We start from the raw sequence: 204,961 nt of genomic DNA, 5'->3' as shown, positions 1-204,961 counted from the left end.
TTGTCAAAAGCACCCACGCAGATTAGCCCGAGATCAGTGCAGGTTAGGTGCCGTACCTATTTAGATGTTTACAAAGTGATGAACTTTTTCACAGGTGCCTGATAAAGCCCAAGGCTATCTTCAGTGCCCAGCTTAAGGTATTATGGACTATTATCTCCACACTGCTTGCATAAAGTACCTTTTGGGGTTTTCCATCCCATCAGAGATTTCCCAGCCTTACAGCAATTGTGGTCTCATCCTGCTGGCTGTTTTCAGCTTAGCCAACCATAGATGCTTACTCTTCTCAGCTACCACCCCTTTTCTCTATAACTGCTCCAAAACCCAAGTGCTGTTGATTAATTGTGACTACTGTCCCATCTTTATTTCATGATTTAGGTGATTAATTGATTACCATAAATAACATATGCTACAGTTAAAGATACATCATTACCTTCCATACTATGTATATAAAACTATTAGCGGTAAAATTGATCCATTTTAAATTATTGGCCATTACATGTACATTTTCAATAGCAGTGGCAATTAGATTCAACAATAGACTCCTTAATCTTCCTCTTTTTTAATGGCTTCACTCAGTTTAGCCTTTCAGTATCTGCAGAGGTACATACAGATGTTTCCAGACCTGTTCTTCCCATTGGGGCATCTACAACATTTATTTTCTTCTGTATTTTCTTCCTTCTTCACATGCAAAATGGCCCCAAATAAAACATGCACCTTCTTTTTGGAAGACAGTGTAAAAAAATAGGTTTTTTTCCAGTCATGGCCATCTGCGTGACATGCAATAAAACCTCCTGGGAACACAGAGTGCCCTGGAAGTGTGGGAAGTGAGGGATGTGGACAGCATGGAGAGGGTCCAGAGGAGGCCACTCGTATGATCAGGGGACAGCAGGGCAGGCCCTATGAGGACAGGCTGCGGGACCTGAACCTGTTCAGCCTCCAAAAGAGAAGGCTGAGGGGGATCTAGTGGCCTGTTATAAACTAGTCAGGGGGGATCAGCAGGCATTGGGGGAGTCCCTGTTCCCCCGTGCACTGCCAGGAGTGACCAGGAATAACAGTCACAAGCTGGCAGAGGGTAGGTTTAGGTTAGACATCAGGAGGCGCTACTTCATGGTCAGGGCGGCTAGGGCCTGGAACCAACTTCCAAGAGAAGTGGTGCAGGCTCCTACCCTGGGGTGTTTAAGAGGAGGTTAGATGTACACCTTGCTGGGGTTGTTTGACCCCAGTACTCTTTCCTGCCATGGCAGGAGGTCGGACTAGATGATCTGCTCAGGTCCCTTCCCACCCTAGAAACTATGAAACTATGAAGCTATGAAACTTTGATCTGACTGTTGGGTGTTACCTGTCAGCTCTGTGTTCCTGAGGGAGCCCTGGCACCCAACGTGCTGGACTTACAAAGGACTTTTTCTCCGCCCCCCTCACCGAACCAGAACTAAGCAGAATAAAAGTTTAATAGGCATCTTGGGCTATACATTCCCCAGTCCCGGTATGGTTTCCCCAAATACTCAATTGAACCAGGGTAATAATGTCATTGTTTTTGTTTGTTTTTACATGGCTATTATCTATATACTTAGCAATAAATAACTTTTATAGTCAAACTGGTGGTAACCGGGTGTATTTTTCCTTCTCTGCTTCCCCTTCCCCACTTGCTCTGCAGGAACGCTTCTTTTACCTAAGCCAAAGATCCCTTTGAAGCCCAAAAATACTGTGGGGTCTCCTCATCAAGAGGGTACCACTACTAGGACAGTTAAGGCAAAAGATTGGGACGAGCTGAGTTTGAGACACGTAAGGGGATCAGCTTGTACAGGCTGATTGACCCAGTTTGGCTCAGACGTGCCCTAATGAACTGAACGCTAGCCCATGAGGGTGTCAGCTGGACACCCAGTCGGATTCAAAGGTATTCTGTTCACCTATGTGCTTGTGTCTGACTGCATTTTATTGCTACCTTAATGAACTGATTCCTGGCACATAAGGGTGTCAGCCTGTACATGCTGATCAACCCAGCCCGGTCAGGCGTGTGTGTGTATGCATTTGACTAATTTAGTGGTTGGAGGAACCCAGACCCATTGAAACAGAGTCCTGCAAGATAGCTCCATTGGGGGTGAGGACGTGCAGAAGGGAGAGATACAGCTCCGTATAGAAACACAAGTAACACAAGCAGCACATTGATAGAATTACAAAGACCCTCGAAACATATCCCTAATAAATGAGCACAACCCAAAGTGATGGGAAAATCTGGTAACATGGGGTGTGTCTACACATCACTGTACAGTGGCATTGCTATGGCACCGTGCTTTAGCACTTCCTTTTGGAAGTACTCAGTAACCTCCCGTACTGCGCTGTGTGCATTGTGCATGGTTAGATTTTGCCACTACATCGCTGTAGTTGTGCGCTATACCAGGGAGTGCGCTGCTATGGCAATGTAGCTGCTGATCACGTGTCCACCCATGTGATCGCTACATCACCATAGTGTGCTGTATGGAGATGTGGCACATTGCTACGTCACCACAGGGTGACGTGTAGACATGCCTTTGTTCTCTTACATTTAAGGCTAGATGGTTTGCACCATCATGCTGGGCACAAGTGACGCATGTGTCCAAGTGATCTTTATATGACCTTCCTTCCGTTCAGGCCACCACTCCATTTCACTTAATCTTTCCTTAGCCTCTGTTTGTTTGGGGAAGACTCCCAGTCCATGCACCCACAAGAGAAAGTCTTTTCTTATTCTTGTGGGAACAACCAACAAGGGCACACTGTTGACTCATCCACTGGCACTTTTATCTTCATGCATTCCTGTGAATGCTAGGTGACAAATAACTGATAGATTCACTTCACATTCCTGAGCTCCTTCAGTACACACCCCTGAAACCCATTCCTTGGGAGTGGCTGCCTTAATGATTTCTGCTGGCAGAACTATAATCCATTTCACAATCCATTCATTGCTGGCATGTCCTGTGACACTTTACCCTACGGTAGTATGTGATGGCTCATCACAAAAACTTTTTGTCCCCTGGCTAAATACTTGTATTTAAGTACAGCCCAATATACAGCAACCACTGCTTTCTCACACTGGCCATACTTCTGCTCAACACTTTGCACCTGCCAAGAGGAGAACACAACAGGTCTGTCTTGCTTTCCACACTCCTGAGTTATTACTGTTTCAATGCTGTTGAGAGACAAGAAAAAAAAGGTTGGTTTCATCAAGACTTGCTAACACTGGAGGGCTTCCTGGAATACGTCTGAGCTTAGTGAAAGCTTCGTTTGTCTGTTCAATCATCATTAATTGCTCTTATTAACTCATGCAGTAGGCTAGCAACTTCTGCATACAGTAGAGTGAAATCCCTACAGAATCTTATCATGCCAGGGGAAGACTGTGATGGCCTCTTGTCAGTTGGGTTTAGGAGAGTTGTAACAAGGCATGAACAATTGTAGTCAATTTTCCTTTCTTCCTTACCCAGTATTTACCCCTAGAAAACATAACTGTAGATTTTGCAGATAACTGGTTTAGTTGGCAAAGGCCTGCAGCAAGGCAGCAGCCCTAGATTTCAGGAGGGCAGACTTCAATGAGCTAAGGAGAATAGTTGGGGAGACACTGAGGTCCCGGAGGGGAGGGGAGCCCAGTGTCCAAGAAGAGTGGTCGCTCCTTAAGGAGACAATCCTCCAAGCCCAAAGCTAAAAGGGAGGCGCACACCCAATAGAAGGGAGGGGCCATCACCGGGGAGGACTATACTGCGGTTGCTCGGGGATACAGGGGGGCAGTCAGGAAGGCCAAGGCGGAGATGGGACTGGGACTAGCTTCCCCTATTAAGGACAACAAGAAGTCTTTTTTTAAATACATAGGGGGCAAAAAGAAGGTACTGGGTAACATGGGGCCCATGCAAGACACACTAGGATATCTGGTCATCACACCAGATGACAAAGCTAACTTATTTAACAACTTCTTTGCCTCCATTTTCCTGAGCAGGGACCGGATCAGTCCCCCCACCGGGCCCCTCTCAGGCCCCAGGGGAGGCGCACCCAGGCCAAGGGTCAGGGAGGATCTAGTCAGGGAACTTCTGGAGGGACTGAATGTATTCAAATCAGCTGGTCTGGATGATCTCCACCCCCAAATGCCGAGGGAATTAGCTGAGGTCATTGCGGGACCCCTGGCACGGCTGTATGAGCACTCGTGGTGATCTGGTGTGGTGCCAGAGGACTGGAAGAGGGCCAGTGTGGTTCCCATCTTCCAAAAGGGGAGGAAGGAGGACCCAGGGAACTATAGGCCAGTTAGTCTTACCTTGATCCTGGGGAAGCTTTTTGAGAGAATTATCCTGGCACGTGTCCACGAGGGACCAGCAGGCGAGATTACGCTTAGGGGAAACCAACACGGGTTCACTAGTGGCAGGTCCTGTCAGACCAACCTGGTGGCCTTCTACGACCAGGTCACCAAATCCTTAGATGCAGGGGTAGCAGTTGACATCGTCTTCCTGGACTTTCGGAAGGCCTTCGACGCTGTCTCTCACCCTGTTCTCATTAAAAAACTGAGGGACTGTGGTGTCGACACCTACACAGTCAATTGGGTCACCAACTGGCTGGAGGCCCGCACCCAGAGAGTGGTGGTGGATGGGTCATTTTCGACCTGGAGGGATGTGGGCAGTAGGATCCCCCAGGGCTCGGTCCTTGGGCCCGCACTGTTCAACATCTTCATCAGTGACTTGGACGAGGGGGTAAATAGCACCCTGTTCAAATTCGCAGATGACACTAAGATGTGGGGGGATGTGGGCACACTAGAAGGTAGAATCAGGCTACAATCGGACCTAGACAGGTTACAGGGGTGGGCAGATGAGAACAGGATGGGATTCAACACTGACAAGTGCAAGGTGCTGCACCTGGGGAGGAAGAACCAGCAGCATACCTACAGGTTGGGGAACTCCCTTCTTGTCAGTGCAGAGGCAGAAAAGGATCTTGGAGTCATCATTGATGCCAAGATGAACATGGGCTGGCAGTGTGGGGAAGCAGTCAGGAAGGCCAGCTGTACCTTGTCGTGCATCCACAGATGCATCTCGAGCAGGTCCAGGGAGGTGATCCTCCCCCTCTATGCGGCACTGGTCAGGCTGCAGCTGGAGTACTGCATCCAGGTCTGGGTGCCGCACTTCAGGAGGGATGTGGACAACATGGAGAGGTTCCAGAGGAGGCCGCTCACATGATCAGGGGGCAGCAGGGCAGGCCCTACGAGGAGAGGCTACGGGACCTGAACCTGTTCAGCCTCCACAAGAGAAGGCTGAGGGGGGATCTAGTGGCCTATTATAAACTAGTCAGGGGAGACCAGCAGGCACTGGGGGAGTCCCTGTTCCCCCGAGCACTGCCAGGAGTGACCAGGAATAGCGGTCACAAGCTGACAGACAGTAGATTCAGACTAGACATCAGGAGGCGCGACTTCACTGTCAGGATCTGGAACCAACTTCCAAGAGAAGTGGTGCAGGCTCCTACCCTGGGGTGTTTAAGAGGAGGTTAGATGAACACCTTGCTGGGGTTGTTTGACCCCAGTACTCTTTCCTGCCATAGCAGGTGGTCGGACTTGATGATCTGCTCAGGTCCCTTCTGACCCTACTAACTATGAAACTGTGAAACTAGTGGCATTAAGTTTGAGCCCAGCTGATTTGATGCAGTTAAACACATTGTTTAAGTCCTTCTGAAGCTCCTACTTGAACGGTGTCTAAACCAGAACATTATCTACATTCTGAATAAGGTGTTCTGGGAGTGAAAAACCTTTTAAGTGCCTCCTTCATGTGAAAAATATCTGGGGAATCTTTGTACCTTTCAGACACAACTGCCCATGCATGATGAATATGTGCCCCAAATGACAACAATGTGGGTGAAACCAGACCAAAACTCTGACCCAGCCCGAATGATCCTAAACCATCCCCAAAAAACATAAAGGACAGAAATGCTATAGGTAGGAGAACATCTGTCACAGAAAAAAAAATCACTCACTGTCTGACCCTGAAGTTCTTGCTCTGAAAGGAAATCTTCCTCCCTACCTTTGCAAGACAAGCATGGGAACAGCAATTACTTAGGATGCGAAGTATCAGGCACTTAACATAGACAATGACTTTATGGTCCCTTATATAATCCACCTGATACGTGTTAACCTCTGCACTAACACAAGTGATAAGGACCTTCTTGAACAGTCTTGTTCCTTCTTTATCAGGTTTTTACTGCATCTCTCCTGCCTGTTGGCTACTTGATAATTTCTCTCTTATTTGGTTTTTGTTTACACATGAAGTTTTAAACAAGCTTTTGCTCCCTTTGTTACGTTGCTCTGCTATGTCTGTTCCTCTACCAGGAGCCGGAGGAAAGGTCCTGCGATACCCGAAAGCCTGCCTCGCTGTGCAGCTGGTCCAACAGCAGATATCACCCACAAGTCTTTGTTCCTCTCACAGACACTAGACCCATCCCCACTTAACAGCAGTGCAGCATGGACATTCTGGACTAGCAGTAGGGACGAAAACCCATGTGAGATACCCAAAACCAGGAACCAATTAATCTGAAGAGAGATTTTAATGGTTGCTTCATTCGAGGAGAGATTGTAGCAAACATTTCATACAGCTCAGTAGTCAATTGTTAAATGACAGGCACTGTTTGATTTCCAGCCGCGCCAAGCTGGGGAGCTGCAGGCTGGAGGGGCTGGCTTTACCACTCCTTGAGTTACAAGGGCAATGATCACTTCTTGAATGGGCTCCACCAGCTCTTCTGGGACTGGGACTGCCTGCGTGCACAGGGATCCCTTGTCTGGCAAATGCAAGTATTCATACACAGCCATAACCTACCTTAGATTTTGCCTAGGTTCCCTCTAATTATTGCATGAAATGATGGACCCACCCAGGGTGTCTGGTATAAATCAGATTTCAGCTGCTGGGGAGGTTTTCTAGATCTTATTGGAAGCCCCATACAGGCAAAGCCTCCCTCCTCTGGAGGCCACAACTGTATGTTTGCCAAATCACAAATGAATATCATTTGTACTAGCACAGAGATCCTAGGGATTTCTTCCTGACCCCTGATACCCTATTACATTCTCCTGGAAGTGCGGCTCCAGGACGTTACTGGTGCCAGCTACCTTAACCAGACTGGCGCCCAGGATGCCACACCTCTTGGGCACTGTGTGTTTCCAGGACATACTTTGTGACTGATTACTGCATTACAATTAAAAATAATATGACTGCATTTGGTTTTTACTCGGCTCCATTGGAGGAGCCTTGTTTTCCAGGCATTAGCAAGACTGTTATTTCTTTACTGTAAGTTTTTGAGTTGTATTGGCTGTGATTCTGCTATAGCCACATCTTCATGTCTTCTGGTTATTCCTTGAATTTTTTCTCTATTTAGTACCCCCCTTTAACCACCCCTTCATAGTGGTTTCAGCTCCGCTGTCTGACAACATATTACCCTGCATGCCTACTATTATGGTAGCTACAGTGGGTCAACCCTAACTGTCCCGAAGGGGTGCTACTATGATCAGCTGAAGATAAGTAGGGCATAAAGCAACCCCACAGGGTGCCCTTATGTACCTGCCTCTGTTTTTAGAGTCATTGTCACCTTTGTTCTTAGTTCTGACTCTGAACCACGGCAGATACACCCATGTCACTTCTGCTTTGCTTCCTACCAAGGATTTTCCTATTTATCAGCTTCTGGACCCCAGAGCAGCAACACCATCCCCTGAAATCTTTTGCAACGCTCTTCCAGCTGCTCTGTTTCTGTTTAAAAGGATCCTTGCCCTGGACCCTGAGCGCTGCCTCTCTGAACATGACCCTGGCCACATCCAGAACCATGACCACAGCCAGGCGCCCATTCTCCAGTCCTAGCTCGATAATTTCTAGCTTCCTATACTGAAATAGCCTGTTTATTTTGCTCCTACCAGTTGTTGCCTAGAAAAGGTTTCAATAGTGGCAACCACCTGTATTTTAAAAACATCTTTTTGTTCCTGTAAGCCAGTTTTCTTCTCCTTTAATGTTCTGACCTGGCTCAACAGTGACACTTTGTCTATGGAGGGAGCTGATCCCGGGAGAAAGACTTCGCAACAAAAGCATTTTCCTTTTGCTGCACCTACCTTTCCTGTTCAGTACCATGTGCCGCCAGTGCAATCCCAGTCTCCCTTTCTGTGATAGTCCAAATGGTCCCCCCCTTATCCTGGGTCCACTTGTTAAGGCACTCAGATATCTTATGGTACTCGAATCCAAACAGGATGCTCTTGAACAGCCCTCAAAAGTTGTGATGCATTCTCCTACCTTCCACATAACTAGACCTCTGGGCTTTTAACTCTTTCTGGCCTGCCCTCGGGGCTATAGCTGGAGTGATATCTCTTCTCTCCAAGTCTGCTGTGGTGGGAGCAGCCCTGCACATCCAACCACAGGACCCAGGTTGGTGCAACCCCACACCACAGCTGGGTGTGGGGACAGCAGTAGCAACGGGGGGGGGGGCGCGTCTTTAAGTCCCTGTGACAGGTAAGACTGACTATCACTCTTTCCCCCTCCCCGCCACTCTCCAGCACTCACTTTTCCCCCACCAAAGGCCTAAGGGAGTTTTTCCCAGGGTGAAAAACATGTTAATTAGGCCTCTGGTGCTGACTTTCTCTCTCTCACCTTGCTCTTGCACCATGTAGCCACCTCTAAAGGTGATGGGGTGTAGGTTGTAGCCGTGCTGATGTGAAGACATGGACAAGCAGGGTTCTTCGGGTAAATCTGATCTCTTTTACAAGACCAACGCAAGCAGTTGGAAAAGTTCTTCTTAGCCAAGATGATTTTTTTTCAACTATTTGACTTTGTCTAATAACAGATTTCAGATTTACCCGAAGAACCTTGTTTGTCTCAAGGCGATGGGAGTTTAACATTTCTGATTCAGAAAGGCGCACATTGGGTTAGCTGAGCGCAAAATAAATAGTGTGCACCCTCCCTTCCCCCTATTCATTGGTGAGGCTGGAAAACAAGGCTCCTCCAACGCAGCTGAGTAAAAACCAAGTGCAGTCATATTATTTTTAATTGTAATGCAGTCATCAGTCACTAGATGTCTCCGCACACCATCGAGTTCCTGGCAGGGGTGACTCCCCCTGCTACACCAGTGAACCCCAGAAAGGTGCGATTCAATCCGAGTGGAAACCTGAGGGGCAAATCTTTAACAAATGCCTCCTCCCTGAAGTAGGCTTTGTGCCGCACACCCTGACATCTGCATCCTTTTGAAATTCAGCCCCAGATTTTGCCACACACATTTAGCCTGACAACTTCATCCAAGGATATATCTAGGCGGCTGTCAGAGGGATGATTGCAGCACACGTAGACACAAGCCTGCCGGGGACCCGGGGTAAAACTGCGTGGCAGTGGAAGCCGGTGCTGCCCCAGCGACACTGCTGTTGGCAGCCGAAGTGGCAAGGATAAAGCTGGCGCAGGCGTGTTTACGCAGGCGGCTGTCTCACTTGGGATGGCGGCGTGGACATAGCCTTTATCAGGCACAGAGCTGGTTAAGTTCACAGCTGCCTTCTTGCATGCGGCAAAAAGTAAGACTCAGAACAGAGCGTTTTCTCATCCCCTTTTCCAAGATTGCTGCTAGGCGCCTCGAGAGAATCCAGTCTGCTTTGCCTTTCCCATATCTGGCAACAGCTCTCTGCTAAGGTTTACTATTTTCTCTCTTGCAACCCACGATTCCTTTAACTGCCACGACACTCCATAGATGTTAGGCCAGGATACAAGTCATTTTAAGAGGGACAAGCATTTAACTCAGTAGACTGGCACCCTGTGTACAATGCTTACGCTGCTCTCTGTGCTTCTCCATTTGCAGGAGGCTTCACGCAAAGTCATTGGAGAAAATCTGTCCTGGGAAAATAAGGCTGGGGAATTGGGGTTTTGAAATCGTGTAAACTGTTTGTTACCCACATCCAGCCCGGACACCAGGGAATCCAGGCTTTCCCAGTGTCTAAAAGGATGGAAGTATTCTGCAAAATGTCCTTTCTGTTGAATGTGACACCGCTTTGAATTCCCCTCTGCTCAGGGCATCGCTTTGTTTTTTTAAAGTTCAGGAAGGGCTAGTGTCTGCATTCAGCTCAAGGTCATTGCTGGTTATCACTGGGCACGTCTACGTGAGATGCCGCCACCATAGCTGTGATGCCGCAGCTACATCACCATAATGATGTGCTCCCCCATTATAGCGTATTGCAACAGCGCCATAGCGGTGAAAAAAACCCATGTGCTGCCAGCATGGTGCAGTACAGGCTGTTACTGTGCCATCGTTTAAGATTTCCAAAAGGAAGTTGTAAATGACGGTGCCATTACAACAGCACCATGCGGCTACATGTAGACGTGCCCACCGAGACCCAGTACCTCTGTATACCTCTCTTTCAGGTGGACTCATGAACAAAAGAAGCACAGAAAATTGTCAATGTTCAGCTTGAAGCATGTTCAGTTGACTATAAAGAGGCTTGCTACTTGCATGGCTTCCAACCAAAAATCATGGCTGAGATGGAGAGACCTCCCACACACAGAATCACTTGGACGTCAGTGTACAGGGGATCATTGCTGTGTCCACAGAGACTCATTTGAAAGGTCAGGACATATTGTTGAGTGAACGCAACAAAAACGTGCCATTAAAATAGTCTCCCAGCTTTGTAAGATGACTTTCTGTTCCTGCTTGAGCGCCCGTGGTATTTCCTTTCCACATGTTTGCACAGCTGGATTTTAGGGGCAGAAAAGTTGATGGAAACTGAAAATAAATGTTCCCAAATAAATATTCATGCATGAAAGTCCTACCTCTGGAGCTGTCTGGAAAGTAGCCTTCATCTTAAGGGAAATGCTGTGATTTTGATGGGGTGGGGAGTTGTGCCAAAGTGGAACATAAAAATGCTGTCAAACATTTCAGGTCCATCAAAACATCTTTCTGTGGACAGGTTCACTCTTTTAATAGCTTCATACAGGAGTGTCAAACTCCCTTGGCCCCACCTTGACCAGCTCCAGGACTGCAGGGCTCCTCGCAGGCCAGATCCAGCCTCTGAATCAGGACTTCTTAGACCTTAAATGCTGGAGGCTGCAAGTGAGAGAGGAGCAGGGGATAAACCCTGGTCAGACCCAGTTCACTCTCCCTTTCAGCATCCTTTCTCCACCACTGTGTGACACAGGAGACCGGGCAAGATGGACCTAGGCTCTGACCCAGTAACTGGCACGTCTTACATTGTTATATCCAAACCCACCTCCAGCAGCAGGGCCAGTGGCGGTGGCTTTAACCACCATGCCTTCATGAGCCACAGTAGGTAACACAGCCATCACTTGCCCCTCTGCTGTGAGCAGGGGTCTCCATACTCTGGAATTCAGCAGTGGTCCTGCCCCTGCTCACCCGGCCCCTCCAGCGGCCCCATGGGCTGAATGATAAGCTATCTTAAAGGTGAGCTACATTATCTTTTATACCTCTGGTTTAGTACATGAAGGACTTGCCTAAAGAGTGGGAGACTCTAGGCCTTCCTCAGCCTGAAAGCACTCAAACCTCCATCTTCCTCCTCCCAGGAGAGAGCGCTAATCAATGCACCAGAAGCAAGTCTGGTGTGGGGACAATCCCACCCCTTCTGCTGAAGCTGTGGTGTAGGAAGGCATGCAAGATGTGTAGGGCATGACTGTCACTGAGTGGTGAGGAAAGTCCAGAGCTTTACTTCTTATTCAACAACTGTTTAGTTCAGTGGGCAGATCTACTGAGCAGTAACAACGAGCTACTGCACTGTAGCATTGCTGGGCACGAACCATGACGGCAACGCTGCTGCGCAGCAGTACCAAGCTGCTGCGCAGTAGCTCATTACTACTGTAGCATCTAAAAATAACCAAGCGGTGATGAGACTGTGCAGGTGTTACACGCTCAGTCATTTAATACTTGGTTAAGCAGGTAACAACGTCGCAGTCTGCCGCATGTGTAGACGCACCCAGTGTTGCTTGAGGTCTGGCCTGCAGGCCGGATCTAGCCCATGGGTCCAGAAATGGTGGTGAGGGGATGCTGGCAATTAACACTGCGGCTGATGCCCTGCCCCAGATTTCTAAGGCTTGCACGCCGGATAACCTGGCCACCAGCGTTGCGGCTAAGCCGTGTGGCGTGTGCGGCCGCGCAGGCACACTCATGCCAAGCGGCCAGGTGTGCCTGTGCAGCCGCACGGCTTAGAGGGAACGCTGCTGGCCGTGCACGCTAGACTGGGCCACAGTCCCACGTGCCAGATCAAGCCCTGACCCTGTGCGCCAGACCACTCATCTGGGTCACAGGCCCAAAAGGTTTATGGCACCACTGGTTTATGGCAAACTATAAGTAGCTCTGGGAGCAGAACCCAGGGCAACCCGATCTCCTGAGCACTAGGAGATGGGGGTTTGGCACTCCAGAGGTTGCAAAGAGCCCAAGACTCGGGTCTCCCATTTCCTGAGCAGCTGCTCTAATCACCGGGATATAAAAGGGTTGGGTACCTCCAACAGCTGCCGGATCTTGTGCAGCAGATCTACCCACTCAAGCGCCAAAGGCACAGACTCGTGGACATCAGGCTGGTGGGGATGACGGTGCATGGAGCTGCATCTGCAAACCGTGAAATGTATGGCTCGTGGTATCTCAGGAGAACGATGCTGGGGAAAGGTTGCTCCAGCCCTGTAAAGCAGAAGAGCTGAGGTCAGCATGTCGCTGTGAGTAGGAGGCTCCAAGCAACCGTTCGGGATGTAATAAGAGCATCTCTGCTGTGCAAAGGCTGGGTTGCTGCCACAAGAGAAGTATCAGGGAGTGCTTAGCAACAGGGGAACCAATGCGCGTGTGAGATTTCCAGCAGCACCGTATCGCCGGCTGCTCGCCCAGCCTGATTACCAGTGCATTTTGTGAAGGGGAAAAAGCAGCCAAGGGAAACATTTGCTCTTATGTTCAGCAGCCTTGTTCCAGGCTTTGGCTGCACACCAGCCGTTTGCACTGGCAGGTTTACACCAGGACAGTTAGAGATGGGGCCCAAATCTAAACCGCTGGTGTGAAGGCTCCCGAATGTTTGGGGCACATGAAATCCGGATCCTGCAGGAGGAGATTAGCCTGGCTAACAGCTCGTGGGATCAGTCAGTCGGGAATCACCACTGAGTTGTTTGTTCATTCATTTATGTATTAGATTTGCATGCTGCCCTTCCCAGAAAGCTGACAATAAAAGATTAAATAAATAGAAGCAGAATAAAATATTAAAATAAGAAAGCGAAGCAAAGCACCCCCTGAAGCCCTCTGAATTTAGAGGCAATTTATGTCACCCCCTCTCTCTCCCCTGATCAAGGAGCACCTTCTCTCCCCAGTATAATTTTTTTTTTGAACCCACATTCAATACTTCCCTAAAAGAAAACAGTAATTCCCCCTGCTTATGTTCCTTCCCATCTCTATCCACTCCCACTCCCCTGCCCTACACATAGGGGAGTGCCCCCCATTATTGTCTCTCCAAAGCGATACCTGCACTTCTTTCAAAGGGAGCCTGCAGCTGTCTCCAAAACTCACTCCTTATCCCCTTCCCCACAAGGAAATGCACAATTCAGATTAAAAGAGCACCACGTTCCCTGTCTAAGGGCAAAGCCAAAGGGTGCCCCTTGGCAGCACCCGCCCCAGGGCAGCCTACAGCCTCTCGTGAAGCCCACAAGGTGGTAGGCTCCTTTCTTTCCAGATCGGCTCTGTGGTTTGCCAGCCTTCTTTCAGCTCCAGGGTCAGCCCCAAGGGTGGGGGGCTGGTGATGTTGGTAGCAGCCCCTACCAAGCTGTGACTGCGTCAGTCCATATGGGCCTGGCAGCTCAGCAGCAGTCTTCAGCTCAGGGAAGCCTGCCGACTCTTTTAACGCCTACGTGCTGGTTGGGCTTCAAATCAATGGGAGTGGTGTTAGTGGGATGTTACAGGGATCCAAATAGAGGCGGAGGAATCTGACATTTTCATCAATGATTGGAAAGTAATTATAGAATCACTGCTGATACAATGTGCAGATGGCAGACCAGCAGAGGAATACATGCTTATTCCAAGACAGCATGACTATTAAGAGCTGTGGATCGCAAGGTCACCTGAGCCCATTCAATCAACATTTGCAATGCAGACTGTCAAATGCAAAGTGATATACGTAGGAACAGGTAAAGCAGGCCATGCCTACTGAGTGGAAAGTTGTGACTCCAAAAAGGATTTAGGGAGCGGAGTACAGAAGACACTGAATGTGAGCTCCTGAAGACTGGATGCCTTCGGGGAACTTTTGCTTTAGCTTGACACAAGCTATTGGGCTCAACACAGGAGTAAAAGGGTGACATTTATAGGGTCTGTGACATACAAGAGGTCAGGCTAGATGGTCTGATCGAGTTCAGAGCCAGGAAGAAGTATGCATATATAACATGCCCAGTGTCACACATGAAGTCTGTGACAAAGCAGGCAATTGAAGCCAGGTCTCCTGAACACCAAGCCATTGTCCTAGCTGTCAGACCGCTCTGCCTGCCTACTGTATGTGGTAAGAAACATTTGTGAGCAGAAATCTACCCCAGATAAGGGCTTGTCTAAACAGGGAAGTTCCACATTATCTGTCCATAGGATATATGTCTCTTCCAGCCATGCAGTTGGTCCAATAAAACGTAGTACCCACAAGAGTCTTGCCTCCTCTTATTTATACTGCTTTGCAGGTTTCATACGGGGTTCATATAACAGAGCCGTGGAACTGGGGCCCACAGGCTTCATACAGCTGCTGACGAAATAACTCTGGGCTCTGCTCTCCCCATTGCTTTCTTGCTGCTACTACTGAGGCCTATGGACACAGCCAGATTTCTCAGCACTGTACTGAGTCTTTCCTGAAAGAGAGTGATCGCCAGGCACAGCCAAAGATGGAAACAGGCCTGTTTTGGTTGTAGCTTGATGACGGCCCAAATCAAAGCCTGGCGGTTAGGCACCCTCTCTGCCTCCCCCCTCCAGGGGCCAATGCAAAGTGGCCTGCGGTCTGCGCAGCATGTGGCCCAGGAGGCATGGACCCCGTGTGGCATGTGGCTGGGGGCTCCCCGCAGAACCCGGCCACTCAGAAGCCCTCAAAAAATAGGCATGCATTTGGGTGGGCAACAAGCTACAAGAAAAACAGGCCTGCTTCCATCTCTCTCTGTGCCTGGAGACCTCTCTCATTCAAGGAAGCCTCGGTACAGCCAAGAAATCTGGCTGCATCGAGTCCACCTCCCTGGTGCTCCCGAGTGTGCTGTTGAGAAGCACCAGACCCCACTCAGGGTGTTCACCTGCTGTCGCTCTAGGCTCCCTGGAAACAGAGCTAGGCTGTGGTGGAAAGGAGGCATGCCCCCATTGTGGCTTCAGCGCCTCCTGCAAGGTTTAATGTGTACAGAATGGGAGTGGGTGAGCAAGGCCATTTATCCCGGCAGCTCGGTCAGGAACACCACAGAGGCTGCAGAGACTTGGAAGAGAAGAGCTGTTAATAACCAGACTTAGGTCACCCATTTTGCACCCTGTTACTGCTGGTGCCCAACACCCCGTGCAGACCCCACCACGCAGTCTCTTCTCGTTCCCTGCTGCAGTGGGTGCACGGTCCCATGGGGGACCACGGTGCATGCATGCTTTTCTTCATGAACACTGTTGGATGCAACTGCTCCTAGCTTTGTGCAGCTAGCCTCCTTCTTGCTGGATGCACTGGGATTCAACAGCATTTGAATTTGCTCCAGGCATGCTTCCAACAGGCTCGGAGCTCAGGTTGGGTCCAGAGAAGCCTCCAGACTTCGGTCTGCCCATCAGTCTGTCGATGCTGTTGCTCCAGAGATGTGGGAAGTGCCACAGTGTTCATCCGTGAAGAAGCTGGCACTGTCCCTGCCTGCAAATGAACTGGCTGTGCTGTCCCCAGGGAAGACAAAGGGGGCAGCATCGTCCTCTCTTTCTGGGATGTGCAGAGGGCTGCCACAGCTAGAGGTGTGCTGCGCTGGGTGCCCTTAACTCTGCACATGGCACATCCATGAGCATGCCTTGTGGCAGCGGGGGCAGAAGACAACATCTGTGTACCCAATTACATGTCAGAGTGAGGTGGTATAGTAACAGCTCACGAGAAAGCAGACGAACCCTGCTAAGGGGTCCTCCTGTCTCGGGAAGCCCTTGGAAAGTATGCTGGCTTTGAAAAGAGAAGGCTCTTTTAACCAGATATCTAGGCTCAGATCTACTGAGATGCCTCCAAGAGCAGGAGCTCATTGAGAGACATGTTGGGTACCAACTTGGTGAATGAACATGTGTGTCTTCTCAGTCACACCTGCCTTTGGACTCCAGGAAGCCTTGTTCTTTCCACGCTGAACTCCAAGGAGCATAAGCCTGAACTAGAGCCAGCTATCAGAATAGACCAGTGGTTTTCAACTTTTTTTCACCGGTGGTCCCCTAAAAGATTTTGAACGGAAGCGCGGACCCCTTTGGAAATGACAAATGCAAGTACGGGCCCTTTGAATGGTACGCGTAGGTATTCACATACATTTGATTGATCATAGTCATCTTTCACAGACTCCTTAGATGCAGTATGCAGGTCCCCAGGGGTCCATGGCCCACGTGTTGAAAACCACTGGTATAGGCGAAGTAGAAGGGCCACGGGCTGTGTGAGTGAGTGCCAGGCTTGAGGACTCTATTTTGACATGACAAGCTGTTGGGTGACTTACCCTAGCAGGAAAATTGAGAAAATAAAGAGGCAAGGCATCTCTGACTTCATGGTAACTAGAGGAGGGGACCGGCAGACCCAAAGAAACCCTAAAAACCAACCGAGACTTATGCCCCATTTCATTTCTAGGGCTGCTGTGTACTCAGCACTTTGGAGAATGCAACTGAACCCTGCCAGTTCCTCAGGATCCCATGGGTCAAGATTTTCTGAGCTCTTCACAGTTTGTCCTTACCAGACCCCAGATAGTTGCTGCTTTTCCTATGATACAGCAGCAGTTATCTTTGCAGTACACCCCTCCTTCAGTGTGGACACAGCCAGTACTTATCTTGCTATCTCAGGAGAACAGAAGGGGGACCTGGGGATCAGAGTATTAACCTAGGCTGCTGGAGACCCTCTTCTGCTTGCAATCCTGCTTTGGCATAGGCTTCCTGTTTGACCTCAGCAAATGACTTCTGTCCCAGTCCTCAGGGAAGCCTCCACCTTCTGTCTTTCTGTCAGTCTATCAGATGCTGCTGCTCCAGAGCTGTGGGATCCTCAAAGGTACGTCACTGCTCAACCCTCAGTGATTTAACTGGGAGCAAAGGGTCTGAATACCTTTGAGGATCTAGGGCGTGCTCTCATTGTCCTTCTGTTTCCTGACTGTAAAAGGAGGTAGAGTAATAGCTCTTCTCAGGGGGTTGTGAGGAAAAAGGCATTACAGCTCATGAAATGCAAAAATAGTGTCATAGTTTCATAGTTTGTAGGGACCTGAGCGGATCATCAAGTCCAACCCCCTGTCATGGGCAGGAAAGGATGCTGGGGTCAAAGGACTCTGGCTAGGTGATTGTCTAGCCTCCTTCTGAAGACCCCCAGAGTAGGAGCCTGCACCACTTCTCTTGGAAGTTGGTTCCAGATCCTAGCCGCCCTGACCGTGAAGTAGCGCCTCTTCATGTCTGGTCTGAATCTCCCCTCTGCCAGCTTGTGACTGTTATTTCTAGTCACTCCTGGTAGTGCTTGGGGGGAACAGGGACTCCCCCGAATGCCTGCTGGTCCCCCTTGGCCAGTTTGTAGATGGCCATCAGGTCCCCTCTCAGCCTTCTCTTGTGGAGACTGAACAGGTTCAGATCCAGTAGCCTGTCCCCGTAGGACTTGCCCTGCTGCCCCCTGATCATGCGAGTGGCCCTCCTCTGGACCCTCTCCATGCTGTCGACATCCCTCTTGTAGTGCGGCGCCCAGAACTGGACGCAGTACTCCAGCTGCTGCCTGACCAGTGCCGCATAGAGGGGGAGGATCCCTCCCTGGACCTGCTCGAGATGCATCTGTGGATGCATGCCAAGGTGCGGTTGGCCTTCCTGACTGCATCCCCACACTGCCGGCCCATGTTCATCTTGGAGTCAATGACGACTCCAAGATTCTTTTCTGCCTCTGCACTGACGAGAAGGGAGTTCCCCAGCCTGTAGGTATGGTGCTGGTTCTTCCTCCCCAGGTGCAGCACCTTGCACTTGTTGGTGTTGCATCCCATCCTATTCTCATCCGCCCACCCCTGTAACCTGTCCAGATCTAGTTGCAGCCTGTCCCTCTCCTCCAGCGTGCCCACTTCTCCCCACGTCTTAGCAAATTTGAACAGGGTGCTTTTTACCCCCTCATCCAAGTCACTGATGAAGATGTTGAACAGTGCGGGCCCGAGGACCGAGCTCTGTGGAACCGCACTGCCCATGTCCTTCCAGGTCGAAAATGACCCATCCACCACCACTCTCTGGGTGCGGCCCTCCAGCCAATTTGTGACCCATCTGACTGTGTAGGCATTGACGCCACAGTTGCCTAATTTCTTAATGAGAACAGGGTGAGAGACAGTGCCAAAAGCCTTCCTAAACTCCAGAAAGACTACATCCACCGCGACACCTGTGTCCAAGGATTTGGTGACCTGATCATAGAAAGCCACCAGGTTGGTCTGACAGGACCTGCCTCAAATGAACCCGTGTTGGTTGCCCCTAAGCATAATATCTCCTGCTGGCCCCTCACAGATGTGCTCCTCCATAATTTTCTCAAAGAGCTTCCCCAGGATCAAGGTAAGACTAACGAGCCCATAGTTTCCAGGGTCCTCCTTCCTCCCTTTTTTGAAAATGGGAACCACATTGGCCCTAGAACTCTTGGTTCAGAAATGATACCTTTTATTAGACCAACTAGGAAATTGAAAAAAAAAATCTTTTTTCTGCAAGCTTTTGGGCTTAAAAGCCTGAAAGCTTTTGCAGAAAAAGATGTTTTTGTTGTTGTCTCTGAGGGTGCGTCTACGCCACATCCCAAACACGCCCAGGAGTCTTTCAGGGACACCCCACTGACCAACTCATGCTTGTATGTGCCAAACCCAAAAAGGGAGCTTTGTAGAGTCCCAAAATGACCACTCTGGAGGCCTGTGTCTCAGTTGAGAGCAACTGCTAGGGGCAACTGCGGAGTGGCGTCAGCACCACGTTCCCGATTCGGGCAGGCAAGGGAGCGTCCCTCCCTCAGGCCTGCTGAGGATGTGGTTTAGACTTACCCCCGGCACCCGATCCCATGGGAAGAAAAACATCCCCGTGGGTGGGAATCATTCTTGGTATCTCCGCGCTGATTGACATCCACGGGATCTGGGAGTGCGTGACAGTTCACAGAGGTGCAGGCCGCGGTCTGTCTCTGCCCTGTAGGGTGCCATGCACCTCGTCGGTGAGCCTCGGTGGCAGGTGAGCTGGCCGTTCCTGCATCAGGGAAAAGCAGCGGCTGACAGACGCAGCTGGAACAGAGCGTGCTTATCACAGGGTCCCGTCAGCTGCAGAGGAAAAGCAGCCAGGCAAGCCCTAAAGCAATACACAAAACACCAGGAATGATAAATAGAGAATACCCAGAGGCAAAAAGAATAAAGGAGGCAGAAAGGGGTTTGATCAAAGCAGCTGGCACAGGGACAGCTTGTGGGATGGGAACGGAGGGAATGGGAAACGCCAGGAAAAGAGCAGCGTCCATTAACCCCCGGAGCACAGAGCTGAGGCAAGTGACAGTAGAGGCGGCTGCTCTAGCCTGGCAGAGGGGCACCGCGTTATGGGGGGATGAGCACCCCAGATAACTTCCAGCAAATGCCCGAGGCTCAGGAAGCCGGTCAGACAGCTGTTTGACGTGGGCTGGGTCGCCCCTTCCCAGTGCGCCCAGTTGATTGTGGGTGGTGTGCTGCCAAGCAGCCGGCTCACAGGGAGCACGAAGGGCTGGCTACTCCGGCCAGCGGACGGTCTACTTCTCGGGACCTGCATTTTGAAAGCGTCTTCAGGGCCAAGCTAACCGCTGTGGAGGCAGTCCCGAGGGAACCGATGCAGATCTAAGCCTGTTGTTGGTTTCCCAGTGGGGTTCCCAAGCAGAAATCGAGTGAAGGTTGCCATGCAGCTCAGTCTAACATCTTAGGTCACAGCCCTCGTCCCACAAAGACTTTTGCACCCCCCAGACAAGGGTTTCTGTGAAGTGCAACGAGAGAAGAGCCAGTGCCACTGCGACAGGGCTGGTGTTTTTTGGACTGATCTGCCTCTGCCCATATTTTCTTCATGGCATTAAGAAAGCAGGACTGGAAGGGATATCTTGGGTCACTGAGTCTGGTCTCCTCCTGCTGCAGGAGCCGCATCCTACAGTCTCTTTCTTAAATGCATCTACCCCCATCTTAAGCAGTGAAATTTTTTGCCTTCTCTACTCTGGTTCAAAGGCTGTTCCGCAACCTGATTGCTCTAATGGTTAGGAGCCTTCTGTTACTTTCCAGCCTAAATATATTCCAGTTTACAATCATTTGTTCTTGTGCCAACATTGTCCACTAGATTAAATAGTTCTTTGCTTTCCTGTTGGTCCCCCAGATGTATTTATAGACAGCAATCATATCCCCTGCGACACTTCATTTTGCTTGGTTAAACAATCCAAGCTCTTCTTCTCATAAAACTGCCTTTCCATTCTCCTCGTCATCTAAGGAGTTCTTCTGCTTTCAGTTTATCTCAGCACAACATGGCTAGCCAGACCTGTATCTGGTAGTCCAGAGGAGATCTTACCAGAGCCTTGTGCAATCAGGAATGCAGTGTGCCCCCAGAGGCGGGCGTGAAGGGGTGGGCACGCTGAACTCCCATAGGTGACGCTGTCAATGGCAGGAGCATGGTGGTGGTGAGCGGTGAGCTCCCGCAGGCAGCCACGGTGCTGTCGACGGGGGCGGGGGTGGGGGAGTGAATGCCGACCAGCGGTGATCAAGGCCAGCCCGCAGATGCCGCTGGCGGTGTCACCAGTGAGGGGTGGGGGGCAAGCGGCCGCCCCCCACAGGCACCACCGGCAGTGTCGGTGGCACTTTTTGCAGGGGTTGCACTGCCAAGCTCAAGGGGTGCACATGTGCCTGCGTGCGCCCCCTGCACATGGCCAATGTGTACAATGATACTAATACTTCTCTCTCTCTGCAGGAAATCTCTGCTAGTACATCAGAGCTTCACATTGCCTTCGTCATGTCTTTTTTGGTGGCTCATAATCATCACATGATCAACCAGTACCACTCCCCAAAGTCTTTTACTTCCTTGTTGTTTCCAGCTGATGGGATCCAAGTTTATAGCAGAAATGCTTGAAAGTCCCCACGTCCCTTTGTACTCTATAACATCACAGAATCACAGGCTTGGCAGGAACCTCACCAGTGATACACTGCAATCTTGCTTGGTATCCGGTATCTCCTTCCCACCAAAGGAAGTGTTTCTGCTGTCTCTCTAAAACAATCCCATATATTCTGCTTTCCCCAGTTCAACAACTCTGGTCTCAGGAGGCTGCATACAACTTTTGGGCAAATGTTTAAATCAAGTCAGACTACCCCTCCTAGTCTTTCATCTAAGGCAAAGGATTCTCAGCTCATGCCAACTCATGGAGGTGGAAGCAAGCTCCGGGGTCATTTGGTCCAAGCCCCGGCTCAGTGCAGGATGCACTATTCCTAAACCACCCCAGTCAGGTGCTTATCCTGTCTCTTTTTGGAAACCTCCAAGGGAGATTCTGCAGCTTCCTTGTCCATTGTATTCCTCCCATTGTTAAGAAGTTTCTTCTGGGATTTAATCTAAATTTGCTCTGCTGCAGTATAAACCCACAGCTTTATGTCCTGCTCTCTGGGGTCAGGGAGAAGAGTTGTCCTCATTCTTCTTCATGGCAGGCTTCCAAATGCATGAAAAGCATCGTCATGTCCCTCCTTAATGTCCCTGTCTTCAGCCTAAACATCATAATTCTCTCTCAGCCTTTCCTCCTCCTGTCTGCATTGCAATATCTTTTTCATCCTTATTGCTTGCCTGTTGATGCTGCTTTCTAGTTTCTTTATCTTCTCCTTAAAATGCAGAGCCTGGAATGGCAAATAATACGCCAGCTGAAGCCTGACCAACATCAAGTAAAGCAGTGCTGTCACCTCCCAGGTCTTGCATGCATCGCCATCCTCCTGATGTAGCCCCAAAGCACATTTGCAGACTCACGTTGGGGCTGTGATCCATCTTCTCCTCCAGATCCTTCTTAGCAATGATACTGTGCAGCCAATTATTCTTTATTTGAACATTTGTTTTTTCTTCCCTAGATGTAGCCCTTTATTCTTGTTTCTCTTGAATTGCATTTGGTTGTTCAGTGACCAATTTACTGAGAGCCTTAATACTATCCAGGCAGACAAGGTTCTTTAGGTGAATCTGATATCTTTTATTAGACCAACTTAAATAGTTGGGAAAAAAAGTTATTTTCCAACTATTCTCCAGTGTCTGGAAGTCCCTCTTAGTTTTGTGCCATGCACAGACTTGGTCAGGAATCTCCCTAGTCCGGCATCCAAGACATTAATAAAAATATTAAACAACATCAGAGCCAGAAGAGACTCCTGTGTAATCCACCTGAAACCTCCTGTTATTATGATGTTGACCCATTTCTAGTTACTCTGCTTATAGTTATTCAACCAATTATGTGTCTGCCTAAAGATAATTCTATCTACTCATATTTCTCCAGCTTACTTATGAGAATGTCATGTGAGACTGTCTCAAATGCCTTAATAAAATCCAAGTACATTATGTCCACTGCATTCCCTTAATTTACTGAACTAGTTCCCTGTGAAAGAAGGAAATCAAGTTGTTTCAGCCTGATTTCTTCTTAATAAATCCACGTTGGCCACTAGTGATCACCCTTTCTTTTTCCAGGTGTTTACAGGTTGACCATTTGATAATTAGCTTGACTGAATTCTTAGGTATTGAAGTCAGGCCGACTGGTCTGTAATTTTCCTTGTTCTGTCCCCTTTTTAAAGATGAGCACTACCTCAGCCTGCCACCAGTCTTCTGGGATCTCACTTGTCACCCATGACTTTCCAAATATTATTGACAGTTCCTGGGACAATTCTTCAGCCGGTTCCTTCAGCACCCAGGGATGAATTGTGTTAGGCCCTGCAGATCCATTCAAGTTCATCTAAAGCTCTCTGAGGGGCTCTTTCCTCACTGTGATTCTTTGTTCTTCTTCTGTGCCTATATTAATTCAGTTAGCTGTCTAGTTGCAGTTTATTTTTGTTGTAAAATCTGAGGCAAAGTAGTCATGGAGCAGCTGTGCTTCTTTGCATCTTTAGGTAACAGCTCAACCTCACTATTGGACAGTAGCACTGCTGCTTCCCTGGTCTGTTCCTTATGTCTGTTGTAGACACCTCTCTTGTTGCCTTTAATGTCCTTTGCCATATTCATCTGTCTCTTGATAATTGTTTGGGAGTTTTTTGCCTTTGCTTTCCTTATGACACTTCCTTAACAATTTGCCTTTCAGTCCGAATGTCATCCCGTTTCTATTTCAAATACTGCAGCCATCAAGGTCATGCAGCAATTCCTGTATGATATTCCGGTCCTCCTTTTTGTTGACAATGCCTCCCACCTTTATGTCATCCTCACAGTTCTGCCATTTGTCCCTCGATTGTTAATTAAAATAACAGACAAGATCATTCCCAAGTCTGGGCCTTGAGGAATTTCACTAGTAACCCTCCCCCTAGCCCAATACTTCCCCTTGCAACCACTTCTATCTCCCCTTAAGCCACTCCTTAACCACCTTTTAATTCCTCTTGTCAATTCACATTTTCTCCAGCTAATTTTGATCTACACGGCACCAAGTCCAATGCTTTATAAAAGTCCAGATAGGTGAGAACTACCATGTTGGCTTTGTCCAGAATAGGGGTATCAAACTTATCTGTGCCCCTACACTGGATCCAGACCACTTGGCTTCTCTCAGGTTGAAACCAGACTGCCAGGAGCCTCCCAGGTCACATCTGCACCTGGTGGCAGTGGAGGGGCAAGCGGCAGTGCATGTAGTAGCAATGGCAACAGGGAAGGGGCAAGTGGTGTTGTGGGGTGGGGAGGTTAACAGAGCTATCACTCTCCTTGTGCCAACACACATGCCCATTAGGGCTCCATAGCTGAGGATTCAGCTACAGGCCCAGCCCCTGCTCTCCCCATCCCCAAATTCCTGGCCCCTCTGGGAGCCCTGGAGGCCAGATGAAATAGCTGTACTGGAAAATCAGTTCCCTTATCAAAACAAAGTTAGCAAGTGTCCAGCAAGATCAACCTTCAGTGAACCCCGCTGTGAAAGGGGTTGGACTAACCGACCCTTGAGATGCCTTTCAACTCTGATCCGCTCCATAATCTCAAAAGAATGGGCCTCTGAACAAAGCAAGTGGAGAGGAGAGAGATGGTGTCAACTGTCAAAATACCTGGGCAAAAAGGAGTAGTCCCAAAGAGAATTTAATATTCCCGTTAGCAGCTATCAGCCATCCATCTTAAGGTCACAACCATGCTATAGGGGAATAAGAAAGTACAATAATGACCAAAAGGTCCTGTGTCTGAAGGCCGAGTTCCCTCATTCACTAGTCTGTCAAGCTTCTCCAATGACCTTTTGGCATTATCTGGTGTGAAGAGTTAGATCTGTCCAAAAGATAATAGCTGCATCTGAAGCACTACCCATCTACTGCATCATTATTGATATAATTTCTCCTTGCGTTCTGCCTGCAGTTTCCTAGAAATGGTATATTAGCAGGATGGTACACAATGTGAGCAGAGGAGGAGGGGGCTGCAATGAAACATATCTCAGAACGAAAATGTTTGTCACTTACCAGACACCACCTCGTTTGAAAATGGCAGCTGGAGCACGGGGAGATGAAACCTTAAAGAGCCCTCTTTGATCTGCCTCGCAGAATCTATTAGTTCCCTTGGTTGTAATCCAGAGATTGTCAACACACTGATCAGGATGCAGATGGAAGCGTTTGCATGCAGGCTCACCAGCTCTTTGCCATCATCATCCCCTCCTTGTGTTTAGCTGTTTTGAAGCGTTTTCTTTCCTCTCTCGCCTGCGGCGTTCGAGTCAGATGTCAGTGTTGTACTAGCAGAATAAAACTTCCAAAGATCATTCTCCATTTTTATCTGGTCATTTCTGGGGCATCTACACAAGACATTTACCGCAGAGCAGACTAATTAGATCTGCAGCAAACATCTTGCGTCTACATTTGCGCCCCTAGTAAGCCACAGGAAACTAATCAACTCAGCAGCAGGGCAGTACTTGGAAATACCCTGCTGTGGAGTTTTTTACTCCGCAGCAAGGCATGTGTAGATACTGATGGGGCTGGCTGGGGCACAAGAGTGCTTCAGTGCTGGGTCTGCCTGCTGGCTAGCACCACATTGGAGCACCCAGCCAGAGCACCTCCGCAGCACGTTGAGCCTGGCCAGAGCAGCCCTGGGCTGCCAGGCTGACCTCCCAGCCCCCTTGCCAGTTGGGGCTGCTCCAACCCAGCTCAAAGTGCTGTGGTCCTGGGTACGTGTTCAAACAGCATGCCTCGGAGCAATAAGCTCTGGCGCCATATACACTGGAGTTTACTGCCGCATGATAAAAGCATGTGTAGACGCACCCCCCACACTTTGTACTTTGCTCAAAAATATTTCAGTCATACCAGTTGTAGAGCAACCATAGGAAGAGCACGAGCAACAACTTGGGGAATGGTGGGTTTAGGGGATTGGTAATGGGGTATGTAAAGGCACCAGTCCCAGTTCACCCTGAGCTGCTGCAGGCGATATGGGATGTAGTGGTCTGAAGCTCCTAGTCTGATGCACCTGTGACTACCGCATTGCACACAGATACAGCATCAGCAGCCAGGCCAAGAAGTGAAAGGTCACGGTCACAGACTGAACCAATGTCTCAACTCTACAGCACAGCTCAGGTATATTGGCAAGGAAAAGTAGGAAGCTGGCAGTGCCTTTGCTATTCTTCTTCTAAGGACAGATTTCATTGTCTTCGTTTTGGCAGTGGATGATATTGCCCAGGGTTGTCAGTCTTGACCCCTCGCTCCAGTGTCCCATCAAAACAGAGATTGTGATGAAGTGGTCATGCAATTGTTACTGCCTCCCGGAAGAGGAAAAAGGAATTGTGTTCAACTGTGGACAATCAGGCCACACCTCTTCTTGCTCAGTGTTGCCTCCTTTGGAGGGTCTGTGAAACTCAAGTGGCAAGCCTGTTCTCCATCTGAAATGCCAGAAACCTCTGGTAGGCTTTATGATGGTCAAGTTGCTAATGAACCTGACCCTGTGTGTGAATTTTAGGCCAGATTCTGAAACTCTCGCTTACTCTGTAAGTAGCATCCCTGCATTCAGAGATGTGGTTTCTGCAATAAGAGGCTACACGTGACTCAGACGATAGTGAAACTTGCGCTTCTTGCTCTCTGAACTAATGTCCGTGTGCAGAAGTTGTGGCAGTGATAGATCAAGAGGGCGCAGAATGAGGACCTTACTGAGTTTACATTTTGTAAAATGCTCTGTGGTATAAGTGTTTGCTAGTTAATATAAAAGCCCTGAAATACATGAGCATAGATGGGGGAGTCAAACTATTGATCTGGACAGGAGGTAATGCCCACCTGGCACTTCGATAGGAGACTGTCTTAAAATATTAGGTGCTCTACATCTTCGGGGGGTATTGTATTGCAGGCACAACCTGCTTTGGCTGTGCACCTGCCCAGTGAACTCTCTGAGCTCACTGGGAGGTGCAGGTCCTATCAGCCTCTGCTCCCACAGACAGCTCTGGCAGGAGCTGCACCAGCCAGCTGGTGATCTCTGGGAGCTTGCTGCATCCGGCGCGCCAGCTCAGCGCTCTGGCAGGAGCCACCCTGAACAGCCCGTGAACTCAGAGCTCACCATGCTTGCATTACATAGCTGAAGAGGGTGTGCGGCTGCCCTGATCCTGGATTTGCCCAGGTGTACATATGGCCCAAGGAGCTGTGGACGCACACTTGCTGAACACTAGACCCTAGAAACCAGATGAGTGGCAAGATTTCATTCGGCCCCATCATTGCGGCTGAGCTGACAGATGGGAACAGGAAGAAGGATAATTATTTTCTTAGACCATATGTTGCCCTGGATTGATGCTTTCTGTTGTAAATGCAGTGCTGATTTACTAGCTGACATGCTGGGAAGAAAACAGTTAGGTCACAGGAACCGGTCTCCCTCAGCTGGACTGCGTCTGACAATCCAAGAAGATAATGGCAGTGATGTTTGCTTCATCATGTCTCTCCTTTTGGTTTTGTTGAGAGAGCTGCTGTGTCACATACTGACCAAGACAAAGCAGAACCACGTTTATTCTTTTCCAAGATCCATCTCCCAGCAAGTTCCTTGTACATTTTTCTGCCTTCAGCTCATGACAATGTTTTCAACCTATTTTTGAAGAAATCTTTTGTTGTTTTTCTTGTTCCTCATCCAGTCCAAATTAAAAGCCAGAGCCCTATGGGTGTAAACAAGTATTACTCCACTGAAATTATGTACACTGTTGTTGTGCCTGGACATCCAAGAAAGGGACTAGGATCCCATTGTGCAGCACACCATACAAACATAAAATAAAAAGAGAGTCTTTGCCCCAGAGAGCTTACAACCTAAGGAGACCACAAGAGACAGTAGTGGATTCAGAATAGCAGTAGACCGGTTTTCACCAGCCCATGATCTGGCCCTGCATAGTTCAGGCCACTTACGCATTAAGGATTTCTCCATTCTCTCTCCCTGCCTCTCCCCTTCCTCAGTTTATCACTTTATGGGAATTGCCCAGCCCTTGTGAGTACATTGGAAATATTTACATTATACATGTGCTAAGGAGGCTTTTATAAATCATAGAGCACTGCATTTTCCATTCTGTGGCATGTATCATTATTAAATGAGCTGACCAGAAAGAGGTGGAAGAATGTGTTATGAGTAAAATGTTTGCACTGTGTAGATCTCCACTGATTAAGTTTGCAGCAAATCTCAAATGCAAAGTGGGAATGTACAAGTTGGATGCATGAAACAGAAACTCCAAGAGCAGTTTTATCTGTCACTCTTCTTTTACTGTCTCCCCAGTATCAGGATGTAGAATAGCTGTCATTGAAATACATTATTAATGATGTGCTTGAATCAACTGAGAAACACAACGATTTGCTACAGCATCCATAAAAAGGGGAGCCATCAGGGGCAGAACGGTCTTTTGTTTCCTTTTGTAGAATTAGATGCATGACCCAGATTTTCCTAACTCTTCAGCGATAGGAGAGGCATAGACTTGTTTGTTCAGTACAAAATGGGGGAAATGCTTTATTTTGCTGTCTACAGTAAATAGGCCCTCAGATTTCAAAATAAGGCCAGCATCTGCCAGGGGTGCTGGCATCTTTCTCTCTCACTGCTTTTAGTAATAACAACTCAGGCACCTCTCAGCAAGCTATGAACCAACTTTATTCTGTATCAGGGAGACCTCTGACCTGGAATGTTACATCCATTTTGGGGTAATGCGTTTCGGGAAAGTTGTGGACCAATTGGAAAGTGTCTAGCAAAGAGCTGCAAAAATGATTCAAGGTCTAAAAGGTACGATGTGGGAGGAAAGGTTGGAAGACCTGGAGAAGAGACGACTGTGGGAGGATTTGATTCCAGTCTTGCACTATGAAAAAGACTGCTGTAAACAGGATGCCATTTGATCATTCTTTGTTTCTACAGGGGACAGGACACGAAGAAAGGGGCTTAAATTGCAAAAAGGGAGATTTCAATTAGAATTTAGAACAGATTTTCTCATCGGCCAGGTCAGTAAAGTGCTGGAGGAGATTCCCTACAGAGGTGGTGGAATGGGTCATTGGAGAGCCTTAGGTTAGACAAACATTTGTCTGGGACATTTTGGACAGGGATGATCCTGCCTAAGCAAGGCTTGGTCCAGATGACATCCGGAGTGCCCTTCCCGTTCAAAGTGTTAAGAGTCTATGTTTCACATCATTAGGGTCAAAGTCAAATCCCCTTATTTAACACGGGGCTATCTTCTGTGAAATGGATATCAGCTGTTTTAAGATCTATACCAGTGGTGCTCAACCTTTTGGTCCCCAGGGGCCAGATGAGTGGGGTTGGGCTGGTCCGTGGGCTGGATTGAACCTCATGCTCCAGGACTGGGCCCTGTAACCCAGCACTGCTCCAAGTGCCAGGAGCAGGCCCTGGGGCCCAACACCACCCTGAGCTCTGGGATTGGGTCTCAGGTACCTGGAATGGCTCCCTCCCTCTGGGATCAGTCACCAGGGACCTGGTGCCACCCCTTCTCACCCCTGGATGCTAAAATTGATACCAGGGGAGGAGGGGGTGCTGGCACCATCCTTTCCCACCCCAACATGCTGGCATTGGGTCCAGGAAGCCTGGCACCCTCCTGGCCCCCCGCACTGGGGTAAAACCCTGGGAACCAGGCATCCGATTCCTATAGTCACCGGTGGCAAGATTGGGGCCCAGGGGTGGCTGTGACACCACCTGGTGGCCACTTGACCCCTGTCCCCACTTTGGCTCCTTGGGGTACCTTCCTTTCTACTTCACCTGCTGTGCCTTGATGTTATCTATAAGGGTTTGGGAGGCTGCCCCCAGGGCCCCAGACTGAGCTCACTCTAGCTCCAATTTGCCCCTGTGACATTATGCTATAGACCTCCTAGCCCTGTTAGTGCCTCAGGACACCAGTTGCCTTATGGACTATTTATGGCCTTCTTCCATCCCAGTAGCCATGTCCATGCCTTGCAATTGTTCCTCTGAGTTGTCCAGTGGGCCCACTGGTCATGTCTATACAACACACCTTGCCCACTGAGCCCTTGGCTCTGGCAAGGCTTTCTTTCCCCTGGGCCCCTGGCCTTAGTTTGGCCAAAATGTCCCTGTCCAAAATGTCCCAGACAAATGTTTGTCTACTTCTCTTGGGCTTTAGTCTCTCTACTGGCTCTCCTGGCCCTGGCTAGCTCCTTCAGTCCTCTGGGCCCCTGACCTATCACAGCTATTGTCACTCTGTGCCAGCCCTCTGGTCCCTGACCCAAGTCTAGGCTGCCCATTACTGAGTGACCAGTGAGGCACCCCTCCAGGGCCTCCACACCTCCCCCATAGCCACGACCCAGTCCTCCAGTAACCTACTGTAGCCCAGGTAACCTGGGTATATACTCCCCTTCTCCAGCTGGAGGGGACTGTTAGCTGGCAGGTGTGCTGTGGGGTGGGAACTGCAGACCGCTCAGTCTCCCTCCGTCCCTACAGAACCGGGCCAGGACAGGCAAGGGACTTAACGATACACATTTATTTACATTAACTTATCACAAGGGAAAGGAACATGGATACAAACACATGAACAATGCATATATATATGTATAAGATATCTAAACCAGTAACATTAACACTACCCTCCAGGTAAAGACAGAAAACCTTATACCAGTGCTCCGGATACAGGTAAGTCACAGGTAAGTATCTGATCTGAGATAGATAAACCCCAAAGATAAACTCAATCCTGCCCCTGGGCTTTTCCCAAGCCCTACAAAGAAGCTGGTAACTTTAGGGGGGCCCTGTGGATGGGACCTCCCCTTTCAGGAGCCCTTAACTAACCAGGGTGGGGGACTCCCCCTCCCCTGTGGGAATCCTCTTTTCCCTGCAACTCAGGCTCCCAGGCCTGGAGGGTGGTCCTTGTCCTCTGCGCCAGGCTGCTCTCTCGCCTGTGATGGGCTTCGGGGGGGGTCCGCTAGGCAGGGCTTCTGGGGCCTCTGGCTTGGCCCTGTTGGCTGGCTCAGTAGCCCGATCACCATCCGGCTCTCTGGACTCAACCTTTTGCTATGGGTCGGAGGCCTGGGCTGCCTCGTGCGGCACCAGGCTCGGTCCGCTCCTGGACCCTGCGTGCAGCGCCTCCTGCACCGAGCTCCCAGCCTCGTTCCAGGGGTCGAGGACCCGAGCCGCGCAAGCGCTCCAAAGGTCCTGCTCCATGCACCGTGCTGTGCAGCGAGTCTCTGGCGGCACCCCAGAGGCTGCAGACTGAGCTGCCCCACGCAGCTCCCAGGGTCTGCACACCGAGAGCCTCGCTGCTGGAGCCGTCCACCGTTCCCTGCCGCTGGAAGTCTTCAGGGGCGCTTCCGGGCTACTGCTTCGCCCTGCTGAGCAGCTCGCCTCAGCTCTTCTAAGCCCCGCTCTTCTCTCCCCCCGATGTGTTCCCTCATGCTGGGCACGCAGCAACTGTTACACACCCCAGGGCTCTGCCCCTGAAGTCTTCCCGACCGGAGTGTTGCAGTCTTCAATCAGGTCCACCGGGCAGGGAGGGGGGAACTCCTCTCCCCCTTCCCCCAGGAAAGGGGCATGACTGAACTCCTCTTGCTGCCTCCTGATTGGGGGATGAGCTCCGCCAATCAAGACAGCAAGATTTCAAGCCTGGGACTCAACCCAAGCTCCAAAAGCCAAGCCCGCTACACTAGTCAAAACCTAAACACAGACACAACAGCTGTATAACAAAAGTCCTACTCACACTGGGTCACCACTTCCCCACAAGCCATAACTTCCCCCTCACCGCTCTCTGGGGCAGTTTGGGCACTGGTCAGCCCATCTTCTGCAGTCCCCTTGCACATGAGATCCTCTCCCTGCAGCCTACAGTGCCAGACTGGCCTGCTTGATCCCAGGCCTTGGTTTTATGTTCCCCAGAGCTCTAGCCCTTCCCACCTGTTGGCTCTTCAGCTACTCAGGAGTTTCCTCTCTGGCTGCTAATCAGCCTGCCCTGCTGGCTGCAGCTAGGTTCAGCCATCTCTCCTTGACCTAATGAGCCTAGGCACATTAGGGACTTGGGCCTCTTCAGCCTACGGAAGAGAAGGCTGAAAGAGGACTTGGTAGCAGCTTACCACTACATCGGGGGTGCACAACATGGGCTTGGCAAACAACTGTTCACCTGGGCACCCTAGGGGAAAACCAGGAGTAATGGCCACAAACTCCTGGAAGACCATTTCAGGCTTAAAACTAGGAAAAGCTTCTTTACAGTCAGGGTGTGCAGACTGTGGAAGAAGCTCTCTCCAGAGGTGGTGCAATCACCTATCCTGGAAATCTTCAAGAAGAGACTGGACGGTTGCCTCACTGGGGCCACCCAACCCCAGCTGTCTTTCCTGCCTAGTGCAGGGCGGCTGGACCCGATGATCTTGCAAGGTCCCTTCCAGCCCCTTACAACTTATGAATCTAGGCTGTTCCTTCCCTGTATTTCCCAGGGTCCACTACAGGCCCCAGCCTCGGGGTCTGTTTTCTTGTTGGGGCTAGTTGTTGAAGCTGTTGGCCTCTGTGGGCTACAACATCCTGCCCCCCTTGGACTGCAGCTAACAAGGCTGTGGTTCCCTTTTACACTGCCTAAGGGCAATAAGCGCTTTCTCTAAAGTCTCAGGCACATTATTTAAATTGCCCAGTGCTGGAAACAACGACAGACCTTCTTTTTGGAAGGCTTCACCCAAAGCCTATCCATGGCACAATCCTCTTGATTTCACTGGTTTCTCCCGGCTAATAAAATCAACAGTGATCAAAGATGGGGCAAACAGCATCCCACGGTGGTGGGCACTAAGTATCCTAATTTCCATTGGACAACCAGACCACCCTTTCCTCCTTCCTCCATCTGGCCTGCATTCTGAATGCTATATAAATGCTTCTTTCAGCACATAACATAGCTGCTGCTGGGTGGCAGATGCTCACATTCAGTCATGTCAACTCAAGACCTTTCTTGAGCTTCAGAAAGGATCAATCTATTTGGTTTTGAATGCAGTATCTAACTAAGGTGGTATATTTGTTACAATTATCATTTCCATGACAAACACGAAGGGCCTAAATCAATATTCTGGCCCAGCTACCTCTGAAACCGCCTTAACCCTCTGTCTTTTGGGTAATCTACACGGATCCTGCCCTAAGTAGATTCAGAGAGTCTAAAGTCAGTGGGGTCTATTTGGATTGTGTGGTCTGACCTTCAACATATGCAGGGTTTTTTTCTGGGATGTTGGATCAAATCATGCATTTTGGAAAGCTTTCAAATCACATCTTCCTCCTCCTTGGGTGAACTATGTTTGCTATTGTGGCAGCTGAAAAGTATGTCTCTGTGATAAAAGTGCTTGCTGAAGGCTCTATAAACATTAGACAAAGTGTTTTTTTGTATTTGTTTAGATATTAAGCTATAAGTTGTTGCTAAAAGCTTAATGAAAGTTTAAAATGTAGTGAGGCCTTGTATAAAGTAAGGCCTAGCAAATTTAGCAAAGCCTAGAAGTAGTAAGGCCCTGTGGTGCAGTTAAAATTACCTTGTCAAAGGAATGCAAGGCTTGTACTGCTATTGGTCAGTCTAAGGACAGTTGAAGGAAAAGGAACCTAAGCGGTCGTACGTTATCAGCGTCCTTCAGAAGCTATAAATTAGCTGAAATATTTGGAAACCATTCAGAAGGAAGGTCCTCTGTGAAAAGGATTAGTGGGCCCGTGGACCTCGAAGAGTCCAAGAACTGCATTCCAGGGTCCTTCCCGGTACCCCTCAGATAGTGTTATTTGGGGAAGCCTGCCCTCACTGAACTTGTGGAAAGAGAAGCTTGCTATGTATCAGGCATCAGAGGGACTGCTGATAAGTTGCCGACGCAAATTGCTATTGTTTGTCTTGTTACTATGCATAGTTGTGTTTTTGTTAAGTCAATAAATCTTTCTTACCTTTCTACCCCCGACCACACTCTCAATCCTAAACCTTCCACAGGTGGCTGAGACAGCTGTCTTCCTGCTAAGAAAACTGAATCTCATTTTCAGGTTGAGTTGATCTCACTTCACCCTTTTTTGGATCTTGTTCTGCCTTAGTCTGCGAGATTGAAAAGCTCCCTCCCCCTCCTATCAGACCTCTTTTCCAGGTGGATGTACCTACATGTTTGATCAAGTCTCTTCTTCATCTTCCCCATGAGAAACTGAACAGATTGAGCTCCCTAATCCTAACACAGCAAAGCTTATGTTCTAGCCCCTGGACCATTTTTATGGCGCTCCTTTGAATTGTCTCCACTATTTCAACATCCTTCTTGAAGTATGGACACCAGAGCTTGGCCTGTATGCTAGGGGTGATCCTACAAGGACTGTGTACAGAAGCAAAATTATTTCCCTACTTCTATTTTGGATCCCTCTGCTTCTATAACTATATTAACCCTGGCAGCTCTGTGCTGAGCACTCATGTTGAGACCTACTGCAACTCCCAAGTTCTAAGTTACTGCTTTCCGAGACAGACATCCGTTCTGCACGCTGTGTCCCCATATATGCTAGACTGCATTAAAATGCATTATGATGAACTGCAGTCATAGGACAAGGTGCTTCAGATCTCTCTGAAAGAGTAATCAATCTGACCCCCCAAAATCTTTGTGTCATCTGCAACCTTAACCAGCAAAGATTTTATATCATCATCATCATCCAGCCACTGAAAAAATACTGAGTAGCATTGGGCCATGAAGTGATCCCTGAAAGACCCTGCTAGTAACAGATCCACTTGCTGATGTCTCCCCATTAACAACTACATTTTGAGGTCTATCTGTGAGCTGGATTGAATCTATCTAACATATGCTGTTAATTCCATGTAATGCATGTTTTCATGGGGTGCTAAATTAAGTATCTTGAAGAAATTCATGCATGCTGAATCAACCCAGCTGCCTTTATTAAGTAGATATGTAATCTTGTCAATAAAAGATAACAGGCTCCTTTGAGAAGATCTACTTGCTATGAAACAACACTGACTGGCATTAATTATATTTGTATTTCCCAATTAACCATTTGCTTATTTGCTTAGGACTGACATCAGACTAATCAATCTATAGATCCCCGTGATAGCTCTTATACTCTTTTTGGAACTGGGCTGGCAGTCTTCAAATCCTTTGGAGTTTTTGTTTTTTCAAAATTGGTTAAAAATTAGCACTTGCGGTTTACAGCCAGTTCCTTTAATAGTCCTGGGTGTAAGGTATGTTGGGTTGTTGATTTGCAAAAGTTTAATTTTAGCAGGGGCTACATATGAAGATACGTAGCCCATGGTAAACGTATGCCACTCATAGCAAACCTGGCTCCTTTTAGTAACGCAGCTGCCAAGAATAGTGCATAGTCACACTTCAGCCACAACCATAATCAGTCCTTCCACCATGCCTCTAAACTATTACGTGCACTTTACAGGCTAACCAGGCTCTTTTTCATTTGGAGACTTCCCTTTTCCTGCAGGCAAATAAGTTTCCATTGCAGCTTTTTTATACCACCAGAGCAGTGTTAGTTGTGTTTAAGGCAAAGCATTGGGGCCCCTGGCTTCTAATGGCTTCCCATGATATCTAGCTCCAGTATGGTAATAGCGTCACTGCTGTAATCTCTGAGAACATCATACTGTTTAATATATGTATCCCGACATCACTCTTGGGGGTAGGGTCATGCTAGTGTCCCCATTTGGTGGCTGGTAAACTGCTCAAATGCATGGTTACAGAGGATGTTACACAGGATGCAACCTGAACCCGGGGTTGCCAAGTCCCATATTTGGGTCATAGCACCTGCGCCAACCTCCCTTTCTGTTTCATTCAGTTGCCCCCCTGGCTGAGTTAGTTAGTCACTGAGTGTCTACACAGTTGGTACCCTTTTGGCAGCTTTGAAGCACACAGGTAGGAAAGAAAAGTGAGCCAGCTTAGTTCTCCATCACAGGAAGGCAGGGCTTTTTGTGCTGGTACCAATAGCCTTAAGGAAAGGGCCTAAATAGATAGGAAATACCATCTCCATCATTGCTTGAAGTCCCTTCCAGACTTCCATTTCTATAATTAATGTACTTCTAGAAGCGACTAATGACAGCTATGTAATTTTGTACTAATGTGAAATATATTTAACGGTTACTGAAATATTATATGAAATGCCTTTTGCTGTCTTTTTAGCACATTTCCCCCCCTTTTTGCCATTAAAAGCAACTCACCCTATCTACCTCATACTGCTTCCTTATTGGGGGAATTTTAATGTGTTTTATACAGGTGTGAATGAATAAACTCATCCTTACCATACACACCCCAGCCTGCAGAATGGATATGTGATTCAATGACAGGCAATTAAAAAAACCTATTGTGAGATCCAGGTATAAGATAAAGGTAATATATTAAAACTGTGGCAAGCTTAATTTACCAGTCTGAGTTATTGTATGCTGTGAAGGGCCCTGTAGGTAAATGAATTAATAATAAAGTACTTTTTTTAATGTTGCCTTTATATTAAGCATGGTGGAAACCACTGTGTCTTCTAGCTGTCAGAGCTTCCTAGCAGCTTTGTATGTCTAATCTGGAAGATATCATCTGAACAGCAATTCTGTTCCCCGACAGCTCCATTCTTCTGCCTGTCCCAATCAGCTCCAGATCTTTGTTGCTTCCTTATTAATTCCACCCTCATAATCAGAGTCTCTTTGATGATAATGACTTGACTTTGGGGAGAGGAAGTACAGTGAAATTATATGATTTTTGCTATTAAAATTCAGACCTTTTCTATAATTAAAAAGAAATCATGGAGACAGAATCAGCACCCAGACACTGTGGGGACCAGATTCTCTGGGCACAATCCATCTGGAGTCACTGGCAGCCTTTCCACACAGGGTTTACACTGGCACCGAGACCCAGCTCCAGGCTGGCAGTGCAGCTCTTGCTGCTCCATCCAGGAGTGGTAGAATGCAGATCTAAGCTCTGTGTCCATTGCTCCATTTGGTTTACTGTTTCTGTGACAAGCAGAAGGGCTTGTCTATTTGACTTGTATTTGCATTTTGTTGCAAGGCTTAATAATTGCCTACAATTTCTCCATTTTTCTTTGGCTTTTGTTTTTTTCTGCTGAACTGAGACAATGCCACGTACTTCTGGCCAGAGAATGCTAAGTATTGTACAAGGGGGCCTTTTATTTTCTTAAGGGAAAATCCAAGCACTTGAGGCTCGTTGCCACCAATCCCCCAGGCTCTCCTTGCAAACCCAGGCACACGCTCCTTCCTGTTAGGGATTCTAGGTCATGTTTTCCAACAGGCTGCTCCTGCATGAAGAAGTCCTGCAATGAGAACGGCTTTCTAAATAGTGCAGTGTGGGCATTTATTCCAGACGCACAGGGAGTGAATTTCAAATGGATAGTGCTCCATGTGGGGAGCATGCTCTCTATGCCCATTAAGCATCTATGAAGTTTCTCCAGTGACTATTAACGCACAATGCACAAGCATGTATCTGCGTCCCAGGGCCAAAGACTCAAGCTCCTTCCTCTTGTTCTTTTTCTGACCCTGAGATGTTTCCCCAGGTTATCCAGTGATCTGACCTCAGCAGGAAGATACCCTTAGTGCTCCCTGGCTTGCCTAGTAATCAGATTGCTGTTTGATCAGGCAGGAGTGCAGGGTTCAGTTCCTCTCAGGGAAGGTAAGCAGAGAACCAGCATCCCTGTGGTCGTAGGGAGGTGATCTAGCAACCAGATTTCCAGCCAAAAAATCCTGGCAGTGGGTTTGGTCAGCTACAGCTCTGGGGGGTTACATTGCTCTTTTCTGTGTCCATCACAGAGCTGTATTGCAACAGACCATAGGCAGACTTGGGTGCCTCTGGCACAGTACTTAGTGGCTTCGAAGCATGTGCAGATGGGACCGCCTTACGGCAGAAACAGAGCTGTGTACATGGGAATCAGGATGCTGTGGCAGGTGAAAAGCAATTTTAAAGGTATATTTACAGGGATCGGTCACCTAAAGATGCAGACAGGTGCCTGAGAGGGGATTTTCGGACTTTCTTAAGCAGGTTCCATGCCTAATTCCCTGTGATTTCCATGAGGTTTTTAAGTGCTTTTGAAAATCCCAGTGGGCATCTGGCTTCGCCTTTACCCACATAAAGTCCTTTGAAGATGTGAGCTGCCCTAGGAAGTCTGCATCAGGGCAGAGACTTGAACTGGGGACCCCCAGCATAGGGCTAGCATGGGTTCATATTAACTTCACAGATGCCAGAGGTAGAAGAGGTTTCATTTTTCTTCTCAGTAACAGCAGCTGGGAATGTCTCACATGGATTCTACTTATCATGAATCCATCTGCTCTTAAGTACTAATGACCTCTGTTGTACTGACACTTTCTGCACAGCACTGAGGCCAGAGAAAGCAGAAAGCCTGGGAGAGTGCAAGGCCAAAACCCTCATATCTGAAAGTGGGAGGCTGTCCATAGGAACAGTCTTGTCAGAAAAGGCATGCGGAGTACGTTATGCCAGTCACTGCAATTGCCGGGGAAATAGCAGCTTCTTACTCTGTGGCAATAAGCATTTTATTGTCCCATATATTGGTCATAAATTCTCCAGCTGGTCTAATAACAGGCAAAGAGGAGGACTAGATAACTATTTATCTGGAATCGTGTCCTTAATTTATCCATCCGGGCAGGAAAACACCTTCTTAGTTTACTGGTTTGAGTCTCTCCACTCTAATTTCTGCCTGAACTGGATTGTGATGAAATCTGAAAGTCTTTTAGAGTTTCTACTACATTCAGTCCAAGAGAATGAGGAAGAAAGGGAGGGGTAGGATTCTGCCCTCCCTTACTCTCAATGCAACCTTGGTACTATTATATAATTGTTATATTACAATATAATTGTTATATTATGATGGTGCCCCAGGGCTGTGAATAGGAACAGGGCCCTATTGTGTTCAGCTCAGTGCAGGTACCTCGAAAGTCACATTGCACCCCACAAAGAGTTTACAGGCTACAAATGGAGAGGATGGCTGTCTTGTCCCCTTTCACTGGGCAGCGCGTAGGTATGCATTCACTGGGTAAGTCATACACTGCATAGCTTCTAGTAGTTAAGTCCATTCCACATGCTGGGGCTCCTGCATCCTCCAGACAGGCCACACAAGCTCCCTGCATCCTTCCCCCATGAAGCCTCCCTTCTCTGCCCTCCATTAGTTTTCTTCCTTTCAGGGAGCCAACATCCATCAGGGCATTAACATCTTAAACCTCCTTAGAGGTGGGGCAGAGCTATGATGTATTATTACAGGGGAGGCACACATGGGCCACGGGTTAGCGAGGATTTAGTTAGGGAGCTTCTGGAGGGGTTGGACGTATTCAAGTCAGCCGGCCCGGATGATCTCCACCCTAGAGTTCTAAAGGAACTGGCCGAGGTCATTGCAAGTCCCCTGGCACAACTTTATGAGCACTTGTGGTGCTCTGGTGAGGTACCGGAGGACTGGAAGAGGGCCAACGTGGTCCCCATCTTCAAAAAAGGCAGGAAGGAGGACCCGGGAAACTATAGGCCGGTTAGTCTCACCTCGATCCTAGGCAAGCTGTACGAGAAAATGATGCTGGCACACATCCAGGAGGGGCCAGCAGGAGACTGCATGCTTAGGGGCAACCAACATGGGTTCATCAGTGGAAGGTCCTGTCAGACCAACCTGGTGGCCTTTTACAATCAGATCACCAGATCGTTAGACGCAGGGGTTGCAGTGGATATAATTTTCCTGGACTTCCGGAAGGCTTTTGACACTGTCTCTCACCCCGTTCTCATTAAGAAACTGGGGGGCTGTGGTGTAGACACCCACACAGTCAAATGGGTCGCCAACTGGCTGGAGGGCCGCACCCAGAGGGTGGTAGTAGATGGGTCCCTCTCAACCTGGAAGGACATGGGCAGTGGGGTCCCGCAGGGCTCGGTCCTCGGACCCGCGCTGTTCAACATCTTCATCAGTGACTTGGATGAGGGGGTAAAAAGCACCCTGTTCAGTATTGCTGATGACACTAAGATGTGGGGGGACGTGGGTACATTGGAAGGATGCAACAGGCTACAATCAGACCTCGACAGGTTACAAGGGTGGGCAGATGAGAATAGGATGGGTTTCAACACAGACAAGTGCAAGGTGATGCACCTCGGGAGGAACAACCGGCACCATACCTACAGGTTGGGGAACTCCCCTCTTGTCACCACGGAGGCGGAAAGGGATCTGGGGGTCATCATTGACTCCAAGATGAACATGGGCCGGCAGTGTGGGGAGACAGTCAGGAAGGCCAACCGCACCTTGGCATGCATCCACAGATGCATCTCGAGCAGGTCCAAGGAGGTGATCCTCCCCCTCTATGCGGTACTGGTCAGGCCACAGCTGGAGTACTACGTCCAATTCTGGGCGCCGCACTTCAAGAGGGATGTCGACAGCATGGAGAGGGTCCAGAGGAGGTCCACTTGTATGATCAGGGGAGAGCAGGGCAGGCCCTATGAGGACAGGCTGTGGGACCTGAACCTGTTCAGCCTCCAAAAGAGAAGGCTGAGGGGGGATCTTGTGGCCTGTTATAAACTAGTCGGGGGGATCAGCAGGCATTGGGGTAGTCACTGTTTCCCCGAGCACCGCCAGGAGTGACCAGGAATAACGGTCACAAGCTGGCAGAGGGTAGATTTAGGTTAGATATCAGGAGGCACTACTTCACAGTCAGGGCGGCTAGGGTCTGGAACCAGCTTCCAAGAGAAGTGGTGCTGGCTCCTACCCTGGGGGTGTTTAAGAGGAGGTTAGATGAACATCTTGCTGGGGTCATTTGACCCCAGTACTCTTTCCTGCCATGGCAGGGGGTCGGACTAGATGATCTGCTCAGGTCCCTTCCGACCCTACAAACTATGAAACTATGAAACTATTATGCTGAAGGTGTTAACAAGCAGTTCTTGAGGTTGCAGCTGTGCTAAACTGATGCTAAGAATCCCTTGCATCCCACCTTCCCTGTTCTGTTTTGTTCTCAGCATTAACAGGGTTCTGCTCATTTATGCCTAGGATATCTCCAGAAATGTTGGTGGTGATCAGGCATAAATACCACCTGCGAGGCATGGGGCATGATAAAGGGGAGGTTTTGGAGCTACATATCTAACCCATAAGGCTTAGGGTGTCTCAGGAGGCACTGACTTTGAGCAAGAACCGGCAATGGATCCAAGATCAACAGGGTCTAGTGGGATTCAGGAGGACCATGATCACACAAACTTGTGGGTAGCTTCCCAACTTATTATTTCAACCAACAAGACATGGCAGGGGAGATTAGAAGTTGCCCACAGGGTGGAACAGAGCCCTAGGGGTCACAGAGCCCTAGGGGTCGTCACAGCCATCCCTGGGTATCCCATGCTGTGACAGTGGTTAATTCAGATGCTTGCTATTGTCTTTAACTGTGGGGCTAAGCTGTACTGCTACGTAGCGCATCCACAAGTGACAGATAGTGGAATGACCTTTGGGGAAGGTTAGCTGTGAAATAAGCAGGGGTAACTCTGATGAATAATCAATTATGGACCAGGTACTGGCAGCACAACCAGGATGTGGTGAGGACAGCAAAGGGCAATAGTTTCCTAAAGAGCGACATATATCCTTTGATGGTCTGTGACATGGACAGTACAGATTGCCACTATAATAAACCTGCCCAGCCCTCAGCCATGGGTCTGCAAGTTGTCAACAGCAGAAGAGGTAGAAGAAGATGTTAGACTCTCAATGGCTGCGAAGATGAATGAAGGCTGCAGAGGAGCAGGATTCCCAGTTGTCATGATCTCCTTGCCATTGGATCAAGGTCCTGTTGTGTCAAAAGCCATGTGGAAGCTGATGTGCAGTAGCTTCTCCACAATAAAAAAAGTCACACACCTCTTTATAAATATGGCAAAGTGATAGTGATGGCTTCTTGGAACCATAAAGATTTCATGCCTTCTCCTACAAGGCTGAGGATGTACCCCAAGGGGCTGGGCTTGAGTTTGAGCTTGGGTTTGATTTTCAGTGCTGTGAGACCAGTTTCTGTTTTGGTGTCTGTTATTAATGATACTGTTTGAATACCCTTGGGAATAAAACTAAAGAGATGCATAGTCAAGGGAATCACTCGAACTAATCACAGTCTGGTCTACATGACAGATACTCAAGGCCCACTCTCTCAACAGCAATTCATCCCTAGGCAAGCTGCTTCCACCTTCCTCAGGGATAACAATGGAGAAGGACAGCCCTTGTTTTCTGTCATGCCATGCCCACTGGAGAAGCTTATCCACAGGATGTGTTGAATTAATACCTACACCCCTCCCTGACCTCTAGGTGCACTTTCTTCCCAGTCTGCACTGGAAATCCTCTCTCTAGCTTCCCCATGGGCTGCTTTCAGCAGATGCGATCGCATGGATGGCCCTCCATTGTGATTTATCCCAGCCACAGCTTAGGTAAAATAGGAGTGAATCTACCCCTTTTATCATCAATTTAAGCTTAAACAAGGCAGGCTGAATTTTAGAACAAAGCAGGAGATTGGGACATCTGGGTTGTACTTAGCTACTGACCCTTTTTGTGATACTAGCCAAGTCACTTTTCTTCCTCGGTTTCCCCTTTTGTAATATTGGGATAAGTTGCTGTAAGGCTTAACATGGTACATGAAGTGCTTTGAGATTATCAGCTGAATAGAGCTGGAAATTACAACAGCAACCACTTTATTATAGTAAGCTTTAGGAGCAGATGTCCTCTACTGGTATCCTTGTGGGAAGGTGGGTTTCCTGCATCAGGCAGGGGATTGGCCTTTGAGGTCCCTTCTAGTCCTACTTCTCTATGACTGGAAGCACCATCCTTGCCTGAGATGACTCCATGATGGGACAGAGAAAGACTCTTGTGTGATAGACATTACAAAACCAGTCGCAGAACCTGGTTCAACTGCATGTGGTTCAGCTAAACTATGTCCATCAAGCTTTAGTTATCCCGCGATGATCAGGCTCCTTAATGAGATATAACCCCATGCATGTGTATTATGTTACGGGTTGTAACACATTATCAGGTTGTAAAGTATAATGTCTATCATGGTCTTTTGATGCAAATTGAAAGTGCCATGGTGAACATATCACAGAAGCTGTAGCACAGAGGAGGGTGTAGGCCTGGGGTCCCTTCCCCCACCCCCTTTCTATGAAGCACAGAATATCTGGCAAATCTCCTCTCTTTTGCTCACTTGGCTCTTAGGTCTGGTCACTGATTTATCATCAAAACTTACCTTCACGTATCAAGATGATCAGCTTGCAGTCATCGTTCAGTCTGTGTTCATGTCGAACAATTGCTCTTAGGGGATGAGAATGCAGTTTCTCACCCAGGATCAACTAGCCATGAGGATGTTGTGGGGCAGTGTGGCCTGGACTTGCCAAACAGCAACACAAAGCACCCCCTCTTTGTTTAGCTCACCGTGCCGCCATCATAGGTTCTTGATGGTAATTGGACATTCCCAGATACAGGGTACAGATATCGAATGATGACTAGATGAAAAAGTAAATTCCTGGCTCCATAGTGAAGGCCACCAACTTCATGTTACTTGTGACGTAAGTGATGTCTTCACCCAGGTTTCTGCAGCAGAGATTCCTAAGTATTAACCCTTCTGAGCTCATCAGCATGGGTGCCAGAGCCTGCCTTAGCAGGACAGCCATGGTAAAACAAGTGTTTCCAAAGTACTGTAGCCGCAGTGGTACTTGGCACTTCAAGAGAGAGCTCTTCTGGAGTCCATGGGGCTCTTCTGGAGTCCGGGGACTCCAGTGACCTAGCTTCTCCCTGCTCTCGATGAAAACAGAAGACGAGCTACTTTCACTTGGAGTTCAGAGAGGTGCAGGTGGTGTGAAGACCAGATACTGTTCTACAGGCTCATTCCCTGACTTCTCTTCCAGGCCATAACTCCAGGGTTAAGCAATGTTGGCAAAAAGCAGAGAAGGAATATTTAGACTTGAGGGGCAGAATAGCTTGAGATTAACTACGTTTAATAGCTTTATTCTAGAACTACATTTGATATGAACAGGGCTGATGGGATCCAACAGTGTTTGTAAGAACATCTGGTAGACTAGAGGGAGGAAGGCAAAACTAGCACTTTCTCGCTATGGGTGTTGATAGGGTCAGTCTAGTCCACACCACCAGGACAGGCACTTTCAGGAAGGACAGGCTGCCACGCTTAATAAGAAAGCTGGGGAAAGCAAGAACACCTAACAACAAGCCTGGTACTGGCCATGCCATCATCACCGAAGGTGGTTTTCATGGCATAACCATCGCCCACTAGTTCCTTTATATTAGGCTACTGTGATGTCTTTGGTTGCTGCTGCCTTATGACATTTGCTTTTTCTCTGACAGTAGGCTACATCTTAGGACTTGATTGAAATCCTGGTGAGAAGTCAGACTTGACCCATCAGCTTCAAATGGTTTGGGGTCACTTCTGTAGAACAAGATGAATGCCAAATGAAGGCAGTGTGGCTGTCTTTTTAATGCAGTTCATTCAGGGAGTTTCAACAAAACGTTTAAAATCTTTCCTTATTTCAGCTACCTGCTGGCTGGCTCCTGGTAGCAAAAGAGAAATGGCTTTTCTGTAATGGCAAATGAGAAAATGCAGTCTTCTTCTGCAGATGTCCCAGAATTTCACTTGAAATCCAGATTTGGGTTTGTTTTTCCTTTTAAGTTCTGAGCGGCAGGGTTAGGTGGAGTCTAACAGGTAGACCCGGGCCAAACAGAGTCTGAGTGAAACCTGCCAGTAACCCCTGGAGATGATTTCCCAAAAGACTGCGGCTCTGTACAGACTCAGAGCTTTTTGAAAACACTCAGCCCATGGGAGCTCTGGGAGTTGAGCACCTTTGAAAATCAGGTCGTTAGCTCTGTGATCTTTTTCCTTGCTGAAGGAAGCTGTCAAATATAGCTTGGGCTGGTTTAATTCTAGAGGCAGGCAGGCAAATTGGAACAGCAGCATCAAGTGAGAAATGAATTCCTCCATTTCATTTAACATTAGATCATGTCAACCTGGGACCTGAACTAGCTCCCGTAGAGATCAAAGGCACAACTCCTACTGACTGCAGTGAAAGTGAACCATTTCACCTCTGACTTCCAAGACTAAAAATCACGGTGGTCCTGGTCTTTAAAGGTAGAAGTGATGGACGTTAACTGTGTCCTCTTCCAGGGTTTCTTCTATGACTATGTGGCAACCCTTCCCTCTTTATGTGCTTTACTCACTGATAAAAATCTTCCTTAATATAGAAGGTGCCCCACAGGTGTTTTGTGCCCCCTCTTGAGCACTCAGTTAAGTAATGCTCAAACCTCTAAAAGCCATAAAATTAAGTTGAGACTTCAGGTGTAAGCTTCTGAACCCTAGAAAATACGGTGGTAAAATACACACTGGTGTAATCATAATCCTACCTCCCGTCCTTTTGAACTGATGGTCTGCCCCTGGTTCTGCCCATAGTATTTCACAAGGTTTTCTGGCCATGGGAGTGTTAACAATGAGGTAGCTCCTGATCGAGCAGCTCCTCCCCTAAAGCCGAGTTTTGCCTTGGCAAAGAGAGAGCATTTGACTGAGTTACCATTGTCCATCCTGAGGCCTATTTCCTGACTCATCCGCAAAGGCAGAATGGAAATATGTGCTTTTATGGACCTACTAGGGTATATCACTCAACAGGAGTTGAATTAAAGCTGCATTAACACATACGCTTACTCTGTATTTCTTGGCCTTCAGGACTTGAAGTTGGAAATACTTGAAGGAAGTGTTTCATTGCCTGATTTTTAGAGATTTGAGCACCCTGAACACATTGGAACAGCTCAGCATGCCACGTGTTAAAGACAACCTTAACCATGTCAGCGAAGTTGTAGTCAGTGAATCTCCTGGCGGGGAGGGGGGTCTTCTTTTTTTCAAGAGGAAGAGAATGTGTCTTGTAGGGTTCATGTAAGTTTGCAGGCAATGTGCTCTTGTGACAAAGTCGTAAGAGTAAGACCTCACTTTTCTGCTTTTCAAAGCAGGTAACAGCCTTATCTTTATCCTATAGATAGTTGACCTCCCCAGGGAGCAGAGAGGTGAACTGACTCAGCAGCAGAGACAGAGAGAGCACCCAGTTCTCACAAGTAGGGTTTTTTACATAATTACTCTATGATACCTGACCATACCTTCCCCTCCCCGAGGAATGGGGATGACGGCCCTGCTTTCAAATGCCTGGAGGTGCCATCCCTGACCACTGCTGTAGTCTGTCTTCCAGAGCCTTGAGAACTGCCCTACCTGGTGGTTGCACAAGCTTTATGTGCATGACGAGACTGACTCATGTCTCTCCTTCTCTCCCTCCCTCCCAACACACCTTCCCAACAGTTCTTCAGAATATGTTATCCCCTCCTCCCTGAGAGCATTTTCAGGTCATTCGCCCCTTCCCTTCCCTTTATTAACATTTGAGAAGCCTTTACTAGATCAAAAGTTGCTCTTTGCTGTCTGCTGCCCATTGCTAGGTCCATGGCACAGGCAGTTTATTCGAGTTATACTTTCCCGAGGACATAAAGCCAAGCTTTGTCCCCACTTCACTGTTTTCCTCCACCAAGGGCGGCCCTTGCACTTCTTTGCCCCTCATGCCCATGGATGGCCTTCAAGTTAGTGGTGCTCTCCTTCTCACTCCCGTCAGCCCCTGGACCTCACGTAGCATGAACTATAACTCTGTATGGTTTCCTGCAGGTTAAATGCATATCACCATGAGAGAGGCCTAGACAGATAGGCAGGCCTCACATCATACCAGTCACTCAGAGGGAAAACTAATCTCAGACTATAACCCTGTTCCTATGCCGAACTTTTCATTGTTCTTCTACCCAGATCAATGTGTAGCCCTAAACCCAGCCCTCCTCCCCTACTTCTCCGTACCGCTTTACATTCCTCCCAATAGCTTCTTGTCCCTTGCTGCATCCCTAAGGCCTTCTCCCCCTAATTCTCACCTGCTTTTCTGGCTCCTGTCTCTCCACTCAGAACAAGAACTGGTATGTGTAGTTTATTTCCTCTTTGAAAACAGCTTGGTGCACTTCTGTGCTCAGATCATAGCTCCCCGAAATGTGAAAGGAAACGGATAGCAAAATGCTTGCAGTTCTTTTAAGGATTCCTACACAATTAATCCAAATTGGCTGCATGCAGCTCAGGGTCAGTGTTCAAATCTTATCTTGTATACCCACTCAGACCTCATGAAAACTGGCTGACTAGAAGTGTGCCCCAGCTACTCTTTTTGTACAGATACGTGGCTGTATGTTTGCCATGTGCCAGGTTAGAGACTCTGGCTCTTCCCCTCACCCCCCAAAAAATTTCAATATTGCTTTTCAAGAGGCGGGAAGTGCCATGAATCAATTGGCATAAAAGCTGAGTGTCTGAGGTCAGTTTGAGCTCCATATGTATGCGGAAAAAAAAATGACAGTAGGATTAATACAGGCAGTCCTTGGATTTACGACACAATTGGTTCCTGAAAACTGCGTCTTAAGTCAAAACGTAACTCGGAACCAATTTTCTCATAAAAAACAGTGTTTTAAATAGGGGATTAGTTCCTGAACCAAGGCCCGATACCGTATTTTCACCAAAAATACCCCATAACTTTGTACTCCATCAGTTATAGATGAGTAATATAGCTACATCAATGTATTTATATTGTAAATAGCAATCATATTGATTTGGAAGGACTTCTTTGTGGTGACTCTGTTGGACTTTTTGAAGGGCTCTTGGCTGGAGTCTTCTCAGGAGTCCTGGCTGCAGGTGTTTCTGGAGTCTTGTCTGCTTTCTTAAAGAAAGTGTCCAAGGACGTTTGGACAGATGTTCGAACCCCAGAGGGATGAGCGATGCAGCGAACTTGTTCCCTGGCATGGCATCACATCGGATCAAGTGTTGTAAAGTGGAACCGGACCTCAGAAAGTTGAAACAGGGTGTCAATTTATAAACGTTTTAAGTGCGAAATGTTGTAACTCGAAATGTTGTAAGTTGAGGACTGCCTGTACATGGGATAAAACCACCTGAAAACTAGTGGGTCTGCCTAACCAGCATCCTTCACTATGACATCTATAAGAAAGAGCTAGGTTTGTCATTGTCCAAAACAAAGCCATAGAAAAATCTTCTCAGGACTGAATGATCTGGGCAAAGGAATTCTGCTGGGTATTGTTGGGATGCAAGAGGGAGGGTTAGAAGCAGACAGAGAAGAAATCAAGACACTTCCAGCTGGTAGCACAACCCTAAAAAAGTTTCAGAGAAAGTACATAAATAGGCACACTGCTGGGAGGAGTTTAGTGCATGAACGAGGAGTCAGTCTCCTGTTGTATGTTGGTATGGACCTAAAGGCAGGGGGGAAGGCCTCGCATCCTCCCAGAGGGTTAGAGGCCACTGAGATCCTGGCACAAACGTGGAAAAGAGGGATATGGGGCTCTGGCCCAATGGCCTAGCTGCCAAGGTTTTGCTTCTTTCTCTTCACCCCCTCTTCCCCTCTACCACTTATCCATAGTTCTCCCCTGCACATCATTTCCCTTGTCTCACCACAGCCCCAAAATGCTCTTTCCACTTCCCCTCTACCAACCAACCTTCTCCTCCCCAAGCCACCATTCACATGGGTATTTTTTCTTTTCATTTGAACATTTGCTGACTTATCCACTGTACTCAGATTATGTTGCCTCACACCGTGCAGATTTTAGTAACTCACTTACAAATTTCAGGCAATGAAAAGAACCAAACCAAAAGTGACTGAGTACAGATCATAATCAGCATCTACTCCTTCGTCCTCTCAGCCATCCAGCTGCTTAGCTACCCCATCTACACACAGACATAGACACGTTTTGGTACGTAAGAGTTTCTCATATTCCTCTGTAGACAGCAATGCTCTTTATTGAATACCATTGAAGACCATGTTCAATGTTGCTTCCTCCAAGGTGGAAAGGGTGCCTTCCACTGGCTCAGATAATTGCTGAGTACCAGAAAATTAAATTAAGGCAGAGGCATAACAGGACAGCTCCATGCCTGTAGCTGTGGCTATTTCTATGCCTAGGACTAGGACTGTTGCCCCAATTGCCCTCCCCCACTTACACTGCTGCCTTAAGGTGCACGTCTTGCAGGGTAATGTGGAGGAGAAACAGAAACCACCATTTTCCTCACGGCAGAGGTGATGGAGCATACAAACAACTTCTCACTGTGGGGGAAAAGAAAGCGAATACATTGAAAATCTGAGGAAAACTCCTCCATAAGGGACAGGTGACAAAATATTAGTGTAGGGGTACTGCTGCGAATGAGGATTTATTGGCCATTTGTGCGACGGAAAAAAACACACATAAAAGATGGGGCTGTCAGCGAAAGAGCCGCAGTGCTTTATCTGCATGAGGCTGTGTTAATAAAAAATAGTAATCACACGCGGGTTGGTTTCTGCATCGCTGGAAGGATCCACCATCTGATCCAATCTATCATCTGCCTGGCTTAGTTGCCTGCTTGTTTGCCTTGCCGGCCTTGGATGTAAACAGGGAATCTAGACACAACCGTGGACACGGATGCCATGTACATCACCTTTGCACAGATATAAATGATGCCTGGCTCGGGAGAAGACAGATGCTCACTCCTCTTGGAGCACTTGGCACAGTTATAGCACTTCACCGCTAGCGTGGGGGGAGGAGGTCGTAGCTTATTTGCCTACATAGCCTACATCAGCAGTTCTCAGCCCTTTTAGACTCAAGGCACCCCGTGAAACTTGCCAGCCCTTAGTTTTCGCTCTTTGGCTACAGAAAAATAATAGAGAAATTCTGTTGCAAAGCTCTCAGAAAGACCACCAATTCCAGGATTTATCTTGCGAAGCACGTCTGCACACCCTCAGCGCTCACATTGTGTGGCACCCGTGGCATTTCTGAGGCTCTCAAGGCACCGCAGCAACGGCGACGTGTAAGGGGTGCACACTGGTGCACGTGCACCCCCTGCGATTGGCTGTGCCCCCCAGACGTTGGCCGCCGGCAGCATCCCCCGCTGCCGCGGCCGCTGCAATCGCCGTACCCCGCAGCCTCGGCGGGCACGAGGCGTTCACGCACCCTGGGGCTGGGTTATGACATGCTGAGGCCCTAAACTTCGCCCAGTTTAAGAGGCCCCATGTGATCAAAATAATCCACAAAAATGGATTTTCACGACATTTTAAGGCGACTTATTTCTGTACGCACTTATGAACTCAAGATGACTAGTAACTGGGGAGCCACAGAGATGTATATTTCTGTCATATGAGAAGGAAAATGTCAGGTTTTGTTTTTTTCTTATTTAGAGGCCCGAACCTGTAACTGAAATAGCTTAAGCCTAAATCCAGCACCGATGCCCCCAAGGGGCCTAGCACCCCGCTTGCGCATTGCCGGCGGCCCACCGGCCCACCGGCCTCAGGACCCAGCCAAGCGTCTCGCCCTCGCGGCGGGGACGAGGGAGGCGGCCGGGAACGGAGAGGCCTCCGCCGCCCCGCAACGCCCGCACCGGCCTGCGGTGTGACGTCACACACGGGCGGCCCCGCCCCGGCCCAGGCGTGACGTCACAAAGGGCGGCCCCCTGCCCCGCAGCGCCGCGCCGCGCCACGTGGGTCGCCGGTCGGCGGCAGAGCCGAGCCGCGCCGAGCCGAGCCGCGGGGCAGCGCCATGGGCAGCCGGCTCCGCACCCTGCGCCCGCGCCGCAGCCGCCCGCTGCCCCGGAGCCGGAGAGCCGCCCAGCCGGGGGCGCCGGGCCGCGCCCGCTGAGCCAGCCATGGGGGCTCCGGCCGCCGCTGTGCCCCGGGGAGCCGCGGGGCTCGCCAGCCTGCTCGCGGTGCGTGCGGGGCCGCGCGGGAGGGTGTCCGGTCCCCGCCGCCGGGGAGGGGGATGCTCACCCGGGAGCGGGGTGGGGCCCTCGCGGGAGGGGGAGAAGCCCGGGGGTGGGGGGAGCCTCTGCAGGGTGCCAGGCGGTGGTAGCACCCTTGGGTGGGCGTGCGTGATTCGCATAAACCCTGAGATTTCCGCTGGGAAGCCGGCGCGTTCAAACCCTCCGGTCTCCCGGAGATGCGCGCGGCAGAATCGCTCTGCTGTTTTTTTCCCGTCGTCCGAAAAAAAATTTTAAAAATTGGAAATGGGAGATTTGGGATTTTCCAGGTGGTGCGTGCGGTGCCCAACCGCTGGTGGAGCGGGCGGTGCCTCGGTCAGACGCCGGGTGTGAGCAGGGTGAGCCGCTCTTCGGGTGGCGGTGCTGCTGTGCTGGGTCAGGGGTGTTTGCGGGTGATGCCTTTCATGCGGGCGCCGGTCTCCCGGCGTCTCCCTCTGGGCCTGTCGTTAGCATGTTAATGGCCTTTGTTTGAATGTCTGCAGGTAGGGCTTGAACAAACTGGCTCCCAAAAGCTTCATTGCTCCCCTTCCCAGGAGAGGCTGTTATTTGGTAAGGCTGCGGTTAACCTCACCTGGCTGACGTGGTAGGAGGATGTTTGCTCTTGGCAAGTCAGTGCTGGCGCTGCAAGTATCCCTGCAGAAAGAAACAAGGTGGGGGAGGAGGGGGTCAGTGGGGATGGGGACTTCCAGAAACAAAAGAGAAATTTGTGCTCCCTGAAATTTGTGCTCCCCACAGGCTAAAAATCACGCCTGGTGTCAGGGCTGGGGTCTCGGGTGCTGAGCGCTCGTTGCCTTTGAGTAGTTGGCAGTCTGAGCCTCAAGACAGAAATTGGGCTGCTGATGCAGGTGCTGAAATACAGAGCTAGGAGCTGAGCTTTCGTCTCTCTCTGAGAAGCGGAGTATTAAATTCACATCCTGACACGGTGCTGCTTTAAACATCGTGGGGAGCATCCGAGCAATGCAAGCCCTGCCCCAGCCTGTAACAACGGTGTGAGTAAACACAAGCTATATTCCCTGCGCTCTCAAACGTATGGACGGTGGTTCCCTGAGTGCTGCGGATCTGACGCTGCGTGGTTAATAATGCCCTCCTTGCTGGATGCAGCAGTTGGATCAGCCTTCCAACGCATTCGTTCAAGTAAAGAAATAAAACTGCTGTTTACTTGTTTTATGGCTAAGACACACGCAAAGCAGCTTGGTGCGTCGGGCTGATGGTATCGCTGCCACTGTCGGGTGATAATCGCATTGTATAACACTCATGTGTTCACCTGGGGTCAGGAGCAGATTGAAATCTGTCTGCTTGCTTCTACTCCAGGCTCCTTTTGAAACCCATCGGTTTCAGCTACCTCCTTGAGTCGCCTCGCTCTCCTCTACCTGAATTCTTGCTGATCTTGCCCCTTCTCTCCAGCCAAGTCACTGGGACTTGAAGGCAGCTAGACCTTGGCTATCTATTCTGGAACGGAGTCAAGGCTGCTGGTCATAAAGCTATACACACGTCTACATTTTTGATAGTATGTTGTCAGCATGCCTGGGCAGCTTCTCTCACATTTAGTACAGCAGGAGCTAGTCATCCCCGTTTTCCTGTAGTATGTACGCCTCTTTCGGTAGGGAGCTTGGCATGATGTTTTGCTGTTGCTTTGGCTTTAGTGCAGAATCACCTGATTTTAAATGACCAAAAAAATGTATGAAACTACTGAAAGTGTGTGTGTGTGTGTATAGCGATGTGTCTGGGTATTTAGAAGACAAACCAAGCTAACGTATCCTTTTCAACAAACTTAAATGATTATTTAAATTCTGTATTTCATTTTTGATCTTCTGCCTCACTTCCCTATTTCTCCAACTCATTTAGAAGATAATACCTTTTCATTCTTACAACTTCTGAATTGGTCACTTTGATTTTTTTTTTTCCCCTTTAAAAAAATAATTCTTTTTTCCCCCCACTCTGGAACTGTTAATTTATAGGAGGAATTTAACAACTAAAACTGAGCTGGACTTGGACCTGGACTGTTCTGAGTGGTGGCAGATGACAAACCAAGGAGCCACGGTCTCAAGTTGCAGCAAGGGAAGTTTGGGTTAGATAATAGGAAAAGCTTTCCCGTGAGGAGGGCATGAAAGCACTGGAACAGGTTACCCAGAGAGGTGGTGGAAGCATCCGTGGAGGGTTTTTTTTTGTTTTTGTTTTTTTTTTGAAGTTAGACAAAGCCTTTCCTGGGATGATCTAGTTAGGGCTGGTCCTGCTTGGAGCAGGGGGTTGGATGAAATGATCTCCTGAGGTCCTTCCAACCTTCTCCCTTTTTTTTTTTTTTTTTTTTTTATGATTTCAAGCTCTGCTGACCGGGTTACTTAACGGAGCTCTACTTCCATCCAGCATTTCTTCCCACTCGGCATGCGGTGGTGCGATGCCCGGGTCGTGCGTCGGGTGTCTGAGAATTCTGCCATTTCCCTCCAGAGACTTATTCCAGAAACTAACAGCTGTGGCATCAAAGTTCACTGCTAACTATAACTTGCTGCCTACACCCCAGCTCTTGTTTCTACCAGCTTGCTGTCACATACCCCACACTCATGTGGCTTTTAGCCTTTGCACATGGCTGGTACCTTCATCCTTCCCTATGTACTTGGAGCAGGCGCGGGCAAAAATCCAGCCCATGGGCCATTTCCCAGCTGCCCCTGCCTGCATGGCTGGGGCCGGTCTCCATGGAGACCCCAGCAGCAGCTGCGCTGTGATAGCGCAATGCTGGGGTTTCCATGGAGACTGGCCCCAGCAGTGTTGGCAGGGCGTGTGGCGGGATGAGGAGCTGCTCCAGAGCCATTGGGACGGGTGGGCAAAATGCAGCCCATGGGCTGGATGCGGTCCACCAGGCCATTCTCTAGCCCGCAGGGCCCCTAAAAAATTTAGAAAATGAATTCTTATCTGCCTCTGGCTGCCTGTCATGCGGCCCTTGATGGCTTGCCAAAACTCAGTAAGCGGCCCTCTGCCCAAAATAATTGCCTGCCCCTGCGCTGGGATCTCGCAGCGGCAACAGCTTCATCCAGATCCGGGGCAGAGCTGCAATCTGCAGCTTGTATGCTCTGGGCAGGGGCGTGCAGGCAGCAAATCGCAGCTCTGCCCTGCTCCTTGCAGCGGTGATGGCGTGCTCCAGAGCCGGGGCAGAGCTGCGATCTGCGCAGACTGCACGTCGCAGCTCTGCCCCGGCTCCGGGCAATGCTGTCACCGCTGCAAGATCCCAGCAGCTCTGGAGCAAGTCTCTGCCCCACTGCCCACCCTGCCAGCGCTGCTGGGGCGGGTCTCCACGGAAACCTCAGCATTGCCGGTGCTGCTGGGGTCTCCCTGGAGACCGGCCCCAGCCGCGCGGGCAATGAAGTCCACTGCCAGCCGGATCTGCCATTTTGTGCGCTCCTGACTTAGAGGGTGGGTGACACTGTCCTGAAATATGATGGCCCAGCCCAAGCCCTGAGCTGCGTATGCCATGTGTTTGTCCAAACTCCTGTGGCATTTCTAGCAACACCTGTCGAGGTAAGGAGTGAAGTGAGTCACCAACCACAATAGTATTGTTGGAGGAACGAGTGTAACGACGAAGACGATATTTTGGCCCTGGAGAACTTGGCCTCACAGCTCAGTCCTTTTAAACACTGGATAGTCGGAGTAACGCTCTCGGCAGTCCACGAGCTCCAGTGCAGTCCGTGCAGGTAGCTCCAGTGACGCCAACAGGATGCCTCGCCGGTGAAAGTACTGTGCGCAGCTGGCAGATTTAGAAAAATGGGCTCTGGTAACGGGGGAGTTGGGTGGGCAGAGGCGGGGGTGAGGTTTGGGCTTACCAAGTGTTAGGATGCCATGGCGGTTCAGATGAGTCATTCATGTGACCATTTCTGTTGCAAAGCAGTTTTGGTTAGGCTGCACGTTGCGGCTCGAATCTGGGTCAGAAGGGAAGAGCAGGGGGCGTTTGAGGGAGATCAGGGGGCAGATGAACACACCAGGGAGGTAGAGGAGATGCACGGGGAGTTGGGTGAAGATGGGTTTGTGGTGGGGAGTCCACAGAGAAGACTTGTATGGTCCTGTAATAGTTGGAGAAGTTTGCACTGGAGGGTGAGAGATGCCAAACCGCTAGGGGAGGGGGGGGGTGTTTGGTGGCCTTGTGAAATATAGATACTGTGAAATTAGGATGCACTTCTTCTGCATATCTAGCGTGACTGTCTGCCAGTAGTCCTACTGAAACTCCTTCGTGTCAGCCCAGATGCCTCTGCAATAAATTCTTTCACACATTTGAATAGACTGCGAACTCCTGGGACTGCTCTGTCGACATGAGGGCTGTCGTGGCACATAACATGATGACCGCACTGTGTCCGCTCTTCCAGGTGTAAAGCAGGTTGTCTGCCCCGAGATGGGGTGAGCTTGGATGTCCCTCTTCCTCGCCTGGGATTTCTCTGTAGCTCCTAGCACCCTGTGCAAGCGCAGCGGGCGCTAAGGACAGTGCTGGAATGACTGGAAACCTGATGTTACCTCGAGTGTGTCTTAACATGGATTATCTTTTCCTTGTTTTTGTCACTCTATCTGCTTTCTGGAAGATTTGAGTAATGGCGTGGAATGTGTTTAGCAATCGGCTTTCGGTTCATTCTTCCTCTTCTTTGTAACAGGCGCTAGGGAGTATTAGCGTGGTTAACCAGTAGGATCCAGTTTGCAACATTATTAAGGAAAGTCCCAGCCCTGTTGAATCTGATGACTGACAGGTTTGTTTTTGGGGTTTTTTTGTTTTGTGTTGTTTTCTAACTAAAATCATTTTATAATTTCTAGCTGCCACATTCAAAGATTCAAGAACATGTTGAGGGGGTTTTTTTCACTGTTAACTTTCTGGGGGAGGGTTGGATCTGAATACGTGTTTGGATGTTAAACTCAGACTTGGTTTTTCAGCTGTTGCTTCAGGCTTTTTTGACTAGCGGCCTGGATTTTTTTTTTCCCCTCCCCCCCTTACAAAATGCTAGTATAGCTCTGCTGTCCTGTACCTCGTGTGAATTTGGACATGTGCAGCTTAAGGAAAACTAGAGCAGTGATTGTCAACCCTATTAGATTCAAGGCACCCCCCATAATTGTTTTCTGAATGTAGTGCCCCCCCAGGTGAGAACCACTGCTGTACTGTCTCAGCTTATCAACTTTATCAGATTAAACTAATGCAAGCAGGAGTGCCTGGTCCATCCTCCTGCAGATACTCTCTCATCGGGCTCTACGCGTGCCTCACGGAAATGGGAATGGAAACCTCTAAAACTCTTGGTTTGGAGATGATACCGTTTATTAGACCAACTAAGACATTGCAAACAAAGATCTTTCTTTGCAAGCTTTTGGGCTCAGGGAAAATTTAAAGATGGCAAGCCTCCTAGGTAGAAAAATGTGGGGACTTGCACCCTTCCTCAGGCTTAGGGAAAATTAAAGATGGTACATGAGCCAGAAAGCTTGCAAAGAAAGATGTTGTTTTTTTTTTGTGATGTCTTAGTTTGGTCTAATAAAAGATATTGTCTCTGAACCAGACATTTTAGAGTTTTGCGTTTCTGTTGGTCTTGGACCAACACGGCTACCAACTACATCCCTGAATGATGGAAACGGTGGCAGTTTCACCTGGCTGTGGCTGCAGTAGCACCCCAGTTGAGAACCACTGTAGACTGGGCACTGGCACATACTGCTGAGTCTCTGGTCTGGCAGACTGGAACCAGAAAGAAATCAATCAGCACGCTGTTGGTTCTTACAGGATTATTAGGGCTTCATTTGGGACCTGTCCCAAAGACCTTGTAACCTGAATAGAGAAGGCAAAAGGCAACAGCGAGGAAAGAAACACGTTGCAACCTTAAGAAGAGGTGTAATGGGTTACAGGTATAACCAAGAGTAGACCCTTGGTCTCCCGCATTTCAGTCCAGTGTGTGGGCCCCAGGACCATACCGAGTGTACAGACATCATGGGATTGTACCCTTTAAGCAGAGGGGCGGAGGCAGTGTCAAGTCCCATCTTAAGGGCTGTAGGAAAGGTCAGTTTTAGCATCTACAGGGACATAATGGCTATAGATGTGTGGTGGAGCAGCTTGTGTTAATCTAATTTGTATTTGCTCTTCTTGACAGCATCTTTTGGTTTTTGAGGTAGATCACTGCAGAAATATTAATGTGCAGCTGCCTTTTTATGTATTGAACTGGAACAAGCTTAGGCAACTCAGGGCTGATGGTTTCTCTTAGCATGGGCAAGAAAGATTTTTTTAACCTTGTATCAGGTGTCCAGGTTGTAGCTGTATTGGTCTAGGGGAAAAGGCAATCGGGACTCATAGAGGAGATGATATCTTTTATTAGACCAACAAGATTTTTGCCAAAAAACAATGCACCAATGCCGGATGAAAGGTGTTTGTGCCTGAAAGCTTGCAATTAAAGAATTTTTTTAGCAAAAATCTTGTTGGTCTAATAAAAGGTATCTCTGCTATGAGTCCTGATTGCCTTTTAACCTTGTATGTAGTCTCATGTCCCCCCAGGCTGTCATCCTTGAGTGAAGTGTGGCACTCGCCTTGCCTGGCTGTATCCTGCCCCTGTGTCTTCATTGTGGGCTGTCACTCCCGCCCTTAACTCTGAACACTCCTGGTGCCTATTGGTATTGTCACCTTCATAGCAAACACTAGTTGTCTCGAGACAAGAGGTTAAAGGCAGGGAAGTTTCTAAAAGTTACGGGCTGCTAGTTTTTTATACCCTCTTTAAAAAATATAAAATAAAAAAAGGAACATAACTTCATCATACTGCATGCTTTGTGTTTGTACCTCCATTGTCCAAAAACAAGACAATATATTTAAATGAGAGGATTTTTGTGGGTGATATCTTTTATTGGCCAACTTTCTTGGTTGGGGTAGGCTTAGCCAAGCTTTCACGGTCCTCTTCCTCCAGGTTTTAGGTGACACATTTTTAGGTGTCATCAAATTTTGTTTTTTTCAGACTTTGCCTTGAAACGCTTGAGATATCAGAAACTGGTTACACCAATACGACAAGTCTCTCTGTAAAGCAGTCCATAGCATCCATTTCTTTAGAAAAAGAAAGGGATGCTTATTTTCTGTTTCTCTGTTCAGCGCAGGCTTCCATCAGTAGAAAAGCTGACTAATAAGGGGGAAGGGCGGACAGGCCAAGAGAGAGAGTCAGTGTAAGAAAAATGAGGAGACTTGCTAATATTCCTGTGTGAAGCACGATGTTTGATAAATACTGACGGCATCCAAATGGGCTTTGTAACTTAACTAAGCCAATCCCGATATTACGGTAGATTTGTATAAATCTGAGGTTTCATTAAAAATGAAGCAAAGCTGCAGAGCCTTTTACGCTGTAGGGAGAACACTTGAGCTACTACGTGACTTAGCGCAGTAACTGGATTAGCAGTGACAAGAGTGCAGTGGTGATGCAGCAGGGACCATCTCCAGTGGCTGCAGCGCCATCCTGTCCCCCCGTCCCCTCCAGGCCAGCTACTCCAAGTTATCCCATCACTCTTAGCTCAAGTTAAAACACTTTCGCATGGTGGGAATCTGGTTAGGAGCCAAGTTGGGGTGATGGCCTTGCACTAGCAGTGCAGCGAAGACGAGCCCTAAAGAAGCTTTTGACATCTTTTTAGGACCATGTGCTAGAAGGCTTCTGCTCACACTTCCTGCCAAGCATCCTTACAGCCTTTCGATTCAGTCTTGCACATCTGTCTTTGGAAGGACCCCTGTTGATTTTTTTAGTAGGGGTTGCATGGAGGGCTTATATAACTGTGTCGGGCATTCAAGAGATCAGGTGGGCCCTTCTTGTCTTGATGTGATGAAATTGTGTGGTTTTTAGCTGGAAATGTACAGGGCCAAATTCTGCCCTGTTGTACTGGAGCAGTAGCAAATTACCTGTGGTTTACTTGGCTTTGCTTGGCCCGAGTGCTGTAATGAAGAGCTGTGACGAACAAGGACATTCAAGGCATAAGAACACGTGCCCCCGCATTTCACAGTCCCATTTGATCAGGAAACATTGAGCAGCCAGCACCTTAGAGGTTATACCTTCTTGTTATACATCCAATTAGCGTCATCATCAGCGATTTGGACGATGGGGTGAAATGCAACCTGTTTAAATTTGCTGATGATACCAAAATTTGGGGTGAGGTGAGCACGCTAGTAGGGAGGGAAAGACTGTAATAAGACCTGGATGGGTTACAGGAGTGGGCTGACATCAACAGGATGCGTTTCAACACTGGCAAGTGCAGGGTGCTGCACTTAGGCAGTAGAAACCAGCAGCACACTTATAAGATGGGGAACCCCTTGCCTGAGAGCACGGAGGCAGAAAGGGATCTTGGAGTCATTATTGACTCCAAGATGAACACGGGCCGACAATGCGAGGTCTCGGTTGGCAGGGCTAACCGCACCTTGTCATGCATCCACAGATGCATCTCAAGTAGAGTCAGGGAGGTGATCCTCCCCCTCTATGTGACGCTGGTCAGGCCGCAGCTGGAGTGCTGTGTCCAGGTCTGGGCGCCCCATTTCAGGAGGGATGTGGACAGCATGGAGAGGGTCCAGAGGAGGCCACCCGCATGATCCGGGGACAACAGGGCAGACCCTACATTGAAAGACTGCGGGACCTAAACCTGTTCAGCCTTCACAAGAGAAGGCTGAGGGGGGACCTGGTGACGGTCTGTAAACTCACTGGGGGGGACCAGAAGGGTTTAGGGAAGACTGTTTCCCCAGTGCCCCCTGGCATAACAAGGAGCAATGGACACAAGTTATTAGAGAGCAGATTTAGATTAGACATCCGCAAGAACTACTTCACAGTCGGGGTGGCTAGGAGCTGGAACCAACTTCCTAGGGAAGTGGTGCTGGCTCCTACCCTGGGGGTCTTTAAGAAGAGGCTTGATGCCTACCTGGCTGGACTCATTTGAGTCCAGTCTTTTCTCCCGCCCAGGCGGGGGGTCGGGCTTGAAGATCTACAAGGTCCCTTCGACCCGACTTCTATGATTCTGTGAACGTGTTTGCATAAATGTGCACGTAGGGCATCAGCCACTGAGGTGGCCTGTTATAATAGATTTACCCATAGGCAACACTAGTTATTGCCAAGTCCCAGCCTTTCACAGTCTGCCTTGGTCTGAGCACCTTTCTTCCTTCCTCCTGTCACCTGACCAGGAGACTGGACCTCGCCTCCTCCAACGAGAATAGAGGCCCTTGGGTCCTGGTGAGGTCCTGGGTGGGACCAAGCCAGGGCAGTCTTAATTAGGAGAAATCAATTTTAATGGTCTGTCTGTCCTTAGTCCTCTGGGATCCAGTTCCGCCCCCCCCCCCCCCCCCCCCGCCCAAATGGGGAGTTTCAAGTTTAATTTATAACCCAGCATTTTGACAAATTTCCTCCAGTCTTTCTTAGTAGCCAGGGAGTAAATCAGCTGTGTTGTCTTGCTTCCTCTATAGCTCCTGAAGCCCTGCTTTTCTAAGTGGCAGTGATGTACAATCAGCCCTGCCAAGAAACCCACTGATCCTTTCCACATGCCCCCTTCTCTGGCCCTGTGCATTGGAGGCACTGCAGAGATTTAGGAGGATGCTCTCTTAAAGGAGCCCCTGATTTTCATTCTCTGTCTCTGCAGAGCATAACTGCAGCCCCAGAGAGAGGAGCAGCCAGCGGCGGGATGTGGGTGAGCTGGCTTTTCAGTCCCTGAAAGGCCCAGCTAAGCGAACTTTCCTTGGAGGAAGCAGCAGCAAACAGAGGGCAGATCGATACGATTGGGCTGTTCAATAAAATGTTCTGTGTAAAGCATTCGGGCACTATAGTGACAAGTACTATAGGAATGCCGCCCCTGGGGTAAGGGTCACTTGTCATTTTGGGTAGTTACATCTAAGTTCCCATAGCTTGTCTTGGCTAATCAGGTTTTCAGGGGTGTATCTTAATTCAAATTCAGCTCCACCTGGCTTCCTGATGTGGGTGAAAAATGAATCTGCCTCTGGATTGCTTAAAGACGATAGATGCAAGTCTTCTCAGTCTGTAACTAGAAACACCTATTTAGCTGCCTTGAGCTTGCGGGGAGGAAGCCGTCATTCAGTCCTTTTTTAGCATGTGAAGAATCTTTTGATGTGCAATAATTGGCCTGTCTGCTGCAGCATCCTTTTCAGCTCCTGTGCACTCCAGTAATTGCTGCATTATAAAATATTTGAAGCATTTTGTACAAATTCTGGGCCATAAATTATGTAGTAGGGGAAATGGAAATGTGCTATAGCTTGCATTTCCAGGAAGCAAGAGACTGCACCAAAAAATGATGCACTGTAAGCTGCTGTTCCAGTGGCGTGGATGTTTTGCAGAGTCATGCTGGATTTTTTTTTTTTCAAATATATTCTCTCTGGCAGGTTTCCCAGAGTAGCTATTGGAGCAACAGCAGTAACCAGAAGTGATGCATATCTCCAGCTGTTTGATTACAGTGTATTGGTCTTGATCCAGTATCCTGGTGGTGTTTAAATCTTCACCTGTGCAATGTCTGAACTTCAATTCTGACTTTAAAAGTAATAACAATAGATCCATTTTTTTTTTTTTTTAAACGTGTTTTTCTTTTTTCTCCCCACGTTTTAACCATACGAGATGTCCGTGTGAATGCTGCACGCTGGTCATGGGAGAGCTGTTGCCACGTGTACTCCTCACTGAGGTTCATTTTAGCTATTTCTTTTCCCCTTTGGGACAACTGATGACAACTGTATAGGAGACGGCTTCTTTGAAACCAGTGGCATGCCTTGCTTGGTAGATGCTGCACTGGTGAAGGGTGAAAAGATTGCGTAGTCCATCAGAGTCGGTGAAATGCCAGGGGCTGGACAGAGGAGATTTTATAGATGTACCTGATTCTCAGTCCCAGTCCAGCCAGAACCACACACAATATCTTAATATTGGGGTGGGCCAAATGTGGCCTGGGGGGCCCTGAAAAAATTCTATCCAGACCACAGGGCCCCTAAAAACTTTAGAAAATGAATATTAATCTGCCCTGGGCTGCCTGTCATGCAGCCCTCAATAGCTTGCCGAAATTCAGTAGGCGCCCTCTGCCCAAAATAATGGCCTGCCCCTGTAATTACTATCTGGGTGTTTTCTGGAGAACTGGGAGGGGGCAACTGAACCTGTGTCCCTTGTGCCATGAACTCCTAGATAAAACAACGCGAGGGGTGCCACGGCACCCGGATTGGGAACTGCTGCTCTGCGGGAAGCTTCTGTTCATATTGGGAACTCTTCACTTGAACCGTAAATCAAATCTGAAGTCCCCGCTCGTGGCCCTTAAGTATTGCTGAAGCGCGTTTGCAGGGCCTCCAGCACTGTTTACCTCCTAATCCCCTCGGACAGGAAAATTGTGCTTAGTCTGTCTGCAAAAGCGGAGTGTAAAATAAGGTGCGCTAATACCAGGCAAGTCTTAATGACTTTGCTGCATCCAGGCACTGGCAAAATCCATCGCGTCTCCTCATCCCCTTCTGTTCGATCCCCAGAGGTGTTGGCTGTTTCTTCCCTGAATGCTAGCATCTCCTCCTGGCCGTTCAGCTCTCTTCTCTCCTCTGGTTGCTGTAGGCAGATGAATTGTTAAGTGTGTTTTTTTTTTTTTTTTTTTTTTTTTAAAAGGCTGGGAAGCTTCCTTGGATGAGACTGCAGTTTTAAATGTTTGCTGAAGGGAACCGTCGGATATAGGGCGTCCCTGTTAAGATGTCTTATCTGACTAACGTCCTGCCTCTCTGTCTTTCAGCTGCTTGTGTTCCTTGGCACCACCTATGCTCAGTCCAAGCTGCCGTCTGAACCGCATGCCATAAACCTCTCTTCTGGCAAATACCACCACCTCGACCGTGCCACTAACAAAGAACTGATCTGTGACAAGTGTCCCGCAGGAACCTACGTGTCTAAGCATTGTACAAAGACCACCTTGAGAGAGTGCAGCCCTTGCCCAGTTGGGACCTTTACCAAACACGAAAATGGCATTGAGAGGTGCCATCTCTGTAGGAAACCGTGTGAACCACCAATGACTGAGAAAATAGCCTGTTCTGCCTTGACTGACCGGGAGTGCACTTGCCTGAGTGGTACTTTTCGGGTTAATGACACCTGCAGACTTCATGCGGTGTGCCCAGTTGGCTGGGGCGTGCGGAAGAAAGGAACGGAGACTGAGGATGTCAAGTGTAAACAATGTCCTCCCGGTACCTTTTCGGATGTGCCTTCTAGCGTGATGAGATGCAAACCGTACACTAAATGCTTGGGAAAAAACGTGCTGATAAAGCTTGGGACAAGAAAGAGTGACAGCATCTGTGGGGATCCCTCATCCCTCCTCAGCACAGTGTCTTCGTCAAGCCGAGAAGAGTCTGAAGAACGCTACGAAGTTCGATCTACCACTTATTTTCCCAAAGGTAGCTTTGGCCTCTGGCTCTAATTTTAAGGCTGTTTTGTTCCACGTATCTGGTTGGGGGACACGATTACAAAACGCTAGACTCCTTTATTCTGTTAAAAGGCGCCTTGCCGTCTTGCATCATGGATTACGGGCTTGAACTGTATAGCTGCTCTAGGGCTAGAACAATTTGGAAACCCTTTTTAAAATACCAGTGACTGTCCACCTCCACTGAAATGTGTTCCAGCCCTATGGGGTAGATGTCTAATAAATCAGTTGGCAACTATTATAGGAAAGCTTGAAACAGTGATTTCCTACAAACTATTAGCCACCTGCAATAGGACTTCCTTATATAGCGTAATAGTCTGCTTTAATATGGTTCCTCTTTCACTCCCCTTTTCTTGTATATGTAAGATTCCCCACCACCAACTGCTTGTAGAAAAAACATGGCATTTTATATCAAATTATGATTTATATCAAATATGTGCTTTGACTTCATCTAAAATTATACATGCTTTCAATCTTTGCCGCGTTGCTTTTTCTTCTGAATGTGTAGATTGCCTGGAAAAAGCAGCTAGCTGGTCTGTTTTAACTCGCTGAAGGGAAACTGCACGTCATGCAGGGGGAAAAAAAGCTATACTTGAAAGTGCAGTTAGCTGAGTTTAACCTCCCTAAAATAGTCACTTCTTTTAAAGGTTAGATGCCCAGTTTGTGATGCCTGAAAGAGGAATAATGTTCACCTAGGCTGGATTGGGAATAAAACCAATCTGCCAGGCTGCAGTTCTTGCTGTGGGTGGCCTCTTTTGTTTTGTGCAAGACTTGCTGTTGCTAAATCTTACCAACTACAAGTTCTTGTCAAGTGCATATTCTCTGATGGTAAGAAGGTTGAGTAAGAAAATCTGTATTAAAAAGCACAATCAGTTTTGTAGACCAGCAACTGTAAGCCCCTTTAGTGTAGGGTTATAAACTTTACAGGTAAATATTGTTGGCTTGAAATCTTTCCTGTGGAAGCTAAAACCCCCAGGGACTTGCACAAACTTTATGCTTTCTAAAAGATGAAGGTTTATGTAAATTTTGGCTAGATGCAAATTAGCAGCATCCCTCTAATTCACTCATTTTCTTTAGTTGACATCCCTGAATTTATGCTTGTAGCACAGGCGTAGTCTGCCGGCTGGATTGGGCCTGTGGAGCCCTGTCATCCAGGCTGTGGTGCTGCCTGCAGGAGTCAGACTGGCCCCAGCCCTGGCCCTGCACGTGGAACTAGTCTGGTATATGATGCCTAGGGCAGGTCCAGGATGCACACGGTGTGCTGGGGCCTGATATGTTTGGCGTCCTCTTATTAACTAACAAGCCCAAAGTAACAGAGATGACAAATTCATGATGCAGCATAGTACTGTAAAATCTCAAACCTTTCTTTTGATATAGGTACAATTAAAACTCAGCGCCCTCACTGGATAAATGCTTTTCAAGGGCTGCCTTGAGCCTAGTACGTTTCGTTTCCTAGTCCAGGCCAGCGAAGTGTCTTTGTGTTGCTTATGACTCTTTGTACGTGTGATCACAAGGTTTCTTTTCCTTTTGCAGGTATGACCCCTTCATTTTCAAGCTTTGCTGCCTCTCCTAGACCAAATGTGTACAACACCACAAAGGAACCAATAGATGTTTACAACGAAACCTCAGCAAATCAGACGGATGGTGTCAACCTGACCGTCTCCAGGGCTATCGATCACCAGCAGCGCTACCACCACACACATGCCAGTCAGTCGGTCCTGAAAGTGCAGCCAGCACTGGAGATGACAGGAGGTGAGAAGGCGAGCATCCCCTACAAGCCTCCCAAGAGAGGACTTAACCGCCAGAATGCCCACAAGCATTTCGATATCAATGAACATTTACCGTGGATGATTGTCCTGTTTCTGCTGCTAGTTCTCGTGGTTATAGTTGTGTGCAGCGTCAGGAAAAGCTCACGGACTCTGAAGAAGGGACCTCGGCAAGATCCCAGTACCATTGTGGAAAAGGCTGGTCTGAAAAAAACATCAACTCCAACGCAGAACAGAGAAAAATGGATCTGTTACTGCAACGGGCACGGTGAGCAATATTGCTCGGGGAAGTGACAGCCGGTGGAATATGGAGGATTGGCGGGGGGTCGTGTCTCTTTCTCTCTTAACCTCTTCCAAAAATTCTTCAAGTTTTTCTTGCCTGTTTAGACTTGCCACATCTGCCATTAGCTGCAGATATCTGTAGGATGCTTTTGGTATGCCATGTTCCTGTCTAGTGAATCAGTCCAACGCTTCTTTGCTTACTGTGCCTCATAACCAGCCCCATCCTTCCTCCTTCCAGCTGCATGCTCTTCCTTAAGCTGCCTCTTTGCTTCCTGCCTGCTTCCTCTGATCTCTACGTCCTCGCTCCTACCATCCCGTTTCTCCCATTGTAGTTCTTCCTGACCAGTTTTCCACAGGCCTGCTCAAGGTGTAATCTGTCCTTGTCACTGCTCCTTTTTCCATCTGAATCCCTGTTAAGAGAAGCTTTGAAAGAGGCGGTACCCTGCCTTCCCCTCCCTGCTTTCTTCCTCAGTCTGCACTTGGCTCCTCTGTCACCTTGGTGTACACCTAGCTGTCTCTTGCAGTCTTTCTGCCTTTCCAACCTCTCCGCCTAGCTTTGGAGGGATAGTCCCCTTCCTGGCCAAAGCCTTGACACCAGCCAGCATCTCAAGCTCCAGATGCTTTGACTTATAGTTTCATAGTTTCTAGGGTCAGAAGGGACCTGAGTAGATCATCTAGTCCGACCCCCCCACCATGGCAGGAAACAATACTGGAGTCAAACAACCCCAGCAAGATGTTCATCTAACCTTCTCTTAAACACCCCCAGAGTAGGAGCCTGCACCACTTCTCTTGGAAGTTGGTTCCAGACCCTAGCCGCCCTGACCGTGAAGTTGCGCCTCCTGATATCTAGCCTAAACCTTCCCTCTGCCAGCTTGTGACCATTATTCCTGGTCACTCCTGGCAGTGCTCGGGGGAACAGGGACTCCCCCAATGCCTGCTGGTCCCCTCTGACTAGTTTGTAACAGGCCACTAGATCCCCCTCAGCCTTCTCTTGTGGAGGCTGAACAGGTTCAGGTCCCGTAGCCTCCCCTCGGAGGGCCTGCCCTGCTGCCCCCTGATCATGCGAGTGGCCTCCTCTGGACCCTCTCCATGCTGTCCACATCCCTCCTGAAATGTGGGGCCCAGAACTGGATGCAGTACTCCAGCTGCTGCCTAACCAGTGCCGCATAGAGGGGGAGGATCACCTGTTTGGACTTGCTCGAGATGCATCTGTGGATGCATGACCAGATGCGGTTGGCCTTCCTGACTGCCTCCCCACACTGCCGGCCCATGTTCATCTTGGAGTCAGTGATGACTCCAAGATCCTTTTCCGCCTCCGTGCTGACAAGAGGGGAGTTCGCCAGCCTGTAGGTATGGTGCCGGTTGTTCCTCCCGAGGTGCATCACCTTGCACTTGTCAGTGTTGAAACCCATCCTATTCTCATCCGCCCACCCTTGTAGCCCGTCTAGGTCTGATTGAAGCCTGATTCTACCTTCTAGTGTGCCCACGTCCCCCCACATCTTAGTGCCATCAGCAAATTTGAACAGGGTGCTTTTTACCCCCTCGTCCAAATCACTGATGAAGATGTTGAACAGTGCGGACCCGAGGACCGAGCCCTGGGGGATCCCACTGCCCATGTCCCTCCAGGTCGAAGATGACCCATTCACCGCCACTCTCTGGATGCAGCCCTCCAGCCAGTTGGTGACCCAATTGACTGCATGGGTGTCTACACCGCAGCCCCCCAGTTTCTTAATGAGAACGGGGTGAGAGACAGTGTCGAAGGCCTTCCAGAAGTCCAGGAAGACGATGTTCACTGCTACCCCTGCATCTAACGATCTGGTAACCTGATCGTAGAAGGCCACCAGGTTGGTCTGACAGGACCTGCCACTGATGAACCCGTGTTGGTTGCCCCTAAGCATGCAGTCCCCAGCTGGCCCCTCCTGTATGTGTGCCAGCATAATTTTCTCGAACAGCTTGCCTAGGATCGAGGTAAGACTGACTGGCCTATAGTTTCTTGGGTCCTCCTTCCTCCCCTTTTTTGAAGATTAGCGCAGTCCAGGTTGTAAAGAGCAGAAGATAGGTGCATCTGTTCTGCACCCAAACACCAGACCTACTCCCTAGAAACAGCCCTGCCCCTCCTAAACAATTAACCCTTCACCACCCCCTCGCTACCCTGACAGCCCATTTGCTCTTGCCCATCTAATGGTGTGCTTTCACTTATCCAGCAGTACTCCCACAGACAATCTCCTGTTCCCCTTGTATTGCAGACAACTCCTCTGCCAAGTTGGCCTCTGTAGACCATTGCTAATGTAGCCTCAGCACTAAGAGGAGGCATCCTGGATCCCATTTACACCTCCTGATCCTACGCATGGGAGAGGCTAAGGGCCGCCAGCAGAGGCACCCCCACCTCTCTGAATTCCTTATCCTGCCATGCTCAGATTTAATCCCAATATCCTCATCATGATTGCACCTTGCCAGCCTACTACAGGTGATCCCCCTCCCATTCTACATACTTGCACCTAATGCAGTAAAGGTGGAGAGGTGGTTAGCTTCGGTAGTCTGAAGTCAGGTGGAAGGTGGCAGTGCTGCTGAGTGCTTGCAGGTGATTCCCAGGAACTGCTATCAGCTGGTGGGGGGCAGAGGTAGGTAGTGAAGGCGAGGTGGGCGTGTGTTTTCCTTCTTGAATTCTGGAAACTTGTTGCTGAACCTAACCTGGAAGAGTGTGAGATGCCTCGGGGCAGCCGTCGCTGGGCTTTGGCAGAGTTCTGCAGGTGGCTTTTCTAGTTCAAATAAGGAAACGTGGTTGTTCTGTAGGCACTTGTAATTACTGGGTAGTATTGGGATAGATGTCAATGTGGCTCGGTGCTTGCCTGAAGTCACACTGATAAAGAGACACCTTACAACGGCGTTCCTGTTTTACAGGTGGGAAAACAGGTACAGGTGAGCTGACTTAACTTACCTTCTGGTTTCACCTCGGGCCAGTGGTGAAGCTTGGAGTAGACCAGAGATCTCTCCAGTCCCAGGCCACATGGCTGCTGTAGGAATATGAGGTCATTGTCTCCCTCCTAATAAATGCTATAGCTGTGCTTCAAAATGCTTAGAGTATTTGGGTACTAATTGACCAGGTTTTCCACTTTCGACGGACTCCTTACCCAGCAAGCCAGTTAACTTGTCAGAGAAGCAAGTTAGATTAGTTAGACTCAACTTTTTTTCTTAACAAATCCCAGTTGGCTTTTTCTTACCACCGTATATTCCTCTAGGTACGTGTACATTAACTGAATTGTTTTAGTGCCTTTATGGGGAGTAGTGTTAGACTGAGTAGTCTGTAATTTCTTGGGCCCTAGTTTTTCCCATTTTAGATGGACAAGCTGTTTTCCCATCATCTTTTAAGAACCTTCCCTATCCTCCATGAGTGCTTTAGGATGGATGTTGGCAATCCCGCTGTTACTTTGGTTATCGCCTCAGATACTCGTGGGCAGATTTCATCAGGCTCTGCTCATCTGAGTACATCTCGCTGACCTATGTGTTGTTTTTCTGTTCTGGCCTGCACTTCTATCCCATTGTTTGGATGGTTTTAATGATCTCATCACAGTTAATCTTTAAGGCCTGAAGCAAAGGCAGCATTGGGTACTGCATCCTTCTCTGCATTAGCCATTATTTTGTTCTCATTCCTCATTACTGTGATACACCTATAGTTGCTTTGGGTTTTCTTTGTATTTCTAGAACTGCTTCTTGTTGCTTTTTCTGCCACTTGTTTTGTAATGTAAACTTTCCCATTTTAGCCCTGCATGGTCAAGCTATTCCTTTTATACTTCTAATTAAGCATGTGTTTTCCTTTCTGTATCTTTTATATACCTCTGTTTTGAATTTCAAGTCCTTAGAAAGCTCTCAAAGCAGGCATATTGACCTCTGATTGCACTTTTGATCTTGCATTGGATCGAGATTGTGCACTTCGGTATAGTCTTTCAGTAATTGTTCCCTTCCCTGCACTCTTAACTAGTTCTCCTAAGGTGATTTTTGCATTCTCTGATGTTGGCTGAAGAAGAGCATGAGATGCCATACTAGGTCAGCCCACATGTCCATGGAGCCCAGTATTTTGTATCTCAGTGGCACAGAATAGATCCTGTGGTGGAGAGCACTTATGACTTATCCAGACTGATCTCTCCCACACCCATCTTCCCTTACAGCTTCCACCATTTAGAGACCCCCAAAGTCCTAATTTGGTGCTTGCACTTGAACTCTGAAGTTTGTTTATTGCTAAAAGTCTCTTTTTGTGTGGCTTGGCTGTTGGAAGTTAATTTATTTGTAAATATTTTGCTCAGTGTGGGTCCAATTCAATGGTTACAGCTTGTACCCTTCCAGGTCTTATAAAATATGGGTGGTTCATCCATCTTATAACCTGTATGACAACACTTGCTAAATTTGTATATCCCATTTTCCATCGGCTGTGTTACTGCAAGAAATATATTTAGGCGATGACCTGTATTCCAGGAATACCGTCCTTGCTTAGTCTTAAACTTGAATTGTAAACCTCTGTGGCCCATGCGGCACTCCTGATTCCAAAGGAACTGGAATAAGAGCACTTGGATCAATGACCCTTGCCTTGCGTGATGCAGCTTCCTGGGATGCCATTAGATCCTTTTAAGGGTGGCATGGGATGTCCCCAGCATGTGACTCACAAAATGAATCCAGAGATGTCAAATGGGCATCCAGAGCATCAAGACCCCTCTGCCCTGCTGTGCTTGTTCTGAGTTCTCTGCAACAGGAGAATTGCTCTAATATATTTTTTCCCGTGGTCAAAAAAACCAAGTGAAAGCTAAGAGCTGGCATTTCCAAAGAGAACCTTAAGTCTAAGGAGATTGAGACCTGCTAATTTATCAAGCCTCCTGTAGGCAACGGGGCTGGCAAACCTTATAGCAGAGTAGGATATCCTTTTGCTCCGTCTCCTGAGCCCTGGGGTGTCCTGATCGGGGAATTTCCTGGAGAGGGTGGAGGAAAGGGATCCACGTGTGTTTCAGCACAGAGTTCAGACGTGTGAAGCCTCCTGTTCATCTGTTTTTCATAGCTGGATAAGAACGCAGCGCAGCGAGATGAACACGGCATAAATTAATAGCTTGGGGTTGTGTGACCTATTTCAGTCGTCTCCATGGATGAACTTACTCCCTTATCAACACGCCCCATCTCAGCTGCTCGCCCCAGGCCCAGCGCTGTTTGGTGTCTTGCCACCAATATCCCTGTTCTCAATTTCCGTATGGGGTACAGGGGTTTTTTTCCCCCCCTATGCTAACTCAAGGAAGCAAACTGGGTAAGACTCTCTAGAAGAGCATAATCCTCCCCCGCTTCCCCTCCACCCCATCCTGTCACCCACGTGGGGGAGAACGTAGAGTTGACAAGCTTCCCTCTCCTTGCCGCAACCACAGGGCCCCTTCCTTTGCACTTGTCACTGAGCTGGTTTTTTGCCAATAGTTTGGGCCACTCTGCTATTGCAGCAAAATTTTCACTTGGAGACCCCTTTTCCCTTTCTCCCATGCTAGAGATCTCCCAGTTGGTATTTTGTACTGTCAGTTTGAAAGTCTGTGGCTTGACAATGCAGGCAAAATGAAAGAAACCTGTTAATACTTTGTCTAACTGCAAATGCAGCTGTAGCACAGGCGGCACCAGTTCGGGTTTCCTTGCAACAGACTGTTTTAATTTGGTGGCTTTAACCAAAATGTCTCTGATACCGGGTTAGTTTCTTCAGGGGGTTTGTGGACACATTTCTCTGGTTTAAGTACCAAGCAGATCTGACTCTTATGCCCCCATCTCTTGCAAATAAGAAGCCAGGATAGTGGAAACTCAGGGGACGCGCACTGTTCATTAAATTAACCCATCACAGAACTGTGGACGCCTTGAAAACAAACCCGAGAGGACCGAAGCGAAGCAGATTGGCAGAGTTTCGCTCTCGGATGTAGGAGCAATTTGGGTGCATGCAGGGTAGGGGGGGAAATCTCTGCTGCGTGTCCTCCCCTGAAGCACCTACCGCAAAATGCACAGATGCATTTCGGTAAGAAACTCATGGCTCGGTTCAAAGGTTTGGAACGTGCGGCGTTTCATGGCCTGAAATCTCTGAGGCTCGAGGCACCCCTTGGAAAATGACAGCTTCTCTTAGCTTTCACTCACCTCTTGACTACAGAAAAATAATAGAGCCATTTTGCTGCTGCAAAGCACTTGGACTGCAACAGGTCAGCATGCTTTTGACACTGGGTTTCTATTTGCAATCATGGGGTTTATCTTGTGAATCGTGTGTAGGTGTTTTAGCACTTTGCTGCATAATGTTATGCAGCACCTTGCAGCGCCCTGGTTGAAAATCGCTGCTTCAGACCGATTTCAGATCCAAATTATGCTGATGTTGGCTGAAAGTTAGAATCCGTATCGGGTGTATTAACTCAATCTGTTCTGTGGCCCAGGAGGTAGGGATCCAACTGTTAGACTGCCACAACTAGCAGTCTGGCTGGCAGTGCCAAAAGGGGCACCATGGAACCGATTTGTTCCTCCCAAATCAGGGTTAAAAATTGCAGGTGAACCTGTGCCTTGACATATGCCCTGCCCTGCTCTGACCATTTCTTCTGTAGAAGAAATGCTGTCAAGCCTGCCGGTCTAGCAGCTGTGGGGGCTGCTCAAGTCACGCCACTTAAGATACCTAGATACCGTTAAGAAATGCTTGGGTGATCTGACCCCAGCTGACTTCCTGTCCGTTGGGTGGGGAGCTGGACCGGATGATCTCGCAAGGTCCCTTCTAGCCCTAAAGTCTATGAATCTATTAATCTACGATGTGCGTATTAACGAATCGCATTTGAAAGGTGTATGTAAAAGTTTTGCTCGCATCTTTTCATCTCTTCCCTTGATCAGTTCAGTAAACAGCTGTAACCTCTGGCTGTAAAGAGAGAACTTCTGCCCACTATCAAATTCATAAAACTTTAAAAGCAGGTTTCATTTAGCATTAATATGCTTTAAAACTAATTTAAACTCTTTTAAACGTGATATTCAGATGTGTCAGTTGAAGAGATGTGGGAGATTTGGATCTTGTGAAATCTGGGGTCATACAACAGATGCATCTAGCAGTGGCTGGGATTGGTATTTCTCTAAGTGCAATACTGTGTTTGTGAGGATGTGAATACTAGAGTGAAGTGGTCCAAACTAAGCATTTTAATCCCCAGTTCCCGAATGTGCGTACTTTATCCTGCTGCTTTGAGGAATTTGAATAAAATACCATATTTTCTTGTATAAAACCCTCCCCCAAATAGAACATGCACCTTTTGTAGAAGGCAGAATGTAGAAACTCAGACATGCGGAAAACAGCTTTCCACTTAAAACACTCACCCTGATTTTGGGGGCAAAAGTGTGTTACATGTGGGGAAAATAATCCATGGCTCTAATGCTAGCCCAGCTCTTGATGGCACAGATTTGAGTCTGAATTGCTAAAGCACTTGTAATGCTCTTGTAATCCAGCATAGCAATTCTTAGCATGGGACATTATCCCTTGTGTTTTTATCCAGTCTAAATCAGTGGCTCTGTCCTGAGTTGGCGTTTTTGTACCTTAAAACAAACTGCATGACAAGTAAACCTAAAATTAGTTCTAGGCAGCTGGAGCTAAATAAAAGCCTATGTCCTTAACATGAAGTTGCTCCATACACAGACTCAGAACAGCTTAAACGGTGCAGAGGTCTTGATGTGGCTTACCGTGACTCACCAGTGACCCGAGCATCAGGGCAGCGGGGCTAGTGATACCATTGCTCCCAGTCTTTAGTGACTGCCTGGCCTTAGGTAAATTAAACCATTCTGCCTCTGTGTTTCTCTCTGTAAAATAGACAGTGTTCTTGCGGGGGGGGGGGAGGACGGGACGGGACTAGTAGTCTTTTTTGGCATCATTTTGGAGGTGAAATGCTCTTGGCGCACTCCAGTTTCTGGATTTTGGGGTTTCTTAGCACCCGAGATTTGCTTTTTAACAAAGTTGCAAACCTTTGTACAGCAGCTTTCTTGCCAATGAAATGAAACCTCCCAGTTGGGCCGCTGGAAATGTAATCCATTCTTATTTTATAGCCCCTATTTTAACACTTGGTAGGGGATAGGCACCACAGAGAAAGTGGGAAATGCCTTGTAGTAGGGGATGGCAAACTACAGTCCACGAGCCAGATCCAGCCTCCAAAGAGATTTGATCCAGCACGTGTTTTTACTAGCATCCTGATAGCTCCCTGCTCTCGCCTAGCTGTCCTGTCTTGCCCGCGGTTTGTGCGCTCTGCAAACTCTCCTGCTGCCCCAGAGGTCCTGGCTTTGCATAGAGAGCTTCCAGCCCTCTCTCTGCTTGCCATCGCCGCTGCATTATCTGGTCCAGGTTGTTACCACGCTCTTTGGTGATTGTGTGTTTTGGTGGAGGCAGAGCTAGGGGTGGGGCAAGCTAGAGTGAATTAGGGGTAGGGAAAGCAGCTCCCTTGTGCAAAGCAGGGACAACTAGAGTGGCCGCAGGGGTTCAGTGGCATGTGGCAGCTTGGTGGCAAGCTCTGGCTTATTGTTAGGGCAGAAGTTATCAACTTTTATAGTGGCCTTTTTTTTTTTGCAGGGGCTGTGAGACAACCAGTGCCCCAGGGTGCTGTGGCACCCGTGGGGAGGCACGCAGCTCCTGCACACTTGTCTTTTGGCTGCCTGGGAGCCTGCTCTGGTCCTCCCGCCTGCTTGCTTACACAGCCAGCTAGCCTGCTGTGCCAGCCCTCTTTCTAGTAACAGGAGCCCCCAAAGGGAGCTGTGACAGATTGGCAATGGAGCCCAAGTGTCCCAAGACCATCTTGATCCTTGCCCGGAAAGCCAGTTTAACTTTGTGATGCTGGTGTTAAACTATGCAGTTAAGATGCTACATTTTGTCTTGGCATGATATCTTGAGCTCTCCTGCTTCCTTTGAAGCATTCGTTTTTTGGCAAATGCCTCCGTCTCCTTTCCTTTCTATTTTGTACGCCCCAAAAAGAGGGAATGCTGCATATCTTGTGCTGCCCCAGTCTTGCCCACGTCAAAGTTTGCGTCAGATTTTGCAAAACCAAACGACAGCTTGACATGGGACAGCGCAGCTACACGGGCTTTTTTGAGATGACAACTTGTTGCTTGCTTCAACATGCTGTCCAGGTTTGCAAAGCAAGGGAAAGCAACTGTTACCCAGGCAGGCATCTCATCTGGCTTAAACCCTGGAGGTGCAGTTGGCTGGAGGCTGAAAATTGAAAATTGGTTCCAAGTGTCAGCAAGGATGGCGGGTGGCTGCGTTTCCGTGCAGCAGTGTCACTTCACCCTTGTGCACTTCTCCTCAAATGTTCTTAATTGTGAATCCACGCGCTATTTGGCACGGGATGCGTTTTGCTTCTATTTTGAAACAGCTAAATGACATAAGATGAGGTGGGAGACCACTTACCCTCTGGTAACTGAATGGTGACTTTTGGTCATCAAAGAGAGAGAGAGAAGCTCAATTTAGCTTTGTAAAAATGTTGGATTGGGGTCTTGCCAGACCTGTCCCTAAAGTGCAGAGGGTCCTTGGCTAAGTCAGCTTTGGGGGGTGGGGATGCTTTCTTGCTCTGGGCTAGCTGAGACTTTATATTCAGCAGCTTTGCCATTGATTTTGTTCCCCTTTCCAGCCTGTTAGCAAACTGATGGCTTTTTCAAGGCCTAGCCAGAGATCAAAAAGATCTGATGACCTGTGATTTTTAAGTAAGATAAGTGGCTGGTGTCTTCCATGTTAATTGAGCTGCTGCTGCTTGGTTGTATGAACTGAGGTGACTGGTTCCAGACCAAGTGCAAACTTATTTGCAAATATGAGCTAGATGAAACCTTGCCGAAGGGCTGCTTGGGAAGCAGCTGTTTAAAAAGCTACCTGCAGAAGCAATCGGATCGGATCCATGGTAGATCAATAGATGTAATAATGCTTGTTGAAAAGAGCTCAGGACTTCATGCTGCAGCAGAATATGTAGTAGAAACTGGTGGGGGGGGTGTTATTTAAAGTGCAGTTCTTCAAGTGTTGGTCTTTGCTCAGTGACTTCCTAGTTCATGCAAACTTGCTCCTGGCTGGAAACACTTTCATGTATTGCTGAATCTTTCTGTCTAGTGTGTCACCAGGAGTAGTACACCCAGCTAGCAATTCCCCTGGTATGTGAGGCAGGATGGACTCTAGCTGCTTTTAGTCTGGAGCAAAACTGTCAAAAGTATAAACACATGGGAAGCTGGAGAGGGCTAAGTAAGGAGGTACTGTTTTGCCATGTTTTGTTGACAACCGCTTTTTATTTTATTTTTTTTTCCTTTTCTAGCAGTTATCCAAAATGACAAATATGACTCGGAGAGCATGCATGGAGCGTCTCTGTTCATACAACCAAGTACGTTTTGCTTGGCCATATGACACCACTGTAGATTTATCATGGGCTTTCAAAATTCAGAAGATCTGCAGTAGGGAGGATTCGGATGGATTAGACCTTTGTTCCCCTCCAAGTAACAGTACCTTCCTTCTTAAAATAGCTTCTAGAATACACGTTTATTCCTGATTATGTCAGTGAGTATTGCCATGCCTTAGAGTTGGGCTGTTTGTGTGCAAGAGGTGTGACATCTTTTATTAAACCAACTAGACAGTTGAAACTTTTTTTTTCCACCCCCCTTTTTATTTGCAAGCTTTCGGGCACATGCATCCTTCCTCAAGCATAAAAGAATGCAAAGATTGTAACATTTCTCCCAGGTAGAAATGAAAATTCATATTTCACAAGAGAGCAGTGTAAGATCTCTTGGCTGGAAAAGTTCATTTTTCATTTTACACAAATTAGGGTCAGATAAGTTGAAGCAGTCTATTTACTTCAAACGTGTCTGATGGCAAGCAGGATGTTGAATTTTATGCTTCGTCCTTGTTACGATGTTTAATATTGCATGGGAGGATTGATGATGGAAGGGTTTCCTGGGCAAGGAATTTCTCTTAGGTTGAGGCTGTTTTGCAGATATTCAAATTTGGCTCAAAACAAAAGGCTGGAGCAAGGGCATCGGCTTCCAGGTCTCAAGGTGTTGAATTTTGCTTCCTCCTTGTAACGTTACAAAGTTTTCATTTCAAAACAGCTAATTGCGATAGCTTCCATGTTTCAGGGGTACAGGGGTGTTTTTAGCCATGTTGGTCTAAGAATACAAGCAGTCAATGGGCAGAGGCAGTATCTTTTATTAGACCAACTAGACAGTTGCAAAAAAAATGTTTCCTCTTTTAGATTTGGGCCACAACTTAATGAAGAGGAAGCAAGAGCACAAAAGTGGTCTAGGAAAGGACTTTTTTTTTCTATATAAATCCTTGTAGTCACTGTTTCCGTGACTTCCGCCCCCCCCCCCGGGAATAAGTAGGTGCCAGCTCCCTTCAACTCTCACTATTTTTTCTTCCATAGTCTAATAGAGTTTATTTTGATTCGTTGTTTGCCTGAATGCAAAATGTCAAGAGTCCACATGAGGTTAAAAGCCATTTTAGCAGGGGTCAGATGTGGGAGTAGGATGCAGGATTTTTGTGGGGAGTTGAATATAAAGGAGCCTGGTGAATCACAAGTCATGCTCGATCTCTGGTCTTGTTTTTGCTGACTCGGTCCTATATACAAACCTAGGGTTATGTTTTAATGGAGCTGCTATAAAAACACACTGGACTGGTTTCCAGGTCTCCCTGAAAGGGCAGTGGCATACGTGGCTGCAGACAGGAATCTAGCACTTGCCGTCCTGTCTCTGAAGTGCTGGCCCCTGTGCAATTGGCAGTCTCTGCGGGCCGTGTTTGAGAGGATGAGGTCTGCTTACCTGCCGAAATAGATGTGCGAGGCAAAGAACTCTTTGAAAATAATCTATGTTTGCAGCTGCAGTTTAACAACCCATGGACATCTCAGACTCACTAAGCTAAAGAGTCTGTCCTTTCCTTCAACCTAGAATCATACAATAGTAGGACCAGGAGGGACCTGTAAGATCATAGAAGTCGGGTTGAAGGGACCTTGTAGATCGTCAAGTCCAACCTCCTGCCTGGGCAGGAGAAAAACTGGGCTCAAATGACGCCAGCCAGGTAGGCATCAAGCCTCCTCTTAAAGACCCCCAGGGTACGAGCCAGCACCACTTCCCTTGGAAGTTGGTTCCAGCTCCTAGCCGCCCCGACAGTGAAGTAATTCTTACAGACGTCTAATGTAAACCTCCTCTCCAACAACTTGTGGCCGTTATTCTTTATTATGCCGGGGGTGCGAGGGGAAACAAGGTCTCTCCCAAACCCTTCTGGTCCCCCCACTAGTGAGTCACCAGGTCCCCCCTCAGCCTTCTCTTGTGAAGGCTGAACAGGTTCAGGTCCCGCAGTCTCTCATTGTAGGGTCTGCCCTGTTGTCCCCGGATCATGCGGATGGCCTCCTCTGGACCCTCTCTGTGCTGTCGACATCCCTCCTGAAGTGGGGCGCACAGACCTGGACACAGTACTCCAGCTGTGCCCTGACCAGTGCCGCGTAGAGGGGGAGGATCACCTCCCTGGCCCTACTTGAGATGCATCTGTGGATGCACGACAAAGTCCAGTTAGCCCTGCCAACCGTGACCTCGCATTGTCGGCCCATGCTCATCTTTGGAGTCAATAATGACTCCAAGATCCGTGCTCTCAAGAAGGGAGTTTCCCATCTTATAAGTGTGCTGCTGGTTACTACTGTCCAAGTGCAGCACCCTGCACTTGTCAGTATTGAAGCACATCCTGTTTTTGCTAGCCCACCCCTGTAACCTATCCAAGTCCTGCTGCAGTCTTTCCCTCCCTACTAGTGTGCTCACATCACCCCAAATTTTGGTATCATCAGCGAATTTAAACAAGGTGCTTTTCACCCCGTCATCCAAATCACTGATAAAGAGATTGAACAGTGTGGGCCCAAGGACCAAGCCCTGGGGGACTCCGCTGCCCACTTCTCCCCAGGTGGAATATGACCCGTCTACCGTCACCCTCTGAGTGCGACCCTTCAACCAATCTGCAGTCCATCTGTCTGTGTAGGCATCCCACAGTTGCCCAGTTTTTTTAATGAGGATGGCGTGGGAGACGGTGTCAAAGGCCTTGCTGAAGTAGAGAAAGACTACATCCACGGCAACACCTGCATTCAAGGCTTTTGTGACCTGATCATTGAGTCCAGGCCCCTGCCATGGGCAGGAGGTAGTTGGGCTCAAACAAGCTCAATGAGGTGCTTGTCCAACTCCTCTTGAACACCTCCAGGGATGGTGACTACACCGCCTCTGGGAGCATGTTCCGGGCTCTAGATACCCTTACTGCAAAGAAGTTTTTCCTTATGCCCAGCCTACATTGTTTTCTCGGCTAGCTTATGCCCATTGGACCTTATCCTGCCTTTCTGAAGAGTTGCTGCCCTAGATCTTGGTGTTCACCCCTGACATACTCGTAGGCAGCTATCAGGTCACCTTTCTGTCTTCTCTTACTCAGACTGAACAAACCCAGTTCCTGGAGACTCTCCTCATAGGGCCTGTCCTCCAGGCCCCTGATCATGTGTGGCTCCTCTTTGTACCCTTTCAGTCTTATCCACATCCTTCCTGAAGTGCAGTGCCCAGAACTGGGAACAGTACTCCAGCTGTGGCCTCATCAACGCTGAATAGAGGTGGAGGAGCACCTCTCTGGGTCCATTGGCAAGACAGCTGATGCATGCCAGAGTCCTGTTTGCCCTGTTGGCAACTTCATTGCATTGATGGCTTGTGTTCATCTTCTGGTCGATTGTCATACCCAGGCCCCTTTCAGATGCTGTGCCAGCCTGTGGACCCCCACCCGCCTTATAGTTATGGGGACGTTTCTTCCTACCCTGATGAACAACCCGGCACTTGTCCCTATTGAACTTCATCTGATTGCGTTGAGCCCATAGGACCAGCCTGTCAAGGTCATTTTGGATCCTTACCCTAGCCTCAAATGTGCCCACATTTCCCCACAGCTTGGTGTTGTCCGCAAACTTAATCATCGTGCTTTCCACTCCCTCATCCAAGTCATTGATAAAGATATTAAAAAGCACGGGCCCAAGCACTGCTCTTTGGGCGTCACCACTTGAGACGGCCCTCCAGGATGAGGCCATTCCATCAATTACAACTCACTGGGATCAGTCTCTGAGCCACTTGCCAACACACTGCACTGTAGACCTGTCTAGGCCAGCACCCTCCAACTTAATTGAGAGAATCTCATGGGAAACAATACCAAAGGCTGAAGTTCAGGTAGATGATGTCAGTCACAGGTCTCGTATCCAGCTGGTTAGTTATCTGATCATAGAAAGGCACCAGTTTTGTTAGGCATGACCTTCTCCCTTGGGGCTCCCCTCCCTGCTGCTCTCCCCTAGGGGCCTCTATGGGGCAGGATCTAGCACATGAAGGCGGGGAGACTCGGTACTGCTGCCGGGAGCCCCATCCCCATGACTTGCCATGGTGGCATGGCTGGCGTGGGGCTCCCAGCAGTGGCACTGTGCCTCCCCAACCCTCCACACTGGGTCTTGACTGCTGGGCCACGGAGGCCCCCAAGGGGGAGAGCAGCAGGCCAGGGAAGCCTGCAGCAGACAGCCCACTTCTGCCCCCAACCTGCAGACAAATCTGGGGGGCACTTGCCTTTCTCTCACATCCCCACCCAGGCTGTGTGCGCTGACTCAGCTGGGCAGCACCCCCACTCTTGCCCCACTCCCTCCCTCCTGCACCATGGGGGGGCCTCAATCTGCCACAACCCCCCCACAAGTAGACTTACTTGGTGGGAGCTGCTCTCTGCCACCATGCACATGTGCATGCACTCATGTATGTGGTGTTGCCTGCCAGAATGCCCTCCTCCCGCTCCCCACAGCCCTTTGCAGGCTGGAACTCTGCCAGCCTGCAAGAGAACCTGCCATTTCCCACTTCTTTTCTCCTTTAAAGGAGAAAGTCCCTGTTCTTCCTTGTTTTCACTTAGCAAATGGAAAACCCGGATCCTTATATAATTGACAACACTGATAATAATCAACACTGCTGGGTGTCTTTGTGGCCCCATTTTTTTTTTATCATTGCAACCTCAAATTGGGTTGCGTCCCAAGGTTGAGAGCCGGTGGCTTGGACGAAGTGTTTGAGCTGAAAACTGTTTCCATTAGGAAGTAGTATCAGCTTCTCTATTACTCGTACAGAAAGTCACTGGGTCAGAGGCGATATCTCTTAGTTGGTCTAATAAGTATCTTTTATTAGACCAGCTAAGACCAACTCTTTCTTGTCCAGAGCAGGGGGTTGGACTCGATGATCTAATAGGTCCCTTTTGACCTTAGAAATCTGTAAGTAGCAAAAAAGTCCTTGTTTTTTGTAAGCTTTCAGGTACATAAACCCTTCTTCAGGCTGAGGAGAATTCAAAGATCGTAAAAGTCTTTCTAGGTAGAAAATAAACTCCATCTTGCATAGGGGAGGTAGGGGCTGGAAGTGTATTCCCCTGGGTATCTGAGAGTCCTTTTGTAAGAGCATTTCTCTGATGTGCAGATTAGGCAGGCTTCTTCCCTATGTCAGAGTTGCCAGGGAGGTGAGAAAATCCTTCTTTCTTGCTTAGCAATGAAGTTTACTTTTCCAAACGGCTAAAATATGATATCTTTCATATTTATTGTTGGAGCATTTTTGCCAGACTTGTATTGGTTAACCACGCTACAAGTGTATACTAAAGATTAGGGATGTTCCATTCTGCTTCTCTACTGCTAAGAAAATGCAGAGGTCTAATTTCTGAAGAAAAGGCCCCTCTTCTGCTGTCTGTACTAGAGATCTGGCATCTTTCAATAAGTGTTGCAAGGAGTTCAGCCTTTTGTCTTCTGCTGACCTCCCCCCACTTGCAAGCAGGTGATTCTCCTGCTGATATTTGGTCTTACCTTCTTGAATAACACAGCACTAGAATCCAAGCAAATAGCCCTTAGATTGAATATGGAGCAGGTGCACTACTTGATCGTTCTGCTTCCATTATGCATCCTTCCCTCTCGCTTTCAAATCGGTAATTCCTTCAGTACATACATCCTCATTTTCAAAATGCTGATCTGAGATAGTAGACTGTGAAGCCAATGTGGCAAGTACTGCACTTTCTTGCATATCATATGTCCCCAGATAAGCCATTTGGAGGGAAGGCAGAATGAAGAGGGAACCCCCACCCCCCAAACACACACATATGCCATGACGTTTGTTTGGGGGGAAAGCAGAACGAAGGGGGTGGAATAACGTGTGTGTGTGTGCGTGTGGGGAGAGAGAGAGGGGCAGGAAACAGATTTATAGTGAGCCATTAAGTCAATTGAGTCCCTCGGGGCTGCCTAAATAGAAATGCCACTGCTGCTGTTGGGAAGCTGGTATAGGAATTAAAGCAGGGTCAAACTGTACCACTGGACTCCCTTTTCCTCTCTCCTCCTCTCCCCTCCACCTTCCCTTGCTGGACTCTGCTCTTCCCTCCATCCATACTGGAGGGAAGAAGCACCAGTCTTCCTGCAGCATTTCCCTGCTTCTGTCCTGGGGAGTAAAGTCGGCTTCCCACTTGAGAAGCACCCCAGTTTTGGAAGGCTGATTTTTTGCTGAAAGATGTGAGTAAATACAGTGTGTACACGTAATAAGTCCCTCATGCCCGACCCAACCATCCCAAAAGCTTTCCTCTTTAATGCACATCTGCCCCTCGGCCTATTGTACGTGATGGTTTGTGGCAGGTTGCTAACTTCCTGGAAGAGAATCATGAAATGTGTCTTAAAACTGAAAGGGTCAGGTGTGTGCCTGATGTGTTTCTATGGTATCTGCAATTGCTCTGTCTTGTTTTTGATTCTGAAAATGCCCAAGTTGTCTCTAGCACATAAGGCAAAAGCAGTTTTAATAAGAGTGACTGTTTCCTGCTTGCTGCACAGAATCCTCTCTCCCATGAACAAGGTTTCTTTAACAGCAACATGGCTGTGGACTACAGAATAAATTCCCTCCTTTCCTTCCGTAGTGGACTTAAATGGTTGATCATGGAACCTCCTTCCACAATCTATCTTCAAAGATGTCTTTAGTGTGCATTGAAGCTGAAAAAGTCGGAGGCACAGTTATGGAAAATAGAATCTCTTTAGCTTTCTCATTGCCACCTTTATGCAGGTTGGCTTCCTGAATTCTGCAGCCATCCTTTTTGCCACGTTCATTCTTTGAGCTGTCTCTTCTGATTGCCACGCAGAACTGCACAAAAGTTGCTTCTCTTGGCTGACACTTCATGACAGAAGAGAGTCCTAAAAATACAAGCAGAAGTTGGTGCTCTTATTTGGAGTTTGATTTTTGCGTAACTAGGAAAACATGGGTTTGTCACATCCCCAAACACTGTTATATTAGCACGCTCTAGACTAGTTTTTGCTTGATGGGCAGAGTCGGTGAAATTAAGGACATGCTTCTTTCAACTTCTTCAGTGTAACAAAATATTTAGGATTGAATATATATGTGGAGGTGGGTGATGCAGGAGACAAGCCTGGGCTTCTCATGAGTACCGTATAATCCATTCAACAGCAGTTGGAGGATGAGACGGATCTGGTGGGGGCGAGGTGTACACAAGTGCATGCTTGCAATTCTGTGCAGCCTGTGAATGCTCCAGGAAGTGCTTTCAGCATTCGGGTGGGTAAATAAGTCATATGGTAAATTATGCTAGCTATTCTGGACTCAAATTTTGCTGGGGTGCGGGACAGGTTTTGGCAGTAAAGTTTCCAATAGTGGTAGGTAACAGGAGGGAACTACGTAAGCAATATGATGGGATGCAGTCCCAGGGGGTACACGTCTGTCTGCACATCATGTTTCTTGGACTGAAATGAATGCGAACCATGTGGCGACTGACTGACCATCTCTCCTTAAAGTCAGTTGGGCAAGGGAGGCCGTTCCCAGGTTGCAAGTGGGACCCGGGAGCTGCTCAGTTAAGTCAGTTTGGTTGAAATGAGGCGTGGCTCTGTGCTTTGATAGTGCTCATTTAGTCTCTGTGATGGTTCAGTATCAGAAACTTTCTCCCACAGTAAAAACTGAGCTGATGGCTGTGCTCGCAGGGCAGTCTGACTCCACTCTCCAATCATCCCCCTTCTGGACAATGATTCCTGTTCACCTGTGACTTGCCCCAAATTTGCCTCTTGAGAACAGGAACTTCTGCGAAGCGGTTTCCAAGCCCAGAAGCACTTTTTCTTCCTAAACTTGATCACTGCATGTGTTTGATGCATGAAGGGTATGGGATTCCTAATTCCCCAGTTAACATATCTGGCGTTCTGATAAAGGTTTTGGATTTGACAGTCTGGCTTGAAGTCTGTGAAGGATTTCGAAGTGCTTTCCCAATTCAGTGCAGCGTGGTGAAGCTCCCCACTTCATGTGAGCTAATGTGAAATTTGGGGAGATCGAGTTGAACAAAGTTTAGTGCCTGAGGACACGGAAAGGGTATCGTGTCCATGTGAGCAGCCGGTTCTTTCTTCTGACTCGCACGTGCATTTGTACTTGGGGATCTGCCCACACAGACGGGCCCTCTATTCTGGACCCACCTACAGCATCAGACTCCAACAGGCTTGACATTTTTTCGGTATTCACGCGTCTCCAGCATGCCATGCCAGGTGCCATGTGCTCGGAGGTGGGCACAGCCTGAGAATATGCCAAGCCTGAATCATTGGCAAGCTGGAGTGGAGCCTCATGAAAAGCACAGCGTGAGCCCCTGCTGCAGTCGATGCAATGCTACCCTGGGTGGAGGTGGTCGTGCCTATTCTGTACAACTGTCTGGTAAGACTTGTGAGCAGAACTATCGCTCGTGGGAGAGTGGATAAATTTACAGATGCCAAGTTCATACGTGAAATGGGAAATGCAGAGTTAACTGGGCCTTGCCTGTAACTTGGTTTTAGTTCCTGATAAATTTGCTCTCACCATGGAGTTTGTATCATAACAACCCTTATGAAGCATCAATAAAGGCCTGACTTCCCTGCCCCCAGCCCAGGGACTAAGCACCTGTCGGTCCATTATCTGAAGTTGTGGGTGACCGTGTCTTGCGTGAAACCCGATCCTCTGTGTCAGTTCATACGTGGTGAATGTAGCAAGCACTGGTCTGATTCTTAAGGCAGTCAGATCTGCCATTGTACAGGGGCTTATGTGATCACCAGGACTAAATTCCAGCAGAAACGCAGACCAGAGGAATGGGCTGGAATTCCTAGTAACAGCCCATTTTGGGGTAAGTAGAGGACCAAGCCTGTTGCTTTGTAAGCCAGCTCCTGACTCGTTCCATGCGTGAAGCCAGGCTGTGTGGCTGATAGACTTACCTTTGAAATGGGTTAGATACAGGCTTTGAATCTGCGCACACACTAATAGAGCAGCTTGGAGAGATGGCAGGGTCAACCCCAGACATGGGGAAAGGTCAAAGAAAATCTGCTTCCTCTTTCCTTTCCCATTTTGGTAGGGCTTACTGGCATTTGGCTTTAGGTCTGGTTAACCTTTTCCTCTGTGGTTACGAGTAGCCAATCACTAGGTTTTGAGCAAGTTGTTGCATTGCCACTTTGCAGGATCACAACTCCCAGATGGGTTTGGCTTTCTGTAGCAGAGGCCAAGCCCACCTGAATACACTGGAAGCTATGCATTTGAGACCTGGAAGGTGCGCGGTGGAGTGACAGAGCAGGGCTGTAACAAGGGGATCTAGCGAATTATCAAATCCACTGATGAGAGGAGCACAAGACCCTTGGAAAAAGCAGTCTACAGAGGGAGAGCACAAGTGCAGCTTCCCCCTGAACTGTATGTGTGGACCAAGCAGGAAGGGCTTGTTTATGCTGCCTTCATACAGAGCCTGGGCCCACTGCTGGGAAGCGTGCCGTGCCCATTTGCTCCTGTTTGGTGGGTGCCAGAGCCTGGAAGTTAGGCAGTGCAGCCGCCTTACAACCGCTGTGTAGGTGTGCATCCTGGTGCTGGTCTCGGGTTCTCTGTCTTGCGCAGGCTACTTGGTGTGTACTGGGGGCCATCTGTAGCCAGCTGACACCGTCACCATCATCCCTCCTGGGTCTGAGAGTTGGTTGGTGGCCTGATCAACCAGAAGTCTTCACAGTTGTCTATTCATTGCTGATCTTGCTGGTTTGATCCCTAGTCCTACCGTCATCAATGCTGCCCAGTTTCTCAGTATTCCCACGTGCTGAGCAGCAAGTGGTTGTGCCCGGTTTGCTTCGCTTTAGCAGTCTCCAGATAGGTTGAAGAGGCCAAACTTCTCAAACAAATGAAAGGGAGGACATGGCATACCAAAGCATCGCCTGTGTTTAGCCTACCTACTGCTGGCTGTGTGTGGTAAGACTTTCAAATGGCCTCGGTAGCTCTGTAGAAGCAAACATTTAGCACAAGCTTTCAGTGGCCCCAAGTAGAAGCATATACGCAAAGATGATCTCTCTTATGCATAACTATTTTGGGAAGTGAACTTGGCGATACTGGTCATTAGTATGGTGAAACCAGGGAGAGATGCCAGCACCGAGGCTGCACAATTAACAAAGGAGTTGGTTGCCATCCAACTTGTAAACACCAGAATTATAGGAGACGGATGAGATCTATCCAAAAGCAGATCAAGGGAGTCATTAAAACACAAAAGAGTTGTGCAGTTTCGTTTGATGACCAATTAAGTAAGTATCAGCAATGGAATGAGCAACTGCTTAGTTGTAACAGAATAGAAATTTAGACTAAAAGGACCATTGAACAGTCCCGAGTGAGTTGCGAGACTCGGAAAGAAGGGAGCATATGAGAAAAACCTCCAACTCTGTTGTTCAAAGTAAACAAATGACAGAGTAAGGTCGAACTATGAGACGGAGCTTATGGGAAAGCTACCCAGAAGGGAGGGCTATTGTAGACAACAGCAGACTTGCCAAGCCAAGGCACTAGGAGGCTAGAGAAGAATTTGAAGTTGTGCCATAAGTTCTGCAGCTCCCCTTGGATAAGCCTTGTAAGAATCTTCTTTAAACACGGCATCACCGTGTAGTGCATTGTTAATTAACGCTTCGCACGAGTAATGCCCTATACCATCAAAGCACTGCAAATGTTAGGTGATTCCCAAGTCCTTGGAGGAGTGGAATCGCTTAGATTTTGTCATCCCTATGGAGCTAATGGCAAACTGTGGTGTGTGTGTGCATGCATTTATACATTTGTTACACAAGGTTCAGATTAGCTGTGCAAAATTGCGGTATTGACTCTGGCTCAAAAGTGGAGATTCGTCTAGGGCTCATGCTCCATAGATGCGTCTGTCGTCAAAGGACCAGCTAGGGAGCACCACAACGAAGCCTGGTTTGTTCATGCAAGGCCCCCCTCTCCATCCCCCTTAAAGGATGTCATGAGTACAAATCAGGCCTTGGTCTTGGGGACAATTATTGCCGTGTGCCTAGCACTACATTGCTAGTGTCCTTTTGGGATGTAGTGTGTGCAGGGTGGATATGCCACTTTTTGACAGTGTAGCCATGACCTTTGGGACTAGCTGTCGTGGTTGCAGGGCTTGCTGCTGCACTGTCCCACTCCCATTCTCCTGCTACATCAGATCTCTCCTATGGTGAAATTTTCTCAATTTTTAATTTCGAATGAGGCTCCAGCTTCATGGTATGCCATGGTTCCTTGCTTTCTGCAGGCTATGGCAGGTAGCTGGTATTTGGGCACAAAACTGCCTTCATAAAACCAGTGCTTTTCTTGTTTTAACAACGAGGACCAAGAATGAGAGCAACAGGAGATTTTAAAATAGCACACTTTACCTGTCTCTCCTTTGTCAAGGCTTGGCGTTCTCTGGTGACAGCTTAGGAAAACCCATCTTCTCTCACCCCACTGGCACCTGTATCTCGGGGTATGTCCTAGATCTGCTTGAGCTTATCCGGGTAGGAATCTAGTGGTGGGAATAGAAAGCTCGGTAAAACCCAGTGAAAAAGCAGTGCAAAATGAGTTTGCACAATGTTTTGTGCTGCCAGAATTCAACTGCTACCAGTACCTGAGCTAACTAGTTTAAATGACTGCAACCATTGGTGAGTCTGGTTCATCTGATCCAGTTCTCCCTATGTTTGTCCCTTCCTCCCACTTGCATCCTCCTCTTGATCTCTCACGTGCATGAGACTTTTCCTGTCTTGGTTTCATCTCCTTAACAAGCCTCATGTGCTTTTGAAGCAGTCTCTTGTCTGGAGGCTTTCTTTTTCTTGTTCCTTGAAGCCCACTAGTACATTCATACAGTAACTATCCTAGTGCCCAGGTCAACATACAATATTCATGAGCTCCTACACAGCAGCTCCAGTTCCATCATGCTAGGGAAAGACTAATTCCACTGTTTTGTTTGAAAAGCTCTTTCTTGTCTAGGATCTTAAGGGTTAGATTTGGCCCAAAACATCACGTGATCCTTTGGCAGAAGTTTTCATCATAAACTCTTTGTCTCCTGTAGGCTGTGAAAAGGTTAAAGCGGGGGGAGTCCTTTATCAGCTTCGTTTCCATTTTTGAGGCAACCACTGGCAGCTCTGGATAGTCTTGGTTTTTCACAATAGGAGGCCCAACTACTTAGTTCCAGTATTTTCCCACAAATGTGAAGCTAGGTCAGTAGTTATGACCCTAAGGGATGATGGGCTGAATGCAGCAATATGGTTTGGTAACTGGGGACTGGTGGAGAAGATGAGCTGACACTCACTCGTAGTGCTGTCACATCCCAGGTTCATAGGAAAGTAGGACTGGAAGGGACCTCCATTACCTGGTTGTCTAGTCCAGCTATCGCTCAAAGCAAGATTATCCCATTGCCTAATCCTTATTAACGTGATACCAAGGGGAAGATTAGGTTTGGGAGATGGAGCAGGAGAAGAGATTTCTTTTACTTTTCTTGCACTCTCTCCTTATGCAAACATGGGACCAACGCCAGTGTGATTTAAACAACAAGTGGGATGGAAAACTTGTCTTGATTTCTTCAGTTATGGAACAGCTGGCTGCTATGGCCGTAAGCTTATTTAGTTGTAGACTGGGTCAAGGGCCTCCTTTCAAACCTCTCATGACAATCATTGGGTGCTGGTAGTGCCCTGCAAACTCAAAAACACGGCTAGTGGGTAAAAGCTTGCGGGGGTTGGGGGTGGGGAAAAAAGAGCCTAGTGAAATTTGCTCCTAACTGTTCTACTTGAATGGACTTTTGAGTGTAACATCTGATGCTTTATTTAGTCATTAGTCTTTCTTAGTCCAAGGTCAGGCAAGGCAGGGTGGTGCCTTGGAGACTAACAGGTACAGAGAGGCATGAGCTTTCAGAAGCAGCAGCCTGCTTTGTCAGGAGGAGCGTTTGCCAAAGAAGCTGATAAAGGAGACGGCTGCCTGGGAAAGCTCGGGGCTCTGCACCAGGCAGGCCAGGCGCGTCCGACCTTTTTGAACATGGGGCCGGATCACGAACCTTTTATCACCCAGTGGGCTGGCAAGCCATGTTCAAAGACCTCACAGGAAGCGGTATCGCATCAGGAAGTGATGTCACGTGACCTTTGACACAATGAAGTTGCAGGAAGTGACAATGAAATGGGCCCGGAAAGGTGGTTTAAAATCCCAAATAAAAAGAATGTAAAAGCAACAATAAAAGGACACCAAGCCTGTGACTAAAATAAACACTTTTGCATAATGCATACTGAAAGAAGCATAATGCAAGTCGACAGATCAGACGTGGAAAAGCTGGCGGCCAGAGTGGGAACTAATCGAAGGTGGAGGGATGCGTCTCGCGGGAGGCCTCCACCGCTCGCTGCCTTGCAGGGGGCCGGCGGGAGCGGGGGCTCCTCAGCGCATCTGAGAGGCCGCGGGGAGAGCTGCTGCCTCGCGCCGGAGCGGCCGCAGCCTCCCCGGATATGCGGGAAAGGTGCCCTCCGCTCCACTATTGCCCGCCTCGCTGTCCCGGTGGCCGTGTGGGAGGCCCCGCGAGGGCTGCGCCACGCTGACGCAGTGCGTGTGGGAACCGCGTCCCTTCCCTAGCCCTTCAGCAGCCATTAGGAAGCTGCTGAGGGGCTGGGGGAGGGGCAAGGGGTTTCCCGTCGCAGCACCGTGGGCCACCGAAAATGCCTTGGCAGGCTGCGTGGCTGCCCACGGGCCGTACGTTGGACAAGCCTGAGGTAGTCTCTAGGGCCATGACCGCAGGAGCACGGATGCTCGTTTCCCCAGGGACAGCTAGTAGCAGCACACCTTATGCCGCCACTGGTTGTCCCCAGGGAACACTTGTGCCCCACGCCGTCCTGCAGGTTACCCCGGGTGGGGTAGGGGAGGCTGGGGCAGCACTGTGTGGTCCCAGGAGCCTTGCCTGGGGGCCTCCTGGGGCTGCAGCAGTGGTGATCCTGCCGCTTGGAGCCTGGCCAGCAGCCGGAGCGCGGTTCTGAGCAGCGTGCTCTGTCCCCGTGTGTGCCACTCTGCTTTTTTTGACGCATATTTTTTTGACCCCTGAATAGGTAACTACTAGATGAAAGACTGTCTGTTTGGGAGCAGAGGAGTGAAGCTCGAATGCACACTGAATAAGAACATCTGCTACATCTTACTGCAGCGGCTTATTAAGAAGGAATTGTGACGTTTAGTATTCCACTAGGGTCTAATTTTTATAAAGATTCTGGAAATACGGAGATGATAGGGGCTGTAAGCTTATTACGAGCATTAGCATTATTATATATTTTTTTGAAGTAACAAGTGAATTAGGATACTGCAAATGGCTCAAGCAGCGTTACTTAGCAGCATGCACCAGTAAGTTGTCATGTAATAGTTTTAATCTTATTTTTCAGAACAGCAGGAATAATAGTTTTCTAAGTGGCTGAAGCCAAATTAGCACTTAGTTCATCTGTACCGTGTCTCTCTCTAGGCTTTCTTTTTCATAATATAGGGGTTGTGATGAATCCTAAGGTCTCAACATTCATCTAATCATGGGAGTATAAGTTTTATAGCATAAGGCTAAAATTTCACAACTCGCTATGTAGCAGAACAATTGTTCCCTTAAGGTTTTCTACACCGTTAAGTCTTCTACAGGGTGCAGTATCTCGGCATTTATGTAAATAACGTGGCTGAAGGACATGAGAACATTGAGAGGGTATAAAATTATATCACAAGCGAATTGTGCAACTGGACTTCCTAGACTTGAGAGCACAGTATGAAAGAGCAAAGAGTGGCGTTGAGTAAATCTAGTTCAAGAACATCCGAGCTAGCCCTATGGAAGCTGGCGTAGCTCCAACTTGGCTCGTCAAGGACCTGCTGCACTTATTTAGGGAAGCTATAAACTATGTGGTTTATGAGCGTAAAATACCTATATAGGTGCAGATAATGGTCTCTTCTGGGCTGTCTTAAATCAGGGCCCATAGCCAAATACTATCCTGGACAATAAAATATCAATTATACTTTAGCACCACTGCACTACTGACCTGTCTGGTAGATGATTAGCAAAGCTTCCTTTGGGCTTGATGTTTCTAGTCCCCTTTTAATGTGGCGGGTGGAAGTGCCTGTTCCTCTTACGTATCTCTGAATGCTTCTCCATCTCCCGACTGCCTCAGATGGCCTTTGAATGATCTTGCTGACATGGGAAACCGAAAAAGATACTTTGGGATGAAAGGAAACAGCTTTTTGAGGTATTTTAACCACTTGTCCAGTTTAAACATAGCTAATTTTTCAGTTGCAGTTTCTGAAATGAAACGTGTGAAACCCTTCAACTTGTTTCCTCATTTTCTCCCCCCTCTTTCCCAACCCCTATCTAGGCAGTTCAACAAATTCACTAATAGTGTTGATTAAGGTTACATCTGCATTTTTTCTAAATGGAGAAACTATTTGCACAGAGAAATTTTTGCTCAGCCCTGCTGCTGTGTCCTCCGTTATCATAGCGTAAGAGTCCTTCGCAGTTTGGAATAAGTTTATCCTTGGCACAATTCAGTACAATGTAAAAGTCCCATCATCTTCATTTTAGAGATGGGAACAGTGCTGCTGTTCCCAAGCAACTTGCTCAGGGTCTCCCAAGAAGTTTGCAGGAGCACAGGGTCTTTAGCCCGGTCCTCCCAAGACCAAGGCTAGTGCCCCAACCGCCACATTGCAAAGGGGAAAAAAAAGAAAGCTATTGTGCACATCCAAGAGACAGAAAGTGTCATCATCTAATAGAAGGTTTTAATTGGACTTCTGAATCTTGTACCGAAGTTTTGAAAAGATTTTCGTCTGATACTGTGCAATGTCTTTGTCTGTCCCTGAGACTAGTGCATGATTAAAAGCATGTCACCCAAGTAATTTTAGGCAGATCCTGCTCGTGGCTCCTTAGATCTTGGCTTGCTTGGCTGAAGCACAGACCAAGAATTCACAGTATTTGGCACCAAGTTGTTCTCACATTGCTTTCAGTGACCTGAAAGAAGTTTCTATTCTGATTAAACCTTCAAAAAGAAGCGAGCTTTCAGCCCAAGAGTTTGCCCAGCTGGCGTAAGGAATTTGTGTGAGAGTTCAGCCTCCAGACAAGTGTACTTTTTTTACCCAAAGTAATAAAGACACTGGACTCCAGCTACCTAAGGGTTAGGGTCGTGTGCGATTTGCTTAGCGTATGGGTGCTGCAGCAGGGTATGTTGTCTGGGCAGAGTGAGGAAGGTAAAGCCAACTGATGGTTTAGAGCATGGGTGTTAAATGTATGGCCCATGAGCGGTTTCATCCAGCCCGCGGGACTCCTGGAGGGGCTGGGAATTTAGGTCCCTTGAATGCCAACATATGGAGCCCCCTCGGGGACATTTTTCAACAGTGGCAGGGCGAGCAATAGCTGTGGCCACCCCTTGGCGCCCTGTTGCCGGAGGTGGGTCGATCTGGCCGGCATGGGGACAGGATCCAGCTGGGTGGGGGGAGGCACTGAGTTGTACGTCACTGGTTTGGAAACTTTTGTTTATCAAAATTACTGGTAACCATTTTGAAGGAGGAAGTACTAATTCTCCTGTGCCCCTAGAAAAACCAGCAGGAGTTGTTAGCCTGACAGTTTGGGTTTCTTAGTTTCCGTAACTACTGCTTGTGGTCTGCACCTGCCAGTACCTGGCATTTTGTCATCTAAAAAAGGTGACATGGGTAATTGGACTCTCAAAATACATCGGTGTCCTCACAGCTGTTTTGTTCTTTAGCAGCTGGGAACCTGCCCTTTCGTGTCTCTGGTTGCTTTGATCAACGCAAAGTGTTTCCTTCTCTTCTCTTGGGGAGGTTCAGACGGGCTGTCCCTCCACCTTGCCATTTGTTGACCTAATGAAACAACTTTGCTTTTGGTGTTCGTTGTGGTCTCGCAGTCTGAATCTGGCCTTTAACCTGTTTCTTTGTGCTTTTGTATAACAGCAATCCCTAAACTCCTGGTGACTTGTTTGCACTTGCTAACGTGGCTCTACTTCAACACTGCTGTTGCGAACATCACTGCTCTAACAGCTTGGTGGCTTGGTGCTGTCTGCTGCTCAGCCCTGTCTTGGAATTAAATTATAGCAGCGTGTTAGCAAAGCTGCCATGTCTTCCTCTAACGCATCCAATCGACACGTGATAGGAAGTGTCCCATTGCAAGGGGTGCCTGCAGTCGGTACTGCCGGCGTCCATGCAACATGCATTGGTGCAGGGCTGGCAGTGATATCAAGACTCCGCATAAATGCTGGCAGTGCTGCTTCAGCATCCACGGGGTTTGTGAGTGAGTGCACCAGGGTTTTCTTTGGTAAGAGGGTGATTGCTCTGGAAGGGGGTAGCTTATACAAATTCTGTATGGAGGACTATGCCATCAAGGTTCGTATTGTTATTTATGGGATAATTCCATGTACCAGTCCAGGAAGACTGTACAGATCTCTGGGTTTTTTGGGGTTTTTTTTACAGTAAACTAGATTCTGCTATTGTAAATGGCAATGTCGTATTTCCTTTTTCAAACTCTCTCGTGGTGGTAGAGAAGAAAATAGGAATCTGTAATGATCTTTTTAAAATGCGAGTTGGCACTTCTTGTTATAAAATGGGATAGGGGGTTAATGCCAGTTTAGCTCAGTAACGTGGCTGTCTGGTTTGAGGATACCAGAAAGAGTGCTGTAATACTAGTTGAAAAGGAAATTTTGGCCTCTATATGTAGAATGTCTCATTAAGCCCGTTTTACTTTTACGCTTGACAGGTTAATGGGTTTCTTGCCAAAAACTTAGTTAATATCATTTAAATGCGTAATTTGTGGTTTGAATGTTGAGACCCAAGTGACAAAGGAGGCTTTACGTTACAAATTGCACGGCAGGGGATGCTGAAGTCTTATAGTATGGGATGGATCCCAGAACTACTTAGTATTTCTGTCTAAGCTGAAGGGAAGCAGTCTCCGATTTATGAAACAAAGGGATGGCCTGCAAGAAACTTAAGGTGTGGTTCTCCACCTGTGAAAACTTGAGCAGTGCTTTCTCTGAAGACCATCCAATCTCAAAGCTTGAGAGCTTGCTGTGCTTGATAAAAGTAGCTTTAGCTTGTACCTTTTTATGTCTGAAGACACCTCTTATCATTTCTGTCTGAAGGCTTGTAGTTACCGACTCTGACGTACTGCACACAGAACAGAGTGCTATGGCTTGTATTAATTGCTATTGATTGCATCTCTGCCGTGGCTTCACAGTAAGAGATGATTGTGCTGGTAGTTGTGTAGCAGTCAGTGGTTTGGGAGTATTGCTGTGGGGGTGGGGGGGTGGATGTGTATGAGAGCGATAGAGGTCATATCTCCAGTGTAGGATGACCATGCCTGGCAGCTGCATCCTTGCACTAGGCTTCTCCTAAAGGACTGTCTCCTGAACAAGAAAGTGTAACCACTTTCTGCAAGAGGGTTAAGTACCATTGAGCCAGAGTATCCAGTCGTCCACCCCATGCTAATTAACACGCATGCAGCTAAATGGCAGGCAGTTCAGAAAGTAGATGGCGCAGAGCAGCATGGCGTGGTGGAGGGGCATCACTGCAAACTTACCATGCTACGACGCAACCTAGACCTAGCTGGAGACCGAGACATTTGGTCACGGAGATGTGCATAAAGTCTTCCCTGTGACACTAGACTTTTGCCTCCTAAAACTGAAGCCTTTTATTTGGCCTCTAAAATGTTTCCACATAAGTTCAAATTCAGCTCTACCTAGCGTAGTCTCTCTCCATAACCCTGAGTTGTCAAGCAGCATTGAAGTTCCACATCTCTCAGCCCAACACGTGCAGGGCTGCGGTTCAACGTGCTCCAGTGCTTTTTGTTCAGAGCAGCTGAGAAGCAAATTGCTGAAAATCTTTCCACACCAGAGAACCCCACATGCCCCTTCGGTTTGGCACTGGTGACGGCAATTGTCGCTAAATATCATCGTGCTGCCGGATGAACAATATTTGACAATGCAGAGGGGTGGGTGACAAGGGCCCTTCCAACTCAAACTAGGGAAAGCAAATTAGCCGTGTTTTAAAACCTTATGCAATCACTGCTGAGGAAGCTTACGGCTATCGGTGGCTGCTCACACGGTGGCTAATTCTGGAACGTGTGCCTACGTCAGAGTGTATCTATGTATTTAACGCCCATTACTTACATAACCAGTGTCAATGGCTCTTTGTTGAATGGGAGTGCCCTGAAAGCATTATGTATCGTGCTTTTCTGCAAAGTAGCTTGCAGCCCGGTGTTGTTAGCGCCCCTTATCGCTAAAATAAGACGTGGCAGAGACGGTATTATGTCATAGACCTCGGGTGGGGGGAGCTAGGTAAATCTCATCGCCCTGATCCTGCAGTGCAGCATAGGTAGGTGCTAAGCTGATGGGGAGAGAGGAAATCACTCTGCTTCATCTGCAGCTCTTCTGTTTGACAGGCATAGACATACTGAAGCTCGTGGCAGCCCAGGTCGGAAGCCAGTGGAAGGACATCTACCAATTTCTGTGCAGTGCAAGTGAACGGGAGGTTGCAGCTTTCTCCAATGGCTACACGGCCGATCACGAACGGGCTTATGCCGCCTTGCAGCACTGGACCGTCCGAGGCCCCGAAGCCAGCCTCGCTCAGCTCATCAGCGCTCTGCGTCAGCACAGACGTAACGATGTTGTAGAGAAGATCAGGGGCCTGATGGAAGACACAGCCACGGTAACATATATAGCTGCTGCCTAAACAGCACATTTAGTCTTCGGCATTACATTTTTTTCTGTACAGGACTATAAATTGCCAAGCCAGCAAACCTTCCCTAGCTAAGAGGCTATTTTCCAACTATGGTAGAAGGCTAGAACTTCATTCCTTTTAGAACCAGAGAGAAATTCGGATCCAGCTCCTGTAGACTTCGATGGCGGCTTGTCCTATCTCCAGGGTAAAGCAATGGCCATGTGTATTCCCAAGGGGTCTCCAGCCCATGCATCCTTTTATGGAGCTCATAACTGTGCAAGGGCTTACATTCAGGCTTTGTTTTTCCTTCTAGGACTGAAAATTCTGGACTTTCATTTGAAATAGGATTTTGTAGAAGCAGCATGGGGTGGGGTGGGTGGGTTGGGGAGTAATTGGTACCAAAAAACCTACGTATGTGTTCAGCTGGCATAAATCTTGCTTGAGTAGAGGTGTGACAACTGGAACCAAATACAGACCAGCTCTGTACTGTTTTTAATCTGCTTTGTGCAGACCACCCCATCTCTTAATGGGTTGCAGATCTTTTACATTGGCAACCCGTTAACTTTCGCAGAAGTTAGTCAGATAAATGAATGGGACCTCTGTTGGGAGAAAGGAAAGGGAGGACAATATGGGATAAACACAAGCGGGATATTCTTCCCGAAATCATTATAAGGTTACAGCATTAATTGTTACACGCTAGTTTAATTCAAGGTTTCAGGGCCCACCTTGGCAATGCCTCTGACTTGGCACATTACTGTAAGGTGATACAGTTTTGGTGGGGAGGGAGGGAATGGACCCTTTCTAGCTGTGAACAGAGCTCTCCAAAGATTAGGACTGCCCAGCTAGCAGCCTGCAGGCTAAACTGTGAGGGGCTAAACCATGTCCCCCGGGCCCCTTATCCAGCCACCACTCGAGTCCTCTACAGCCCTGATGTAACAGCAGTCAGGGCTCTGGGCTCCCTCTCTCTCACTCTGGCTCCTGCTACCTGCCCGTGCTGGAGGGGTGGGGTGGTGCAACTCATGGTGCTGGTGAAGCCCCCGACAAGGGAGCTGAGGTGGGAGCTGGCAAGCTTGCACAGTGCACAGGGGAGCTGCCTGCATGTGTAATGCAATTTTGGGGGGAAGGGGGAAGGAAGCCACTTGCACACGTGTGCAGCAGGAGAGGAGCCACCCAAGGGGCTCTGGTCTGCCCTAGTGTGGCCTCTGCTAGTGCAGTCCATGTGGCATGTGGCCTCTGGGCACTTAGGTGGACAGCCCTGCTCTAGATTCTGCAGCACAATTACAAGTCAAGAGGTTACAAAAGTTAGTTGCTGCTGGCAGTGGGATATCCCATTTCCCTTGTTACAGGTAGCCTGCAACCTCTTTGCCCTGCTAGGTACTACATTTGGTAGAATTTTTATGGCGTGCATTAAAAGCAGCAGTGTTACCCGCATGCTGTCAGCATTGGGATCTCCCCTGACATTGCAGCTGTGAGACCTGCATTAGTAGGGTTTTACACTGGTAATAGTGACTTCTGAGCTACGTCTATGTGAGTTTTCTCCAAGAGCCGCCCTGTAACCCTACTGGCCATCTGTGTACTGAGCAGAGTTTCATTTTCCATTTTTAAATAATGAATAGCTTGGTTTTGCGGTGTTCAGCACAGCAGTTTCTATTCCAATTTAATCTAAGTAGCCAAGTACTTTTGCATTTTCCTTGCCAGCTCTTGTAATTAAGCTGTATGTAACTGTCTTGTTTGCATGCTGTTCTCCAAGATTTCTTGCATCAAAGACTTAAAAATGGAAGTGGAAAGCATGAGACATAATTGTACCTAAAATCAAGTCCGGATAAATGGAGGCGTATATCCTTTTTCTTAGACCATGCACTCATGGCATTCTTGTGGTGTGCTGCACATCAAAAGGACAGGCTGACTTTCTAGCGTCCTTGAGTTTATAATGAATTGTGTATTCCTCTGGCTATGTCTTGACATTGAATGTCTAAGTTGAATGTTGGACTAAAACATCAGATAAGATGATATTTGGTTTGGATTTGTCAACACTCAGTCCAATTGGCAAACTTTAGAAGATTGCACAAGAACAGGACCTTCATTATTGGAGGACGTGTTGAGGCATTGCTGTCAGTAATTCGGTTAAAACCACTGAGCACTATACGTGGTTCTTCTCCTTGCCAGGAGTTCTTGTTTGCATGGTTTGAGAGACTTCTCAAGGATTCGTTTTTTACAGCATGACTGGGTTGTTTTTTGGGAAGCAAGTGTTTTAACTGTTTGATGTTTGCCTGTGCTAGCTAGCAGATTTGAACATTGTATCTGATAAAAGGACTTGATGAGAGGAGGAGGGGACAGGCAGGAACAGGTCTCTGTCCCTCAGGGAATTGATATACGAGTTCCTCTGAGGACAAGCAAAACAAGCCCCATACAGGCTTAATTGTGTTATCCTTACTGCCTGTAGTTCTGGGTATATGAACACGTCTGCATGACTTGGCAAACCTCTCCTTTATTAAATGTAATGCATAGAGCACGTGATTAGCACTGTGCCGTGCTAGTCATAGAAGGGCTGTTTTAGGCTAGGGATGGACATTGCACACAAACGGACTTAAGTCATCAGAAACTGGTTTAAGCCTGTAACAGAACAGATGGTCAGTACACATAAACCAGTTTGAAAATGACTGGAACAGGTTTAAGATGAACCTAGTTGAATGTAGCATCAGACTTAACTGGTTTGCGTCAAACCAGCTTATGCAGTCTGTCCCAGACCCCTTGCTTGTTTAAGTTAAATCAGACTACCACAGCATCCCAGCATGCTCTCTGGGATAGGTGGGATTCTGGCCCCTATCCTCTGCTCTCTGGCTTTAGCTCTGGCAGAGACTACAGGCACAGAGTATCTGCCTAGCTTCCTCCTGCTCTTCCCCTCCCCTCATCACTTGCTGCTAAGCTGGGATCCCCGTTCCCTCTGCCATATACGGACACTTCAGCATTATGTGTTCAGACCATGCTGGCTATGGTCTGTGCTGCGGCAGACAGCAGTGTCAGCTTAGGGCTTTTTGGAGCTAATCAGTAGCTCAGCTGGTAATGTCCCTCCATTCCTTAAGAAGAGCATGAACTAATGAGAGCAGCTGTTTCTTTTCTGATGGGGTGATGAATGCTGATAACAGAACTGATGTATGCTCTGTTATCAAGCTGGGGGAGAACCACTCCCTAATCCTGCTGGGGTCTGACCATGCCCCCCTCAGTTCAGCCCTGTGCAAGGGAAGGAAGGGCTGCTCTAGCACCCCCCAGCTTCTAGCCTGAGCCACTGCAGGCCTGTGCGTACATTTCTGGGATGTCTATACAGTTACAAACTGATTTAGCCTTGCCAGGCTAGACTACAGAAGCTGCAAAGATTGAATCATCTGGGCTCCAGTTTTTTGAATGTCTGTCCCTAGCCTTAGTGTGAGATGATGAAACATTTTACTGTGAAACGTTGCAAAACCATTCATAAGAAGACAGTTTAAAAACTTGCCAAGACCTTTGCCTCAGTTTAAGGTTGTACTTGGGCTGACAGGCAAGTTGAGACCAAATCCTTTTGTCTCTTGCAGTAGTAATTCAGATCGTATCCGCTCTGGAAGCTACGCTGTTGTAGGCTCTGTGCAAACGCACAGGAATACACAGACCTCTCCTCAAATGTTCAGCCCACTGACAAGGCCATGCCTCGCCCTGGCAGCATGTTGGGCTGAGAAGGCGGTGCCCTCTCCTCTCGCACTGGGAGAGTCCGTGCAATTCCTCCTACGCCGAGAGCAGGACTTGGCCCTACGTTATTTCATCTGTAATATAAAACGGAGCAGCAAGGCCACAGCCACAGCATTGCCAAGCATCTTTGCTGCCTTGTCAAGCAGTCTTGCATGTGCCTGTCTGGCGGATGGGCTGTGTTTGGGGGAAAATAGCCTGCGTGTTGCCAAGGAAGGGATGTAGTTCGAGGTGCAGTGGGAGTGCTTCTAACCAACCCTCTGGCAGACGGCATCAAGGCTGACAGCTCTGCTATCTTGCACAGTAATTGTACTTGGGGATTAAGGGAAGTGGCTTATGGGCTGCAGAGGGAGTCTGGCTACCAGGCCATAAGTAGTGGTGAGATCACCAGGAAGCCCCCTCCTCATGCAGCAGCGCACCAGTCTGAACTTGCAGGGCAGTTGCTCTGAAAAAGGAGTCTCCTTTCTGGAGCATGGTCTGTCTGGTCTTCAGATCTGGAGACTGGCAATGTGTCGGGCGTCTTGTTTTTCGCTTTCTAGCGATTTGCTTTGGTTTTCTTTCCTGGAAGTGGCAAAACTAGGTCACTGCTCTGTGCCCCAAGTGAAACTTAGCTCATCCGCAGCAGCATAACGGGAGTTGCAGTTCATAACATGCTGTGTGCAGCCGGTGCATCCTCCTGCGCAGGTCCTCTCATTTGGGATTTACTAAAGTATATCCTTAATCAACTTTCACCCGTTGCCCTCACCTACAGCAGCAGCGTTCTCTGGTTTGGACACGGGCGCAGCTTTGTCTATGCTGCTTCTGATTCGAACCTCCTGGCGTATGCATTGGGATGGCAGCCCGATTGTGCGAGGTTCCCCCGCTTCTCTGGGCAAGGCACATTCTTCCTTGTGAGCAGCACTTGAAATTAATCCCCCTGCTGCAACTCTTAATTTTTAATTGATACCGACACCTAACCTTTCTGGGGCTGTAGTGCCAACAGCTGGCTTCCCGCTGACGGACCTTGTCCCTGGATTTACCTCTGACCTTCCTTCCCTCCCATCTGGGCAGCCTCTGGGCTAACTAGGCTATTGGCACCAGACTTTCCTTTTAGAGGCATGCATCTTCCATGGTAAACGTTCCTCGCCGCAATCCCTGTGCCAGCTAGTTAACATGCTGAGGTAGGATGCAGGATGTTAAACAAATGCTAAGAAGCACCCAGGGGTATGGGTTTGACATTGAAAGTAGGTGCATTTCTGCACATTATTACTGTGCTCTGTCAGGCTTGCCTCCCTCTAAATCAGCGTCTGCAATTCTTATTAACATGGAGGAGCAGAGCCACTGGCACGTAACAGGAGAGACTGCAAGACAGGTGAGGAGTGTCCTGCTGCAGGGGAAACTTGGAAAAACTCATGCCATTGTGATCCAAGCCTTCAGGTCTGATGTAAATAGCTCGCAAATGTGGTGCCGGGGTGAAACATAGCTAGATGTTGCGGTCAGGCTGGGACTTCACTAGTTTCAACTGTTTGAAAACCTTTCATTAAGACAAATCTGTTCAGCGGGGCTGGGCTGTGCTGGCTGGCCAGATGCAGTGCAAGTTGGCATTGGCTGGCTTGACTTGGGGAGAACAAATGGGATCTCTGTGCTACTGGGAATATCGTTGTTACAGTAAACCCTGTCAGAGTTGTTGCCAGGAGAAACTAAATGTCACTGTTTCAGGTTCTCTGAGAGGTCTGAGTTTTTTGAGTAGGGACTCTGTTGAGCTGAGACTCCTGGAGACTGGACTACATGAACCAAAGCACAAGTACAGGATGAAAGCAGCACTGCCTTCCCTTGGGCACTGTGCTAGGACCTCCTCCAGCATCAGCGTTTCCTGTTAGCTTTGGACGCTCAGTCCATGGGAACTGAACAGAGCTGGCTCGTCATGGAGCTGTGGGAAGTCCAGCGGACAATGATGACCGTGGCTGAACAGCAGCTGTACTGCCATGGTACTTGGGCTATGAGAAGATATGCCACAGAGACTCATTGCATCTGTTGGCCAAGTTGTCATGGCCTGCATTGGTCTCGAATCATTGTGTCTCTAGTATGTCACCATCTCCAAGCAAACTCAGGGGTTAACCTGAATGGCGTCGCTCTCTTTTGTTCATCTTCCTCCTAGTCCATCTACAAGACTCTTCTGCCATGTCTGCAAAATTCAGCCTGCTTGTGGCTGGAGGGATGGCAAGTTGTGACCTGTTCCTCTTCCACTTCTCTCCTTTTTCCACTTGCTGAGTGGACCTCCAGTTTAACCACCCCAAGCCCTCCAAGGTCGAATGACCCAGCTGTGGTAGTCACGGTATTTATCTTGAAGAACAGCACAGCTGCCATGATTGACGAGAATGGATTTGCATCCTGATCCATGACTGGGATTCCTTGGGGCAAATAACCTTGTCCTGAGTATAGTCATCTATGCAGCACCCCTTTTGAGGGAGGAAAGTGCTCTTATGCCCATTATACAGGTAAGGAATTGAGGCATGAAGTGAGGTTGTCAATTTAACTGTGAGCAGTGAATTGAACTTAGTTCACACACTTCTCCAGCTACTAACCCAACCATTGGATCCTTCCCGTTCACTTACCACTTGTACATACTTAAAGATGTATCTGTTGCATCCTTACCTTCTACCCTTCACGTCTTTTTGATCTCAAATGGCAAGCCGCAGGAGGCTAAGATTCTCTTGCATTTAGATGGTACCCAAAGCAGTGCTTTATCCCAGTTGGAGTTTTTTGACAGCATCATTATCTACATCGTGTGTACATACACTGAATGCACAAACAGAGAATTGAATGCATCTGCATGTAGCAGTGTGGAACATAGTAAAAGATTTTTTTTTTCTTCCAGGAAAGGTGAACTGTGCTGAAAGCATGGTGCTTTCTATACCATGTAAGATTATGCCAGTTCTATATTGCACTTTAATGAAATTAGGTTAAAACTAGATTAGCCCTATGGATCACTTGTTTTCTGGATCAGTGACTCCTGTGAAAACTAGGGAGGACCTGAAGAAGGATGGGAAAAATTGGAGTGTTTAATTCGTACAGCTCTTCTTAAGCTCTGGCACCAGCCGTGAGCTGAAAAAGCACATGTCTAATTTGAACATTGTTTGTGACAAATGGAACAGATTCTGCAAAACATCTTTCTTCTAAGCTTGTCCTGTCAGGGTAAATTAATAGCTTGTTCAGTACAGTAGGTGCAGTTGCATATTTGAGCCCAATCATTGTTTAGACAGCATTAGCACTTCCCAGAATCGCAGTGGCACACTGTCCAGAGAAAGGGCTTTGCTTTCTCATTTCTAGCAAGTGGCAAATCTCTGGTCTCGGGATGATACTGAAAGAGCTCGTCCCTTCTCTATTCTCCGAAAAGGGGAGAAAGTAAGCTGCGAGGAACTGCTTTAGCAACAGTGTCCCATATTTTGAGGATTGTAGACCCATCCCACCCTGAAATATCAGTAATCTTTTTTTTTTATTTTTTTTAATTGCTGGTTAGGACTTGAAGGCCGGGGGCCCCAGGTTTTGATCTCACACAGTCTACGCAGTGATGTACAGGATTAATCACAATGTATGCATTCAGATACCATCCTGAATCTGATGAGGGTTGGAAGTCCGGGGTCTGTTTCATGTGGACTTCTGTCTTTGCATAATTTTCCCATCACGGGGTTGGTGGCGGCAGCAAAGAGGATGTGAAAGCTTCATGTGAAGCTGTGTTGCAAATTGCTGCTCCAAGCATCTCTTGTTCCATTGCTTCCTGTTTCAGAGCATGCAGCCCTTCCTAGTTGGGACCTCCGAGCAGCTCTGTTCAAACACAGCCCAAATCTTGTACTTTGTCAGGTTCCCAGTTCGTGAATTATTTACTCCTGTTTCCCCATTCAAGAAAGCTGAATAGATGTTGGCAGAGGAATCGGCGTCCGGTGCATTAACTTAAAGAATCTGTGAAGTGGGAGAGCTTGTCTGCGCTCGTACCAGGGGCTGCAGCTGGGTCCTCGGGTATAAAGTTCACAACAGCTGGGCATTGCACGCCTTGTAGGTGTCCATGCATGCAGCGAGTGCCTGGCCTGCAAAGGCAGCTAACTGAACGAAGGGCTTTCATGCAAGCACAGTTCCCCCCTGCTGAATTTCAGGAATGCTTTTTTCTGCAATCTCCTTTTAATACTGAGGGATGTGCACAGTGCCTTAACTCCAAAGTAAGGTTGAAGTGAGTCTTTTTAGGACAAGTAGAGGTCAAACTAGGACAGAAGAAGATTGGCCACATAGAGGGTTGTCAAAATGGCCCCTAAATTGGTGCCCCAACTGCCCACCTGTAGGTATGCTCCTGTCTCTAAGCATGGTGGGAAAGCCAGGTTGGAACATAATTTCCCAAATTCCCATCCCTTTGGTTCCAGTGCCGTTGATGTTTGTAGCATTTTGGTAGCCTTTGTTAACTGAAAGGCTTATCCTTATTATGATACTGGGACAGTTCAAGGGATACCAGTTCACCATATTGGGTTATTTATGCCACAGGCAGGCCCCAAGGTTGTCATCTCAGTGATCTGTACTCGAGGGTCAGCGCTGTGCAGTTGGTTGTCCATTAGCAACCATATATCAGGACAAATCTTCCTGCGGGTGATTAAATTTAGCGCAAAAATCCTTATGTTCACAGGGCTCTCTCCTCCAGAGACATGCAGGCCAGGCTCTCTTTTAATTGTATTGAACTGCACTGCTCCCTTGCCACATATGTTGCTAAAGCTTTGCCCATTTTCCAGTGTTGTGCAGGAGCTTTCAAACCCCCCAGGCGTGTTCAAGCTTTCCAGGCTGTTCAGTGACCCACCCTGGCAGTAAAACTGCCTTGCTTTTTGAACATGTAGACAACTCATCAAGGGTGTCTCCTGCTCACACATGCAGGGAGGACTCATTAGCTTTAATGGGGAGCTAAGTGCTTTTGGAGAGACTGCAATTAGTTGTCTCAGGACCGAACAGTGCCTTCCCTCACTCCCACTCTGCCGTCTGTGCCATAGCTTCCCATCGCATCCCGCTTGCCTCCAGCAAGCTCCTGCCAAGAGCCTTCGTGGCTTGTCTTTGTCCGTGCACGCACATAGGACTCGCATGGGTTTGGGCCAGCCTGTTTGGTCCTCCTTCCTGGGGAGGTGGCCTCTGAAACCTGGGAAACAGCAATCCTGTATTAAACTTAAACTTAACACCCCTGATCTGGGCAGGAGAGTGACCATCCATTCACCATCTCTGAGGCTTTCCCTTTTTGACCACAGCCACCTTCTCATTGCCTGGGACTATAGCAGCCCTTTCAGTGGTGGCCCTTTCTGGGCAAGAAAACTGCCCCACGCTGGGAGCAGCTGCTTCTCCGTTGGCACGGGGCAGCATGCCAGCAGAACGCAGTGTTTCCCTAACACTTATCGGGCTTCTCATTAAGCTTGAGCTCCGAATAGTTTAAATTCCCTCCTTATGGTCCCATAACAAAGCGGTGCTCTGATCGCAGCAAGGCAGATCCATCTGTCCCTGCTGCTTGTTCAGGAGCCGCATCTCGATGTTAAACCCTTTGTGCGAGCCGAAGGTCTCAGTAAGGTGAAAAGGTAGCAGAAGCATGTTCGGTGTGCTCCTTAACGAAGCGCCCGCAAGGAGCCGGGGCACGCGAAGCAGAACGCGACACGTGTCTGCTGGGAGTTATAAATCCAAGGGCTATTGTGTGCAAACGTGGTCCTTGACTGGCTCCCGACATGTGGGAGCTGCACATGCACATTCGAGCTGACTGGAGTCCTCAGACGGCCTGATATGAATGCAGCTTTGTATCAGTGTGAATTGCATTAGCTCGCTGAGCCGCGTGTTTCCCGTGCTTTGCAGAGCCCTCCATTTTTAAGTAAGGTATTCAGTGAGTCAGCATATGGCCCTGGCTGGAATAGCATTACCATTGATGTAAGAGCATTTGGCACTTTGCTGACACGCAGAGAAGACTCCCGAGAGACCCTCTGCAGTAAAGGAGACCTCCTAATCTTACCAGCTCCGGCAAAAGCAGCCGTTTCACGGCATGTGCCTGCACTCATCAAGCAGATACGGTCTCTGACCCACCTTGCACTTCTCAAAGCTGCTGCTGTTCAGGTTTCAAGGGTACTGCCAAGCTAAATCAAGCACAAGTCCCGAAATCTTTTGCTCAATTCCCTGACCTGCCCAGAGCAAAATCTGCTGCAGTCTTGGAGAGGATGCTTTGTCAAAATGATGCATTCTGGGATATCGTGACCAAAGCAGCAAGAGTTGGCAGACCTCGCAGATGGGAGATAATTGACCGGTTTATCTAGATGCCAGCCGAGTCCCGATTCGGGAGCGTCGGGGAGGGGGGCAGGAGCATTTGGCGCAGAAGTGCTGGTGCTGCCTCCCCTCTGGGATCGTTCTGCTTTTACAGTTCAGACTTGAGGCTTCCCCCCCCCGCATTTAATAACTTGGAGAGCTTCGAACGCTACTGGCCAAGTCACTTGGGTGCTGTGGCGGCGAGCACTCTAGAAATACCTATAAACGAATGAGCATAAATAGATCTACACGCATCAATTATGCATCAAATTCAGTTCGGCCACTCCATCAATCTCTTTTATAAAGGTTACTTAAAATTGGTCGTGTGCCAGCTGTAGAGATTAGCTAGTGCAAGCATGCAGCTAGCCACAGCCCCACAAAATTCAGCCCTTTTAATTTCCAGGCTTGCTTGATAAGGTAAAATACTGAGAAGGTATCGCCAGGGTGATTTTTGTTTTTCCTCAGCAAATGATCAGTCTTCCCTCGCATTTTGCACGGGGGTTGCAATTTTTGAGCATCCTGCCTACTCAGCCCAAATATGGGACCAGCACAAGGGCATGGCAGACAGCCTTCAAGTCTCTTCCCGTACCCAACATGATAGGCTACTTTCTAATTGGGAATGAAGAGACAGCAATTAAATATTGGAAGGGACTTAAAATCACCTGCTGAAATAACTGGGGCTTGAGACCCTCAGGCAGTTGTGAAGGCCCTTCTGTACTCGCCATCCATCTGCTGAGAGCCTCTCTCCGGACCCGGCCCAGGGTAAATATTAGGGGCTGAGTGGATTTACAGAAAGAGACAGCCAGACAGACGCCCAGTTTCTTGGAGCCTGGATCACAAAGGGCCTTGAATAGCCTGAACCAAAGAGGCAATTTTTTTTTTTTTTTTGGCAATGCAAGCTCCTAGCTGCAGCAAGTCAGAAGAATTGGCTTTGTGCCCCTGGTGTGATTTGAATCGTACTTCAGTGCAGGGGTTGCTGACGTGTCAATGCCATTAATGGTTTCGGCACAAAAACCAAATACAGAATTGGTCCGTGGTGTAACCATGTAAGTCGTCGACAGCAAAAGCCCAGTGTTGGTGTCCTTCTGCACAGGTGGGGGGGTCCTGCTGCAATAAGGTGGCTCGTTACCACCACCTCTGCCCTGTACAGGGGGAATTGGCACCCACGCTTATTAGTGTGGCTTGCTGCGATGACTAGTGTAGGACAAGAGCACAGTGCTGAAGAACAAGGGGAATGCTGAATAGCTTCATGGAAGTGAGTCGGTCCTGATATTCCCTTCCTGGGGATGCATTGGCACGGATGTGATCGTAGCCAGCATCTTGCAGGAAGCCCATGGAAGCACTGGGAATTGAATTGAGATCTCCAGAGCCCCAGCCGGCTTCTTCACCATAACGTCGTTCTTCATAGTCAAAGGGAAAATCAAAATCTGTCTATGCCTCCAGTGATCCAAAGGGCTGTGTTTATACCATGCAGCTTCTGTGGCACGTGAATTTTTTACTTTTTTTTTTCAGCTTCTGAAATGTAACCACATCTGGCACAGTTGTTGCTCGGGCGCGGTGTCACTACATCACAGCCAGGGAGGGGAAATGAAGAGCACCTCTGTCAACTAGCGCTTTAAAAATAAGACTTGCCAACTTGGTTTCATGGGAGTGAGTCACAGGGTATTTATTAATAGTTCTCGTACACCCATCCACCAGGCCGCATCTCCAAAGTTACTTTTCCTGCCCTTCTCAACACTGCCTGGTAAACCAAACACACCTTGCTTGGCACATTTCCTGGACCATCCAGGCTGCAAAACTCCAACCCTACTTCTAAACACTGTCGCTCTCCTTTGCTTTCTTTCCCTCTCTATTTAAACTTTAACCCACGCTCCAGCATCCTGTTTACTTTGCCTAACAAACGTTCATCTGTTGAGAACAGTTTGGGGCTCTGAGGATTTTTTTTTATGGTTTAGAGAACCACCTAGGATTATATCTCGAGTGCTTTTGCAATTGCTGTTGCAGTTTTGTGGGATTTACCGACAACTGTGTTGGGAAGTGTGTGGGTTTTTTCATGTTTGGGTCTAGTGTCTTCCTGGCTCTGCTTTTAATTTTCTTCTGGTTTCTCAAACCCATTCTACCACTCAACTCTTGGTTGGGGATGCAATGGGTAATCGCAAGTGGAAGAGTCAGCCCCTACTTTCTAATGATTTTAAAGGTAAAAGCATGATAATATTGGATGCCATATAAGAAGCGTCTAGGCTGTTACTCTGATTTGCCACTAAGGTTTTTCTCCTTCCCAGTTAATAACAATAGTCTAATTCTTGTAAAAGGATTGTGTTGGAAATGTTCCAGAGGATATTTTAATGAAGCATACAAAGTCTGTTATTTAAAACAGAAAAAAGAAAAAAAAAATGAGCCACCACTGTTTAATGTACTACAAAACACGTTGAAAGAGAACAAATCCCCTCTCTTTCCTACTGAAAGAAGCCCTTTTATTACACAATGGAGCAGGATTAAAAGTTAATTTCACATGAGCTAATGGGAAATCAGGTGGGCGTCTCAATGGACATGTGAATGGTGGGTGGCAAATTCTTTGATGCAAACAAATTATGCAGAATTACATAACGTAGCGCAGACTATGAAAGATCAATACAGAGTTCCTCAGTGTGGGGCTGTGTGAATACAAATGTTTCCTTGTACCTTTGGTGCACAGGCTATTTTGTATGGATGTGTGAGAGCAACTGCAGGTACCATATGCTGAGAAGGGGGGGAGCGGCGCTGCAGGCTTCAGAAATCATTTTACTGTATTCAACAAGTGCAGAGGAGGCGATTGGAGCGAGCCTCTTGATTCAACATCTGTGATACCTGAGAGAGCTCAATTGCATTAAACTCTCTGCAGTAGGCAACAGCTGCAAGCAAGATTACCCATTCCTTTTTGTACACATGAGCAGGGTTGGGAGATGGTTTTTAAATGCTACTGAGTAGAGGTGCAGTGATGTATCATATCGGATCAGCACCGATAAAAAGGAAAATCAACATTATCGGCTTTTGTTGGCCTGTGTAGCTGATGTTGCTGATAAATGTTGTCTGCGTGGGCACGGCATGCACGTGGCTAGGACTGCAGCCCGGCAGCTTGCAGAACAGTGTCCAGTTGGTAAATCTTGAGGGGGGTGGCAGATCAAGGCCCCTGTGGTGAGAGAGGGAGTGGGGCTGGGGCTGGGGTTTGGGCACGTACTGCCCAGCCCGGGTGGAGCAGGGCATGGGACGGACCCATGGGAGGCTTGGGGGGGGAGGGGGGAAGCACACATGCCCCCCAAATTAATGCCTAGGGCGAGGGTGGGCTGCTGACTGCAAGCTTGGGGCCAGGGGTTATGCTGGTCTCTTCCCAGTAGGGGCTGGCCAGGGCTGTGCACAAATCCAAGGGGCGTATATCCCCTATGCCTCTCCCGGGGGTGTGCAGAACTGCTCCCCCTGCCCCCACCATGCCCCACCCTGGCAGGGCAGCACCTCCTCCTGCCCCAGCCCTTCCTTACTGTGGGGCCCTCGAGCTCTCGATCTGCATTCCCATGCCCCTTCCTCCCCTGCAGACTTACCAGCCAGACGCTGCTCTCCAAGCTGCCGGGCTGAGTATCAGCTCTCACATCGGTATCGGCCGGTTATGGCTGGCTAATAATCAGCCATCAGTATCGGCCAAAAAACATTTTTATTGGTGCACCCTGACTGCTGGATCCTAAGTTCTTGCTAGAGAGCTACCTAAATGCAAATGTCATTTTGAACCTTTAGTCTCTCTGTCCGTCCGGCGGTATCCTGTATGCCCATGTTGCTTTATGGAAAGCGCTGCTGAGCAACTCAGTCCCACCCTCTGCACATCCCAAACCTGGACAGGAGGTGGTAAAGCCACCATAAGGATGCATCCCAACGCATGTTCTCTAGCACGCTTAAGAGCAGCACCCCTAGAACAGCTTCAGCACCTTATTCTGTAGTTTGGCATACACGGCGTGGGAGAGGGTGGGCAGAGCTGTGCTTTGGCATAGAGCAAGGGTCTCAATCTTTATCTTCCTTAGTTTCCCCCCCCCCCCCCCCGCGGTGTACTAGAAATACTCTATAGCCGACCTGTGCCACAACAACTGCCCACACAGCCCCAGGTGCAGCAGATGTGGCGCGGTGGCAGGGAACCCCAGGGCCGCATTCCCCTGAGCGGCAGCAGCGTAGAGCCTCACCCGCCTGCCCACGGCGCTGCCCACACGATGGGGGCCGCGGGGTCAGGCAGGGCAGGCCTACCCCCACACCTTCCTCAGGACACATCACAGCCCCAGGGGGCCAAGGCAGCTCCTCTGCACCGGGCCAGTGGGCCCCCTGAAACCCCCTCACAGCCCCCAGAGGGCCACAGATCCCTGGTTGAGAACCGCTGGCCTAGAGCACTGTGGGAGCAGCACAGATGGCCCCAGCATGAAGGTGGCTTTGTTGCAGGAGTGTCCCACTCCTCCTTGAGACAGGTCTGCCTCGCGCATGACACTTGTATCCTCTCCACTAGCATAAGAAATTGGCCTGTTTACCAGCTTATTAGGCATGGTCTCGTGGCTATGAAATGGAGAGAACAAGGGTGTGAAACCTGGGCTAGAAGGACCTCAATACTAACTGACTTCAACTGGTGTCATGCTGGGGTGCTGCTGTCAATCTCCTTTGACCTGTGGCTCCTGATAAAAGAGAGATTGGAGTCCAGAAGACTGTGGGTGTTTCTGCCGGCTGAAACCTGAAGTCATATAGGTTCAAGTTGGAGATAGGCACAGACTTCTAAAGGCGGGGGGGCGGCTAAACGTTGGTCCAACTCCCAAGGAAATCAGGATTTTCCATTGCTTGCAGTCTTCAGTTCAAGCACAGGCACCGTTTTGGAAGCAAGACGTCAGCCAAACACGAGTTATTGGGCTCCACGCGGGGGGAAATAGATGAACGTTCAAGGCCTGGTACTATACCAGAGGTCAGGCTAGATGATTTAATAATCAGTGAGTCAACCCCAGGTAGAAAGAAAATGCTGTGTGCTCTGTAAAAGGGGTGCGCTGGAAGCTGGAGAAGAGGAGGAAACATAGTGTGGCCAAAAAACCCATTAGCTTAAAACATGGCTTAATAATAAAAATTGAATTTCCTTCCATGCAGATGCTTGCTGCTCTGGGAGACAGAGAGAGAATCCATTTCTCTAAGACGTAGTCATGGAAAAGTGGGGCTGGAAGGGACCTCATCTAGTCCAACCCTCCTGCTCAAGGCAGGATCGTCCCTGCCTAAATCAGACCTGTTACCTAAACTTCCTACTTGCAGGGCAAAGCGCTGCAACGGGGACACCGGCATACCACTGCCGGTCGCTTTAAAGCTAGCCTTTGCTTTATGCCAGCTAACGGTGCTAAACATGGCACAATCCTCTGCTGGGATATGTGCCTACCACTTCCAGCAACAGGGTATGAAGCTCTTGGCTGGTCCTCTAGCCTGCTGCACGGCACTGTAGGGCCAGTGGCTTTCTGTAGCAAACTCCTTCGATCGTAGCGTGCATTTCTCTCTCGCCAGTGGCTTCGTCTCCGGTATCAGCCTCTTGTACCCAAGGGCTTTGGCTCGGGTTGCCTGTATACTATCACAAATCTGTAGGATGTGAAGCCATTGAATTATGGCGCTTTTGGAACAGCCTCAGGTGAAGGCTTCGTGTTGCTGCAGACCTGCCTGTGACTGATTTGTCACTAGAGGGCTGGTGAGCAGGTGTGTGGACAAGCACCAGGACCTGCCTGTGGTGGGAGAGGAGGGGCAGCTTGGAGGAGGAGAAGCCAGCATGGGATTTGTGGCTTCCTTCCCTCCATAGCCAGCAGGAGCCCAGCCAGAGCAGGGGGTGGGAGGGGAGAAATCTTGAAAAACTGTTTGAAGTGAAGTGGGGGTAAGGTGAAAAGAAAGGAGTAAAATAAAGGTTTTTTTTAAATTATATAAATAATTTATATATAAATATAAAAATTGTGCATGTCTCAGTGAATTGGGATTGGGTGAGGGATGTTATAAGTTGTGTTGTTAGGGGCAGCAGGGGTCATGGTGGCTGGGGTGGGGAAGCCGTCTTGGGCCCAGGGACGGGGGGCAGGGGAAGAATAGCCGGGGCACAAAGCTGAGAGCCAGCAGGCTTGTTGCATGGCAGAGAGATGAGAAAGGGGGGGCTGTGGGACATGAGGAACTGAGATGAAATGAAATGAAATGAAGTGGTAGGGCAGCAGCTATGTGGGGGTTGGCTGGCTCTGCAGTTAATGGGAGAGGGGAGGGAAGACCACTAGAGATTTTGGAGAATGGGAAGGGGTTGAGTGCCTGGGACCTGTGCATCCTGGGGTGCTGGAGGAATGAAAGTAAGGCATTTTATTTCCCTAGAGCATCCGTACCATACCCTGGAGCGACTTTGAAATGAATCAAAGACAAGCCTCAGTTGTAGCGGCATAGCTTTAAAAAATTTAGAGGGTACTTCCAGCTGTTTAATACCCCTTAACTAGTGACTGCTCTTGTTTGAAATGCCTTCATGACATTTTTTAGGTAACTTGTGCCGAGGCCCTGAAATACAGGGAAAATGGCAGCTCTGAGCTAGCTACACCTCATTCCTGCTGCTGGCAAAAGGGGCTGGGGTGGGGGGTTCTGATCCAGAAACTATGACCAGCTACATTGCTCTTAGCTGTGTTGCAGCCCCTGAGCTGGACATTAAAATGTTGGATATGTTGTATCCCTGAGCTGGACATTAGGATGTTATTAGCACCCATCCCACCCCTTGTTTAAAAGCTGATGATGCTGATGGAGTGGAGCAGCTCCCGTTTTGCATGTGTACGTGGCATACTAAACCTGCTTCCTCTCCGTGCTCACTTGCTTTTTTCCCTCGTTGAACTCATAGACAGGCAGGTGAAACCGGCAGCATTGTTTTCCACTGCATGTTGACACACTCCTTTTTGGTCCTGATGGCAGGTTTTGTGTACGGCAAGTCCCATGATAAAATGACGTGGGTCCGTTATCATGGGGTGGAGATTATAGGAGCACTGTGAACCCTGTTAGTAGGTGGAGTTGTTAAGTGTTTACTCGAGTCTCCACTGAAAAGGAGCCAGAGTCTACGTGAAGTTGCCATATGCCTACCCTGGCTTGTACCCCGGTTTGGCACTTTGGGTATAAAATGGTTTGAACGTGAACTTCTACTTTACGTTTTGTGTGATAAATCATAATAGATTTTTTTTTTTTCTATGCCCTCTTCATAGCTGGAATCTGACAAACTGGCCCTACCAGTAAACCCCAGCCCTCTCAGCCCCGTTCCCAGTCTGAATCAGAAGCCTTCTGATGCCACCATCCTCACCATCGAACCTTCTCCCTCTGAAAAAAACAAGGGCTTCTTCGTCGATGAATCGGAACCTCTTCTGCGTTGTGATTCGACTTCCAGCGGCTCCTCTGCTCTCAGCCGAACTGGCTCTTTTATTACCAAAGGTACTAAATTTGGCCCTTTGTCCTGCTCCCTTGAAGTTATTTTGAGAACTGTGCAAGGCTGGACGTGCTAGTCTCTGCCATCCTGAGAAATATTGTTGCATTCTGCAAAGCTAAGAAGCTATAGTCCACGTGGAAGGAATTGCACTGGCAGAGTAATGGCAGTACAGTGTGGCAAGAATAAGGGAAGTTTGGGTATTGAGAGAGGCGTTTACTTGATTTCACAATAGACTAGGAGTCTGCAAACTGTGAGTCACAGGTCACTGGTGGTCTCTGGGGCCATGGTGCAATCCATGGTTTTGCAGACCAAGTCCTCCTTCCTCCCCAGCCTCCACTGAATTAAAAGTTTCATTCAGGTGCCCCCCAAAAAATGATAGGGAGGATACCTGAGGTTGACAGTGGTTACATTGGGTGAAGACTTCTCACCAGGATCTGGGGGAACATCTGTTCATCAGAGAGTCCCAGTGGGTGATGTGGTCAAACAGTCATAAACTCCTCCTTGACCGTTTCAGGCTGGACATAAGGAAGAATTTCTTTACTGTCCGAGCCCCCAAGGCCTGGAACAGACTGCCGCAGGAGGTGATTCAAGCACCTACATTGAACACCTTCAAGAGAAATTTGGTTCTTTATCTTGCTGGGATCCTATGATCCCAGCTGACTTCCTGCCCCTGGGGCAGGGGGCTGGACTCTGATCTTCCGAGGTCCCTTCCAGCACTAATGTCTATGAAATGATGATGCAGGTACCCATTTTCCTACTGGTGGGTATGGCATAAAGATGAGTGGAAAAGACAAAGAGGTTTAAATGGATCCTGTGAGATTAAAAAGGTGTTTCTCTAACATTGTACAATTTCTTTCCCTAAAACATCATCTTGGGTCTTGACCCAGGTCCCATTAACAGCAATGGACAATCTCCTGTGGCCTCGACTTAGTTTTGCATTGGCATAGTATTGCAGTTTTACTTTCCGTGCTTGGTTTTCAGTGGGTGAATTTCCTCCCTTTGGAAGGATTTGTTGCACCTCCTTTTAAACCGGGGAAATGTACAATCACAGGGATGTCTGGGGTTGCATCAAAATCTATTTTTAATTCATTCAATTTTAACAGACTGGACTTCAATACAGTAAATTATTTTGGCCACCATTATTTTTATTCCCAGGACACCCTGTTCCATGTTAGATGTTGCATCTTCCTCTGATCCTTGCAGAGAAGGGTGTTTACATTAGGCCCTTTTGGTTGGCCACAGCATGAATTTGAGTTTGTTTTTCTTTTCTAAAGTCCCCTAAAGAAAAATTTACAAAGTCACTTGTAATGCAGGTGAAGAGTAAATCCTGTGAATTGTCTACACTTTAGCAAAAAAACCCAAAAAATTAATGTAGAGATTAGTAGGATATTCCAGTTATTACTTGGGATTTTTGCCCCTCTTCTTTTCCCAGCAATGCCAGCACTTGCAGTGCTGTTGTATGGAACAAGTATCTTGGCAGGAGATTGGATATTAGGTGATAAGTAGGCCTGTTCCATCTTTAGTCTCCAACTACCCAACCCACCCATGCTTTTTCCTGTCTTTCACAACTTGCCATTTGGTCCCTAAAAGTTGGGCTGGAGTCTGGGAGCAATATAGACTTGATTCTTGGTCTTTGTGCTGTTAGAAGCACGCTCTTCCCACAAATGGTGCCTTAATAACCAATCCTGTCTTGCTTTTGCAGAAAAAAAAGACACAGTCTTGCGTCAGGTGCGATTGGATCCTTGTGACCTGCAGCCCATCTTTGATGACATGCTTCACATCCTAAATCCTGAGGAGCTCCATGTGATAGAAGAGATTCCACAGGCAGAGGACAAGCTGGATAGGCTATTTGAGATTGCTGGGGTCAAGAGCCAGGAAGCCAGCCAAACACTCCTGGACTCTGTGTATAGCCACCTTCCCGATCTGTTGTAGACATTGGTCACCGCACACTCTGACTATTGCTAGTACTTGCTTGGCACTTGTTCAAGGTGGTTGACAACATGCAGGCAGGTGTTTGATAGAATTACATGGCCAGTATTTTCTTCAAGGTCTCTTGGGTTTGGGTGGGGGCAGTTTACAGACATTGCACCTTTCATCCTTAACTTTGTTGCAGAATTAAAATCTCGGCTGCTGCCCCCAGGCCCTTCTGAGTGACCTTTTTCTGTTCTCATTCCGCTCAATCGTTTTATGCACTTTAAAAATGCAGTTAATTAACTAAAGACCACAAATCCAGCATAATGTATGTCTGGAAGCTGGAACTGTTTTAACCCATTTTTGGTTTGATCAAATGTCTTATTTTGAGGTACCTCTCCTCGTCAAACATCTTTTATCCCTCATGCCCCCTGCACCTCAGTGGTGAATGGAAAGCGTGCAAAGTGAATGTCGCTGTTGGTTGCTTTCTCTCCTGGTATCTCGCTTTTCTTTTCTTTTTCCTTCAGTTGACTTTTTTTTAATGTACTGTTGTATAGGTCCTATTCATTGCTCAGATTTTACTCGCACAGGTATTTATTGTATGGTTTCTCACCTGGACAATGCATAGAATGCTTGATTTACTTGTGCTCCCGTAAGCTAATGCAGAAATGTGTTTGAAAGACATGAAAAAGGTTTAATTCCTCCGGCCTTCAGGATTGATGTAACGCAGTCCTTCTGGCCTGCAGCCGAATGTAACGCAAGCAAGGAGCTCACTTTGCCACTTGTACGTGCAGCAGGCCCGTTTCTGAAACGTCTTGATCAGCACTGGTGCTGGACTCTGGAAGGTGAAGGAAAACCCTGGTGGTACCACCCTTCTTGTGATCATAAAACTTACCAAGCTCTGCTTTTTACACTCGTGTCTCTTGGGTTTTTTTTATACAGACGTGGCCACTAGGTTAGGTTCCAAAGACCTTGCCTGGTCTGAATTGTCTCTTTATTTTTTATTTAAAAACTGAAAAAGGCTGCATTGTAAGAATTCTGTCTTATTATATTTGCAACAGTTATGCTCCCATATGAACTGTCCGTAATATGCTCAGTTTGAAAAATTATAATACAAAGGTGGCATCTGCTACCTCCAGGGTGGGGTGGGGAGGGGGAATGACATTGAGAAATTGCCTTCCAGTGTACTAATTTATTAATAAATACTAGGTGTTTGTTACTTGGCATGCTTTGGTGTTAATCTCCTCACTGCTTCACTGCGCTCATTGGATCCCTTGACATCGCTGATCTCCACCAAAGGGGGAGAACCTGTTTTGGGAAGCCCTGGTCTTGATCTGGGATTTTGATACAGGACTGGTGCTAAGGGGGCTGAGGCTATAGAAAATGTGTGTAGGTGCAAGAGTAGGTCTTAGATGCCAGGGGCAAACTGCACTCAATTGGTGCCAGTTGCACACATCCATTATGGGTATTTCATTTGTGCCATCACTGTAAGACTGGTGTAAGGCACAGTGGAAGCGGCGAAGATGAAGAGAGACACTTCTGACCTAGGCTGACATTGCTCCGGGCTCTCCGTTTTCTCAGTGTTACTCCCCGAGATGTTTGTTTAGATTTTGTATTGGCCTGTGGCTGAGTTTCAGGTTTCAAAGACTGGATAGAGACTTTAAGGCTAGATTGGGCTCTCCTAGGGAGGCCTAGAGGATCAGATGAAGTTGACCTTTCACAGATTAAAATGAAGCTGAAACCCATGCACCCCAGACCCCTGAAGTCTCTGGTTGTGTAGCAGAGCAGGGGTTGCAGAGACCAGGGCTGGTGGGATGATCCTGTAGGGGAGATAGTGGTCTTGATCTAGGATTAGTGCTTCCAGATACCCATGGCTGAGTTGACTTAAAGGGTTGGTTATTACAGTTCCTGTGGCTCTCCCTAGCAGTACTCTTCAACTGTTAAAATGTGCTAGCGTCCCAGTACTCCTGGGTTGCAGCTTCTGCACTCATCTGTCCTTTGCCTCTGAGCTGCTGCTAGCAGCATTTCTGGATGACCTGTTACATGATTGATGTCCATCCATATACACAACCACAGCTTCCAAATAACAGATCTATAGTTATTCTGTTCTGCACATGGAAGGAGGCTGGGATGAGAGTTTCTGTGTGTAGTACTGTCCTGCTGTAGACCTCGCAGGAAGGACACAGAGCCAGTCTCGTCCAGGTGTTGTGTTCAGAAGGCTTCCACAAAGAATGCCTCAGACAGGTGCAGTAAATACCTGGCTAAAACAAGATTTACAGCCACAAACTGACAAAAACAGCTGATGCAAAAAACCTAGTCAAAATGTGTGCGTTCTTTGTATGGACAGTGGCATACAGTTCAGAAAGCCTGTCCCACTTGCTGTAGGAGTCATTACAGACCAACTGTACTCAGTACTGTTTCTATACAGTTACAGTAGGAGTTACTGCCACGTTGCGTCATTCACACAGAATTTATGGCTTGGCTTTGTACCTGCAGGTCGTGAACTAATCAACCCTGCCCATCTGCTCTCCTGTTCTCAAGATTTATGAGTCTACGTAGACAAAAGGACAGGGGATGCTATAGCCTAAAGCTCTAATGCCTGCACACAGGATGATAATATCCATGCGTTAAGTTGCATTTACAATGCATCTTTGATAGCCTCAGCCATTAAAACAGCTCCCCAGGACTTCACATTCCAAACCTGTGAGCTGCTTTAGTCGCCACACCCTAAAGACAAAAAGGCTTTTTGTTCCACTTCTTTCCAGACTGTACCAGTCAAGTACTAGAGCTAGCATCCAATCCAGCTACCTTTGCGATTGTAGAAGGCTCTGAAAGCAAAGATCAGGCTATTTAGACCTCAAAAGAGATGGGGAAACAGTTCTAGTCACACTTCCACTTTGCCCTGTGTAGCTGGAAGCTCTTGAGCAAGCCAGAGTAGCAAAATAAAGCCATGGGCATAATTTCTTTGCATCCGAGAGACTGCATTGTGGCTCTGCTTGTGTCTAATTTGAGCAAGGCTGCTTTTTGCAGAGAAGAGATGTGCCCATTCAGGTTGTCTCTCTTCCCTTCTACCTTTTGTACCAACTTGCCTTCCCTGTCCAGTCTGTGTTGCATTTGTGGCTGTATAAGTGCCCCATACTCTTGATACTCCTGGTGTGCCTAAGACCTTTTATGCTGTTTCCTGACACTGCTAGTACCTTAGCAGTCTGACTGCTTGAGCCAGATGGTTTTGCACATACAAATAGGTTGTCCATTCCAAACCCTTTTGGTAAATGGTGAACACCAGCCCCCGGAGAAAGGGGATGTGAAGTTGGAGAAGCTAATGAACCAGTTGAGAGAATAGGATATGAACAATCTAAGGGTGTCTACTCAGCAATAAAGGTGGGATTGTAACAGGGGTAGGCTGTCTAGTTAGCTCACTTAATTGCCATGAGACAGGCATGAAGCTCAGTATGAGCTAGTACCTGGTCTTCCAGCTCTGGTTTGTTCAGCCGTGCCAGAGTACTGTATGTGTTGCTTTTACCTGAACTAGCTACATGAAAGCTAGTACAAGGATGCTTAACTCAGGTTCTGCTACATGACAGCTCTGAAAATTTGTTGTAGCGGAATGTGCAAGAGAGATCTCATACATCTTGCTGAGACTTACTGAGTCACTTCGAGGCCACTGAAGAACCATCAGCTGATGCAGTGTTGGCTGCTGTCAAGTTTAACTGGGCTTTGACCATGATCCAGTGGATTGGGAATCAGTTCACAATGGTTGTGGGACAAGGTGCAGGCACATATAACAATTGAACCATTCACAGATTTCATAGACATTAGGGCTGGAAAGGACCTTGAAGATCAAGTCCAGCCCCCTGCCCCAGGGGCAAGAAGTCAGCTAGGGTCAAAGGATCCCAGCAAGATAAGCATCCAAGTGTTTCTTGAATGAGTCCAGAGTAGGTGCCTGCACCACTTTTGGAGGGGGTCTATTCCAGGTCTTGGGGGCTTGAACCAGAAAGAAATTTTTTCTTATGTCCAGCCTAAAACCGTCTTGTACGAGTTTATGACCGTTGGTCCTTGTCTGTTCATCAGAGCAACCCAAGGGAAAACATTCTCCCAGTTCCTGATGTATACCCCTTATGTACTTGTAAGCAGCCACCAGGTCCCCCCTGAGCCTGCACTTTTCCAGGCTGAAGAGTCCCATGGCTCTCAGCCTCTCTTCATAAGGCCTATTCCCTTGTCCTCTGATCATGTGCATGGCTCTCCTCTGGACTCTCTTAAGCTTCTCGACATCCTTCTTGAATTGTAGAGCCCAAAACTGGATGCAGTACTCCAGCTGTGGTGTACAGCGGGAGGATGACATCCTGAGATTTACTTGAGAAGCATCTATAGATGCAAGCCAGAGTTTGGTTTGCTTTACCAGCTGTGACATCGCATTGGTGGCTCATGTTTATCTTATGGTCAGTCATGACCCCCAAGTCTCTTTCAGTAGTGGTGCTAGCAAGCGTAGCACTGCCAAGCCTATAAGCATGCTGTGGGGTTTTTTCCCCTTACATTTATCGGTACTGAACTTCCATCAGGTTTGTATCTGCCCACTTACTAAGTTTATCAAAGTCAGCCTGGATCACTAGCCTGTCCTCAGGCGTGGATGCTATGCCCCAAAGTTTAGTGTCATTGGCGAACTTAGCCGGTGCTCTTCTGACACCAATGTCCACGTCACTGATAAAGATGTTAAAGAGAACTGGTCCAAGGACAGAGCCTTGGGGGATGCCACTGGTCACGGAGCTCCATAATGATTTGCTGCCATCGACCACTACTCTGGGTCCGAGCCAGTTTCCCAGCTAATTGGACTGTGGTGTAGCCAAGGCCACAGCTGGCCAATTTTTCCTTGAGGAGGTCATGGGACACCAGATTAAAGGGTTTTTTAAAGTCCAGATATATGACGTCAATCTGTTCTCCCTTGTCCAAGTGATACGTCACCTGGTCATAGAAGGAAATGAGATTGGTCAGGCAAGACCTACCTGTGACAAACCCATGCTGACTATCCTTCAGGGTGTTACCCTCAGCCAGCTTATGCAGAAGGCTGTCCTTGATAATTTTCTCAAGAACCAGGGATTGAGGTCAAGCTGATTGGCCTGTAATTCCTAGGATCTACTTTCTGCCCTTTCTTGAAGATGGGTACCATGCTGGCCTTCTTCCAGTCTTCAGGTACTCCACCTGAGCACCACGAATTTTCGAATATTTTTGCCAGTGGTTGAGCTATGACACCTGCCAGCTCCTTAAGTACCCTAGGGTGTAGTCTGTCAGGACCAGCTGACTTGAAGGTGTCCAGCCTCTTAAGGTGATCTTTTCCTAGATCAACACAAATGCTGGGTATAAATACGCCCTCACCCTAGCTGTCCCGTGTCTTGCTAGGGAGGGCGGTCCCATGGGACTGATGAAAGACCAATGAGAAGTACCCATTGGGCAGGTTGGCATTTTCCTGGGTGTCGGTTATCAGCTGTCCTGTTTGGTTCAGCAGGGGTCCAATGTTACCCTTGCTTTTTTTCCGGCTCCCTACATATATGAAGAAGGATTCTTTGTTATCCTTGATATGTGAAGCTAGATAGAGCTTGGTTGTAGCCTTGGCTTTCCTGATCTGCTCCCTGCAGGTATGGGCCAGTGCTGAGTACTCCTTGTTGGTGGTAATTCCAGCCTTCCATCCTTTTGAGGCGTAGGAGGTCCTCAAGTTCCCTGCTGAGCCCTTTTGCTGCCCTTCCTCCGAGATGGGATGGCCATCCCTTGTGCTGTCAGGATCGCTTCCTTGAGGAGCAACCACTTCTCTTGGACTCCTCTTCCTGTCAAGTCGTGGTCCCTTAGGGCCTCACCGACAAGCCTCCTGAGCTTGTCAAAGTCAGCTTTCTTGAAGTTGAGAACTTCTGTATTGCTGACTGACTTGCCAGCTTTGCAATGGATAGTGAAGGTGATCAGCTCGTGGTCACTATCACCCAGCTTTCCATTGATTCTTAGGTCACTAACTATGTCATCCCCTTTGGCCAGTACCAGGTCGAGCAATGCTTGACCTCTCGTCAGCCCGTAGACTTCTTGAGTCAGGTAGAGCTCGTCCATGCATATGAGGAAGCTTTGCAACCGATTGGATTTGGAGGACTGCTCTTCCCATGAGATGTCCAGATAGCTAAAGTCTCCCATGACAACCATGCACCAAGAGCGTGCAGACTCAGCCAGTTCCCTGGTGAATTCCTGGTCCAGTTCTTGTTTCTGGTTAGGAGGTCTGTAGTAGACTCCTACCATGATGTCCCCTGTGCCACATTCCCCATGTATTTTGACCCAGAGAGACTCCAGTCATCCTTCCTGGGTGCCAACGTCAATTTGGAGGGATGTGTAGCAGTCCTTAACATAGAGAGCTATACCCCCACCTCTTTAATCTGCACAGTCTCACCTGTACAGAGGATAGCCATCTATACCTGTGGAGTCCCACCAGGTCTCTGTTACCCCTGTGAAGTTGTAGTCATTCTTGTTTAGCAGGAGGACCAGTTCCTCCTGTTTATTCCCCAAGCTCCTGGCATTTGTGTACAGGCGGGCCCTGCCTTCCCTACAGATCGTTCGAGAGCTAAGTTAGGGGTGGGTTCCCTTAGGTGCCTTAGCCTACTGGATTTACAAGGGTTGTCCAGTGGGCTTGCAGTGGCGATAATCCCCCCAACCCCCAGCAGGCTTAGTTTAAAGCCCGGTTGAGCAGGTCAGCCAGTCTGGCAAGAAGAGCCTCCTCCCCAGCGGAGTTAGGTGGAGGCCATCTTCCCCCAGCAGACCACTGCCTCTCTTGCCCAAGAGTGGACTGTGATCGTGGAAGCTGAAGTCTTCACGATGACACCAGCACTGCAGCCTTTAGTTGACTACCTCAACCTATCTCTCCCTCCTCAGCCCATGATCCACAACCGGGAGGAGCGAGGAAAAGACCACCTGCGCCCCTAAGCCCTGCTCCCAGAGCCCTGTAGTCTCTCATGACCTGGCTGGGATTGCTCTGAGCCATGTCATTCGTGCCCACATGGATAAGGAGCATAGGGTAGTGGTCAGAAGGCCGGATAATCTTTGGGATCCTCTCTGCTATGTCCCGGACATGGGCCCCCAGGAAGTAGCAGACCTCCCAGGCTAGGGGGTCGGGGCAGCAGATTGCCCCCTCAGGAGGGAGTCTCGCACAACGACCGCTCTGCGTTTCATCTTAGGGAGAGTAGGGGGTGGTGATGCTCCCATGTCTGCAGGAGCTGGCATCTGTGCAGCCTCTACTGGGGCTGCAAGAGGTTTGTACCTGTTGCAAAGCTCCAGAGGGGAGGGGACCTTGGCCATCTTGACCACCTTGGTCCAACCCCCTGGCTGGACAGTATGGAAGATGTCCGAGTCATCCCATTCCTAAATGTCCTAAATGTCCTAAATGCTCCCAGGGCTTGTGGGAGCATAATGAGAAGCTGTGGTCAAGTAGGGAGTGAGGGAGGACACAGCCGGCTGTTAGAAAGATTTTATTGACCAAGCAGTGCCAGAGAGCTCATTGATAAAAAGTGCCAACAAAAGGGAGAAAAAGGAGGGACCAGTAGAGTTCTGGCCGTGTACCAGAGCAGCCCATTCAGAGGGTGGGGGATGGAGCAATGCAGTGTGGGATGTCTGGAGGACCAACCAGACCTGTGTCACAGAACTCTTAGTGCCCATAAGGAGCCCTGAAACATGTCAAAATAGTACTTGATTTCCAGGTACACTTTTGAACTGTTCCAGATGGCTTTAAATCAGTTTAACAGGCTTGTATCATTCTAAGGCGTTGCGTGTGTCCACGCCCGGAGATACGAAAGCTCTGCATCCAATCCCCAGGCTCATCTAGTTCTCTAAAACAAAACCCTTTTAGAGGCCGTGCTCCAAGTAATCAAGTTATTCTTCTGTTTCAATGTTGAGCGCTGGGCTTCTTTACTTCCAAAGCTTTTGACATCTGAGACACAAATCAATTTAAAAATTAATTCACTTACTTAGGATAGGGAATTGCCTGCCTAATAAATCCAGGCTCTGCAGGTTTCCGTCTGTTTCCACATCAGCTTCATTTCTAACTTGGTTATTCCATTGCTTTCCTATCATTTTCCATGAGTCTTGCTCCTTCTCCCAGATAAATGTCAGTGGTGTTGACTGTACCGGTTGGGTGGTAGAAAAGCTATTCCTTCGCTTCCTCTCTGGTTCTATCTGCTGGTCTTATTTATTTGGGTATCAACAGCATTGGTGTAAAGCACTTTGCACCTACAGAACTTTTTATCAGGGGCCCTCTCAGTGTTACTGTCCTTAAAAATCTGCTTTCAACTACTTTAGGCCAAGCTAAAAAGTGAGCAGCCCATCAGCAAGACCCCAGCTTTTATAATAAAAGTTTTGTATTGTGGTCCAGGCAGGAGACGCCCTTTCTGCCGATGCACGCTGAATGCTGGAGTGACGCCGTGGTCAGGTCACTGAAACACCCTGCACCCTGCTCGGTGAGGAAGGCTGCAGGCGAGTAGTTAACCTGATCACATAGCTTCAAACCTCAGTGCAGAGCATTGTTAAGTTTGGGGGTTTTGCTTGATTGGGTTGGTTTTCCAAGTGGGATTTTTTGCAACAGCTTCCCAAAGGAGAATGAGGTGCCTTGCACTCTGTCCCTGTTGCCACATCGACCTCAGCCAAACAATGGCTTTGATTTTCTGGGATTTGGCATCAGGGAAGTTCTTCCAGACTGCCAAAGTACTGTCAGGTTCCATTTTTAAAAGTGACTTGAGAGCCTAATTCTCACTGGAAATCTTACCGGTGCCTTGAACACGTTACCTTCAGGCTAGCTTTGCATCATCCAATTACAGATTAAGTGCAACAGCCTTGGGGTGTATTCTGAGTCTCGGGAGGAGGCTGCACGCAGACAGTATTTGTGTGAGAAATCTGTAGAGATGAGTAACACTGAGGTTGCAGTGCCACAGATCTCTGCAAGAGCACGGCTGCTATTAAAGGATAGGATACTCCCATGTACCATCTCAACACAAACCACATCAGCTGCTGGCACCAATTCAAGTTAGATGTGGTTGTTCTTAATACAATTCTGTGTGATGTAATGGAAACCTCTGGACTGTGTCCACTGCTGCTCACAGATGTGGTAATAACCATAAGAATAAACCCATTTTAGTGTTTATGGTAAGGGCATTGTCTTACAAGTCAGTGTCAGCAGTGTGGATATTCTCCATTTCCCCCTCCACAAGATGCTTCTCTGTTTCTTCCTAGTGTCACTGCCTTTGTAGAGACTCTCCAGTCACACCTGCACCGAAAGGGAGAAAGGATGTATCATCTGACACGGGGTGGCTGACCCCCGGCCCGTGGGCCAGTTCTGACCCGTCCGGCTCCCTGCAGGTCTGGAAGTTTGGCAGCGGAAAAACGGGCAATTAACACTGGCATCAACCCATCCCCCCACACACACACACCACCACCTAATTTATAAGCCCCCTGTGACCAGATTGTGCCCCAGCTGAACAAGGACTGCATAGCTGGATTAGGCCCATGAACCAGATCTGACCTTTGGGGCAAAAAGGTTGGGCACTGCTGATATATTTGTTTCAGAAAATCAAACTGTGCCCTGCTGAACTTGGAAAGGCAAGGTAAGTAGAGAAGGTCTGTCTTACTGTGAAGCTAGTTACTAATGAGGCAAAGTCCCTGAACAGTTCGCCTCACAGTTTAAAATGCACAGCAGTGAAGGCCATTTGTCTTGGTACTTTACTTAGGTTTTCTGCTTGATTCCTAATTACTGCTACCATTAATGGCATAGTAAGGGTGTCTCCAGGACAACTGATATGTCAGGGGAAGCTTTTCAGGTCAGTTGGGCATTGGAAGAGGTAGGATGCCTTGGTTGCCTACGGTTTTGTAGAGTGGCCCTTCTCTGGTAAGTGACTTTTTAGACACTGTTGAGATCTGTGTTTGTGCCTCAGTGGTTTCCAAAGCAAATTTATTTAATTTACTGGCAAAAAGGATCTATTTTTTCTCATTGTCAGACCTTCAAAGCCAGTCTGAAAGACAAGCTCATCATGCATGGGTTTGGCATCTTCCCTTCAGAGGCACAGAAGATTGAGTTGGTGCTCTTTCTGAGAAACCACTTTGCTTTTCCACATGTGTTGTCCTTTGCAGCTTACCTGTTTGTAATAGCCTCCACCTTTTTTCCTAAAACACAAGATTCCCAAGTCCAAAAAAATAAAAGAAAATGGCAGCAGAAGTAGATTCTTTGAGACACTGGCCATCAGCCTCTTGACATGTATGAATATTGTTGCATCCCCAGATCTAAAAATCTCCAGTGCATCTTGTTGCCAGCAGAAAAAAACCAAAAACCCTGACCCACTCTTCTCTAAAATTACTTACGTGGAAAGTAGCCTGGAATAGAGCAGAGGAGCTCTATTGATCTAATGAGAAAATTTCAGAGTAACTGAGACATGACTTTTAATGCAGCATCTGCTCTCTGGAACGTCTGCAGCACGCAAATGTACGACTTCGCCTGGTAGAGTCAAAACCTGGGAATATCAATGATGGCTGAAACGTGCTCGTGGTGCAATGCGGAAAGGAAGTCCCAAATCTTAACTGTTCTGGAGTTGGTGAGGCTTAATGCAGGAGCGGGGAACAATCTGTCCCTTTGTGGTCAGGAAGCAGAGACACAGAGCGTCTGTTGGACAAGGAGGACAACAGGGACCTGCATAATCATGGATGTCCTTGAGTACCAGCTGTAAAAGGCAGCTGATTCTCCTGGAGGCAGTGGGATCGAGTCGCATGACTCCTTTGTCTGTCTCCCCCATAAAGGCGAATATATGCACACTTTATGATAGCATTGAAATGTACTTCTTTTTTTGGAAATAACTCTGAAACTGTAAAGCATAGGACAAAGGAAGTGGCTTAATGAAGCTGTGGCAGGCATGTCCTTGGTTTGTCTTGGTTCTGGGTGCGATGGTTCAACAACCCCTTCTTTAACTTAATAGATGGACAGCACACTGCCCATTAGGCAGGACTGGTGGCAGGTTGCTAATAACCAGAGGACTGCAGGTCACTGCTGTGCAATGCAATGGGCTGTGTCTGTCCTCATCCTGAACAGAGAAGTGCAAGGCCAAGAGAGAACCACCTCTGCCCAGTGCTCCATCCAGGGAAGTGCGCACAGCTGCTAGGAAGCTGGAGCCCTGTGTGTGCTGATAGGTTAGGGCATCTCTGGGGCACAGTGTTGGCCTCCTGGACCCCACTTGGAGGCACTAGCTAACGGGCCAATGCAAACAAGATGTTCAGAAAGTGATGAGGGGAGGACACACATGCTTACCTGGGGGAGTGCAGGCGACAGAGCGATATAATAGGTCTAGGTGACAGACTTGAAGCAGGGGCTTAGGCATGATAACATCATAAAATGACCTTCAGCCCTAATCTGTAAATCTGCAGGAAGATAAAAGCTGTAACATGTTTGAAGATTTAAACCCCATGTGCCAAGCTTGGCTTGGATCAGTATAGCATTAGAAGGGCTGTGATTCATGTATTTAATAGCACTGTAGTTCTTTGTAACCAGTTTCGTAATAATTAACAGATCCCCAGAGCTTTAAGTGTTGGTTGCTGGCCTTTCATTCCGGCGTTGGCAACAAAGCTGGTGTTAAGCAATGACAGATTTCTGCTTTGATGTCTTAAAGGCAAGTTGCACTGAGCAAATGAAACCTCAGTGAAACCCATGGGTGACTCCAAAAATGAGACGCACAGGTGTCTTCACCGACAACCCTGTTGGGGCTGTTTTGCACAGAAATGAGCTTCTGTTAATTTTTAAGAATGATTTTTCCCCTAATAAAGTTGTTTACTGAAGGCAACACAACATATGCCAGATGCTGAACACTATGCTACAAAGCAGGGTTTTTTGATTGTTTTTTTAAATTTCTGACTTGGCCAATACCTGCTGGAACTCTCAGATGCGAATTTTTGTAGAATAATGGGCTTCTGGAGGTCATCTAATCCATCTCTCTGCTCAAGGCAAGATCAGTCCTGTCTAAAATATTTCCTCTGAGTGTTTGTCTAATCTGCTCTTAGAAACTTCCAGGAATAGAGATCCCACAAGTCCTCTAGGTCATCATCATCATCAGTTCTGTTGCTTAAGCACCCTCATAGTGAGAACTACTTCCTCATATCCACCCTAATTTCCCTGGCTGCATTTTAGACTTGTTTGTCTTATTCTGTCCCCTGCAATCTGTCACCCTTCTCTTTATAATTGTCCTTCATGTACTTGAAGGCTGTCATCAAATCCTCTCTGAGTCTTTACTTCTCCAGAGTGGTAAAAGCTTGAATAGCCTCTTGCTGCCTGATACATTTGGTAGAAAAGGAAAAAGCCGGGATATAACTTCACTGTTGCTAGGTGGTTCTTTTCTGAGTCCCTGAGGTCTGGCACCTACATCTGACCCCATTTGCAGTTGTGCAGACTCAACATCTCTGGGTTTCTAGACTTCCTTCTCACATGGTCCAGGGGCTCCAATGTGCCATCGCCTCTCTCTAGGATGCCCTCGTCTGCAAAAAATGCAGACCCTTGGATGCCAAGGGTTTTATAAAAGAGATGAAACCCAGCTGGGAAGGAGCAGACCAGGCTGATCTATGTTATGGAAACGTGTTCTGAAAAGCAAGCAGAATCTAGAAAGGGGAGCAGGAGAGCACAGACGCACACGCATTTCACAGGAAAGAAGAAGCATGATTCAGAGTCTGAACACAGGACAGGAAGCGAAAGAGCAAAGGAGTGCTCATTTGTGAAACCGAGGACACGCTTTCTATACAGGTGAAGACCAGCCGTCACGTTTTTTATGTCTAACCCTACCTGTATGGACATTGAGTGGGGGTGGGCAAAATATGGCCCACGGGCCATATCCGACCCACCAAGGGATTTTATCCAGCCTGTGGCAGGTCCCTTGACCCTGCCCAACCCAGGTGTGGAAAGCAGCCCAGGTCGTGGTGCATGTGGCCAGTGCCATCACTCCCGGGTGTGTGGGGTGGCACGACGGCCAGACTGTTTGCCTGGCTGCTGCAGCCAGTCTGCCCTGTACTCGCCACTGGGAGCGCTGGGCAGAGAGGGCAGGTGAGGTCTTCTGGGAGACTGGCTGGGACCCCCGCGGGCAGGGCACGATCAGCTGGGCAGATGGGATGGGGCCGTGGACAGGTGGGGAACAGCAGCTGGGAGTGGGATGGGCAGGCAGGGGCTTGGCTGGGGTCGGGATTGCAGGACGGTGACAGCACAGGGCCGGGGCCCAGTGCAGAGCTGTGATGTGCTTCCTGCATTTCCCTACAATGGGCGCTGGTTCTGCATGCAGGGGCATGAGGGAAGCAGATCATGGATAGTGGCTCTGGCCTGGGCCCAGCCCCGTGTTGTCACCACCCTGCAATCCCAGCCCCAGTGCCAGCCTCAGCCACCCATCCTGCTCCCAGATGGCCCTTCCCACTTCCCTGTGGCCCCATCCCATCCTCCTGGCTCAACACACTGCCTGTGCAGGTCCCAGGCTGATAGCCATGGAGACCCCATCTGCCCACCTGCCCGCTTCATCGAACATCCCCAGTGGTGGCTCCAGAGCAGATGGCCCAGGGGCAGATAGGTCCAATTGCCGTCCTCCCCGCCTCTGCACCATGTCAAGCCATATCAGCACCGCCCTCCCAGCCCACAACAGCTCACTAAACTTCTTAAGGAGCCCCCCAGCCCAAATAACTGCTTACCCCTGAGATAGAGAGATGTATCTAAGGATAACTGAATATCTGCAGAGAGAGTGCTGTGTCATTAAGTCCCCAGCAAATTTCCATGCTAGGCTGGGAGGCCCACTCCAAGATCTTACCATCTAAAATAAAGAAGACGAGATACAAGGGGAAACTGAGGCATAGGTCAAAGGTCACACAGCAGATCAGAGAATGAGCTGGAAAGATTTTAAAGTAGAATCACATGTCATAAAGCCAGTCCGGTGCCCTTCCCACTAGACCACTGCCTCTAGGACAATGGCTTTATGAAGAGTATAGCATGGAGTTAAAGGGGCAGAAAAGAGGAAGTCTTTTGTTGTGGTGTCTGCTACCCCACCGTAACTGCCCCAGTGCCTATGCTTACTCTCAAGTTGGTGGAAGCTAACCTAAGATAGCTTAGCCTGGAATCAAAGATGGGCTACTTATCATGATTTAGCTTCTACTTGTCATAGTGTAAGACAGGGTGGGCAAATGCAGCCCAGGAGCCAGATGTGGCCTGCCAGGCCGTTCTATCTGGCCCACGGGGCCCCTAAAACATTTAGAAAATTAATATTTATCTGCCCCTGGCTGCCTATCATGCAGCCTTCGATGGCTTGCCATAACTCAGTAAGTAGCTCTCTGCCCAAAATAATTGCCCGCCCCTGGTCACTGTAAGAGCATGTTGACACCCCCTTTTGTCCCACAGTAAATGTGTCCATTTTCCCCTACTCAGGGTTAATTAAGAGTCTCTTTAGAAAGTCTTAACTTTTAAGTCTCTAATTCAGTGCAGCTTTGTAACATCAGTTGAGTCTGACTTTTGTGTATTTGCCTCAAGTAAAATTGAAGGTAAAAGATTAAAAACAGACCTTCTTTGAGCCAATAAACAGACTTAACAGAGCAAATGAAATCTTGGCCTGGTGCAACCAGAAGGAATGTGGCAGTATGTGGGAGGACTGTCTGAGCAGAGTTTCCTGGAGCTGAGTCACAGAGAGGTGAAGACTACAGGCTCTCTTGGGAAACAAGGACCACGACCACTGAACAGGGGACTTCTCTGCATTCTCCATGAAACCGTAACTCATGCCCCAAGACTTAATTGGTATTGTCTTGTGAAAAGCTCATTCGACCTTGAAGTCCTTTTTAAGTAGACACCCGGCTGAGTGACAAAGCTGAGGTCTGGGTCTGAATATTATCAGAGCTCAGGTAGAGCTCGTTTGGGAGCTGTAATCCACTTCTAGATTCAAGACGGTGAATGCTGTGTGTTAACTCCTGTAATAAGATGCAGATTCTCTGCTGTCCTAATACACCTTTGGTTAACAAACCTTTGGTTACACTCTAAGCTTATTAGACAGATGCATGCATGAAATAAGTGAGAACGTGCCTGTGAGTGGACAAACGTCTTCTATAGTCCTGCAAAATACTAGAACTCTTGGTTCCAAAATGATACCTTTTATTAGACCAGCTGGAAAATGGCAAGAAACCGATCTTTTCTGCAAGTTTTCAGGATCAAAGTCCCTTTGTCAGGCTCTGGGGAAAGTGTAGATGGTACAAGATGATAAAAAAAAGTCCCCATAGGTAGGAAATAAACTTCATTTTTGCACAGGGGGAACTGAAGATGGAAGGCTGTCCCTCTGGGTCCATGACAGTGTCTTTGTGAGCTGTGTTGAGTAGCTCTGTGATGTGATGATCAGGTAGAAGTCCTTCCCTGGAGGTGTCAGATGGCAGGCAGGGAGGTAAAAAAACTTCCTTCTTGTTCTGCACTGACGTTTAAAATCCAAAATCGGCTAAAATTCAGCATTTTCCATGTTTCAGGGGTGTACTTGGTAGCCGTGTTGATCTGAGACAAAAAGACCTGTAGCCCTGGACAGTTCTATAATATGTCCTAGAGTCTTGTAATCCCAGAAGCCGGTGTACAAATAACACGTTGACATGACGATCGCCGGCTGATTCCCATAGAATCCGTTGTTTCACGTACCCGTCCCGTTACGTTTCCTCTTTCTGTGTTAATCAGGAGAACTATACAAAGAAGTGAGAGGGGAGGGACATGCAGTGTTTATTTGTCTTCCACAGTCATAAATCTTTGTGATATCGGCATAAACCCACCACAACAATCTGCAGTGCCATATATCAGGTTACGAGTGCAAGCAGGGCTGAGGAATTCTTTACCAGACTGCTGTTTCCACACGGCATTAGCAAGAAAAGAAATAGGGAGAGAACGAGAGAGAAGCATGGTAGCTTCTCCACAGGGACAGTCTGAAAGACACTACCCTGACTTTATTTTCAGCAAGATCCTCTGGCTAACTAGCAGCATTAAAATCCCACAAAACAGTTAGCAATGTTCATCTGAAGTCAGGCAGAAGAGTAGGTAGGATAGCACCTTAGAGACTAAATGGTGCAGACAGGCATGAGCTCTCGCAGATACAGCCTACTGGCTGTGTCTACATGTGCACTTTAATGCTCAGTAGCTTATTTTACTGTGCAATTATGCTAATGCACAGGAAAATAAGCTATTGTGCATTAAGCGTCCCTTAAAAATGTGCGCTTTGGGTACTGCGCATTAGGGCAGCCTGATGCACATTCATTTAGTACCTCACATTGGAGGGAACCTATACACGAGCGTGGCATCTTCTCCAATGCGCTGGAATTCCAGTGTGTCAGAGCAAACCCAATTAATTGGGGCTCCAAAAATGGCAGTGGGGCACTTGTACCAAAGCTTATCGAGCAAGCTTTAGTTCAAGTGCTCCCACCACCATTTTTAAGTGCAGGGATGCTGATACACGAGACGCCATGGTGCTTTAGTTAGAGCAGGTCTTGGAGCCACGCTAATTAAAGTGTCGCTTCCCTCCCCACCCCCAAAGCGTATTTAAAAAAGTGCCCAGAGGTACTAAATTTAATGTACATTAGGAAAAGTGCATTAATACACGTGTAGACGTGCCCACTGTGTCAGATACTGTGATATGTTAGCCCCCAGCAAAGTAGGTTGTTGCCTAGGAAAACTCACATTTCTGAACCAGTTAGTCTTTAAGGTGCCATCCCTAGGTGGCATAACTAGGGCAGGGTGAGAGGGCACCAGTTCCAGGTGCCAACTTAAAAGTGGTGCCAGTATGGCCCCTTCTGTCCAAAGGAGTCTTTCCTGCAGTGAGCACTGAGCCGGGTAGATGCACTCCATGACTCCTTCCAGAGGCTTTTGCAAGGGAGGTACGGCCCTGCCCCAAGGGGCGGGGCATGAGGTTGAATGGGGCACCAGGAGCAGCCCCTCGGAGCCCACGTTGCTGCCTGAGCTTTTGGCCTAACCTGATGTTGCTAAGAGATGAGCAGCAGCAATAGCAGCTGCCACTCAAGTGAGGAGAGCCCTGGCAGGTAAGACTCCTCTCCGTCTCCCCCACCTCTTACCCCCACCGCTGTGTTCCAGTGATCAATACAATTCCCCTCAGCCCCAGGCGCTGAAAGAGCTTGTTATGCCTCTGTGCTGCCCTGTCCTACCTTCTGCCTAAAACTCATTAGTCTTTAGATGGTCTTGTGTTCAAAGCTCTGGACTGGTCACCTACATGACCACGAGCAACTCAACCAATGTCTGTCTGCCTCAGTGCCCCATATGTCAGCCAAGGCTAATTGCTTTCTTCCCCTCCTTGAGCTTCTTGTTCTAGCTACATTGTAAACTCTTCAGGGCTGGAGTCTTGCTCTCCTTCTGTGTGTATACAGTGCTTTGCACCTTGGGGTTTGATCTCACTTGGGGTATCTAGGTACTAATTAGTTATAATTACCACTCTTCCTAGATACTGACACCTTCTAGCCATGGGGAAGCACCAAAGTCATGCTCTGAGCAAGCAAATCCCCTGCTCCCTCCTGACTTTGTGCTCTGCCTTTGCTTTTTTATTAGAATTGCTGCCTGCTTTGCATCTTGCAAGCTCAAGCCCTCAGTGCATTCAAACTGCCTTGCATCCTGGCTTTTATCTGCCACTGTTTCACAAGGGGACTACGATCGGTTCTGTGCTTGTTTCATGTCCACGCAGGGAAGAAATTCAGCTATCCAGGCAGGGTGAAAACCAGGATGACCACACAGCTGCATCCAGGCAGCATTAATTGGGACTAACCACCAAGGAATGCTCCCCTAGGCCTGGTAAAGTCCCCTGGCTTCAGATAAACACAGCTCTTACACAAGTCCTCTTGGATTTCCTTCCATGCTCCAGCTGGCAGCTGCTTTCCTTCAAATCACCTTCCAACCTCAGCCCCCTGTTGCTCTTTATTTGGCCTCGGGGTTCTCAGCTATCTCCCGGTATTCCCATTAGCAAGCAGCTGGGAATGGATTGGCATGAGCCGTAGGCAGTGCAGCAAATGTCAAACAGTGCCTCCTCGGGATCACAGATGTGAAAAAATCAGAGCTGCAACCCCCCTGTGAGCCAGTACAGACCTTTCCCTCCTTTAATGGCTGAGGTTAAAAAGTCTAGAACTGCTTCTGCCTAGGACATTGAGGGCACAGCTACATGGCACACTTCCCCGGCTGGGCAGCAGTGCCCTCAAGCACTCTGCACCACGCCAAGTATAGCCACACGCATGTGGTGTTGCAGGTAGGCTAACTACCACAGCTGACTGATAGTCCCAGATAGCCTGCCCCATGCTTCTTAGCACACCAGCAGTACCACGCTGATGTGGCCAATCAGTTCAAGAGACAGCTAATGCAGCCATGCAGCGTATCTGAGGGCATTGCTGCCAGTTGTGGAAGGCATGCTGTTAGGATGTGGCTTTACTCTTTTAGCTTTTATTTCAGAAGGTCCCAGAGGTGTTGACTCGAGCTAGGTTGGTTTTATAGTCATGACAGTAAATGCCAAATTATAACATTATTTTAACAGATCAGAGCATCAGGTCCACGACATTATTAAAATAAAAGGACATTGCGTATTCACTGGGTGTCCATAGCTGTCCCCCTGTCCGCTCTGTGGCTCCTGTCCCACTTGTTCAGTTTTTATCCTTTCCCAATGTCAGGTGAATGAATTGCTCATGCACCACTTTCACTGGAGGACCTGGTTTGTGGTTTCCCCAGCAAAAGTTTGAGAATGGACTTTACACCTAAACTTCAAACCACATAGTAAGCCAGTTTGAGAGCTATCTTGAGTAAACCTAGATTTGATTTTAGTCATTTCCCTCAAGGTGTGGTGTTGTGATGTCATGTAGAGACTTCTAGGGAACTATTGACTAAGGGATTTTGTTTGAATACAGTAAGTCATGGCACTGGTTTCCCAGCCAACATAACGCCAGTCGCCAATAGCCTAGTAATTAAAAAACTGTCCTGGGACATGGGATATCCAAGACTGAGTCCTTGTGGTATGTGATTCTCATTCTGATTCAACGGGTATTGAATTACTTCTATGAAGCAGACCAACTTCCACAAGAAAGACCGACTTAATGGTGAGGACATTCACTTGGGCTGAGAGGAAGATCAAGCCTATGTCTATGGTACAGGGGCTACAGCTGCTTTAGCTGTGGCATCAGCACTTGGTCAGCAAGGCCCTCTGATAGAGGACAGCAGAAGAAATTTGGTGGACGCCTTCTTCTAGGGCCGATCTGTGTCCACATAGGCAGGTTTGCAAACAGACTTCCACTGGTGGCGGGGTGTGCTTTACTTAGTGCAGACTAAGCCCCAGTTTCTAGCCTTTGCAAAGTAAAGCGGGGTCTTGGACCTGTGTCTGACCCATTCCTAGTCAGTAGACGAACCACCAGGCTGGTGGTTTGTTGTATTTATTTTCATGGAAAATATTGAAAAGTCTCAGTTTGTCCTTGGATGAAGAACAAAGGAAAAGTCGAGGACCACAAAATGCGTCCCAGGATGGAATTGTTTTCTGCTGCCTGGCTCCTCTGGACAAGGAGTAGCGTTTGCTGTGAGGATGAGGGAGGAGTTCGATACAGGCAGGAATCTTGATCGTTCACATGGGACACCAGAGCTCACCTCCTTTGGGCCTTAAGGTAGGGTTTAACTTCAGCCTCCAGGCTTGATCGACCAGTATGTTAAGAAGGGGGATTGGCCATCTGTCCTGCCCTTGTCGTACCCACTTAAAATATGTGGGTAGCAAAACATTCCCCCTCTGAAGGCCTGCACTGTTACGTTCATGTGGCTGTGACTCATCTAGTCTTGCCGGTAAACACACCCATGCTATCAGCCTCCTGGGTTGAGTAACTGGAAACAGATTTTGAATAAGCAGAAGCCATATGCTGCAGGAAACAACACTGCCCTCATACCTGAGAAATTATGATCTAATGGGTATTTTGCTTCTTTAATTTGCCTAATCTTTAAAACCCCGGGTTTTACCCTCTGCATGGCCATTGCCTAACCTGGATAATGCTTTCAGCCTGGGATGTTACGACATACCTGCTAATTATTAATTCTCACTGTCATTAAGCAGGTGAAAAGACGTGCCGCTATTGAGAAACAGCTGCGCAAATGATGCTGTTGAGTGCTTGGAAGCACATGAAATGGGATGTTTTAAAAACATGCACTGTCTCTCTCCTTCCCCAGTTCCTCCTGCCTTGCAACAGTGTCCTCTGCAGTGGCAGAGAGCTCTGCAGTTGCAAACTAAATAGGGATCCTCCTTACTGCAGTAGATTTGCTGGTGCAGCAGCCACAAGCGCTTGTTAAAAATGTTTGGGACAGCCTCAGCAGTGAATCGGCGCTTGGATCTTTGGCTGTAGCACTTCTCAACCCCCAGTAAAAGACTAACTAAATGTTTTCTTTCTTATTATTCTAAATGCAGTTATTTAAACTGTGCCTGGAACATGGAGCAAGCCAACAACATCAAGGGCTGATTTTGAATCCCCTTTCTCTACCTGTGAGTTTGCAGGTACAGGTCATTCCAGAAACAATCTGCAGCTCTCATTCTGCATGCTACTCCCTGCAGCTGGAGCCTAGCCCCCTGCCCTGAGCCACTGACTTGGGCAGGGGGCGGGGAGGGTCTGCCCAAACGGAGCTGGTTACAGGATGGGTGCCTTCTTAACTAACAACTCTGTAGGCAAATGCATTCAGGCAGCTACATGGAGGTGCAAGACAGCAGGTTCCAACAGAGGGGAAGACTAAAGCTGTAAATATTAGGGTGTGTACAGAAGTGCTCCTTGCACGTTTTACAATACTGTCATTTAGAGCACTTTTTATAGCTCTATAAAGTTACAGCACTTGTAAACATGACAGAAGTGTGGTGTTTGTTGTGGGCGGGGGTCTGAGCCTCCCTGCATTTTCGAGACTGGGAGGCAGGGGTTCTCTGCAGCTGCCTGGGGCTGCAGGACATGGTACACAGCAGCAGGCCAGTGGAAATGGCAGAGCTGGGATGAGAGGCTGTCGCTCAGCCTCTCATCCAACCCCCTTCATCCCCCACCCATCCCTCCCACCTTGCCGGCACTAGGAGCAGGCACCAATTCTGCCACAGGCTGGGCAGCAGCTCTCACCCAGGATGACAGCTTGGCTCCAAATATCTGGTCCTCAGCCATGCAGGGTCCTAGGGGAGCGATGTGTGTGTGTCCCACCCACAGCATGGGAGTAGACACTGCATCTGCCACAAGGCCAGACAGCAGGCCTGCTCCAAGTTTCTGGTCCTCAGCCATACAAGGTCCCATAGGATAGTGGCAGAATCTCCAGAAATTTGACCAGCACGCAGAAGTTATTTAAAATGCTGTAGATTCCTAAAGAGTTGTAAAATACAGCACTTCAAATTTCATACCTCATTTAACAAGGGTCAGTTTAAAGTACCATACCTATAAAGTGCTGTAAAGCTGTGCACGTTTGTTAAGTCACAGCAATGAAGCACTTGAAAGGGTGAAAAAAGCAACTTCTGTACACACCCTTATGGAGATCACATGGACCTCAGCTTTTAATTTGTTTGCAGGCAGGAAGATCATGTCAATCATTCTGTGGCTTGGTTTGTTTTTTTTGTGGGAGGAGGAAGCGGGAAGTTGACTGATAGATTTGTTGGGCAAGCAAAGAAACAAAACTCCTCTTTGGGAGTGATTTTGACAATGCCAACACCCTTCAGCTCCAAATGATCCTAATAATACAGGCAGGGCTGGATTAACACATAGCCAAGCTAGGCATATCCTGCCACAGCTGCTTCCTAGCACCAGCTCCAAGCCCCACTCCCTGCAGGTGGCAGCAACAGGGTGGGGAGGGGTGTCTTGACGGGCCCTGGGCCCACAAGTTTGTTTGCCAAGGGCCCGCTAAAGAGAATACAGCAATCTACTGTTCTAATGGGTCCTTCTGGCCCTTAGATCTCCGGTAAGGCCCGTGGATTTGTGAAGCAGTAAGCCCACTGGAGTATTCAACACAAGCAAATGATATCAGGAGGCATTACTTTACAGTTAGGGCTGCCAGGATCTGGAATGGGCTCCCAAAGGAGGTGGTGCTCTCCCGTACTTTGGGGGTCTTCAAAAGAAGGTTGGATAGATATCTGGCTGGGATAGTATGATACCAGCAGTCATTCCTGCCAAGGGCAGGGGGTCAGACTTGATGATTGTTCCGACCCTAGAAACTATGAATAAATAGGGGATAACTTGTATAGGGAGGAGGAATAAATACAGATGTCACAGCTGTGGGCATGTTTCATCAGGCTGCCTTCCTGGGGCCTCCTGTGCTGCTTGGAGCAGAGAGTCTCATCCACCCAAGTCTCCTCTGTCCCCATGTTTATGCCCTTAAACTCCTTGGGCTCATGCAGGAAGACTGAAGTCCATGAGGCACAACACGAGAAAGCAGGAGGTGCTAGGAATCCTGGTTTCTGTGAAAGCTCCAGCCTTGTTTTTACCAAGAACAAACTTCGAAGCGGGCATCTGAACGTTCTGCAGGTTACAAAGCAACGGCTCCGTATGGCTGTGATAGAACCAGATCCTGACTTCAATCTGGGGTTTTGCAGGTCATAGCATCATAGAAACACAGCAAAGTAGGGTTAGAAGGGGCCTTGGGAGGTCATGTAGCCCAGCCCCCTGTCTAAGGCAGGAAAATCCCAGACTAAACCAATCTAGCCAAATATCTGCCTAATCTGGTCCTAAATTCCAATAACATGGCCTGTGCTTTAGATCCTAGTATTGGTTCATGGTAAAGCACAGAGCAAGATGAAAATTTCAGTCTTGATCTAAATGTCCCAAAAGTTAGAAAACGTTTGGAACATGGGAATTTCCATACACGATCAAACCCAGGGCCCAACTAGTCCAGCAACCTGTTTCCAAGAGTGCCCAGCACCAGGCACTTCAGAAAAAAAGTGCAAGAAATCTGAGCTAATGGACCTGAATGAGGTGAGGGAATCAGTGCCCAAACTTTTTTTTGTTAGAAAACGTTGATGCATCTGACATAAAACCGCGTGCAGGAAACCATTGGGGTGTGTACACAAGATGCTCTGGTGCAAAAGCAATAAGATACCGCACCTTAATTTGTTGCTACCATGCAGTAGCACTGCCAGTACTAACCGTGCAGCGATGATACTGCACAATAGCATTGGGGAAATAAGTGTGGTGATGGTACTGTGCAGTAACGCTGGTTACAGCACAGTCATTTAGCACTTGCGTATGCACGTATGAAATGACTGCGTGGTAACAACTGTGCAGTGGGTGGAGATGCGCCCAGCGAGTTTTAATGATTTGCTGACGGGAAAAACAAACAAACAAAAAGAAGGATTTGATATTGTTAAAACATTTTGTGCAACATTCTCAAAAAGTTTCTGCATTTGAGGTCAAAATTAAGGTATGTTTACTCGCATACCTTCCCCTGCCCCCTTCCCCCCCCCCCCAAATTAGCAAAAATTGGGTTCCAAGCCTTAAGCAGGGAAGCAGATTTTCTGCCCTGGATAAAAGCATGGAGATACTACAAGATGCTTTCTAATTCTTTTCCTTCTCTTCTTTCTGACAACTACATGGAGAGATGGTGCAGCCCAGCAGGGCCAGATATAAGGTATGCAGTTATATAGTTATGTCACCGTTGATCCGTGCTCCACCTAATGTTTAAAACCACTTGCCTGGCAACAGCAGTGCCATTTTATTCAGGCGGTGCTGAATGAGTCAGTTGAATTCATGGCTCATTATAACTACTCCACAAATATTAATGACTGTTTCTCAGTAAAGGTCTTCATCAAGTCATCCTTTCTTCAGCAGTTTTTCTGTTGGTTAGCTAATTCTGGTCTTTCTTCTTGTTTGTCAGGCTTACAGACTGTTTTTAGCTATTTTCAAAATCCTAGATCTGCCTATGAACTCCAAGTCTTCAGCAGCAGCTATAGTTTCAGCTTTTGGCTGAACAGGAAAGAGCAGTTGAGACTGACCGTTCAGCTCTGAAAGGGTTAAAACTGGAAGGAAGGGTGAGTGAGCTAAAGATCATGCTAAAGATCATCTGGGAAAATCATTTTGCCTTCATTCTGACTCTCCAAAACCAAGGTGCATGCCTTATTTGGAGGCGTATGGTAGGCAAGAAAATATGCTTTGTTTCAAAATTTGTATTCATTTATGGCAAACAAGAAAAAAATTGAACTTGAACCAATGTTTTCAAAGTATGGAAATGAGGTGTTTCAATTAACACCATCTGGATTGTTTCAGATGTTCAGTGTGTGAGACACCCTGTGATTTTTGATTGCACCTTCTTGTCCCGATTCAAGATGGGAAAAGGTTTGCCATCTCAGAAGTTCTTACATGGCAAGAAAGCCATTTACAGCCAGCTCTACTGTAATATAGTTTGGCTTAGTCCCATGGCTACCCTCCCGTTTAAAAGCCAGCCAGAAATCTACGTTCGCTTTGTAACTAAATAGGACCCTATATGCCAATGTTTTTTAACGAGAACTCCCCTTTGAAATCAAGAGGGATTCTGCTTCAAAACTGATGGCACAATATACATTATATCAGATAAACCATGGAACAGTCTCAGCATTAGCGGTACTTACCAGGGAGCTTACTGGCCATGTACCATGTCAGGAGTTTTGCTCCATGAATTTTGTGCCCTGTAGCCTACAGCAATCAGCTTCTGTAATTAAGCAATAACAGTGGTGCCACACAGCATTTCCTGCAGTTTAATGAGGGTGTATCTGCAATTGCACAGCAGCTCTGCTCATTTGGTAGCAGAGACAAAGATCTGCAGGGTCACGTGCCAATGCTAAACTGTTTCTGGAGCTGAACGGTTCTCCCCAGCCTCCTCGCCGGAGTGGCTAGATTCGCTGCATGGTTTGTTTCTGATCCTTTCATCAAACGCTACCCTGACAGAGCAGCTATTCAGTCCCTCTTCCAACAGGCAGGTCGCCCCATATGCTGAGCCAAGCTGGCATCTGACAACCGGCCTCAGTTTATGCAACAAAGCTTTTCTCAGGGCAATAGATGTACAATTGGTTTCTCTCCTTCCCGCACTACTACAGTTAAAGATCTGGCAGAAAACCTTTCCACAGGCACCCACCCAGAAAACATGCCATGCTCTATCTAGCAGGGAACACTGCCCTCATTAACGGTAAGGCCCCTAACACCAGCCCGACTAAGATACCAGTTATTCACTCTATGAAGAGCTGCATGCTTAACTCCTTTTATATCTGGTGGGAGGAATTAGGGTTTCTCTGTGGGAGCTGTCTCATAAAGCAAACCGCTCCTTCATGAGCACTGGGAACTTCCTGGCTTGGCATCAGATAGCTCATCGTGGACTAAGATATTCCATTGTTTATGATGGCTAATCCTAGCTATCTGCCAGGGGGGTTATGGCAGTACCAGTCAGCAAGGCCTTGTCAGTGGAAAATATCAGATGAGTCTCACCCATAGTCATGCACATGTTCCCTGGACATTCTCCGGGATGCCTACGGGGCACATTTCCAAGGGTTTGGCAGATTGTTCCATTAATGTTTTAGCAAACTCAGGATTCTTTCAAGAGCTTCCTGCTTTGCCTTGCCAAAAAATTCAAAGGGCAACTTCATCCAATGCCGAGCAGTCTTAAAATACCTCGTTTGCCTCACAGCACAAATTCAGCGGATTAACATCAACAGGATGTGCTTGGGACAGAGAGCAGGATGGCTGAATGCAAACCCAGAGGCAAGGTTTGCATCCCCCGCAAACATGGGATCAACTAAAGAATCACAATCAGGTTTTTTCCTTTGCATTCAGGCTTGGACCCCCATCATTTGTTTTCAAGCTCACCTCTACAACTGAAAACTGAAGGTCTCGGATTATCACATGGCTCCAGGAGCTGGAGCTTTAAGGAAAAAAAACAGTGTTTGTCAAAAGAGGCGGGACAATGGCTTTCTCCAACATTGGTGGGAATGAACATCCCCTGACACCTAGTACCCTAATCCACTGTAAGTCTGGATATTACCGTTCCACCTGCTCTACCACTCCTAGCAAGGCTGGTGGAAATGCCCAGACTATGCCACAGAGTTGCACGGGCAGAACTCCAGTTTGGCTGGTTGCCTGACAGACCCATCTACCCCTTGAACTGGCAGCCACAGTCTGTCTAGGAGTGGCATTGCTCGGTGAGCGATAGGGAGGTCCCTTCAGTAGGTGCTTGCACCGATCAGCCGTTATTGACTTTTGAGCTCCTGGTTGAGGCTCCTTCCAGTCCTTGTGGTGAAGCTGTCAAGCTGCATGTTCTGTGGATGGTGATGGATTCATTCATCTATCCGCTGGCAGATGGCCAACCAATCTGCTTTGGCATCCTAATACCTACCATCCTAACACCTAAAGCATAGGGGCTTGCGCTATGAAGGCAACCCAAAGTGGTTCAGAAATGCACCCAAATTCAGCCTCACCCCTGTTTAGGGCATGTCTACACTGCTACTACTTTGCTGGCAAGACTGCTTCCAGAAAATAAGTCCCACAACTCCTCCAACTCCATGTACTCCAGACCCAGGACTGAGGCAGTAGGGTCATTGTTTTCATGATCTCTGTCTCTGGCATGCTTGAGAAAGGTGATACAGGGTGTCCCCAGAGCATACTACGACTTTTCAGCAGCAGTCTAGAGAGCACGAGGGAAGCAGAGCAGACATGCCCTGCGAGGTCAGCTAGGATGGGGGGTCTCCAGCATCTGAGGCCGCAGACAGGCATGATAGTTTTTGCCCATCTGTCCCCCGAAAGCAATCTACAGCTGTAACCAAACACAAGTGCACAGCTGCAGACCAGTTTAAAAGGGCCCGGTCCTGCAAAAAACTGAATAAGGATTCAGATGAACATGCTCCAAAATGGAGCACCTTCATTAATTTCTGTCTGCATCCGTCAGGAGCAGGGCTAGGCTGACATAGCCCAGCTCTGCTCCCTGCCCTTTTTTTTTTCAGAATGGGAGTAGGGGAAAGGGAGTGGAGGGGACTTGTTCTGGGGGTTGCCCAGCTGGTGCTGGAGGGTGGGATGGGGGGCTTCAATCCACCCCCCACATCAATATGGCTGGGGAACCCCCCAAATGGACCTCCCTTCTCTGCCTTCCCCCATCCATCCTGAGACAGCACTGGAGCTGCAAGGATGGGGCAAAACTAGGGGAGAGAGGCGCAGAGAAGCAGCCTGTCTCCCTGGATCAGCTCCAAATTGGACCCAACCCTCCACCCTCACAACCCAACAGCTAACCTCTGTTGGCTCAGGAGAATTGATCTAGCTCCTGGCACTTTCTTCAAAGTGCCATGAGTTGGACTGAGGAGCTGCATTTCTGTCTGTACCGTGAGTTACCATACTTGGGCCTTGCAGTACGCAGCAGAAAAGTGGCTAAACACCTTTATGATTCTGGACTTTAGGGCATGTTTCTCTTCTCCCTCCACAGCCCTGGGATGAACCTAAGGCTGAAATCTCAAGTCAAATTGTCTGTCCTGCTTCCAGCCTCTACATGATTAACTTGGCTTTAATTATGTTTGAAAGAATGAATGCTAGGCAAGCAACTTGGTCCAAAGTAAACTTTTGTGTTAAAAGGACCTGTCAGACCTTAATGGAAAAAGCAGGAATTCCTGCCTGGGATATTAATCTGCATGTTGCAAACAGATTGGACCACTTAGGTATGTTCATACTTTTTAAAATGGGTGTTGCTGTCCTTTCAGTCTTGAGGGGAACTGCCACGTTCAGCAGCAGTAACAGTACTTTCATTGCTTTGATAGCACAGTTCCTGTGATAGGTTAGGGTCATTATTCCACTTCACAGCTGAGTAAATTGAGGCACAGAGGGCAAAGTGATTTCCCTAAAGTTTCGTAGTAGCCCAGTTACAGATTTGAAAGTAAAACCCTAATCTCTTGAGTCCCAGTCCTGATTTGTCCCTTTTATCAGGGCATAAAGTTGTGTCTTGACCAAGAAGCTATAACTGGGGGTGGTTTTATGGCTAAAATACTCACTTGGGATTCAGAAGAGCTGTCTCCAAAGTTTTCGTTCTACACCACACTCCCTGCATGGGACGTTGATGAAGTCACTTCACTAGGGATTTTCACAAGAGCTCAGCTCTCCATCTGCTCCCTTTGTACCTCAGGGACCACATTTTCCCTTTCACCCTATCATGATCCTTAAATTCAGCCAAGAGCAACTGCCTGAAGGTACCATCAGTATGCAAAGTCCACGTGGCAAAACAGGTGGGAAATCATTCTCCTCAGGTCAGGACCTCCTTTCCTCTTGAGGCTCCCCAGAGTCTATGCCTGGACATCTTTTGGATGCATTATAAGACTTTCCTATCTGGGTAAGCATTTAGCAAACAAAGCTAGGCTAAGATTTTGGGGGGGAGGTGGGGGGATGGTATTCGATGTTGTGTTTGCTAATTGTTTCGTTCGCTCTTGTGTTTTATAAGTTATTCTGTTCTCTTATTGTCAGCTGCCCTAAACCTTTGTTGGGGAGGGTGGCATATAAATTGACTAAATGAATGATTGAATAAAAGAATGAATGCATACATAAATGTTAATGAGCGCTGAAATTACTGAGAGCCAACTGCTTTTGCAAATATGGCCCATACGTGCTCAAAGAAGGGATTAGATACTCTGAAATTCTGTCTTCACTTTTGGGTCCTGAGCACTTGGAAAATCTGCCTCAGATTTTCAGAGCAGAATTGAACATTTGCCTTTTCATCACTCAGCCTCTCCCCACTCTCTGTAAAATGGGAATCAGATTGCCCTCCTCCCATCCTTTGTCTTGTCTATTGAGATTGTGAGCTCTGCAAGGCTGGGACCGGCTCTGCGTCTTTGTTTGCCTGGTGCACCTAGCTATGTGACTTCTAATGGAATATGTGGAGTTAAATATAAGTTAAATATAAATAAGTGTTTAATTAAGAGGTAAAGGTATTAGCATGACCCTGTCAGATGTAGCAGGTTAAGCCTGGTTCAGGGTTTCAGTACACAGACCTTAGCTTGATTTCTTTGTGGCAAAACCACCATTAAAAACCTTATGAATGTTTTATTAAGATACGAAAAAGAAGGAAAACAAGTAAGGCAGATGAAATGTCAGGTAATAAGGGGAATTTTCAGTTCCTTATTTCTGCTTCTTTTACCTGGATAGAGGTTTAACAAAGAAATCCCTGTGTTTTGACAGTCTTTCAGGTGGAGTGGAATTAGCTACACTTCCTGGCAGAGAAAGGTTAGTGGAGATAGGTCAGAGCTAGTACCATGCTCATGTTGCAGTCCTCCCTTGCTTCCTTGAAGACTAGTTCCCACAATAAGGGGAAAGAAAAGAGGCAAAGACAGCAAAGGTAGTGTCTGACTCTGTAGCTAACCTCTACTTGCAACCTGTCTACCAGAGAAAGACACACACCTTGCATGGTCTTCTCAGCCACCTCAAGACATGAGGATTGTGTACCAAGCCTGGCTGTTCAAAACGCTCCTCTAACTGGCAGTGTGGTCACAGGCTCACAACGGTGCAAGACAGAGATGGTCTTGGCTGTAGGGTTAAACAGACAGCAGAAAGAGGAAGAAAGGAAGAGCTGGGGAAGGGAAAGAAGACATACAAGAGGAAGTAGGGGTGAAGCCAAGGCCAAGGTCCCCGAGCCAGAGGGGTGAAACTAGGACACTTTCCTCTTTTTTTTTAACTTTATGTCTCAGGCCAAATTAGCCAAATCCGTTCCAAATTCAAACCTATGTGGCATTACTGCTGGCAAGCATCTTCCCTGCCAGACTCTTCAGCTTCGGGCTTCAGATACTCCCAAATCCATGGCAGGCATCCTACATGCAGGCCCAAGCCCAGAGGTCTTGGAGTTCAGATGTCTCCAAGTCTTGCTCACCCTCAGCCAACAAGCCAAAGGAACAAGCTAGGGAGAAATCCCCCCATCTCCATAAAACAGATATGTAGCCGAGATCCTCCCATTGGGAGCGATAGTAGACTATCATAGGGGAGCCTGGCCACAGTGCATTGGACAGGTCTCCACTCCTCACTACGCAATGCCGTTCAAAGTGCTCTGACTTCTGCACACTCTTCTGCCATGCCAGAGATGATTGTGAGTGCTTCAGTTTGCACGCTTCACCTGAGATGCCTTAGAAAGCAGGTTCCCAAACTTTTCCTTATTGCATACCCCTTCCAGATTGACCGGCTGCCTGCGTACTCCCACCAACATACGTTCGATACCCTTAGGTGCCGATTATTATTATTATAATGAAAATTAAATCCTCCATTATGCAGTTGGTCCCATGTGCCCCCCCAGAGATGTCTTGCATACCCCCAGGAGCACACGTACCATAGGTTGGGAACCCCTGCCTTAAAAGACCGATCTTCAGAAACAGGTGAGCAGCCCCCATGTGAAAAACACAAACTCCATTTCTGGTGCATCAGCTTGCAGATGGAAGCAGAGCCTCTCAGTACCGCTCGTTACTGCTGAAAAACAAGTTACATTTAAAGCAAGGGTAAGATGACAGCAGTTTTCCCCCCCTGAGTCTTCCCAGGATCTCTCCCTCATGCTCACTCTCTCCCTTGCTCACTCACTCTCTCCAACTTCATTTAGTGCTGGTGCAATATGCTGGCCTATTTAAATCCTGGGATGGTTTTAATGCATAATGCACGTTTCTCATTCTTCATGGCCGATGGGTCTGGAGAGCTCAGAGGCAGCAGTTCGCAGACCTGGCTTATTACATTTTTGCGCTTTCAGTTGAGACTGCCGGGAACGGTAACATCCAGAGAGGTGGCAGGAGACCCGTCCCCTCGGGATACTGCCTCTATGCCAATACACAGGCTGAGTGAAAGGAGGTGCTGCCCTCATTGCAGTGTCCTTTGTCTGTCTGCAGCATTTCAAGGAACTTTCTCGATATCAGCAGGCAGGCCCGATCCATCGGGGTGAAAACTGGACAGGCAGAAAAGCCGGATTTCTGCTACAATTTTGTGATTGAGATTGCCAAGGGACAATCACCTCAGAGAGGCCTGGGCTGAGTCATTCTGGATGCAGGCGGAGGTGGTGATGGTAGGGCTGGCCGAGCCTTCCTCTGTGGGGCTGGATTGAGTGTGTCAGGCTCCTGGACGCCACTCCGGTGAGTGGCCACCCTGTCCGGCTGGGACCTCCACCCTCTGCCCACTCCAAGCACTTCTGCCCAGCTGTACTTTGCCCCTAACTCCTGCCAGCACCTCTCCTTCCAGATGTGCCCCCACCTCCACACCAGCCAGGCTCCCAGAGGTTGCTGCTTTGTCCCTTGGGCTTCTTGCCTCCAGGACATCTGGATCCTCCCAGTCAACCACATCTTCTCCCAACTCCTGGCAGCCCTTCAGTCAAGTCTCGTCCCCCATGCCAACCCCCCACCTCAGCTGAGTCCCTTGGCTCTTCCCCATAACCAGGTAGCTCCGTATTAATTCTGCTGAAAAATGAAAAGCTGGAAAAGGCAGGGCTCTTCAGTTGTCTAGTCTTTTTTCAAACGCCTAAGGCTTCTGATCAAAACTGGAGGCAGGTAGCAACAGGTCTGGTTGGAGCATGGGGTAGGCTGGGAAGACACTTGACCTACATTAGCAACAGAGTGTGTGGCCCTCTACTAAAATACACCTTGGAGGAACAGCAAGTAATTGAGAAAGGTTCGTACGCTTTCCAGGCCATCCTATTTGCAGGCGCCAGCGGATGCCAGGTAATGGTAACCACAAGTTTCTTTCCCTCGAGCAGTGAAAGTTTTCCATGGTTGTGGCTCCACAGGAAAGACTGTCTGAACCTTAGGGAGAACCTGGATGATGAGTCACCCCAAATAAACAGGCGCTTGTTTGATGGATGATGCACAGATGAGCAGATGGCTAATGCCAAAGCATTTACTGCTGACATGGCATCGCTCTTTCGGGGAAGAACAACTCCCTGAAATGAAGTCCTTCCCCCAAACCTCATGAAAACACTGTGCAAAGATAATGGTTTATGTAGCATCATATGGCGTAGCAACTCTCCTGGTTCCCTGAAGATGCAAAAGGGAATTACCTGGTGCAGACTCTGTGCAGGACTGAATCTCATCCAGGTCAAAGACAGGGATTTAGGATGCTGACGAGAATCTTGCATCAAATGTTTGCAGTGAGTTTTCATGCAGCTGTACAAAGGTGGCAGCTTTTAAACAAGGCCATGAGTTTATGAGTTTCTTTATGCTAATTTTAAGGCTTTTCTTTTTCGTGATTTGCATCAGCAAATCTCTGCAGCTGGGAGAAGTGGACTCTGTTAGAGATAGCTGTGCATCAACAAAGAAGCAGAGGAGCAGAGTCCTCGCTCTCGCACTGTGCGTATCTCTGTCATTTCTGTATGCCATCGATGAAGGAAAGAGATGCTTTCTCATGACATTAAGTCTGGAAATTCCAGTATTCTAGCATCTCCGAGCCTGCCATGATACCTAACTTTTCAGCACTGGGACCCAAATCCTGAAGATATTTAGACCTGTGGTTTCTCTTCTGGATGATAGGAGATGTGGCTTTGATTCCCCTTTGACATTTTGTGTCTGTATTTTATATGCAGGAGTCCTTGGATAAAATAAACTAACTTTCCTGGAAAGAGGGACCAGACCCACAGTTTCTTTCCTTCGAGTAAGTGGCCTTACCATGAGGCCGCAGAGCCACGATCACTCCTTCTGACCACGTAAGTCTTGAATCTTTTCAGAACAGTGACCCATGCTTAACTGGACAGCGCCCCCCCACCCCCAAATTGCTCTATAACTTGGTCATTAGGGCATTGTCCTCAGGGTGATGGTGGAAAGGGGATGACAGTACCAGAGGGGAGAAATGTATGTGTCTAAACCCCCTGGGACTGAGCTATCAGCACACCCTGTTTCCTACATCCTGGGTGAGTGCTCTAAGCATATTGCTATTTAATAAGGAGGGGCACTACTACCATCTCCCCCCCAAAGAGGCCTTTTTAAAAGCAAATGTTGGTCCTCACTGCATTTGGTAGGGAGTGTGATCCTGCCAGCGTGGGTTAGGCACAGTTCAGGAGTGCAATGAGTACCTCAAGGAGTGGGCAGAGGAATGCCTGGTGTTTGGCTCCCGGTCAGGATTAGGTTTGAGCCAGGTACTGAGCAGTTCAGCCGTGCCAAAATGAAGGCCACCCCGCATCTCAGAGGAACAAAGTCACCTGGGGAAGTTCAGTACCTTTGAGGAACAGCAGCAGCTCAGCAAGAGTTGTCAGGATTTCAGCTTTTCACTTGGGTATCTAAAATCCACCTATGTCTCACTTCCGGGAGCTAAGTCTTTTTTTTGGACCCAGTCCTAACTAGTTTTCAGCGTGATGATTCACGGGTCAGGCTCTTAGTGCATTTGGCTTTAGAAAATCATTAGCCAATGAGAAGGAGATGTCTCAAGGATTCCTGTACTCGTGTCATCAGGTGACATTTCCAATGTTGTCTTTGTGCCACATGATTTATACAGAGAGTTTCGCTGCCTAGGAACTGCATCACAAGAGGTAACCAGGAAGGCTCCTGACCCCTGTATAGACGGTAGGCTACTTTCTTTGGTACACTAAAGGTTCCTCTCCATTGTGACAGCACCAGGGTGGGCCCTGGGGCATCTTGCTCCTTTGCTTTTGCTCAGAAATACCCAGAAATATGCCTGACACCAATGCAGTCCTTCCTCAGAAGCAGCTTGTGAAATGTCAGTCTCCAAAGTCCTCAACTGCAGTTGCTAGAAACAAGGCTGGATTGGCCTCACTAGCATATTTCTGGTTTGGGAGCATGTGGGTAGATGGGACATCCTTGGGACAATCTCACCCAAGGCTCCCACCCCAATGTGAACAGACCGTAAATCTCCTGATGCTAATGAAAGTTGTGCTCACTCTCCAAAACACTAATCTGGTGGTTCTCAAACTTTTTGGCCTTGTATAATTGTGGCGACTCCCCTTCGAGAAATGCTGAGCTAAAATCTAGCTAGTGCCAAGCGAGGATGGAGGGAGCAGGCCCTCACCCCACTGTGCCCCCTCCCTGCCCCTAGTCTCCAAAGCCCATGCCACCATGGCTGCTTGTCTGGCAACTCCTACGCCAGCAGTGGGAACCAAATGCATCTACCACCCCTCCCACCAGCCCGGGGAGCATAGGAGCCATGGAGAACGAGCCAGGTTGAAACATGCAGCCCTGCTTGTGCCTGCCTATGTGCATGTGCACAGCAGTGTGCTGATGTGAATGTGGGGGCAGCCAGGGCATGGGCTGTGGTGGGGTGGAAAGCAGCCATGGGAGTCGCTTGTCTGCCCTATTGTGAGATGGCTAGTGCTAGGCAGGAGGAGGAGCGATTGCTTCCCCCTTAGCACAGGGGCCAAGTGCTGCAGCACCCTTGGGAGTGCGTTGTGCACCCTGGGGTCCTGCGGCACCCTGCTTGAGAATCACTGCACTAATCCTTTGGTGACACATGAGTCCAGCCTCACGAACGTTTTGGAGGAAACAAGATGATGGGCACGTGCCCAAGCCCCACTTTCCGGTAACCAGAGAAGGGAGGCGACTGTGCTTTGACACCACCGTGATGAAAGTCTATGCAAAACCTAGTATTAAATAAGATAATTAGATAGGAGTCATTTGCCAATGAAGGCTGACCCTTGCCTTTATCAGAACTTATTCTTGTCCAGCTTTCTGTGATGGCATCAAGGCCATCTCAGAGCTCAGTCCTGACCGCGGTCTCTCCAGGTTAGGTTTGAAGGGTACTGTTAAGGCCAAGTGGAGAAGCTTGTATTGGTATTTCCTACACTGTACCTCAGGGCTGTTTAAGTGGTGGCCAGCTGGCCATATGTGGCCCCCAGAAAGTTGACATGAAGTCTGTGGGCTTCTGCCCAGGTGCCACTCCCACCTGCCGTGGCTCCCACTTCAGCAGCCAGGCTCTTTGTGCTCCTCTTCCCTCCTCCGGCTTCTACGTCTTGCTTCTGCTCCTGGGGGTGGCGGGCAGGGGACTGGCACAGCAGGAGGGGCTGGAGCTATACCCACAGAGTGGAGGCCAGGCTGCGTGTGCTATGAGCATGGCAGGGGAGAGGGCTGGTCTTATGCTATGAACGAGAACAGCAAGAGCCAGGCTCGTATGCTGCAAGTGGGTGGTGCACACAACTAGGAAACGGAGGGGAGCCGGACTCCCTAGGTAGTCATGGGCAGGGGGAGACGAGCTGCCTGTGAAGCCAGGAGCCAGAGATCCTAGGTGGGGGCCTCCTATGTGGCAAGCGGCCCATGGTCTGCAGCCCTCAGGGCTCTGGCCCATGCGATGAATGGCTCCTGGCTGCCTGGAAGTTGGTGTATATATTCTTTAGCGAGAGTCGGGCAACTGATTTCCACTGCTTCCATCCAGCACCTTTCATCAGCATGAAATCTGGATAATTAGTTCCTCTGAAAAGTTTAATATTTGACTAATTTCTGAAGCCAGTCAGATGACAGGCATGAGCTGATGGCATTTCATGCCGTTTCAGCAGAGGAGACAACATCCTGTTCCCTAGCAAAGAAAGTTGGCACAATCATATTGTTTCTTGCTGTGCACTGAGGACAGATGTTCCTTACTTGTGGATGTTGCTTCATCTTCCCTGTACCGTGAAATTACAGATGGGAACCTTGCACTGGACAGCTGTCTCAGTATAATCCTGACGCTTCTAATGAGTCACTTCTTGGCAGTCTCACCTGACCGACCAAGCACTGAACGGACCGGAGAGGCTAACCTATCCTCGTTCCTCTAGAGAAGATCCTTGCAAATCAAGACAAGGCAAGATGGATTTTCTGCTGCCGCTACCTTGTTGGGCCTGTTCTCTCATCACTTGCCCAGATTTCAGCAGTACTGTTCTCTCTGTCTTGTACAGCCTTTTGTCCTTATACTATCTGCATGCTCCAAAATACCTCTTTGCTGAATCTGTAGAGGGAAAAGGTGGATAAGACTCAGAGCAACAAGGTTCTTGAAGTTTTAGTGCAAGCGTGTGGGCAAAACTCCACCCTAACTAGTTTTGACCTGGAGTTTGATACATTTATGAATGGTATGGTGGGGTGGCCTGTGGTAGCAGAGGGCTGAGTTATAGAGGTTTAAAGTCATAGAGAAATAGGGCTGGAAGGGACCTCCAGAGTTCATTTAATCTGACCTCCTGCCTGAGACAGGATCTTCCCTATCCAAACTATCCCATACAACCATAATTTAAATTTGACATAAGACTATCCTCAACCCTGACACAACAGGACAGCAATAACCCCACAGTCCATACCAGTCTGACCACAGAGTAAAATTCCTTCCTGATCCCAAATATGGCGATTGGTCTGACCCTGAGAAGAGGAGCAAGACCCTCCAGACAGGAAGCTCTGGCTTTGGTTCCAGCAGGAGAATCAAGCACACCACAGTTGAAGTCCCCAGCCTCAGCTGTAGCCAACACCCACCACCTCTGGGAAGGCTTTAAGATACCCTGACACATATAACAGGAAAAACGGGAAGGGGGGGGAGGAGCAATCAACAAAACTGAGAAGCATGGGAAATATCCATGATAGAAAATAGGCATTGCTATGCCTAGATTATCTCCGACCAGTGGCTGTCCAAACTTTTCTTGAACACCTCCAGTGATGGAGAGCCCACAGCTTCCCTCGGCAGCCTGCGTCACTGCCTCATGGCTCTCACAATGAAGAAGTTTTTCTGGATATCTGTAAACGACCGTGCCATTCACCAGAGTGCCTGGTGTGTACCAGTCTATCAGATGTCACCGTTGCCTGCAGCAAAGATGGTCAATTATTGAGACAGATTCCAGAGGGTCCTCAGTGGTTCTTGCCTGCCATGACTTTGCTGGAATAAATGTATTTAGGAGGGAGGAAGATGAATGTTCCATCCCTCCTGGTCCCCTCCTTCAGTCCTCCCACTGATTATCCCATTTTGAGGCTCCGCCTCCCCTACACCCCACCTAATGCCAACCAATGATGTCGAATCCCAGTCTTCTGGGTTTAGTCATGGTATTGGTACATGCGTCTCAAATGCTTGAAAAGGTATACCATGTACAGCCGTCAGTTTGCCTCACTTGGCTCTTGCCTCAGTACAGCTGACCTAGCCTCTACCTGGCCCCGGGTTCCCTTGACTACCAGTGTCAGTTTCAATTGTCTTTGCCTGTCATTGTCGTGGCCTGGACAGCTGTCTCTCCTTCTCTCCTCAGGTTCCTGGTAAGCCCAATCTGTCTGGAAGACATCAGGAATCCACAGCTCTGCTTCAGGTAAGAAATGCTGCCCTTCTGGGCTTGAAATATATCCCCAAATCCCCTGTCGGGGTTGCCACCACTTTCCTTCTGTGGGGCACAGCTCTGTGCTGGTCCACTGAATGCCCACAGTCCCCCGGGCTTCCTATCCAGTGGGGTTTTTATCCCCAGTTCCATGGGTTAGCGCCAGCACATGGCCATAAAGCGTGACCACGCCAGCTCCTCCCGGATTGCCTGTTTTTTGGGGGGGTTTTCTTCTGCAGTGCTTTCTCTGGCTGTGGCTCCATGCCTGCTGCTCCCTCGGCTCCGTGAGGTCTCGCGCCAGCTATGCTCATCTTCTACCCCAGGTGAGTTCCCTTCTGGGGTTCTATTTCTGTCACAATATCCAACCTAAATTTATTTTGCTGCAACTTCAAGCCTTTGGTCTGCATCCTCCTCTCTGCAGCAAGAGAGAAAGGTGCTTTTCCTCTCCTTTATAGCAGCCCTTCAAGTATTTGAAGAGTGCTATCATGTTTCTTCATCAGTGCCTTTTCCTCAAACTGAACATGTCTGGCTCCCTCAGCCTCTCCTCCTATGACTTGCCTTCAAAGCCCTTGTTCATCTTTGATCTTTGTTGCTTGCTTCTGGACCCTCTCTAAATTCTCCCTGTCACTTTAAAAAATGTGGAGCTGAGAACTGCACACACTACTCCAGGTAAGGCCTAACTGGTGCCAAGTAGAGAGGCACTATCACCTCCCATATCCAGCACCTTATGCTTCCATTGATGCATCCCAAAATGGCATTGGCCTTTTTTTCTGGCTGCAGCACACTACAGACTCATGTTGAGTCAGTGGTGCATCTCCCACAATGCCCAAATCTTTTTCCATAGCTCTGCCATCTAGCCAGGAGTCCCCCATTTTGTATCTGTGATTCCCAATGTGCAGCACCTTGCATTTGTCTGCGCTGAACTTCATCCTCTTAGCTCTCGCCCAACTTCCACTCTCTCTCGATCCTTATGAATTTCACTCACATCCCTCGTGTTCATAATCCTTCCCAGTTTCATGTCATCCACAAACTTGCTGAAGAAGCTTTCTATACCAGCATCCAAATAGTTAATAAACACATTGAACAGTACTGGGCCCAAGACAGACCCCTTTGGGACTCCACCCAAAACAGGAAGTCATTTCCAGTCCTATGTACTATATAAATATATATATAGTGTGTGTGTATGTATAATATATATATGTATGTATGTATGTAGGTATGTATGTATGAATGTGTGCATACGTGTGTTACACACACACACACACACACATGCTATGCCTCTGAATAAGTAGTCTGTACTAGTGGTACCACAGGCCACAGCTCGGATGAGCGGCATGGGGCTCAATCTGTGGGCTGGATACCAAGAGAGGTCAGCACATGGAGTGGGTCTGTGGGTGGGATGTGTCTGCTCGACCCCATGTGCTGAATCCAGCTGTATGCCAGCCCTGCCCCTTGCCCTGGACCCAGCCGGACACAGCTGGACCCTGCACACTGGCCAGCCATGCACCAATGTGATCTAGTACACAAGGCCACGTTATCTGGCCCATGGGGCTCCTCAGGGGTCCAAAAATTTGGCAGCAGGGTAACAACCCTGCTCCCCAAAAGCCAGTTTTCCAGACCTTTGGGGAGGCCCCTGGGCTGGATGATATAGCTCTGTGGGCCAGATTTGGCCTGCAGGCCAGTGATTGAGGTCTATACATTAGTTAAGGCAGATTTTCTGCTTCCATTCTAGATGCTTTTCTCAGTTGTTCGTAGATGAAAAACAAGTTCCTCGGGGCCTGAATTGTTTGCAGGCTTGATCTCATCCCAAAAATGAATTTGCATATATAAATACATGCAAGCATGCACATGTGAAATCTGATCAAAGCTGGTTTAATGATTCTCTCAATACGCAAATGCAAAAAGCAAAAAAAATATACCTCATACTATCTGAAATTTTGCACTAAGATAAATTATCAGAAGCCAGGAAGCGAAAGCTTGTCCTAATTTTGTAGACCTCATTGAGACTTAAAAGTCAAGACAAATTTGCTGTATGTGCATTAGATTTTTCCTCTTTTATCGTTTTTATAAAGGCATTCTCAGGAAGATGTCATTTAAGGTAGGTTTTCAGAATGTGTTAATAAATCAGAAACCACTTTACCAATTTCCTTCAGACAAGGCTTTCTTTTCCTTGCCTCTTGCGGTTTATCATTCATTCCTATTGGGAAGAAAATCAGGTCTTTATACTTAGAGATATGAATATTTATATTTCACCAGTTGACAGGTTTTTATTTTTCAGATCAAGTCAAAGTTAGAGTGGCTTATAGCATGTGGTTGTTTGGAGGCATTTTAGCTTTTGAACTGATCTAAACTGTAGCTGCATCTTAATAAGCAGATTAAACAGCTACGAGGCGTTGGCACAGTTTAAGCAGAAAATAATATTTTCAGGGCTTTGTTTGAGAAAACTGGGTTCAGAGAGAATCAAGCCAAATAGCTCCGTATCAGTGAACTGACAAAATTTGCTGGCAAAGCTTATTGACTATCTCACAATAATCTTCTTAACTTCTTTTCTATTTTTCCCCTAAAAAAGGGAAGCAAATTCACAAACTGAACATTTGATGCAACTTTAAGGATGAAAACAAAGCACATTTCTCAGCATTTAGTAAATATTCAGATAAATTTATTCTTGAGGGGCAGTGGAGAGGAGCTGGAGCTCTCAAGCTTTGGGGTTTTGTTTGGCAAATCCCTTCTGTGGGCTGTTTGTCTGCTTATTGTAAGCTGCTCTGAGCCACTTGGCTAAGGCAGGATATAAAAGCAAAAAGTAAATAAATCCTCCACGTTGCTGATTTGTAATACCCAATATTTCTGTTTTCCTTGTTGAATGTAAAATCCTTTAAAGTGCATATCTGCTCGGAAAAACAACACTATAAAAATTCCAAACGGGCTTTCTTTTTCCATGAGTTGCAATGATTTTCATATCAACTGTACTCAGTTTAAAAGTAAAAAGTTATTATTATTATTATTTATAATTCTGACAACTCAGGCTGGGCCTAGATCCTATATTTGCTCTGTTTAAAGGATATGATTTGTTTTCAAGTATGTGTATACCAGTACAAGCCTTAGTTATACTAGTATGAATGAGCCTTATACTACTATAACATATTCTACTTCTTATGGGTTATAAACATCCTTTAAACAAGGGGTTCCCAAACTGTGGTACATGTACCCCTGGAGGAATGCTATGGAAGATGTCTCTGGGGGTATGCAGGAGAAATTGTGTAATGGCAGGTTTAATTTTCCTTATACTAATAATTGGCATCTAAGGAGTTAAAGTATAAACCATATGCTGGTAGAGGTACACAAACAGCTGGAAAATCTGGAAGGGGGTACACAATAAGAAAAAAGTTTGGAACCTCTGCTTTACACCAGCATAATTGCATCCACATTTGCAGTGATGTACTGCTTTATGTATAGCAGTAGTGTTAAAATATATACAAGGGCTTAATCGGGGATTTGACAGCTGAATTTGGTCCTTCCATTTTGGGCATCCTCACTGCTATTTTCTGTAGGGCTTACAGGAGAAAGTGGGCCTTTGGTTACACTTTTGTAAGTATGTTGCCTTTAAAGGAGGACTTGGCAACCTTTAGGAGCAGCAGGCTTAAATAATACTGCTCATTTCATGATGGGCCATGGGTTCTGACTCAGCCGCCATGGCCGTGTATGTAAGCAACTGAGTAAATCACCCCAGTTCTGCAGAAGCTGCTGAGTAGCCACTGATATCTGGGCTTCACAGGATGAATACAATCACCCCATGGGCTGGACTTGGCTTTAAAGGGTTTGCACAAGTGACATGAGCTTCCCCATAATTCCTCAGATTTTACATGCAGTTCTCTTGCTGATGTCCATAATCCTGGCTCCCTCTTTGCTAGTTGTGTTGGCATCACAGGAGTAGAAAATGGATGCAGACTCAATGGTATGCCAGCACTGTATCCCAGGTGCTACCAGGGGCACCCCACCCATAAGCATACTCTGCCCCTACATATTTATTCCATCCAGAAAGAGCACAAACCAACTGCAGATGCTTCCTCAGCCTGACAAAGGGGTTTTGTGCCCGAATGCTTGCAAAGAAGAATTGTTTTCTAACTATTTGAGTTGGTCTAATAAAAGATATCATATTTACCCAAAGAACCTTGTTTCCCTGCCCCCACACTTGCACTTACAGTTTCATAGTTTCATAGATTTCATAGACATCAGGGCTGGAAGGGACCTCGGGAGATCATCGAGTCCAGCCCCCTGCCCCAAGGGCAGGAAGTCAGCTGGGGTCATAGGATCCCAGCAAGATAAGCATCCCATTTACTCTTGAAGGTGTTCAATGTAGGTGCTTGAACCACCTCTGCTGGCAGGCTGTTCCAGACCTTGGGGGCTCGGACAGTAAAGAAATTCTTCCTTATGTCCAGCCTGAAACGGTCTTGCAGGAGTTTGTGACCGTTCGACCTCGTCATCCCTTGAGGTGCTCTGGTGAACAGACGTTCCCCCAGATCCTGGTGGTCACCCCTGATAAACTTACAGGTGGCCATCAGATCACCCCTGAGCCTACGCTTTTCCAGGCTAAAGAGTCCCATGGCTCTCAGCCTGTCATCGTAAGATCTGTTTTCCTGACCTCTGATCATGCGCGTGGCTCTCCTCTGGACTCTCTCAACCTTCTCCACATCCCTTTTGAATTGTGGAGCCCAAAACTGGACGCAGTACTCCAGCTGCGGCCTCACCAAGGCCGAGTACAAGGGGAGAATGACCCTAGTTAGTAGGGTCGGAAGGGACCTGAGCAGATCATCGAGTCCGACCCCCTGCCATGGCAGGAAAGAGTACTGGGGTCAAATGACCCCAGCAAGGTGTTCATCTAACCTCCTCTTAAACACCCCCAGGGTAGGAGCCAGCACCACTTCTCTTGGAAGTTGGTTCCAGACCCTAGCCGCCCTGACCGTGAAGTAGTGCCTCTGGATGTCAAGTCTGAATCTACCCCCTGCCAGCTTGTGACCTTTATTCCTGGTCACTCCTGGCAGTGCTCGGGGGAACAGGATCTCCCCCAGTGCCTGCTGGTCCCCCCTGACTAGTTTGTAACAGGCCACTAGATCCCCCCTCAGCCTTCTCTCGTGGAGGCTGAACAGGTTCAGGTCCCGTCGCCTCTCCTCGAAGGGCCTGCCCTGCTGCCCCCTGACCATGCGAGTGGCCTCCTCTGGACCCTCTCCGTGCTGTCCACATCCCTCCTGAAGTGCGGTGCCCAGAACTGGACGCAGTACTCCAACTGCGGCCTGACCAGTGTCGCATAGAGGGGGAGGATCACCTCCTTGGACCTGCTTGAGATGCATCTGTGGATGCACGAGAAGGTGCACTTGGCCTTCCTGACTGCTTCCCCACACTGCCGGCCCATGTTCATCTTGGCATCAATGACGACTCCAAGATCCTTTTCTGCCTCTGCCCTGACGAGAAGGGAGTTCCTGTAGGTATGGTGCTGGTTCTTCCTCCCCAGGTGCATCACCTTGCACTTGTCAGTGTTGAAACCCATCCTGTTCTCATCTGCCCACCCCTGTAACCTGTCTAAGTCCAATTGTAGCCTATTCCTCCCTTCTAGTGTTCCCACATCCCCCCAAATCTTAGTGTCATCAGCAGATTTGAACCCCTGGTCCAAGTCACTGATGAAGATGTTGAACAGTGAGGGCCTGAGGACCGAGCCCTGGCGTACCCTACTGCCCACATCCCTCCAGGTCGAAAATGACCCATCCACCACCACTCTCTGGGTGCAGCCCTCCAGCCAGTTGGCGACCCATTTGACTGTGTGGGTGTCGACACCACAGTCCCCCAGTTTCTTAATGAGAACGGGGTGAGAGACAGTGTCGAAGGCCTTCCGAAAGTCCAGGAAGACGATGTCCACTGCTACCCCTGCATCTAAGGATTTGGTGACCTGGTCATAGAAGGCCACCAGGTTGGTCTGACAGGACCTGCCGCTAATGAACCTGTGTTGGTTGCCTCTAAGCATAATCTCCCCTGCTGGCCCCTCGTGGACATGCGCCAGGATAATTCTCTCAAAAAGCTTCCCCAGGATCAAGGTAAGACCAACAGGCCTATAGTTTCCCGGGTCCCCCTTCCTCCCCTTTTTGAAGATGGGAACCACATTGGCCCTCTTCCTGTCCTCTGGCACCACACCAGAGTACCACGAGTGCTCATACAGCCGTGCCAGGGGTCCTGCAATGACCTCAGCTAATTCCCTCAGTACGTGGGGGTGGAGATCGTCCAGACCAGCTGATTTGAATACATCCTGTCCTTCCAGAAGTTCCCTGACTAGATCCTCACTGACCCTTGGCCTGGGTGCGCCTCCCCTGGGGCCTGAGTGGGGCCCGGTGGGGGGACTGATCTGGTCCCTGCTCAGGAAAATGGAGGCAAAGAAGTTGTTAAATAGGTTAGCTTTCTTGCCAGGTGTGACGACCAAATTTCCTAGCGTGTCTTGCAGGGGCCCCACGTTACCCAGTACCTTCTTTTTGCCCCCTATGTATTTAAAAAAGGACTTCTTGTTATCTTTGATCCAGGAAGCTAGTCCCAGTCCCATCTCCACCTTGGCCTTCCTGACCCCCGCTGCATCCCCAAGCAACTGCAGTATAGTCATCCCTGGTGATGGCCCCTCCTTTCCATTGTGTGTACGCCTCCCTTTTAGCTAGAAGACATTCCTGGATGCTTTTGGTGAGCCATGGGGGTTTTTGCGCCCTCCTGCCCCCTTTGATCCATGTTGGGATTATCGTTCTTTGGGCTTGGAGGATCGTCTCCTTAAGGAGCGACCATTCTTCTTGGACACCTGGCTCCCCTCCCCTCCGGGACCTCAGTGCTTCCCTGACTATTCTCCTTAGCTCATTGAAGTCCACCCTCCTGACATCTAGGGCTGCTGCCTTGCTGTAGGCCTTTGCCACCTTGCGCTGGATGGTGAATTTCAGCAGGAGATGATCGCTGTTACCCAGGTGGTCAACTTGAAGTCACAAAACCTGGAGATGTGGCAGTGAAGCTGCTCTGGGGATGCTTATCATAGCTGCTTTCAAGTCACAGGTCTTTGGCATACTTGAAAGTACCTACAGGACCCACCTCCACAGCGACTTCATGCTGTGACTCTGGATTTGTTGTGTCATATGCTTGACAGCAAACACCCTTGGGCATGTGATGTAGACTCATAATGACCAATGGGCTTAGCTGGACACCTCTAGCAGGCCCTTGGCTTTGATAAAACTATTCACACAGGAATGCAGGGCATGTCGTCTGGGACTAGAGCCAGGATCCCGCTAGTCCCATAGGTTGTCTTGGACAATACTCGGTACCAGTTTCTGCAGAGGAAAATGCCAACGCCCTGAACTGGACTAATGTCCCCTTTGAGGCTTCTCTAGTAGAAGTAATTAAGGGTTTTGGCAGAATCAGGGCAGTCACTCAACCAAAATGCCCAGGTGGCATGCAGCGGGAACCAATAGAAATGTAAAGTTAAATGATTCAATCTGCTGGCCTATCTCAGCAGCAGACGGGGTGTTTCTGCGCTCGCCAGCTGAGTGCGTGTGATCATGTCTCCCTCTCGTGGGTGGCAGCACCTGCCAGGACAGACCCCAGCACGTAAGGTAGCTGATAGCCGATTCCTGTCCTAGCTGAAAGGCATGAGGCTGTGGTTCCTTCTTTACTAGTGACCCCTCCTTTTATGAGATGAGACGCTTGGCACTCTGCTTCTGTCTTCCTCCTCCCCTCCCATGCATGCTCTCTCTTTCTCCTCAATTCCCTTTGCCTCACCACCACCTCAAGACCTCCCCTTCAGCCTCAAACTCCCTCCTTATCTCATTGCTCGAGGCATCTACCATTTTGATGTTCATATCTCCTGGTAGCTAGTGCTTCCTAGCTGATGCCTACCTAGAATCGCATGGGACCTTTGCAGAGGGGTTTCCACCATTTCACTGTTGCTGCTGTTATAATCTATGGCCAGATACTAGGCTTAAACACACCAAACCATCTAAGAGGCCTAGTCCTGTGAGGTGCTGAGCACCCATTGATTTCCACATGAGTTAGGGGGTTCTCAGCATCTCCTACGTCAGGTGTCAGTTGTTATAATGCAGAACAGGCCAGCGTGCGATTTTACATCTCAGGTCGGCTTGAGAATGGACAAGGCTTGGAGGGAGGCAAAGCAGTTACTTAATTAGCATTAACTGGGTGGAGTGACATAGAAGAAGACAGACAGAGCAAAATACATGTTAAGAAGACTGGTTTATACCTACAGTGAATTTGACCCTGACGTAAGAGTGACTCACCCCCCAGCCAAAGTTTTCCTAGTATGACAGAGGACTGTGAAAACTTTGGTGTTTAGGCACCCAAGCTGAGACGCCTGATTTTTCAGCGGCAGGCTTGCAGCATTATCTGAAATCTGGGGGCGCTTGTACGCATGAGGGGGATTTAGTCCTTAAGATTGCATTCAAGCAGCAAGGGGCCCAATCCTTTTTTTCTGCAGATCCTGCCCGCCTCTCCAATGGGGGCGGGATGGGGACGGGGGCTGGAACTAATAGCTGCAATGCATTGTTGCAAACTAAACTGCATCAGGATGTAGTTTAGTTTGTAGTGATGCAAACTTATTTAACACCTCCCCGCCAAACTCCTGCACGTGTATAGTGTGATGCCATTAAGCCCCACAAAGTGACATTTGCATCACATGTACATGGTAATGGCATCACGGGTACAAGCACCCTGGGTCTTTTTAAAGCACTTTGAGTTAAGACATCCCAAAACTGAGGCACTCAAAAACCATTTAAAGCACTTCATGACTGTGCTCCTGAGTCCCTGCGGCCATGTACCTTGTGGAGGTATTTCTACCCCTGTGTTCCGGTCCGGCAATGCTTTATGTCCCCTTGGGAGTTATATAAATGGCCATGCCATGTGCTGGTCTGGGAGAAGGAAGCTCCTCTTTTCCTAGAGCAGATAACAGGGGAATAGCTTGGGCATACTTAAATAAAAGCATCGTTTGTGTGTCAGAGAGGTGCTGTGTTTGACCTTGCCACATGAAGTGATTTTGGCTTGCAGATCAGCTACTGGTGAGTCAATGAAAGATGTATTGCCTGCGTTCAGAGGTCTGAATATTATATTAGGGGTTTTTGAGGGAGACATTGGGATGGATCACACTTTCTCCCCATCTTTCTGAACAGGTCCCCCAGCCCCATTTTACCTTGGAGATCATGCGGCCAGGAGAGATGTTCACGTATTTACACCCGGTTCCCAGAGAGCGACAGCAGAGATGCCTTCCCTTGGTTTCTTTGCTGCAGTTTGGTAAACAACAGATCAGCTTCAGCTTCCCTGCCCTTTATCTTCCCACCATCTTTCGAAGAGTTATTGCCCTCTGGCGGCTAACACGGGATAGCAAGCGCAAGAGGAAGAAAACAAGCGGAGACAAAAGACCAGTTTCGCAGCTATTTATGTGTCCTGGGCTGTAATATTTGCATATACGTTGCAGTTGAAATGGGCACTATGAAACTATCTGGTGGCTTCCTGAAGGACTTGACTTCAGTTTCATTCATAGCACCAAAGCAGACAAGGGTCTTTGGGTAAATCTGATATCTTGTATTAGTCCAACTCAAATAGTCGGCAAAATTCTTCTTTGCAAGCTTTCGGGTGTAAATACCCTTCGTCAGGCTGAGGAAGTATCTGCTTATATCTGTAGACCAACATGGCTATAACCTATGCCCCGGCATTCATAGCACCAGGTACTTTCACAGAGCTAAAAATATTCTGGTCAGTTCCTGGATTCACTTGCCCTTTCCTCAGCTCTTAGTGCAGGATTATTCCCAGTTGAATATTCTCCAGTCCAGCTTTAAGCCTGGCGCTTCTCTGGGGACAGGATCACAGAGTTAAATGGCACTCCAGGGAAAGAGGTTTCTGTGCTTTTGTCTTATTTCAGCATTTGAAAAACCTTCTTCTGACCTCCTTGGCAGATCTGACTTGAGACATTTAGGCAGAGAGTGTCCCATAAGAGGCTGTTCATGCTGGGCGGAAACACATTGCAAACTCAGGTTGGCGTCACTGGGTGCAGCTACACGAGATGCTCGGGACATAGTGTTGGCGGGCATGAACCGTGATGCCAATCTACTGCACAGTAGCACCGAGCAACTGTGCAGTAGGGTCACAAATGACCCGTGTGCCACTGAGACTGCACAGTAATGGCAATTACTGCACAGACAATTATGACTTGCTAGAGCAAGTACTAAATGACTGCACAGTAACACCTGTGCAGTCAGGGGCACATGTAGACGCACCAGCTGGGATTTTGTTTAGGAAGAAATCAGGCGGTGGGATGGGGGGGTCCAGACAATGTTGAATCATTCTGTTTAGACATTTTCAGAGTGAGACATTTCCATTTGCCCTGCTGAACTGGGTTTCCATGTTTAAATGCATTTTTCTTTAAATGTTCAGTTCATGCCCCCTTTTTCCATGTTGGTCTGTTACAGAATCATTTTTATATTCAAATTCAATTTAAGCTCCTCCGTTTTTATCACCGTGACATGGCTGGACCCATCTGAAACAACCGTCTCCCCAGAATTGTCCTTCACGGAGATTTTTAATTCTCTTTGCGTGTGTTTGCTCTCATGGCTATTGGGAATGAAGTCAAATCTGAAGATCTCTCCTGACGCAGGATTTCTGTTTTTCACACTAGCAGCATAACTAAAACCAGGTGACCTGGCACCAGTCCTGGGGCAGTGATTTGAGGGTGAGGCACAAAAATCATGGCTGGTCCCTACTGGCTGGTCCAGCTACAGCTGATCCCCCTGTATTACCATCACCCAGTGCAGTCCTGCCTTCATGCACTGATGCAATAATGCTATTGTGTTCCCCAAGTGAGGCTATATATTCATGGTTAGGAAGAGACACGATATATGGACTGGGATTTGTTCTGGTCCAAGGTTTTAGTCAAATCCATCGCAATAATAGCGCTAATGCCTGTCAAAGAGATGAGATCTGTAGGAGCATTTGGGAAGGAGTGAATTTTATTCCCCATCGCTCCTCATCTAGGTCAGGATTACAAAGGTAAACAGCTCTGTGAAAGGGATTTGTACCTCCTGACTGACGTGGTTATGCTGATGTTGCCCAACTACAGTTGATTTAGACCCAGGTTCTGATTTTATTTCCACTCCACATCTTGACCCGTCCTTTTGGTTCAAACTTGCTTCAACAAGAGTTAGTCCAACAGGTTCTGCCAGAAGTCAGCCCAAGAGCCCAAGCAGGCAGTGGTGAATAAAATTCACACCACCCTGCACACAATACACTATACCTGCTACTAAATCTCTATGTCCTGGTTGAGTTTTTCTGCAAAGGAGCGTGAAAGCGAGTGCAATGTATTAAAGCAGGGGTGCTCCACCCTTGGCCTATGGGCCAGATCTGCCCCATGGACCTCCGCACAAGTCCATGGGGAATCCTGTGAGCTGTGGCCCTGTGTGCTAGGTGTGGTATGCAGGGTGGCACATGGCTTGAACACAGGGCCAGGCAGAGGCAGGGCAGGGACCTGGAGTGTAATCCCTGTGTCCAGGGCTGGGCAGAAGTGATGCAGGGTCTCCGGGCCCAATCCCGGCACCCCGAGCTCAGCAGAGGTGGCAAGGGATCCTGGCCCTGACATGTGGGATCAGTAGGGTTGCCAGCCCTCCAGGATTGCTATAGTGTCTCTAGGAATTAGATATAAATCTGCAGGAGGCTGCTGAAGTCACCCAGGAGATAAAAGATAGGGTATGCATTAAAATAAATATTAAATTTTGAATCCTATTTATACAGTAGTCCAGTGGCGTTTTAAAATTTAATAGTAATGTGCATTTGCCTTCCTGATGTCAAGGCTACGCACCGTACTCCATAACTGATATATGCAAGTACACAGGCATGTTTGCATTGTGTGTCGTGGATACGCTGGCGTTCTGGAAACCTCCCGTAATAGATGCAGAGTTTGCAACCTTAGGGACCAGGTAGAGTGAGAGCAGTCTGTACCCAAGTGTGAGCCCAATCCTTGGCTGTGGCATCTCAGCCCAGCCTTGCACAACTCATTTAGGCCTCAGGGCCTAAAGGTTGAGCACCACTGTGTTAGAGCATCAGTTTGTCATAGAAGGGCAATGAGATAATCTCATGAAGCAAGAGAGGAGCATCCTAGTACAAAATACAAATCCATGCCCATAGGGACTAATACCAGCACTTCTATGAAATAGAGGCTTGGAGTTTGCTGATGATGGTGGAAGAGAGGGACCTGCCTTCATATTTCACAGGATGTTGTAAGATCTCCTGGTTAGAATAGTTCATTATGTGCGAATTAGGCTCAGATAGAAGTTAGAACAGTCTATTTACCTTCATGTTGTCTGGTGTCAAGCAGGATGTTGAATTATGTTTCCTATTGGTTATGATATTTTATATTTCACAGGAGGATGTGGAAGATATCAAACTTTAGCCATTTTTTCAATGAAAACGTAGTTTTACAAGAAGGAAGCAAATTCACCGCCTTGGAACCTGCAAGCTGACACCCTACTGGGGCACCTACCTATTGTTCCAGCTAAAACTGTGTGTTCACAGAGCTCAAAGTTGCCTCAGTGTAAGAGAAATTCCTTGCCCAGGAGAATATTTCATCACCCCGTCCTTCTGTGAAATATGAAATATCATAACCAGAAGGAAACATAATGGTGCCACCCCTACCTGTTGGGCACATGTCCAGCACCTCCTTGACTTCTCCCACAGCTGGGAGAGCGTCCAACTCTTTCCCAGGTGCTCTGCCGCGGGCAAAAATGGCCAAACCTGCTTCTGCAGTCCTGGCTGCCATTCCTCCCCGCTCCTATCTCCGGCAGGTTTTTGGCCTGTTGCCCTGGGGCTCCAGGCCAATCGGTAGCGCACTTCCAGTCAGCACAGTGCTGGCTCGCCCACATGACCTGGCCATCCGCGCTGCCGCAGGCAGGTGAGTTGGGCATGGGGCTCTTACACTAAGGCTCAGCTTTTTGTTGTTGAACCTGCTTTTTGCAGCTGATATTCAAAATATATTCTGTGCTGGCAAGCATGATGATACTCCTATGCACACCAGTGCCGTCTCACTACACTTGCCAAAATGCAAGATTTTTATTTTCCTTCCTTTGAAGCACTGCTTATTGCCCATGGCTAGTTGAGGGTTGTAGGATGGATGTGGACAAATTGGAGAGAGTCCAGTGGAGGGCAACAGAAATGGTGAGGGGGCTGGGGCACGTGACTTATGAAGAGAGGCTGAGGGAACTGGGCTTATTCAGCCTGGAGAAGAGGAGACTGAGGGGGATTGAATAGCAGTCTTCAACTCCCTGCAGGGGGGTTGTAAAGAGGCTGGAGCTAGACTGTTCTCAGTGGGGGCAGATGAAAGAACAAGGAGCAATGGGCTCAAGTTGCAGCAAGGGAAGTTGAGGTTAGATATTAGGAAGAATTTTTTCACTCAGAGGGTAGTAAAGCACTGGACCAGGTTACCCAGAGATGTGGTGGAAGCTCCATCCTCGCAGGTTTTTAAGACCTAGCTCGACAAAGCCTTGTCTGGGGTGACCTACTTGGGGGTAGTCCTGCTTTAAGCAGGAGGTTGGACTAGATGTGACCTCCTGAGGTCCCTTCCAACCCTCATTTTTTATGATAAACCATCCCAGTCAAGTGTCTTTCCAACCTGCTCTTGAAAATTTCCAGGAATAGAAATTCCAGGGCTGGACTAGGTAGTCTGTTCCAAAGCTTTTCCACCCTTATAATCAATGTTTTTTCCCTAATATCCAACCTACATTTCTTCTGGTGCAGCTTGAGGCCATTGCTCCTAGTCCTGTCCCCCACAGCTATCTTCAGTCTTTCTACAGTTGCTGTTCAGGTGTTTGAAGACTGTGATTAAATCCCCCTTCAGTCTTATCATCTCCAGACTAAATAACTCTAGTTCTTTTCAGCCTTTTCTCATAAGTCCTGCTTCCCAGGCTTCTAATGATTTGTATTGCTCTTTCCTGGACTCTTTTCAATCTAAACCACATCTTTCTTGAAGTGTGGGGCTCAAAACTGGACACAGTGCTCCAAGTGAAGCCTCACTGGTGCTGATTTGAGTGGCAGATTCCAGTGGCACTCCTGTTAAAACAAGCCAGTATGCTGTTAAATTTCTTTTTTTGTAGCAAGAGCACATTGTTGGCTTCTATTCAGCTTATGTCCACTGGAACCCCCATGTGCTGCTCTGCAGGACACCAGCCAAACCAGTCATTCCCCACCCTCTATTTCTGCATGCAATTATTGTATCCCAAATGCTGGACTCTGCATTTGTCCTTGCTGAATTTCATCTACTTGATTGTGGACCATTTCTCCAGTCTATAAAGGTCCATTTTGTTTCTAGCCCTGCCCTCCTGAGTGTCTACAACTCCACCCAACTTGGTGTCATCTGGACATTTTCTAAGTGTGCACTCAGTTCCATCATCTGAATCATTAATGAAGATATTAGACATCACTGACCCAGGACAGACTTGATCCTCTTACCAGTCAGTCATTGTGCCATTGATTCTTACTTGTTGAACAAGATGATCCAACCAGTTATTTATCCATGTTACTATACTTTCATCTAGTCTGTATTTCCCTAGCTTGTTAATAGGGATACTGTGGCAGATCCTGGACAGTGTCTGGAGATGCCATGTAGGACCTAAGAGGAAGGCTGAGTGCTGCATAATTACTGCAGGGGCTGAGTGCATGGATTCCCACAAGGAACCTGCCTGATAAAAGACACAACTGATGAGCAAGAATGGATGTCATGCTTGTCTGCACTAGGTGACTATATCTATGCACACGTGCTAGCTGAATGTGCTCCAGAACCAGATTTAAAGGATACATTTCCAAGGCCAGAATGAAATCATGAAGGTCTATGTTACTCCCTGGAAAGATAGGGCTAGAGGATTTCACTGAACTGATTCTTTCACCAAGTCTAATACCAGCTTGAGCTTTTTTAGCAAGAGACACCCACTCTTGAGTTATAGGTTGCAAGGATGAGGCACGTAACACACTTCTTGGTAAATGTGATGTGTCTGTCACCAGTATGACCAGGAAAGAAAATAGCCAGAGTTTAGGACAATCTAGCTAGCAGCAGAGACCTGCAAATGTTGATCTACTTGTATTTTTTTCTACCGTAGACCATTTACACCACTAGAGGGCCTCCTCTGTCTATACAATATTCATAAAACTTGCTTATGCGGAGCCTTGACGTAGTTAAAACATGTATCAGGATGAACGGATGCCACCTTTTTGCCAGAGTCTGAATGCACTGAAATATCACAGACTCAAATGATCCTGGAAGTCTGGATTCCTTGGATGTTTTCAGGAGAAAGTTGGACAGAAGCTTGCCTGGAATGGTTTAGTTGTGGATGATCCTGTCTTGAGCAGGGGGCTGGACTAGATAACCTAGTGAGGTCCCTTCCAGCCCTACTTTCCCATGATCCTATAATTGATGGGGAGATCATGGTACGTACCTTCTACTTCTGCAAGACTGCACTCAGGATTATTTCTTTGTTTCATCCAGTGGTGGTCTCATGTAAAATGTATAAACAGTCCAAAGAGCAGAATCCAGAAGGTCCCCTGTCTTACCTAAGTGCCCCAACCTCTGCTGTACAAGGTCATGCTGCACGGTGAGCCGGCTTCAACAGGAGGACCAGAAGGTACCTGACTACCTAACTCCCAATTTATTTCTAGTCTGATTTGATCACTCTACTGGGAGATGGGAGTGTGAATCCTCTCAGGCTGAGGATGGTTTATAATCCCATTTACTAGGTCAGGGCTCTAGTTACTTGGCCATTATAATAAAAAAGTATGTGACTCAATCAGATAGGCACTACTTATGAAGGGAGGGAGCCCTGGTCTCTGTGCGCTGCTCCTGGCCCCAGTGGTGTTTTAAAATAGTTTCACGACAGTGGAATAGTTGTGTCCCCTTGGCCAGAACCAAGAGCCCCCTCTCTTCTGGGGTCGTGCTCATCTTACTGAGCCATGCTACCTCTCAGTCACAATCCTGCTGGGCCCAAATAGTTTCCCTTTTTGGCTGCGCAGTGGCCTGGGTTGAGCAGGAGGGGTAGAAGATGCTCTTGATGATGTTTAGCCCAGAGCTTGGTGGCTTGGGTGCTTTGCTGGGAAGTGGGAGGAGTAGGATCAATGGGTAAGTGTCTTCCTGGGGCTCCACTCGCTGGGCAAGTATCTTAACCACTAGGGGTACCTTAACTAGGGTTAGGTCAATTTAAATGCCCATCTATGTAGACATTCAGGGGGCTAAAAATGGGGCCAAAAATGGCAGGTTCAATCTGAGTTGGTGCACTACCTTAGATCAGGAGCAGGTTAACCTGATCTATTGAATGCCTGCATGCACTGGAGTGCAGCCCCGGGGCTGGGAAAGCCCAGCTGCTCATCCCAGCCCCAGATGGACTCTTCCAACCCCCCTGCCCATGCCTAAACTATTTTTAGCCCCATGACTCCCAAACCCCTGTGGACCCACTAACCCACCCCACAGACCTGTCAATCCCCCCTAGGCCTGCCAATTCCCCCATGGACCCACTAGTCCCCCTGGTCCCGCCCACCCATCCCCTCTCCCCACCTCAGTTACTTACACCAGGTTCCCTGCATGGCTCCTGCCACTAGCAAATGACTGTAGCGCACACACCGCTTCCAGTCTATAACCACATGACTTAAAGCAAGCTGCATGATCCTAGACTGGGTGCAGCGAACACTTGTGCGCACCCTAGGCTATTGGGCTAGATGTGGGGGGCCTCCTTTTTTCTGTGACTGACCTGCCTTCACGTGGGAGTAGGATCTGAACTCCTTTAAGTGGCCCAAACTACCATGTAGGTAGCAAAGGGTGGAGTTGGATTTGGGGCAACGTTTATTACTATCCATATAATCTGCAGACATGCAGATAATGCTGATCTTTTATTAAGAGTCCCAGAGGGCGATTTCAGCATGCCAAGGAAGATTTGCAGGACTGGAAATTAGATACCGAATTACTGGAACTTGTAAACGGAGCAGATTTTAATTCTGAAGCTCTTAAGAGGCAATAAATACGGTGCCAGCATTACAAAGCTACATTCAGAGCAGAGATCCTCTTTACAGAAACAACAGACAAGGGCAAATGATGGGCAACTCCCAAGGAAAGACCTAAAGCCTGTTACTGAGCCAAACTGGACTTTTTCTATGTGATAAAGTAATTGGAAAGGGTCCATCTGACCGTTTCCCATTCTTATTAAAAGAGGCCATCCTCATAAGAACACACTGATTCATTTCTCAGTACTGTTACCTCACTCTCCAATTTCCTGGCTATATTTCATAGACTGCCAGTCAATAGAGTTACTTGCTGGTTTACTGGCAGGGAGAGGATTTTAGGTATTGTTTGCACTTGTTTAACTTTGCAAAGTGTCATTTTACATCTAAACAAATTGGACTGTGAACAAAGTCTGAATTGACACTTTGGTTTCAAATACCCCGGGAGGCTTTCTTCTATTTCAGAATTCGAACTCAAATATGAGCAAACAAATGCATCTCCAGGTCTGATGGCAAAAACCCCTTCAAAACACGGACTGAACGCAACCGATGCAGTGATGTCTGACTGAGTTTGTAGACAGCCACTGACAAAAGAAAATAGAGAGAAGGGAGACCGTCCGCCTTTCACCTTGGTTAACTCATAGATGCCTACTGGTGACAAATTCACTGGCATCTTGGTAAATGATTTTTACTGCTAACTAAGGAAGGAATTATCTGAGGAATCTCATATTCAGACTGAATGTCTTACTATCAGAAATTGTCTTGAACCACCCCATCTTCTTGGTCATAGTGAAGGAATCACTGGGTGAAAACTTGTTTCCTGTATTGTACAGAAGTTCAGATCAAAAAGCTACTTACTGGCTTTACAATTTCCAGAGTTATTTGTTTCAACTGATTTGATAGAGGTAGCTCTTTTTTACTGTATTTTACTAATCTGCTTCTTGGTTAGCAACACGGTTTAGTAACATCGCTTAGAAAATGGTTATATTTCATGCAGCTTAACCTATCTCAACTGCTACCAGCACTGTGGTAACAGCAGCCACAAAACTGGCTCCCAGCAATTTCAGTGCTTCCAAAAGAAGCCTGGGGCAACAGGTACCCCTCCACCCTTTTTGGTGCTAATTAGCATGCCATTTCATAGATTTCATAGACATCAGGGCTGGAAGGGACCTCAGAAGATCATCAAGTCCAGCCCCCTGCCCGAGGGGCAGGAAGTCAGCTGGGGTCATAGGATCCCAGCTAGATAAGCATCCAATATGCTCTTGAAGGTGTTCAATGTAGGTGCTTGAACCACCTCCGATGGCAGACTTGTCCAGACCTTGGAGGTTCAGACAGTAAAGAAATTCTTCCTTATGTCCAGCCTGAAACAGTCTTGCAGTAGCTTATAACCATTCAACCTTGTCACCTCTTGGGGCGCTCTGGTGAACAAACGTTCCCCCAGATACTGGTAGTCACCGGGTCACCCCTGAGCCTGCGCTTTTCCAGGCTAAAGAGCCCCATGGCTCTCAGCCTGTTGTCGTAAGATCTGTTTTCCTGACCTCTGATCATGCGCGTGGCTCTCCTCTGGACTCTCTCAAGCTTCTCCACATCCTTTTTGAATTGTAGAGCCCAAAAGCTGGATGCAGTACTCCAGCTGCGGCCTCACCAAGGCCGAGTACAAGGGGAGAATGAAGTCCCGGGATTTGCTTGAGCAGCATCTGTGGATGCACGCCAGCATTTTGGTCGCTTTAGCCGCAGCATCACATTGCAGGCTCATGTTCATCTTGTGGTCAATGATGACCCCCAAGTCTCTTTCTTCTGTAGTGCTAGCCAGTTCAGCACTGCTGAGCCTATAAGGGTGCTGCAGATTTTTCCTCCCAAGGTGGAGAACCTTGCATTTTTCAGTGTTAAACACCATCAGGGTCTCGTCCACCCATTTGCTGAGCTTGTCCAGACCAGCCTGGATCACCTGCCTGTCATCTGGCATGGATGCTCTGCCCCAAAGTTTGGTGTCATCGGCGAACTTGGCCAGTCCTCTCCTGACTCCAATGTCCACATCATTTACGAAGATGTTGAACAATATGGGTCCCAGGACAGAGCCTTGAGGGACCCCACTGGTCACAGGGCACCACAATGAGTGACTGCCATCAATCACAACCCTCTGGGTCCAACCACGGAGCCAATTTCCCAGCCAGCGGATCATGGTGGACCCAAGGTCACAACTGGCCAGTTTTGCCAAGAGGTGATCATGGGATACCAGATCAAAGGCTTTTTTGAAGTCAAGATATACGACATCAATCTCTTCTCCCTTGTCCAGGTGATAGGTCACCTGGTCGTAGAAGGAAATGAGATTGGTCAAACAAGACCTACCCGCAACAAACCCTTGCTGGCTATCTCTTAGGATGTTGGCGTCGGCCAGTCCATTAAGGATGGCCTCTTTAATAAACTTTTCTAAGATCTTCCCCAGGATAGAAGTCAGGCTAATGGGCCTATAGTTAGCCAGATCCACTTTCCTCCCTTTCTTGAAGATAGGCACCACATTGGCCTTCTTCCAGTCTTTGGGCGCTACACCAGAGCACCAAGAGTTCTCAAAGATCCGTGCCAGGGGCTGGGCTATGACGCTCGCCAGCTCCTTGAGTACCCTGGGGTGCAGGTTGTCAGGGCCAGCTGACTTGAAGGTATCCAGCCTCTCAAGGTGTTCCTTCATGAGTTCAGCATTGATGGAGGGCAGGGGATCTCCCTCACCCGGACCTCCCTGTCCCATGGGACTGATGAAAGACCAGCGCAAAGTACCCATTTAATAGGTTGGCTTTTTCCTGGGCGTCAGTTGTCAGTTGCCCCATCTGGTTCAGGAGGGGTCCAATATTGCCCTTGCTTTTCCTCCGGCTCCCCACATATCTGAAAAAGGACTTTTTATTGTCCTTTATACTTAAAGCCAGTTGGAGTTCAGTTGCAGCCTTGGCTTTCTTGGTTTGCTCCCTGCAGGACCGGATCAGTGCAGAATAATCCTCCTTGGAGGTGAATCCCATCCTCCATCCTTTGTAGGCCTTTCTTTTTAGCCTCAGGAGGTCCGCTAGGTCCCTGGAAAGCCAGGGGGGCTGCCGTGCCCTCTTGCTGCCTTTCCTCCAAGATGGAATAGACTTAGCTTGTGCATTGAGGATCGCTCCCTTGAGGAGCAACCACTCTTCTTGAACTCCCCTCTCTCTGGGGTCATGGTCCCTGAGGGCCTCACTGACAAGCCTCCTGAGCTTGTCAAAGTCAGCTTTTCTGAAGTCAAGGACTTCTGTGCTGCTGACTGACTTGCCAGCTTTACGGCAGATGGTGAAGATGATCAGCTTGTGGTTGCTGTCACCCAGCTTCCCATCAATCACTAGGTCACTGATTAGGTCGTCCCCAGTAGCCAGTACCAGCTCGAGCAGCGCTTTACCTCTCATTGGCCCGTAGACTTCTTGAGTCAAGTAGAGGTCATCCATGCACGATAGGAAGCTTTGTGACTGCTCGGATTTTGCTGAGAGGTCCTTCCATGAGATTTCTGGGTAATTGAAGTCACCCATGACAACCAAGGTCCTGGATCATGCAGCCTCAGCCAGTTCCCGGGCGAACTCCCTGTCCAGCTCTTGACTTTGGGTGGGAGATCTGTAGTAGACTCCCACCATTGTGTCCTCTGTGCCGTGTTCCCCATGGATTTTAACCCACAGGGTCTCCAGTCATCCACCGTGGTCGCCAACATCAGCTTGCAGGGACGTGTAGCTTTCCTTAACATTGACAGCTACACCCCCGCCCCTTTTATCTACTCAATCCATCTATACCTGTGGTCCAGTCATGGGTGGAGTCCCACCAGGTCTCCGTTATCCCTGTGATGTCATAATTATTTGCATTAAGCAGGAGGACGAGTTCCTCCTGCTTATTCCCCATGCTCTTGGCATTTGTGTACAGGCAGGCAAATGTCCCCTTGGGCGCTCTTGCCTTGCCCACAGATTGTACCAGGGCTGGGTGTTACCAGATTTGCCCGCTACTTTGGGGTGTGCTTCATTTATTAGGGCTAGGGTCTTGGTAATTCTATCAATGTGCTGCTTGTGTTACTTGTGTTTCTATTATGGAGCTGTATCTCTCCCTTCTGCAAGCCCTCACCCCCAATGGAGCTATCTTGCAGGACTCAGTTCAGTGGGGCTGGGTTCCTCCAGTCCCCAAATCAGTCTTACACACAAACACACACAGATTAACGTGACACGTCTGACCTGGCTGGGTTGATCAGCATGGACAGGCTGACACCCTCATATGCCAAGAATCAGTTCATCACAGCAACAATAACCACAGTCAGACACAAGCACACAGTTAAACAGAATACCTCTGAATCTGGCTGGGTGTCCAGATGACACCCTCATGGGCCAGCATTCAGTTCATTAGGGCACGTCTGAGCCAAACTGGGTCAATCAGTATACGCTGATCCCCTTATGTGTTTCAAACTCAGCATGTCCCAATCTTTTAGCCTCTTGATGAGCAGACCCCACAGTATTTCTGGGTTTCACAGGGATCTTTAGCTTAGGTAAGGGGGTGTTGCTACAGAGCAAGTGGGGAAAGAGAAGTAAAGAAGGCAAAATATACCCAATTACCACCAGTTTGACTATAAAAGTTATTTATTGCTAAGTAGATGAAATATATATTGACACTAGTAGTGATAGACATGCAAAGGAAAAACAAATACAAACAATCACAGTATACCCTGGTTTCACTGAGTATTTGGGGAAACTTAGCTCAAGCTTAACTAATACAGTTCAAGTTCAGAAATCTCTGCTTAGAGAGAGAGAAGAGAAAAGAGAGATGGAGCGAGCTGGGATCTCACCAGTCCAAGGCACTCGGGTTGCAAAGCTGACAGGTCAAAGATCTCAGCAGGATCCTTGAAGGGAGATGATCTTCCTCCTGCAGCCTCTCCAGAAGAAAGCAGGTGGTGTCAGCACACACACTGCTGCTTCTTTTACAGATTGCTATACTCCCAGTTCAGCTTCTTTCAAGCATTCTCAATATTGTAAATCAAATTGTCTTTTCTATTGACAAGGGGTTATCTGGGTGGAACGTCTCAGGAAACTGATTGATACTCAGGAAACACCTACTTGGGAGCCAGCTGACATTCCTATGGATAGCAGATATACTGATGGGATCTCTCCTGGTGTCTTCAGAAACAATAGATTGCAGCATCAGGGTTTTTGGATTTTTACTTGCTGTGAACAAGCCTCAGCTTAGCATGCCTTTTCCAGATCTTATTATAGTCTTTTAACAGACTTAAGGCAATTATTGGAGTGTTCATAACCTGTTGTGGAGAGGACTTCCACCAGTCGTCTCGGGAAAAGTAGGACAACACTTGTGGACAGGGCTCCAACGGGCTGGACGCTGTGATGAACCCTGTACCATTGTTCAAATGTTGCCCATACCCCCTCTGACTCGGTCTATTGCCTCAGCATTCCCTAACCCGGCAACCGAGTTGTAGCCAATTAAGTTTACATCGGCCTCCCCTAGTGGGACCGGGGAACGTACGGCCCGAGATGCCCAATAAACTTACTTTTGCTTAGAGGTGTGGGGGGCGGGGAGGGGAGGAGGAAAAGTCCTTTGTAAATCCAGATTAGAACTGGTCTGATAAATGCTGAGCTGGGTGTGGGGGTTGATCAGCATTTGGAGCACAGCTTCCCCATCATGCAGTGCACCGCTGCTTCGCTGATCCCAGAATTCACTGCAGTCTCTGCTTCAGGCTTTCTGTTCTCCATCTCTCATGTAAATGAATGGTCATCTGTTCTCATCTCAGATGCAAATGAGACCTAGGGCAGTTGTTTCAGTTTTGTCACCCTTATCTGGAGGGTTTTAGGTGTGTCTCGCACTGCATCTTTATCAGCTTCTGTTTGGGCGGGGGGGGGGGGCGATTCTTTGTGAGTCAGCCGGTCTGTGTCCTGTGTCAGGGTCCCCGAGAACATGGAGCTGACAGGTAACATGGGGCAGGGGTCGGCTCCCTTAAGTGCCTTGGCTTGCTGGCTTTACAAGGGTTGCTCAGTGGGTCAGCAGTGGCGGCAGTCCCCTCATCCCCCGGCAGGCTTACTTTAAACCCCGGTGGAGCAGGTCAGCCAGTCTGGCTGAGAAAAGCCTCCTCCCCAGGGGAGAGAGGTGGAGGCCATCTCTTCCCAGCAGCTCGCTGCCTCTCTTGCCAAAGAGCGGGCTGTGGTCATGGAAGCCAAAGCCTTCCCGATGACACCAGCACCGTAGTCTTTAGTTAACTCCCTGGATCCTCCTCTCCCTCCTCAGCCCATAGCCAGAGATTGGGAGGACTGAAGAGAACACCACCTGTGCCCCCAGACCCTTTAGCCCCACTCCCAAATCCCTGTACATGGAGTACATTGCAGTACACAGCAGACAGTGGGGCCAAAAGATGTTATGCACATAACCATTGTTTGTTTGTAAGTAACAGGCAAAAAATTAGGACCCGCAATGTGTTTTGCAACTGAGCAAATTGTGTTTTTATCTGATGTGCTGGATGCAGGGCTGCCTGTTGTCAGATGCAAGCATAAAGCTTTTCAAGCAAAGAAATGAGTTGAGTAAAGTCATCTGCACTGCAAAGAGTTGTGGGAGGGTACTAGAAAGTGTCCCCCTTCATTTCTTTTTAGCTGCAAAATAGGGAGGAAAAAAAGAACACACAATTGTTAGAACCATTACAAAAATCAGAACTTTTAAATCAAATATTTTGAACCACTCTTGCTGGTAGGGCAGAGATGCTGGTGATGTCTGTATCCGTCACCCTGTTCACTGGAGCTAGGAGAGAACAGAATCAGTTCATTTGGGTTCCCTTTACAAGATGCCTTCTGTAATAGTCCTTGTTTGGAGTTGTGCCTTATTTGTCCCATAAACCAGTTATATAACAGGCTGGAATCTGACTCACCTGAGTGAAACCTTTAATCCCATGTAGCAGAAACTGCATTAGAAAACTAGGCATTTGAGGAAGTGGCTATTACCTTTTACCTACTGCCAGTAAATCCTCTGTGTTTATTGTGGATCTGCGGGCTGAACTGGTTCTGCCTTTTAACCACTGGCAGCAAACGAGCTATATTGGCTTTAAATCTGGTGAATGTGCTGCCATTTGTTATGGAATAAATACACAGAGAGGGCTCCATTCAACCATAATTACTCATACTGGGCACGTCTACATGAGACATTTACTGCACAGTTGACTAACTAACTGTGCAGTAAAAGTCTCAGCATCTACATGTGCACCCCTATTTAGGGTCATGAAACTAATATACCCCATGGCAGGGTAGGATTTGTAAATACCCTGATGCAGGTTTTTTGTGCACAGCACATGTAGATGCTGCCCTGGCTTGCTGGAGCACAGGGTGCTTCAGTGTGGGGCTAACTGGTAGGCAGCTCCCAGCGCTGAAGCTCCCTCATGCCTCAGCCAGCTGCTCCACAGCAGGGGCTGGCAGGGGACCTGGGGCTCAGGGTGGGGGTAGCTGGTAGGCAGCCCCGGTGCTGAAGCACCCTTGTGTCCTAACCAGCGGCTCCACAGGATGTGGAGCCTAGTTGGAGCAACCCTGGGCTGGCTGCTCTGACTGGGCTTTATGTGCTGCACACAAATACACTCCAGAGCAATACTCTGGAGTTTATTTGTGCACATTAATTGTATGTGTAGCCATACCCACTGAATGGCACATTAGTTCTCTCTCAACTAGTCTCTTTGGACATTTATGGGTCAGCGTACCATCCTGATTCCTGAGTACCACCCTACTGGTGATGTGGAAATCACGACAGGATCACTGCTTGGCTAACAGAGCGCTTTATTTTACATGGCCACGGGAGAAGAAGCAAGGGCGGCTAATTCTCTGCAGCTGCAGGATACAGACTTTGTTATATACTTGTGAGAAAAAGACACACAGAAGCCTCCCCCTGAATATATTCTTAGCAGTATGACAATAAATCACCCTGGAGTCCCACTATACTAAATGTGTTTTCTCCAGCTGTCTCTCAATAAGTTTATCTCAAGGTCCCTTTGTTTTTTTGGCCTTTACTTATGCTCCTTATTATGGCCTAACCTTATTTTTGCTTGCTCCAGTATTTTTTCTCGTCATTCCCCCCCTTGTAAGCGCTTGTGCTTACATCTCTATATTCATAAGACCTTTGACCTCTTCTTGATGCTCACACTCGGAGCCACTTCTCTGAGCACCATCATCTGTAACTCAGTTGCAGACAACCTAGAAACACTTTGGGCAGTTTTTGCTAAGCAAAGGCGTGAACAGCACAAAATCATTTGGATAATAATAAAAGAGCAAAAAGGCATAATACACTTATAATGCACCACTTCAATAGGTATATTTGGCAGCCAACCCCACCAATCAAAGAATTTCTCTTCGGCAACAGCATGAATCATTTGCAACTGCTTTCTTATGGTGCGGAGATCCCCCTGCACTCATCGGTGCTGATCTATCCAAGTGCAGCACATGTGGTTCTCAACCGCACATACCCCCCCTTGGGTGGCTAGGAGATAGTCCAGGGCCATACGATTTTCAACAGTTACTTGCCCCACCTAGGTAATCTCATCACTGAGAGCTCCCAAAGTGTCAGCACTAGCATTGATAAAGTTCTCCATGACTCCTGAAATATTTATAATGGCTTTTTCTAATTCAGGTACTCCTAGCCAAGGGAGGAAGGCCCTGATAAATTGGTGAAACCTCATGTATCGGAGAACCAGCGGGTTCTCAACTGCACGCCGATGCCTGGGCAAGCCAGGTGGGAAGTTGGACACTTCATGCCAAGAGAGGCTAGAGTGCAAGTCAAATGTTGGGTTGACTCTGCCCAAGGTACAGGTGCCGACTCAATTCCATGGTAGAGTCTTATGGGCGTCATCCCCACATAGCCAGTACAAACCAGGAGCTGCTGCAGTACTAAGATCCCTACAGGGTGTGATCCCTTCCCGACATTTTCGATTGACCTGTAGGGTGTAAGAAGGGGCATGTTGGCTTTCCACCATTCTGGGATGAGATACTGATTGGTTACAGGAAGCAGGACCTAACATTACATAAAAATCAAAGCCATCGAGCACTAAATTAGACATCACACTGTAGTTCCCATCTGAAGGTGTAAAGATGGCGATGGGTGCCCTGTCACAAAAGTGGGACTGAACCTCTCCTGATACTTTTCCCCTTTTCTCAGTCCATGGCCAGGTGAAGGTCACCTTGCATCTGGCGTAATGCCTGACAAAGTAGCCAGCCTCCCCTGTCCTTCTTGTCCTATTAAACTTATTACAGAGGGCTGCTTCCAGCCCTGAGGACAATTTCCAACTGTCTTGAGCTGCTTTCCACCACGTAGGTATTGACAGTTGGTTTCTGCTAGACGGGGGGGGGAACCTGACAAAGCTGGTATTGGAGTCAGTTCCCCAAACCTCAAGGGGGATCGGCATCCCAAGCACTGGGATTCCCTTGGTCGGGTGCGTGGGCCTGTGTATGCATACCCAGCAATTTGTAAGATTTCCTGCATGAGCAATGCTCTGTCCCAGGAATACAACACTGTTCTCTTCCCATGCTCCAGCTGGAACCCCTGGCAAGAGTCAAAGCAAAAGAAGGGACAACATCTTAGGGCCTGGCCGAATGCTGTCCCAATGTGGCTATCTCTTGGAACTCTGAGGAACTTTCTTCGACTAAAACTTTGGTTTCCAGCACACTACTAATAACACAACACTAATCACAAAAATATAAAACAGCGTCACTCCCTCGGGAGTTTCTAAATCTACATAATTATCTGCAATTTTCCCATGGGTTAGTGCTATTCATACTAATATTACTAAAGTATGTTAGTACACGGAACTGAAGTTCATAGCTTCAGATGAAGCTTGGCTAGCTGGGTAGGCTATTTTCAAGACTTCGTCATCTAATCTTCACTCACAGGAACTCTTTGAGATTTTGTTTTCTGATCTTCACTCACAGGAACCCTCTGGATCTTCAAGGAGGTATCGCTGGTGAGAGAAACCTTCCACCCCATTGGGGCAGATACTTTTTTGCAGTGGGAGGTATGGATCCAAGAAGAAACCTCGGCAACCTTTACAGCAGTTGGGGTGGTCAGCAGGACCTGGAAAGGTCCCTTCCACTGAGGCTTCAGGCAATCCTTCCTCTGGTGGACCTTAATCAAGATCCAATCTCCCGGTTGGACCGGATTGACAACTGAGTTGCCGTCTAGAGACCGATGTGATGCTGTAGCTTTAACCTGCAATGAGATAAACTTGAGGGCTTTGGTGAGCCCTTGGCAGTAGGTTAATAGGGAATCATGGAGATGAGTCGGGTGTTGGGGTGGAGCGCTGGCAAGCCCCCTCATGGGTTGACCCATAACAATTTCAAAAGGGGTCAGACTTGAGGATCTCTGAACAGAATTTCAGATTTGGAAAAGAACCAAGGGAATGGATTCTGGCCACTTTAGACCCGTATATTCACAAGTCTTTGCCAGGCAAAGCTTAATATCAAAGTTTTTCCGTTCCACTGTACCTTCACTCTGAGGATGATTTGGGGTATGGAGTTGGAATTGGATGGAAAGGGCTTTGCAAACATATTTGACTACCTGACCAATGAAATGAGAGCCTCAGTCTGAGTCCAGGGAAAGGGGTAAACCGAAGTGGGGCACCAAGTCAAAAAGAAGTTCTTGGCTACAGTGCATCAGCTTGTCAGCAAGGGTATGCCTCAGGCCAGCCAGTGAAAAGGCAGACAATGACTAGCACGTATCTCCAGGGTCCTGACCTGGGCAGCTCAATAAAGTCCATCTGGAGGTTTATAGATTCATAGATTCATAGATGCTAGGGTCGGAAGGGACCTCAATAGATCATCGAGTCCGACCCCCTGCATAAGCAGGAAAGAGTGCTGGGCCTACATTACCCCAGCTAGATACACATCCAACCTTCTCTTGAATACCCCCAGGGTAGGGGAGAGCACCACCTCCCTTGGGAGCCCGTTCCAGACCTTGGCCACTCGAACTGTGAAGAAGTTCCTCCTAATATCTAATCTAAATCTGCTCTCCTCCAGCTTGTGGCCATTATTTCTTGTAACCCCCGGGGGCGCCTTGGTGAATAAATACTCACCAATTCCCTTCTGTGCCCCCCTGACGAACTTATAGGCAGCCACCAGGTCGCCTCTCAACCTTCTCTTGCGGAGGCTGAAAAGGTCCAGTTTCTCTAATCTCTCCTCATAGGGCTTGGCCTGCAGGCCCTTAACCATACGAGTGGCCCTTCTCTGGACCCTCTCCAGGTTATCCGCATCTTTCCTGAAGTGCGGCGCCCAGAATTGCACGCAGTACTCCAGCTGCGGTCTGACCAGCGCCCGATAGAGGGGAAGTATCACCTCCTTGGACCTATTTGTCATGCATCTGCTGATGCACGATAAAGTGCCATTGGCTTTTCTGATGGTTTCATCACACTGCCGACTCATGTTCATCTTGGAGTCCACTAGGACTCCAAGATCCCTTTCCACTTCCGTGCCACCCAGCAGGTCATTTCCTAGGCTGTAGGTGTGCTGGACATTTTTCCTCCCTAGATGCAGCACTTTGCATTTCTCCTTGTTGAACTGCATTCTGTTGTTTTCTGCCCACTTGTCTAACCTGTCCAGGTCTGCTTGCAGCTGCTCCCTGCCCTCCGGCGTGTCCACTTCGCCCCATAGCTTAGTGTCATCTGCAAACTTGGACAGAGTACATTTCACCCCCTCGTCCAAGTCGCTGATGAAGACATTAAAGAGTATCGGTCCAAGCACCGAGCCCTGCGGGACCCCACTGCCCACACTCTTCCAGGTCGAAACCGACCCATCCACCACAACTCTCTGGGTGCGACCCTCCAGCCAATTCTCCACCCACCGGACTGTGCAGTCATCCAAGTCACAGCCCCTTAACTTGTTCACCAGTATGGGGTGGGATACCGTGTCAAAGGCCTTCCTGAAGTCCAAGTATACGACATCCACCCCTCCTCCTGCGTCGAGGCGTTTTGTGACCTGGTCATAAAAAGAGACTAGATTGGTCAGGCACGATCTACCTGCCACGAACCCATGCTGGTTTCCCCTCAGCATAATTTGTCCTGCCGGGCTCTCACAAATGTGAGCCTTGATGATTTTCTCAAAGATTTTGCCAAGGATGGAGGTGAGACTGACTGGCCTATAGTTACCCGGGTCCTCCTTCCTCCCCTTCTTGAAAATGGGAACCACATTGGCCCTTTTCCAGTCCTCCGGGACTTGACCCGTGCGCCACGAGCGTTCAAATATTCCCGCCAGTGGCTCTGCAATGATGTCGTCCAGTGCCTTCAGTACCCTCGGATGGAGCTCATCCGGGCCTGCCGACTTAAAGGCATCCAGTTCCTCCAAGTGACCCTGCCCCACCTCAGGGTCCACGCATGGAAGTCTGGTGCCTTGCTGCTGCCTCCCTACACTCCCAGGGAGAGACTTGTCGTGCCTCTCGCTTAGGAACACTGAGGCGAAGAACTCGTTGAGGAGTTCAGCCTTGTCCCCTCTGTCCGTCACCAATTGTTTCTGCCCATTTAGCAGGGGTCCTATTCCTCCCTGGGCCTTCCTTTTACTCCCTATATATCTAAAAAACAATTTCTTATTGTCTTTTACTTGGGTTGCTATCCTCAGCTCCATGGTAGGTTTGGCCTGTCTAACTGCCTCCCTACAAGCACGAGCAGAAGAGGTATATTCCTCTTTGGTGATCTCTCCCTGTTTCCACTTTTTATGTGCTCCCCTTTTGGCCCTTAGTCTGCCCAGGATTTCTCTGGTCAGCCAGGGAAGCCTCCTGGCCCCTTTCCCTCTTTTACCTCGCACGGGGATCGTCTCGCTTTGTGCGAGAAGGATAGCTTCCTTAAGGCACAGCCACCCTTCTTGGGCTCCCATCATTTCAAAACTACTACTCTGCAGTGCATCCTTCGCTAATCGCCTGAGTTTGCTGAAATCAGCTTTCCTAAAGTCCAGCACGTTCACCCTACTGGTTACCTTACCCACTCGACGCCTTATGTTGAATTGTACTTTTAGGTGATCACTGTCCCCCAGATGGCTGCCGATCTGTAGGTCCCCTACTATGTCATCCCCCGTTGCCAATACCAGATCCAGTAAGGCATTCCCCCTAGTGGGACCATGTACCTCCTGCGTCAGGTGGAGGTCCTGTACACAGGTTAGAAACCTGCGTGAGCGGTGGGACTTTGCTGTCTGTGTCTCCCAGCAGATGTCCGGGTAGTTTAGGTCCCCCATGACCACCGCCTCTTTAGCTTTTATGGTCTCTGAGAGTTGCCTCAGGAGCCCCAAATCTATTTCTTCCCTGAGGTGAGAGAAGGGATAATGGCCCAAAGGGCTGTGGGATGTGTTTGGCTGGCGGGGTGGTCGGCCAGGGTGTGTCATTGACACTGTGGGCACTGGCAACAAAAATGGGCTACCACAGCAAAAAAAACCCGGGGCATACCAATGACAGTCTACCTCAGCCATCATCCCCGCTTTGGCCAAGTGGGCCACTGAGTGGGCCATTTGGGCTAAGAGGGACACCATGGCCCGGGGGGCTACAAGGCAACCAGACGTTTGTCGCTACAAAGAATCAGAGCGGAGAGAGCAGCTTGCGGAAATCCAGGTGTCTTTTTTGGCGTCCGGAGCAGCATCCTGGAGGGAGGGAGGTCAGGGGAGACGGGGGAAGAGGGGTAGAGAGCGGCCTGGAGGTCCGGAGACAAGAGTTCTGACAAGCGGCGGTCTTGGCCGCGGCGTCCGCCCTGTCATTTCCCAGAGACACAGGATCAGCAGTAACAGCGTGCACTTTGCACCACAGGACAGCAAGGGCAGAGGGAAGGAGAATAGCATCCAGGAGAGCAGCAAGAAGGCAAGGATGAGAAATGGGAGTCCCAGCAGACGTAAGGAAACCTCACTGCTTCCAGAGCTGCCCAAAAGAGTGGCAGACACCAAAGGCACAGCGAGAGTCGGTATAGATATTAGCAGATTGTTCAGCGGCAAGGTGGCAGGCGCGAGTCAGAGCAATGAGTTCAGCGGCTTGAGCACTAGAAACAGAAAGAGGAGCAGATTCAATGACAGAGTGGTCAGAAGAGACAGCGTAACCAGCTCGGAGAACACCATGACTATCTCAAAAACAGGAGCCATCAATGTAAAGAACAAGGTCAGGGTTAGTTAGAGGGGTATCAGAAAGATCAGGACAGGGAAGAGAAACAAAATCCGCATGCTGGGTTCAGTCATTGGGGTTGACCATCGGAGGGAGAAGGTAAAAAAGAGAGGCAGGATTGAGGGGGTCACAGTGAACAAGGGCCACGTGGTCTGCCACCAGGAGGACCACCTCATAGCAGGTTAAGTGGCCAGGGGACAGGTGCTGAGTCCTGCCATGTTGAAGAAGGGCGAGGCCAGCGTGAGGGACAGTAACAGTAAGGGGGTGCCCAGGAACAAGGTTATCAGTTTTAGAAACCAGCAGGGCAGCAGCAGCAACAGCGCGGAGGCAAGGGGGAAATCCAGAAGCAACTGGATCGAGGGAGGCACTATAATAAGCAATGGGAAGGTGCGGGGAAGGCCCAAAAGGCTGGGTTAATACACCAGAAGCAGTGCCTTAGTGTTCATGACAGAAAAGAATAAACGGCTTTGAATAGTCAGGCAAACTGAGAGCGGGAGAAGAGGAAAGGGCTTGCTTGAGCTGGCAGAAGGCAGTTTCATGGCTTTCATCCCAGGGTAGTGCATCAGGGGAAGAGTCACAGGTGAGAAGGGTAAGAGGTTTGGAAAGTCCAGAGTAATTGGGAATCCGCTGTCGGCAGTAGTTCGCAGCACCAAGGAAACCACGGAGCTGGCGTTTAGTCTGTGGGCGAAGCAGAGAAAGGGTAGCAGAAAGGCGATCAGGAGACAGGTGACGGGTACCGGGAGAAATAGCGTAGCCCGTAGGTAACAGAAGCCCGACAGACCCGGCGCTTAGAGCGGGCGGCTTTGTGGCCCCGCGCTGCAAGTTGTTCTAAAAGGGCAACAGAGTCAGCTTGGCAATGAGGGAGGGTGTCAGAGCAGAGGAGCAAATCATCCACATGCTGAACAAGCACCGAATCATGAGGCAGCTGGACTGTATCAAAGTCAGACTTGAGAAGCTGGCTGTATATGGTGGGGGAGTCACGCAAACCTTGAGGCAGATGGGTGAAGGTATACTGCCGGCCCTGATAAGTAAAAGCAAAAAGATACTGAGAATCAGGGTGAACTGATATAGAAAAAAAAGCATTACAGAGATCCACTGCAGAAAACCAAGAGGCAGAAGCAGGTATCTGAGAGAGAACAGTGGCAGGATTGGGCACCACAGCTGTCAAAGGGACCACAAAACTGTTAACAACATGCAAATCTTGAACAAAGCGATAAACTGGCAATCCTTCGGGGGTGAATTTCCCTGGTTTGCGGACTGGCAGGATTGGGGTATTACAACTGGAGTGAGTAGGTACAAGAACTTACTCTAGGAGCCCTTGTATAACAGGTGCAATGCCTCGAGAGGCAGCAGCCGACAGCAGGTATTGCAGGACCAATGGGGGAGACACTCCTGGTTTAACCTTGATAGAAACTGGGATGGCACTCTTAAGAAGCCCCACATCGGTTGTGGAGTGGGACCAAAAGGACTCAGGAAAGTGAGCCAATAGTTCCTGTTGCAATGAGGAAGAATTGGGCTTGGGTTCCCGTTCCATAGTTTCATAGTTTCTAGGGTTGGCAGGGACCTGAGCAGATCATCTAGTCCGACCCCTGCCATGGCAGGAAAGAGTACTGGGGTCAAACGACCCCAGCAAGGTGTGCATCTAACCTCCTCTTAAAGACCCCCAGGGTAGGAGCCAGCACCACTTCTCTTGGAAGTTGGTTCCAGACCCCAGCCGCCTTGACTGTGAAGTCGTGCCTCCTGATATCTAGCCTAAACCTTCCCTCTGCCAGCTTGTGACCGTTATTCCTGGTCACTCCTGGTAGTGCTCGGGGGAACAGGGACTCCCCCAATGCCTGCTGGTCCCCCCTGACTAGTTTATAACAGGCCACTAGATCCCCCCTCAGCCTTCTCTTTTGGAGGCTGAACAGGTTCAGGTCCCGCAGCCTGTCCTCACAGGGCCTGCCCTGTTGTCCCCTGATCATATGAGTGGCCTCCTCTGGACCCTCTCCATGCTGTCCACGGCCCTCCTGAAGTGGGGCGCCCAGAACTGGACGCAGTACTCCAGCTGCGGCCTGAACAGTGCCGCACAGAGGGGGAGGATCACTTCTTTGGACCTGCTCGAGATGCATCTGTGGATGCATGCCAAGGTGTGGTTGGCCTTCCTGACTGCCTCCCCACACTGCCAGCCCATGTTCATCTTGGAGTCAATGATGACCCCTAGATCCCTTTCCGCCTCCGTGGTGACAAGAGGGGAGTTCCCCAACCCGTAGGTATGGTGCCAGTTGTTCCTCCCAAGGTGCATCACCTTGCGCTTGTCTGTGTCGAATCCCATCCTGTCCTCGTCCACCAACCTTGTAACCTGTCGAGGTCTGATTGTAGCCTGTTGCATCCTTCCAGTGTGCCCACGTCCCCCCACATCTTGGTGTCATCCGCAAATTTGACATCATCATTACTTTGGCCTCAATTGTGGAACTTTAGTACGCTGATGATTGGGCTGTCATTGCACATACAGAAGAGGGCCTACAAACAGCCCATAACTGCTTCTCTCAAGCATACCTGTGCCTGCAACTGACCCTTAATGTTGGAAAAACAAAGTTGCTTTACCAGCCTGCTCTGGGCCAATCACCTTCTCTGGCAAAGATCCTAATTGATGGACAGGAGCTGGGGAATGGTGAACACTTTGCATACCTTGGTAGCCATCTCAGAAAGGCCAGCATTGACAAGCAGATCTAATGCAGGGTCTTAAATGCCAGCTCTGCCTTTGGAAGACTGAATCATCAAGTGTTCAATGATCGTGACATCCAGACTCAAACCACCTCCTACTGTATAAGGCTCTGGTAATCCCAACTATTCTCTACAGCTGTGAAATTTGGGCGACCTACACAGAACACCTGAAAAGCCTGGAACGCCATCACCAACACTGTCTTCAGCAGATTCTTGGCATAAAGTGCGAGGATCGTCACACAATGCCAGTGAAATACCACTGAAATACACCCAAGTGAATAAAACTTTAGGTATTTTATATAGCTGTGAACTTCCTCCTCTGTACGGGAATACAGTGATCTCTCTGTCTTAGGTTTTTTCCCAGCACAAAGCATACAGAGACATGGAGTTTTGCATTTATTATCTCTGAGAAGTGTCAGTGTTAGTCAAAACAGAAGGAGGTTGCCAAGGACCATCTCATAATATTTACTTTCTGACACAAGGGGGCAGCCTGCTATCGAACAGGTAAGTAGCTATTACAGGACCGTAACAGAGGTTCAAAATTCCCAAAGTTAGAAGCAACCATTGATCTCACAGATAAAATAAACATCTGGTGACTCATTTGTTGTTGCCCCATTAGAATGACTGTGGCTGACCACCGAGCACTTTTAACATGTGGTAATTTTGCGGACAGCTGTAAAACTGGATTACCAAAGAGCAATTAGGTGCAATGGTCTCCTTCCTTTTCCAACCCTGTATCCAAAAATAATTTGTGTTTATTTAAAAAAACAGTTGAGGTGGAACCAGCCAAAATCTGTTGTGGCTGCAAAAGTTGGTGCTACTTATCTTTAAAAAGGAGCCAAGGGAGACTTGGTCTGTGATTGTAACAGCAAACAAGTAATCATCTTTTCCATTTCATATTGCTCCACTAAATGAGAGAAAGGAGTCATTCAAGGAAAACAACGGTCAGTAAATAAAGAACAAGGAAATATACTTCATTTTAAATTAATATTTGGAGTTTAATATTTAATTTTATGATGTCAGTACAGATGCCAAAATGATCCACAGGCTCAGAAACAGAACAGGAGTCAGGACACCTGGGGTCTATCCCCAGCTTTGCTACTGACTTGCTGCATTATATTGGGAGAGGCGCTTTTAAACTAACATTCAGACCTGGCACTGTACATCCTCAAGAGCTCCTCTGAAGATCAGGCCACCAATGCTTTCCACTGAGAAAATAGAGATAATGGTTCAGGCCTTTGATGCATGGAAAATGCTCTAGGAGCACTAGAAACTCCATATGATTCTGTTTTAGAAACCTCAAAGAAGAAATGGTTCCTGTTTACAGCCTAATATTCTTACTGAAATCCCACTGAAGTCAATAGGAGGTTTTTCATCAACTTCAATAAACTTTTGTTCAGACTTTAAATTAAACACAGTAAAGTGGTCCAAAGCAATGTGATAACTTGAAGTCCATGTAAGAAGAGCCGAACCTTTTTATAAAGGTGGATCTGAAGCATACAAGTCTGACCTGGCTTCAATTCTGAATACCTAGGGTCTGTGTATTTGGATCTCAGGACTGATCCTCTAGCTTCCTTTTTTTCACCCTTGGGCCTGTACAGACAGGCTGAGACAGGACCCATCGCTAATGAACCCATGAATCTTCAGTACTTTGTAGAACCAAATTTGAAATACACTCTTAAGATTGTGTTTGGTCTCTTCCCCCATTTACATCTCCATCTGCATTTCCAGTTTTTGGCTGAGACCAGCAGTGAAAACAATACATCTACATCAGTTCTTCAGGCTGAAGCTGGATCAGATGGTTGGATAAGGGTATTGTGTCTGAATCCTTGATTGCTTACCCCAGATGAATGTGGCTTCATAACATTTAAAGATTCACTCATCATTTTTCTTCCTTTTTTCTCCTGTCATGTAACTCGCCAGTGAGGTGCTGTAGGTGTGCTATAGGTTCCAGTCTCCACCTAACTACTGCTGGTATCAGTCTGTCCCAACCCTGCCTGATGAGCCTTACCCCTTGCACTCAAGTTACAGCAGATCAAGTGTTTGGTTCTGGAGGTCCTCAGTTCACTCTCCTGAGCACTGGCCAAGGTGGTGGTCATTACATCAGCAAATTAAAATTTGTTAGTTGTTTTGTTTAAAACCATCCACCTCAAGAAGCAGAAATGTGTGGATAAGGAAATAAGTCAATCTACAGTTTCTAAGGAGGTGGATCACTAGAGCTATTAAAACTGGCTCCTGAAATCTTTCACCACTAGGGTCAAAATTCAGCCCTGGTGTAAGCAGGCATAATTGTCAGAAGAGCCCAGCCCCAAGTTGGTGGTATGTATCTGGCTCCAGGTACTGTACTCAGTGGAAGACATTGCCAGCTGGTGGTATCTCCATGCATTGGTGGTAAGTGCTACATGGCCTTGGCCCTCTCCTGTCCAATGTCTCACTGGATTGCATTATCAGGGTGAAGATCAGTGCTACCACAGCTGCTCTCCAGTGTTATCTCTCTCACCTGCCATGTCTTTGATCTTCCCTTAAAGTTGGAAGCTGGTGCTGCCAGCTGATAAGTCTGAGCCTGTCCCTCAGAGGGTTTCTTCATGGGGCTCCACCTCTCCTTACACCCTACCTGTACCACATCCTGGATGTTACCCATCTTCTTAGTCATTGCCCTGGGATGAGAGCTGAACTAAAATCCCCTTTTTTTCTCACATTGGATTTTTTTCCTACCTATCCAGATAGTTGTTATGGTATGGTCCGTAAGGACTCTCAACAACAGCTCACAGCCAATCCATAGCCTGTGTTATAATGATTAGAGCAATCCTTCATAAAGCATTGTGAGCTCAGTCAGGCCTTTGTAACTAATTCATTAGGAGACTGACAATGGCTCAACTTAACTCAAATCCCTAGAGGGTCTCTCAAGTCCATCTTTTGAGATCCTCTGGACTAATTCACTCAAATCCCTTGGTTGAATCTTGCCATGCTGGCTCAAGTTGAAATCAATTCATTAAAGCTGCACTTCAATTAATTCAGTGAAGTTCAAGAGTCCATATTCTTATGTCAATTCATTAGTTCTGGGTTCATCCCCCTCCATCAACTCAATAACGGTGTCAGAGGCCAAACAACAGGGGGCTGGACTCGATGATCTCCCCAGGTCCCTTCCAGCCCTGATGTCTATGAAATCTATGAAACTTAAATCAATTTCTTCATTCAGGTTTCATCCCCTTCCATTAATTCATTAGGGGACTTAAATCACTTTGTTCATTCAGGATCCATACCCTTTCATCAATTCATTAACAAACTCAGAAGTAAATCAACTTAAAATCTCAATCCATGCCTGGCTGGCTCCACTGTCCCAGCTTGCTCTTGGCTCAGGCTTCACTACCTCAGATAAACCCATCTCATTTGGTACCTGTTTTGGCCTGAGGTTCAGTCCTCACCCCAGTGGGCCAAGCTGTCATTCTGTCTCTGAGGGTCCTGTTGTTCATTGGCGATCCTCTGACTGCTCATGCCTGCTGTCTTGTGCCCTTCTTCTGCAGATTGCTGCAGACCAGCACAGACTGGAGAGTCCTCCGACGTCCTCTCTCCTTGGACACTACTATCTCGCCTTGGCTGCCCCTCTCCAGGACTGGAAGTACTTTTTCAGGTTCCCTCATTGCCAATCCAGAAGGAGCACCCGCTGCAAAAATGACTCCTTCTGTCACCTGTGGTAAGTATGGGATGATTGAGATCCCCAGGACTTCCTCCTTGCCCCATGCTTCTCCCTTCACACCGTGTTCTATAAAAACTGAGGCCTACATCTCATTCCACCAATTTGGCACCTAAATGACATTGGTGCATAAGTAAGATCATGCTTAAGACCTTACCAGAAGTTAATGCAAAATGTGAATAGATCTTTCTCCTCCTTGGTACATTTTTGTGACTTACCCTTAAGGCTGAGATGAGGAAGTGTTACAGAAGTAGGTAAATTAACAGTTCCTCAGGGACATGACTAGGGTGGAGTAGGATCACATGCAGGTGCCCAAGGTCACTCAGCACCTAATTGGTGCAATAGGATCTGTCCTGCAGCTAACAGTTTTAGTTTAGCATAGGAGATGGTTCTCAGCAATGCTCCTCAGCTCTGGCACTCCCTTCATCTTGAGGCCCACCAGAGTGCAAGTCTGGGCATCTTTTGGAAGTGCTGAAAGACCTTTCTATTTGGGCAAACATCTTATTAAGCTTTCTTCCTGAAAAGAGTTGGAGGTCAGTAACTTGTGATCCTCAAGCACCTATTGTCAAGTCAAATGTCACCCTGTTCATGACCCATAATCATGGATACCAGCAAACTTGTGCAGAGATTTTGCATCAGCCTAAGAACATTTTTACCAACTGGAACTACTCACAAAGATGTATTCCTACAATAGAGGCTCTCTGATACTTTAAGGGAGAAAGAGCCCAGGGAAAGCCCCAGGTGGGGGAAGACTGTAAGGGAGAAGCTGCAGGAGAACTGGTCCAGGGAAGTAGAGACTATAAGTGCTTATTGCAGAGCTGGTCCTGCACAACAAAGGACTGTAGGCTGGAATCCTGCAAGGGAGACAAGGCACTGCTACAGGTGGCCTTCAAAGGAGACCAGTTAATGAGTCTAATTAGGGGCATCTGCAGCCACCTCTGTGGAGTCACCTGACTGGAAAGGGGCAGGTGCTGGGAGAGGTATAAGCCAGGGACAAAGCCAGGGCAGCCAGTCTGATCCTGGCTGCTGAAAGGGAAGAGCTCTGCAATGAGATGCCTGTTGCTGAGAGGCAGAGTGTGAGCATGCTATGCCTGGAGACAGCAAGTGAAGGGCTGAGGGTTAGCAGTGGACCAAGGCCCATGGCTGAGTAGGAGTTTTGGTGTATATCCAGAAAGTTAAATGTTTAGTTATAGCCAGAGTGCTTATGTATTTGAATACAGTTTACAACTGGTGGTTTGGATTTTGAATTATCAGGGTTGGCGGAGGTCCCAGTAGTTCCTGAGGGCACAGGAGTGTCTTGAGCCCTGCCACAGCCTAGGCACTCAGGGCACAGAGCAGGCTTAGCCAGAAGGTTGAAGCCTAGAGGCAGTGACTGAAGCCCAGGAAGGGCAGAGATTGGGTCGGGGGCCCAGCCTGAGAAGGATGCAACCAGCCAGAAAAGGATTGGGCCAGGAGCTCGGTTCCCAAAGAAGGTGAAATTGGGGCCAAGGCCTCAGTGCAAAGGACACAGGGGCCAGAGGCCCAGAGATACTAACAACTGACAGGGCTGAACTCGAGATAGCCAGACACAAATCCATGGGCCAAAGCTGGAGGCTTGCAGCCAGAAGAAAGGGACAGAGGCTAAGGCCCAGGCCCCAGTGAGTAAGTGATCAGACAGTAATTCCACAAGGCATGGGTATGGTGTTAAGGGGTGGATTGAGCCACATACAAGCCTTTAGGGCTACAGGTGCCCTTGGGTGTACGGTGAGGAGGACCCACTTAGCCTGAAAGGGGAAGAATTGGGATCATTGGGGTCCAAGAGAGGCCTGTTGGTGGTTAGAAGAACTGGTGTTCACTCTAGGACTCTTAGGCATCCCCCCTTTCAATCAAATAAATACAGCAAGGCATGGCACGTGAGTGAGAAGGGGAGGGTATCCTAGAGCTCAAGCAGGGCAAGGGTTGCATGGTCACCAGGGGGCATTAGAGCTATCCCTGAAACACGAACCCTGCTACAATGCCATATACTATTAAACACCGTAGCAAATTCCAGAGGCAAAGACCACTTTCCTATCAGTCTGTAGCACCTTCTCACACAGGATACAAACTGCTCCTCTTTTTGGGTCTAAACTCAGATCGTTCATTTCTGTCTTGAGTATAGCTATTCTCAATCTTATGCATGCAAATATTCTGTTACGGTGTGTCAATAAGGAAAGTGTTTGGCAATTTCCACAAGCATCTGGAGCTCTCTTTTTATGAATAGGAACCATCAAGGACTTTGCCCAAGTCCTTCATCCATGACTCCCAAATCACATTGATAACTCATGGCATGCCTGGATAAGTGCTTCCCTAGCCACGGTTCATTCCTTCTGCTTGTAGGTCATTCGCTACAGGTGCATTATTGCTGCTCTTTAATGTCTGCCCCTGCCCTCCATGGGATGAGGTTCATCATAATGAAAATCAAGCTCATCGCCTAAATCTTTTCTGCCTTCTTCACTTCCGCACTATTGTTCAATCACTGTTCAACTTCTTACCGCATTAAACACTAAATCTATTTCCTATGTCATCCAGGAGTATTTCTTTCTTACAGTTTAATCTGTTTTCTTGTGAGCTCTCAGCTGCCTCTTTTGATCACACAACTTGATAATCTTCTTTGTGATACAAGGTTTCTTCTTTATGATTTCATAGATTTCATAGATGTCATAGACATTAGGGCTGGAAGGCACCTTGGAAGATTGAGTCCAGCCCCCCTGCCCAAAGGGCAGGAAGTCAGCTGGGGTCATAGGATCCCAGCAAGATAAGCATCCAATTTGCTCTTGAAGGTGTTCAATGTAGGTGTTTGAACCACCTCCGCTGGCAGACTGTTCCAGACCTTGGGGGCTCGGACAGTAAAGAAATTCTTCCTTATGTCCATCCTAAAATGGTCTTGCAGGAGTTTATGACTGTTCAAACTCGTCATCCCTTGGAGCGCTCTGGTGAACAAACGTTCCCCCAGATACTGGTGGCGCCTGATAAACTTATAGGTGACCATCAGATCACCCCTGAGCCTGCGCTTTTCCAGGCTAAAGAGTCCCATGGCTCTCAGCCTGTCATCGTAAGGTCTGCTTTCCTGACCTCTGATCATGTGTGTGGCTCTTCTCTGGACTCTCTCAAGCTTCTCCACATCCTTTTTGAATTGTGGAGCCCAAAACTGGACGCAGTACTCCAGCTGTGGTCTCACCAAGGCCGAGTACAGGGGGAGAATGACATCCCGGGATTTGCTTGAGAAGTATCTATGGATGCAAGCCAGAGTTTTGGTCGCTTTACTAGCCGCAGCATCACATTGCAGGCTCATGTTCATCTTGTGGTCAATGATGAACCCCAAGTCTCTTTCTTCTGTAGTGCTAGCTAGCGTAGCATTGCCGAGCCTATAAGGATACTGCAGGGTTTTTTTTCCCAAGGTGGAGAACCTGGCATTTTTTGGTGTTAAACACCATCAGGTTCTCGTCTGCCCATTTGCTGAGCCTGTCCAGGATCACCCGCCTGTCTTCTGGCGTGGGTGCTTTGCCCCAAAGTCTGGTGTCATTGGTGGACTTGGCCAGTCCGCTCCTGACTCCAATGTCCACATCATTAATGAAGATGTTGAACAATATGGGTCCAAGGACAGAGCGTTGGGGGGACCCCACTGGTCACAGGACACCATGATGAGTGACTGCCATCAATTACTACCCTCTGGGTCCGACCACGGAGCCAATTTCCCAGCCAGCGGATCATGGTGGACCCAAGGCCACAATTGGACAGTTTCGCCAAGAGGTGATCATGGAATACCAGACTGAAGGCTTTTTTGAAGTCAAGATGTATGACATCAATCTCTTCTCCCTTGTCCAGGTGATAAGTCACCTGGTCGTAGAAGGAAATGAGATTGGTCAAACAAGACCTACCCGCAACAAACACGTGCTGGCTATCCCTTGGGATGTTGGTGTCGGCCAGTCCATTAAGGATAGGCTCTTTAATAAACTTTTCTAAGATCCTCCCCGGGATAAAAATCAGACTGATGGGCCTATAGTTAGCCAGATCCACTCTCCTCCCTTTTTTGAAGATAAGGCACCACGTTGGCCTTCTTCCAGTCTTCGGGCACTACACCAGAGCGCCAGGAGTTTTCAAAGATCCGTGCCAGGGGCTGAGCTATGATGCTCGCCAGCTCCTTGAGTACCCTGGGGTGCAGATTGTCAGGGCCGGCTGACTTGAAGGTATCCAGCTTCTCAAGATGTTCCTTCATGCGGTCAGCATTTATGGAGGGTAGGGGATCCCCATCACCCAGATCTCCCTGTCCCGTAGCGGGCATGGGCATCCCATGGGACTGATGAAAGACCAACACAAAGTACCCATTTAATAGGTTGGCTTTTTCCTGGGCGTCAGTTGTCAGTTGCCCCGTATGGTTCAGCAGGGGTCCAATATTGCCCTTGCTTTTCCTCCAGCTCCCCACATATCTGAAAAAGGACTTTTTATTGTCCTTTATACTTAAAGCTAGTCGGAGTTCAGTTGCAGCCTTGGCTTTCCTGGATTGCTCCCTGCAGGACTGGACCAGTGCAGAATAATCCTCCTTGGAGGTGAATCCTGTCCTCCATCCTTTGTAGGCCTTGATGTTTCCCCAGAAATCTATTCATTGTCTCTGTAACACAGGTGACCTCCTCTATCCATATACTTCCTCATCAGATTCAGCCATCATCTTGAATTCCTGTTCTGTTTCATGACTTTCAGTACAAGTCCACTGCCTTTGCAGTATAGGCTTGAATAAAATACCTGCTAATTTGAGTCACAAATCACCTGAGTTGCAAGCCCTGCCCTTGATCTTGCTATGCCTAAACTTCTGAACACTGAGGACCAATGCATGTTTTTCCATCCTTTTATACATTTAAAATGGCTCTGTAAGGAAAGGTTGTTATCGATCTCCTTGATGTTGTGCTGGAATGTCTCAGCCTGTCTTACCTCATAGTCCTTAACTGGAATGTATCACTTTTAAACAGTCATGTTACCAAGCCAGGCTACCAATTTGAGGGGCACAGGCCTGCAGCTGACTGGTTTTCAGTCCCACATAAAGGGACTGATCTGCTTCTTAATTAGCAGTTGAACACCATGCTGTTTTATACTGTCAGCCTCATTCCAAAAGATCATGTTACCCACCATAGCAGGTATTCTTCTATTCCCAGTGTATCTGGAGCTCTATACACCAAAATGATTTATACAACAAAAGCTCATTTTTGCATCAGTCAGATGCAACCAGTTTTCCTGGTCCATATGTTCTTTGTGCAGATGGAGAATAAATGCTTAGCCCACTTAATTTGTGTGGGACCAGATCCTGTTCCACCTATTAGGCAGCTAAGTGGACTTAGGTGCCTAGCTATAATCTAATTCCACTCTGCTCATCTTAGTCTTAAAACTAAGCCATCAAATGACAAGCAAGGGAAGGATAGATGCACATGTTGCATTATAGCTGTCTTCCACAGCCGGGTAGAAAAGGATCGCATTGAGACACCTCACAAGTGGAATAGGATCTGGCTCTTGGAGTCCAGCTGTCATTTCTCAGGTGATGATCTGCCTCAGCGGGTGTGCACCCATGGTTGGAATTCAGAATCCCCCCTTCTAGACAGACTGTGTTCCCCAAGGCTAAGGGGCTCCCACCTCTCCTGGATGTAATAGCTAATTAGTATTATATTGCAAAGAGAGCATAATTAAATGCCTGCTCTGGGCAGGGCAGTGGCTAACCCAGCCACATTCAGTTATGCATGAGCTGCCAGTACTAAATTAGCATGTACTTAGCACATCACATTTGATATTGGGATTGTAGTTGGCATATATTGATGACTGCGCATTCATTATTCAGTGGTTTGTACCACAGTGGTCCAGCTGAGAACCTCTGAAGCTTGTTAAGCTGATTTGTACACACACGAATGTTCAGGAGCATTAACTCGTGATGCTAAACTGCATAAAAATTCACCAGTAGGAACAATGAAAGGAAGTCCCAGTGCGGTGACTGTAATTCTGCTCTGCAGGGGGGAATTTCCATTAGGGGTTGGTCTTGTTTGCTTAGCTCAGGGGAAGGTCTGACTGCTATCCACTGAGCATTTTTTGACTCCAAATCATAAATCAATTCCATGGCATTCTTCAGTATGTTGAAACAGCAGTCAACATCTTTTCAGAGCTGTGGGCCAGAACAACTCAGCTCAGGACCTGGCCAGCTTCTTCCTGTCCCCATGCTGTTGTGCAGCCATGGCTCCCAGCTACCTGGCTCCATGCAGCTCCTTGCCCTCCAGCCACAGTGTGGACACAGGTGAACTCAGTTGGTCTAATAAAAGATATCAGATCTACTCTAAGAACCTTGCCTGCCTGTGTCCTTACACCAACATGGCCACAACCAAAGTCCCTTGCCCTAGGACTTCCCACAGCTCATTACATTCACCCTGCCCCAGCACACTGCCACCCTGGGTGCTTAGTCCTGCACCGGCCCAGGGACGTGCCTTCTTCCTCACACTTTGTGGCCTACTTGGACCACTGCACTTCCACAGCTGCCTCTGCTAACTGAGGGACCTTTGCACAGATGAAGTCTAGATTTGTTCCTCCTTTACACCTGTGTAAATCCATCTTAGTGGCATTATCCTACACTAGTGGTATCCAACCTTTTCTGCCCACAGCCTGGGTGAGTGGTGCCAAGTTGTTCTACAGGCTGGATCCAGCCCTTGGGGCCAATCCTGAGTGCAGTCCTGACCTAGCCATGGCCTGATCTAGCTACATGGCAACAGCCTGGCCAGGACCCAATCCAGATGGATGGGTCTTGGAAATTTGGTGGCAGGGAGCAGTGGCAGCATTACATTTCAGTACAAATTTCCAGACCCATGGGGAGTCCAGCAGGCCAGATGACATGACTCCATATTCTGGATACGGCCCATGGACTAGGGGTTGAGCACCCTTGGCCCACACTTATAATGCAACTAACAGTAAGGTTGGGCTTCTCATTCCCCAGCTTGGGTGCAGAGAAGCCCAACTCGACAGCGCCAGCCATAGTGCCCTACCATATCTGGGTTTTCTTTAAAGACCGACCTGACTTTGGAACCTGCCGTCATCTCCATCCTCTTATATACACTCAAAACTTTCTCAGCTGTGACATGATTAGTCTGATGCATTTATCTGTAAAGCCCCAGGCACAGCAGTGGTGTTGTATAAACCAAGAGGTTTAGATTGTTCTCATCACACTTGGCAAGCTCCCCAGTCCCCTTCAGGGCATACACTTGAACAAGAGCTTACAACTGGGAGTTCTTGCCATGCAGTTTATCTCCAATCCAGTAATCCCCTTCATTTACAGAGCCGTATGCTCTTGAGGCTATCAATGCTACTGAATACCTACAGTCCAGATGGATTCTGTCCCCTTGCTCACCTCAGATACCCTTATAATTTCAGGGACTGCTCATATCAATAGCACCCTATGTGGTAGAGCTGGGTCCATAGTTCAGGTTGATAAATGTGTAAGGTTGGATCAAGGAATGACTATAAAAATTTGGCATGGCTTCAGATGGCACAGCATGGGGGGCGTGGTGTAGCTCCAGGCAAAAGACAGGGTATGCACCCTATAGACTAAGATATAGACTATCTTATTTACTTAGTCTATAGGGTGAATATTTATCTGACTTCTGACTATCATAGCAAATTACCTCTCTTAGCTCTAGGCAGCCAAAGAATGAACTTTGCTCCACAGGACAGGGCAACTGAAATACTCATAAACATATGAATCCTCTTAATACAAAAACTCTTTGCTGTGATCTAATGAGCATTACAACTTCTGTGGTTAAATCTGTATGTTACTGTGCCCAGACCTCCACAATGATGCTTTTTTCCAGTACAAGGAAACCAGTGGGGTTGCATAATAATGCCATCATTGTCTCAATGCAGGAGGAAGGTGAAAAAAAAGGCAAAGAAATATTGAGCCTGGAATGTGGCTAATGAAAAGTCTTAATAGGATTATTTACCTTTTATTTCTTAATTAGTAGATTATCTGTTGTGTACAAGACCAAATGAAAGACTGATGGAGCAACCTTCCTGGTTGTGTTTGCAATGCACTAGGCTGCACCTGTGAACTACAGGAAATTCCCCCTTTGCAAAATATTTAGTAAAACAAGATGAACATTTTCTGTTAATATGTTTTTGAGGGAAAATTGTTTATTCTCCCAAGGGAGCTTTTTTAGCAGCAGCACCTGTCTGCTTTCTTCAATGATTTATTTTTTTTTAATTCTTCATTGGAAAAAAAAATTCTGCCACTCTTTAGGTCCATTCATTCATTTTTAGTCCCTGTGTTTTCTGCTTTTGGACAAAAAGTGGAAAGTTTCCTTTGAAATATTTTTTGTTTCACTGATGCTTTACTGGAAAACTCCCATTTTCTGAGCAGCATCCTGATTAAACAATGAGGATGATGGCTGTCACCTGAGACTCAAGAATGTCCCATTGTGTTCACCAAGTTTCACAGTGCAAGAAAATTCAGACTCTCCTGCTTCCAAGCAAATGCCGCTGTATGGACTTGCAGTGCTGGGCACTTATAGAGTGGCTGTGTTGGCTGGTTTTCACCACCAGCAACAGGAGCTCAGCAAGATTATTAGTAGAGTACCAATGGACCTAGCCAAAGGGGAGAAAATTCAATCCCTTTTGCAGCAGGACCTGTAGCCTCGTAGCTGAGGATCGCTCGCTAGGGGTCATTGCTTTCTTCTTTTGAGATTTCAAACTCAAACCGTATTTGGAATTCTTTTCTTTTGCAAGAATATTATCTATTTTGATGTTTTAGGCCAACTTTATTTATTTTATAGAAAGAATAGAGAAATACATCTGGAAGGGCTCCCTAGGTCGCCTAGTCCAAGCCCTCCTTTCTGAGGCAGGATCAACCCTATCCAAACTATCCTATACAAATCCACAATCTACATCTTATTAAAACTACTATCAATCCCCACACAATGCAAGACATGTACTTATTGAAACATTCATTTAGTTATTTTTTAAATTTGATTTATATGCCACCCTTCTCGAGATGGGCCTAGGGCAGCTTACAGTAAGAGAACATAATACGCTACCTTACAAAACAGGAGAAGCAACAAGAGAACAAAACAGCCTATCATGAACATAAAACAACCCCCCCCCCCAAATAATATTCCAGGATAGTGTAAGGGGGTGAAGAAGGTGCCGGGATCGGGGGAGCCCCGAGCTGACGCGACCCGGCGTGGCTCGTGCACCGCGGCTTATGGCGGGCAGTGGAAACTTACCTCCTGCAGAGACCTGGAAGCAGCAGGTGCCAGAGCAACCTGGACCGGCATAAGAAGAGCATTGGAGCAGCACAGTGGCATGGCGGATCTGGAAGCAGCAGGTGCCAGACCCGACGCCAGCGGGAGCGCTCTTCGGCGGATCCGAGCCATTTGGAGGTGCAGTTGGACCTTCTGGGGTAAGCAGGGCTCCCCAGCGGGGCTCAAAACCCAGGGAAGCGGGCCCAGCAAGGCCGAAGAGGGCTAAACATCACGGGGAGCAGCAGGGACCCTGTACTGGCCAGAGCTGTAGCAGACGGCAATGGAGTGGATGCCGGGGACGAAGGAGTCGCCGGTACATTTTTTCTTTTATCTTCGGGTGATGCAGGTGAAGCAGCCCATCGCGGAGTAAACAGGGGGTGATTTCCCCACCCTTCGGCAGACAAGGTAGCAATGGGGCCGGCAGTTGAGATTTGAAGCCGGTGGTACACCCTAGGTGCCCTCAGCCATGATTTTCTTTCCATTGACTTCACTGTGCTTTATTTTGGTGCTATCCTGGAGCATCCTAAGTGGATGACCGATCCGGTCGGACAGTCCTACCCAGTGGATTGGGCGAGGGTGTAGGGGTGGAGGAGCCCTCAGTACCCAGGGACCCCAGAGAAGAGGAGAGTCTCATTTCTGGACTGTACGCACCAAACCAACTGGACTGGTACAGATCAACATCCAAGTCATGGCAGGCAAGGCAGACGCATACGTTCGTCCAAACTGGGGTGAGTCACTCTTTGTCTTCCCGGGAGCGGTCCCTAGTGGAGAGGTTGGGCTGGCGGCAGCCAAAGACGTACCTAGCCTCTCTCACAGATAGCTTTACTAAATGCTTGTCCATACTTACAACACTCCTGAAAGATGTCCAGGCTTGGGCTCTGCTGGGCATCCAAGAGGGAAGGAGTCCCAGAGCTGAGGGGTCACCACTGAAAACAACCTTGCGTGCATTTTGGTCAAGCAGACTTGGCATTGATGGTACTTAGGAGGTTGCTTTTGGCTGACCTTAAGGAGAGCAGTGGAGCATAAGCACGAAGGTGGTCCATTAGGTACTTTGGCTATGTAGGGCCCAGGCCATTTAGGGGTCTGTAGATCAAGACCAGCACCTTGAATTTCACCCAGAAATCTATCAGGAGCCAGTGTGACTTCACACAGAAAATTATTTCAAACATCAGGGTTTCTAGTTAAAGAAAAGCTCTTCTCCCAAAGTCAGCAACCCCCTTGGAGTCAGCCCTTCTCCAACAATCAGTTTTTTATGGGCATGTCTTCACAGAAGCATTTCTGAGCCCTGACTGGGTTGTTTCCAAGCATGCCTTGCCCCTTCTTTTCATATCTGTCTTCCAAATTTAGAACCATGATAGACTTTAAAGAAATTATTATTTGTTTCTTTTTCCGACTGTATTTGCCCACCCCCCCTTGATTCTTTTTGATTCTCCCCTCTTTGATTTATAAACAGGCAAAATGGAACAAGGGAGTGAAAAGTGGGAGGGACAATACCTGCTTCTGTTGAAAAACATTTAAAATGTATGAAAAAGGGGGTGGGGAAGGATTCTGACACATTGAGTAATTTGTCCTCTTAGTCCAGCATCAAAGAATGAAACCAAATGAAAAGAAAGGGTAAGGAATGAAGACTTCCAGCCCTGAAAAGGGAAATGAAAAACTGACTATTTTCAGTTTCTAAAACCCCAAACTTTCTTTAAGGTCAAAGCAAAGTGATTTTTTTTCCATTTTATCCTAAAATGCTTTCTTTCCTCAAAACAATGAATATTTTTCTTTCACCCCAGAGTGAATTTCTGTGGACAACTTGGACAACTTGGACTTTGTCCTGGTAAATTTTCAAACAGGGAATGTTTCCCATGACATTTTCCACAGGAAGAAAATTCCTGTCAATTTTAGCAACTGCTGTGCTCCCTACATCATCCCGCCCTCCTTTTCTCTGTAGTCCTCCCTACTCCCTCCTCTCCTGGTTTTCTTTCCACATTTTCTTACTCTTATAATCACAGAATCACTGAGTCTGGAGGGACCTAGACAGATCGAGTCCGACCCCCCCGCCACGGGCAGGAAGGAGCATTGGGGGTGGCAGGGGTCATAAGACCCCAGCCAGGTGCTTGTCCAATCTCCTCTTGAAGATTTCCAGGGAAGGTGAGAGCACCACCTCCCTGGGAAGCCTATTCCAGGCTCTGGCCACCCTTACAGTGAAGCAGTTCTTCCTAATATCTAACCTAAACCTCGCCTCCCTCAGCTTGTGGCCATTGTTCCTGGTGACTCCAAGGGGGGCCCTGGGGAACAAACGTTCTCCAAGTCCCTGCTTCTGGCCCCTGATAAGGTTGTAGGCAGCCACAAGATCCCCCCTCGGTCTCCTCTTGCGGAGACTGAAGAGATTCAGGTCCCTCAGCCTCTCCTCATAGGGCTGGCCACGAGGCCCCCGACCATACAAGTGGCCTCCCCTGGACCCTCTCCAGGTTCCTCACGTCCCTCTTGGAGTGCAGCGCCCAGAACTGGACACAGGACTCCAGCTGCGGCCTGACCAGCACCGCACAGAGGGGAAGCAAGACCTCTCTGGACCTGTTAGTGATGCCCCTGTTGATGCATGACAGGGTGTGGTTGGCTCTGCCTATTGCTTCATCACATTGGCGACTCATATTCATCCTGGAGTCAATCCTGACTCCAAGATCCCTCTCTGCCTCTGTGCTGCTGAGAGGGGCAGCTCCTGACCTATAACCATAATGCTGGTTCCCTCTCCTGAGGTGCAGCACCCTGCACTTGTCCTTGTTGAACCGCATCCTGTTCAGATCCGCCCACTTCTCCAACCTGTCCAGGTCTACCTGGATGCCGTCCCTGCCTGCCGGTGTATTCACTTTACCCCACAGCTTGGTGTCATCAGCGATCTTGAACAGGGTGCTCTCCACCCCCTCGTCCAGATCGCTAATGAAGATGTTGAACAGCACTGGCCCAAGGACCGAGCCCTGGGGGACTCTGCTGCCCACACCCTCCCAGGTTGACATCAACCCATCCACCACCACCCTCTAGGTGCACCCCTGGAACCAGGTTGCCACCCATGTGACCGTGCATTCATCAATGCCGCAGCCCCTCAGCTTGCCCACCAGAATTGGGTGGGACACAATGTCAAAGGCCTTCTGGAAGTCCAAGAAGATGATATCAACAACCTCCTTCATATCTAAGCTCTTTGTTACCTGGTCATAGAAAGAGACCAGGTTAGTCAGGCAGGATCAGCCTGGCATGAACCCATGCTGGTTACCCCTCAACATCACTTCCCCTGCAGGGCTCTCTCTCGTCTTCCTATCCCACTTCCTATCTCCCACCTTCCTTCCGCACCTGCTCCCCTCTCATGTGTGCCTGCTTCACTCTACTTTCTCTCTCCACCTCCCCAACTACTAGAGTGGTCCCCTCCTTTTTTTTTTTTGCCCTCTGGCCTATGTTCTCCCATCTTCCTCTTCTGCTGTCTGAGCAAACTATGCCTCTATTAAGGCTCTGATCCTAGAGCTGGTGGAAGGACTCCTCCCAAATTCAAAGAATCAAGTCGTTAGTCCTGGTTATAAAGTCCAACATGACTTTACTGAAAGGATCAACCGATTAATATATACACAGAGAAAGCTTTGCAATTGTGAGGGTCAAGGGTAGATTTTTCCCTGTGCTGATACTGGAAATAGTTGAGGTCAGAAGGGTATAAAGCAGTGACTGATTTACAAATGTGCTCATGATCATACTGTGTTTGCCGTAAAGCCCTCCAGGGAAATTATTTTAATTTAAAGGCAGCATTGCTAACTGATGAATCAGTCCCTGAAGCAGGCATGTCACAAACTAGCTCTGCACCCTCCTCACATGCCACTCCAGTCCCCTTCCCCCACCCGATGTGCTGCTCTGCTTCCTGCCGTATCTGTCTTTGTGTTGCTTGTCCCCTCTCTGGTCCATCACATGCCACACATAGAAACTGCCCGTGCCACTTGTGCCACCTGTGCCACAAGTTGGCCACCTCTGCAATATAGGATGCCAGCTCCTGGAGTCCCTTGATTTAAGGAGAAACTCATTTCTCATATAAAAATAATGTCTCTGGCCCTATGTCTTCAGGGAAAAACTTAAAAACACAATGAGCAGGGTGCCCTGGGAGGCCAGTCTGAGGGAGAAAGGAATCCAAGAGAGCTGGTTGTACTTTGAAGAAACCTTACTAAGGGCACAGGAACAACCCATCCCAATGTGCAGGATGAACACAAAAAGGAAAGCTTACAAAAAGTGGAAGCTTGAACAGATGGCTAGGGAGGAGTATAAGAATACTGCAAGGGATGTGAAGGGTAACAAGAAGGGCTTCTCCAAGTGTGTTAGCAACAAGAGGAAGGTCAGAAAAAGCATGAGTTCCTTACTGAATCCAGTGACAGATGATGAGGAAAAGGCTGAAGTGCTCAATGCCTTTTTTACCTAGTTCTTCACAGGGAAGGTCAGCTCCCAGACTACTGCACCAGGCAGCACAATTTGGGGAGAAGGCAAGCAGCCCTCAGTGGTGAAACAGCAGGTGAGGCAGTATTTAGAAAAGGTGGATGTGTACAAGTCCACAGGGCTGGATGCAATGCATCCAAGGGTGCTGAAGGAGTTGGCTGATCTGACTGCAGAGCAACTGGGCATTATCTTTTAAAACTCAGGGTGATCAGGGGAGGTCCCAGACAACTGGAAAAGGGCAAATATATAGCGCCCATTTTTAAGAAAGGGAAGAAGGAGGATCCAGGGACCTAAGCCTCACCTCAGTCCTTAGAAAACTCATGGAGCAGGTCCTCAAGGAATCCATTATGAAGCAGTTGGAGGAGAAGAACGTGATCGAGAACAGTCAGCATGAATTCACCAAGGGCAAGTCATGCCTGACTAGCTGAATTGTCTTATATGATGAGGTGACTGGCTCTGCGGATGTGGGGAAAGCAGTGGATATGATATACCTTGACTTTAGCAAGGCTTTTGATATGGTCTCCCTCAGCATTTTTGCAAGCAAGCTGAGGAACTATGGGTTGGATGAATGGACTGTGAGTTGGATAGCAAGCTGGTTGGATCATCAGGCTCAATGGGTAGTAATCAATGGCTTGAGGTCTAGTTGGCAGTCAGTATCAGGTAGAGTGCCAAGGAGGCTAACAGCATAATGGGCTGCATTAGTAGGAGCATTGCCAGCAGATTGAGAGAAGTAATTATTCCCATCTATTCTGCATTGGTGAGTACAGGATACATCTGGAGTACAGCGTCCATTTTTGGGCCCCCCACTATAGAAAGGATGTGGATAAGTTGGAGAGACTCCAGAAGAGGACAGTGGACATGGTTAGAGGGTTGAGGAATATGACTTACAAGGAGTAGCTGAGAGAAATGGGCTTCTTTAGTCTAGAGAAGAGAATACTGAGAGGGGTTTAATAGCAGCCTTGAACTACCTGAAGTGGGTTCAAAAGAGGATGGAGCTAGACTAAGGGTGAGCAAAACAAGATCCGAGGGCCATATCCAGCCCACGGAGGGACTTTGTCTCTCCCATGGTGAGTCCCTTGGTCCTGCCTGGTCTAGGCACTGTCTGACCCACGGTGCATCCTACCACTCCCTGGGTATGCAGTGGAGCTAGGGCAGCTCCACAGCTGGACTACCTTTCTAACAGCCCCAGCCCCATTGTACTGGCAAGGACCTGCCCACACAGTCCCCACCCTGATCCACCCTGTGCCCTCTCCAGATTTGCCCATCCACACTGAGCAGCAGAAGCTGCTGCTTGGCATGGGACAATAGCAGCTCCTCCTTTCACTGTTGCCAGACCCTTCTTGTGCAGGTGCCTGGTGTTCAAAACTGGGCTTCCCTGTGGCTTGTCTGCACTGCCACTGCTGTCCCACTCGGTGGCCCAGAGTCAATGGTGATGGCAGTGGAGAGAAGCCACAGGGCAGCCCAGGTGCAGGATCTGGGTGGCTGCAGCAAGAAGGGCCTGGCAGCAGTGAGGGGGCCATTTTTCCCCCACACCAAGCAGCAGCTTCTTCTCAGCCACTGCCTCTGCTGCCATTACTTAGCATGGGTAGGTGGTCCAGAGCAGGTGTGGGGCAGGCCAGGGTTGGGGCTGTGCAAACAGGTTCCAGCTGGTCTGCTCCAGCCGTGGTGAGTCCAGAGCAGGCATGGCATGGGCCGGGGTTGGGGCTGGTGGGGACAAGCCACAGGGGTTCCCCAGAACTGTCTATATGGCCCGTGGGCCCAAATAATTGCCTGCCTCTAAGCTAGATTGTTCTCCATGTTGACAGATGACAGAAAAAGGAGCAATGGTCTCAAGTTGCAGCAAGGGAGGTTTAGTTTGGATATTAGTAAAAATTTTCTCACCAGGAGGGTGGTGAAGCACTAGGATGGGTGACATAGAGATGTCATGGGAGCTCCATCCTTGGAGGTTTTTAAGGCCCGGCAACACAAAGCCCTGGCTGGAATGATCTAGCTGGGGATGATCCTGCTCCTGAGGCCCCTGCTAACCCTAATTTTCTGATTCTATGACCAGAGTGCAATCCAAAGGCTCAGAAGCCAGAATATGAGGTATTACAAGGTATTGCTTTTCCCCTAATATTTCATTGGTTTGGGGACCCATTAAGCTTTTGGTGGGGGAGAGAAGAGGGCTTCACTAAGAATTTTTATATAACTAATGGCAGCAGTACTTCAATGGATACCAACCTGCCTAGTACTGGGTTTCCTCACTGTCTGGTTAAATCAGTGGGAACCAGCAACCCTGGGAACCAAGTCCC

General features: G+C 48.2%; 1 protein-coding gene, 2 long non-coding RNA genes and 1 pseudogene across 3 annotated transcripts; 2 read left to right on the top strand and 2 right to left on the bottom strand.

Annotated features, from left to right (window-relative positions):
* The first annotated feature begins 50,132 nt into the window (after window positions 1-50,132).
* On the top strand, window positions 50,133-115,353 carry TNFRSF21 (TNF receptor superfamily member 21). Its single transcript, XM_090031292.1, has 6 exons — window positions 50,133-50,386; window positions 62,138-62,786; window positions 64,346-64,846; window positions 94,568-94,833; window positions 112,077-112,299; window positions 113,997-115,353. Exons 1-6 carry the CDS (start codon window positions 50,327-50,329, stop codon window positions 114,224-114,226), a joined length of 1,929 nt encoding a protein of 642 aa, XP_089887418.1. The 5' UTR covers window positions 50,133-50,326; the 3' UTR covers window positions 114,227-115,353.
* A 13,983-nt stretch (window positions 115,354-129,336) lies between these two features.
* Window positions 129,337-160,688, bottom strand: LOC149872559 (uncharacterized). The gene is made up of 4 exons (XR_016439773.1): window positions 160,600-160,688; window positions 144,498-144,634; window positions 140,024-140,078; window positions 129,337-129,919 (listed from the first exon to the last, which is right to left on the bottom strand). It is a non-coding gene; the product is annotated as an uncharacterized LOC149872559 (long non-coding RNA).
* On the top strand, window positions 151,330-179,355 carry LOC149872557 (uncharacterized). The gene is made up of 3 exons (XR_016439774.1): window positions 151,330-151,388; window positions 151,634-151,717; window positions 178,361-179,355. It is a non-coding gene; the product is annotated as an uncharacterized LOC149872557 (long non-coding RNA).
* LOC149872558 (syncytin-2-like) lies at window positions 175,051-177,408 on the bottom strand (annotated as a pseudogene).
* Window positions 179,356-204,961: the final 25,606 nt, after the last annotated feature.

Source organism: Crocodylus siamensis, chromosome 1, assembly GCF_052110815.1.
Source record: "Crocodylus siamensis isolate JL-2025a chromosome 1, ASM5211081v1, whole genome shotgun sequence".
NCBI classification, from domain to species: Eukaryota; Metazoa; Chordata; order Crocodylia; family Crocodylidae; genus Crocodylus; species Crocodylus siamensis.
Note: the sequence above shows the minus strand (reverse complement) of the source record. Positions and strands in the feature narration are given on the sequence as shown.

What these genes read in the sequence shown, in the direction of transcription:
- TNFRSF21 (XM_090031292.1), top strand. Translation starts at nt 50,327, where the DNA reads ATGGGGGCTCCGGCCGCCGCTGTGCCCCGGGGAGCCGCGGGGCTCGCC. An exon ending in TGATGGAAGACACAGCCACG is followed by an intron (nt 94,834 to 112,076) that starts GTAACATATATA and finishes CCCTCTTCATAG; the next exon opens with CTGGAATCTGACAAACTGGC. An exon ending in TGGCTCTTTTATTACCAAAG is followed by an intron (nt 112,300 to 113,996) that starts GTACTAAATTTG and finishes TTGCTTTTGCAG; the next exon opens with AAAAAAAAGACACAGTCTTG.